This window comes from Bos mutus, chromosome 12 (assembly GCF_027580195.1).
Source record: "Bos mutus isolate GX-2022 chromosome 12, NWIPB_WYAK_1.1, whole genome shotgun sequence".
Lineage (NCBI taxonomy): Eukaryota > Metazoa > Chordata > Mammalia > Artiodactyla > Bovidae > Bos > Bos mutus.
The window spans coordinates 34,420,296-34,708,653 of record NC_091628.1 but is presented as its reverse complement, the minus strand read 5'-3'; the positions used below and the strand labels follow the sequence as shown (position 1 = coordinate 34,708,653).

The 288,358-nt window shown below is 42.8% G+C and overlaps 2 protein-coding genes and 1 non-coding gene across 4 annotated transcripts; 2 read left to right on the top strand and 1 right to left on the bottom strand.

Annotated features, from left to right (window-relative positions):
• The first annotated feature begins 18,517 nt into the window (after positions 1–18,517).
• TRNAK-UUU (transfer RNA lysine (anticodon UUU)) lies at positions 18,518–18,590 on the top strand. Its single transcript has one exon. It is a non-coding gene; the product is annotated as a tRNA-Lys (tRNA).
• Positions 18,591–159,631: 141,041 nt separating this feature from the next.
• SGCG (sarcoglycan gamma) lies at positions 159,632–190,503 on the top strand. 2 transcript variants are annotated; one of them, XM_005888728.2, is made up of 8 exons: positions 159,632–159,770; positions 167,153–167,347; positions 170,015–170,116; positions 171,663–171,750; positions 178,668–178,787; positions 180,087–180,159; positions 187,395–187,518; positions 189,717–190,503. In XM_005888728.2, the coding sequence occupies exons 2-8, from the start codon at positions 167,153–167,155 to the stop codon at positions 189,888–189,890; spliced, it is 876 nt and encodes a 291-aa protein (XP_005888790.1). In that variant the 5' UTR covers positions 159,632–159,770; the 3' UTR covers positions 189,891–190,503. The 2 variants fall into 2 exon arrangements, with proteins under 2 accessions (XP_005888790.1, XP_070236623.1); XM_070380522.1 differs by lacking the exon at positions 159,632–159,770 and adding an exon at positions 166,682–166,801.
• Positions 190,504–195,748: 5,245 nt separating this feature from the next.
• On the bottom strand, positions 195,749–277,125 carry SACS (sacsin molecular chaperone). Its single transcript, XM_070380520.1, is given in 11 exon segments — positions 195,749–205,006; positions 205,009–208,626; positions 219,703–219,794; positions 220,307–221,789; positions 223,758–223,904; positions 227,727–227,838; positions 228,502–228,587; positions 229,683–229,770; positions 237,296–237,446; positions 260,553–261,059; positions 277,001–277,125. Coding segments are annotated over 10 exon segments (13,734 nt in total). The 5' UTR covers positions 260,573–261,059; positions 277,001–277,125; the 3' UTR covers positions 195,749–197,069.
• Between the last annotated feature and the right edge of the window lie 11,233 nt (positions 277,126–288,358).

Below are 288,358 nucleotides of genomic sequence, written 5' to 3'. Positions count from 1 at the left end.
AACTGGAACAATAAAAATTAATGGAGGACTGGATTGCAGCTCCAAAATCACTGTAGATGGTGACTGCAGCCATGAAATTAAAAGAAGCTTGCTCCTTGGAAGAAACGTTATGACCAACCCAGACAGCATACTAAAAAGCAGAGACCTTACTTTGCTGACAAAGGTCCGTCTAGTCAAAGTTACGGTTTTTCCAGTAGTCATGTATGGATGTGAGAGTTGGACTATAAAGAAAGCTGAGTGCTGAAGAATTGATGTCGGACATGAGGACACATAAAGAGCCACAGAACTGAACTGGATTGCAGTCCTCAGAATAAAATCATTATTCACGAACCCAACATGCTTGTGTAGGTACACAGTTGAATAAACAATGAAAAGAGAAGAGAGATACCTCTTCCTCACAGAAGCTGTTTTTGCTTTTTATTATGTAACAGTGCATGGGATTCCCAGGCAAAGTCTGGCAGATGTGAGCACAGCTACTGAAGAGCTCACTTCCTTGATGATGGCTGGGCCACGGCACTCCATGTCTAACCCTTTGGAGCAATGTCTTTGAATCTCAGAAGAGTCATCGTAGTGCCTGGTAGGCAACTCCCATCTCGGCTGTAGACTCGTAACCAAAGGAACATCGATGCTAGGAAGGGTGTCTCACACAGAATGTCTTATGAAGACATTTAAGATAAATTCACAGAGAAGCAAGTGGAAATGCAGAATCTGATGCACAATTTGAGACCTCTCACATGATTTCAAAGGACCCTCAGACATGGGGGCACACCTGGCTTTTTGCTGGGCTGCGCATTTCATTATTTTTGTAACAGAGATGCATCCACGGGCTGTCCTGGCCCAGACGAAGCTACCTGGGGAGAACAATTGGGGACACACAGCCTCCATCTCTTCCCCAAACCCATCCAGCTAGCCGGGTGGGGTTGTCTTGGAGATGATATAAAATAGCCTAATCATGGCTGAAAACTTTCATAGAATTTATTTTATGGTTCCGCTTTTACACCAAGTTTGTGCATTTTCTGGTATACAATGTCTCTAACAAAGCTTTCTGGGTGATTGCTAGCCAGTTCAAAGAGTTCAATGCTGCCAAGTCAAATTTACCTGTTTCCACAGAGGTTCGCTCACTTTCAAGAAGTCACGTCTGCTCTTGGAAGAGTAGCTGCCTCTAACATAGAACCATGCCTTCTACCAGCACGTGGGCCACCTTCCAGGCTAGGACAGTGCCCTTCTTCACAGCCATCTGGCTTGCCCTGGCCCCCTGCCCCCTGCCCCCCTCCATCATTAGGGAAGAGCATCATTGCACTGCTCACGGCCAGGTCTGCACAGGAGACAGGGTCAGAACAGTGACCTCAAGTCACTCTGATTAGAGAGACAAGTGCAGATGCTGCTCTTTGCCAAGTTTAACTCATCATCCACATGTGTAGATGCTTATACAGATATAGACTGGAGAGCCGAGGGTCAGATACAGACCAGAGAACTGAGGATCAGATAGAGACCAGAGAGCCAAGGGTCAGATAAAAGGAAAATATGAGCGTTCCAATTCTTTGTCTGCAGATTTCAAAAGATAGGGGTAAGGGATAGTTAGGGAGTTTGGGAAGTTCATGTACATACTGCTGTATTTAAAATGGATAACTAACAAGGACCTCCTGTATAGCACCAAGAACTCTGCTCAATGTTATGAGGCAGCCTGGATGGGAGGGGAGTTTAGGGGAGAATGGATACGTGTATATATATATGGCTGAATCCCTTCACTCACTGTTCACCTGAAACTACCACAATATTGTTAATTGGCTCTACCCCAATATAAAAGAAAAAGTTTAAATTTAAAACAAAAGAGTCTCTGGTAAAAAGAGATGAAATAGGGTTTAATATGAGAACACTAGTTTGCTAGCTTTGCCATAGCAATGTAGCAAGACAGGGTGACTTAAGCAGCTGAAATCAATTTTCTCAGAGCTCCAGAGGCTGGATGCCCAGGATAGCATCTGGGCAGGTTGGTTTCCTCCCTTCTTGGCTTCTAGGAAGCCCTCTTCTCTCTGTGTCTTAATAGTCTTTCCTCTGTGTCTCTGACCTAATTTCTTCTCTTTATAAAGATGCCAATCATATTGGCTCACGGCCCCACCCCAATGACCTCATTTCACCTTAATCATCTCTTTAAAGGCCCTCTTTCCAAATACGGTGACATTCTGAGCTCCTGGAGGTGAAGATTCCAATACACAAGTTTACAGGGAGACACTTTGTTCAATCCTTAACTGTACTTTTCAAGACAGAACTGCCAGGGTAAGTCTAGAGGTCAGTGCTGAGCATCATGTGCATACTTAAAGCGTGAGTTTCAAAAACACGACTGATTCGAATTTGTGTGGTGTCTGCCTCTGGGGAAAAGACTTTCGTTTGTTTTTGTCTTCCATCACTCAATTAAATCTTTTTTTTTTTTTTTAGTTAATTTTTATTGGAGTATAGTTGCTTTACAATGTTATATCCGCTTCTGCCGTATAACAAAGTGAACCAGTTATCCCCTCTATTTTAGAATTCCTTTCCATTTTGGTCACCACAGTGTATTGAGTAGAGTTCCCTGCGCCATACAGTACTTTCTCAGAAAGAGCATTTTCGATCTGATTGTCCAAACTGAGGAATTTGATTTCTAATTTACATTTAGCAGCAAGCTTTTGGAGGATTTGTGCAGGAAAATAACACCATCAGGAAGAAACTTTCCATTACTTTCTAGAAGAGAAACTGGAAGAAAGAGAGATTGGTGACAAGGAGAGAAGTTAGGAGGGTGGTGAACACCTCTGCTTACAGTAATGGCAGGCTTAGTAATTTGGACTAATCATCCCAATGAGGACAACTAAAAATTACTGGATGAAATGTATAAAGAAAGTATCTTTGTTAAGCACTAAGAAACTATGAGACTAAACTCTTCAAGAAGACAAGAACCCAAACAGGAAAGCCCAGCACTCAGAGCCAGTTTTTCCTGAGGGCATTAGCTGAATCTAGAAGAATTATGGAACTGATCTGTGGTTTTGGTGGCCTCATGGGAAAAGAAAATGAAAGTCAAATCCCACAGCTCCAATGAGTAGGTCTGATGAGCTCTGCCACCACTTTAAGCTGAAAATAAGTGACTACCCCTTTCAGGTAATAGTGAACCAGAAGTAACAAGCGCTGGAATAAATTGCAGCCTAGATATACATGTCTGTAGTGATCCAAGGAACTTCAAGTCCTGTACCTTATGTAGACACATAAGGAAAAAAATATATTGTAAGTGACAGCCAGAATGAAGAGTAGAGTATAATCACTATGGCCTATATTTCAAAAAATTAAAAAGTATGTTTTAAAATATCTTCAGGGAACAGAAAATCATAAAAAGCAGCAGAGAGTGAATTCTCTTGGTCTCCAGCCATTAGGACTCATGCTTTCACTGTGCTTTGCAGTGGCTTGGTTTTAATCCCTGGTCGAGAAAGGAAGATCCTACAAGCCACGAAGCTCTGTATTATCCAGAGCTGCTCTTTGCTGAGACCACATCCATTCAGAGTCCTTCAGGTTTTTCATTTCCATCCTCTTCCTCTTCATCAATGTTTTCATACTGATCCTCACCCTCATCATTGGGGCAGAGTGATGCAGACATTGGGGTCAAAAGTTGGCAGGGAAAATATCCCAGCTTAAAATCAGGAGCAGAGTCTAGGCCCTGCAAGACTCTGCCTCCCTCTCCCAGGTCTTCCTGCTCCTGAGGAGGCACCGGACCTTCTCCAGGGTCCGAGGGTGGCTGGGAGTGGCCATCGTGGACCATGCCCGCCCAGTGCCTGGAGCTTGTGCAGCTTGTGTGCAACGTGTATATGGTCCATCGTGGCTGCTACGCGTCCGGTGTTCAGCGTGGGGAGGAGGTAGCCTGTTAAATCTTAATTTAACACCCATTATGTACAATGTTTCCCTGGTGGCTCAGATGGTAAAAAGCTGCCTGCAATGTGGGAGACCTGGGTTTAATCCCTGGGTCAGGAAGATCCCCTGGAAAAGGAGGTGCAACCCACTCCAGTAATCTTGCCTGGAGAGTCCCATGGCCAGAGGAGCCTGGAGGGCTACAATCCGTGGAGTCACACAGAGTCAGATAGCACACACCGAGCACACAGATACACACGTGCAACATGTTCTGAAATTCACTAGGGATAGAAAAGGATTCAAAAATGTCTGAGACAATCCCATTTTCAACACAATTCCAAACTTAACTAAGAACTAGTGAGGTCACCTGGTTGGAAGATGGTAAATGCGTGTTAGCCCCTAAAACAGTGATGTCTGATAGTTGCAGGCATTCTCTGTATGTTTTGAACAAATATTTTATACATAAAGATAATTATTTTTACAGTATTTGTCTTTGGTACCTGGAGAGGGTAAACGCGAGGCTGGTTCTACAGTTCAGATTTCTTTGTGACCTATTTCCAGTGACAATGGAGGCTTTAGGAAGAAAGACAAGACTTCAAGTGTTTCTAAGGTGCATGAGGTCCGCAGCTGTAGGTGATTGGTAGGTAGTCAGGCTAGATCCTTACCTAGGGGAGGATTTGGGAGACTTTCTGTGAAAGTCAATCATGGGGAATTGATAGGGAATCTAAGACTTATAAGACTGCATCACATTTGAAAAAAAAAAAAAGGCATCCGACCTTTGACTACATGTTGACTCTTTATTAGATGAATGCATTTGCTTGGTCACCATTCATAGATCTTTTTCCCTTAAGAAATGAGGCCTGCAACTTTAAAAAAAAAAGAACAAAACAACTTTCTCTGTGGAAGACTGAGTCAAAACAACAACATATTCCTTTTTTCCCCTTCGAATGTTATGAAAAATACTCTTTCTAGATTGATGGCCAACACTTCACGCTTTAATCCTTCTGGACCCCGATTTGTGCCAAGTTAGAAACCTTTAAACACATTTGTTAGCAGTGGCCTGGGCGGGCTGCCTTTGAACTGCTGTCACACACCCGGGGCTGTAATTTCTGCAAACCTGAAGCTCACACAGGCCTGCCGAGTGCCGCTGAGATCCTCGTGTGAGTCACGAGGAGTCGTAAATAACTCCCGCGTGAAGCTCTCCAGTTTTCATCAATCTTCTCGATTTAATACAAAGGCATTTCAGAAGCGAGTCCTGTTACCGTCTGAAACAATGCAGGCCTGCGGTAGGTCTATTTGAGACAAGATTTTACAGCTCTGTCATAAAACATATCTGAGTAAAAACACATGGTTTCTTGATCATTAAGATTTTTCCAATTGAATGGGCCAAACTTCACAATACAATAGAATTTCGTTTCTGCTTTGATACCTGTAATGAATGGCGCAATAATCCCAGAAGGCCGTGAATTTTAACAAAAGATTAACCATTTCCTAAATCTTGTGCTTATTCAATGAAATACACAAACAAACCTCTTTTCCTGATTTAGCCCCACGTGAAGCATGCCCAGGCGTGTGGGCTCAGATCTACTCAATTTGCTCCCAACAGCTTCTATCTGTTGATGTCAATGCTGATTTCCTGTCCCAGGTCCCTTCTTGATGACCCTGAAAATGTTTTCTCCACAAAGATAGTGCTAATCACCTTGAAAACGGAGCAAATGGTAGGGCAAATCAGAGAAACTGCAGGTCGGGGAAAACGTTAACCAAAATGAGATCCTGAAACCCTTCATTTCACCTCATTACAGGGACATTGAAAGGGACTGGCTGTCAGGAACACACACGTACGTCTCAGGTTCAGACTAATGGCCAGAGATCAGTTTTGGTTAAAGAGAACACAGCACACCCAAGCAATCATTCATCCCTCTTCAGAGTGGCTTTCCTACTGAATGATTTCTAAAAACAGCCACTTTGAGCAACAGGCCAATATGGGAGTGTTTGTACTTGACACACAGAGTGGCTGAAATGCCCCAGCATCGTACCACAGCACAGGCTACCTCCTCCCCACGCTGAACACCGGACGCGTAGCAGCCACGATGGACCATACACACGTTGCACACAAGCTGCACAAGCTCCAGGCACTGGGCGGGCATGGTCCACGATGGCCCATCTGGGCCAGGGCCCCTGCAGCACTGCCCTGCCCCCATGGCTCCCAGACCCCAGCTTTGGCTTCGTGGTCTCAGATTCAGGGAAAGAACCCAAGGATGGAATCCTTCAGTTAGTCCCTGAGACGAAGTGTTTTAATGCTCCTGGCTTATTCCAGGTTCTTAAGTTACATTCACTCCCGGTGTGCTTTTCTGGCCGTGGGTGGCCAGGGGTGGGTCACCCGCGGTCCCCGCCCAGGGGGGGCACCCTGCTCTCCACTGTGGTCCAAGAGGTGGGGGCCTTCACCCAGGACAGACAGGAAGGTGCAGAATTTCAGGATGTACACCCTTTCCTGGGTTGGAATTTGGTTTCTGTGGCCAACTCAGGTTTCACCTGCAAGACCAGCCCAAACATGTGCTAACACAGCCACGGAGGATGGCTAGCACGCCTCTCTGTGCATTTTAAGCAAATCGCCTACTCGAGGAAGGAACACATGATGCCTTGACAACTGATCATCAGTAAACAGAACTGATTTTGGATCCCACCAGCTTATTTAAATTGTTACGTATTGGAGCTGAACACGTCAGTTGTCCATTCCCAAATATCACTTAGCTATTCTGAGTGAAGCCTTGATAAGCGTGATTCCGTACTGACTTGGTGTGCTGTCTACCAGACACTGTTCTGGGTGCTTTCCTTAGACCACACACAGGCCGACGAGGGACACGGGATATGGAGGCACCCATGGGGCCAACCTTGGACTCGACAGAAGTCAGATCCTCTCCCCAAACTGAGATCATACATTTAGTATCCATTGCAATGTTTCTGAAAAACAGTAACTGCTCAAAACATGTTTGCTACCAGTAATGGCACTGAAATTGCAGGAAAATGAATTATTCCTGCTACCTTCCAACAACTCTGGACACTATTTATGTGAAGAAACAGAATATTCAACCTGCCACAACCAGATACATGAATGTGCATGGGCTTTCTGAAGTAGCTTCTTCACATACACATTCATGAGCTTCCTAATTTTAGTATTGCCCTTATGAAATTTAGTGCTTGTATGCCAATCAAAAGCATTTTAAGCTAGGGGGACTTGAAGAAAGAAAAAAAAGCACATTATTTACTGAAGTTACTTGGGCAATAAGCTACTATTATAAGTAAATATACTCAGATTTTTTTCATCTCTTCAAACCAAATTTGGCAGTATAAGCTGATCAGTATTAGTGTCAATATTATATTTTATTGATTCTATGTGAGTTAGAGAAACATGCATTCCCAAAAGACATTTTCAATCATCAAAGAAGTATTTTATATGTAACAGGTAGAGAGACTGAAATACCTTCCAGACACCCAAGACATTGCCCATCACTAAAGCCACAGGTTTCGGCTCTGGCCAAGCCAGCTTCATCTTTCTTACTGAGGACCTATCCCCGGAAGGCTTTCTCCGCCTCCTGGAGTGTCCACGTTCTCATCCTTGAAAGGGTGGCTGGGTGGATTGGGAGACGATGCACTTGCAGCACACCGCGTCTGGCAGTCAGTGAACATCCAGTGAATGCCAGGTTTCAGGAGTCCCTATGTTCTTGGGGCAAGGGCCATTCACGTGAGCAGAAGGCCAGCAATGATGTCCCCTCCAGGCTACACTCATAGGTTTGTTTGTCAGGAGTGGAACTTCTCCACCAGCTTCCACTCTGTTTTGGGGGATGAGGGGAAGGCCGTGTGAGGAGGCTGTGGGCAGCAGAGCAGGGGAAGGGGCAGCAGAGTGGCCTCAACAGGGGTGGGGGGTGGAGGGGGTGAGGGCTGCACCCACCACACCCCTCCCCCACCATCACATCACCCACCATCTCATCACTGGCTCCGGCACCATCCTTAGGCTGTCAGCTTTGGATGGAGGCTGAAAATGAAGGGATGGAGCGGGGAAGAAATGCACACAGCCTGTGGGGTTAAAAATAGGGAAATGACAGAAAACAGAACAATCTCCGGGGATGCTCAAGGAGGCAGAGTCAGGAGGAAGCCCTGGAAACCAGGTCCCTCTGCTTGGGCTTCTCCGCTTCCTCTGCCTTCCCAGCTGTCAGTCTGCCTCTCAAGATCTGAGTGAGTAAGGCTCTCACTCCCCATCTAAGAAAGCTGTAGTCTAGATCCCACCCATGTAAGACACTTGTGCAGCAAGGAACACCTAGCTCTTAAGTTGTTAGTGTTCTCACTTTTACTTCTCTAGTAATTGAACAGATACTGTGTTCCCTGCACAAAGGAAAACAAAGATTTTGCTGGAAACACGAAGCTGGATGAGGCATTGCCCTGCTGCTCTAGGAGCTGGCAGGCCAGGGTGGGAGGCAGGAAACGCAGAAAGAGATCATACCAAACACGAGCGATGCCATCATGGAAACACAGGGGCTCCCAAAGCCAGCCAAAGGCAGGTGGACAGATGGACGTCCCGCAAGAGGAGCCCCTCTGTTCTTGTTTATGGGAAATTGGAGGGGAGGCATGATTCAGATAATTTTCTCACTGTTTTTTTGATTCAGCATGGAGGCATTTATAGCATACTTGGTGGGCTCACCAGAAGGCCGGGAAGTACAGAGAAGACAGACAGGAGGAGTGATTTCCGACACAGCTTGCACGTGCTTCTCAGATACAGAACTGCCCAATCTGTAGTGACTGCAGGGCACTGCCCAGTCAACAGATCCTGAGAAGGATTTCAGACCCACCCTGGGCAGCGTTCCACTGCCCAATTAAGACATGGCATTTGTGTGACAGACCCTGGTTAAAAGACCAGATGCCGTGTGCCCCGGTGGAGGTGGCCAAGGACACCGAGGCCCCCATCCCCCACACCCACTGGCGTCCCAGGCAGAGGCCACGTCAAGGGGCAGTGGACGCGGACAGCTGTGGAAGGAAGCCCGCTGTCAAGTGAGAAGCCGCAGTGGCACATTTTCTCTGTTTCTGTTACGAGTCTAGTGTAACACATACACGTATCTAGAAGCAGAGCTCACTTTTCATTTTCTAATAGTTTCAACCCCTGCGTCCTCTCACAGGGTCCCTAGAGCGACATTCTGTGCAGGAGCTCAGCTGTGTGGAAGTGGGGGTGTGGGGGGGAAGTGCCGAGGGACAGCTCCACTGTATCTGCAGTCTCCCCAGACCCCCAGCCCTCCCCAGGCCTTAACTGTGGATGTGCACACATGTGTGTGTGTGCTTGAGTGTGCACATGTGCACACACACATATAATCGTGACATTTGGGGTAACAGCCCTACTATACCTGAATGCCACAAAATCAGCATCCTTTAACACACTCTTTTACTGATGCCTCGACCATCTCACTCCTGAGTTTTTAAAAGAAAGGATGAATGAATTCCACAAATGGGTAAGTCTAAGCCTTACACTTTGTGTGTACCCAAAATACTCTGAAGCAGACATGGGGGGAGAATCTATGATTTCTCACTGTGAACTTCAAGGGCTCCTGCTTGCTGCCCTTCCAAGTTCTAAGAAGCCAAGGAAAGAGAGCATCCACTGGGATACACATGTTTCTATTAATAATTCCTCCTGAATCCCAGCAAGGCAGGCTCTGCTCAATGTTCCTGCACAATAATGATCACGCAGACTAAGAGCGAGCCCTCTCCACGACACAACGCTCTTTCTACCAGAGATCCATCGTGGGATGTGTGACACGTCTGTTTCCATTATGAAAACCACCGCTTGTGGTATGAAAATGGCTGATGAGAGGGCTTAAAGGTGGTATGCGAGCTCCTGATAATGGCACCATCCTTCCTGGTGTCACTCAGCCCTGAGCCCAACATGTGGGCATCTCCTGCATCCACACAGGGCGATTTAATTATTTCTATACACGCCTGATTAGACGGGAGGCAGTGCAATGAGAGACGTCACCCAGGCCACCTCCTCTGTAAATAACCCCCTCCTCTGTCAAGCTGGTCAGAGGTTACTGTCCACTCCCCGGGTCCCCACTGCAGAGCGGGGCTCACTTTGCCTGCAGGACAGTGCCTGCCAGGTCACTGAGCCCAGAGTGGCACAAAGGGCATCTCGTCTGGTCACGGTAAGGCGCTTCTAAACAGGAAAGGGACTTGTACCCTGTGCTCCCTTTCAGTCCTTGGAATTTTTCATCAGTTTCTGCTGCTCTGGAATTTGACAGACTTAATCATGATGCCATGTCAAGGAGTTGCTGCAGATGTCGACATGATCCCTTCTAAATGACCCTTCATGGTTTCGAGAAATACCTGCCTCTGAAGGAGCCGTGCCCATGAGGCCCCCACTGACCTACATATTTGTGATTCCCTAAGACTTCGAGCCCACCCTTGGCAACCCACCAGGAATGTCTGGTAGGAAAGTTTTGAGTTAGATGCTTTTGTATAATAAGTTCTATCTGACGACGCAGGCACTCCCTTTCACGACCACATTGCGGTCTGCCAGGCGTGTACCCTGCACACAGTTGGCGTCCCCACGTCCCTCACCAGCCCCAGGCCCTGGAGGACATGTGCTGTTTGTAAACCGTCCTTTTAATGAGTTCAAATGAGACTGTTTTCTGTTACATCTCATACAGAAAATATACTCTTTTTTTTTCAAATAAAATGCCTACGAATTTATAGGAGAGACATACATCACTGGTAAGAAGATGCATAAACCCAGCTAATTCATACTGTTTAGATTTTATCAGTAATTGTGAATCGTTTTTATAAAATACTAGCTGACCTTTTTTTTTCCTTCTTTCAATGTAAATATACTTGCTGACAAGGGGAACCATGGTGTTTTAACAGGTTCAGCAATTTAAAGATTGTCCCCTTTTATGTGTTCTAAGTATGGAAAGCTTTCCTGTATTATACCCTGAGTGCAGAGAAAGGCTGTTAGAGAACCCTTCATCCCAGGGGGACTCAGTTCATGCTGCGGCTGCAATCTTTCTGCTCTGCAGCGTCTACAGAGAGGTGAAGATTTATACAGCCTGATGTCAGACCATCAGTGACGTGCCTTATGGCTCATCCAGTTAAAATAACAAAGTTAAAGGCCTTGCCTGTTCTTCTTAGGGCTTCCCTGGTGGCTCAGCAGTAAAGAATCCACCTGCAAATGCAGGAGACATGGGTTCAACCCACGCCAGTATTCTTGCCTGGGAAATCCCCAGGGCAACAGAGGATGAGACAGTTGGATGGCATCATCAACTCAATGGACATGAGTTTGAGCAAACTCAAGGAGATAGTGAAGGACAGGGAAGCCTGGTGTGCTGTAGTCCATGAGGTCACAAAGAGCTGGACATGACTGAGCAACTAAACAACAAGTGTATAGATTATTTGGGGGAGGATTTACAGTATGTTTCTATATTCAAGTATTATGTCTTTTAGTAGGATGCTGTATGTTGTGTTTATGTTTGTGATAAGATAATTTTTAAAATCTAAGCATTAGCTTTTTGTGAAATGCATTGCTCATTGCCAAAGCAAACTTGATCTGGTCCTCATTGCTTATCCCCAATAAAGTTATTATATATATTATCATATATGAAACAGATCGCCAGTCCAGGTTCGATGCATGAGACAGGGTGATCAGGGTTGGTGTACTGGGATGATCCAGAGGGATGGGATGGGGAGGGAGATGGGAGGGAGGTTCAGGATGGGGAACATATGTATGCCCATGGCAGATTCATGTCAATGTATGGCAAAAACCACTACAATATTGTAAAGTAATTAGCCTCCAACTAAAATAAATAAAAAATAAAGTTATTATATATTATGCTACTTAATTTGTAAGCAAGACCATTCTGAATTTTCTTTTTCCTCAAAAATAATTAACAATTTGTACCCGCCTTTTCTTTCTTGTTTTATTAACCATTACCATTCAGATTAATCTTTCAAACCCTCCTTGCCTTTGCTCTCCTTTGCTAATAGCACATGACTAGTGAATGAAGCTCCCTGTGCTGTCTGTTCTAGGACCATATGATTGCCACAGGGCAGGTGTGGGTTCAGGGTGTGCTGGGTGAGCAGAGATAGGTAGCATCCTGTTATTTTCAAGCCATCTGTGCTGAAACATTCTGTCCCAGTCAGTGCAAAAAAGTAGGAAGCAAGACAGCATCCCAGGTGGAGACAAAGAAAGGAGAACTCTACATCCCTGAAAGTCAAAGTGAAAGTCACTCAGTTGTGTCTGACTCTTTGAGACCCCATGGTCTATACAACCCATGGAATTCTCCAGGCCAGAATTCTGGAGTAGGTAGCCGTTCCCTTCTCCAGGGGATGTTCCCTACCCAGGGATCGAACCCAGGTCTCTCACATTGCAGGCAGATTCTTTAACAGCTGAGCCATAAGGGAAGCCCAAGAATACTGGAGTGCGTAGCCTATCCCTTCTCCAGCAGATCTTCCCCACCCAGGAATCCAACCCGGGTCTCCTGCATTGCAGGCGGATTCTTTACCAACTGAGCTATAACTATGATGATAGTGCACATGAGAGAAACTCGCGTAAAATACCAAATGAAGAGAAAGCAAAGTCCTAGGACCCAAAAGCGAAATTAACAAGGCCATAGGACTTTTAATTTTTAATTTTATATTGGAATAGAGTTGGTTCATAATGTTGTGTTAGTTTCAGGTGTACAGCACAGTGAATCAGTTATATATATACATGTACCTCTCTTTTTCAGATTCTTTCCCCATATAGGTTATTGGAGAATATTGAGTAGAGTTCCCTGTGCTATACAGTAGGGCCTTGTTGATTATCTATTTTATATATCATAGTGTGTATGAAATTAATGCCAAAGTCCTACTTTATCCCACCCCCCACCTTTGCCCTTTGCTAACAATAGGGTCATAGGTTTAGAGGGTTGATATACAAACATCAAATACATTTCCATAGAACAGTAATGAAAAATGTATATATAAAATTGTAAAAGAAAATAGGATTTAAAAGCACTGAAAATATCAAAACCTAACATGCAGGGATGAATTGACAAAATGGGCAAAAGAAGACATGCAGGTGCCCACTGAGCAAACGCTAAAGTGATGAAAGCATCTGGTCATTAGGGAAAGAGCCACTAAAACCATAGCAGAGGCCACTCCACACGCTATGGAAGAAACAGAGCCGTGCTGGGCCTCATCGTATCACTTCTGACCCCTCTGTGGGCCAGTGAGGCGGGAGGAGGTGGCCTCCGGGGGCCTAAATGCCCCAGGCTCCTTTCCCCACATAAACAGCCGTGGGGCAGGGAGTCAGTTAGTCCATAGGCTGGCGGGGAGCAGAACACTTGCTCAGAAATGCCTTCCAGCCTTTGTTTCCACCTCATTCCAAGTGTTCTCTGCAGCTTTCATGAGGAAAGCATTCCAAGATAAAAACTTGCCTGTGTTTCTACAAAGGCTCCAGCCTTGCTTTCTTTCTTTCTTTTTTTTTTTAATTTTATTTTATTTTTAAACTTTACATAATTGTATTAGTTTTGCCAAATATCAAAATGAATCCACCACAGGTATACATGTGTTCCCCATCCTGAACCCTCCTCCCTCCTCCCTCCCCATACCATCCCTCTGGGTCGTCCAGTGCACTAGCCCCAAGCATCCAGTATCGTGCATCGAACCTGGACTGGCAACTCGTTTCATACATGATATTTTACATGTTTCAATGCCATTCTCCCAAATCTTCCCACCCTCTCCCTCTCCCACAGAGTCCATAAGACTGTTCTATACATCAGTGTCTCTTTTGCTGTCTCGTACACAGGGTTATTGTTACCATCTTTCTAAATTCCATATATATGCGTTATTATACTGTATTGGTGTTTTTCCTTCTGGCTTACTTCACTCTGCATAATAGGCTCCAGTTTCATCCACCTCATTAGAACTGATTCAAATGTTTTCTTTTTAATGGCTGAGTAATACTCCATTGTGTATATGTACCACAGCTTTCTTATCCATTCATCTGCTGATGGACATCTAGGTTGCTTCCATGTCCTGGCTATTATAAACAGTGCTGCGATGAACACTGGGGTACACGTGTCTCTTTCCCTTCTGGTTTCCTCAGTGTGTATGCCCAGCAGTGGGATTGCTGGATCATAAGGCAGTTCTATTTCCAGTTTTTTAAGGAATCTCCACACTGTTCTCCATAGTGGCTGTACTAGTTTGCATTCCCACCAACAGTGTAAGAGGGTTCCCTTTTCTCCACACCCTCTCCAGCATTTATTATTTGTAGACTTTTGGATCGCGGCCATTCTGACTGGTGTGAAATGGTACCTCATAGTGGTTTTGATTTGCATTTCTCTGATAACAAGTGATGTTGAGCATCTTTTCATGTGTTTGTTAGCCCTCTGTATGTCCTCTTTGGAGAAATGTCTATTTAGTTCTTTGGCCCATTTTTTGATTGGGTCATTTATTTTTCTGGAGTTGAGCTTGTAGGAGTTGCTTGTATATTTTTGAGATTAGTTGTTTGTCAGTTGCTTCATTTGCTATTATTTTCTCCCATTCTGAAGGCTGTCTTTTCACTTTGCTAATAGTTTCCTTTGATGTGCAGAAGCTTTTAAGGTTAATTAGGTCCCATTTGCTCATTTTTGCTTTTATTTCCAATATTCTGGGAGGTGGGTCATAGAGGATCCTACTGTGATGTATGTCAGAGAGTGTTTTGCCTATGTTCTCCTCTAGGAGTTTTATAGTTTCTGGTCTTACGTTTAGATCTTTAATCCATTTTGAGTTTATTTTTGTGTATGGTGTTATAAAGTGGTCTAGTTTCATTCTTTTACAAGTGGTTGACCAGATTTCCCAGCACCACTTGTTAAAGAGATTGTCTTGCTTTCTAATTTATTCTCTGAAGTGCCCTTTAAACTCCATGGTAATGGCAGCAGGAAAACACAAGGAGGAAAAATGAGCCATGGAATAAAGTGTATTTTGGAAAATTCACCTCTTGTATGACCACGTCTCCACTGGAAGCTCTGCAGCCAAGGCAGGGAGTTGGCAGGTGGGGGGAGTACAGCTGGGGGCTCCCTCCAGGGGGTGCTAGTGGTGAGGAACCCACCTGTTAAGAAGCAGGTTTGATCACTGGGTCAGGAAGATCCCCTGGAGGAGGAAATGGCAACCCACTCCAGTATTCTTGCCTGGAGAATCCCATGGACAGAAGAACCTGGCAGGCTACAGTCCATGGGGTTGGAAAGAGTCAGAGACGACTTACTGACTTAGCACACATAGCACTCTGGGGATGACAGCAAGGTTAACAGGACTCTGAGGAGCAACACACCTAATTTCATGATGACCCTCCCTCACAGACCTCCCCCCAACTCTTCAAAATACACCTTTTGATTGTCTTTCATTATAAATAAAAGATGATGGATGTATCAAGCAAATAGGATGGATTTATTCTAAAGTACATCCTATGACCAAACAACCAGATTCTGAGGCTGTCTAAGTGATTTCCTCTGGGCAAGCTCCATGGAAGAACCCAAGTCTGTACTGTCGTTGTTCTTTAGTCTCTTCAGTCGTGTCCGACTCTTTGTGACACCATGGACTGTAGCCGGACAGGATCTTCTGTCCATGGGATTCTCCAGCAAGAATACTGGAGCGGGTTGCCGTTTCCTTCTCCAGGGGATCTTTCCAACCCAGGGATCGATCCTCTGTCTCCTGCTTTGGTGGGTGGATTCTTTACCACTGAGCCACCAGGGAAATCTGAAGTCTATATTCAATGCGTTTAAAAACACCCAACTCTCATTGCTCCCAGGGGTTTCTTTGAATGTAAGAAGTAAATTACTAAATCATATTTATATGCATGAAGTGATCTTATCTGTACCATAGTGAGGGTACAGGAAAACAGATACAAATATTTGTCTACAAATATTTGGTATGCGTTCTCAGTTCAGTTCAGTTCAGTTCAGTCGCTCAGTCATGTCCGACTCTTTGTGACCCCATGGACTGCAGCATACCAGGCCTCCCTGTCCATTACCAACTCCTGGAGTTTACTCAAACTCATGTCCATTGAGTCAGTGATGCCATCCAACCATCTTATACTCTTCATTCTTCATGTGTTCTCAGTTTGCCTTTAACCCATGCTTATGATGTCAGCAAGCCTGTTGTTGTTTTCCAGGAGTGCTTCTAAGTATCAGTCCAGGCAACCAAATTGTGTGTATGTCTACTGGAAGGTTGGTTTAGTAAACTGAGAAATAGTTTCAGTAATGGCAAACCACTCCAGTATTCTCTGAAAAGTTCCATGGACCGAGGAGCCTGGTGTCTAACATTAACCCGGCTCCTAACATTAATCCTCCAGGCTACAGTTCACCAGGTGGCAAAGAGCTACTGAGCACATTCAGTATCACAAAGGTATCACAGTCATTACATTGAAAAAACCAGTTCATTTCTTGTCTAAGGAACAGATATCTCCCTTACAGAAATTTCATAAAAATTTATATTTGTGTGTATATGTACTTTGACTTTAAAATCTGGATGTTCTCTCATAGAAAGGAGCACTGGGTCTGGGAGGTTTGCAGAGTGGGCTCATGATATTCATGGTAATATTACAAGAAAGGTCCTGAAATTTTCCAGAACTTAAATTTGAGGTGACACATCTGATTCAGTTATTCAATATTTAAATATTGGGATGATGACCTTGATCACTTCTGAAGGCCAGGGCAGTGCAAGTTCTCTGCCTTATCCACAAGTTGGGAGAGGAAACAGAACAAAGCCCTGCTCTATGACTTAGCCATAGGGAGTGTATGGCACAAAGAACCTGGAGAACCCGTCATGGTCGCCTGTGTGGAGACAAGCAGGGGCAGAGCACAGAAGTGGTCACTGGGTCATTGACCTGCCGTCTGTCCTCTTGGGCCTGGGAGCCTTACAGCGCAGAGATGGTCATCAGACTCCATCCCTGAGGAGGCTTTGTGCTCTGGGTTGTTCTTGAGCTGGGTGACTTGTCTGCCTCCTGGAGACCAGGGGACCCAAGACACATCTGTTGTCTCCCACACAACTTACGGACATTTATTTCCTTGTGGCTGAGGGTAACATTAACCCTCTTCTCCCCTCTGTGTAGAGAAATGCTCTAGGTCTGAACAAAGTGAACATTCTAGGTTCCTAAACCTTTCCCTGAGCAGAGTTTGAAAGCAGAGAAATAGGAAGATGGTATTTGAATCTAGAATTCTCATTTTAGAGCAATACCCAGGGAATCTTAGACTCCCGGAACTGCCTTTTCTCTAGCCTTTAGGTCCTTCCTGCCTCTCTCTCTCTCTTTTTCTTTCATTCCTTCTGTCTCCTTTCCTTTCCCTTCCTTCCTCCCTTTCTTTTTTCTCTTTCCTTCTCTCTTTCAGTCAGTCAAAGAGACTTCAAGTCTATAATTATCTTTCTAGGAACTCCTTAAACTAACAGGGAATAAACTTCTCAACCAACACCTTTATACACAAGGTGGTGTGATGAACAGGGCAAGGGTTTCACCACCTGGAGCTCTGATGACAGACCCACTGCCTTCTCTTTGGGAAGAGCAGCAAGCTTTGTGTTCCCTTGCTCCATGTCCACAGAAATGATTCTATGATTTGCTCTGGTCTTCCTCTGCAGGCTGCCCCCTCACTGCTTCCTGACAAGAAGGAAGAGGCTGTGGGTGACCTCCACCCTTCCCTGAACTCCACTCTCAACAGGCTTTGGGGGAGATAGAACGGCCTCCACAAGCTTCTGCTCCAAAACCATTGCAATGAGAGAAAATCAAGTCCAGTTTTATTTGTTTACTGCTAGGAGCCTACCCCACTTTGAAAGAAAATTAAATAAGAATAACATTTTCATAAGTTGATTTTTCAGGAGAAAGAGTAGATATTTAAACTATTATAACATCCATGATCTTTCAGATGAAAATTTTCACCTAAAGAAAGGAAAGCAATCTCATCAGGTGCCAGTTTTGAGGGGTTTTGTTTTTTTTTTTTTCAAATAAAAATTTAAAAGGTGAAAATGTAACATGAAATTATAAAAGCTTGAATAAATAGATCTATGTTTCGGGGGTCCATTGTAGGTACCAGCATATGCTTTATATTTCACAAAATAGATGTTGCTAGCATTTAGATATCCAGGGCTGCCAGAACTGCAAATGTTTCCTTAGAGACCTTTTAAAGCAGAAATCTATTTAATTCATAAAAAATTTTAATGAAAATAATAATGGCGATGTTACAGTTCCAGATGTTAGAGTCTTTAAACCAAATTTTCTCTTTCCTCTTATAGAACCTTGGTCTCTGCAGGTGAGTGGCATTGCACTGTCCAAGGCACAGACAGACAGGTATTTATCCCCTAATTCACAATGTGAAAGGCGAAAAGTGGAAGTTGCTCAGTTGTACCTGACTCTTTGCGACCCCATGGACTATAGCCTACCAGCCTCCTCTATCTATGGGATTCTCCAGGCAAGAATACTGGAGTAGGTTGCCATTCCCTTCTCCAGGGGATGTTCCTGACCCAGGGATTGAACCTGGATTTCCTGCACTGCAGGCAGATTCTTTACCATCTGAGCCACCAGGGAACCCACGGCCCAACAAGGGGCACCAAGGCCTGTGACTCTCTGTGGCAACTCGGGTTCATGCTCAGTCTTTAGACTCTTCTCAGCCTCAAAGCCTGGGTAGCTCAGCTGGTAGAGCATCAGACTTTTAATCTGAGGGCCCAGGGTTCAAGTCCCTGTCCAGGCAGCAAAAAGTAAACAAATAAACAAAACAAAAATGTCTCTTGATAACAACATTTAGACTTTTTTCGGGCTTCCCAGGTGGCTCAGACTGAAAAGAATCTGCCTGCAATGCAGGAGACTGCACTCCGTGACTTACTTCCTAGGCTTGTGTGCTTGTCTTTAGCTGCATGATTTAAGGATGAGACTCAGGAAGGATAGAAAGGGTTTCTTGGCATATATAGTAGGAAAGGTAGACCCAGCATGACCAGGCTGGAATTTTAAGACACAGAATGACCACATGACCATTTTAAGAGCAAAGGCACAGAAGTTAATAAAGAGGAAGAAAAAATACATCTAGCTTTATTATCTTGGTGAAAAATATCAGGGATCTGAGTGTGTGTCAGAGCTGTGGGTTGTCTAAACATGGTAACTAATCTTTGGTTCCCTTGTTTTCTATTTTGTCGAAAAATCTCTGGTGGGTTTCCTCTCTTCCCTCAGTACAACATGCAAGTATATCTGAAGAGACCCATAGACTTACTTCTCTGTCCAACTCTTTGTGGCCCCATGGACTGCAACCCACCAGGCTCCTCTGTCCATGGGATTTCCCAGGCAGGGATACTAGAGTGGGTTGTCATTTCCTCCTCCAGGGGATCTTCCTGACCCCAGGGATTGAACCTGGGTCTCCTATATCGCAGGTGGGTTTGTTACCACTGAGACATCAGGGAAGCCCTTCTCTGAATGACAGGAAGAAACTGAAAGAAGGGGAAAAAAAGCTATGGATCTGGAGAAGAGAGAATGCTCGAGGGTGGGGGCTGCAGGGTGTGCATGTGTGTGGGGGCTCAGGAGACAGGAAGACCTTCTTCCTAAGCCCCTGTTTCTCCAGGGCGCACTCCAATTTTCTCACAACCCTGCAGTCCCAATTTTCAGATAAAAGATGAACCATCATTGGTCAAGCCTTCTGTGAGAATCTGAAATCTTAACTCTGCTTCCATGAAGAAATGATCCCGAGTTCCAAACATGAGACTTCTTCAGAGCTTCAGGAAAGGAACCACAGGAGTGTCAAGCCTTCTTCACTGTAGCCAAGAGATTGAGACCTCTAAGATTTGGAATCTAGAGTCTGAGTGGTGTCTCTCCTGCTGGCTTTATCTCGTGGCCAAGAGGAAGTAACCACCACCACAACACCCTCCAACATGGAGGAACACTCAGCCTTCATAATGGTTATCTTAATGATTTCTAGAGCCGGAAGAGGAAAGGTTTCCAAACTAGACTTTTGGGGAAGCATTGTCGTTTGTTTTAGATCTATGACTGGTAGACAGATCAGAGACTACATGTCTCACAAGCAAGGTTTAAAAATGTTGCATTTCAAGGAAAGTTGACCAGAAGCATTCACATTTTCCCTGCCCGTTCTTAACAACATCAGTGTGTGCTCTTGTGATTTATGGCCTCACTTGTGATACTGGCACCTGCCATGGATAAGATCATTAAAACTCTTTTTTTTTTTGTCAAGGCTTTATTTATCAAAGCCATGGAAAAATGACATTCCTATTAGCTTGAGTTGGAAAAGTTAGAAAAGCATGGTGTAACTCATTCCAGGTAATATCTTTCTTTTTGTATAACCATTACCCAGACCTCTCTAAAGAAAGGGTTGAGTGTGAATTATTTCAAAATCAAAATAGTCTCTTTAAAATTGGAAATGCATTATGCACCTGAGGTGCTGACAGCAAGGTCCATGCCAAGCATTTGATCCATGAATACCCATTTTCCAAGCTCTCCGGGTCCTTAGATCTGCATCTCTTCCATTTTTTTCCTGCGGCCAATTTTCAAATAAGGGATCGGGAAACAGTTTAGAGATCATAAATCACACTGATGGTTGGGAAATAAAAAGGGTTCTTTTGCTTCTTCAGATGTGGTTCTACACATTTTTACACATCTTTAAGCTAAATCAGAAATCCAGATGCAAAATTAGGGTGCTTACATATATCATGTCTCTTTGTGACATTCCATGGAGGAATGCAGGGCTGAGAGAGACCTGACCCGGCTGCAAGCTGGCATAAAAAAGTTCAGGTCAGCACTGCAGAAAACAAGGGAGAAGAGTTTGGGAAAGTGAGCACGTGGTTTCACTGCTGTGTATACATTTCACTGAGTGACTAACTCAACCAAAATATAGCATTCACTGCATATCAAGGAAATATCTGTGACTTAGTAAATAGACCTAGTAATAGTTTGAGCATAAGCTTATTAGCATGTGAAATGAGTGCAGTTGTACGGTAGTTTGAACATTCTTTGGCATTGCCCTTCTTTGGGATTGAAATGAAAACTGACCTTTTCCAATCCTGTGGCCACAGCTGAGTTTTCCAAATTTGCTGGCATATTAAGTGCAGCACTTTCACAGCATCATCTTTCAGGATTTGAAATCGCTGAGCTGGAATTCCATCACCTCCACTAGCTTTGTTCAGGGTAATGCTTCCCAAGGCCCATTTGACTTCACATGCCATGATGTCAAGCTCAAGGTGAGTGACCACACCATCACGGTTATCCAGGTCATTAAGACCTTTTCTGTATAGTTCTTCTATGTATTCCTGACACCTCTCCTTATTCTCTTCGACTTAGGTGGAATTTCATCCTTGCATGAAATTTTCCCTTGGTATTTCCAATTTTCTTGAAGAGATCTCTAGTCTTCCCCATTCTATTATTTTCCTCTATTTCTTTGCATTGTTCGTTTAAGTGACAGAACAATAATGAAAACAAATAGTTTCATTTTCACTTTAAAAAAATTCCAGTCTTTCTGGTAGGAGTACTGAGTCCTTTCTGATTATTTTCACTTGTCTTTATTGTCCTAGTGCTTTTTAAATAATAAAAATATTTTAGTTTTCTAATCATAAAAGTACATTTTAAAACGCCTACACTGTCTTAGAGACACTGTTTAGATCTTCCTGTCTTTCGGCTGTTCTTCACACGTTGGATCTTTACATGACTCTCCTCTTGCACGCTTTTGGATTCTCTGGTGGTGTGTGCTCCTCATTAGATGTTTGTACATTCTGAGCATAAGTCACTTTCCTTCCCAAAGAGACTGCAGGAGGGCTGACTGTAGGGACAGTTTACTGACTGTAGGTGCCTCTCAAAGTGGTAACACCATAATGATGTTCATTAAGCTTTCTCTTTTAACATTTTTTCACCCTGTTTCCTGTGGCCCCCTTTCTATTCCTTGACAAGGAGGTAAAAAAAAAATGTACTGAATCCCAAATTCTGATTCTGGCTGAGAACATTTATATCAGGCTTGATATTTTTATATTCCTACTGCACTCAGTCAGCTTCCCAGGTGGCGCTAGTGATAAGAAACCCACCTGCCAAAGCAGGAGATGCAAGAGACACAGGTTCAATCCTTGGGTCAGGAAGATTCCCCTGGAGGACACGGCAACCCACTCCAAGAGTCAGACACGATTGAGCCCCTCCCCCACATATACATCACACTCAGTATTCAGTAAATGTCTTCTTTTTTTTTTTTATTTTATTTTATTAAAGAACAGTGACTCTGGTCATCATTCTACACTCCAGGACCCTGCCCTCACCCCAACCCGAATTTAAGGAGAAAGGTGGAACTTAGTCATATGTATATGGATGACGAGAGAAAGTGACGAGAGAAAGTGGTTATTTTAACAGCTAAGATGTCCTGTTTCTTTGGGTCTTACCTTTATTTTATCAAGCTTTTTTTTCTTTACTCATTTGATAATTAATTGTGAACATTTTTGGAGTAGGAATGGCACACCACTCCAGTATTCTTGCCTGGGAAAGTCCATGGGCAAGAAGAGACAGGCAGGCTACAGCCGGCAAGGTAACAGAGTCAGACATGACTGAAGCGACTTAGCATGCACGCACACACATATGGCAGACTATCTTACATAGTTGCATGTTGTAACGAAGGAATGAATATAGCATTATATTTTAGAAACTTCACAGTTTGTTAGTTAAGATCTTAATTTTTGTCTAATATCCTTCTGTTCTGGACTCAACTAGGATCCCACAGTATCTCTGGTCATCAAAGCTCTTTTAGTTTCTCTGGGTTGTGACAGTTCTCAGTCTTTCCTTGTTTTTGACAACCCTGACAGCTTTACGAGGTATTCTGTAGGCTGTCCTTCTGTTGGAATTCATCTGATGCTTCTCTCAAGATGAAGCTGGTATGTTGTCGGGAGGACGATTACACAGGAAAGGTGCTAGCTCATGACACCCGATCGCCATGCACATTGTCAACGTGATATATCACTGCTGACACTACTGACTGTGGTCACCAGGCTGAAGTAGGGTTGTCAGGTCTGTCCACTGCAGAGTGACTCTTCTTTTTATCCCTCTTTTCCATGCTTGACTCTTCATTGTTTTATTTTTTGATTGGAGGAAAATTGCTTTACAATATTGTGTTGGTTTCTGCCGTACAACAATGCAAATCGGCCATAATTATTCATATGTCACCTCCCTCTTGAGCCTCCCTCCCATCTCCCTATCCCACCCAATCTGAGTCATCACTGAGCACCAAGCTGGACTCCTTGTGTTATACAGCAACGTCTCATCAGCTACCTTGGAGAAGGAAATGGCAACCCACTCCAGTATCCATGTCTGGAAAAGCCTATGGACATAGGACAGTGGGCTACAGTCCATGGGGTTGCAAACAGTCAGGCATGATCTAATGAGTAAAAAACAACAATATTCCATTCATACTTGACCCTTTAAAAGGTAATGACTGCATGACCCACTCTAAGGTGTGAGGATGAGGCAAATTCTAGTGTTTTTATATAATGGGATATTCAGCAATAAAAAGGGGGGGAAGCCATGCTACTGATAAAAAGAACAATGTGGTTGAATTTCAGAAATATGATGATGCATGGAAGAAGCCAGACACAGAAGTATACCTCCTGTAGGACTCATTTATATGAAATTCAAGGATAGACAAAGTAATCTATGGCCACTGAAAACAGAACAAATAACTACCTCTGGGGAAGGGGCCTGATAACAAGAGTTACCAGGCAGTTATCCAAGGTGATGAAATGTCCCATCCCCACTGGGATGTATTCATTTGGAATGCCTCAGTTAACTGTAAACTTAAGGTGTTGATGTCACTTACATAAACCATGCTGCTGCTGCTGCTGCTGCTAAGTCGCTTCAGTCGTGTCCGATTCTGTGCGACCCCATAGACGGCAGCCCACCAGGCTCTTCCGTCCCTGGGATTCTCCAGGCAAGAACACTGGAGTGTGTTGCCATTTCCTTCTCCAATGCATGAAAGTGAAAAGTGAAAGTGAAGTCACTCGGTCGTATCTGACTCTTAGCGATCCCTTGGACTGCAGTCTACCAGGCTCCTCCGCTCATGGGATTTTCCAGGCAAGAGTACTAGAGTGGGGTGCCATCGCCTTCTCCGTACATAAACCATACTTCAGTTGAAATAATACACTTAAGAAGAATCTTTAGCATTTATTGTTAAAGAAGTCATTAATGGTCTTGGTAAGAGCAGCTTCAGTACAAATGTTGAGGCAGGAGGTTTCCTGGACTTTTTTAATCAATAGTTTTTATTGGAGTGCAGTTGATTTATGATGTTATGTTAATTTCTGTACAGCAAAGTGCTTCAGTCATACATACACATATATATATTCTTTTCTTATATTCTTTGCCATTACATTGTATCATAGAATACTGAATATAGTTCCCTGTGCTAGGCAATAGGACCTTGTTGTCTATTCATTCTATATACAAAAGCTTACATCTTATAACTCCAGCCTCCCACTTCATCCCTCCTCCAAGCTTTCCTGGCTCTTAAATTTCCCTAAAAGACCTGCAATAATAGAACGGAGTGAGTGAAAGAACTTCCCTTGTTAAAGAAAGATCGCTAATTAAACTTGAGAAATTAGAAGAGGACAGAGGACTGAAGATTTACGAAGGAAAAATAAATCAAACTGCATGAGCATGCAGTAAGAGTGCTGATCCTATAAAGGAACTAAAAATAGCTCACGCAGTATCCAGCTGCGACAGCGATCCAACTGGAGGGGCAAATGCAAGGAGATGCTAGTGTTCCTGAGGCAGGCTTACCGCCAGACCCCAGCCCAGCAATCTCAGTCCACCTTACATCTTTTTATAGTGATCTCTCGAGCTTTACTAAGCCCCTGCAACACTCTAGTAAGACATAATCCCCTAATTTTTACGGCTTTGCAAGGACACACACAGGTACTAAGGAGCTGTAATTTTAGAAGCATGTGTAAAAGGACATGTAAAATAATATAGTGTATAGCAGAAAAATCAGTACAGTTCTCACGTGATTGTCTAGTGAGTCGGTGGCTGCATTTTACTTTACCTCATGTGATTTGAGAAATCCTCTAGAATATTAAAAAGAGAACAGAGAAGATCATTAAAAGAGTAGAGGGGAAAAAAACTTCTCTGAGAATAAATTTGGAAAATTATTCATCACGCTGAAGGGAGAGAAATCGTAAAAGCCACTCTTTGTTGGAATACAAAATCTATTCTGCGTAAGAAATTAGAACTCTCAGAAAAACTGTTTAACTTCTCCTGGAGCTCTGGGTAGAAACAGTGTCTTAGCGAAGACACAGAAGCGCTGAAGGTACAGTCAAAAAGACAAAAAAAATAAGACCTTTCCTTTGTATATTTGTCCTTGGGTGGGAAAGGAATCAAGAATTCCTATACAAATGTTTTTTCAGAACCTTTATATAAAATCTAGAACTATAAAAATAATAGCTAAAAACTGGGAGTTTAAGGCTCAGATATTCTTAAATCTTCTTCTTAAAAAAAAAAATTGGTGGGACTAAGTATTTCATTACTAAAGCAAAATCCAGCCTCTGAAAGTCTGAATTAAATGGAGAGGATTGTTAAGATATATGTGTGCATGTTAAGCCACTTCAGTTGTGTCTGAGTCCGTGTGACCCCATGGACTGTAGCCCACCAGGCTCCTCTGTCCATGGGATTCTCCAGGCAAGAATCCTGGAGTGAGTCGCCATGCCCTCCTCCAGGGAATCTTCCTGACTTAGGGATGGAACGCTCATCTCATTGGCAAGCTGGTTCTTTACCACTAGCGCCACCTGGGAAGGCTGTTAAGATACATACAATTAATATATTAATATGCTGGCAATTAATATATTTCAGTGAAAAACAGAGAATGCGGATTTTACATTTAATTATGTCGAGTTTAATTAAACCCTTCCACCACATACCTTTTTTATTTTTGCAATCATTCATTTTATAAACATTTATTGAGGACTGATACTGTTCCAGGTACTGGTTTTCAGAGATGAACACACAAAATCTACTGTCAGATAACTCATTGTTTGCATTTTTCTGGATTTTTTTTTTTGGTCTTGTTTTTTAGAATAGTATTTATTTCAAGACTGGGAGATGGAAAAGATCTCCTCTTAGAATTCCTTCTAATCACATAATTTTATTAAACGTCTTGTTGCCAGTTCTGGAGATCAGCATTGCTAACTCATTTACATTGGTAAGAGCTTAAATAAATATATAGTTATTGTTGGGCTTTGAGAAAGGATATTAGGTTACATACCTAGGGAGCTAAAGGCAATATAAAGAAGCATTTATGTCTGTTTTCCTATGGCATGGGGTTTTGATTCCAAAGAACTCCTGCACTTGTTATTTATTCAAGCTTTTCTCCAATATCACAATACCAACTGGTTATTCATTCTGTGTATATTTGATTCTTTCACTATTAAATGCATAATAAGTCTTTTTAAGGTGTTTCGAGATAAACCTGATATCTTTAGGTAGCTGAATGATTACTCAGCAACTGAAGGTTGGTTTTCTCTGTATTTCCATCTCCATGTCCTCAGATAGACACAGAGGGAGAAATCTCCAACCAAGAAAGGTTGGTGGTGCCTTTTCAGTTCATGAAACTAGGAAATAATCTTTGTTGTAGATATTGATTTTAACCTATTGATTATAACTACAAAATTCACTGTAACTACAAATACCATTTATAATGTATGAAGTACAAGTTCTAAATGGACTATAGGGAAATTGGTGAACAGAATCTTACCACGAGGCTCAAAGGTTTTGTCTTGATTCTTTCTGAATCTACCATTTTTATTTATCTAAAGTTGTTTTACCTTGAGTGGGATTGCGCTGGGCAAGCTTAAGACATTATCTGGCACTGTAATTTAAAATTCATTGAAATTCTTTGTTTTCTTAAATTGTTTGCAGAAATAACTTCAGACGCCATTAGGTAAAATCAACAAGAATATTCAACAAAGGAAAAATGGCCAGTATTAAAAGCCCCAAATTCTTATAGCTGGATTTGATGATAGGGCGGGGTAAGAGGTGAGATTTCATACACACACACACACACACACACACACACACACACACATGCACACTGCATATTTGAAAATATTTCAGTGATTTGTCATTGCTATCAAATAACAGAAAACAGCTGCATTTAGTAAAGTGACAACTGGACTGCGATTGTAACCCTAGCTTTCCACTTGATACTTGGCTGGGGGGAAGGGAACCTTCCCCCACATAAGATACAAAACTATGAGGAGCACCACGATTAGGAAACCCGTGAAGCCATGAAATCAAGAGCTCATCAGTTCATCATCTCGCGTCTCTCCCTCGGCCCCTTCTCGCATCCTTTTCTCCAGCTAACATCGATAAGTCTCTCCACCAGACAATCAGCCTATCGCTTAGTAGGTACTCATATTTGGTTAAGAAAATACATAAGTGGTCTTTTAAAATGTCCATTTCTAACATCTCTAGGAAGCTTAACAGTTTTAAGCTTAATATGAAGGCAGCTGGAGCAGAGACGTCATTGGCAGAAGCACACAAGCTGAGGCTCCTTCCCTGTGAGCACCCTGACTCGGGTGGCTCAGGGTCTAGAGTCTGGCCTGCCTCTCCTCCCCTATTGCTCCAGCCTGCTGCTCCCTGACCAGGCTTCAGCCAGCTTCATACCCTCCTTCTACCTCCTGGTACTAGAAAACACAACACGCATCCCACTATCCCAATGGCCAGACCAGAATTTCCAGGGAGGATTCTGAAGGCCAGTCCTCTGGGACACACCATCCCCTGGACACAGCAGGACTGCCCCACAGTGAACAGAAGAAAGTCCCCCACCACTGATGCTGTCTCCCAGCAACCGGGGTCCTACTTAAGGTTCACTCACTTGCGTGGGTCAGAAAACTATCTTAAAGCAGTTGCAGCCAATTAGAGAACTGATTGGGTAACAGATATAAGGATGTACAGAACACCTCAGCCTCAGGAAACACAGCGGTGCATCCAGGCTGCCAAAGCCCAAGACTTAGATGTTTCCAAGACTCTTTCCATTTCATCACATCTGTTTTCACAGCAGCTGAAGTCTCTCTCATGGCAAACCATTCCGTCCTTGTCGTGGGAATCACGGGAACACAGGGAAAGCCTCTTCAGGGGAAAACCACCACCATAACTTCTAACACCTCCCACAGGGGTCAACACTGTTCAAACACCTAACACCATGGATTAATTGTGCTTATTTTTAAATTTTGTTTATGTGGAAATCACATAGGATGTCCTCTTTCGTGTCTTCTTCTTTCAGTTACTATAATGCTTTAGGGGTTCAAAATGCTTTATACTATTCAGTTCAGTTCAGTTGCTCAGTAGTGTCCGACTCTTTGTCCATCACCAACTCCCGGAGTTTACCCAAACTCATGTCCATTGAGTCGGTGATGCCATCCAACCATCTCATCCTCTGTTGTCCCCTTCTCCTCCTGCCCTCAATCTTTCCCAGAATCAGGGTCTTTTCAAATGAGTCAGCTCTTCACATCAGGTGGCCAAAGTATCAGAGTTTCAGCTTCAACATCAGTCCTTCCAATGAACACCCAGGACTGATCTCTTTTAGGATGGACTGGTTGGATCTCCTTGCAGTCCAAGGGACTCTCAAGAGTCTTCTCCAACACCACAGTTACTTGTCTAAATATAAAAATATTCTATCCTTTGTTCCATTGTTGATGAAAATTTGGAATTGTTTTCCATTTAGGACAAACAACACTTTGATGAACTTCCCTTGGGGGATGATAGCACACTGGAAGATGTTTCACTGGATACATGCCTAGGTGTGAAATTCCAGGTGAAGTGTGTTTGGCTTTATTGGACAGTACCAACTGGCTTTCCAAGGTGGTTTTATCAGTCTACACTCTTCCCAACAGTGAACAAGAATTTCAGTTCCTTCACGTCCCTATATATGACTTTTGGTGTTTTCAGGTTTTGTTTTGTTTGTTTGCTAATTCTGGTAGATACGTAGTGTTACTGGCTGAAGCCTGATTTGTGTTAGGTCATGGTTAATGAATGGAGAAGGAAATGGCAACCCACTGCAGTACCCTTGCCTGGAAAATCCCATGGACGGAGGAGTCTGGTAGGCTACAGTCCATGGGGTCACAAAGAGTCAGATACGACTGAGTGACTTCACTACTTATGGTTAATGAAAGGGTTTTCCAAGTGGCTCAGTGGATAAAGAATCTGCCCACCAATGCAGGGCATGTAAGAGACAATGGGTTCAATCCCTGGGTCACGAAGATCCCCTTGAGAAGAAAATGACAACTCACTCCAGTATTCTTGCCTGGAGAATTCCATGGAGAGAGGAGCCTGGTGGGCTGCAGTCCATGGGGTCACAAAGAGTTGGACACAACTGAGCAACCAAACAACAACAACAAATGTCTGTGACTTCCCTGGTGGCTCAGATGGTAAAGCGTCTGCCTACAGTGAGGGAGACCTGGCTTCAATCCCTGGGTTGGGAAGATCCCCTGGAGAAGGAAATGGCAACCCCCTCCAGTGCTTTTGCCTGGAAAGTTCTGTGGATGGAGGAGCCTTGTAGGCTTCAGACCATGGGGGTCGCAAAGAGTCGGACATGACTGAGCAACTTCACTTTCACTTTCACTTCTCTTTAATGTGTTTACTGGCTGACAGTCCTTATTTTGCTAAATGTTTATTAAATTTCCTGTGCCTCACATTACTAATTCTGATTGTCCATTTTTTCCTTCTTTCTTTTTGTTTTTCTCCTTAAGAGTTATTTATACATTCTGGATACAAGTTTTTATTCCATTATGTGTATTGCTAAATCTCATGCTGCATGACTTGCAGGTTTACTCAGTTAATTAATTCTTTTGATTAATACATTTTTATTTTAATGAAACTGAAGTTATTAATCTTTTGCATTATGCCAGTATTTTACTTTTTGTTCAAGGATTTTTTTTGCTTACTCCATGGATACAAAAATATATTCCTATGGCATTGTCTCAACGTTTTATTGTTTTGCCATCCTTGTGTGGATTTATAATCCACCTGGAATTGATTTTTCTATACAGTACAGTATATAGTGCACTGATTTTATATACACTATGGTTAGGGTCAAGAACAATTTATTTTTCTTGCAAGGATCAGTTCACCTAATTGCATTTATTGAAATCACCATTCTTTCCCTATTACACAGCAAATCATGAATCAACAGGTCTGTATATATAGGTCTATATCTGAAATATGCATTGTTCTCTTAGTCTCTCATCTGTTCTTGCATCAGTATCATACTGTCTTAAGTCATTCACTTTGCGTGCTCAGTCGCTTCAGTCATGTCTGACTCTTTTCGACCCTATGGACTGCAGCCTGCCAGCCTCCTCTGTCCATGGGATTCTCCAGGTGAGAATACTGGAGTGGGTTGCCATGTCCTCCTCCAGGGGATCTTTCCAACTCAGAGATCGAACCTAAGTCTCCTGTGTCTCCTGCACTGCAGGCAGATTCTTTACAGCTGAGCCGCTGGGGAAGCCCCAAGTCATTCACTTTAAGACTTTGTATTTATTAGTGTCCATCTTCCAATTTTGTATTTTTTCAAGATTTTTCTTGGCTATTTGGAGCCCTTCTGCAGTATTCAATAAACTTTTGAAAGCTCTTGTTATTTTCCACCGAGGAAATAAGAAAAACTTTGCTAGAATCTGGACAGATTCTGCTAAATCTATATATGAATGTTAGAGATAATTGATGTCTTTACAATATTGACACTTTCCATCCAAGAACATAGCTTAGCGTTCCATTTCTAAACTCCATAAACGAAATTTCTTTATTAAATTTATTCTGAGAAGTTTGATTTTATGCTGTTATAAATTATCCTTTTAAACTTCATTTCTACTTGTTTTCTTCTGGTAGAAAAACTGAATCTATATAAAGAGGCCTTACTAAATTTGTTAATTCTAATAGATGGTCTATAAGTTATTTTAAATTTTCTACCACAACAATTTTAATGAAGGATTAAATCCATTTGACAGATACATTATGTTTGAAAAATTCTATTTTTTTTTCTGAATACATGCTGAACTAAAAAATTACAATTCATCTCATTGTATCACCTACATTTCCTAATTTTATTTAGCTAAACTAGTTTATTTTTTAAAATAATGTTTGTTGTTTTTATCCACTCAATTATTTTCCTTTATTATTACATATAGGGTGTGTGGCCTTCAATTTAAGGATTTAAAGCTATGTAAGTAATATGTAGTTGTTTTTTTCTGTCCAAACTGCCAATCTTTATTTTTTACTTGGAGAATTTAGGCCATTTACATTTACTGATATATTTGGGTTTATGTCCCACATTTTACTATTTGCTTCATATTTTCCCCATGTTCTTTGCTTTTATTCTTTCTTTTTATCTTTTTTGGGATTAATTGGCAATTTTTTGCCAGTATTGACTTGCATTATTTTTACCATTTGTATTGATTACCACAGAGATTAAAATCTGATTTTTTAGTTTATTTTAGAACAATATAATTAGTAATTTTACTAAAGTATATCTAGCTATAACTTAACAGATACTGCATGCATATTGGTTATAATATACTAATGTGTAGTAGTTACTTTCCTTCCCACACAACTCTTTATTCCACAGAATTTAGAAAAATTACATATAACTTCTTCTCACCCTTATATTATTATGCATCTTAGTTTTTACATACTTAAATCATGCTAGATGATAGGTGATTGTTGTTTCATATTCAGTATGTGTTTGTATTTTCTCATATGTTTACATGTTCATTACTCTTCATCCCTTTTTGCATTTTTGTGTTTCCATCCAAAGACTTTTTATCTTTCTGAATGCTCTCATTTTAGTTTAAGGCAGTTCTAGATGAGAATTATTTCATTTTTGCTCACTATAACCCATATCCTTTTTCCTTTTCTCTTTCTATCTTACACCCACCTTTTAGTCTTGAAAATGTTTGCTGGTTTATTTTCCAGTTCACTCAGTCTTTCTTCTGCTCTGCCCTCACTGTCGGAGACCCTATCTTTTAACTTCTGAATTCCAATTTTGCATTTTTCAATTCAAGGGTTTTTATCACCATTTTGTGAATTCTACATCATGGTTGTTTAAGGTCTGTTTATCACACTTTCATTAATTGGGTTATTTGTAAGTCTAATACTATTTTTTTTTTTTACTCTTCTGCTTGGTTCTGCTTTTTAGGTGTGATTGTTAATTTTCTATTGAGAGTTAGATTTTACCTATGGAAGACTGTTCTCCTCCTCCAGAAATGTTACAATATACCCTCTGGTGGTGAGATTCAGTCAAGGCACATCATTTTTATCAAAGAGGACTAACACGACCGAACTGGGCTGGAAGGTATGCTGGCACCATTTCGGTCCTTCACTCATTCCTAGAACCTCGCTCTTCAGCTGGCCCAACCAAGGCCTGGGGCATCTAACAGAGAACCTTTTCTCCTTTATCGTGCTTGAATAACATTTTTTGATCTCCCAACAATTTCAGAAAATTCTATTACTTTTTTCAGTGGCTTTCTGCTGAGCTTATCTTCTCAAGAATTCCATAAACGCCTCTAGGCAAAAAACATAAACTATAATACATCTCCAGATCCTTCATCTCACCCCGAATTGAGCTTCTCAATTCCAGCTGTTTTGAAGTCCTAAACTCCAGATTCTTTGTCTCCAGTCCTAAGATTCTGCCAGACATTCTGCTGGTACCTCTTATAAGCATTTCTCTGCCTGCAGCTTTGGTTCTGACGTCTGGACAAACTGAAAAAAGCTCAGAGAACAATGACTCTTGGGAAGGTCTCATGTATCTCTAAAGTCTTCTCTCTGGGACCTTGATCCTTCAATCTCTCATCACCCTGACAGGTCTCCAGGGCATTCAAATCGTTTAATGTAGTTTTCCTGCTTGTTCTCAAGTTGGCATGTTGATCTGCTTCAAGTTACTTCATAATAAATGGAAGCAGAAGTGTCAAGGCATATTTGATAAATAAAAATGTGTGCTTCTTGCATTCATTACTGTTAATAGGTTCCTGTTATTTTTAATTCCAGAGAAATTAAGCTTCTACACCATTTCACTAGATAAGAGTAGCGGCAATCTGGTGATTGGAAATTTACTCTCTAAATCACCCCAAAGTGTTGGTTAGAGTCAACCAGCAGCAAGACATGTTCTCGTTTATAGACATTGTATATTTGAAGTTAGACACTACTTGGCTGATCTCAAATGTTACAGCTTCCTGTGATCAGTCACTAGGATTGCTATGAAAACTAAAGCTTAACTTTGTTTTTTTGTTTTTCAAGTGGTAAATTTTTGACCATCTATAAAAGCCAGATGTGTAATCCTCGCACATCTCAAATACATTTTTGTCATTTTTATCAATATGAAATATGCAGTTTTCAATCAAAATATACTAATCTCACACTTCTCAATTTATCTTGATTTAAAACTTTATATTCTTTACAGACATATGGAAGAAACTTCGTGCCTTTTATTTCACATGCCAAAAGACTTCTGGGTGTAAAAATAGTTTCATTCCATCAGTGATGAACATATAAAATCTATAAATAGGAAAATATTTTCCATGTTATATTCTACCTAACATGTGTTCACATAGTATTAAATGTTTCTCTTTAGTACATCTGGTCTTACGTTTTGAGAATTTATGCAAATATCATATATCAAAGATTCAGTACTTTGTCCACCTGAAGGGAAGAGCCAACCCATTGGAAAAGACCCTGATGCTGGGAAAGATTGAGGGCAGGAGGAGAAAGGGACGACAGAGGATGAGATGGTTGGATGGCATCACTGACTCAATGGACATGAGTTGGAGCAAACTCCGGGAGATGGCGATGGACAGGGAGGCCTGGTGTGCTGCAGTCCGTGGAGTTGCAAAGAGTCAGACACGACTGAGTGACTGAATGGCAACAATCACTGGATGAATTCAGGTGCTTGAAGCTCTATAATGAGGCTCCCATGTCATATGGCTGGTTTAGTAAAATGTGGTCTTAGCACGAAACAGCAGAAGTCGAAATCTAGAGCGAGAGAAGGGCTGAGCCTGCTTTGCTCAGCTGTGGTCAGGACTCACCCTGACTGTGGTGTCCTGTTCAGTCCTCATTTATTCAGGGAAACATCAACGACAAGATAGAATACAGTGTCCTTAGGACAGTGAATGACTCTTGAACCGTGTTTACGTGGAATGGTTCACAGGGCCAAAAGGAAGATACCTGTTTCCCATTCATCTCACTTCTTTTTTTTTTTTTTTCAATCAGGGTATAGCTGCTCTACAATGTTGTGTTAGTTTCTGCCATACCCTGAAGTGAATCAGCTACATCATTTGCAGAGACATGGATGGACCTAAAGACACTCATACAGAGTGAATTAAGTTAGAAAGAGAAAAACAAACATTGTATATTAATGCATATATATGGAATCTAGAAAAATGATTCAGATGAACCTACCTGCAGGGCAGGAATAGAAACACAGACGGAGAGAATGGATGCATGGACACCGGGGGGAGCGAGAGGAGGTGAACTGGGACACTGGGATTGGCATATAATCTCACTCCTGACTGTCTTCAGATCAGCTTGCTTGAGGACACCCCCCTCCATCCACGGAGATGAACGTTTGCCACTCGTGGCTGAGCTGAGACTATTCCGGCAGGATTCTCATCACATCATCTCTCCTAGTTTTTTCCACAAAAGAAGATCCTCCTTGACCACCCACATTTCTACATATTTAGAATGTAGCTGTGTGACCTTGATAAGTCACTTAACCTTCTTCTGCCTCTATTTATTTGTAAAATGGTATAAATAATGGTACCTATAGCACAGGATAGCTGCAAGCATTAAATAAGTTATTATTTATAAAGTGTTTAAAGCTGCGTCTGGCACAGAGTAAACACATGCTGCATATGTGTTTGCTGAAGAAACTGTATTTAACATCAACGACTAAAAGTCAATGAAGCTTTTCTGTAAACGAAGTATTAAGCAGCCATCAAGTGCCCCGTAGTCCCCCAGTGTGCCTCATCATTTTCTTCGAGACATAGCAACTGAGAACTGGTTTCATCGAGGTAGTTACTAAATGCAGCAACATGAAGGAAAATTTTCTGAGAAGCATTTTCCTGGCTGAGCTTAAAGGTCTGCCTCTCAAACACTTCTGTTTTGGAGATACGACATTTTATAGCATGAATGGAAAAAACTGCCTGGAAGCTATAGTGTTTTTTTTTCTTTTTTACATAACACCCACTATTTGTACTTTACATTTCATAGTTTACAGAATGTTTGTTTTAAATAGTAATGGGGTTGCAAAAAGCCTGCCTGTTGTGCACCGTGCTCTGGGAATCACAGAACCTGAGAAAATCGGCGGTCTGTTGGTGTTTTTTCTTGGCTTCTGCTTTGCACACTTAGTTGAAGGGCTGTCAAAGTTGGCACAACTTAAATGTCATTTTTTAAATAACTGAGGATCTAGAGGCAGCTGAGGTTGTACGCGCGCGCGTGTGCACGTATGCAAGTGTGTGCTAAAGATGCAAGAGTTTAGCAAATATCTTCATTTGATTAAATATGAAAATTAACTTAGACTTCACTTAAAATAAGTCGCTTTTCTCACCCTCCTGTAGGACTGTTTCCACTGAGTTCAATCAAGGTGACACTAAGGAGCGGAGACTACCAGGTAAGAGTGACATCACACAAGGACCGTCCAGGGTTGGAGCCCCACCTCTCCTTCATCCTTCCCCAACCCCCGCCTTTTGTCCTTTGCTAGAACCTGAAATCTCTCCTTATTCCTCTTGGGAGGTCCATTTACGTGGAAGGCACATTTGGCCTAATTAGGCTGACAGGTGCTCCAGGTATGTTGGATGGAGTCCAGATATCACATGCACTGCCATGAACTTGGCAGTTTACCTTTTCATAAGCTCATCTTCAGGCTGCCAGTGAACTCGAGAGATGCGTGTTTATTATTTGTTAATACATGTTCACTTTCTGCTTTGCTACCTACACCGTCATCAGAGACCACACTGCAAGGCTAAGGGCAGCTCCCTCATGCCAACTGGCGAACAGTAAGGACCCAGCTACCCAACCCTGTGAAAACTGGGCTGAAAAGCATAACAGTAAGTGGTCCACGGTGGCTATGCAGAAAAGGTTGAGGAAACAATCCAACTTTCAAGACTCATGTTAGACTCCACAAAAACTTTAGAATTGATGCTTTCGAATTGTGGTGCCGGAGAAGACTCTTGAGAGTCCCTTGGACTGCAAGGAGATCAAACCAGTCAATCCTCAAGGAAATCAGTCCTGAATATTCATTGGAATGACTGATGCTGAAGCTGAAACTCCAATACTTTGGCCACCTGATGCAAAGAATGAGTTCACTGGAAAAGACCCTGATGCTGGAAAAGATTGAGGGCAGGAGAAGAAGGGGGTGACAGAGGACTAGATGGTTGGATGGCATCACCAACTCAGTGGACATGAGTTTGAACAAACTCCAGGAGTTAGTGAAGGACAGGGAAGCCTGACATGCTGCAGTCCATGGGGTCGCAAAGAGTCAGACAGGACTTAGTGAATGGACAACAGACAGTAAAAGTGACTACAGTTCCTGCCACTCTGGCCCCACTCAACAGAGGAGGGGGTCCTCAGATGCCCCACGCCCAGCCATTTCTCATCTGCATTCCTGTTCCTCCAGCAACAGGGTGACCAAAAACTTGGCATGTGCAGATGGATGGATCGGGTTGTAGCAAATCCCCGAGCCTATGTTTTAAACCGCCTGCATTAAATGCCTTTGCAGTTGGTTTCATCAATTCACACATAGTTTTCTTTCAGGAGAGTTCCATGTAGAAAAGCTAAGAATAAGGACTGTTTTTATTGCCTCTGCCCAAGCCCGAGACAGACTCCTAAAAGCAAAGCAATTCCAGGAAACCCTTCCAAGGGAAGATGGCTGGTGTCTCCCCACCACCCTCTCCAGAGAAGAAGTGAAGTGAAGTGAAAGTTGCTCAGTCATGTCCAAGTCTTTGCAACCCCATGGACTATACAGTACATGGAATTCTCCAGGCCAGAATCCTGGTGTGGGTAGCTTTTCCCTTCTCCAGGGGATCTTCCCAAACCAGGGATCGAACCAAGGTCTCCTGCATTGCAGGTGGATTCTTTACCAGCTGAGCCACAAGGGAAGCCCAAGAATACTGGAGTGGGTAGCCTATCCCTTCTCCAGCAGATCTTCCCAACCAAGGAATTGAACTGGGAGAAAAACATGTTTTATTTAACATACTACAGTTAGCCCTCTTAGAGGTTCAGCTAACAGAATATTTGATTCTCTTGGGGGAGGGGATTTCCTTTTCCCAAGGAGCCACATCGCTGTCCCAACTGGAGACAAAGGGAGTCTTTCAAAACGGAAGGTTCCTTCTGTTTTCCAAGAACATCATCTTCCTTCCAGCTGATATTTTCAATCATGATGATTAAATTATCATTTCCTTTCTTATAATTCACCTTGACTCTGACTGGTCCCCGGAAGTACAGGAGACACCAAATTCCTAATGCCACACCTCCTCCAGGAATTTAACATTGAAATGTACTTTGTCTTACAACATAGGTCACATCATCCCACCACAGATTTAAGAAGTGCACCAGCAATTAGCTATCGTGCACGTTTTGATCCATTTCCTAAAACAGATGAACAATAAAATTTGCAGTTGAACAAACGAAAAATCATCTTTCCATTTGATGACAATAAAATATGTGCTTCTTGATCAAACACTATCTAAATAAGTGACTGTTTTGTTTTTTTTTTTACTTTTTCAAACCTGTGTACAAGTCAGGGCAAATATCTATTTGAGTTTATATAAATACTAATTCAGTTCAGTTGCTCAGTCACGTCCGACTCTTTGTGACCCCATGGACTGCAGCATGCCAGGCTTCTCTGTCCATCAACAACTTCCGGAGCTTGCTCAAGCTCATGTCCATTGAGTCAGTGATGCCATCCAACCATCTCATCCTCTGTCGTCCCCTTCTCCTCCTGCCTTCAATCTTTCCCAGCATCAGAGTCTTTTCTCATGAGTCAGTTCTTCACATAAGGTGGCCAAAGTACTGGAGCTTCAGCTTCAGCACATTAGTACTTCCAATGAATATTCAGGACTGATTTCCTGTAAGATTGATTGGTTTGTCTCATGCATCGAACCTGGACTGGCGATCTATTTCACATATGATAATATACATGTTTCAATGCTATTCTCTCAAATCATCCCACCCTCACCTTCTCCCACAGAGTCCAAGAGTCTGTTCTTTACATTTGTGTCTCTTTTGCTGTCTCTTATATAGGGTCATCGTTACCATCTTTCTGAATTCCATATATATGCGTTAATATACTGTATTGGTGTTTTTCTTTCTGACTTACTTCACTCTGTATAATAGGCTCCAGTTTCATCCACCTCATTAGAACTGATTCAAATGCATTCTTTTTTAATAGTTGAGTAATATTCCACTGTGTATAAATTAATTAACCTCCAATTAAAATATATTAATTAATTTTTAAACAACAACAACCAAAAAAAGACTGACTGGTTTGATCTCCTTGCAGTCCCAGGGACTCTGAAGAGTCTTTTCCAACACCACAGTTCAAAAGTATCAATTCTTCCATGCTCATCTTCCTTTATGGTCCAATTCTCACATCCATACATGACTACTGGAATACATAAATACTAATAATAATACAATAAAATTTTATGATCTAATCAAACATTGTGCCATGAATATTAGTCATAGTCCAGGCACTGTGCATTTCTATCCACTGTAAATCATTCAGTGGAGCGGCAGGCTTGTTTATAACAACACCTCACCCTTGACAACTCTGGCGCTGCTTTCTCCCTCCCTATTAATTAATCCATGTGGCAGAGGACAACACCATCCATGGGACCAGGAAAACCTTATGTTCCCTGAGCTTCTGGGTGTCCTTGTAGATGCTTTTTCCTCGCTGACTAAATGAGATAAACCCAGGCTGCTTTGTGAGTCCCAGTGAATCAGGAGGGGTAATCCAGCACCTGCCAGAGGCTGGTGAAGATGATGACCAAGCCGCTAATACCTGCCTGGCCACTTGGTCCTTCTAGCCCAGGAGTGGACCTAGAGCTTCCAAAACCACCGTACTGGAGGGGGATGTGGGCAAGCATCATGGCTCTCAGTGTATGAAATAAACCCTGGTCTCCAACATGGGAAACCATCTTCCTATCAAAGCTTACATCAGTATTCTTCCTTTACAACTTTCTTAGGTCAATAGATTGTATAGGCTTTGTTGTCATTGGTAGCTCAGATGATAAAGAGACTGCCTGCAATGCAGGAGACCCCAGTATGATCCCTGGGTCAGGAAGATCCCCTAGAGAAAGGAATGGCAACCCACTCCAGTATTCTTGCCTAGAGAATTCCAAGGACAGATCATGGGGTTGCAAAAGAATCAGACACAACTAACACTTTCACTTTCTTTTCTTTTGTCTTCATTGCACCCTGTGTAAACTGCATACAACAGAAAGAGCTCTGACTAGATGTTTAAATAACCAGGATTTATTATAAAGATCATATCCAGGGCTTCCCTGGGGGCTCAGTGGTAAAGAATCCACCTGCCAATGCAGGAGACATGGATTTGATCCTTGATCTGGGAAGATTCCACATGCCTCAGAGCTACTAAGCCAGTGAACCACAACCATGAGCCTGTGCTCTAGAGCCTGGGAGCTGCAACTACTGAGCCCACGTGCTGCAACTATTTAAGCCTGCACACCCTAGAGCCTGTGCTCTGCAGCAAGAGAAGCCACGGCAATGAGAAGCCCGAGCACCACAACTAGAGAAAAGCCCATGCAGCAACTAAGACCCAGCATAGACAAAAATAAATAGATGAATTTTAAAAAGATCATATCCAAATTTCATGAGCTGTGAGATTTGGGGAAAATCATTTCAATTTCCTGAGTCATTCTACTGATTTTCTAAAATGAAATCACAGTAACACCCACAATTTAGAGTTGCTGCAGAGGCCCACGAGAACACAAATCTTCGGAGCTTTGCAAGCTCTCAAGTCTAGGACCCGAGGCCAGAGAGCTGGGCGCCTCTGCCTGGTGGGCCGAGGGAAAGCCTGGGGACGCAGGCCCCAAGGTGCTTGCAGCCTTCAGAGGCTGTGGCCGGAAGGCAGAGAAGTGGGTTTTGCAATGTCAGAGAGCTGAATCTAAGAGGCAGGGAGGACTGTAAGAGGCTTTTAATATGTTTTACTAAAAAGGCAGGGAGGCAGCTGAACCACCGTGGTCCTGATACTGAGAAGGTGCTGTGATGGACACAGTGAGAAGTGACCTGTTTCAGACACTGGCAGCTTCAAGAGTCAAGTGCATTTTCACAGTGTAAATGGTGTGAACTTGGGAACACAGAGCGAGAAACAAGCTTGGGAGGAAAACGCAAACAAAGAGGTACCACCGTTTCACATAGAGGATCCCTGAGCTCAGGGGCCATGTCCTGCTCAGTGCTCTGGATCCCAAAACCTGCAGACCTTGTAACCAATATGTGTTGAGCAAACAAAGATTGACAAGTTGCTTGAAGACTCTAAAATCACCCCATTTTGTCAACTGCATAACAGGGGTGGTCTGATTAAATGCTACTCTCTCCATAATACTTGACCCTTGCATAGCTGGGATGTGACATTTTGCTCTCAAAATGTGTATCAAAAACATACACTACAGAAAGGAAAAAAAAAAGAGAGAAAAATCTCTCCTCTTCTCTCTTTCTCTCGCCTCTGTCCCCTAAGTTCTTGAGAGAATTGTTGTTTAGTTCCTCATTTCTGTCCGACTCTTTGCGACCCTATGGACTGTGGCCCACCAGGCTCCTCTGTTCATGGGATTCTCCAGGCAAGAATACCCTTTTCTTTTCAAGATCTTCTGACTCTGGGATCGAATCCATGTCTCCTATGCTAGTAGGTGGATTCTCTAGCTGAGAATCCATAACTGAACTTGGGAAGTTCAGTTGTGGCTGAAAAAAAATCCTCTAAGATGAAAACTGCTACTTTCAGTATTTCACATTTGGAGACGTTTTCCTTGATTTTTAAAAATATTGCTGTAGGCTCCTGTCCACCACTCCCAGCCGGCCTTCTAACCAGCTGCACTGCCTGCACCACCTGGCACAGTGTCCAGGGCCGGGTGGACGTGCATATTCATCTCCACCCCTTGGACCAGTCGGGTGATTTATCTCTTGCATCCTGCATCTCCTTATTGGGTTTATAAGTTATGCAATCATTCATTCTCTGTGTCAATTTCCTGTTCTCATTTTGCAAATTCAGTGCCATGCATCCACTTCTATTAATTCGGCACCCGCATGGAACTGAGATTTACCGTGTGGTCTGACATCTCTAGTTCAATTAAAATAAAACATCAGACTCACAGCTCTCTCCCCAGTACCCAAACTGTGTGGTTGTTCTTTGTGTCAAGCTGAGTCATTTCCTTAAAGCATGGGCCACCGTTTTCTTCATCAGTAAAGTGGGACTCACAGCTGCAGTGTTTGCTTCTCATAAAGACGTTATAAAACTCCTAAAGTAAAAATAACTGTCATTGGCTTTTGTACTTCAAGAAATTGCTTTCTTATAAAACGCGGGCTTGTCTGAGTGAAAAGGATGTCCTACCGACCCATGGGTTTCCCAGGTGGTTCTAGTGGTAAAGAACCCACCTGCCCATGCAGGAGACTTGGGTTCAGTCCCTGGTTTGGGAAGGACCCCTGGAGGAGGCAATGGCAACCCACTCCAGTATTCTTGCCTGGAGAAGCCTCTGCTCCATGGGGTCGCAAAGAGTTGGACAGGTCTGATGCAACAGTACACACGCATCCTCTCTGAAGAAAATGAAATGTACAGCTTGAACCATGGAAAGGGCTATTTTAAAAAATGTTTACAACCAATATCATTAGTCAGGTAAACATGATCTAAGCCTGATGCATTTATTTTAAATGTGTAATAGTGCTACCATAACTGCTGATGAAAGATAACTTTGTTCTGGTTTATACAAACAAGTTTATACACCTTGAGTACTTCTTTCAGGTTTTATTATGAAAATATTTTCTCCCTTGAATAAGGGATTAGTTGTCAGAAATCCGATATGTTCAGCTAGAGAAGGAATCTTGGTTTTCTGATGGAAGTGGATTTTCTGCTCAAGATCAGTCATAACTTGTTCCTATCCAAACACACAAGGAAGGGCTAAGGCACATTCTTCCCTAATGTTGCAGAGAAGCCAGTCCAGAATTTAAAGATGAATTGCCTCATTGTTCTGCTAACATACCGTAATTAACTGCACCTCTCAGTTTAAATTACTAATTGGAGGATTCCTATCAAAGAGTGGAACTACTCCTCCTGTAGAGAATGTTCACTTCCAAACAGGTTTCTGGGTTTCCCAGGTGGCACTAATGGTAAACAACTTGCCTGCAAATGCAGGAGTCACGGGTTCAATCCCTGAGCCAGGAAGATGCCCTGGAGGAGGGCATGGCAACCCACTCCAGGATTCTTGCCTGGGAAATCCCATGGATAGAGGAGTCCGGTGGGCTGCAGTCCATGGGGTCGCAATAAGTGTCAGACACGACTAAGCGTTGAAATAGCAACAAAGATTATCTGAAGCAGCATCAAAAGGATGTTAATGTGGGAACAGGAGTTACCAGCACAAAGCTTCAGGTGCTTCTTTCACTTGAAGGGCAGGACCCCGTGCGTCATTGTGGGAGCTGAGTGACCACAGCATCCTGAGGCCACACAACCATGAGCTACACTCAGAATTATGTGCAGTAAATTCATTTTGAACTCATGTTCCCTGAGGGCCAAGTTCACTACCAAAATATCATCACCCTGCATTTTTGTAGCTAAACTTTAATGTGGGTAGCAAATTGTGTTTCATACTGATGATGTCAGGACCCTGTCCCTCCCATATTTACTTATAGGTCATTATCAGATCTATCTTTGGAGAAGGAAATGGCGAAACACTCCAGTATTCTTACCTGGAAAATCCCTTGGACAGAGGAACCTGGTGGGCTACGTTCTATGGGGTCACAAAGAGTCGGACATGACTGAGCAACACACACACACACACGCACATCAGATCTGTCTTATTATCTCAGTTCCTATTTTTGACCAAAGTGGCTCATCTCAGATATATTAATCCTTTTGTTCAGTGAATGTCCTTTATATTTAATAACTGAATGCATCAAGCTCCCTAAAATAGCTACACTGAGCAAAAATACGTATTTTAGCTAGTGTTTGTGCTGACTTGATCTCTTTGTAAAAGTGCAGAGAGAGGGACTTCCCTGGTGGCCCGGTGGTTAAGAATCCACCCTGCAAGGCAGGGTATGTGGGTTTGAATCCTGGTAGGGGAACTAAGATCCCACATGCTGCAGACCAACTAAGCCCACGTGCCACAACTTAAACCTGACACAAATGAATAAATAATATTGTTTATAAAAGTGCAGAGAGGAAGTTGCACATATAAAGGGAAATTCAGAGGCTACTTGTCACCTTAACAGAAAGAGCACTGTGGCTTGCATTTTCCATTGTATCACACACACATACACACACACGCACACACACAAGCCCACAGGCTCCAGGGGAGGGGTCGAGTGGCTGGTGGAGACGGCGGTCCCTGGCGGCACTACCTGGACACAGTGGGCAGGTGTCATGACTGGACTTAACAGCTTGAGTTTGGAACTCTGAAGGGCAAGTCAAAGACAGGGAGGCAGTGAGGTGGAAGAAGAGGAGGTGGGGGAGAAGGGAGGCGGGGCTGCGTGGGAGAACCTGAGCCGCTGCCGGGAGCCACCCTCAGGGCTGGGGTCCGGGGGTCCAGACCCTCTCCCCCCAGTTTGGCCCCCAGGAGCTGCGAGGGAGACACCACAGAGAATGCACACACCACTCTATGGCTCCACTGCTCTATCACTCCTTGAGGGGTTTGTCTGCTTTTTTGTTTGATGACAATTATCAGGGTTTCCTCCAGTGCGTGTTCCAGGACACAAAGTTGATACCAAGGAGTAGTGGCATGCCACTCTTCCCCTTGCTCTCACCCAACATGTACATGGCTCCTGGTGGAACACAGATGAAGTAGGAAAACATACCTCACCCACAGTATTTAGGGCCCAATGATTTCTTAATTTAAGACATTGCCAGAGTTAAGATACATAAACCACAAAGGTTACAAAAATTGAAACAAAATTACCTGCCAAGGTATGGTACAGACCATGCAGTTTAATTTCCTAAGAAGGTGGCTCAGGTGGTAAAGTGTCTGCCTGCAATGCAGGAGACCCAGTTTCGATCCCTGGGTTGGCAAGATCCTCTGGAGAAGGAAATGGCAACCCACTCCAGTACTCTTACCTGTAAAATTCCATGGATGGAGGAGCCTGGTAGGCTATAGTCCATAGGGTTGCAAAGAGTCAGACACAACTGAGTGACTTCACAAGAAATAAACAGCTTTCAACTGCATTGTTAGAAGACCTTTTATTCAGTATAAATACATCATAAAATCATGTATATGTATTAAGTGTCTGTCTTTTTCACTCCTTTGAAAACATATGGGTTTATCTAAAAGGAGAAAATAAATCTGAATTGATACCCAAATCTATTTTAATTACCAATTACTACACTGAAAATAAAAATTTGCACTGGGCACTATAAAAAGTAATGCTTGTTAAGCAGTATTTATTCAAAGTAAATACTTTTTGATATACAGGTGGGTTGTGACAAAATTCTGTCATCATGATTAAAATCTGCAGAAAACTAAGGAAGAGAAAAAGAGCCCTTTGGAAAAGAGTCATCTATGGCATCCATGCCCTACTGTTATCTGCTTATCTCCTTAACTTTTGTTTTCACTTGTACATGTGAAGAATTATCTTCTTGATGGCAAAGATTTGTGTTCCATGAAATTGATTAGATGTTTTTAACAAGAAGCCATTTTTTAACCCATTCATTATTACCTTCACAACTGAATGTTACATACAGGGTCACTACCCAGTCATTTTTACTCTGGTCACTCACAGTATCACCATTCATCATTACACCATCTCAACATCATCAACCACCTCAGCATCACCATCTCAGCCTCATCAACCATTACAGCATCACCGTCTCAGCATCACTGACCATCTCAGCACCACCAACCATCACAGCTTTACCAGCTAATGCAGCAACCCAAACCAACACCCCCTACCAACCATCCCAGATTACCATACCATTAGAACATCATCAGATCATCAGAACATCATCATACCATCAAAAATTATCTTTTAATCAACTCAGAGATGATATCTTAAAATAGACAATAAGAAGAAATATTTATGGAACAATTAAGCACATTTCCTGGGAGTTCAGACAATATAGATAACTGCTCTACAATTCTCTAAGAGGCTATAACAAAAAGTCTGGTCTGATATATAGATTCAGTTGATACCTTAACAAGAATTAAGAAGAATGGACTATATTAATATAAGAGGGAAATGTCAAGAAAGGATGTCAGAAATAATTAGAAAATATCACTGAGAAAAGGAAATGAGGTCTCAGAGTAGCTGAAATCACACAAACAATAAATGTTGCTCATTTCCTAGTTTTACCAGCTTGGGTACCCCAACCACGCCTGTCTTTATAATCCAGACAACTTGCTGCTAATCCAGTCTCCAAGACACTGTGTGCATGTGTTTTAAGTCTCCACCCACTCAGAACCACCCTTCTTGAATTACTTCATTACCTGCCAAGGTTTCTCCCCACACTTGATCCAGCTGTTGAAATCTAACAGCCAGAAGGGTGAGTCTGTTGGTGACACTGCGCCCCTGTGTCTCTGAATCTCGCACAGAGCTCCAAGCCCCACCCAGATGTTCCATGGCTTCATTCAGAGCCAACAGGTGCATCTTCCAGGATCTTGTCATTTTAAATATTGCTCCTCTTCAGATATTAGGTCTTCATCATTCATAAACTATATCTGTCATTAGGAATCTGAGTAAGAAACAAACTAATCTACAGTTAAAGCTACGATACTGATTTAAACTCTAATAGAAGTTTATTTCCTAGAGGTGGAAATGGCAACCCACTCCAGTATTCTTGCCTGGAGAATTTCATGGACAGAAGAGCCTGGTGTGTTACAGTCCATGGGGTCGCAAAAAGTGTCAGACACAACTCAGCGACTAAGCACACACACAGGAGTTTATTTAAAGAAGTAAGACACTATCATCAAAATAAGAATGCCTTTAAATGTAAATAAATTGTATTTAAATTGCTGGGAAATAAAAAATTAGTTATGTCGTTAGCATATTAAACACATTCTTTGTATCCTTTTCTTTGAAATGTTGACTTCATTAGAAGAAATACTAGATTTGCTTAAAAAAAAAAAAGCACAGTTCATTCTAAATCGGATTTCACATGGGCCAGAATGTCTCAGGGAGCAGGAAAGGGAAAGTCCGACAAAAACATCATCCACATGACTCTCTGGGTTTCCTCCTTTGACGTATCCAGACATTTTCTCACAGGCGTCTGCTCCATCATCTGATGTAGAATACAAACCTACAGCCTGTGTGTAAACACAACTCTAAAGGGGACCGCAGTGATCCCCTTTCCAAGTCAGAAGTTTGGGTGTTCCATGCCTGTGTTTGTGCTCAGCTGAGTTGGGTCCCGACCCCTCATTTAGGCTCCGCCCCAGACCCCAGATCGGCCAGTATGGAAAGTGCCCACTGAGAGCACGGTGCCGCCCCACACCCTCCCCTGTCCACACCACCTTGGTTCTAACATTACACAGTTACTCTATGTCTGTCATCTTCCTTCTATTTGCACAGAAAGGCTCCCTCTCAGAAGGCATCACCTCTCCTCACTGGGTCCCCAGAGACCAGTGTGGTACCCGGCACAGGGTACCATTTGTTCAACTGTCAGTGACTCACGGAAGGGAAGAACGGATTCACAGACGGCTCACGCCTGTCTCCTCATGGGATGTCTTTGCTCGTCACAAAACTTCCATGACAACCCACTTCAAATAGCACACCCGAAAAACTGGGACTCCACACACTTAAAATAAGGTAATGGCGAGAATAAATTCCCCTGGAGTGAAATTAAGGGCCTGTCTCAAATGTTTTTTAGATTACTATAATTGCTTGTGCAGCACGGCTTATAAATCTGAACTGTCTACAGAAACAGAATCTAACTCAGCAAGTGAACAAATTTACTTGGCACCATCTTAGGATGAAAAACAAAATTGTAAGTTAAAAGGAGAACCTGTTTGAATTTCGATACTCAAGTGTACTTTCTTATTAGATGGGATACTCAGTGTACTTTCCATATTAGAAAATGTTATGTCCTAAATACATGACACTCCAATACACTTTCCGAGTTGAAAAATAAGATTTATATGTGAAGGCAGAAAATTTGTAAAACACCTCGAACACCTAAAATATTACAAATGAATGACACGGGTGTAAATAGAAAAGAAAACAAAATGACGCTGCTACTTGGGAAGATAAGGTCATTGAGCACCCCTGGGTGTGATCACCCTGCTACTAAGTAATAGGAATGATACAGGTTAGGACGACTTGAATTGCCTTGGCACTTAAATAAATTCATGGGGGGTTACATGTGTTTATCTAATAACTAAAACTTCTCTGTTTAAATAGAAAATGGTCACAAACTATTTCTTTTTATCTTGGAAGGCAGAAAAATGGCATGTGAGAGCAGGCCCTAAAAACAATCCCTGCATAAGTGAATAAACACCCTTATCTTCCCCGCGGTAATGGACGTGCCAGGGGATCTCCTCGTGACACTGGAAATCATTCATCCAGTGTGCTTTTAAACCCACCATTGTTTCCTGATTTTGGATGGTTTTCCCTGAAAGTATTAGCTAATCTATCGGACTGATTCACAATGAGAAAATGAATTCATCACCTCTCCCCATCTCTCTCCATCAGTTCTCCCTCTACAAATAAAACTACCTAAATGTATGTAGTTAATGAGAACAGAGAGTAAAAGCTAAGACTCTGTATTTAAGAATGATTCTCAGGTCTGAGAAACTGTCCTAGGTCAGAGGAGCCTCAAAGGATAACATGATTCCATGTAACGTTGGATCCTGGAGCAGGGCGGTTGGTAAAAACCAAGGAAATCAGAACAGAGAACTTCATTTAAGGACAGTGCATCGGTATTGGTTCATTTACTGTAACAAATAAGTCATCATAATTAACATCTTCTAAGATGTAGGAATGGGGAAGTGATCCTGGTGCAGGAACTCAAGACTACCTTCTCAACTTCTCTGTGGATTTGTCAATTCTAAAATTAAAATCATTAAGAAATGTTTTCTCCTACTGACTCAATGGACTTCCCTCATAGCTCAGTCGGTAAAGAATCTGCCTGCAATGCAGGATAACTGGGTTCAATTCCTGGGTCAGGAAGATCCCCTGGAGAAGGAAATGGTAATCCACTCCAGTATCCTTGCCTGGAAAATCCCATGGACAGAGGAGCCTGGCGGGCTACAGTCCATGGGGTCACAAGAGTCGGATATAACTTAGCGACTAAACCACCACCACTGACTCAATGATTTTAGCCCAGATGAAATATTTTTAAGATATTCTGCTACAGTCAAAATTAGTCTAGCGTTTTACAAACTCTCATTAATTAAGATCGAGGCTGGAACTGCTGACAAATGTCTCCTTCCTTTGATTTTATAAAATAGTATATTTTCTATGCTTATGTTCATGCAAAGAATAAGGCATGGAGATGAAATGTGCTGGCAAAATTCACTAAAATGTTGTAAAACATTTTGAGCTGCTAAACCTAAAATAATTATGAATGAAATTTAGAAATTACACAGAACAGTTTTTTCCAGAGGACCGACCCTGCACTGTGGAAATGGCTCATTTTTAATAATATTCCATTGCATTCAATAGCTGACAATGGGAGGAAATCACTATATTAAAACTAAGTGGCGGGGGAGGTCCATGACAGTGAGAAGTACACAACTTCACAAGGTCATAAATGGTCCAGGAGTTGCTTTTGGGGACACAACGCCCTAGAAACTGAACAATTATGGGAATCAAAAATGACCAGAGCATTTCTGAGTCATTTATCAAATGATTCTGCAAAACGATTCATTTCTAAAATCTTTCTCTCAGTTACTAACAAATACCTAACGTAGCTATGGATGAAGAGGAAAACAGAATGCGTATATACACGTATGGAATTTTTAATATTTTAGTCTCACAAAATTCATACAAATGAGGGGTCTGCATTTTTCTTTTATTCAAGAAATATGCTTTCCATATAATCTAATGGAATTATGTGTGCCTGTATCCCTGTGTCTAGTCAAAGCTATGGCTTTTGCAGTAGTCATGTACGGATGTGAGAGCTGGACCATAAAGAAGGCTGAGTGCCAAAGAATTGATGGTTTCAAACTGTGGTGCTGGAGAAGACTTGAGAGGCCTTTGGACCGTAAGGAGATCAAACCAGTCCATCCTAAAGGAAATCAACCCTGAATATTCATTGGAAGGACTGATGCTGAAGCTGAAGCTGAAGCTCAATACTTTGGCCCCCTGATGCAAAGAGCCGACTCATTAGAAAAGACTGTGATGGTGGAAAAGATTGAAGGCAAAAGGAGAAGGGGATGACAGAGGATGAAATGGTTGGATGGCATCACTGACTAGACCGACATGACTTTGAGCAAACTCCAGGAGATACTGAAGGACAGGGAAGCCTGCCATGTTGCAGCTGATGGGGTCACAGAGAGTCAGACACGACTTAGCAACGAAACAACAACACACCCCTTTGTGCATGTGTGTGTGCACATGTGTGTGTTTAGGAGCAGGTCACAAGTGCAGACTCACAGATACACCAAGAAAGCTCTGAAGAACAAATGCATCAGGGAACATGAGTGTCCATGCCCTCACACTGCAGAGGCAGGTTATCATTTGGGGGCTATCTGGATTTCTCACCCCCTCCTTAAGGAAGAAGAATTCTGTAGACTCTTCCTTGTGCTTAGATTTGTGGAAAGTAGCTCTAAAGTTTCCCTGAGAAAGCAGACAGTATATTTAATTCAAGACATTAACACACATTACACATTTTGAAATGGATCTGTGCTAATGGTGGGTTCCCGTCAGCGCCCTCCAAGGCAGCTGGCTCCGTGAAAAGGTTTCTGACACACAGGAATCTGTGGAAACCCAGCCAGGAGACACGTGAGCCCATGTAGCCCACTCCACCTGACAGCCTGTTTGCAAGTGGAGACACCCAGAGGTCAAGATCAGCTCACTCCACGTTGTGATTCCCAGAGCACGGAAGGAGGAGGGGATGGGGGGCAGGGCATCTGTGGGAGGGCACATTAGTGAGGAGTTTCCCATGTGCAGATGAGGAACTGAATGTCCTGAATCATTTCCACTGGGGCTTCCTCTGGTGTAAAGGGGGGATTTGAACATGAAAGGAACGTGAGTTGTTCATTCCTACAGGGTGTGCAGGGCCCGGATTCCAGCCCTTCACAACCACCTCAAAACAAGGCTCCAGACAGGAAAATGAAGCCCACTCAGGAGGGGCTACTCTTCTGAGCACCCTCGATTTCTTACAAGAGGGTTTGAATGATCTATCTTCATCCCCATATATGCATGCTGAATTACAACACCCCCACTCCTGTCTCTAGCATCTGCACATCAGCCTAGAGACCAGACCAGACTATTTCTGCAGTGCGGAGCCTGCCCTTGGATGATGGGTCATGTGTGTCAAATCCACACCAAACACGTGACAAAGGGAGCTCGGACAGGCCAAAATGTGAAAGAACTACTGGAGAGTACACATGTAGTTCTTGAAAGAAAGGAGAAAAACAACCAGCAAGTTTCCATCCCCAGCAGAGAGAGAGTCCAGCAGAAAGCACTTCATTTCATTAAACCTTCTCAGTATCCACTGAAATCTGGATCCGGTTTATTCCTAGAGATGGCCCAGGTCGCCCCACAGCAGGAGTGATTATGATGGTGACTTCCCCTGCATCTCATATCATGCAGATCGTAAATGACTACTAGGGCAAACAAACCACAGCTCTGCTTGTGCTCAGTCACTGTAGTCATGTCTGATTCTTTGCGACCCGTGGAACCCGACAGGCTCCTTTGTCCACAGGATTTCCCAGGCAAGAATACCGGAGTGGGTTGCCATGCCCTCTTCCAGGGATCTTCCTGACCTAGGGATCAAACCCATGTCTCCTTCACTGCAGGTGGATTCTTTACCCACTGAGCCATCTGGGAAGCCCAAAGTTCCACATCTCTGTTAAGGAAGCACAAGGGTCTGGGCCCTGGGTTCTCCCTGGACCCTGCCAACCCTGCCCACCTTCCCCAGACCCCAGCCTGCATCTTCATGTCCTAATGGGACATAACAAATGAACTGAACTCCGAGGCCATGGGGCTCATGCTTACTCTCGTAATGATTTTAAAATGTGTGGCTGCATTTTGAGAAAGAACAGACCTTGACATAATATCCGTTATCAAGCAGCCGTAATTGACACAGAGACAGGCCGCGCTTTCCACTGGGTTGTAATGAATCTGCTGGGCTGACCCCAGAGCCTGCACTTCTGAGCACCCTCGACTCTCGCCCCAATGCTCTGTCATCTGCTGCGGGGGAGATGAATTACGGATGAGGTACTAATGATGCGTTTCATCACCTGTTTACCTTCCGTGATCAGCGGCCCTGCTTTAATTTACCACAAAGACATTTTTTGAAGCTACTGTCAGTTCAGAGGGCCTCTTGTTTGAAGTGGTTATAAAATAACACATACCTGGGAAAACTTGGCTTCGAGGTTCTGGTACTAGAATTCTACAAGAAGGGAAGGAGAGAGAGAAAAATAATCTGGGTTTTCTAAACAGGAGAGAAAAGGTTAATGCTGGTGACCTCTTCCGTCAGTAGGTTTTACTTCTCTAATGAGCACCAAGAAAGTCAGCCCATCAGAATATGTTGTCATAACTAGGAATCAGCACTGAAGCAATGTCCCACAAGCTCTGTGCTGCACTTCACATCAGCATCCATTCCTGAACAGGTGGTGGGTTACAGAAGCACCATCCCAGCAAAGACAGAGCATCCAAACATCGAGTGGCTGTGGCAACCACTTATCCTGCTGCGTATTTTTTTGTCTTTGTGTCATTTTATTTCCACTGGATTTCCTCGTCTGAAACGTGGAGAAGAAAATGCCCATCCCATCTGATTGTCATGCAAATAATAAAACAAAATCAGAAAATGGCTTCAGACTCTGTGGTACCCAGTAAACAGATGGGCTTCCCAGGTGGCTCAGAGGTAAAGAACCCACCTGCCAATGCAGGAGAGTTAGGTTCGATCCCTGGGTCAGGAAGATCCCCTGGAGAAGGAAATGGCAATCCACTCCAGTATTCTTGCCTGGGAAGTCCCATTGACCAAGGAGCCTGGCAGGCTACAGTCCATGGGGTGGTAGAAGAGTTGGACATGACTGAGTGACTAAACAACACCGAGTAAGCAATTTTCCTTTTGATTCCATTTTAACAGCTATTTACATTCAGTCTTGTTTATTTCAAATTGATAGATATTTCTGCTGCAGGGGATAGAAAACATCAAGTAACTATGGTAACCAAACAACTATAAGGTGGAATAAAACAAGCATTTTCTCTAAGAACTTTCAGTTCAGTTCAGTTGCTCAGTCATGTCTGACTCTTTGTGACCCCATGGACTGCAGCACACCAGGTTTCTCTAACACCAGCTCCCAGAGCTTACTCAAACTCATGTCCATCTAGTCAGTGATGCTATCCAACCATCTCATCCTCTGTCATCCCCTTCTCCTCCTGCCTTCAATCTTTCCTAGCATCAGGGTCTTTTCCAATGAGTCAGTCCTTCGCATCAGGTGGCCAAAGTATTGAAGTTTCAGATTCAGCATCAGTCCTTTCAATGAATATTCAGGACTGATTTCCTTTAGGATTGACTCCTTGCAGTCCAAGGGACTCTCAAGAGTCTTCTCCAACACCATAGTTCAAAAGCATCAACTCTTAGGTGTTTAACTTTCTTTGTAGTCCAACTCTCACATCCATACATGGCTACTGGAAAAACCATAGCTTTGACTAGATGGACCTTTGTTGGTAAAGTAATGTCTCTGCTTTTTAATACTCTGTCTATGTTGGTCATAGCTTTTCATCAAAGGAACAAGCATCTTTTAATTCTTCACTGCAGTAACCATCTGCAGTGATTTTGGAGCCCAAGAAAACAAAGTCTCTCACTGTTTCCATTGTTTCCACATCTGTTTGCCATGAAGTGATGGGACCAGATGCCATGATCCCCATTTTTTGAATGTTGAGTTTTAAGCCAGCTTTTTCACTCTCCTCTTTCACTTTCATCAAGAAACTCTTTAGTCCCTCTTCACTTTCTGCCATAAGGGTGGTGTCATCTGTGTATCTGAGGTTATTGATATTTCTCCAGGCAATCTTTATTCCAGCTTGTGCATCATCCATCCTGGCATTTCTCATCATGTACTATGCATATAATTTAAATAAGCAGGGTAACAACATACAGCCTTGACAGACTCCTCTTCCTATTTGGAACCATGTCCATGTCCAGTTCTAACTGTTGTTTCTTGATCTGCATACAGATTTCTCGGGAGGCAAGTAATGTGGTCTGGTATTCCCATCTCTTTAAGAATTTTCCACAGTTTGTTGTGATCTACACAGTCAAAAGCTTTGGCGTAATCAATAAAGCAGAAGTAGATGTTTTGCTGGAATTCTCTTGTTTTTTCTATGATCCAATGGGTGTTGGCAATTTGATCTCTGGTTCCTCTGCCTTTTCTAAATCCAGCTTGAACATCTGGAAGTTCACGGTTCGGGTACTGTTGAAGCCTAGCTTGGAGAATTTTGAGCATTACTTTGCTAGCATGTGAGATGAGAGCAATAGTGGGTAGTTTGAACATTCTTTGGCATTGCCCTTCTTTGCAACTGGAATGAAAACTGACCTTTTCCAGTCCTGTGGCCACTACTGAGTTTTCCAAATTTGCTGACATATTGAGTGCAGCACTTTCACAGCATCATCTTCTAGGATTTTAATTAACTTAACTAGAATTTCATCACCTCCACTAGCTTTGTTCATGGTGATGCTTCCTAAGGCCCACTTGACTTCACATTCCAGGATGTCTGGCTCTTGGTGAGTGATCACACCATCATGGTTATCTGGTTCATGAAGATCTTTTTTGTATAATTCTGTGTATTCTTGCCACCTCTTCTTAATATCTTCTACTTCTGTTAGGTCCGTACCATTTCTGTCCTTTATTGTGCCTATCTTTGCATGAAATGTTCCCTTGGTATCTCTCATTTTCTTAAAGAGATCTCTAGTCTTTCCCATTCTATTATTTTCCTCTCTTTCTTTGCATTGATCACTTAGGAAGGCTTTCTTATGTCTCCTTGTTATTCTAAGAACTTTATTTCCTGCTTATTTCAAGTTTAAGCTTGTTTCCTTTTTCCATTCTTAACTCATTTTTACATAAAGATATTCATATTAAACATCACAAAATTCAGTTTAATATGTCCTAATTTTGAATCCTAATGTGATTCATTCCTGACAAAAATCACAAAATTGCAGAGTTTATAACTGCCTCCCACATAGAATCTAAAGTCTACCTGGTGGCTGAAGCTGTTTGCAGTTACTGACCACATCATGCGTGTTTGGTTGCTAAGTCATGTCTGATGTGTCTGACTCTGCAACTCCATGGACTGTAGCCCACCAGGTTCCTCTGTCCATGGGCTTATCCTGGTAAGAATACTGGAGTGGGTTGCCATTTCCTCCTCCAGACTGACCATATCAGCAGACACTAAAATTACATATGACAGAACTCACCTCAAACTAGCCTGATCTGGTGGGGGATGTATTGGCCCCCTTGCCTAAGAAAGGGGCAGGCTGCCTTGGGCAAGCAGGGATTCAGGAATGCACACGTTCCCCTAGGAAACTCTCTCTTCTTCACCTCCAGGCTCTGTTTCTTATTTGCTTGGCTTCCTTTTCAGATGGGCTTACTCTATAGGTTGGCAAGGTGGCCCAGTAGCAGTTCTAGGCTTACAAGTTCCCTACAGCCAGAAAATTCAGTGAGAAGAAATCATCTTTTTCAGGAATTTCCAGCCAAAGCCTCAGAAAGGTGGTGCTCGGTCCAGTTGGCTGATGGTCCCTTCCCTGAACCAATTACTGCAGCCAGCTTGGTACAGACTCTGATTACAGGGCCCCTTCTATGACCAAGCACATCAACCAGCTTATACAGGTTTCCACAAAGATGTGTTCGGTTACAAGGAAGATGATGACGGAAGAGAGTAATGACTAGTCCATGACATCCTCATCTTGTCAGGTCCTGAAGGTGATCTGGCTCTTACCCTCATTACTCCTTGGATATAACCTCTCAGGGAGGAGGCGCCATGGTCTTCTCTGACCTTCCCTAGGGAGCCCACCTCTACCTCCCAACGCTGTCTTGTAACGTGCATTCTTACTCTTTGCCCCATTCTTCTTCCTAAGTCCCTGGCCAGGGGCTAAGATCCCATGTGTTGCATAGCACAGTCAAATAAAAAAAAAAAGAAAAGAACCTCAAAGAAAATACAGATATGATTTACCAAACCTGATTTACTGTGGGGTAACTATGCACTGGAGTATAACAGGGAGATTTTCTTCAAAACAAAATTAAAAACAAACAAAAAAAAAAACCACAGGATCTTAATTACTCATTTCTGACCTCCAGTTTCAATTAATGGAAGGCTTTATTCTATAAACAGTCCAGTAAGTGACCAAGTACCCACTTATCAATCCATCTTCACAGTCATTTATCAACCTATTGGTTAAGCCTATTTATCATTCCTTGTAATCTTAGTCCCCTTATAGTGCATCTAATTCTATCTTTAAAGCATGATCTACTGTGCACACTAATGAAGTTCCAAATTATTGTTACCCAAATGTGGGCTATTTCCACTGCTTAGCAAAGTTAATGGGAGTTTGGGGAGGATTCTAAAGGAGATTTAATTAAATCCTTCCGTTTTACTTGTCCTTGGCATTTCTTGTAAGAGTTGGGTGTGGTAGAATACTGCAGTTAGGGCTGAAATAAAATCTAGAGCCTGTCTGTAGATTTCATTTAATTGTATTACTGCTTCCATGATGAACATGGAAATTAGGTGTTGACTGGAGAATCTGAATCACAAAGAATGACCTCTAAATAAAAGAGCTCTTAAAAACTCTAATTTGATGCTTTGCTTGAAAGATGCTAAAAATAAAATTAAAAGTAGGCTCTTTCAGGGGAAATATTAAAGTATCATCATCGAGCCAGCAAAAGTACTCTTTAAAAGAGCACGTCAACTACACAGCTTTTAAACTTATTTTTTAAATATTTGGTTCTTCTAGAGGTAAACAGTTAATGTAATCTTTTAAAAATGATTCTTAGTGTTAAATAGCCTTGCAGCTCCTTCTCTATGTATTTATGAATGTTGGTGCATAGAGGCCTCACCTTCCTGATCATTTTCAACTTAGACTTAACAGGGAAATAAATAAGGTCGTGGCCTAAAGATGAAGCTAAGGCATTTTAACTTAGCTTTTTGGAAAGCTTTTTGTATTCATTTCTGTCTCACTTTGACATGGTCACATGCTAAAATATATTTTCCATAAGTTATGTAGAGCACAAGCATTAATTTTCTGTTCATTTTTTAATGTCCGTCTTCCATACCCATAGATGGGGCTACTGGTCACTAAAGGAAGAAAATAATTTTTCTACTTCCGAAACTTGTGCCCAACATTGTGACAGAGAATTACACTCTTCAACCTTCTGGAAGTCATGAAAATCCATTACCTGCCAGTGGAGAAGGTGATTTTCATTTATTTGTAGTTGTTCATACCATATATCTAACTAACTTCTTCAGAGCCATGTCCAGACCTGAGTATGAATTTCTACTGTATCAGCTACAGTGTGGATTACCTGGAAAGCGATGAAAATTAAGCTTTACCAAACAGAACTGCAGGCTGGTTCATGGTAACCATTTAGAAGAAGTTAGATGAGATGCAAAGAGTAAATTTTTCCTCTTAATTGATTATTTCCTGCAGCTCATCACTTTCCTCTCTCACAAAGAAATCTACGCTCAATGCCAACCCTGTACCTAACCAAACATCTCTGTCTCAATATGTCAGTGATATTTTCCCCATTAACAAATTCCATTAGATTTTTTTTAATTATTAACTTTTCTACAGAATAAATAAAAGTTGTGACAGTAAATGCTATAATGCATTATGTCAATAAATAGTTTAATATGAATTATACTTTAAATTCGGGGATGAAAGCTTATTCTTGATGACTTTCTTTCAACACAACAACACTTACTCCATTTTCAGACAATTTAGCATCTCAAAGGATTTGCCCTCTTACTTTTTTTCTACTAGGTTATTGGTTCATTCCTACAACTCTACAGAAAGATAAATTGTAAAAGCAACAGGAGGTTAGTTATGAGATGTGACTTCTGCCAATTTCACCTCTGTGCCCTAAAATATTAATTTCTTTGGATTTCAGATTTCTTATGCCCCATCTAAGTAGGTTGGACTAGATGTCCGATTGACTGCTTTTTTAGAATCACAGTTCTTTACACTATCTTTTCTTCCTCTGTAACAGCTATACTTCTACATATGCTTTTGTGCTTAGTGGATTGTAGTTATTAATAATAATAAAATATTAATAAAACATATCTACTTTTTATTCATCAATAATAGATATATGTCTGTCTGCCTAACTAACTAATCAGGATTTCTTATGAGGATGAAATGCCTCTCCCTGGTGCCTGGTGATCTAGCGGTTAGGATTTGGCACTCTGACCATCACTGTCCAGGTTCAATTCCTGGTCAGGGGAGACTTTTCTCAGGGACTTCCCAGGTAGTGCTAGTGGTAAAGAACGTGCCTGCCAATGCAGGAGACTAGAAGAGACATGGTTTCAACCCCTGGGTTGGGAAGATCCCCTGGAGGAGGGAACGGCAGTCCACTCCATTATTCTTGCCTGGAGAATCCCATGGACAGAGGAACCTGGCAGGTTATAGTCCATGAGGTCTCAAAGAGTTAGACACAACTGAAGCACTAAGCACGCACACATGAGGGTGAAATCATCATTGTTATCATCCTTAACTGATGCAATTTTAGTCAAAAGTAGGAAGTCTAGATATTAGTCTGAACCATGTTCAGTTCAGTTCCGTTCAGTCTCTTAGTCGTGTCCGACTCTTTGCGAACCCATGAATCGCAGCACACCAGGCCTCCCTGTCCATCACCAACTCCCAGAGTTCACTCAGACTCACGTCCATTGAGTCAGTGATGCCATCCAGCCATCTCATCCTCTGTCATCCCCTTCTCCTCCTGCCCCCAGTCCCTCCCAGCATCAGAGTCTTTTCCAATGAGTCAACTCTTCCTAGAGCATTTAGAAACCGACTTACAGCTGTGTGTATTGTTATAACCATTTCAACAGGAACTACTTCACCAGATGATCTCTCAGACTCTTTCCAACAGTGATGTTCAATCACTCACAACCAACATGATCAATATCATTATGTTCAATCCATTAAGTGCCATCCTGCCATGTGGACTTGAACAAGGAGAGAATGGCTATGCCATCCATTGTGGCAAAGATTATGTACAGATTGTTAAATCTTTCCGCCTTTCCATGGATTTACTGCAGTGAATGTCAAAGACAAAGACAAGTGCCTGAGATTCATCAGACAGTAGAACTGGTCACAATATCCCAGGAAACAGCCACATCTATGGAACATCTTTAGCAGCATACACACTTGTATGCACTGTGGGATCTGATCTCTTGCAACTATTTGGGCAAACAAGGCATATCCAGCTTTTTAAAAAATCTAATAATACAAGAGAAACATGCTGTGAGGACCAATTAATTAAAACAGTGGTTGCTATGGGTTAAGAAGTCAGAACTCAAGACATGGAAGCAATTTAAATGTCCATCAACAGAGGGATGGATAAAGATGTGGCACATCTATACAATGGACTATTACTCAGCCATTAAAAAGAATGATATAAGGCCATTTGCAGGCAACACAGATGGACCTAGAGAGTACCACAGTAAGTGAAGCAAGTCAGACGGAGAAGGAGAAATATTGTATGACATCCCTTATATGTGGAATCCAAAAAGAAATGATGCAAGTGAACTTACAAAACAGAAAGAGACTTACAGAGAACAAACTTATGGCTGCCAAAGAGGAAGAATGGGGAGAAGGGATAGTTAGGGAGTTCAGGATAGACATGTACACACTGCTATATTTAAAATGGATTACCAACAACAACCTTCTGTACAGCATAGGGAACTCTGCTCAATGTTGTGTGGCAGCCTGGATGGGAAGGGAGTTTAGGGGAGAATAGATAACAGGCATATGTATGCTGAATCCCTTTGCTGTCCACCTGAAACTATCACAACACTGTTAATCAGCTATGCTGCTGCTGCTGCTGCATCACTTCAGTCGTGTCCGACTCTGTGCGACCCCATAGACCACAGCCCACCAGGCTCCCCCGTCCCTGGGATTCTCCAAGCAAGAACACTGGAGTGGGTTGCCATTTCGTTCTCCAATGCATGAAAGTGGAAAGTGAAAGTGAAGTCACTCAGTCGTATCTGACTCTTAGCGACCCCATGGACTGCAGCCTACCAGGCTTCTCCATCCATGGGATTTTCCAGACATTAATCAGCTATACCCCAATACAAAATAAAAGTTGATTAAACCAAAAAAAGAAGAAGTAAGGGCTCGCTGCTAGGTTAAGTGACCAGGGAGCTCTCTGTAGACAAAGCAGAACCAGATCACCAAGGAGTAACTGGTCCACAATGCAGACAGGCTAAGACCAGGTTAGAGACAGAATCGAACCACAGCATCCAGACAAAAAACACACCATCTTGATGGAAGGAGCCTATTCAGAAAGATTCAGAAAGTGACAGCCTTGTAACTCAAAGCACAAGCAGAAGTCCATTGAACACAGAAAAGTGTTTGCACAGATGATCAGCTAGAAAAAAAAGATTCTTTCCCTTTTGCATTGATTAGGAAGGAGCAGAAAGAAGGAGCTGATAAGCACACAAAGGAAAGAGTTTGTGAGTCTGATGATTTTTATCAGCAGTAAGCAGTTTCCTGAGCAAGGCCTAGAAGAAGCGTGGAAGGAAATTTATATGAAAATACTGGTCTTTTTCCCAGATGTTTCCCATGTCTAGACAGTTACTGAACAGAGATGAATATCTGTAGTCTTACTTCATGGACCAAAAATCTCCTCCTTTTAAAATGTCTGCCTGGACGTCCAGAGCGGGTGTGCCCCAGGAGTGACTTTTCAAAGTATGACTCAAACAATAGGAAGCTGAAGTGAATTAATCTATTTTTTGTGCTTTGTTTTTATAAGGACAGCTGATAGTTCCCTTGGTATCAAGACTTCTCAAAAAGGGGGGAAAAATAAGAAAATGAAAAAGAAAAATAGTTGACCTGATTCTATTGCCTCCTGTCAAGTGCTGTTTTTAAAATTCAACTTTAAATTTTCCTGTGGCATGACGACAGTGCTGTTTCCATTCCCAAGCTCTCCTGTGTGGCTTAATTGAATTTCAGGGTGGAAAGAGACTTCGAACACTCCCTAGTCAGACCTTCAACTGTAGACAGGCAGATGGAGGCCCCGGAGTGTTTTCACTAGTGAGCAGCTCCCTTCCATGGCCAAGGAACACTCTGGAGTTATTTGAAAATGTTGGATGGTCATATCTTGGTCAAGACAGATGGGTAGATCCCTGGTCATTAGGGGTGAAAAGCCAACTTTTCAATGTGGGGCAGGAATACAGCAGGAATTCACCTAGGAATACAGCAGCTATATTGTAGCTAAAAAAAAATTTAAAGGAAAAAATTACTTCTGTGGACGGGTAGGACTGAATTAGTTTATGAGAAATGTAAGCCCAAGGATAGAAGGAATCACTCTTGCATCCTTGGCAACCTAGCAGAGAACTCTGGTTCAGATCACACCAAAATTTTCATTCCCGAGCTTCAACAAGTTCTGTTCTTATGAATTTCGCTTGGGGAGGTTTCACACATTCAGTGCCGTGCACTCCAAGGTGTTCTCATCTTAAAAACCTTTCCTTCAGGTAAAGTGCCTGTGACTCTATTTTTAAAAATACCTACGTTTCATGTAGGCATGTTAATTAGCTTTAGCGCTTGACAAAGTGCTTCCCAATGGCTAGATACTAAAGAGAGCATGACTCTGAGCTTCAGACATCAAGTGGAAATGCTTGGATAAATCTGGGTCAGTTCAGTTGCTCAGTCATGTCCAACTCTTCGTGACTCCATTGACTGCAGCACGCCAGGCTTCCCTGTCCATCACCAACTCCCGGACCTTGCTCAAACTCATGTCCACCAAGTCGATGATGCCATCTGGGTCAGGTGATTATCAATTGAAAGCCAGTCAACGATGGACCATTTATGTGGTATGAGCTGCATTTTAAAACAATCTTAAAGGTGGTGTTTTCATAGAAACGGTGGATATGAACAAACAGACACAGAGAAAACAAACATTAACAGTTGTAACCTCAAAAATACTGCCTTATCGGACTGCAGCATTATGAGACTCTGTATGGTAGATTGGGGTATTTACTTTCCAAGTTCCCTTTCAAATTGAAGAGCCCATGAATCTGTGACCTTGGATGAAAACAAACTTTCTCAGTTTCAGCATCAAGAACACCCTTCTGGATAATATTTTGGGTTTTTTTGTTGTTTTTTTTTCTATTAGAGGATCTTTATTTATTTTTTTAATTTTATTTTATTTTTAAACTTTACATAATTGTATTAGTTTTGCCAAATATCAAAATGAATCCGCCACAGGTATACATGTGTTCCCCATCCTGAACCCTCCTCCCTCCTCCCTCCCCATATCATCCCTCTGGGTCGTCCCAGTAATATTTTGTTCAGCAGCCATCTCTGGCATTTACCTACTAGACAGGAGTAATTCTCGAGGCAACACCACTCAGCAGGGACAAACAAAACTATCCCCAGAAATTACCAAATGTCCTCTGGAGGACAAACCACCCACCAGTTGAGACTGGAGAAGGAATTTTTTTAAGGTACTTTTTAAATGCTAGCCTTTAGCCCCTCCTTACACCTCTCCCCAGTTATAATTCCTTAAATATCTGAAGAGCATCTCCCTGATTTGGGGCCAAAATCTGCTAGGTTTACATGATCTCTGATAAAACTTCAATAGCATTAAGAATTAAGCTTTTTTCTTTTCATTTACATTTTGAATATTTAATAATAGTGTAATGCTTTCTAAAGTTTCTTTTGATGTTGGCTGTTTTTATTAACTTTTCTACACATGGCCCTTTATAGAAAGAAAACTAGATAATCTCTCAGATTTTAGCAGTTATGGTATGGATTACTCTTAAGTTTTCACTTTGAATGACTGGCTTTTAGACTATGAATTGTATTTTGTTTATATGTGTATGTTTAACTGTTTTAAGTTGGCAGCAAAGTCGTCAAAAGGATGTAGCTACCGTGACCTCCATGTCTAGCAACAATGGATGATCACCGAGAAAGAATGCAGTGACATTTTGCAGTTTTTTTCAGTGGTCCAGTCACGCCGTCCCTCATGATCACAATGTAAAACCCAAGAGAGGGAGCTGGTGCTGTTCTTTGACAATTAATAAGAAGTTAACTCTGCCTGCGGTCACTAGGACAGACTTCAGGTAGGGATGTTAAAGCATCGTGCTTCCCACCATTTATACAGAAAGAGGAAGAATAAAGCTAACCGTGGACAGTACCCGGGGCTACAGGAAACCTCCCCTTGAGCACCACCTTGTCCAGGATTACTTTAAGAAGACAAGTGAATGGACACCCAGGAAGTTCCTGGGTGACACTGACTAAAACTACACATTAAAAAGCACATGGCCTTATTCCCAGACTTCTGTTAATACTTAGTGATTATATGACTTGTTTTTCAATCACATAAGAATTAAGAAATTCTACAACAGAAATACAGCCACTGTCCTGTATCTTAATTTCTATAACATTAAATTTTTGTGAGAGCATAGAAGGGAATGTATATGAAACCAGGGAGGTAACATCACTCTAGAAATCCTAAACACACATTGTATTGTGTGTTCGTGTTTTCTCCCCAGCAAGTACCTGGAATTAGGCTGTTAGTAACTGCTGAAGGGCAAGTTCAGCTGTTTGTTATTACGGATGTTTCTTTTCCAAAAGCCCAGGCATTCTGGTTGTGCTGCAGTTGGCCTCAGACTTCTTTTTACCTTTGCCAAGACAATTCCCTGGACTTCTGCTCTGATCTGGGTCCTGTTTCCTTGGTCCTGTGACTTTCTCTCTCTAGGATTACTTCTCAGTGGAGGGGAAGACATTTTCCAGAGTTCCCTGAGAAACTGTACTTGGCAGATCATTTTTTCAAGAACTTGCATGTCTGAAAATGTCTTTATTATCCTTGCTCTTGATTTATAGTTGGCTAGGTATGAAATTCTAAATTCCCTCAGCGTTTTAAGATTTTATTCCATTGTCTTCTCGCCGGAGGTGCTGCTGTTTGAGGAATCCAAGGCCAGCCTGGTAGTTCATTCTTTGCACCCGATCTGGTTTTCACCCTTGGACATTCCTAGACTCTGTAGACCGTCTGGCTCTGAGCTCACTGCCGAGTGCTCCCACCTTTTCACTAACCATGCATCATGGGTGAACCAACAAATAACTTCTGATTCCCATTTGTAGAAGGTGTAATACAACATAATGAAAATTGTATGTAAATATTTTGCACTTTGTGAAATTTGGCTCCATGAAGAGATTGTCATTTTTTTCCCATTGAAGAAAAGTGTGACTAGAATTTATGACCTTCTCTCCATCAGCTGAAGGAACTTCTGTTGTTGTTCAGTCACTCAGTTGTATCCACCTCTTTGCATCCCCATGGACTATAGCCCATCAGGCTCCTCTATCCATGGGATTTTCCAGACAAGAATACTGGATTGGGTTGCCACCTCTTTCTCTAGGGCATCTTCTTAGACCAGGGATGAAAACTGTGTCTCCTGCATTGGCAGGTGAATTCTTTACCACTGAGCCACCAGGGAAGCCCGAAGGAACGTCTCAGGAGCTTCTAATCCCAAATCCAATAATCTTCTTGCCCGGTGGAAGCTCTCCAGCTTGAATTCATCACTCTAGTCTTCGAGTTCTCTCCATTCTGTTTCCCAGGGTTTCTGACATCTCCTCTCCTATTAGTCTTATGAGACCGTCTCTCCTTGACCGTGGCTCCTAAACATGGACATTTCTTTGGATTTTTTGCTGATATGTCTCCTATATGTGCCCTATTTTTATTGTAAGAGGCCTCATTTAACTTAGGGTATTAAATGTCACCATTATGACTGTTACTTTCAAAATACACAGTCATAACCTACTTTACATGTGGTCCTGCATTTCCACCAATTCCATCCTGGAGTGGTGCACCCAAGAAAAAGGCTAAATGGAGGTCTCATCGTAGGTGCTGACAACCTTCTTCTGTAAAGGGTCATGGAGAGTAAGCATTGTAGGCTTTGCTGGATACACAGTCTCAGTTGCAAATACTCACTTCTGCAACTGTGGTGTGGACACAATCAGAGACAGAACCTAATGAATGAGGAGGTCAGGGTTCCAATCAAACTTTATCTACAAAACAGGCAGGAAGCCTTATTTCACCCTGGGCCAATGCCTAGAGCTGTGTCTTGAATTCTACACTCAGTAGATTAGTAGTTTGACCTTAAAGAATCATTAATGACCTCGGTATTACAAAACTACTGCTTTAGAAATTATTTATTTTTAGAATTTCTTTCTTTCTTTGGCTGCTCTGGTCTTAGCTGTGGCTTGTAGAATCTTTGATCTTTGTTGTGGTATGTGGGATCCAGTTCCCCAACCAGGGATCAAACCCCAGCCCCTGCATTGGGATTGCAAAGTCCCAGCTACTGGACCACCAGGGAAGTCCCTAGAAATCACTTCTTTTGACTAGGATTCTCCTCCTCTCACCCACTACCTTATGGGCCTACTAGACTCCTGTTCATTTTTGAGGCCCAGCTCAGATGGCACCTCTTGGATGAAGCCTTCCTTCATGCATGCACGCACAACTGTGTGTTAGTAACCTTGGTACCTACATTGTACTTGTTCTTGGTACCTATCCCTACTCAGAATCAGCCACACCTTCCTTTTTTTCCCATAAAGAACACATTTAGAGTCAATTAAAACACTCCTCCTATGACTTCCCAGGTGGCACTAGTGGTAAAGAAGCTACTTACAAGTCAGGAGATGCAAGACACCTGGGTTCAATCCCTGGGTTGGGAAGATCCCCTGCAGGAGGAAAGGACAACCCACACTAGTATTCTTGCCTGGGAAATCCCATGGACAGAAGAGCTGGGCAGCTACAGTCCATGGGGTCACAAAGAGCTGGACACAACTGAGCACACAAAACACTCCAAGGGCTCAGTTATAATTATGTCTCTCTTCACCCTTTGATGTTAAGCTTACCCACTGAAGCTTCAAAGTCTACTGATATTCCCTGCTATGTAATTTATGCTGAATCATTGCGTGCTAAACACTTGTGCATTTGTGCAATGTCATGACCTACATGTTTCTTACCTCATCTTCCTGCTAAAAATATAATTATACTTTTTGTAAACCAAACTCATCCTTTCTTCCCAAATTTGTTTCTCCTCTTGCTAATGACATCCCCGGTCTTAGTTATCCAGGGCTTAAAATTAAATCTATCTTGGGACTTCCCTGGTAGTCCCGTGGCTAAGACATCACTCCTAGTGCAGGAGGCCTGGGTTCAATCCCTAGTTGAGGAACTCAATCCCACATGCTGCAACTAAGACCCAGCACAACCAAATAAATAGATAGATAAAATTTTTAAAAATTGAATCTGCACTGTGGTTCAGAGGATAGAACTGGTGTCATACAGAGGGGGAGCCAAGGCTCAGGGTAAGACCCTGGGTACATTATGACAGTCTCCCTCTCTCTGGAGATGAAGCTTCTCACTTGTGACACGGCCAGGTGCAGCCCAGGGTTACCATGCTGCTACTGCTAAGTCACTTCAGTCGTGTCTGACTCTGTGCGATCCCATGTGTGGCAGTCCACCAGGCTCCCCTGTCCCTGGGATTCTCCAGGCAAGAACACTGGAGTGGGTTGCCGTTTCCTTCCCCAATGCATGAAAGTGAAAAGTAAAAGTGAAGTCACTCAGTTGTGTCCGACCCTCAGCGACTCGTTGGACTGCAGCCCTCCAGGCTCCTCCATCCATGGGATTTTCCAGGCAAAAGTACTGGAGTGGGGTGCCATTGCCTTCTCTGCAGGGTTACCATGGGCCTTCTATAAACCTTGGGTTTTGAATGCACAGCTGACCTTCTACAAATGATTCCTGTTATTTTTTGTTAGGTTCATTCTAACATTTCTGGTGGTGGTGGTTGTTGTTCAGTTGCTAAGTCATGTCTGTCTCTTTGTAACCCCATGGACTGTAGCACACCAGGCTTCTCTGTCCTTCACCATCTCCTAGAGCTTGCTCAAACTCATACCCATTGAGTTGGTGATGCCATCCAACCATCTCATCCTCTTCTGCCCTCTTCTCCTGACTTCAATCTTCCCCAGCATCAGGGTCTTTTCTAACAAGTCAGTTCTTTGCATCAGGTGGCCAAAGTACTGGAGCTTCGGCTTCAGCAGCAGTCCTTCCAATGAATATTCAGGGTTGATTTCCTTTAGGATTGACTGGTTTGATCTCCTTGCAGTCAAGGGACTCTCAAGAGTCTTCTCCAGCACCACAGTTGGAGACCATCAATTCTTGGGCACTCAGCCTTCTTGATGGTCCAACTCTCAGATCCATACACAACTACTGGAAAAATCATAGCTTTGACTATACAGACCTTTGTTGCAAAGTGGTATCTCTGCTTTTTAATATGCCATCTATGTTTGTCATAACATTTCTGGTAGCATGACCTTTAGCAAATTTTTTAGTAAAATTCATTTTCTCTTTAACCTTTATTGGTTTAGGATTACACTGCCTGATACCCTGATCCTAACACAAGGCATCCTGGAACATTGTGTGAGAGCCAGTGCCTTCAGGGGACATACAGTCTCTCTGTAATACTCCAGGTGTATATGTTATACTAAGCTGTATAGCTAAAAATTAGTTTATAATTAAGTGATAATGCTTAATTGGATGTGACTCTCTTGGGGGGCTTCCCAAGTGGCTCTGTGGTAAAGAATCCACCTGCAGTGCAGACACACAGGTTCAATCCCCCACTCAGGAAGATCCCCTGAAGAAGGAAAGGGCAACCCACTCCAGTATTCTTACCTGAGAAACTCCATGGACAGAGGAGCCTAGGGGGCTACAGTCCATGGGGTCGCAAAGAGTCAGACACGATTGAGCGACTGAGCACAAACACAGATGACTCTTTTTTAAAAACCATGTGTTCTGTCTATAGAGGGAAAATATTTGTCTTTATACTTTCAGACGTTTTGGGAAACCCCCGTATACTTGAGCCTACAGTACCTTAAATGCATCTAAACATTTTGTGTAGCCTTTGGCTTTTAATAACTCAATGAACGATATTATTCAATCAAGCATTTTTTAAGAAGCAAGAATTTTTTCTTTCCATTTATAATCAGAAGTATTCAGATGGCTGTTCCTTTAGTGTCTGTGTTCTCTTACTCTTCCTGCATAACACAAATTCCTATTCATATTCCAATCTATGTTCCTAAAATTCATTGGTTCCTAAATACCTATTTTCCTGTGTCAGGTCTTTAAATCTGTTCTGGAATATTTTAATTTTCAGTTTAATTTAGCTTTTTTATAAACTTGTGTTATTTTTAAAAAAATAATTATAAATTCTATGTATGAAATAAAATTATTTTATCAATGTTCATATTCTCACACAACCTGGTGTAATTCTGCCCCTTTTTTCTCATCACTGTATAAGAGTAATAAATTTACAAGAAACAAAGCTGAATAAGCCTGTACGAGCCCTGTTCCATAGACTAACTGAACAAATGCTTTTTGATTTCAAATTATTAAAATGCTAGTTTGAGAATAATGTTGATTCTTTTCTTTGAAGAAAAGTCAATGAATGAAATATACATGTAATTAATCTCTCTGACTGTCTACACCTTAAGTATATACATTTGTTTAAAGCATACTACATTATGTTAGGCCTTACAAAATTCCATCTATCTTTACAAATATCTGTATAGTCATTGATGTTGTAGGATGTATACTGTGTCTTACAACCCACCTTCTTTGAAGAGATATCATCTCTGACTGAAACATCATTATGGCTATTGTTTCTTTTTGCACCTCTTTAAGAACTAAGCCACTAAGACTATGTATAAAAATTTCGAAGAGAAATACAAAAACACATAGTAAGTTTCATAGGAAACTTATCAGACTTAACATGGTAATAAATGAGGTTAAAAAAATAGGAAAATCTCAAACATAGCAACCAGCAAAACAGTGAAAACAGTGCCTCAATCTTTGTCCACCAGCTCCACCATATGGCACCGTGAGAATTTACAGTTTATCTTCAAGGAGAAAGAATTTCCCCAAATATTTAAAAATACTTATTCATGGTGAATTCAGTATCTCATAACAACAACAACAACAACAAAACTATTGAAAGTAGAGTAAGAAGCAACTTTTATCAATAACAAATGTATGTCCTTTTACTTTGTTCTAAGTTTAAGAAGTTATAAGAACATAGTATTATCATCCCCCAGGAAAATGGAGCTAAGGTAAACTAACTTTGCATCTTAAACCTAAACTTTTGTCGTCTGCTTTGCAATATTATTTTACCATTTACAATGTTGGATTGAAAGTTCGTGGTTGGTTTTATTTTATCCAATATCTATTTCAGGCACTAGATTTGTAGCTCCATGAAAATCACATCACTTCATAAAATATAAGAAGACAGAAAAACATATGGTCATCCTTTGTAAATCTAAGAAGGCTTTAAAATTAAATGAACTATTTCTTCAATTTAACTTTCCGATCTCCTCTCACACTGATCTGTGTCCTTAAGTTGGAGCATACAAGTATACTTTTAAAAAATAAATTCCACAAAAGTCTGCTGTGAGAATCAGGCTTTTGAATGTCCATCATGGGGAGGAGTCAGATAACAAAGGTGGGGCAAGAGAACAGTGTGGGCACCACAGGGCAGCTCTTAGTTCTTAGTGTCTTCTGGATGACTCAGTTCCATCTACAAATGCTGTCCTTGGACTTGCCTGCCTCAGGTGCCTGCCCTGAGCTAATCAGCTGACCCAGGGACGACTCAGTCACATCTGTTCACAGTCATTGAAGAAGGTGGTTCCTAGGCAACCATCAGGTGTAGACAACACCTGTGTGGTCCCGTAACCAACACCACCAAGATGGTTCTAAAGGCAGTTGGACCACTGAAAGGAGGAGATGGCTTCCAACCCCACTTTATCCAGATGAATGACTTAACCAGTCAAATACAAATAGTGTTGCTAACTAGGTAATTCAATATTTCCAGCCCAATAGATTTAAGTCCAAATTATATTTGTAGAGTTCAGACTACAAATTGTATACATTCGGAGAATTACAAACTTCCCTCTCTCTATGTGAATTTGGGCAGATTACAGGAAGATCAGCTAAATGAAGCAGTTTGGAGCATAAAGCATATGGTCCTCTCCTGTTAGGTGTTAAAGGAGGTCATGGGAATTATGACCACGCTCTGGACTGCATGGATTTTCACAGCTGTACCCACAAAGGCACTACTACTGCCACCAATGAGCTTGCAGGTGACAGGGGCTCTCTGACCTTGACTCTTAAGGTCGTGTCTGCAGGCAGGGACCCATGTGCTAAAGTGGGACACATCTGCATGGGGGCACTTCTCAAATATCTTTCATTTACTGAGGACAGTTTTTCAATAACAAAATAATTCCTCTGCCATTTCTGCGGCACTTATCAGGCCCACATCCTCTTTACATGCACTAGCATATTTTAGTGCACATACAACAATCCTGTATGTATTATTTTTTATTATTATTTATTATTCTCTTGCAGAGAAGGCGATGGCACCCCACTCCAGTACTCTTGCCTGGAAAATCCCATGGACGGAGGAGCCTGGTGGAGGAGCAGTCCATGAAGAGTCGGACACGACTGAGCGACTTCACTTTCACTTTTCACTTTCATGCATTAGAGAAGGAAATGGCAACCCACTCCAGTGTTCTTGCCTGGAGAATCCCAGGGACAGGGGAGCCTGGTGGCTGCCGTCTATGCGGTCGCACAGAGTCAGACACGACTGAAGCGACTTAGCAGCAGCAACAGCATTATTCTCTTAGGCTTCCCTTGTGACTCAACTGGTAAAGAATCCACCTTCAATGCAGAAGACCCTGGTTCGATCCCTGGGTTGGGAAGATCACCTGGAGAAGGGAAAGGCTGCCCAATCCAGGATTCTGGCCTGGAGAATTCCATGGACTGTGTAGTTCACGGGGTTGCAAAGAGTTGGACATGACTAAGTGACTTTCACTTTCACTATTATCCTCTTAAACAACGAGAAGGGTTTTTCTGGTGGCTCAGAAGGTAAAGAATCTGCCAGCCAATACAGGAGACTAGAGTTAGATCCCTGGGTCAGGAAGATCCCCTGGAGAAGGGAATGGCAACTTACTCCAGTATTCTTGCCTGGAGAATCCCACGGACAGAGGAGCCTGGTGGGCTACAGTCCATGGGGTCGCAAAGAGTCAGAAATGACTCAGCAACTAACACTTAACTAAACATCAAGAAACCAAAAATTGCAATCCCAAGATCCCACATCTAGGAATGATTTAAATTCAATCTACTTTGGAGCCCGCCCAAAGACAAATTTCCCTACAAAAGCATATTTAAGGCCTATGCAGTCAGTTGTATTTAACTTTTTGCAGTGCTGTGGACTGTAGTCCGCCAGGCTCCTCTGTCCATGGAATTCTCCAGGCAAGAATACTGGAGTGGGTTGCCATTTCCTTCTCCAGAGGATCTTCCCGACCCAGAGGTCGAACCCAGGTCTCCTGTATTGACAGGAGGATTCTTTACCAGCTAAGCCACTGCGGAAGCCCGTGAGAGATAAATTATCCTTTTCACAATCTTACTAAAAAGTATAGACAGTGTATAGATTCAATTGCAATATAATTCATATTGAAGGAGCAGATTTGTGCCTTGTTCTGTGTCAAACTCTAGGCCTAGAAAATAGAGTATTTCTCGTACTCCAGGATCCTAATGAGCTGACGTCAGCAACCACAGAATCTCACCTGACAAGTCGCACTGAAACCACTTCTAGTTACTGTCTGATAATAACACTAATCCTGCATTGAACACCTACCATAAATCAGTTGGTTTTCCTACGTTATCTTATTTAATCTTCCCAATACTGTCAGTTTAGTATTATCATCCTCCCTTTACAGGGGAAGACGTGGTGTCCTAAACTAGGTCCTGGTAAAGCTGGTTTTCAAATCCATTTTAGGGGGGAGGTTGTTTCATGTTGTTTCAATTTTGAGGCTTATATTTCTTCCATTACAACACACAACACCTCTGGAACATCAATCTACTTTAATGTGCTTAATCTCATTTCCCTAGATATGCAGTGGGCTGAAGCTCACGCCCATAGTCCGATGAAACGCATTTTCTCTGGAAGGGCTTTTATCGGCGGGTGTCGTGGGCACCGAGGCTGACTCATCTAAACTATATTTGGTAGATCCTTTAAGTTGCTTACATCACAACACAGAGAGGCTACATGCTCTGCAAATGAGCGGCTTTCCAACTGAAGAATTTTATAATCCATCGATAATAATCTCTGCAGAATCACATAACAACTTCTGACTTTTCCATCAGAAATGTCCCTCCATCAACATTCTGTGCCACCAATCCAGGAATATTCCCAGAATACACTTTAAGGATGAACTGCAAAATCAGAGAGTTGGTTGAGAACTATGTGTGGGGGGGTAGGGGGTGTGTGGGCATGTCACAGTTTTTTTTTCCAGTATTTTGAGTTTTTTTAGAAATCTTTGAGTATGCTTCTTTGAAAAGACCTCTGGGTTGTCCATGCCAAGACATGAGTATTTCTAACTTGAACCAAAGTTAACTATTGACCCACATGCTGTCTCCGGAAAACCCAGGCACTGAATCACCACCAGTTACCTGCTTTCAGCATCTTTCCTCTTGCCCACATCAGCTCAAAACTTCCCAGATATTCCTACATTCATACAACTTTTCATTTTCTCAGACATCATCATTTGGTCACCAACTTTTCAATCTTTACAGTTCATCTAAGTGTTCTACTTTTGGAGAAGCACTTCATCATAGAAGGACTTTCATTTTTTCCTGCTTATAATTTAACTCTTACTTTACTTTGTATTTTTATTTGACAAACTCTTTTATTTTTAAAACATCAGTCCTTGAAATGACTCTGACAGTGTCCTGCTCTCTCCCATCCTAATGTGTGTATTCCAGAGGCAGAAACTCTGTGCTAAAGACAGCAACAGCTGTCCAGTAGCAGCAGCCACTGTACAGACACAGCGTCCATGCCGTGCGTGCCACACTTGTCCCAGACGTGAGTGCTTCTCTGGTCTGGAAAGAGTCATCTGACACTACTTTTGAAGTCCTCCCACAGTACAGATGTGCATTCCCTTCAAAGTTCCCCAGCCCGTTATAAAAATGTTCAACTCAGTGATTCTCCAGGCAGGTCCTCAACTCAGCACAGCCTTAGTTCTACAAGGGAGGTTATCTTATCTAAGAATTACACTTAAGTTAGGCTGAGATGATCTTTCTTAAACAAGCTCTGTTAGCTAATACTTCATACATTATGACATTCAGGCACTAACTCTTCATTTCCCTAGGATGTGTTCTGAAGTATTTTTCTCGTGGGTTTTTTCCTATTTAAGGAAGATTCGAGCATCCTTTCCTTATGAATCCTATAGATAATAGTTAATATTTTGAAATAATGTGTTCCCATAAAGGGACATAAAATGTTAAGAATAGAAAACTGAAGAATATATATGTGTACACACACAAGGAATATGGAAAGAACAGACAAGAGTAAAACTCAAAAGCTATAGATTTCAAGTATGTGACAACTGAAAATTGTAGATACCATATAAAGTAAGTTTTGTTGGAAATTTTCCTCCCACATTTGTAAATACTTGTTATAATGTTATTTAAGGAAAACTTGAGTTGCAGAAAGCATGTTACACTGCATTTCAAATTTTAATATCTAGGTGCTGAAATAGTAGAGCCTTAGAAGTAACAGACAGCAGGGGGAATTGGTGCCATTTTCAGGACAATAATACAATTTCTAGCAGAATTCACCTAAGCCTGTGGAGATGGGGAGGGAGACCTCCAGTCTGCGATCTCATTTTAATCACCTCCCCACCCCCACTGCCCGCACCCCCACCCCGCGCCCCAGGCTCCTGGCCAGAGGATGGTCTCAGGACAGCACAGCAAAGGCTCAGAAAGGTGTTTTCCAATAATGGACTTAGGCACAAAATTCTGGGAACAAATCACCACCACCAGACTTAGTTCATTGTTCCACTTTCAGGATATACGATCTTTCTTAGAATTTCAGCCTATATCACAGTTGACATGCGTTCAGGCAAAATTCACAAGACAATCGTTAGTCTGCCATGAAAGGTTTTGTTCAGACCCTCCTAAATTCTCCCAACCAACCTCTTCAAAGCCAGGCTGGGTTATTCTCATCTTACAAAGCAGCTGAATCTGCAGCATCTTTACACCTGCCTCCCCCAGAACCCTGAACTCCTCAAGCCTCCTCCCTTTTAAAAATCAAACTTCCCCTTTCACCCAGTTTTATTCTCCTTAGCGGGCACACTGAGACACACGCCTGAATCGTTAGCAGTCTGTCAGCACACCTCTGAACGCTGTTTAATCCACTAAGGCTTGATGAGGTGATTCAGAGAAAGTGCATAAACAGTGCCACAACCAGACGTGAAGGGTTGGTATCACCTGGACCTACTACCTTTCTGAGATTACACAGATTTATTTTCCTCCCTGTTTGATTTCTTTGTTCTGTCTGTAATGTTACAGTGATACCAAACCTACACTCCAGATGAAGTTTAATTTTCACATTTTGTGAATTTCACCGAAGCTAAATACATCTAATATCCTCCCCTAATTTTTGTACACTGGAATTAATTTGAAAAAAGGGAAATGATTAAAATGAATGAGTGTTGCATGCTCCGTCATGTCTGACTCTTTGCGACCCCATGGACTGTAGCCCACCAGTCTCCTCTGTCCATGAGATTCTCCAGACAAGAACAGTGGAGTGGGTTGCCATTTCCTTCTCCAGGGGATCTTCCCAACCCAGGGATCAAACCCAGGTCTCCTGCATTGCAGGCAGATTCTTTACCACTGAGCCACCTGGGGAAGAGTTAAAATCAATACACTAATATCCAGAGATAACAATTAAATTCTTCATAATATTTTCACTATTTTGTCTATATACTTATTTATACCCAAATTAGCATATGGGCACTTGGTGATGTGCTTGTTAACTAATAAGTTAATAATTTTTACAACTAATGGACAACTGTGCATGATAAAACATTAAAAACAAAATGACAAAAAATGTTATTCTTAAGAGTTGCATAATAATTTTTGGATGTACTATGAATTCTTTGTCCATTCCTTTGAAAACCATTCTATGATTACAAACTGTTGAACTATTATATTGCCATTTTTGTACTTGGATCCAGATCAGATCTCTGATCATGACCTTGGATTCTGAAATGTGGAAATGTGGGCTTAAAATTAAAAACATTTTAAAACTTTTGAAACACCAAAGCCAGTGTTTTTCCTCCAATGTGTTTCTCTAGAGAGGTTTTATCAGACTTACCAGTCACAGTAACTCTACACCTCCTGACACAAATTAGTCATATCTTAATTGTTTCTTATTCTACATTCTATGAATGTAACTTGTGTTCTATTTATTACAAATCTATTGCACATTTTATTTGATTTTATATTGATTTGCAATTTGTTTTAAATTAGTTAACTGACCTTAGCTGATTTTTATTAGTCCTTTAATGTAGGTATTTGTTTGTTTACCAAACCTTATTATATATTACAGCAATTAATACTTTATATGGCATTTATAAAGCAAATTGTTTTCTTGCTATAACAGTTTCATTCTTTTGACTTCAGTGTGTTAAATATATTTTATTGATATTTTCCTCTGTGACTTCAATTCTTTTCAAAATATTGATAATTTAGTGTTTTACTTTGTGTTTTGGTATATGATGTGAGATGAGAACAAAAATTGAGTTTTTCCATTCCCAGTGCCATTAATCAAACCATCCATTCTCCTCTGGAGTGTTTATGTATTTTCCTGGTCACATACAGACAGGAGAGAGGGGCTTCCTTTCCACCTGCTTGAGCCAGCAACAGGGCCATGATGCTTAAATCTAAGCATTAGTTTATCCCTGAATGGGCTCAACTTCCCACATTATTATTCTTCTTTATTCTCCCCATTCATTCTATTTTTTCTAAATGATATTTCTTCACTCTTATTAAGTCCTTCCCCTCAGCATCCTCACAAAACTTATTTCCTTTATCCTATGGTTAATAATTATACTAATACTCTATGAATTTAAGTTAATTTGGGAAAAAGTGAGATCTTTAACACAGTTCATTTACTTATTCAAGATCATGGCACATTTCTGTATTCCTTAAAATTCACTTTTAAGTTTATTTTTAAGTTTCCTGGTTTCTTTGTCTTGTATTTTTAACACGATTCTCTTTAGGGCTATTCTTAATAGCACTTTTGGATTTTATTTTCCTGATTGTTCTAGTTTTTATTTGCTATCATAATCTTCTCCCATCTCTATCCCAGCAAACTTACAGAGGCTACATAAGAACACTTTTAGTTGTATACTGGCATTTGCTCCCTTTACTGAATACTCATATTTAATTTTAGGTTTTTATTCAATTGATTCTCTTGCACTTATTAAGCATGCAATTATGTGAGTTCAAGTAATGGCAAGGTTGTCTGCTTTGCAAGAATTATATCTCCTTTTTCTATTTCATGCCTAATCTGTTGCATTGACCAAAATGTCCAGAACAATGATAATTAGTTGTGATATGTTTATAAAAATATACATCAATAGAAATTTTGACTGTATCTCTTTGTTATATGTGCTTTGCTGTTTTATACCACAATAATACAAAGGATTATGAGAGACTACTATAAACAATAAAATAAAAAAACTAGATAACCTAGAAGAATGGTTAAATTCCTAGAAACCTACAACCTACCAAGAATGAATCAGGAATAAATAGAAAGTCTGAATAGACCAATAATAAGTAAGAAGATTGAATCAATAATCGAAAACTTCCCAACAAAGAAAAAGCCCAGAACCAGATGGTTTCACTGGTAAATTCTGACAAACATTAAAATAGAATTAATGTCAACCCTTCTCAAACTCTTCCAAATAATTGAAGAGGCAGAAATTCCTTTTATGAATTGGGATTATCCAGATGCCAAAGTCAGATAAGGACACTAGGAAAAAATAAAATCATAAATCTATACCCTTGATGAATACAGATATAAAAATATTCAATAAAATATTAAGAAACTGCATTCAACAGCACATTAAAAGGATCATACACCAAGATCAAGTGAGATTTATCTCTGGAATGCAAGGATGATCCATATACACAAATCAATCAGTGTGCTACACTACATTAATTTAATAAGATAAAAATCATAAGATTATCTCAATAGATGCAGAAAAAGCATTTGGCACAAACAAACATCCTTTCATGGCAAAAAACAAAAACAAAAAACAAAACACTCAACAAATCTGGTATAGAAAAAATATACCTCAACATAATAAAGATTAAACATGACAAACTCATAGCCAACACCATATTCAATGGTATGAAGGTCATACTCAATCTTTTCTCTAAGATCAGAAACAAGACAAGTGGCCCACTGTTACCACTTGTATTAAACACAGTCCTTACAGTTCTAGCCACAGCAATTAGGCAAGAAAAGAAACAAAAGGCATTCAAACTGGTAAGGAAAAAGTAAAATTATCTTTGTTCACAAATGATATGATGATATATATAGAAAATCCCCACAAAAAGAAAAAAATGTTACAGATAATCAATGAATTTAGTGAAGCTGCAGGATACAACATACAGAAATCAGTTACATTTATTATACATTAACAATCAATTATCTGAAAAAAAAATAAAGAATACAATCTCATTCACAATAGTACCAAAAACAATAAAACACTTAGGAATAAATTTAACCAAAAAGGTAAAGATCTTTACACTAAAACTATAAAACTTTGATGAAAGAAATTAAAGAAGATACAAGTGGAAGGAAATCTCATGTTCATGAATTAGCTGAACTAATATTTTTAAAACGTCCATATTACCCAACACCATCAATAGATTCAGTGTAATCTCTTTCAAAATTCCAAGGGTGTTTCTTGGAATAGAAAAAATTGAAAAAAAAAGTCCTAAAATTTGCATGCAGCAATGAAACCCCTGAATGACCAAAACAATCCTGAAAGAGAAGACAAATCTGTTAGCATCACACTTTCTGATTTCAAACTATACTACAAAGCTACAGTAATCAAAACAGCATTTTATTACTTTTAATCACTGATTTATAATTTATTGGTTTATATTTTGGTATGAAACTTCAAGCACATTTTAATTTGACTTACAGTTTTAATCAACATACAAGGATTCTCATTTTGCTACTTACTGAACTGTTTGAATTATTAAATCTACTTTTAATATCCCTCTTCTTTACTTGTTCTCATTTAATACTGTATGAAATATCATATGAAATATCTTCTTGACTTTCATTTTACCACTGACTTTGACAAAGCCGCTAATAACCCGAAATCGATGACACCTGAAGAGTGGGGCTTGGGCACAAGGGTGGGTGGATCCTGTGTTACCCTTTCATATAGGTATTACTCTGATTTTTTTTAATTGTTAAAGTAATTAAATTAAATAGGGAAAAGGAATTAACAAAGTCACAATGAGACTTTGCCATCTGCATTGGACTTCGACTATGTCACTTTCTAGTGTTTTCCCAAGACAGGAAAAACTCTACCTTCAGATTCGTATCTGTATGATCTATCATTGATGCCTAGCATCTCAGAGATGTTAAATAAATGCTTTGAATTAAATACATAAATCCATTAATATGAAATGAACCTTCTTTTTACAGAAAGTAAGAGAGTATAAATCATAGGACAATAAAGAAGTATTAACAATACAGTGAATGGTTATCCAGACAAAAGAGTTCACCCTAAAGCCAGATCTTGTTTAAAAATCCACCTTACTACTTTGTGGAAGATTTCTAAACTTCTAATATTTGAATTTTTTCAAGCTTAAATGGTGATTATAACAGTTCACTCACACAGTTGCTATGAAGCTGAATAGAAATTACCCATATCACAGTTTGTGGATTCAGTAAATATCAGCTTCCCTTTTCAGACCAGTGATAAATGGTATAGCAGCTTTAGTGAAAAAAATGTGCCTGGATTTATATGTCCTGATGAATTAATTTATGGAAAGGAATGAGAGAATAAACTGAGGGACATGATACAGCAAATACACTGCAAAATCAATGTTAAATTTTAAAGCGAATATGTCAGGCCAACACACAGAGACAGACATGTAAATACTTCCACTAATTCTTCAGAAACTCTGGTTCCAGACACAACAATATCTCAGACTTTAACAGGAGAGTTTCATACCTGGAAATCTTTTTCTATGTTTGTACCAAAGACAGGGCTTCCTTCAGATGACCTTGGACCTTCAGAATCAGCCTGAATCAAAGACAGAATTAAAGAAGAAACAAAAGAACCAGAACTGAAACTCAGATATTTTAAAAACCAAGACTTGTTTTTACAAAGTTGAGTTTCCCAATTTCACAAGTCTGACTCTGTGCATTACACCTCCATGTTAGCTTCTCTGGTGCTAGAGGTATTTCAGGATTCAAAGAGAGTCCTAGACATGATGCATACTTCTATTGGGATTAAAAAAAAATCAAAATTCCTTAAAGTTATCTCTTATCAATTACAACTCAAGTGTTGACTACAAAGGGCAACAATTTCCCATTCAAGACTGCCTAACTCCTTTAACGAATTCATCCAATCTAAGTTAACTTCACAAAGGTCTTTAGCACCACAAGAGGGCATCCCCTCCTCCAAACCCTACCCCCAAACTCTGAAAGGCACATATATGATCTGGACAATACACAAAGGAACAAGAGGGGATTCAGAAACAAATGGCTGTTGTGATGGGAGCTCTGAGGTCCCTGATCCTGGCTGAGAGTCCAGGAAGAAGGCATCCACCAGCGGACACCCACAAGAGAGCATTGTGCCTGCAGAAGACAGCACTTTGTGTACAAGGGGGAAATCAAATGCATTGTAGACATTGCTCAATTTCCCATAACACAAATGTTATAAAACAGGGAACAGCTGAATGAGATGGCAGTTGATACAGCAGACAAGTGCAGAGCATGAAGTCTAGTTACAGTCAACAGTTAATCAAATTCAACGCAGTTTTTATCATCCTTGGCCTTTGACTCTCCGACACTGACATTCCCCACACTCTATTTAGGGAGTTTTGACTTGGATGGAATCTCTGAATTGTAGTCACATTTAGCTGAAAACAGCAGGGAGTGGGGGCAATTTAATCATTTTTAGTGAAGATGGGGAAGGAAAGCATGAGAAAACCCTCTTGTTTTCCCAGTGTGGTTTAATTAGCATCTTTCTGAGTCACTTCTTAGCTGTGACAAAAAACCTGAGCTTTGTGGCTGGAGGAAGGGGTATTTTCACAGGTGTGTGGGTGGGGAAGGGGCTGGAGCAGGGATGGGGAGGGGAGAAAGCAGAAAGTGGAGGTAGGAAGAGGCCCCGTTTGCCTGTTGCTTTCTTGACCTACATAGATTTCCCTTTTGGGGACTGAATGAGGACACACAACTACCTGCTCTGAAAGTTGCACAAAAGAGCATCTGTTCTATTCTAAAGGTGAGAAAAATCTTTGTGCAGGAATAAATATAGCAGCAGTATGAATGTCTATATTTATTCACATCCGAGTGAAAAGGAGCTTTTCAAAGCCAACGAGAATATTTTCTATGAGTGACCTTCACGTGCCTAAAAATAATTTCACTATCATGCACACACTTCATGTCTTCTTTGAAGCAGGGAGGAGAAAAATTTCTTTTTTCCGAAATCTGTATCATGACTAATTTGGAGATAACACAAGCCCCCAAAATCTCCAAAATAAAAGTAAATCTCCTATAAACACAAAGGAAATATTTTCCACTAGCTGTTTAATTGTTTATGTTATATCCCAAAGAAGTTGTGACTTGATTGAGAATTTAATGACATGAACAGAACAGTAGTTCTGTTTATGGGTGGCCAAAAATAAATGCTTTAAACTGGTTCAGGTTGGTCACCTGGACATGAAAATTGCAATTCCCCTGCCAGATGGTTGTAGGAGGAGATCTTGCCAGAATCTCTACCATAGAGGGAGGGGGTTCCAGTCTTCCAGCAGCCCCCCACCTGCTCTTACATCCCTGGGTGATTTCAAGTATGGCCACCCAGCAGCCTCAAAACTGCAGGGACCCTGAAGCTTGCTCCCCTCCCCACAAATAAAAACAAAACAAAGCAAACCAAAGAAGCTGAGTGCATTGAAGATCTTCAGATCATTTCATGTGTAATCATATGAATCATTTCATAGGTATTTTCAGAATCATATCATTTCCTATTATTTCCCTAGTGTTGGTACTTCTATTTCTCTCAACAAGTATTAACTGAGTATTGGGGTAGCAAGATGTCCTTCTAGGCTCCTGGGAGACTGCAGGGAACAAAATTCAGAACACCCCTGCCCACTGGAGCTTCTAGTAGAGAGAGAGACAGACGATACCAGTACACATAGGAACATTACATGGAAGAATGTTAGGTGGAAGTGAGTGATAACAATTCAGGGTAATGGGGAGAGATTGTGGGGTGGAAAGGCTGATATCCTATGTAGGAAGGTCAAAGAGGCCACTCAGAAAAGGGGACGTGAAGTGAGGGTCTAAAGGAAGTAGGGGCAGGAGCCATGGTGACGCTGGGGGAAGAACATCTTTGGCTGCCCAAGCCTGCAGTGAGGTGGGAGAGGGGGAGCATAGATGTGGGACTCAGGACAGCTGGCGGGGAGGGGAAGTCAGGCCCAGGCCACAAAAGCCTTGACCCCTGTGCTGAGGGACACGCAGAGCCACTGGAAGTGTTTAGCAGAGCAGTGGCAGAACTCTCTCCATCTCAGTAGGACTGCTCTGGCCATTACGAGGTCTTGACAAGCATCCAGGTAAGGGATGAGGAAGTCATAGTGGTGATGAGACCTGGTCAGGGTTTTGAGGGGTTGGGGGTATATTTTGAAAGAAGAGTCTAAGGGATTTGCTGGTAGGTCAGAGATGGCATGAGAGGAAAAGAGGCCTAGAGGCCATGATTGCCAGGTAGAAGAATAAGAAAGACAGTGGGAGGAACAGAAATGCAGGAGAGGTGCTGAGAAGGCAGCAGAGGTAAGACACAGATGGGGCTGGAGGGAGGAGTCTGAACTGAAAATATGTGCTCGTGAATGACTAGCTCATAGGAAAGGGTGATGGCCTTGGGATAAAACGCAGTTACCCAGGGAGTAAATGCAGACCACATGGAGAGGAGGGAGGCTTTGAACAGGATGTGCTGCCATGCTGGGATTCGAGATATAGAGGGGGCAGCAGAGGAGCCTGAGAAGAGCCCTTGTGAGGAAGAGCAGACAGGAGTTGGGGTCCTGGGGGACAGCTGGACAAATTGCTAAAGGGAAAGCAAGGGTTTCTCAACCAGATGCTATTGATGGAATGAATAAAGATGACAACAGGCCATTAGACTGGGTAACACAAACCAAAGTAGTTAAAGGATTTTCCTGGTGGCTCAGACAGTAAAGAATCCACCTGCAAAGCAGAAAACCTAGGTTCAATCCCTGGGTTGGGAAGATCCCCTGGAGAAGGGAATGGCTACCCACTCCAGTATTCTGTCCTAGAGAATTCCATGGACAGAGGAGCCCAGCAGGCTACAGTCCAGAGGGTCACAAAGAGTCGGACACAACTGAGTGACTTTAACTTTCACTTTTCTTTCATTAAAGTAAAAGTCTATGAACATTTCTACTCCCTGTGTATATGAAAAAGTACACATGTCAGTGGATCATAATTTAAGCAAGTGGACAGAACCTAGCAGCTCTGACTCAGTCCCAGGTCAACATCCCTGAGGGGCCCCAAAGTGCAGGCAGCAATGAAACCCCAGCCCACCAGCCACTCTTGAGGGTCAGGAGAGACAGTGGAAATGTCAAGTGACTATATTCTTTGCAGTGAAGGTACAGTCTGGGGGCCACTTCACAAGGTCGTTCATTTTTCCCCAGGAGCCTCTTAGCATCCTTCAGGTGGGAAAGCCTTCCAGGGACAAGGCTGAGTTTCCCACAATGACCTCCAGCCTCAACACAGAATGAGACCCTGAGCCCCAGAAAAATGGCACTTGCATGATATACCTCCAGAAAGGAGTGATGGTGGTCCCCATCTGCATGAAGCTTGCTGTTGGGGTTGTGAGGGGACAGCGGGGCAAACACACAAACAGGGGAGACACTCAGCTTTGCTGTGCAGAGCAAGCACAGTTCTGTGCAGAGTCAGCAAGTTCTGACTCCATTCACATGGTGTGCTTTCAGATCTGTAACACGAAACAGGAGAAAAGGCTGGAAAATGAGCCACTGCAGAGCCGCTCCACAAGTCCTGGCTCAGAACAATGCCTTTTGCTTCCCCAGGTCTGGGTGACACATCCTAACAGGGCCCTGTGGGGCTGCTGCACTCTTCAGGGGAAACTGAAGATGGGTTTAGAAATACACACAAACTACCAGACATTCCTCTAAATGTACGGCAACTACCATCATGTCATATTTTAATACAAAAGAAGCTCCGGCAGCATTTTCTGCTGACTCCACTGAACTGAAAGCTGTCTTCCACACAACCTCAGTTTCCAACCCGCCTAGGAGCAGAACCAACAAAACATACATGGCAGCCAGACTCCTACTTCCATCATGCAGGTAGCCAAGATCAACAGTCATGTGAGTTCAGACTTAGCAGGAACTGATACAGGTACTTGTTCTAGTCTCAAGCCTGAAGCACCTGGCTCTCCAATGCTTTCCTGAAGGAGCCCATGCTGGTTGTCAGACCACAGGGTCTCCTGTCCCTTCAGAAGGATCACAGCTAATTTAATGCTCTTTTGATGCCAGGCATCCTTAACCCAGGGCTTCCCTGATGGCTCAGTGGTAAAGGATCCACCTGCTAATGCAGGAGATGTGGGGTCCATCCTGGGTGGGAAAGATCCCCTGGATAAGGAAATAGCAACCCACTCCAGGATTCTTGCCAGGAGAATCCTATGGACAGAGGAGCCTGGAAGGCTACAGTTTATGGGGTCGCAAATAGTTGAATACAACTTAGTGACTAAACAACAACAAATCTTTAACATAGGAACCAGCCAACATGGTGCAGGCAAAACGTCTTCAGAAGAATTTCGTCTGAGAAAGAATTGCTTTGGGCCTTTGTCTTCCTCTTAAAATGACCCATGTCTCTGCCCTCCCGTGGCCTCCAGCTGTTTTTTTCTTGAGCTCAACCATATAAGCCACTGAGTCAAAACTAACTCTAAGGGGCTCAGAGCCCTCCTTCAGGGGCCGGTCTGGGATGATGAGAACTACTCTGGGACGATGATGCTGGAAGGCCAGGAAACCGTGTGTCTGCTCCTTAGAGAAGTCCCTTCTGATGAGTCTGCATGCAGAGACCCCTGTTTAGAACCACCTGAAACTGAACCTAAAATGATTGAAAATCATCTAATCTAGCAATGCTTATTGCTACTTTCAGGATGACTGCTTTTTTTAAAAGATTTTTTTGATGTGGACCATTTTTAGTCTTTATTGAATGAGTCACAATATTGCTTCTGTTTCATGATTTGGTTTTTTGTCCCTGGGGTACGTGAGATCTTAGTTCATTGACCAGGGATCAAACCCACATCCTGCATTGGAAGGCAAATTCCTTACCACTGGATTGCCAGGTAAGTCCCAGGATAACTGCTTTAAATGAAAAAATAAGAGCTTAATTTTTACTAAATATCTCAGGATCTCTAGCCATGTGTGTGTGTGTGTGTGTGTGTGTGTGTGTGTATGAATGTGTTCAGAGTTGAATTGGGAAAAGAAGAGTTAAGGTACCTTTTATTTTACTTTAAACCAATAATACCCTAGCTTTACATTGAGAAAACATTACTTACTCCTGAAGGCATAATATCAAAGAGTTTTGATATATGAATTCCTTTGTTGAGGAAGTCCATGCATGTAGGCTACACATATATTGTAGGATATTTGCTGCAGAGCTAAAGCTCACAATTCTTGTTCAGAAATTGCACTATGTGAGTGGTGCCCACAGACTCATGGCTCCAATCTCTGCCCCCATCCCCAGGCCGCATCCCTGGGAGTCTCTACATCTTCACATAGGAAAACTTGCCGTCAGATTGAGAGGCCATCTGGGTAATCTGGGATGATCTCATGCTGAGTCCCTTCATTGCATCTGCGAAGACTCGTTTTCCAAGCAAGTCACATTCACAGCTTCCGAGGGCTAAAAAGTGGACCATTCCACAGACTGCAGGGGGATAGGCTTTTGGCCGAAGGAGATAAACAAGGACAGTTTAGCACAGCTGTGCAATGATGCACAGAATTGCCCTGCGTGCAAAGAAATTGTGATATTCTCATTTCCTAAAACTAAACAGAACTTTCCCATGAGTTTCAACATGTGCCAGTGGAGGTATGAGGAGAGGAACTTTAACACAGAAATCCAAGGAGAAGAGGCAAGGAGAAAGGTATCTTACATCCTTGCCTTCCCACAGCTGTCTCCCTCAACACACCCAATGACAGAGGGAGGGCTAAGGCTTCCACCTCTCTTTATTCTGGAACAAACTTTCTCTCTGTCATATCATCCTCTCTACCAGGTGATATCTACTCTAACCTAAGAATCAAGTATTTTAGAACAAACCTAACCAAAGTGGAAAAAATACACACCCGAAATTATAAACCACCACTGAAAAAAATTGAATGAGAGACAAATAAATGGAATATGCATAGGTTGCTGCTGCTGCTGCTAAGTCACTTCAGTCGTGTCCGACTCTGTGCGACCCCATAGACGGAAGCCCACCAGGCTCCGCCGTCCTTGGGATTCTCCAGGCAAGAACACTGGAGTGGGTTGCCATTTCCTTCTCTAATGCATGAAAGTGAAAAGTGAAAGTGAAGTCGCTCAGTCGTGTCCAACTCTTCACAATCCCATGGACTGCAGCCTCCCAGGCTCCTCCATCCATGGGATTTTCCAGGCAAGAGTACTGGAGTGGGGTGCCATGGTTAGGATATTTAATATTGTGAAAATGGATATATTCTCCCCCAAAATTTATCTACTAATTCAATACATTTTATTTCAAAATCCCAGGAACCTAATTTTTTTTTTTAATGTTAACAGTTTAGTTCAGTCGTTCAGTTGTGTCTGACTCTTTGCGACCCCATGAATCGCAGCACGCCAGGCCTCCCTGTCCATTACCAACTCCTGGAGTTCACTCAAACTCATGTCCATCGACTCAGTGATGCCATCCAGCCATCTCATCCTCTGTCATCCCCTTCTCCTCCTGTCCCCAATCCCTCCCAGCATCAGGGTCTTTTCCAATGAGTCAACTCTTCGCATGAGGTGGCCAAAGTACTGGAGTTTCAGCTTCAGCATCAGTCCTTCCAATGAACACCCAGGACTGATCTCCTTCAGAATGGACTGGTTGGATCTCCTTGCAGTCCAAGGGACTCTCAAGAGTCGTCTCCAACACCACAGTTCAAAAGCATCAATTCTTCAGCGCTCAGCTTTCTTCACAGTCCAACTCTCACATCCATACATGACCACTGGAAAAACCATAGCCTTGACTAGACAGACCTTTGTTGGCAAGGTAATATCTCTGCTTTACTAAAATTCATATGGAAATGCTATAGAACCAGGAGAGCCCAAAACAGTCTTGAAAAAGAAAAACAATGTTGGAGAGCACACCATTCCTGGTTCCCAAACTTGTTATGAAACTACAGCATTTAGGATAGTGTGAGGTTGGCAAAATGACAGACATATAGTACAGTGACTATAATTCAAAGTCCAGCAATAATCCATTCCACTTATGATTAACTGGTTTTCAAAAGGATGCCAAGACAATTAAATAGAGAAAGATTAGTCCTTCCGATAAGTGGTGCTGGGGCAACTAGATCGCCAGCACGCAAAATAACGAAGTTGGACTTCATCACAACATAAACAAGAATTCACTCAAAACGAACCATAGACCCAAAGGGAAAAGGTCAGGTATAAAACTCTTAGATGAAAACATAATAAGACTTTGTGATCCTGGATTAGGAAATGGCTTCATGGTTATAACAGCAGAGGGCCATGCAACCAAAAGAAAGATAGGTAAATTATCTTTCATCAAAATTAAAAATACTTCTGAGCTATAAAAACTAAGAAAACTTTATGTTTAAAAGACTTATATCCAAGTCCCTTTTAAATATATACATACTTTGTGTGTGTGTGTGTGTGTGTGTGTGTATATATATATACACATATTTATATATATAACTTCTACAACTCACTAATAAAAAGATAAATAAACCAATTTTTAGAACAAGCAAAAGTAGAAATAAAACTTTCCTAGTTCCCAAATGACATGATTTTCTATTTCTGCGTAGGAAATCCCAAAGAATCATTAAAAAAAAAACCTCCTGGAATTAATAAGCAATTATAGTAAGAAGGTAAGATACAAGGTTAGTATACAAAAGCTGCTTTCTTTTATACATACCAGTACTGAAGAAGTGGAATTTCAAATTAATACCCCAATACCATTTACATTAGCACCAACACATTGAATACTGAAGTATAAATCTAACAAAATATGTGCAAGATTAATGTACATTAGAAAAGTACAAAACTCTGATGAAAGGCATCAAAGGTCTAAATAAATAGAGAGAGACTTCTTATTCATGGATAAGAAGACTCAATATTGTTACGCTATCAGTTCTTACCAACTTGATCTATAGATTCAATACAGTCACCATAAAAATCATAACTTTTGAACTATGGTGCTGGAGAAGACTCTTGAGAGACCTTTGGACTGCAAGGAGATCAAACTAGTGAATCCTAAAGGAAATCAACCCTGAATATTCATTGGAAAGACTGATGCTAAAGCTGAAACTCCAATTCTTTGGCCACCTGATGCAAAGAACTGACTCATTGGAAAAGATCCTGATGCTGGGAAAGATTGAAGGCAAGAGAAGAAGGGGAAGACAGAGGATGAGATGGCTGGATGGCATCACCAACTCGATGGACATGAGTTTGAGCAAGCTCTGGGAGTTGGTGATGGACAGGGAAGCCTGGTGTGCTGCAGTCCACAGGGTTGCAAAGAGTCAGATATGACTCAGTGAGTGAACCGACTGGTTGTATGTGGGAATTAGGACAAAATCTACAAGGAGCCAACAAGAGGTATTTAGTGATAGCCCTGAATTTATACATTCATTCAACAGTCATTGAGTCTACTACTGTTTTGAAGCAAAGAGCATTTAAGTGTAGTTTCTTCCCAAGTTTATTTCAATTTTCCACTCTCATTCAACTAAATTCAACATGAAAAAAACTGGCTGAGCTTAGTTAAATTTAATGACAGCATCACCATCTTGCTTATTCTGGTTCAGAAACTTTGGTGTCACCTCTAACTAAACTCCTTCCAGTTCAGTGAGTGAACTGACTAATTGTGAATATTGACAAATGGCTTAAAGGTTGTATGGACAGACAAAAGACATCCAACACAGGCAGAGGAGAAGAATAAAGTAAAAAAAAATTTGACTTACTTCTAGACTTATTATGAAGCCACAGTAATCAAGATAGTGTGGTATTGAAGAAGAAATAGGCAAGTGGATCATTGGAACTGAATAGAGTCCAGAAATAGATACACAAATATAAAATCATATTTGTATGACATGTTGGTCACTTAACTTTCATTTGCAAATGTTCAAGAAGCTAATCATGCAGATCAGTGACTCTGTCTTCTAAGAAACCCTGGGGGACCTCAGAAGCACATTCCGAAATTTTGGAGAGATTACCTTCCTGAAGGCATCATTTTAATTGTCATTGTAGTTTCTTTGACCAAGGGTATGGACCTGACAGGGAGATCATGGGTTGGCATGATAACTTGTTACTCACTCAACAGTCTTAGGTATGAATGAAAGTCTCTGAAGTGCAATTTTGAATTACAATGTGAATTACAAATGTACTTCCTTGTTAGGTTATTGTGAACCTCACATGAGCTGAAACACACAAATGGTTATCAGAACACCTGCCTGCTGCATATTATTTCACTAATAAAATTCAGTTCTACAGTTATGACCAAAGGAAAAGAAAAGGAAGTATTTGAAAGTCTACCAGTGGGCTTGATAAAATTTAGGAGAGATGGACAGGGAAGGAGTTTAGTTAGAGGTGACACCAAAGTTTCTGAACCAGAGTAAGCAAGATGGTGATGCTGTCATTAAATTTAACTAAGCTCAGCCAGTTTTTTTCATGTTGAATTTAGTTGAATGAGAGTGGAAAATTGAAATAAACTTGGGAAGAAACTACACTTAAATGCTCTTTGCTTCAAAACAGTAGTAGACTCAATGACTGTTGAATGAATGTATAAATTCAGGGCTATCACTAAATACCTCTTGTTGGCTCCTTGTAGATTTTGTCCTAATTCCCACATACAAGCTTAGTCCAAAAGATCTGAAGGAGATCTCTTAACCCAAAAGATGTAACTCCTCCAAATGTGGTTGTGAAAGAGTCAGGCACTTTGATGATACTGTTAAAGTGCTGCACTGAATACACCAGCAAATTCTGAAAACTTAGCAGTGGCCACAGGACTGGAAAAGGTCAGTTTTCATTCCAATCCCAAAGAAAGGCAATGCCAAAGAATGCTCAAACTACTACACAATTGCACTCATCTCACATGCTAGTAAAGTAATGCTCAAAATTCTCCAAGCCAGGCTTCAACAGTACGTGAACCATGAGCTTCTGGATGTTAAAGCTGGATTTAGAAACGGCAGGGGAACCAGAGGTCAAATTGCCAACATCTGTTGGGTCATCAAAAAAAGCAAAAAGAGTTCCAGAAAAACATCTACTTCTGCTTTATTGATTACACCAAAGTCTCTGACTGTGTGGATCAGAACAAAATGTGGAAAATTCTTATAGAGAATTTTCCCAGGTGGTGGGAATACCAGACCACCTGACCACCTCCTGAGAAATCGGTATGCAGGCCAAGAAGCAACAGTTAGAACCGGACATGGAACAACAGACTGGCTCCAAATTGGGAAAGGAGTATGTCAAGGCTGTATACTGTCACCTTGCTTATTTAACTTATATGCAGAGCACATCATTCAAAATGTCAGGTTGGATGAACCACAAGCTGGAATCAAGATTTCCAGGAGAAATATCAATAACCTCAGATATGCAGATGACACCACCCTTATGGCATAAAGTGAAGAACTAAAGAGCCTCTTGATGAAAGTGAAAGAGAGTGAAAAAGTTGGCTTAAAACTCAACATTCAAAAAACTAAGATCATGGCATCTAGTCCCATCACTTCATGGCATCTGGTCCCATCACTTCATGGCAAATGGATAGGGAAAAAATGGAAACAGTGAGAGACTTTATTTGGGGGGGCTCCAAAATCACTGCAGATGGTGATTGCAGCCATGAAATTAAAAGACACTTGCTCCTTGGAAGAAAAGCTATGACCAACCTAGACAGCATATTAAAAAACAGAGACACTACTTTGCCAACAAAGGCCCATCTAGTCCAAAAGTCCATCTCAAAGCTATGGTTTTTCCATAGTAGTCATGTATGGATGTGAGAGTTGGACTATAAAGAAAGCTGAGTGCTGAAGAATTTATGCTTTTGAACTGTGGTGTTGAAGAAGACTCTTGAGAGTCCCTTGGATAGCAAGGAGATCAAACCAGTCAATCCTAAAGGAAATCAGTCCTGAATTCATTGGAAGGACTGATGCTGAAGTGGAAGCTCCAATACTTTGGCCACCTGATGTGAAGAACTGACTCATTGGAAAAGACCCTGATGCTGGGAAAGATTGAGGGCAGGAGGAGAAGGGGATGACAGAGGATGAGATGGTTGGATGGCATCACTGACTCAATGGACATGGGTTTGAGTAAACTCCGGAAGTTGGTGATAGACAGGGAGGCATGGCGTACTGCAGTCCATGGGGTCACAAAGAGTCGGACATGATTGAGCAACTGAACTGAACAGGCACTTTATGCTTTCTGATGCTTTTAGAGAATTTGAATGCACACTGGATGTGAGATAATACAAAGGTATGATTTTTTATTTTTTTAATGTAAGAAAATACCTATAATTTTTGGTGGTAGAAACCAAAGTATTGTATTTGTTTTTTAAATCATTCAGCAAAAGAGAAAGGAAAAGAACATATAAACAAAATTGTGTTAATTGTTGAATCTGGGAGATAAGATTACTGTAGCTCTTTCTTTACTTTTCTTTATTTTTTGTTATGGAAAGAAAAGAAATGAGACATATATATGAAGACATATAGGGACTTCCTTGGTGATCCAGTGCTTAAGACTCTGCCTTCCAATACAGGCAGTGCCAGTTCAATCCCTGGTCAGGGAACTAGGATTCCACATACCTTGTGGCCAAAAAGCCAAAACATAAAACAGAAGCAAGATTACAGCAAATTCAATAAAGACTTTTAAAATGATCCACATCAAAAAAAATCTTAAAAAAAAAAAAAAGAAGCATAAAGACCAAAAATCAGGATACTCTGAGAGATGGAACAAAACAGCTGAGAAAACTTGAGACTGCTCACTGCTGGAATATTAGCTACATAAATAACAAAACACCATGGTTTGAGCCAATCAGTCCTGGTTCTTGACTGTTTTCATTTGAACAATACAATTTTATGCCATTGTGAACAGAATATTGACTTCATATTTACCACGTGCTATCATGAAGTACTTTTTTCATAGTTTTAAGAGCTGACAATTCTGTGAATCCTTAAGATTAACAGAGCACATTTCCTTCTAAAACCATAGTGTTCCTTACATGGTAGATTACTCACCACTTCCAGTTCATTCAAAAAAGTGATTAAGCATTTTATATATACACAATAATGTAAGGTTTGGAAAAAGGTGCAAATATACAATGTATGGAGGAAAGTGATCAGTTAAGGGAAGTAAAATAAATCTATATTTATGGAAACCTTTTATTTGGTATGGGTTTCAGCTTAGACACAGTCTCTCACATAAGATAAACTACAATCTATTTTCATAGGCCATAGGATAACCAATACAAAAGAAACATTATTGTTAATCCAAGTAAAGTCATGTCCTGTTTCTCATTCAGTTCAGTCACTCAGTCATGTCCAAATCTTTGCGATCCCATGAATTGCAGCACGCCAGGACTCCCTGTCCATCACCAACTCCCAGAGTTCACTCAAACTCACGTCTATCAAGTCGGTGATGCCATCCAGCCATCATCCTCTGTTGTCCCCTTCTCCTCCTGCCCCCAATCCCTCCCAGCATCAGAGTCTTTTCCAATGAGTCAACTCTTCACATGAGGTGGCCAAAGTATTGGAGTTTCAGCTTTAGCATCAGTCCTTCTAAAGAACACCCAGGACTGATCTCCTTTAGAATGGACTGGTTGGACCTCCTTGCAGTCCAAGGGACTCTCAAGGGTCTTCTCCAACACCACAGTTCAAAAGCATCAATTCTACAGCTCTCAGCTTTCTTCACAGTCCAACTCTCACATCCATACATGACTACTGGAAAAACCATAGCCTTGACTAGATGGACGTTGCTGGCAAAGTAATGTCTCTGCTTTTCAATATGCTGTCTAGGTTGGTCATAACTTTCCTTCCAAGGAGTAAGCGTCTTTTAATTTCACGGCTGCAATCACCATCTGCAGTGATTTTGGAGCCCCCAAAAATAAAGTCTGACAGTGTTTCCACTCTTTCCCCATCTATTTCCCATGAAGTGATGGGACCAGATGCCATGATCTTAGTTTTCTGAATGTTGAGGTTTAAGCCAACTTTTTTACTCTCCTCTTTCACTTTCATCAAGAGGCTTTTTATCTGAAAGAGATGGGAATACCAGACCACCTGACCTGCCTCTTGAGAAACCTGTATGCAGGTCAGGAAGCAACAGTTAGAACTGGACATGGAACAACAGACTGGTTCCAAATAGGAAAAGGAGTACATCAAGGCTGTATATTGTCAACCTGCTTATTTAACTTATATGCAGAGTACATCATGAGAAACACTGGGCTGGAAGAAGTACAAGCTGGAATCAAGATTGCCAGGAGAAATATCAATAACCTCAGATATGCAGATGACACCACCCTTATGGCAGAAAGTGAAGAGGAACTAAAAAGTCTTGTTTCTCGTTAGATATTTACAATTTAAAGCTACATAGTCAAAATTTCTAAATATGCTTCTCCACTAAAATTTTATTCTAGCATGGCTAAGAGCATGTTTTACTTCATGTTATTTTTACATAAATATATAAATGTGCCCATGAAGAAATTTGTTTTTTTCAATATAAATGAAAAGTGCAAGTTTGGTCATAATTTTCCACGAATACAAAATCACTGGATACATGACTCTATTTAGTAGTGAAAACCAGCTACCTATATCAGCAGATTAAGCTTCTACCTAAGATGTTTTATTTGAATTGTAAATTAACCATTGTAAAATGCAATGAAATGGCAGGTAGCCTGTCCTTTAGTTTCAGGGTCACAAAGGTTTAGGTATCCTCACTTAGAATTCTGTCTTAGGCATTTTCATGCACCACTACTTTTTTACCCACATTTAAGGAACTTCTGTGGTTGCTCTGGCATTTGTTTTTGTAACAGACTATGGACACAACTGAACGCCCGGTAAATCAGGGGTAGAACAGCGGTAAAGAATCTGCCTGCGATGCAGGAGACCTGGCTTTGATCCCTGGGTTGGGAAGATCCCCTGGAGGAGGAAATAGCAACCCATTCCAGTATTCTTTCCTGGAGAATCCCATGGACAGAGGAGTCTGGAGGGCTACAGTCCATGTGGTCGCAAAAGAGTCAGACAAGACTTAGCCACTAAACAACACGGTAAATCAGCAATGTATTTTACTTTGAGGTTGTTTTAAAATTTAAATGAATACATCAGCTCAAGGAAATTTAGTTTTGATAAAAATAGAACTCCAAAACAACCAACCTCTCAGCTTTTCTGGATGGGGAATATTAAAATAAGGTAATATGGAAACAGGAGCTATGGTTCAAGCGAGGAGATAATCCCTGTTTGGCTCACATACCATTTTGTGAGTATAAAAATAATCTAATTAATTTGATTGACTTGAAATATTTGCTTTATTGCAAATCATAAAACCAGATGAAGAGGAAGATGAAACAACACTGGCAGGACCCTGAATACTTCAGATTCCTCAGCAAGGCGGGGAACAAAGGATTTATTTCTCCAACTCAAGGAAGATGAGATTAATTTCCCGGTCTTCCCATTAGTGGCTGTATATCTTTCTCATCCCCTCTCGCTTCTTACTCAACTATTTGAGCTCCTCTATCACTAAACTCGTAATGTATTCCCTGCCCAGCCTTCAAAGCCATGTTCACATTCACAGATAAAAGGCCTGGTGCACCAGCCGGGGTAGGACCGCCACAAGCCACCCTGCAGTGATGACATGAGCACACGATAAACATCCTGACACAAAAACACTCTTTTTTAGAAGCGGCCACCACTCCATAAGCAGACCTTTGTTGCTCTATCTGTGAGTTAAAGGGTCGGTCCTCCCACTGAAAGGCCCTGGAGTCGACAGCAACTCCAAGTTGCTGACACCACGAGACAGAACAAAGGATCAGTCCAAGTCTTGATCTCCCGGGTCGGCGTGGGCCAAGTTCAGCCCAGCCATCTATCAAGACCCTGGAATGTGCCGTGAGAAAATACCCACATTCTGCCAAGGGGAGAGCAGAGCTGAGTCACTGATGTGCACGGGACCCTTATCTGAGGGGCACGGGCAGCCTACATCCAGGCCTGCACTGTATAATGGGTAGATTTTCAGCAAGAGCTTGGAAGACAAATGATGCTTTTATCTGGCTTCTCCCTTTTGCAGTCAGAGTTTATGTTAAACCCACTTAGCTGTCTGGAGTGCAGCCTGCGGATTACCTGTTTGTATGAATCCAGTACATTACCTGGTCATGTGACTGAGAGAGACGGGGGCAGAGGAGATTTTTGTCAAATTGGTTTTGCTTTGAAGGGATCTTCAGTGATTTCTGAAGCCTTACAAAGACAACTGTGCGTTCTGGACTCTACAACAAAAAAGGATTAAAAGTGAACAATATACCAAGTAGAGACGGTTGTCTTGTATTTCTGGTGATTTTATTAGTTTAGGCTCACTCAGTTGCAAGCTTAATATCGGCCACTCATAAGGGCAAAGTCAGAAAGGGAATAAAAACCCAGTCCCCACGACAGTCTTCCCAAGCTTGGGAGCTGAGCGTCCAGTGGATTTTTGAGATAAGGCCTCATCAGCTAAAGTGAAACAATCATCTTTGAACTAAAACCACAAGGCCCTAAGTCAGGTCGTGAAGACAGCACTGCGAGGACAGGCGTCTCAAATGTTAACAAAGTTGAACTCAAATACCTAAAATGATTAATCAACCAAACTCATGTTGAGGTTAAAGCTTTTCTGTTTCTAAAATGCATTTGATTCCAAGAAGGAATTCTTTTCACAGCCACCCTGAGTGAAGCCTCAGCTTCAGCCTCAGAGGTTTGCTTTCTTTATCTTCATTAATCTTGGTCTCAGCTGAGGACAGGTGGGGGTTAAGATGAAAATGGAAGGATGTCAGAGAATTGAATTTCCAACCTCAGTACCAATGCCCAATACCAAATTATGTACTAAGTCTTATTAATAAAACTCTCCAGTGTCAAGACTTGAAGGTCTTCTTGGAGACATGACTGAGCGGCTGAACTGAACTGAATAGAATGTCAAGACTTGATCGTCACTACCTTGAGGACCTACGACATAGGCTTTTTTTTTTTTCCCCATTTTTTAAGGACCAAATGAGATAAATGCATGTGCAACTGGTTTGGGAAAAAATATGAAATATTATGATCAACTCATCCTTAGGTTGATTTCAGAGTACATATCACTGATGTTGTTGTTCAGTTGCTCAGTTGTGCCCGATTCTTTGCGACCCCATGGACTGCAGCACACCGGGCTCCTCTGTCCTTCACTATCTCCCTGAGTTTGCTCAAAGTCATGTCCGTGAAGTCAGTGATGCCATCCAACCATCTCATCCTCTGTCACCCCCTTCTCCTCCTGCCTTCAGTCTTTCCCAGCATCAGAGTCTTTTCCAGCGAGTTGGTTTTTGACATCAGATGGCCAAAGGATTAGAACTTCAGCTTCATCATCAGTCCTTCCAATGAATATTCAGGGTTGATTTCCTTTAGGATGGACTGGTTTGATCTCCTTGCTGTCCAAGGGACTCTCAAGAGTTTTCCCCAGCACCACAATTCAAAAGCATCAATTCTTTGGTGCTCAACCTTCTTCATGGCCCAACTCTCACATCTGTACATGACTATTGGACAACATAGCTTTGACTATACAGAACTTGGTCAGCAAACTGATGTCTCTGCTTTTTAATACACTGTCTAAGTTTGTCATAGCTTTCCTTCTGAGGAGCAAGCATCTTTTAATTTCACAGCTGAAATCACCATCCACAATAATTTTGGAGCCCAGGAATATAAAGTCAGTCACTGCTTCCACTTTTTCTCCTTCTGCTTGCCATGAAGTGATGGGACCAGTTGCCATGATCTTAGTTTATAGGAGTGTAAATTGAATCTAAAGTCTTGTTCTCCATTTCATTTCCAGTTTTCATCTCTTAAACAGACAAAGAAATCACTAGACTATTAACTGTATAATAGAAAAGTGAATTCTTCAGGACTTTCTGCCCTGGCTGCCAATCATATGTTATATAAGCTCTCAATCTGAAGCTATTTCTAATTGAGGCCAAAAGCCCAAATTTGGCCAAGACAGGAGGCATTTAAGTAATTCAAGTTTAAAATTCAGGCCTCAATTTCAAATTGACAGAGACTGATAAAGTCAAAAGAAATGATGTTTTTGAATTGTGGTGCTGGATAAAACTCTTGAGAGTCCCTTGGACTGCAAGGAGATCAAACCAGTCAATCCTAAAAGAAATCAGTCCTGAATATTCATTGGAAGGACTATGCTGAAGCTGAAACTCCAATACTTTGGCCACATGAAGCAAAGAACTGACTCATTGGAAAAGACCCTGATGCTGGGAAATATTGAAGGCAGGAGGAGAAGGGGACAACAGAGGATGAGATGATTGATGGCATCACCGACTCAATGGACATGAGTTTGAACAAGCTCCAGGAGTTGGTGATGGAGAGGGAGGCCTGGTGTGCTGCAGTCCATGGGGTTACAAAGAGTCAGACACGACTGAGCAACTGAACTGAACTGATAGATTATTTTCTCTTGCAAATAATTGATTTTTTCCTAGCGCTTGATAAATGCTCTAATTTACAATCTAATTTACAAAAACTGAATATTTCTAAACACAGACTTCTTTAAAAAGTATCTAAATATTCTTATATATTTGTTCACATTAAAAAGGATTTACTAGGGCAGAAATAGAGACACAGACATAGAAAACAAATTTATGGACACCAAGGGGGGAAGGAGGGTGTAGGATGAACTGGAAGATTGGTACTAACATATATACACTACTATTAACATGTATAAAATAGATGGATAATGAGAGCCTACTGTACAGCACAGGGAACTCTACCTGGTGCTCTATGGTGACCAATGGACGGAAATTTTGAAAAAAAAAGATACGTGTATATATATATATATATATATATATATATGATTCACTTTGCTTTGTACAGAAGAAACTAACACAACATTGTGAAGCACCTATACTCCAATAAAAATTAATTTTAAAAAAGCTAAAGCATGAAGAGATTTACTGATCTTGACACAGCTTTGATCATCCATGGTATGGTTTCTTTTTAGCAGCTTTATTAGATATAAATTGTACATACCATAAAGTTCACTCATTTAAATGCACAGTATACTTTCTCAGGCAGCTCAGATGGTGAAGAATCTGCCTGTAATACAGGAGACTCAGGTTTGATCCCTGGGTCGAGAAGATCTCCTGGAAGAGGGCATGGCAGCCCACTCCAGTATTCTTGCTTGGAGAACCCCATGGACAGAGCAGCCTGGTGGGCTACAGTCCACGGGGTCGCAAAGAGTCAGAGATGACTGAAGCGACTTAGCATGCACACATGCGTGACTTATTAAAGATGAACAATGTAAAGGAGAAATTGTATTATTATTATAGTTATTACCATTATTATTATTTTGCTGAGAGTGCACTTTTTCTTTAACATGTTGACTGTAATCTTGTTAACATGTATTTTATCTCTGCCTGTTCTCTCCTGTGATTCTTATCTGTGACTCTCCATCTTCACCTGCGTGTTACCTGAGCCATGATACATGCTTTTCAAAGATGTGTCTTGGGGTCAGGGTGTTCCAGGTTCAGAAAGAAAAGGGAAGATTAATTGTGTATAGATACAGACAGATCTGTGTTGCTAGGGTGACTGGAGAAATAAGCACAATAAGGAGACTGTAAGAAAACAGTTTTATTCGTCCTTTTCATCCAAAGTCTAGCCATTCCTATCAGATCAGCCAGTCCCACTGCTTTCAATTTTAATGAAGCACATTTTTTACAAGACTGTCTTAAAGGTTTGGTATATAAAACATACTAATCAATCCCCACTGGAGAAACCCCAGACAACTTTAGAGTATGTTGTTCACGCCTCCCTGGCACCCTAGTGTGCCTGGACCAGTGCTGGGCACACAGCAGTTCCTCAATGAATGTTTTAGAAACGAACAACCTGAGAGTGAACAGAACAGCTGAGGCCGGAGGCTAGGACTGACTCTGCAAGTCTTCAGATCGAAAGAAGAGTCAAGCGGTCATAATAGAGTGTCAGAAAGATTTCTCTGAAATTGGGGTTGAGGACAGACTTGGAGAAGAACAAGATAAGAGTAGAAGTGCCTGACAGAGGGGAGGGGGCTGAACCACTTGCAGGAATTAAAGCAAAGAGGTGGAAGTTAAGAGGGAGCAGGGAGGGTCATCTGTGAGGCTGATTGACACTCAGATGTGGAAGGTGAGCGGAAGGGAGGCACCAGACATGCGTCCAGGTGGCCCCTGGAGGTGCCTTTCACCTGGCTGGGAGCTTGCCTGGCTGGGGTTGGAGAAGAAGATAAGCTTGGCACTTACAGAGGATTCTGCCTGGATTATCACTCAGGGACCTGCAGCAGATCACAGAGGCCTGGGTTTCAGGGCAAGGAAATGGCCGGACCACACAAGACTGCAGGTCTCCAATACAAAAAGTAATAGTTTAAGCCTCCTGAGTGGATGAAATTACCAGGAAGAGAGCAAAGGAGAAAAGAAGACCACTAATGGAGCCCTAGGTAATAACAAAATTAAAGGGCAGACAAAGCCCCTCAGCATCACTAGAAGGACAGTGTGACTCAGAGAATCCATCCGTCAACCATCTCCTGTCATGAGTTGAATTGTGTCCCCACAAAATATGTTGAAGTCCTAATGCTGGTTCTTCAGAACGTGCCTTTATTTGGGTGGAATGGGTTAAGATGAGGTCTTCCTGCAGTAGCTGGCCCCTAACCAGTCTGACTGGTGTCCTTTTAAAAACACCACACGAAGAAGCAGGCCTGTACACAGCAGAATGCCAAGAAGCCTGGAGTTATGCTAGCAGCAGCCGGGGAACTGCCAGGAGCCAGGAGAGAGATGCTTGCCTGCTGTTTTCCAAAGGAGCACTACTGTGCAGACACCTTGACCTTGAACTTCCAGCCCCCGGAACGCAGGACAATAAGTTTGCATCTAAGCCACTGGGTCTGTGGTACTTCCTAACGGCAGCCTCAGTGACCTGACACCACACCCCGGCTGCACAAAGAAGGGCCTGTTTCTCCACTCTGTTCCAGCCTTTCTCCCGCATCCTTCCTGGATCTCGCTCTTGATTCTCAGAGGTTTCTGGGGGGGCAGATCATCCCCCTTACTCACCTGGAGCCTGAGAATCACGCTGTCTTGCGCATCTCGACCACTTCAGACTTTGCCCTGCTCAAGGTAAGCCACGAGACACTGTGGCACCTCAATTTCCTTCTTTTCTTTTTTTTTAAATTTGCTCTTTGACTGGAGGAAAATTCCTTAATAATGTTATTATTGGTTCCTGCCATACAGCCAGGCAAATCAGCCCCAATTATACATACATCCCTTCCCTCTTGAGCCTCCCTTTCCTCCCTCCAAACCCACCCCTCCAGGTCATCACAGTTCACCGAACGGGGCTCCCTGTGCCATACAGCAGCTTCTCACTAGCTAGCTGTTTCACACGTTAGCGTGAGTGTGTCCATGCTACTTTCTGCATTGGTCCCACTCACTCCTTCCCGCACTGTGTCCACAAGTCCGTCCTCCACATCCCATTTTAGAATAAGGTGCTGGCGCACGCGGGGCCGCGCTTCCGGGTTCGGCGCGTCCGCAGCGGCTGCGCGCAGGGCAGGGCGCGAGCCGGCCTCTGAGACCCGGCCTCGGACCGCCCCCTAAGTTAAAAAAAAAAAAAGAATAAGGTGCTAAGGTTGCAAGAGCGTTTTCAGCTTCAAGTTTCTACAAATAACTGGATGGAAATTAGCCTGCAGAAAAGTGAGAACACAAGTCGATCCCCTCCCCCTTCTCACCACTAAACACCCTGAGCTTTTATCTGAGCAAAGGGAGAGACACCCTCCTTTGACGTTATCAGACAAATCCCCATGATTCATCTGCCATATTTTTAAGCTTTTCTTATAAGCCTCTAAGTCTCATAACTGCATTAACATTATTTTTCCTTCATCTTAAACCTGTCCCCTTAAAGTTTCAAACATTACTGTGATTCAGTGTTAAATATGATGACTTATAAAGTCGCACGTATCAGACCACAATTCAAATCATTCTCAGATTCATCCCTCTCAACCATCATGCTAAATTGTTTTCATAATTTCACCACCCATGAAGCCTGTCTGATTTTTACTTCACCGCTTTCTCTGCCATCAAGAGTAAATCACCCATATCTCCATATGTTTCCTCCCCTTCTCTAACCATATTACTCTAACAATTTCAAATTCAGTTTCTTCCATAAAGTCAAAGAAGCACCTAATGAAACAAAAGGAAACTCTTTAGTGCCGTCCTGCCTTTAGAACCTGTGCTCCCCCTAGTAAATCAAGCCTGCTCCAAACCAGTGGTGTCACTGCGTATCTTAAATACTATTGTTTTAAAATACTATTGTATCTTAGACACTGGTATGTAACGTCATTGAAACTTTGTCACAGACCAACCTGAGAAAAAATGGGGTGCATATTTTTGAGATAAGACAGCAATCACAAAGTTGGCTCAAGGACTGTACCTGGGAGTAACATTTCTGTTTTTTTGTTTGTTTGTTTTGTTTTTTACTGGGGGATAATGGTAAAATGCGTAACTCATAAAAATAGTCATATTGCTTCATGAAGTCAAACTACATCATCACTTCAGATCTACTAGTAGTAGAAGGGGGAAAATGTTCTTTCCAGTCTTAGCTTTGTAAGAATTTCACATATTTTATTTTAAAACCAAAATAAAATATTTGTTCCTTCATCCACCAAGCAGAATGTATGTTGTTAAAAAATATATGTATTGTTCATTGATTCTCCAAAGGCCCAGTACAGTGTAGAATCCTATTTGTCACTGAGCTTTTTTATACCTAGGAGTCTCATAGTAAACAGAAGTGGCCCTTTAACAGTTCAGTTCAGTTTAATCGCTCAGTCGTGTTCAACTCTTTGCGACCCCATGGACTGCAGCACACCAGGCCTCCCTCTCCATCACAAACTCCCGGAGTTTACTCAAACTCACGTCCATTGAGTCGGTGATGCCATCAACCATCTCATCCTCTGTTGTCCCCCTCTTCCCCCACCTTCAATCCTTCTCAGCATCAGGGTCTTTTCAAATGAGTCAGTTCTTCACATCAGGTGGCCAAAGTATTGGAGCTTCAGTTTCAGCATTAGTCCTTCCAATGAATATTCAGGACTGATCTCCTTTAGGATGGACTGGCTGGATCTCCTTGCAGTCCAAGGGACTCTCAAGAGTCTTCTCCAACACCACAGTTCAAAAGCATCAATTCTTTGGCACTTAGCTTTCTTTAGAGTCCAACTCTCACATCCATACATGACTACTGGAAAAACCCTAGCTTTGACTAGATGGACCTTTGTTGGCAAAGTAATGTCTCTGCTTTTTAATATGCTGTCTAGGTTGGTCATAGCTTTTCTTCCAAGGAGCAAGCATCTTTTAATTTCATGGCTGCAGTCACCATCTGCAGTGATTTTGGAGCCCCCCCAAAATAAAGTCTCTCACTGTTTCCATTGTTTCCCCATCTATTTGCCATGAAGTGAGGGGACCGGATGCCATGATCTTAGTTTACTGAATGCTGAGTTTTAAGCCAACTTTTTCACTCTCCTTTAACAAATGGTTGGCAAATAGCCTGGTATTGAGTGGGGCAGGATTCTTAGAGGAAAGGGCAGAATAGGGAGGTGCCAGGCACATCAACCGAGAGCTTTTTATCAGTGGAAACGTAATGAGAAATTTATCTCTAGACGATGCTCTGGGAATCAGGTTGTTTTATTCATTTTCTAGGAGAAGGAACTGAGTGTCCTTTCTCACAGCTCATAAGGAGCAGAGCTGGGACCCTGTGCACCCAGGTTAACACATCCTCGTACTTCCCTTGATCAGAAGAGAAGCCGGAAGGGAGCCATCTATGTTAATGTGAAGAGCAACTTCCTTTCCAAATAATCTGACCAGACTCAATAGATTCCAGACAAACAGGGCTTTACTAATACTTTACTGTTTTCAAAACTACATTGTTGCTGTTGTTCAGTCACTAAATTGTGTCTGAGTAGAGCTGAGACTCTACCTTACTGCAGGCTAGGTTCCTTTCTGATTCTGACTTGCTAGGAAATCTACTCTAAGAAAGACCTGTCTACCCCTCTCTCTCTGTCTCTCTCGCACACACAGACACACACATTATGACCCAAGTTTAGGAAGTCGTAGACTTTTTGTTGACTCTGTATAAATCAATGGATAAAATGCATACCTTTTTTCTCTTCCTGACTTCACCATAAGTGAACTTATGGTGCCATCGTGTGGTGAGATACAGATTCATTTTTATGTGTTACACCAGGCTCCCTAGACTTCAATCTGTGACTTCAGCATCACCTCTTGTACCATCACTCTCTCTCTCTCTCTCCATAAAAGCACTGCCACCCCTGAGGGAAACATGTGTATCATTTCCACTTTTTGCATCGGACATTCAGCAGAAGATGAGGTGTTTGCCTGCTGCTTCCTAGCAGGTCAGTTATGGGATTATCTATGGGGTACTCTTTAATTGCAGCTTCACTTGCAAGGGTGTCTTTGATTACTAAGAGGTGTGAGGAAAGCCGAGTATGCTATCTGCAGGCAAAAAATAACCATCTGGAATGGAGTTAGTGACTGGTTTTCTGCAGGTAAAAAGTGACGAAAAGTCAAAGTGTTAGTTGCTGAGTCTTGTCTGACTCTTTGTGACCCCATGGACTGTAGCCCCACTAGGCTCCTCTGTCCATGGAATTCTCCAGGCAAGAATACTGGAGTGAGGAGGCATTCCCTTCTCCAGGGGAATTTTCCCAACCCAGGAATCAAATTCACATCTCTTGCATTGACAGGTGGATTTTTGGGGTATATTTTCTAATTTATGCAAGAAGAATCTGTTGAGAATGGCCCTAAACCTGGCTCCTTCACTTTAGTTTCCCATGGGCTCCTCTCCCTGGATCTTTTCCCATGGGTCCCCTCACCCTCAACATTCACGCATCAAAGATGCGGAAGGAGAGACAGAATTTTAGCTCTGGCCTCAAACAGAAGTGAATTTCCCATAATTCTCAGGTTAGATATGTACAGTAGGCTCTTAAACTAACATTCAAAAAATACAACCTTATTACAGAAAAACTGTGTTGAACGGACATTGTTAAAAATCATTATTTACTTCTGGAAGTTAGTTGATTTTATATTTTTCAAGCAGATATAAAGATATTACCACTAGAGAGCACCATGGTTCTTCCTTAATCTATATACATATGTGTTATAGTGATCCCTAATTTTAGGGATGATGTTAAATAATAACCATCAAAATTTAAGCTGAATTTGGAAAATTCTTTTGCTCTGTTTTGGTCTTTGCCTAGTAACAATATCCAAAGGCATTTCAATTTTGTTTTTTAAAACAAAAATCAGCAGCCAACTTCTTTGAAACCAATGCCACTTGTCTTTAGTACAACACCTACAACTATCTTGACCAAGCAAATACTAGCTATTTAAATGCCTTAAACACCCTCCAGATTCACAGAATGAAAATTCATGCCTTTGGGAGGCTTATATTCTAGAGGAAAGACTGAGACAATGAATGAAGATTTTATATATGTATATATATACACACATACATATATATATACATACATACTATGCACACATATATTAATAACATTAAGGAGATATTATATATAAAATTGTATATAGTCTATATAAAACCCCTGACAAGATGTTACATATGATATATGTATTTACAAGTCTTGTCTGAAATATTATCACTAAGGTAAACTCAGATTGGGCTTCCCTGGTGGCTCAGTGATAAAGAATTTCTGGAAACACAGATTCTATCCCTAAGTTGGGAAGATCCCATGGAGGAGGGCATGGCAACCCGCTCCAGTATTCTTGCCTGAAGAATCCCATGGACAGAGGAACCTGGGGGATGGAATCCATGGGGTTGCAAGGAGTCAGACACAATTCAGTGAAACAACAATAACAAACTCAAATTGTTAACGGGCAGCTATACTACATTAATTAACATGCAGGAGAAGAAGTGTCCTTTTCTATACAGAGTCAACATCAGAACATCCCGCCCAATCTCTCTGTGTGCTCAATCTCCAGACTACCCCAACTCTTATACAAATGTCTTGAGAGTGAGCCACAGAAAGATGGCTTTGGTTTTATTTTGGCATACATGCCATTGTACCTGTACTAATACCGTGGGATCATGACTCAGGACTCCACCTCAACAAGACTTCATTCATCACGAAATAGACTTCAGGTCAGATTCCATCAAGTGCATCCGGAGAGATACGTCCTTGGTGGGTATCCCATCATTCTTCCATGAGACATACTCAAGGACAGAGCTTTGCAGTGGCATTATCCACAACGAAATCTGCTCAGAGGTCAGGACAGACATATTGCCTTCACAAGTGGCAGTTCCATAACCCACTCAGTGCAGTGTCTGGATAGGATAACTCTATAACTCCTTGATAGGATCCAGAACAGGAATAAAACAGGTATAAAAGGACAACTGATGAAATCTGAACTTGGACTGCCAATTAAGTGTCCTGATCTTCATCATTATAATTTGGCTACAGGGCTTCCCAGGTGGCTCAGTGGTAAAGAATCTGCCTGCCAATGTAGGGGACGTGGGTTCAGTCCCTGGGTTGGGAAGATCCCCTGGAGAAGGAAATGGCCACCCACTCCAGTATTCTTGCCTGGAAAATTCCATGGGCAGAGGAGCCTGGTGGTCCATAGTCCAAGGGGTCACAAAGAGATGGACACAACTTAGTCTGAGCATGTACATAATTTGGTTACATAATCATCTGTCCTTGTTCTTAGGAAATCTACACAAAGAATTTAGTGACAAAAGGGCATAGTATCTTCTGCTTACTCTGAAATGGTTCAAGAAAAGTGAATGTTGTCTCTATACTGAATTATCTCTATCTACTACATCTGTCTCCAGAGAGAGAATGATAAATAGGTCACTATTCTTGATTTTCCATTTTTGAAATTAAATAAAATGCTGCAAAAAAGAATGCACATCAAAACAGAAAATGCACACACAAAATTATATCTTTCCTATTGTGACAGTTTCCCTCAAATTTGCCTAGGTAAGGAAGCTGTGAATTATTCAAATGAATAGTGAGTGTAGGTGGAGGGTTCTGGTTAGAAATAGCAGGAATAACATTTATCCTTAGCAATTCATGGCTAAGGGCAAGGTTTTAAAAACCCTGATGCAGAAGAGATGGCTGAATGCAAAAGGTCACAGCTGTTTTTAGAAAAAGGCAAGCAAGCTATTGCACAAAACTTCCTCATGGTAAAATAGATTTTAAATGCCCTAACATTATGTATTTTCATAGAGTACTCTGATCCATAGAACTGCTATATGGCTGCTAGAAATAGGAAAGAATTTCCTTCTTTCTGCATTTTATAAAATGACTGGAAATAGCAAGTTTAAAATGAAATCGTCATTTTGCTTCAATTTTCAATCCAAGAAAACCCTCTATTTTCACCCCATGACTATAAATATCTGTGCAGGCTCACAAGAAAATGCTTCAAGAATTCACACTAACACAGTTAGGATGAACCCTCTTGATTCATATCTTTCCCCCTCTTCTGTGAAATTCCTGTCCTAAGTCATTGATGGGATGCCCTTGGCACCTGAAGACTGGAGATGACAGGTCATAAAACATTTAATCTGGGAAGGACAGCATTGGATAAATACTGCTGCTAGGAGCTCCTGCTATGTGGAAGAAAGGCAGAGTAAACACAGTCGATACTAGTTACAAGATGGGAAAAATCCCTTCTGTGAAGATACATTCTAGCTTTTTTAAACTTGTAAAACCTGTAGTCAGGAAAAGGAAAACAATGGAGAGAGAAGTGTGGCATAGATATGTTACTTATTTCTCATAAAAAGCCCTCCAGGCTCCTCTGTCCATGGGATTCTCCAGACAAGAATACTGGAGTGGGTTGCCATTTCCTTCTGCAGGGGATCTTCCCAACCCAGAGATTGAACCAAGTTTTCCTGACTTGCAGGCAGATTCTTTACTGTCTGAGCCACCAAGGAAGCCTGTCTTGAGAATACTTGAGCATAGTTATGTAATGTCAACAACTGTCTGTCAACTACCTATTACCAAGTGGTCAGAGAACTAGACATTTTATACATTTTCTTACCTCATCGAATCCTCATAACAATCTCATGATTTAAATTGCATTAGTTAAACATCACAGAGAAAAGTGAGACAGAAAAATCAGCTTGGGTAAATCCTAGCTCAGATTTAAATCTAGGCTGTTAAATGTCAAAGTCTTTGCTCTCACCTCAAGACTGAACTAGCTATGAATATGCTATAGGTCCTGACGGGGGCAGCCCTGGCTCATGACTATCATGTAGTCAATAAAATCTATCCTTCCCTATTTTACCCACAGAGGAAAAATCATATGATCAGAAAGAGAATTCTCACCCTGCAGCATGGAAGAGAACATCCAAAAAGTGACTGAACCTCCATCTCCTGCAGGAAGATTTCTTACCACTGAGCCACCCGGGAAGCCTGATTTAGGGACTACGGCTTTTTTTAATATTCACAAAACATAAAATTTTAAGTAATTTTATACACGACAATAATGTTATTAAATGTTCATTAAATGGTGGTGCCAATATGAGATTGGAAAAATAAACCCCCCAAATAAAGGATTAATAGCCAGATAAATCAATAAAAAAGAATCAAATAGTTTTCAGTTAAGGTTAGAAAACTTTGAAAATTAAAAGCAACATTAGAGAAGCAAAGCTTTGTATAGCACAGCAAATCACTATGTATCAGGCAGGAATGATGAAAAAAATACTGGTGACATGGCTGCAAAATAAATGCCATAGCAACGTGCCTGTACACATCAATTTCAGGAGATTTCTAAGCTCTGTAAAAGCATACTACCTACCCTACATTTATCTCTTTACTCCTGAATTACTCTTGAAAACTACTCTTGAATTATTCAGGTGCTGAGTTGCTCAGGGTCTTCAGAAACAATTTATAACAATGGAATCATTTTACTGGGTACAGATAGATGAAACATCACTCTAGTCATAAGAGAGAATAGCATCCTTCAGAAATCGATGCATTTGTGCTTGATTTACATGCATTCTTGTGATGCCACATCAACATTTAGAAAATAAAAGAACAAATGACTTTAAGAAGCACTGCCTGGGAAGACTCTCAGATGAAGGTCACCTGGGTGGCCAGCCGCCACGCTTTCTGAGGTGCGGACAGGTGCCCACACAGGCCGGTGCTACTGCCTTAAAGACAAAGTCAACACTTGCTTTGATACATTCATTAAATGTATTCTGTATTACTATGTGTGTTGTAAAGAGCATATACTTTGGTTCTGTGTGTACGTGTGCATTTGTCCGTTTTAGCATGCATTTTTAATTCTCAGGCTTTTCAGGATAACTCTCTTTCTATATCATCTTGCTTCTGTTATTTTATTTTCAAAATTTATAGTTCCTTTCCAGTCGATTCCATTTTCTGTCCAGGCTACATCATCTGCTGTTATTTTGTTCAATGATACGGATGGTAGATAACCTTCTACAAATTCCATAATGGCCACCTAAGAGTTCACAAAGACATCTGTTAGCTGATTTGCCTTAAGTGTGCTTATTTAATTTTTTCTGTGATTCATTCTGATATTAAAAACTGACAAAGCATTAAATAAAATTTGAACAAACATGTAAGAACAAATAATCTCACAATAACAGGAGCTATATAGTCTGGTAGTCATATAAAAAGGGCTGTCAGATTCAGATAAGATCATGTAATTGTTTTCCACCTGAATGCCTCCCGCAGTTAGGCATCTCATTTTCCTGTCTCACAAAAAGAAGGAGGAGAGGAAAGTAACAGCAGCAGTTGATCATAAAGATGCATGATGTTTTCAAAGACACAGACGCCCTGTGAAACAGAAAGCAAAGGTCTGCAGAAGTTAACCTTGCAGGTAATCCTCTGTATGGAGACATTTCCTGACTCGGAGGTATGTCTATCATTAGCTTCAGGTTTACTACAAGGAGGTCCTTCCAGGGTCTATTGTTTTTCTTTCTTTCCTTTCTTCTCTCTTTTCTTTCTTTCCTATCTTTCTTTCTTATTTTCTTTCTTTGGGTATATAATCCAAGGGCTAGAAGGTTTCTCCGAGAACAGCCAGTTTAACACCTTAAGAAGGCTATGTATCAAGCAGACAGCTAGTGGGGAGCTGCTGTACAGCACATGGAGCTCAGCTCAGTGCTCTGTGATGACCTAGAAGGTTAGAGGGGAAGGGAGGAGAGGGAGGTCCAAGAGGGAGGGGATATATGTATACTCAGAGCTCATTCACAGCAGAAACTAACCCAACATTGTAAAGCAACTATCCTCCAATTAAAGAAGACTACATGGACTTGTCAAAGTCTCTGACATTCAACGACACAAACAGCATCTCAAGGCCAATGTTGTTCTCATCATGAGTCCTTGACTTCCTCATGTTTTGATGTTTTGTTTCCTACCCAGAATGAACACACAGAAGTTGCCACTGAGTGGTCTGGAACTCCTTGATACCGTTTCAATTGTGAAACTAAACCACACACACCACAGAGACAGCCCTGCCACCCCGAGTCAGAGGTCTGATGTGTGATGCACTGGGCTAGCACTGAGCGTGTTTGCCCTCCTGATCACTCAGTCCATAGAGTGATCGTAGCCAACAGGCATGAGTAAAACCAATGTAACTGAGGATGCAAGCACCATAGACAGGAACTTAAGGGTAGAAAAGACATCACTTACCTTATTACTTCCAAGGTTCAGCTAGTTTATAAGATGCATGAGGCTCATTCATTGGACTCTTATAGAAAACATTTAAGGCTAAAACAATTTTATGTAAAACACCACTGATATGTTATCCAATGAAGCACAAGAGAAAGGAAACTACCTTCCCATCTGTGGTTTCACTGCTCTCCTTCCACTCTGCCCCTCACCAGACTAACTGATAACTTGCCCATCCAAGAGGCAGTTTCTGTGGTTTGAAATCCGACCTGCTGGTGTGAGTGCCCCAAAATGTATTCTCAGTGAACGTAGATTGTGAATATATAATGTGTATTCTAAACTCAAAATAATTAGAATCCAAAGGGCTTCCCAGGTGACCCACTGGTAAAGAATCTGCCTGCAATGCAGAAGATGCAGGTTCGATCCCTGGGTCAAGAAGATTCGCTGGAGTAGGAAATGGCTACCCACTCCAGTATTCTTGCCTGGAGAATCCCATGAACAGAGGAACCTGGTGGGTTACAGTCTATGGGGTTGCAGAGAGTCCGACACAACCGAGCTGCTGAGCATGCATGCACAAACCCCAAAGATGCTTACCACTGTGGAAGGTAATACATTGCTTTACACGGCAAAAGGGACTTTGCAGATATGGTTAAGACTCTCAAGATGGGGAGACTGTCTGAAATTCTCTGGGTCAGAATCAGAGGAGGTGATGTAATGACAGAAGCAAGGGTGTTGATTGGGGAGAGAGTGGGGGCTCCTTCCTGGATGGTGTGAAGATGGAGGAGGGTCCACGAGCTGAGTAAGACGGGCAGCCTCCAGAGCCAGAATAGACACACACTTCTCTGGAGCCACCAGCAGGGGGGGCTGGCCTGCTGACATGTCAATAGCAGCTCAGGTAAGCTTTTTTCGGATTGCTGACATATAAAACTGTAAGATGATAAATATGCATTGCTTTGAGCCAATAGGTTTGTGGCGGTTTGTGACAGCAGCAAGAGGAAAAATACATTCCCCTCTCAGTAGACAAGTCCTACCTGACATCTTCACTGAGAGTAGGCTTCTGAGTTCGAGACCTACTTCCTGACTCCCGTTTGGCATCTCCAATTGCGTATTCTGGAGGAGGGAATGGCAACCCACTCCAGTATCCTTGCCTATAAATTCCATGGACAGAGAAACCTGGTGGGCTACAGTCCATGGGGTCGCAAAGCGTCAGACATGACTGAGAGACTGATCACACATGCTAGTGTGCTTCAGAAGGATTTAAAGCTTAGCGTGGCTCAAAGGACACATGTTCTATGAAAGTTATGGACGCTACAATAAACTCTAGTTGTGGACAATGAAAGTGTTTGTCAATTTCTATTGAATAAGATATTTCAGTGGAGTCAGACTCTTTGCAGTCCACTGGACTATGGCCCACCAGGCTCCTCTGTCCATGGGATTCTCCAGGCAAGAATGCTGGAGTGAGTTGCATGCCCTCCTCCAGGGAATCTTCCCTGACCCAGGGATTGAACCCGCATCTATTACGTCTCCTGCATTGGCAGGCAGGTTCTTTACCACTAGTGCCTCCTGGGAAGCCTAGTTGTGGAAAAGAAACTAAAATGCAAGACAAAATTGGTGTAACCTGTGTACACAGTTTATTGATTCAGGACAGACTTAGTTCCAACCTTGCAATGAATGGCCTTAATAAGAAATATTACTCCAAAAGAATGATCAGAAAGCAAATAATTAATTTGCTAAAAGACTTTGAGACATCATACTTTCTTGGACAATTACAGTGTCTCTTGAAAGACTTCAGAATTTTAATTGTCTAAAGGTTATATACAAACAGTTGGTTTAGAAGAAACTTTTCTAACATGCTCTTTCCGTTTCCTGGAAGAAAGAAGCCAAAAAGTGATTAAAATACTGAAGCTGTAAGGGATTGGCATCACTAGAACATTTTCAGTAACAAAATAAAACAAAACAACACGAAAAATAATAATTAAAACTTTGCTACACTCTTTTATATCACTGGCTTCTGGTGAAAAGTCAAACTAAACACTAATTAAACCAGGGCTTTCATTATAGATAATGCTAGCTCTATAAAAGGGCAAGAGAAAAATAAATTATATACTGACTAGAGGTAAGTCATGAAAAGGGTAATAAGGCTTGTAACATATTAGGAATCAGGCAGGGAGAGGATTAAACGTCAGAAATACTGCTCTTTCAGAAATTATTCGATTTGGTTTTATCACCGTGAAAACCGTCATACTCTCACAATACCACTAAAAATTCTTCAAAATTATCCTTATATATAGATACTTGTATACGAATACATAGAGAGATAAACAGATACAACTTACAAACATACTAAAGATAACGTCTTTCTTTGAACATGTGAGTCTGTGTAAACTGGTAGGTAGCTTTTGCAAAGTAAGTTCTACATCAAAAATTTCATCCAGTCTATGGTCAAATCTCAAACTTGAGTCCATGTCTGCATATTCAAAGTGCAAATCTCTCACCAACAGACACAACGAATCTCAGAGAAATGGACTAAAGGATGCCTGGTGTATGCATATGTACCTACCAACAAAGAGTATTTTCTGTGGTTGTGTTAGAAATCACAGCTGTGTGTGCTCATGAACACAGTATTTCAGACTCCAGACCCCGTTTAAAGCACTGCATCACCTCCTGGTATTACAAGGCTGCAGTCCTGCAAATCTTTCACAAGATACAGCTGAGTTACCCCATGTCATCTGCCTACTGATGACGCCAAGTGGGCACTGGGGCAAGCAACCCAGGCTTGGGAATATTCTAATTCAATTAACACTGTTAAAATAAGTCAAATGCCCTTTTGATTACTACTGCAAAAATTATAGAAAAATGGTGCTGATGAACCTATTTGTAGGGCAGGAACAGAGACACACATGTAGAGAACAGATACGTGCACACAGTGGGGGAAGGAGGGGGGATGAATTGAGAGGGTAGCATTGACATATATACACTCCCGTGTGTAGAAAAGCCAGTGGGAAGCTGCTATATAGCACAGGGAGCTCAGCTCAGTGCTCCGTGACACCCTAGAGGGGTGGGATGGAGGGGTGGGAGGAAGAGGACATATGTACACATACAGCTGATTCGCACTGTTGTACAGCAGAAACCAACACAACATTCTAAAGCAATTTTACTCACATTTAAAAAAATCTTATGATAAACCATAATGGAAAAGAATATTTTAAAAAGAATGTACATATAACTGTTCATTTTGCTGTACAATAGTAATTAACAACATTGTAAATCAACTATACTTCAATAAAATAAATAAGAAAATAAATTCAAAAATCCAGAAATAAAAAATTATGATGTCATATCTACTGATAAATAAAACCCAAGCTCTGTGCTAAGTGTTGTATCTACTTCTTTCCTGTAAATGTCACTGCAAACCTTCAAGACAAATATTCATTTAAAACATTTCCACAAGTGAATACACTGAGTAGAGACAGGTTAAATAACCCACAGAAATTGCATAGGTAGGCAGAGGTAGAGTTAAAATCCAAACCCAGATCTATGTGATTCCAGCATGTGCTTTTGAATAAACCATTATTTAATGTGTTAAAAATAAGTAACATATATCACTTTTGGTCATTTTAAAAAGCAATGAATATATAATAACAGACAACGTGATGATCATATGAAATTGTTACAAAATAAATTTGCAGGGTCTGCTTTAGCATAAAGAATAAGTGAAAAATAGTGTTGTTCAGTCACTAAGTCGAGTCTGACTCTTTACGACCGCATGGGCTGCAACACGCCAGGCTCCTCTGTCCTCCACTTTATATATATGTGCAAAAACACATAAATCTCATTATGTTGCCAGAAATGACCACTTATCTGGGGAAAATGTTGGCCACGTATTACATATCATATTCAAAATTAACTTCTAGATTATTTGAAGTTTAAAATATGAAAAACTTTTAAAAAGTCTAGAAATATTATAAAAATAAAAGCAAAAGATTTAAGTAGAATATTTTTTAAAATAATGGAACAGAGTATGCTGAAGCAGGATGCAATCATATTTTTTTACTGAGGTATAATTGACACATAATGATATACTAGTTTCAGATGTATGACATAATTTGCTATTTGTTATGTTGTGAATGACCACCTGGGTAAGTCTAGTTAACATCTGTCATCGTGAACAGTTAATTTTTTTTCTTGTGATTAAACACTTTTAAGATCTGCTCTCTTAGCAGATGTGTTTATGACTTGGAAATCTGAAAAGGAAGAGATGGGCAAAGACAGGCCATGTAACTGCTAAAAACATGAAAAATGGCTTAGAGAAATATATATTTGACAAAACTGAATACAGGACTCAAACATTGAGTGTGATGAAGGCAAATGCTTTATGTTGACAAAGGCACCTGCATTCAAAAGTCAAAAAAACTCAAGGACTGAACAGCATCACATTGAAATACAGAAAGGAAATACTTTCAAAAAATACAAAGAAACTGAGAAGACTAGAATTAGGGAGGAAAAAATCTGTCTCAGAAAACAGCTAAGTCATTGTGAAAAAAATAACAATATGAAGAATTTGAATATCACAAACATCCAACTTGGTATGATATACATATATCATATATATAGACAGAGAGAGAGAATTGTGTACCAAACAAATTGCAACTAAACGCTCTTTTCAAACATCATATAACAGTTGCAATAATAAGCCAGATATGAGGTTACCAAAAAATGCCTTTAGAAGTCCCAAAGCAGAAATCACACAGCCCAAGTTCTGATTAAAGGGTCACAAAACCAGACGGTAAACAACTAAAGCCTATCCCCAAAGAAACTTCCTACTGAGAAATGTTGAATCGCTCTTCTAAATGACTCAAGATAAAAAGAAACTCAAAATTAAAATTAAAGGCTATTCAGAAATGAGTGAGAATAGAACACCATATATCAAAACACAGAATTTGGACAAAGCATCAATCAAGGAAAATTTGATGGTGAAGGCATTTATTAGAAATGGAGAAAAATGGGAACTACACGAGCCAAGGAGTCAGTTCAACAGAGTAGAAAGAGCAGCGGTCCAAGCCCACAGCAAGGAGCCTCAGGCAGGGAGGGGGAGTGAGCACTGGGACACACTCTGGGGTGGACTCTGGCCTCCTCCTCCATCCAGCTTGGCCCTTGATGGAGTTACTTCACCTCTCTGTTTGCTCTTTAGCAAACCAGGGCTCTCATTGTTTTATTAAAAGATTAAGTGAGATGGCGCTAGTGATAAAGAATCCACCTGCCAGTGCAGGAGTTGTAAGAGATGAGGGTTCGATCCCTGGGTCTGGAAGATCCCCTGGAGGAGGCAATGGCCACCCATTCCAGGATTCTTTGCTGGAGAATCCCATGGACAAAGAAGCCTGGCGGGCTACAGTCCATGGGGTCGCAAAGAGTTGGACACGACTGGAGCAACTTAACATGCATGCATGCCTAAGTGAGATGGTGCAGATAAAGTTCTAGGGTGAGCACCTGACCAGCAAAGCTTACCTTAAAAGGAAGACAACAGTGTGCATTAGTCAATGACTCAAGGACTCATTTATCTAAATTAGGCCATCTCTTGTATGAACATAGGTGCAAAACTCTTAAAATATTCACAAGCTAAATCCAGTCATGTATAAAGGTGGGGGTAACATGAGTGAGCCAGCTGAACATATTCTAGACACACGAAGTTGACTCACCATTGGGAAAAAATCGACCAACATTATTCATGAAGAACTCGTCAGGCTGATAGGAATAGAACACCTGCTGCCGTCTTCTCTAATGACCCTAAATTAAGACTGTCGGCATCTCACTCAGGTGAAATCAGGAGGCGTTCTCCAACTGAGTGCATCTGGGAAGAATGTCAACAGGTCGCATCTGGAGTTGTGCATCTTACTGCCAGGCCACAGGCACCTCCACAGCGCGCTGCATCTACAGCATTAAAAATATGGCTGACATCCCACAGCGTCACAGACCTACATATGTAGTGAACAACAAACATTTCCAGCCAGAAAGAATTCAATTTTATTTGAGAGTGAGAACGTTTAAAAATTCTCAAGCAAAAATTCACATAAGCACGTTTGTTCTGTTCTCCTGATTTTAAAAATAATATCTAAATTGTCACTTTAGTAAAGGAGATAACCAGATGGCAATTTTATTTCAAGAATCTTATTTCAAGAGGGTCAGTTCATCAGCATAACTCTTCAGTCTGTTCTGTCTATAGATCTGAATCCAGGAGACACTCAAAAATTATGTTTAAACATATTTATCTAAAGGACTGCCCAGGGTTTATATTCAAGGTAACTCTAAATATATAAAAAAGCATCTCTGGGCAAGAAGTGACAAAGATATCAGTAGGGCTCCCTCCTCCTCCTCCTTCTTTAAAAGAACATATTGATATGAGTAACCTAAAATTCAAGAAATGTGACTTTACAGTTGCTTGAAGGTTGCAATCCTAGAATGTCCTCTGAGAAGGTATTTAGAACTTCAACATTCAGGCAGACTGCAGACCACAGCACGAGGCTCAGATCACACCGAGAGGACAAGCATACGATGAGAATCCAAATTTAGGCAGAACATGACATGAAAATATGAGTTCAGGCAATATCTTCTTGTCTTGGCATAATTGTTCTGCATAATCATTTTATATTTGTTTTCAGTGTATGCCACTGAATCCACATAAAATGTCTAATGTTGTTTAAAAATGCAATGAAATCAAATTGTCTTGTTAAATATTAGGAGCAATTAACTAAAATCCATTATTCTAAGTTTTAAAAGAAAAATTTTCACTTTTGTTGGATAAAAGCAAAGTAGTACACATTTATTTTACTCTCCTTCCTGAACAAATCACCAAAACACACAAAAAGGAGTCAAAAATAGTAAACGAAACATCACCTGCATTGAAAATAGGTTGTGGCCATAAACACAGGGTGCAAATTCATGGTCTTATTTTCTTTCAAACTAAAGAAACTTCTTCAACATTTCCTGCAGTGCAGGTGTTCAGGCAATGATTCTCTCAACTTTTGATTGTACAAGAAAGTCTGTATGTCACCTTCATTCATGAAAAGCATTTTCACTGAGCGTAAAATTTGAGTTCGGCTTTTTTCTTTTAGCATTTTCCCGATGTTTGGTCGTCTCTAAGCTAGTATAGTGTCTCACAGGGTGTTTGTTGTTATTCTTAGCTTTGTTCCTCTTGATGTAAGATGTCTTTTCCCTCTGGCTGTATGAAGATCTTTCTGTGGCTGGTTTTCAGCAGCCTCATATGGTATGTGACAGTGTGATCTTTTTGTTTATACAGCTGAGTACATCTTAAGTCTCTTGGATCTGCAGATTTAGTGTTATTAGATTTGGAAAATATCTTGGCCATTATTTCCTCAAATTTTTTTCTGCCCCTGCTTTTTGGGCCTCCAATTACACATATATTACATTGCTTCCCAATGTCCCATGGCTTACTGAGTCTCTGGGTTTGAGAAAGATTTTTTTTTTCTGTCTCTTTTCTTTGCCTCTATTTGGATTATTTCTATTTCTATGTCTTCAAGTTTATGAGGTTTTCATCTGAAGTCATGTAATCTGCTGTTTATCCCATCCAGTTAAATCGTCACTGCAGTTGCTGTGTTTTCAGCTCTTGATGTTCCATTTGGCTCTATTTATATATTTTATTTCTCTTGATATTGTGTTTTAATTTCCAGTTTTCCCAACACCACTTATGGAACAAACTTATTTCCCCATTGTATATTCTTGACTATTTTGTTGTAAATTAATTGACCATACATGCCTGGGTTTATTTCTGGGCTCTCTGTTATATTCCACTGATACATGCCACTTTTATGCCAACACTACACTGTTCTGATTACTCTATCTTTGTAATATAGTTTGAAATCAGGGGGCATGATGCCTCCAGCTTTGTTCTTCTTTCTCAAGATTGCTTTGGCTATTCAAGGTCTTTTATGGTTCCATAGAAATTTAGGATTGCTTGTTCTATTTCTAAGAAAAAATGTCATTGGGATTTTGATAGCAATTCTATTGTATCTGTAGATAGCTTTGGGTAGTATGGCCATTTTAACAATATTAAATCCTTAAATCCATGAACATGAAATATCCCATAAGTTTTTTGTGCAGTATTCTCATTTAGTCATCTAAATTACCAATAACTATAGTAATTTCCTCTCTACCAAACAGTTATTTTGGAGAATGTTATTCTAATTTTCAAGTGATTGTAGTTTTGTTTAAATAGGTTTGTAGGATTCTTCTGTAGTTCTTTGATTAACAGGTGAGTTTTTCTGTCTGATGTGAAATTAGTTTTTTCTTCTGCATTGATCCCCTTAAGTGTTTCTTTATTTTCATATTTTTCTCATCATTGTAGTGGGAATCAGGAAATAATTAGGTTTGTGTTCAAACCATCACCTTGCTGGAAAACAATCATGGATAATGGTTCAGTTGACTGGTACTTTCTTCTTCTCCAGTGTAAACCATTCTGTCGTTTTCGTTCTCTTTGCTCTCTCCAGCACAATCAGTGTCCTGTGACTATGACAATATCAGGGTCATTTTAAATTCTGTTTGAGAGAAAAGTCACTATCTACTTAGAATTTAAGGTGAAAACCAACAGCTAGCCTCCATTGTGCTGAGCCATGATTTTTTCTGCATCGCATGATGACGGCTCTAGCAACAATAACTCAGGAGTAACTTGAAGACATGTCTTTGTAATTGCTTCACACCCAGAGCCACAGAGACAATAACTGCCCTGCAAAGGACCAAAGAGATCATCCAATTAGTAACTACAGTCCCTTGTTCTGTAGATGAGGAAAGTGAGTCATGAATAAGACTTTCCCACACCATTATTTAATGGAAAATTTGCATTCATATTTGCATGAAGAGCAATGCCTTACATAACAGAAGACTAACAACTTAGTATAATTTATGGGAACATCATTTTTAAAAGGGTTACTCATAACCTCGGTTCCTTCAGAAACTATATAGAATAGAAATGACTTTCTGTCAGCCTTTAAAACTGTTAATTTTCTATCCTAAATGTCAGCTGGTAAGTTACTCACTAGAGTCATGCATGAACAGCACCCAAGAGACACTGGAGGTTTATATTTGAGATTTTGTATTTCAAAGTATTGGAATTTCTTGATCCTGAAGACAGGCAATGTCTGTAAAACATCTATTTGCAACTTAAAGGCAGGTATACATGACTTGTCTCTATAGTGCACTCTCTACATAAAGAGTTGTCATCTACTCTGCCCTTACTCATCTTTACTGTCATTTCTAGAACCTCCCTTCAGCCATTCCAGGAATAACATGAATAGTGATACTGATGTTATTTTCATCTTAATTTTACTTCTGATTTTAATTCCAATACTAATACTAGCTGAAGGTTATTGAGTGCTTATTAGATACCAAGCTGTTTTCTAAAAGCTTTAAAACATAGATGGTCTCTTTAACACAAGTAAGAGCCAACTATTAGGTCCATTTTTCAGACTAGGAAACTGAGGCACAGATCGCTGAGTGACTTAGCCCTACCCAGGCAGTCTGGTTCCAGAGTCTGAAGTCTGTTTTTAAATGCTGCTCTACTTCTCAGTCCCAGAGTCCATTCAGGTATTTGTCATGTCCAACTGAAAGGGGGAATTCTGAAAGCCTTCTCGCACTACAGTGGTCCAGGGAACCTGTCTTTCTTATAGAAACCACAGGTTACTTGCCTGTCCTTGGCCATGCTTGCCTCAAAAGCCCGATGAGAGTCACATGCATGATGTTTCATGAGCAGGAAAAAGAAATGGGCTCCATAAATCATAACTGTACACGTCTGAGAAGGAGAAGAAGACCCAGAAGTAACGGTAGACTCTATTCAGATGTTGGACAAACACTTAAATGCTCATGACCCAGTGATGAAGGGCAGGAGGCTACCACACCTGTACATGTCCCATTCAGGGGGCTGTTTCTCAGAGAAAAATGATGGCTCCTCCTTGGAAATAGTTCCTCCTCGATCTCATATTTCTTGTTAATTTTAAGGTGGTAATTTCAAATGGTTATTCCCATTTGCATCAGATGAAAACTAAAAGATTGAAAGCAGAAGGAGAAGAGGGTGACAGAGGATGACATGGTTGGATGGCATCACAGATTCAATGGACAGGAACTTGGGCAAACTCTAGGAGATAGTGAGGGACAGGGAGGCCTGGCATGCTGCAGTCCATGGGGTTGCAAAGAGTCAGACACAACTTAGTGACTAAACAACAATAACAAAGACTGAAATGTCCATCGAATTCAACAACCAGGTGGTGTGGCTACAGTAGAGCAAACCAGGGAAGCAAGGCAGGGGTGAGATGCCCAGGCTCACGGAGCCCTGTTGAAATGCTGGCTTTCATGCTGAACATGGTGGAATCATGGGCATGACTCAAGCACAGGAACGGTGTGTTCTGGCTCAAGATGTTAAAGGTTCATGCAGGCTGCAGGGTTGTGCACAGGCTCAGGGCGACCAGGCAAAACAGACCCCTTAGGAAGGGATTTTAATCATCCCAGCAAAGGAGGACTAGAAGCTTTGTGGTAGCAGGAGAGATGGAAAGGAGGGGTGGTCAGCTGGGGTGCAGGGGGAACCAGTTAGGTTTGCTGATAGATGGGACATGGATAAGAGAGACAGAAGGTCCAAGGATGACTCCAGGGTTTTGCCCATGGCACTGGTCCTGGCTTATTGCTTGTTTGCTTGTTTTCTTGGAGTGTCTACAAAGATGGAGTTATCAGAGGAAGTATTCAGAAGGAAGAACAGATTGTGCAATGTGTTGGTGCCATCTTATTCTACTGCATTAATTTGATCAATAAAATGCATCGAGTGTCAATTTCACGGCATGCTCTGTGCTAGATGTCAGAGACGGAAAACAGAAAGACATGCCATCTTTGCCCTCAAGGGAGTCACAGTCTAGGAGGAGACAGACATATAAGACCATGTTTCAAATAATTTCCTTCCCTCTCAAGAGGAGGAAATTTGTTACCAGGGAAGAGAAATTTATCACCTCACAGAACAGGACTAAACAAATCATCCCCCAGCCCCATTTACTAAGGTTCTATAATGATAAAAGTTTGAAATGTCCTCACCCAGAGCAGGTCCAAACAGCTTAAGCCCCAAGGACAAGTCAGTGTTAACATCACTCCCCACCACAAGAAGATACAAGGTGACTTTATATGAAGAGACCTGAGCTGAGAGAATAACTATTTTTCTATTTTCAAAATTTCCTATTGTCTTGAAGCACCAACTGTGAGAACCCAGGAGCACAGAAAAAGATCTAGGAGTAAATCAATTTAGAATAAATTGGCATCCTTCTGAACACAGAGATTTGGAAAATTGGAGGAAAAGTGTCAACCAGAAAACTGAAATAGCATGTTATCACTCTGAATGCTTTGTTGGTTCTGGAATTCTTCCTTCAGCTTTTAAGATCTTAGACTGAAGGAGAACATGAGAAACACATCACAAGCTTTATTCTGAATCACTTATTTATGGTGTAATCTTTTTAAAGTTGTCATACATTGCAGACATTTTAAGTTTAGCCCCTACTCTTCAGAAATATAGAACTTTTCCTTCCAGTGTATATATATGTTTCCTACTGTGATTATATAATATTATACATATTCTTAAATTATCATTCTACTTTGAAAAATAGCCCCAGTAGTTTATAGCACAGCTATCTTGAGCCAGCATCCCTAGGCTGAGCTGATCATATTTCATTTCTAGAATTTATTAGACACAAATTCCAGGACTAAACCTAGGTATGAGCAAACTTGGGGTAAGAGCAAAGCTAACAAACCAATGCTCTGACTTTTTATGGTGACATTTCTACTGTGGTCATGAAAATCAATGTGGCTATGTGTCTATGAAATTATTTTAAATGTCAATAAAGACATACAGTGAACATTGAAGAATCTATGGAATAGAAATTTTATTTTTGGATAAGTTTTATATTTGGATCTGACTGTGGGCAGAATAACCAGAGATCAAACTAACAACATTCACAGAATCATGGAGAAAGCAAGGGAATTCCAGAAAAACATTGACTTCTGCTTCACTGACTGTGCTAAACCTTTGACTGTGTGCATCACAACAAACTATGGAAAATCCTTAAAGAGATGAGAATACCAGACCACCTGACCTGCCTTCTGAGAAATCTGTATGCAGGTCAGTAAGCAACAGTTAGAACTGGGCATGGAACAATGGACTGGTTCAAAACTGGGAAAGGAGTACGTCAAGGCTGTATATTGTCACCCTGCTTATCTAACCTACATGCAGAGTACATCATGCAAAATGCCAGGCTGGATGAATCACAAGGTGGAATCAATACTGCTGGGAGAAATATCAACTACTTCAGATATGCAAATAATACTACTCTAATGGCAGAAAGTGAAAAGGAACTAAAGAGCCTCTTCAGTTCAGTTCAGTTCAGTCACTCAGTTGTGTCCAACTCTTTGTGACCCCATAAATTGCAGCACACCAGACCTCCCTGTCCATCACCAACTCCCAGAGTTCATTCAAACTCATGTCCATCAAGTCGGTGATGCCATCCAGCCATCTCATCCTCTGTCGTCTCCCTCTCCTCCTGCCCCCAATCCCTCCCAGTATCAGAATCTTTTCCAATGAGTCAACTCTTCGCATGAGGTGGCCAAAGTATTGGAGTTTCAGCTTTAGCATCAGTCCTTCCAATGAACACCCAGGACTGATCTCCTTTAGAATGGACTGGTTGGACCTCCTTGAAGTCCAAGGGACTCTCAAGAGTCTTCTTCAACACCACAGTTCAAAAGCATCAATTCTTCAGCCCTCAGCTGTCTTCACAGTCCAACTTTCACATCCATACATAACTACTGGAAAAACCATAGCCTTGACTAGACGGACCTTTGTTGGCAAAGTAATGTCTCTGCTTTTCAATATGCTATCTAGGTTGGTCATAACTTTCCTTCCAAGGAGTAAGCGTCTTTTAATTTCACAGCTGCAATCACCATCTGCAGTGATTTTGGAGCCCAAAAAATAAAGTCTGACACTGTTTCCACTCTTTCCCCATCTATTTCCCATGAAGTGATGGGACTAGATGCCATGATCTTCGTTTTCTAAATGTTGAGCTTGAAGCCAACTTTTTCACTCTCCACTTTCACTTTCATCAAGAGGCTCTTTAGTTCCTCTTCACTTTCTGCCATAAGGGTGGTGTCATCTGCATATCTGAGGTTATTGATATTTCTCCCAGCAATCTTGATTCCAGCTTGTGCTTCTTCCAGCCCAGTGTTTCTCATGATGCACTCTGCATATAAGTTAAATAAGCAGGGTGACAATATACAGCCTTGACATACTCCTTTTCCTATTTGGAACCAGTCTGTTGTAATGAGGGTTAAAGAAGAGAGTGAAAAAAACTGGCTTAAAATTCAACATTCAAAAAGCAAAGACCATGGCATCTGGTCCCATTACTTCATGGCAAACAGATGGGGAAAAAATAAAAATAATACAGCATAGTATATACACATATATCAGAGAATAATTTGGTGAAACCTTGACTTGACAGTGGAGTAAAACATTTTGAGATGCTATTTAAAAGATACATGCAAATAAACCTATAATTATAAAACTGATAGAATTGTATTAGAAAAATTATAGTACCTCACTTAATATGGCACTTTGAGAATTAAATGGTATAACATTAATACAGGTAAAGCCTTTGCATAGTGACTGAAAACTATATGTGTACTCTGGAAGATGGGGATTCAGGAAGGACTATTGGCAGTTAAATTTGTAAAACCTTGAGAAAAGCCTGTATGAAAATTTAATGAGTTAAATAAACATTTATCAATGACCTGTTCTGCTGTGTGCATGCTCAGTCATGTCCAACTCTTTGTGACCCCCATGGACAGTACCCGCCAGGCTCCTCTGTCCATGGAATTCTCCAGGCAAGAATACTGAAGTGGGTTGCCATTTCCTTCTCCATGGAATCTTCCTGATCCAGGGATCGAAACTGCATCTCCTGCACTGACAGGCAGAGTCTTTAACTACTGAGTCACTCAGTGACTGAGTGACCCGGGAAGCCCTATCAATCACCTACAACACAGCAATTCTGAATAAGTTGTTAGACTTCAAAGCATGACTAAGACATGGCTTCTGCCCCTGGTGTGTGAAGGTGAAGTAATGATAAATAATTCAAATGCAACATATAGGTGCTCTGATGCAGGTGTGTCCGAAGCTCTGGCAGGGGGTGGGGGTGCGCAGAGCAAGATGAGCGACTTCCCTGTTGAGAAGAGGACCAGGAGCTGGGGCACACAGGATTTTCACAGGGCAGAGGAGGAACGAGTTTCTAAGCGGAGAAAACAGATGCTCAGGAACTTGGCAGCAAGACCATGGGGTGGATTCACTTTAAAGGGAGAGAAGATGTGGAGAGAAGCTTAGGCAAGACAGGGAAGAGTGGTGACCTCAGACTCAAGGGCCCTTTGGGTTTAGTGTTCTTCTTCTAGGCAATGGAGCACCACCAAAATTTTGTATATGCCACAGCCTAAAAGGTAAGATATTGCAAAATACTTTGGAAATCTTCTGAGAGTTGAGCCACTGAAAAAAATATACAATAACTAGAGTTCTGAAAAATCTCAGGAGACAGAGTCTAGCCTTTCCCGGGTCTCTCTTGGGAGGAATGTGGAAAGCTGGAGTGTTACTAGCTGCACTCCAGTGAATTTAAAGAACTTAATTTAAAATAAGGCATTAATGACAGCATTGGAAAGAATCCGGTCCATGGTCCCTAACCAAGGTCATTAAACAATGCTATTTTTGCATATATTACATACAAAGCTAAAATTAATCCCGATTTTCTTATATTTCAATGTTTCATCCCAGAATTGCCCATGCAGCAGCAAGAGGAAACATTGAGCAGACTCCAAGGCAAGAATGAGAAATAGGAAGATTCTCCTGACTTGTCTCTAAATCTCTATGAAAACTACATTGACAAAGTATGTGATGGTCTTCATATATGAACTCTTCTCTTTAGAAATGAAAGTCCCTATCAAAAATTTTAAAGTACTGACGATTATGAATATAAATAGGTCTTTAAATACTATGGGCTTTATATGGTTTCTAGCCTACATGATAAGAAAGTAAGCCTCTAATCCGAAAGTTATGTTTCAAAGGCAAGCATTTCACACTTTCTGTGTCCATTATTACATTTTATTGAGGGAAGGCAGTCAGCTTGGAATAATGCAACTCCATTTCCTACTTTTGGTAAAGAGCTGTCTTTGGACGTAGATACGGAGCTGTTTCAGTCATAGATTTTCATGACAACCACTCAGAGTTCACTGCAAATTCGATTACGTTCAAATTTGGCAACTCAGATGGTCATAGCACCGACTATGTTTCCTCTATTCCTCAAGAAGATTGGTACATGTTTTGATGGCCCCTTAGTGTCATGATGAAAAATAAGTGTCCCTGTTTTTCCTCTCCAGTGTCAACAATTTTGGATGATTATATATCTTCTGAAATTGCTGCTGTTCTAGTGTTGTTCTCAAGGTCCACTTAAGTACTCAAATCTACTCACATTTTTATGCCTGGGATGGCAATTTGGAAAAATGTAAAATACTACAGAGCAAAATGAAGGCTATCTTTACAGAGATATGGCAATTTTTATCTTCATTTAAAAGAAAGTTGGAGAGATTTTAACCAGCTCAGAAGCCCAGAGAGGTTAAATAACTCATCCAAGATCATATTATTAAATCTGGTGTCAGGTGGGTCTACCTGACACCAGATTTCAGTCTCTGCTGACATTGAGACCTCTGTTCCTACTGGTGTTAAGCTAGGATGTTTGTTTCTATTAATATATGAGTCTCCTCCACACCTGGACTTGGGCAGGTGAGCAACTGAGATGCTGTATTTTTCTGTGTTTATCCATTCAAAATATCTTTTCCAAGCACCTAGTTCCAGGTCTTATGTTTACAACAAAAAACTAAGCACTGTTCTTGGCCAGAGGAATGTTTAATCTAATTAGAGAGGAAATCTCATGAATTACAAAAATAAAGGGGTAAAACACTGCTATGTATCAAGTGCTGTTAAAAAGAACATGGAATTGCAGAGAAGGAATGAATCTGCTGCCACTGTGATGAGTGTGGTAGGAGGTGGAGGAGGGGCCCAGATCCGTGAAAGTGGGCAGAAGTCAGTGTCCCCACAGTCAAAGGGAGTAGAACCCAACTCCTCTTTCAAAAATTCACATCCTGAGACAGCAGTCCCCTGACTTGCCTTTGATGGCTCATATCCATTAAACCACCCTGTCCTGCCCATGTTTTTCATGTCATGCCCTCTTTTTTAGTTCCTGTATTCTGTGCTAAGTTCTTAGCAGCAGACACAGAAAAGGAGACATCCAGCTAAATGATTCATATTTGGTGTATAAGATGGGCTGGGTCATTGTTGTAATCAAGATTTTTGATGAATACTGGAAACAGAGCTAGAAAACAGTATTTAAGCAAGTATTTGAAAGGTGCCCATTTTGTGGGGTTTTTCAAATTTTGACTCTACTGAGGTATAACCGACTTATAAAATTATAAGATATTTAAAGTATATATCGTAGGGATCTGATATATGTATACATTGTGAAAGGACTCCCCATCTAGTTAATTAACACAGCCATCATCTCCCATATATATCTTCTTTTTTAGATGAGAACATTTGAATTCTACTCTCTTAGCAAGTTTCCATTATGCAATGCCATGTAGTGTTGACAGCTAAATAAAGAATTATTTGACTCAAGAAACAATGGAGTTGGGTTGGGTTGGACACCTTGGTGAGAACCAAGATTCTATGAAGATGAAAATAAAGCCAAAAATTTTATTAAGACAATAACTCTACATCTTTTCTAAGGCACAGATAGACAATGGCAACCTTAAAGTTGTCATTCACTGCATGATTCTAATAATTCAACCTGGAAAATTTGAAGCAATATCAGATAGTCTGCCACAGAGTGCAAAGGAAAAAAGAAATGTCTTAATACACACAGGAAATGAAAAAATTTTATTGCACCTGGATTTAACTTTAATAAATGCTTTTTAACTTTCTCCAAAATGACATTGGTCATTTGACTAGAAGGAATGCTGAGGGGAAATTTTAATAGAGATAATTTTAAAGGCTTAGGAAAAAAGATGGTGCCAAAAAGATGTTAATGAAAATGGGGTTACAATTGACATTAACTTTTCTTTATACTCAGTTTTTCAAAATTTCTACAATGTATGTGAATTGGTATCACAATCATAATTACCATATACGTTAAAAACAATGGGAATACAAAAGGAAAAGATATGCTCGTTCATTGCAAGATAAATGAATCTGCTTTCAAAAAGTTTCCAGATGTACAACTCTTCTGTCTGAATTTCTTGGCCAAAATACTCTGGCCATTTTTAAAAGAAAAAAAAAATCACAAATTAATAAAGATAAATTGCCTAGAGGTAGATTTTCATGAAAGTGAACTCACAAGAGCAGCATAGTTATTGCCTTGCACTGGCAGTTTACCAGGGGCACACCTGGTACTGAAACGCACACTGTTTAAGCTGTCTGAGCACATCTGGTCTTATCTTACCAAATAACGCAGATTCAGGTGAAACTGGGGAAGCCCTCATGTCTGTGGGTTTCTGGTATAAAAACTTTCTAAACAGCAAAACACACAAGAGATACAGGAACACCTGCAGAAAAACACATTCAATCATGGGGAAATTTCACTAGGTATGTGTCAGATCATGGGAAAATCTGGAGACTGACGAGCTCGATTAAAGCCATGCTTGCTTCAGAATAATGACAGTTTTAAAATGAAAGAGAGAAAAATAAACTTATAAGTACATTCTAAGAGCATATGAGAAGACAGCTTTAAAATTTTAGTTCCTACAGAACCATACCCTTATTCATGTGTGCACCTATTTGTGAACCAAAATTTTTTATTTAGACACTCATGTGCCAACCTCTGAGAAGCCTGGTGGGTGACAGGTGAGTGAAGAGAATCATCTCAGAGTTCCAGGTAAGTGGGGAGCAGACAGCATGCTAGAACCTGGGGTGTGCTCTATAGGGAGGTCCTGATACTTCAAAGAAGCCCCCAAAGGAGAGCAATCAGGTACCCACCACGGATTCCTACTAATCCGTAACATAGCTCCTACAATTAAATCAATCAGTCACAAACTCCACTCCATGAGCAGCTAAACAGAGGTGTGGTGGATAAGCCAGCTGGACGAGGCCTTAGCCTCCTGCATGCGAACTGGTTCAACTGAAGTGTGTTGTGTATGCCTGCTCAGTCATGTCTGAGTCTTTGCGACCCCATGGACTGTAGCCCTCCAGGCTCCTCTCTCTGTGGGGATTCTCCAGGCAAGAATACTGGAGTGGGTTGCCATGCCCTCCTCCAGGGGATCTTCCCGATCTAGGGATTGAACCTGGGTCTCCTGCATTGTAGGCAGATTGTTTACTGTCTGAGCCACTAAGTGAGCACCTAATAATAATAATGTTCAATGAATGAATTGTTAGATAAGGGAGTTAAGGTCTTCAAATTGCTTCTCACTGCCTTTCTCTAAGAGATTCGACAAAATTTCCTATGTCTGGGAAAACATGTGTGAAAAAAGGAAGCTATTTTTTTTAGTGTCTAAAATTTGCCTTGGAAATGATTTTAAAATGTTAAGGCAGTTTGAGAATCATGAAAAACTGTAATTAAGTAATTAAAATTATTGAAATTACAGATTTTGTAAACATGACGGGAAACACTGACCCAGATATTGTAAATACCACCACACAGAACTCCCTTCCCTTCCATCTGTTCTGAATCTGGAGTCTTACTCAGGATAGAATACTCCAGGAATCACTGGAAACGTCTTTTTGACACTTGCTCAGAACTTTCTCCCCTCTTTAGCATGATTTTATTTCACAAAGCAAGGATAAAATATTCTAATAAAACACATCTCTAATTTAATATTAATAGGAAAATGATTTCTCTTTCAAAGGTTATTTTTTAAAAGGTCGAAACAATTTATTCCTTAAAGCAAAGAATTATCTGTACAATTTATTTTAGAGATGCTTTTCTATCTCACATGGAATAATTACCTAACTTAACCATTTGTGAGCTCCATATTCTTAAGGATATAGAATTAAGACATGATTACTGCTACCAGTAAACTTACAACCCAGCAAGGTAAACACATAAAACAAAACAATATACTAGAAGTAGCTAAATGAATCTTGAAATATATTAGATGGCATATACCAACCAAGTCACATGATGCAGTGATTAATAAATGGCTCAGAGAATAGACCCTCAGAAAGGACTAGAGGGATCCAAGAAGACTGCACAGAGGTGTCAGCCAGGGAAGACTTAAAGAGAGAGGGTTTTGACTGACTTTGACTAAAAGTCAGTACAGATAAATGGAAATTTCCTACAACACTCTATTGCCCTTTCCATCTCCATCTAATCTGAGAAACATTAAACGAGGTATTCCATGCAAAACTGGAATTCTAGAGAGAACATATAAATATATATCACAGGCATCTACATAGTACATACCAGAAGGATATATGTGTGTGTAATATCAGATCAGGGGCTTCCCTGGTGGCTCAATGGTAAAGAATCTGCCTGCCAATGCAGAAGACGTGGGTTCGATCCCTGGGTCTGGAAGATCCCATGGAGGAGGAAATGGCAACCCACCCCAGTATTCTTGCCTGGAGAATCCCATGGACAGAGGAGCCTGGCGGGCTACAGTCCATGGGGTCGCAAAGAGTCAGACACAACTGAGAGACTACAAAACAACAAAACATCAGATAGATACATATCATATCTGATGGATGTATTTCATGCAATATATACATATATGTATCATTTCGTATCAAACAGAGGGACCCAAATCCTATCTATGAACAATGATGCTGACCCTACCTACATTCCTGACCCTCAGAGCTTTCTTTCCCAAAAAATCCTCAAAGGAAGTGGCTTCAGAGCCACAGTCTCAGTCCTAAGAGCTAACATCACCCCACAACCAGCTGAGGAAGCACCAGGATGTGAGATGTCCCATAGCAGGTTTGCCTGAGCCCACCATCTGGGGAGTTCTCTTCGTGTTTACTAGTCAGGAGGCTCATTAGTTCTCCAGTTGGTACCATCATGCCACCAGCCTTTCAGCCTCACTTACCACAGTTGATAACCCCCTTATCCATGAGAAGCCACATTTATGAGGCTCTAAACATGGATCACCCTGTGTTCTCTTCCCAACTTCTTCCCATTTCAATGGGGACACCTTCTCACCACGCATTTCTTTGTCCTCTTCATCTCCCCAACTCTAAATACTATTGTGACCCAGAACTGAGTCTTCCAGACTCCTCTCTCCAGCTGCACCTCTGTTCCTTCAGTATCTTCCTCAGGGTCATGGCTTAAATCCCAACTTCCATCTTCATATCCCCAGCCTGGAGCCTCCCTCCTCAGTTCTTGATGCAGACATCTGCTCATGGGATGCGTCAGCTTGATGTCTTAAAGAGGACTCAAATTTCACAAGTCTAGCACTAGACTCTTCACCAACTGCTTGAAACTCTTTTCCAGCCATCCCCTCCAAATCAGTCCTCAGGACCATCATTCACCATTTGTTTGAGGCAAAATGTGAAGTTATCTCAAACTTGGCTCTTTTTCTTACCTCGTATCCAATCCATCACCAGAGGTGTTGACTCTGGGCAGTCCTCCACACTGACCCGCTCAGGCTGTGGTCACCTCCCACCCGGCTATTGCAGTAAAGGCCTGTCATGTCACCTCAATCACTACTCAATCACTGAGCAGCTTATACAACAGGCATTTACATCTCACAGGCTGGAGGCTGGGAGTCCAAGATCAAAGTGTCTGCAGGTTTGGTTTCTCCTGCACTCTCTCCTTGCCTTGAAGATGGCCCACCTCCCTGCTCTTTCCTTAAGCAGTCTTTTCTGCTTTTCCTCACCCTATTAGTGTCTTTCATGTGTCCTGATCCCTTCTTATAAGGACACCAATTAGACTGGATTAGGGCGCCACCCTAACAACCTCATTTAACTTTAATTACCTCTTTAAAGGTCAGTCAAGTCTTAAAGTGTAAATATAGTTACACTTGCAGCTGGTGCTTCAGTGTATGAATTTGGGGAGGCAACATTCCATTATGGTATCATTCAGTGGTTTCCCATCTCACACAGGAAACAAGCCAGCATCTTTTCAGTAGCCCGAGAGACAGCATGTGGCATGGCCACCCTGTGGCTAGTCTTACTCCAGCTCCAGCACGCAAGCAAATCAGCTTGTTTGCCATTCGTGGAAGAACAGGCACCCTCTTTACTTGTGATTCCCTCCTTGGAAGGGTCTTTCTCTCCCTGTCACAGGGTTCTCAGGTCTTTGCTGAAGCATCTCTTCTCCAGGAGACCTTCCTGCCTAATTTACAGCTTCACCTTGAACACCACGACCCCCCTCTCCCACTTTATTTTCCATCAGGACACCTGTCATCATCTCTCCCAGTGTTGACATGACATATATTTTACGTATTTATGGGTATTTGTCTGACACCAAGCTTCCTAGTGGCTGAGGTCTTTGTTTTATTCAATGCTGGTTCTCCATCATCTTGAACAGGAACAAACATTCTCTGATCAAGGTGACAGAAATTCATGACTGTTTTCAAGGGTATAATGCTGATCAGAACTATCAACTATTTCTAGAACTTATTTGATCTTGGCCAATAAGCAACCTCTACTTTCTCCTAGTTGATAATAAACTCGTACTGGTTTTGAGATCTCTTTCTGGTGACTGACTCTGCACAGCTACCCCATATCCATTATTATTTCTTGTTTCTTTGCTTGTATACTTAGAACATGCTGAAATCAGCACATATGAATTCATAAATTAAGACCTCAAGGGCTTTTCTATGAAAGTCCTTGGTTTATTGAGGTGTTAACATAAACCATAATCCTGCAAAGAGTTAGAAATTTTAGATGAAAGAAGAGAACATTTATTGAGCACCCACTTTGAAAATGTATGATTTCATTGAATCCTTACTACAAGCCTGACTTCCCGTGGCTCAGACGGTAAAGCGTCTGCCTACAATGTGGGAGACCTGGGTTCAATCCCTGGGTCAAGAAGATTTCCTGGAGAAGGAAATGGCAACCCACTCCAGTATTCTTGCCTGGAGAATCCCATAGACGGAGAAGCCTGGTAAGCTACAGTGCATGGGGTCGCAAAGAGTCGAATACAACCGATTGACTTCACTTTCAATACCTTTACTATAAGCCTCTGTTACCACTGTTATTAAGTCTGTTGATACTCATTAAATCTATTCATACTGTATTGTCTATTGATACTGGATTAAGTCTATTGTTAGTGTTATTAAGTCTACTGATCTGATTCTGATGTTGTTAGTAAGTCTAGTGATACTGTATTGTCTATTGATGTTGTTATTAAGTCTATTGATACTCTATTAAGTCCACTGATCTGATTGTCTCCTCCCACACATCAGAGCCAATATGGTTCCCTGAATATATAACAAAATCTACCTTTTTTTTCCTCCTGAATATGAGGAGTTAATTCACAACCCTTAAGGATTTTGTATAACAAGAAGCTTATCTTCTCCACTGAGCTAACAACATTCTCCTGCTGGACACCCTGTGCCTGTTCTCACATGTGGAACCCTGGATACAGCCTTGATCTCAGAGGCTTGGAATATGCAGGAGCCAGGAGGGAGGAAAGGTATTGTCTTCAGCAATTCTCCAAATACAGCATAATGTACTCTGTAAGAGTCTGGACTCCTGAGTGCAAAGCCCAGGTTGTCCATTGACTAGCTGTACATCTTGGGGAAGATACATCACTTTTCTGTTAAATGGGAAAGATGACAACAAATACACTGACAGCATTCATAGAGATGTTATGCCCACAGCCTGTAAGAGCTTCAGTAATGTAAGCTATTGATCTGCAACTTGCTTTTTCATTTGTACCAGCAGTCACATGTTTCCCCTGATAATACACATTTAATTTCTGATCTCTTGCTTTAACAATGCAAGTCAAACATCCTCATACATATTTCCAGAGGCTTATGTGAAAATTAGTCTAGGATATATACAGAGAACAGAGTCTGGCAAGTGTTCATCTCCAATTTGTCTGGATATCACAAAATTGTTCTCTAATGCATTTGTACTGACTTTTACTTCAGTCCCCACACAGCAGTGAATGATACCCTCCCATCATCTGATTGTCAGGCTTGATTGAGTGTGGCCTTCTGATGTGTGTGAGATGACCTCATGAGATACTCTGTTTTCATTTCCCTGATGGTTAATAAGGTTGGATATCTTTTCATCGTGTCGACCTTTCAGATTTCCTTTTCAGCTGATTGCTTATTCACAATCATTTCTACTACATTTTACTTGATCAAGGTAATTCATAAAACCAACTTTGATTTGAGGGTAGAAGAAATAGAGTCCATTGCTTAAACAGACAGAACATCACACCACACAGTGCATTTATCAGTTCTGTGGCTTGCTTTTTGTAACTGTTTTAGTTAATTTTACTGGAATTATCTATCATTCCCAAATAATATCTTCACCCATTTAGATTATTACAGAATATTGAGGAGAGTTTCTTGTGCTATATAGTACATCCTGAATGTAAAGAGAATTTGAAAAAGGATAGATGTATATGTATAATTGAATCACTTTGCTGTGATTTATGCATCACAGATGTCGCTTCCCAGCGTGTGGCTGATCTTTTCACACTTTACAGTGTCTTCTGACTCATAGACATTTTCAATGTTAACATAGTCAAATTTACTGTCTTTGTCTCATGAACTGTGATTTCTGTGTCTCTTTTAAGAAAATCTGTGCTCTCCAAAAGTCATATTCTGCTGTTTCTCCAAATGCCTTAAATTTTAAGTATCTACATTTGGGTCATAAACCATTTGGTATTTATTTTAGTACATCATTTGGGGTAAGAATAGAATTTAATTTTACTTTTTTTCATGTAACAAGCCAATTGCCCCAGCAGAGTTTGTTAAAGAGTCTAGATTCCTCTATTTATTTGTAATATCCTTCTGCTGTATAATAAGTTTCCTTATATTTATGGTTGTATTCAAGTCCTCTCTAGCTAGAATACAACACTATTTTAACAACTGAATAAGTTAAGACTGAACATTTGATTTGATACACCTTCATTTTTTTCTCCTTTAACTTCTCCTGACTATTAATGTTCTTTGCTTTCTCATTCAAATTACAACTGGTTTGTCGAGTTCCACTTATTAGTATCTTGAATGTTATTATATCAAATTTTAAAATTTAATTACTTGTAATCAATGCAAAAATCTCATCAGGAATGTTTTTCTTAGAGACTGAAAAGATTATTCTAAAATTAATATGAAACCGTCTAGCGTGTAGGAATCTTGTCTATCCAAAGCAGTCTTTGAAAAGAATTAAGTCGAAGGACTTATAGGACTTGATTTCAAGACTTATTATAAAGCTGTAGTAATCAGGATTAGTGATACTGGCATGAAGACTGACACATCAATGGAACAGAAAAAAATCCTGGAAGTAAACCCACATCTGTGCTGATGTTTGATTACCAGCAAAGTCAGCAAAGCAACAACTGAGAGGGGAACCTTTTCAAAAGGAATTGTGGGAACAATTGGACATCCATCTAGGAAAATAGACCATAACACTCTCCTCAAACCAAACACAAGCATAACTCAGCATGGATTACAGACCTACATTTAAATGCCAGAACAGTAAAGCTTCAAGAAGTTACAGGGTCCAAGTTAGGTCTCGGAATATCTGTACCAGTCCTTAACTAATTTAACAAGAAAGAGCCAAGCAATAGTAAATTGTTTCATAGCCCTGTTCCCATGAACAGCACAAAATTTTCTCTAAAACACTACACACTCCAAAACTAACATATTCAACAGCTAAATCTAATCATACTCAATATGCTTCTACCTTACTTTGTGTCAGTGCGTAAAATCCTAACAAGATTCTTTTAAAAATTCCTTATGGGAAATCTGTCACCACCTCATTTCCTGAAGCTCCAAAGTGAGCTGTTTAACTCAGCGTTAAGAAATTTCCCACATCTTTCTTTTTGTTTTCCTTCTCCTGGCTGGCACAATTTTTGATATGTAGTAGGTACTACTTTGTTTAATTTCATTTAACTGAAGATATAAAATCAAGGTTTAAATGTTCATAAAAATTTATGAGGGAAACATTTCTTTAAATTACTAAAGCTGAAGCCAATAAAATGACAGTAAAATTCTAAAACACCTATTTTCTTTCATCCAAAAAATCCCTATTCTTCTATTGCAGATTAGCTCAAAGAACTTAAAACATTTTTTTTCAAAACCAACAAAGAACAAAAGGGTAAATTTTTAAAACACAATTCAGGAGTTTGAGCAGATTCAGAATTTTCTCGTCATTAAAGGTAATGAACCTTTGACACTGTAGCTTTAATATTCGGAGAAGGCAATGGCACTCCACTCCAGTACTCTTGCCTGGAAAATCCCGTGGATGGAGGAGCCTGGTAGGCTGCAGTCCATGGGGTCGCTAAGAGTTGGACATGACTGAGCGACTTCACTTTCACTGTTTACTTTCCTGCACTGGAGGAGGAAATGGCAACCCACTCCAGTGTTCTTGCCTGGAGAATCCCAGGGACAGGGGAGCCTGGTGGGCTGCCATCTCTGGGGTCGCACAGAGTCAGACACAACTGAAGCGACTTAGCAGCAGCATTCTTCTTCAAATGTGTTCATAACTATTCACAGTGAAGCAGTTTTAGGTTCACTGAATTTACATGCTGCATATTACAGAGCATGACAGCTTTGAAATTCCATAGGCAAGAAACTGGTGACTTCCAATTCATTGTTATGCTGTAAATTTATAGATATGTAATAGATATTTTCATCTACAAAGATTACACTTGCAGTAAGAAGCATGATAACCATTTCATTTCTGCCATGTTTAGCACCAGTTTCTGAATGAGCACATCCAATCACGTTGTTATCTATTCCTTAAATATTTTAGGACCTTTCATGTTTGTTCCAGTATGCTAAGCCATGCAACTCTAAATTTCTAGTGCCGTCCAGAGGCTGCAAAACTTTAACATATTTTTGAAATCAATTATTAGAACACAAAGGTGTCTGAAGGAGAATGTGACACAGCAACTGTGGAGCTATTTTATTCACGGGACTTTTTTGAGAATCTTATAAAGATTACAGACACTGTCAGAACAAATGCATACTTTCACGAAATTTTGCTTACAACTTTAGGAATTTCAAAGAATACTTAAGTCTGATTCTTGGATCCCAGATTAAGAATCTTCACCTAGTTTAGTCCCCTTGAGTAAGTGAGTATATGTGTGCTCAGTCATGTCCTACTCCTTGCAACCCCATGAACTGTAGCCTGCCAGGCTCCTCTGTTCATGGGATTTTCTAGGCAAGAATACTGGAGTGGTTTGCCATTCTCTTCAGAGGATCTTCCCAACCCCATGTGCTGTGCTGTACTTAGTCACTCAGTCATGTCTGACTCTTTGTGACTCTATGGTCTGTAGCCTGCCAGGCTCCTCTGTCCTTGATGATTCTCCAGGCAAGAATGCTGGAGTGGTTCGCTATGCCCTCCCCAGGGAGTTTTTCGTTCAGGGATCGAATCCAGGTCTCCTGCATTGCAGGCGGATTCTTTACCATCTGAGCCACCAGGGAAGCCCCTTCCCAACCTATACTGGGAGCCAAAGCCCAGCACTGTGGGCCAGGACTCAGCACTTCAGTGGCCCAGCCAGTCTAAAACTCAAGCTTTTGCTGTCTGAGTTCATTACTATTTTTCTGCACAGTACTCAAATTCAAAAGAGGTAACTAGGAACAAAACACAGGATAACAATTCAAAGTTCTTATTAGATATGGAATAAAGTCTGAACAAGACAGACAAGTAGGTGCAGTAATTCTAGCATAATATATTTAGTGGTAGAAAATAATCATAGCAAGCCATCAAAAATGACATCCTAGGGACTTGCCTGGTGGCCCAGTGGTCAAGATTCTACCTACCAATGCAGGGGACAAGGGTTCAGCCCCTGGTGTAGGAAGATCCCACATGCCACGAGGCAACTAAGCCAGCGTGCCACAACGAGAGAGAAGCTTGGATGCTGCAACTAGAGATGCCCATGTGCTGCAGCTAAGACCCAATCAGCCAAATAGATTAAATAAATAAAAGTGACAGCCTAGGCATGAGTGGTCAAAGTACATCCCACACAGTGAGCACAGATAACCAATATAAAGTGATTGCTGGAAGGAAGGAGGGGGAAGGGCAGAGACAAGGTGGTAAGTCAAGGAGGGGAGGGGAGAGAAATGTGTTTACCAGCACAGAATTAAACATTCATCTAAAACGTCGTGCTTCTGCTAAGGTTAACACAGTCTTATTTGTCCAGTTAAGTGAAAATGTGACCATGATATGGTGCTTCCCTGATGGCTCAGCAGGTAAAGAATCTGCCGACAATGCAGGAGATACACGGATTTGATCCCTGGGTCAGGAAGATCCCCTGGATGAGGAAATGGCAACCTACTCCAGTATTCTCCAGATTCTGAAAAAATCTCATGGACAAAGGAGGCTGGTGGGCTACAGCCCATGGGGTGGCAAAGAGTTGGACATGACTGAGCAACTAAGCATGCACGTCATGTGACAATACAAAAGCCTGCTATTAAGTAGTTATCAAACGAACAAATATTATCTCAGTTTTTTTTTAACCTTGGAGTAAGATGGATCCTGCTAAGATGGTGCTTTGTTCAGAGAAGGAGCAGGTGGGGTGGAAGAGCCTGGGAGATGGCAGGAGCTAAGATTTCAGAAGAAAGCAGAAGCCACTCTGCACAAAGAGGAAGACGTGTTTAGAACCCCTCATAGAGGGAAGGACAGAGATGGGAAAGAGGACAGGGTGCAGAGCGGGCAGGTGGCAGGAGGGCTCTGCTCTGGGAATGTACTGGAAAAGGGAAGGACTAATCTGACTCCACATCTCACCTGTTTCTTTTGCTTTAACACTGTGCTCAGTTGCCCGTGCTGAGTCACATTGGCTTTGCATCTTTTGTAAAAGAATGCTGCCCAGAGCCTGAAATACACAGGGGAGTCTGTTCTCAGGGCTCTGACCTTTAAGGGTCCATCCACATAGAGATAAAAAGTTGCAGAACAGACAAGAGCACTTGTTTTATTGGAAGTTTATAGAAACATAATGACCTGACCTAACTGCACAGCTGCAAGAACAAAGGATTGCTACACCAAAACGTCTGCAACAGAAAACTACCCCCCTTCCTCACCTTGCCCTTTAAAAATGTTTTGCTGAAACCCTTCAGAGAGTTTGAAGTTTGGGGAGCACAAGCCACCCATCTCCTTGCATGAGCCTGCAATGACTCTTTCTCTGCTCCAAACTCTAATTTTTTGATTTGTTTGACCTCACAGTGCAATGGGCACATGAACATGCTGTTGAGAATATGAACTCAGCAACAGTATCTCTTTCTCAGAACCCCCAAATCTTGAGATTGGTCTAAAACTCAAAGAATGTTTAATATGAGTGGTCAGTTTATGGAAGACACTGAATGACCTAAACACTTTCTTTAGGGGCACCCCACTCCAGTACTTTTGCCTAGAAACTCCCATGGATGGAGGAGCCTGGTAGGCTGCAGTCCATGGAGTCGCTAGAGTCAGACACAACTGAGAGACTTCAGTTTCACTTTTCACTTTCATGCATTGGAGAAGGAAATGGAAACCCACTCCAGTGTTCTTGCCTGGAGAATCCCAGGGACGGGAGAGTCTGGGCGGCTGCTGTCGATGAGGTCACACAGAGTCAGACACGACTGAAGCGACTTAGCAGCAGCAGCAGCAGCAGGGGGCCAAAACAAAGCTGTTAACTCTAGCTCAAAGGTTAAAGCGTTTGCCTGCAATGCAAGAGACCTAAGTTCGATCCCTGGAAGATCCCCTGGAGAAGGAAATGGCAACCCACTCCAGTATTCTTGCCTGGAGAATCCCATGGACGGAGGAGCCTGGTGGGCTACAGTCCACAGGGTGGCAAAGAGTCGGACACGACTGAGCGACTTCACTTCACTTCACTTCAACTCTAAGAAAACTCTTTCTGACAATAGAATGTATGTCCAAAGAAGATTATAGACTCTTCTCTGGAAATGTTAATGTTGAATTAGTTATCCAAGAGATTGAAATGACGTAGGTATAAAACCAACTGAACTGAAGTTCAATCAACTAACTGAAGTTACCAAAGTCTGCTAAATATCTTCTTTAGTATCTTTTAACTCAATTTTTATGTTTCCATGATTTGCTTTCTTCAATAGTCCACATGTTTTAATATATTAGACACCATTAGAAACAAGAATTTCAGGTACTGAATTTAAATATATCTGTGAAATTCACTCATGCACATGGATTTCATTAAGTTCAGTGAAACAAATAAAGTCTGTTGTTATGAAGAGGACCTTTGACAGCTCATAATTACATAAAAATAAGTGCATCAGTTGAGGAGTAGAACAAAATTAAGATGTCAGCATTGATGAATCTCATAACTAAAATTTTAAGAAGCACTTTAAAACTCGGTAACTTTTCCCTATTTTGTGTGGCTACATTAAAGTGGTAATAATTAATTTTGCAGCAACTTGACAGTAATTATTTAACCCAACACATCATGGAAGGTAATTTTAGAAATGATGGACTAAAATACATTAAATCTGCTTAGCTAATTAAACCATGAAAGACTAAGATTGGAATTGCAACGAGAATTCAATTTATTTCAAAACCTGAACAAAATTTATATATTAGAAGTAAATGATTGGTTCTAACACTTATAAGTAAGGATAACAATACTAAAACAAAAACAAGCTCCAGGTCAAAACGCTAGTAAGAGGCATCTTTGGCAGTGGTAGCAGCAAGATTCTTTTTGGTAAATACTGGTAGCCAACAATAGTTAGAACAGATATATGTCCAGGCTTCACTTAAAAGCTAGTCTCAGATCAAAACCCACCACACATGGTAGGTATTGCATTGAATCTGTAGACTGCCTGGGGTAGTATGGTCATTTCAACAGCATTAATTCTTCCAGTCTACAGGCACAGTATACCTTTCCATCTCTGTGTCACCTTCAGTTTCTTTCATCAGTGTCTCAGAGTTGTCTGAGTACAAGTCTTTGACCTCCTTAGCTAGATTTATTCCTTGTTATTTCATTATTTTTTATATGATTGTAAATGGGACTGTTCTCTTAATTTTTCTTTCTGGTAGTTCCCTGTTAGTGTATAGAAATACAACTATTGGCTTTGGGCTTATTATATATGACTTTATTTGAAGAAGGAAATGGCAACCCACTCCAGTATTCTTGCCTGAGAAATCCCCATGGACAGAGGAGCCTGGTGGGCTACAGTCCATGGGGTCACAAAACAGTCAGACATGATGTAGCAACTAAACAATAACAGCAACATGCCTTTATTGTGTTGAGGGATGTTGTCTCTGTAGCCACCTTGTTGAGAGTTTCTATCGTAAGTAGACATTGAATTTTGTCTAAAGCTTTTTCTGCATCTGTTGAGATGATCAATCTGTTAATGAGGTGTATTGCACTGATTTATGTGTGGATACCAAACCATTCTTGCATCCCTGGGATAAATCCCATTCATGGTGTGTGATCCTTTTAAAGTATTATTGAATTTGATCTGCTAATATTATGTTGAGGATTTTTCATCTATGTTCATTAGTGATAATGGCCAGTAATGGTCTCTTTTTATGATATCTTTGTCTGGTATTGAGGTGACCCTAGACTTGTAGTATGTGTTCAGAAATGTTCTGTCCTCTGCAATTTTTTGGAATAATTTGAGAAGGATGGATCTTAACTCTTCTCTAAATGTTTGGTAGAAATCACCTGTGAAGTTATCTGATCTTGGACTTCTGTTTGTTGAGATTTTTTAAATTACTGATTTAATTTCATTAATGGTCACCAGAGCTATATGCTATAGGGGTTCCTCCTATGTGGACTGCATGGGCCCTTCTGCTGTTGTGAGCTGACTACTGTGGGCTAGTATGCTTCTCTGACTCTTGTTTCAGTTGGTTGCCACGCCCTGTCTGGTGCGGAGGCTGCCTGCTGTGGTTGGTGGGGCCAAGTATTGGCATGGCTGGATATAGGGCCAGGGAATCTTGGTCCATACCACCTTACTGGTGGGAGGCGCTGGGTCATGATGGGGGGTGGACTTCTGGTAGGCAGGGTCAGTTTTGTCATGGCTGACTATGGAGTCCATGGTGTCTTGGAGCTGGAGGTGGGGCCATGCCCTGGTGTCTCTAGCCCTGGGCGTCCTGGAGTCAGTGTTAGCTCACAGGTGGTGGGACGAGGGCCCAAGGGATTCCAGAGATGGTGCTGTCCCTTTGGTGTGTAGGGTTGGGTTCTGGGCCCTCTGGTGGGCAGGGCCAGTCCCAGGGCAGCTGGGGTCATAGGGGTTCCATGGCAGCCAGCTGTTGTGTGGGGCTGTGTCCCCACCCACCTACCTGCCTGGTCCGGGGTGTCCCAGGGCTGGTGCTGACTGGCTGGTAGGTGGGGCTGGGTTCTGGAACTAGAGGGAGGATTTCAAAATAGCACTCACAGCACCAGCATTCTCATGGTGGATGAGCCCCACACAATGGCTGCTGTAGCATCCACATCCCCAGGGTGAGCTTCCACTACCTCCAGTCTCTCTGCAAGTCTCTTCAGCATCAGCAAGCAGGTTTGACCCAGACTCCTTCCAAACAACTGCCTCTGCCCTGGGTCCTGGGTTCTGTGTGAGCTTGGCAAGCATGGAGTCTCCCCTTCCCACTTGTCTCTCTTTAGCCTTGACTTTCTCTGTAAACTTCTAGCTAGCCTACCATTGAGCTCTCAATTATCATGGAGCCTCCTCTTAACTGTGTATTACCAAGCTCTCCATCATTTCTGAGAGTGTCCTTAACTGGGAACTTCCCCAAGCTCTCCTCCAGAAAAATTCTGTCTCCTTAGGGAGGACAGTGAACCCCCTGCTTCTTCCCTGGGAGAAGCTGGCCCATTGCTCCAGAGCTAAACAGGACATGTGCTTTAGTCACTCAGTCGTGTCTGACTCTTTGTGACTCCATGGACTGTAGCCCACCAGGCTCCACTGTCCATGGGTTTCTCCAGGCAAGAATAATGGAGTGGGTTGCCATGCCCTTTTCCAGGGGATCTTCCCAACTCAGGGACTGAACCAAGTCTCTCCCTTCTCCTACACTGGCAGGTGGGTCCTTTACCTCTAGCACCACCTGGGAAGCCCAAGGACTTCAAATAACTGCTTTCAAAATAATTTTCACCACTTTTGTTTCATTGGAGAGAGTCTGCGGAGAGCCCCAGATCACCATTCCAATATGTTTTCCATTTATGTATGTTTTTACCATTCAGTTAAATTTTCTATTTGTGTTTTACAATGTAAGTAATATATTAATTTACTGCATATAATATAGTCATACATATACGTAAGCTGCAAATAATCCTACCTGTGTTGCTCAAAATATCTCCGAGAAGGCGCTCAGTCAAAACTGTATGAATGGATTTATCTCTGGGCTTTCTATTTTGTTCCATTGATCTATATTTCTGTCTTTATGCCAGTACCATACTGTCTTGATGACTGTAGCTTTGTAGTATAGTCTAAAGTCAGGCAGGTTGATTCCCTCAATTCCATTCTTTCTTTCTCAAGATTCCTTTGGCCATTCGAGGTTTTTTGTATTTCCATACAAATTGTGAAATTATTTGTTCTAGTTCTGTGAAAAATACTGTTGGTAGCTTGATAGGGATTGCATTGAATCTATAGATTGCTTTGGGTAGTATACTAATTTTCACTATATTGATTCTTCCAATCCATGAACATGGTATGTTTCTCCATCTATTTGTGTCATCTTTGATTTCTTTCACAGAGTTTTATAGTTTTCTATATATATTCTTTGTTTCTTTAGGTCAGACATGACTGAAGCAACTTAGCAGCAGCAGCAGCATTACTAAATATTTTATTCTTTTTGTCACAATGGTAATGGAATTGTTTCCTTAATTTCTCTTTCTGTTTTATCATTGTTAGCATATAGGAATGAAAGGGATTTCTGTGTATTAATTTTATATCCTGCAACTTTACTATATTCATTGATTAGCTCTAGCAATTTTCTGGTGGTGTCTTTAGGGTTTTCTATGTAGAGGATCATGTCATCTGCAAACAGTGAGAGTTTTACTTCTTTTACAATCTGTGTTCCTTTTATTTCTTTTTCTTCTCTGATTGGTGTGGCTAAAACTTCCAAAACAGTGTTGAATAGTAGTGGTGAGAGTGGGCACCCTTATCTTGTTCTTGACTTTAGGGGAAATGCTTTCAATTTTTCACCACTGATAATGTTTGCTGTGGGTTTATCATATATGGCTTTTATTATGTTGAGGTATGTTCCTTCTATGTCTGCTTTCTGGAGGGTTTTTACCATAAATGGATGTTGAATTTTGTTGAAGGCTTTTTCTGTACCTACTGAGATAACCAAATGGTTTTTATCTTTCAATTTGTTGATGTGGTGTATCACATTGATTGATTTGCAAATATTGAAGAATCCTTGGATCCCTGGGATAAAGCCCACGTGGTCATGATGTATGATCTTTTTAATATGTTGTTGGATTCTGTTTGCTAGAATTTTGTTGAGGATTTTTGCATCTACATTCATCAGTGATATTGGCCTGTAGGTTTCTTTTTCTGTGGCATCTTTGTCTGGTTTTGGTATTAGGGTGATGGTGGCCTCATAGAATGAGTTTCGTAGTTTACTTTCCTCCACAATTTTCTGGAAGAATTTGAGTAGGATAGGTGTTAGCTCTTCTCTAACTTTTTGGTAGAATTCACCTGTGAAGCCATCTGGTCCTGGGCTTTTGTTTGTTGGAAGATTTTTGGACACCTTGTCTTTGACAAGTAGGCAAGAATATACAATGGAGAAAAGACAATCTCTTTAACAAGTGGTGCTGGGAAAATTGCTCAACCATCTGTAAAAGAATGAAACTAGAACACTTTCTAACACCATACACAAAAATAAACTCAAAATGGATTAAAGATCTAAATGTAAGACCAGAAACTATAAAACTCCTAGAGGAAAACATAGGAAAAACACTCTTTGACATAAATCACAGCAGGATCCTATATGACCCACCTTCCGGGGTAATGGAAATAAAAGCAAAATCAACAAATGGGACCTAACTAAACTTAAAAGCTTTTGCAAAATGAAAGAAACTATAAGCAAGGTGAAAAGACAGCCTTCAGAATGGGAGAAAAATAATAACAAATGAAGCAACTGACAAAGAATTAATCTCAAAAATATACAAGCAGCTCATGCAGCTCATACCAGAAAAATAAACAACCCAATCAAAAAATGGGCCAAAGAACTAAACAGACATTTCTTCACAGAAGACATACAGATGGGTAACAAACACATGAAAAGATGCTTAACATCACTCATTATCAGAGAAATGCAAATCAAAACCACAATGAGGTACCATCTCACACTGGCTGCTATCAAAACGTCTACAAACAATAAATGCTGAAGAGGGTGCAGAGAAAAGGGAACCCTCTTACACTGTTGGTAGGAATGCAAACTAGTACAGTCACTATGGAGAACAGTGTGGAGATTCCTTAAAAACTGGAAATAGAACCCAGCAATCCCACTGCTTGGCACACACACTGAGGAAACCAGAATTGAAAGAGACACGTGCACCCCAATGTTCATTGCAGCACTGTTTACAATAGCCAGGACATGGAAGCAATCTAGATGTCCATTGGCAGACAAATGGATAAGAAAGCTGTGGGGCATATACACAATGGAATTTTATTCTGCTATTAAAAAGAATGCATTTGAATCAGTTCTAATGAGGTGGATGAAACTGGAATCTATTATACAGAATGAAGTAAGTCAGAAAGAGAAACACCAATACAGTATATTAATGCATATATATGGAATTTAGAAAGATGGTAACGAAGACCCTATATGCAAAACAGCAAAAGAGACACAGATATAAAGAATAGACTTTTGGACTCTGTGGGAGAAGGCAAGGTTTTTGATTTAATAAAATGACTTGAAACATGTATATTACCATATGTGAAATCGATCACCAGTCCAAGGCTGATGCATGAAACAGGGCACTCAAAGCTGATGCACTGGGACAGCCCTGAAGGATGGGATGGGGAGTGAGGTGGGAAGAGGGTTCAGGATGGGGGACACATGTACACCCATGGCTGATTCATATCAGTGTATGGCAAAAACCACTACAATATTGTAAAGTAATTAGCCTCCAATTAAAATAAATTAGTTTAAAAAAAAAAACAAACATGTATGGAGAGTTCAGACCTTTCCACACTCCTGGCTTTTTCCCCATATTTCTCTTCGGATACATTTAGCTTTTCCATCAGGGAAATCATGGCCAGCGCTCTGGGTCCTCTGGGCCGTCACCTTCCCCAGGAAGAAACTGTGGAGCCAAGTCGCTCTCCCACGTGGGCGAAGGGGTCAGTGAGCAAATACTGATAGACACAGAAGCACTAATAGGAGAACTGTGTGCCTTAAAATCATTTCAGCGAACCTCTTCAGGCTTTAAAAAAGAAAAGAAATGAAAAGAATCGTGGTACTGCTTCTTCTCCTGAGGATGGGTGCTATTCCCAAGCGCAAATCCCTCGGGGCACCCCCAGCGGCCAGTCCCCGGCCCTGCGCTGTGTCCGGAGGAGCCAGGGAGGTTCGCGGCGGGCCGGCCGGGGTCCCTCCGAAGCCCGTGAAAAGCCGGGCCCCCCGCATCGACGCCCGGACACGCGCGGGAAGGGCGGCGCTGGCTGGGGTACCTCGAGGGACGAGGGCCTTGGAGGGGGACCGGGCGGTGTTCGCGGAACTCCGAGCACCGATCCGCGAGGCCACGGCGCTGGACCCGGGGTGGGAGCGTCTGGAAGGCGGGGGCCGGAGGAGGGGGGGTGCCCTGAGGCCGCGGGGCCGAGAATCGGGGAGAGGGCAGCGAAGGGCGCGCCCGTGGACTTGAGCGCGGGGCCGGTGCGCGTCCGGAACCCCAGCCACCCCGCCTCCCCGGGCGCCGGGTCCAGGGCGCCACGAGCCCGCACTGGGATATGGGCGCCCGCGGCTGGGGGAACGCCCCCCAAGCCTGGGAGCTGAGCCGCCTTGGCGGTCGCCGAGGGAGGAGGACGAAGGCGCGGCCCGCTCTGCCCGGGAGAGGCCGGTGGTCCCCTTCCGCCTGGGATGGAGGACCTGGCGGGGCCGGCACGCACCCCCAGACCCGGGGAAGCGGCTCAGGTAAGGAGCGCGGCCGCGTGCCACCGCCTCGCCCCAGTGGCCCAGTGTCCACCCCTGAACCTGCTCGCTGCTCACCCCCTCCCAGCCCTGCCCCACGAACCCCGCCGCCTCCTGCCGGGGCCCTGGCCGGCCCGCACCTGCCCCTACGCCGCTGCGCTCCGCGGAGGTGGGGAGGGGGAGCCCTGCGGTGTAGTTGGGACCCTTCTCCAGTCTTTACTCCAAAGACTAAAGGCTGAGCCGTGCGCAGACAGGACTTAACTTCGGGAGAGGGAACGGTGGTCCGTGACCCAGCCTTGCGCATCCCTCGGCGGCGGGTGGGTGGGAGCGCCCTTAGGGGCTAACCTGGGCTTCGGGGGACGGGAGGGGGGACAGAAAGACCTGAAGTGCCCCGTCTCACCCCCTCTTCACTGGGGTGGTCCCTCCATCCTCATCCACTACCCTCAAAGCACCCTTAGGTGTATGTTTACATGTTATCACTTGGTTACGTTGGGATTAATTATCAATAGGAAGTCAGTAACAGCCATCCAGCGTAGTTGCTGTTCATAAATTTCGGGACAGTAGCGTGCAGTATTTCTGGGAAGCCGCTGATCTTCAAGTGTTACCCGCTGTCTCGGAGCAGGTGATGCAGGGCTGGCGCTCCGTGTAGATAACGCGGTACCTTGGTGCAGTGCTGCTGGGTCTTCCTTAAAGCGGGTAAATCCGTGTGAAGCAGAGGAGTTGTATTTTTTTTTTTTTTTTAAGTAAGCCTTTTAATATGGCTCTTTTCGTGCTCTTCTTCCTTTCATATGAGCAGGTTATTTTAAAACTATGAAAAGTAGATTTTACAATATTACTCAAATATTTACTTAAGCTGATCTCTTGGCTCTTGGTGGTGGACTACTTTGCTGGAGGGTTCGATGTGCCTGGTATTAAAACTTCCTCGGAGAAAACAGAGCCTCCAACAGAGTGCTGTCAAGCGATATCCAGTCCACGTATGCAAAACGTCTTTCAGGGAACTTTTCAAATTGTAGAACAGTCATGTTTTCAAGTATTTTACTTTCTGTGAATCCTGTGTTCTTTCCATTTTCAATGCTTGTTAGTGCTGACTCAACATTAAGCACAGTATTTAATAGATATTTCACATAAATCATTAACACAGATAATATACTTGCACTTACAGGTTTAGAAGCATAAAGTGTCCTGCATAATAGTTATCATCTATGAGATAATGTTTCTTTAATCTCAGAAAAAAAATGTAGTGATGAGTTTTAACAAATTAAATTCATTAGAGCTACATAGCAGACTATGAAAGAAATAAGCAAAGCTTCACATTTAGCCAATAATTTGTTTGCTTTTTTTAAACTATAAAAGCACCTCTTTCGGAGATAATGAGACTCATTTCAATTTTAAAGACGTGTTTTATTCCTCTGGCTAGATCATATTTAAAATATATCAGATTAAATATATATATATATGTACTATTACATTTTAATCAGCATCATTTCATTATCTTGGTTCTTATTTTTCTTTTAATTTATCAGACCCTCATTTAGTCGTTAGTACTTAAGATTGTGCCCTACAAGAACTCCTGTCTTACTGTGGGTAATACATGCAAGTGTCCACAGACATAGTTACAGTTAAGCAAAAAAAAAAAAAAAAAAAAAAGGTAATTTTTTTCTTTCTCTAGAATTGTATAGTTAAAAAGTGATTTATATGGGAATGATCATTGTAGTGTAATAATTAAACATTTAATTTTACAAACATTTAATTTTCTAGACATAGGAGATAGTGATTTGTGATTTTTAAAAAAATATCTATTTTATTGTCTTCTTAGTTGAATTTATATGAAGTAAACACAACAGGCTATGTGCTGTCAGTTCTGCAAATGCAGTGTTCTCTGTATAGACAACCTCATTTGAAGTATATTTGCATATAAATTTCTGAGTGTAGCACCATCTAAATTAGGAAACAAAATAATTGTGGATAACAACTTGTCTTTTTAGCATATCATTCTGCTATATGTGAGGGAGATGTTTGTTGTGGAATAGGAGGCCTTGGGAAGAGGAAGGAGACAGAAAAGAGATGCTTCCTCAAGGTCATGTACCCCTTTGAAGGTTTGGTGAGAGTTACAGGTGTGCTATCCAGAAAAATGCCTGGAGAGGGGTACCTACTTTGGATTCAGTTTCAAGAGGTTAACAACCCTCTAAGCTCAGTCTTGGACCCCAACCAAGATCTCTTAAGTTAGGTTTTTAGCATGTCAGTGGGCTTGGTTGCTGCACATACAAAACCCTAAATCATTCCATTATAGCAAAACAGAGCTGCATTAATAATTACCTTCATAATAAAACAATGAAAACTGAATTGGAAAAGAAATATGAATTAGGTATAAATTTATTAAAATGTGCTTATTCTTTTTGTCTGTTTGTTGCTAAACTCTTTTTTCAAAAATAAGGTCTCTGAATGAGAAAAGGAAGAATTTTAATATGAAAATGTTAACTAAAATCGTATTACACTGATGACAGAGACCTAAGGAGCAAACAGATATGAAAAAGCTAGGACTGGACACAAGCTGTGTTCTTACAGAGAATGTCTGTATGAATCATTGAGTTATTTAGGTGAAATTCTGTGGGTTGTGTTATAAGTGAGATTCTAACCAATGATCCCTCTTGGTAGCCATGATTTCATCCTCCGTATCCTTCTCCTTTAAGATTCTTAACTCAGTCTGTTTGTTTATAATTCCTTAGTTCAAAATGCCTTGAGGGAAATATCCAATAAATTGCTGTTGAGAATCTCCTTCTCAGATGTATCCTTAGTAATTGTCTTCTGGTGTTTGCCCTCAAAAGAAAAGTGCTGTTTTGTTGCATTGATTGAGCTCCTGCTTAAACCAGGCACTTTAGGAGTTCTACTTCATCCCGTCTTCACCAGCACCCCCTGATCAGGGCCCCTGATAATACAGAAGGAACCTGGGCCCAGAGAGGCTGTTTTTTTTTTTTTTTTTTTAAACTTTACAATATTGTATTAGTTTTGCCAAATATCGAAATGAATCCGCCACAGGTATACCTGTGTTCCCCATCCTGAACCCTCCTCCCTCCTCCCTCCCCATACCATCCCTCTGGGTCGTCCCAGTGCACCAGCCCCAAGCATCCAGTATCGTGCATCGAACCTGGACTGGTGACTCGTTTCATACATGATATTATACATGTTTCAATGCTATTCTCCCAACTCTCCCCACCCTTTCCCTCTCCCACAGAGTCCATAAGACTGATCTATACATCAGTGTCTCTTTTGCTGTCTTGTATACAGGGTTATTGTTACCATCTTTCTAAATTCCATATATATGCATTAGTATACTGTATTGGTGTTTTTCTTTCTGGCTTACTTCACTCTGTATAATAGGTTCCAGTTTCATCCATCTCATTAGAACTGATTCAAATGTATTCTTTTTAATGGCTGAGTAATACTCCATTGTGTATATGTACCACAGCTTTCTTATCCATTCATCTGCTGATGGACATGTAGGTTGCTTCCATGTCCTGGCTATTATAAACAGTGCTGCGATGAACACCGGGGTACACGTGTCTCTTTCCCTTCTGGTTTCCTCAGTGTGTATGCCCAGCAGTGGGATTGCTGGATCATAAGGCAGTTCTATTTCCAGTTTTTTAAGGAATCTCCACACTGTTCTCCATAGTGGCTGTACTAGAGAGGCTGTTTTTATTGGCCCAGATGGCTGCTGGGCAAAACTGAGTAATAACACAGACCTGACCCCAAATCTGTGCCTCCCATCACAGACAGAGCACAGAGGGTATTTAGGGCAGTGAAAATACTCTCTATGAATCAGTACAGGAGGAAAACTGCAAAATTCACAAATATGTAGAAGTTAAACAACACGCTCCTGAACAACCAGTGGGTCAAAGAAGAAATCAAAGGGGAAGTGAAAAAATACCTTGACACAAATGAAATGACAACACAATATAAAATCTTTGGGGTGTTGTAAAAGCAGTTCTAAGAGGAGAGTTGAAGGCAAAGTACTTATATTCAGAAAAAATAAAAATCTCAAATAAACAGTTTCATTTTACACCTCAAGGAACTAGAAAAGTAGATCAAGCCCAGCAGAAGGAAGGAAATTACAAATGTCAGAGGAGAAACAAATGAAATAGAGACTAAAAAGACAGCAGAAAAGATCAATGAAACTAGGAGCTGGCTTTTAAAAAATAATTAAAATTTACAAATCTTTAGTTAAACTTAAAAGAGAGGACTCATAAAATCAGAAGTTAAAAGAGAGTCATTACAAATGATAATGCAGAAATACAAAGGATCATGAGGGACTACTATGAACAATTATATGCCAACAAATTGGATAACCTAGAAGAAATGGATATATCCTAGAAAAATGCAACATACTAAGACTCAGTTCAGTTCAGTCACTCAGTCATGTCTGACTCTTTGCAACCCCATGAACTGCAGCACGCCAGGCCTCCCTGTCCATCACCAACTCCCAGAGTTCACTCAAACTCATATCCATCGAGTCTGTGATGCCATCCAGCCATCTCATCCTCTGTCGTCTCCCTCTCCTCCTGCCCCCAATCCATCCCAGCATCAGAGTCTTTTCCAATGAGTCAACCCTTTGCATGAGGTGGCCAAAGTATTGGAGTTTCAGCTTTAGCATCAGTCCTTCCAATGAACACCCAGGACAGATCTCCTTTAGAATGGACTGGTTGGATCTCCTTGCAATCCAAGGGACTATCAAGAGTCTTCTCCAACACCACAGTTCAAAAGCATCAATTCTTCGGCCCTCAGCTTTCTTCACAGCCCAACTCTCACATCCATACATGACCACTGGAAAAACCATAACCTTGACTAGATGGACCTTTGTTGGCAAAGTAATGTCTCTGCTTTTCAATATGCTATCTAGGTTGATCATAACTATCCTTCCAAAGAGTAAGCATCTTTTAATTTCACGGCTGCAATCACCATTTGCAGTGATTTTGGAGCCCAGAAAAATAAAGTCTGACAGTGTTTCCACTGTTTCCCCATCTATTTCTCATGAAGTGATGGGACCAGATGCCATGATCTTAGTTTTCTGAATGTTGAGCTTGAAGCCAACTTTTTCACTCTCCTCTTTCACTTTCATCAAAAGGCCTTTTAGTTCCTCTTCACTTTCTGCCATAAGGGTGGTGTCATCTGCATATCTGAGGTTATTGATATTTCTCCCAGCAATCTTGATTCCAGCTTGTGCTTCTTCCAGTCCAGCGTTTCTCATGATGTACTCTGCGTAGAAGTTAAATAAGCAGGGTGACAATATACAGCCTTGACATACTCCTTTTCCTATTTGGAACCAGTCTGTTGTTCCATGTCCAGTTCTAACTGTTGCTTCCTGACCTGCATACAGGTTTCTCAAGAGGCAGGTCAGGTGGTCTGGTATTCCCATCTCTTGAAGAATTTTCCACAGTTTATTGTGATCCACACAGTCAAAGGCTTTGGCATAGTCAATAAAGCAGAAATAGATGTTTTTCTGGAACTCTCTTGCTTTTTCAATGATCCAGCGGATGTTGGCAATTTGATCTCTGAAATCCCTTTCATTCCTATACACTAATAATGAGAAAACAGAAAGAAAAATTAAGGAAACAATTCCATTCACCATTGCAATGGAAAGAATAAAATACTTAGGAATATATCTACCTAAAGAAACTAAAGACCTATATATAGAAAACTATAAAACACTGGTGAAAGAAATCAAAGAGGACACTAATAGATGGAGAAATATACCATGTTCATGGATTGGAAGAATCAATATAGTGAAAATGAGTATACTATTCAAAGCAATTTATAGATTCAATGCAATCCCTATCAAGCTACCAACGGTATTCTTCACAGAGCTAGAACAAATAATTTCACAATTTGTATGGAAATACAAAAAACCTCGAATAGCCAAAGCTATCTTGAAAAAGAAGAATGGAACTGGAGGAATCAACCTACCTGACTTCAGGCTCTACTACAAAGCCACAGTTATCAAGACAGTATGGTACTGGCACAAAGACAGAAATATTGATCAATGGAACAAAATGGAAAGCCCAGAGATAAATCCACGCACATATGGACACCTTATCTTTGACAAAGGAGGCAAGAATATACAATGGATTAAAAACAATCTCTTTAACAAGTGGTGCTGGGAAAACTGGTCAACCACTTGTAAAAGAATGAAACTAGAGCACTTTCTAACACCTTACACAAAAATAAACTCATAATAGATTAAAGAACTAAATGTAAGACCAGAAACTATAAAACTCCTAGAGGAGAACATAGGCAAAACACTCTCTGACATACATCACAGCAGGATCCTCTATGACCCACCTCCCAGAATATTGGAAATAAAAGCAAAAATAAACAAATGGGACCTAATTAAACTTAAAAGCTTCTGCACAACAAAGGAAACTATAAGCAAAGTGAAAAGACAGCCTTCAGAATGGGAGAAAATAATAGCAAATGAAGCAACTGACAAACAACTAATCTCAAAAAATATACAAGCAACTCCTACAGCTCAATTCCAGAAAAATAAATGACCCAATCAAAAAATGGGCCAAAGAACTAAATAGACATTTCTCCAAAGAAGACATACAGATGGCTAACAAACACATGAAAAGATGCTCAACATCACTCATTATCAGAGAAATGCAAATCAAAACCACTATGAGGTACCATTTCACGCCAGTCAGAATGGCCGCGATCCGAAAGTCTACAAGCAATAAATGCTGGAGAGGGTGTGGAGAAAAGGGAACCCTCTTACACTGTTGGTGGGAATGCAAACTAGTAGAGCCACTATGGAGAACAGTGTGGAGATTCCTTAAAAAACTGGAAATAGAACTATCTTATGATCTAGCAATCCCACTGCTGGGCATACACACTGAGGAAAGCAGAAGGGAAATAGACACGTGTACCCCAATGTTCATTGCAGCACTGTTTATAATAACCAGGACATGGAAGCAACCTACATGTCCATCAGCAGATGAATGGATAAGAAAGCTGTGGTACATATACACAATGGAGTATTACTCAGCCATTAAAAAGAATACATTTGAATCAGTTCTAATGAGGTGGATGAAACTGGAGCCTATTATACAGAGTGAAGTAAGCCAGAAAGAAAAACACCAATACAGTATACTAACGCATATATATGGAATTTGGGAAGATGGTAACAATAACCCTGTATACAAGACAGCAAAAGAGACACTGATGTATAGAACAGTCTTTTGGACTCTGTGGGATAGGGAGAGGGTGGGATGATTTGGGAGAATGGCATTGAAATACGTATAATATCATATATGGAACGAGTCGCCAGTCCAGGTTCGATGCACGATACTGGATGCTTGGGGCTGGTGCACTGGGACGACCCAGAGGGATGGTATGGGGAGGGAGGAGGGAGGAGGGTTCAGGATGGGGAACACAGGTATACCTGTGGTGGATTCATTTCGATATTTGGCAAAACCAATACAATATTGTAAAGTTTAAAAATGAAATAAAAAAAATAAAAATAAAACCAGCTTGAACATCTGGAAGTTCATGGTTCATGTATTGCTGAAGCCTGGCTTGGAGAATTTTGAGCATTACTTTACTAGCGTGTGAGATGAGTGCAATTGTGCGGTAGTTTGAGCATTCTTTGGCATTGCCTTTCTTTGGGATTGGAATGAAAACTGACCTTTTCCTAAATCAGGAAGAAATACGATATCTAATTGGCCAGTAGCAAGTAGGGAGATTGAATCAAAATCAAAACTCTCCCAACAAAGAAAAGCTATAGACCAGGAAAATTCTACCTACATTTAAAGAATTAATGCAGTTTCTTTTCAAACTCTTCCAGAAGAGTGAAAATGTGACCACTGCCTTTTGAATTTTTACTTTTTAAATCAACCTGTTCAAATCATAGGAGATACAGGAGCCGATCATTTCAAAATGGAACATGTGACCAGTTTGATCATGGAAAGTAAAGGAGAAGTGATGGAGGGCTGGAGAAGAAGGGGCACATGTCTAGGTGGGGGGAAATGCTAACATCCTCAACTAGAGAGCAGACAGACGAAGAGATGCTCTGTCGTCAGGGACCAGGAAAGAAATGCTGACATAGACTGTTTGGAATTTCAGAGGTGACTGCGGATAAAACAACATAGGGAAAAGGAGAAGAAGGTCACTGGGTGATAATGTGCATGAACTCAGCCAATAGCATGAGTCCAGAGTTAATAAATCAAGCTACAGCCATTTAAGGTTATTTAAAGGTCAGAAGTGAGTATGGGGAAGAAGATGTAAGTAGTGACTCAGGCCAGTGGACATGGAGATTGGTAGGGAGATGCGGGAGACTTCAGGTTTCTCATAAGCCCCCCCACCTTTTTTTTTAGCTGTGAGACTTACAGGATCTTAGTTCCCCGACCAAGGATTGAATGCAGACCCTTGGCAGTGAAAGCACAAAGTCCCAACCACCAGACCACCAGGGAATTCCCTATCACAAGCCCTTCTGATGGTTTTCCTCCCCAGCGTGTGTGGGTTCTGCTTTGCTAATTGCTCAGTGTTTCCTGTCATTCTGATGGGCACACACAGCACTTCCATACTCTGCCCAAAAGTCCATACTTACTGAGGCTGTAGTATCCGTTTTCTGTGAATTAGCAAAGTTATATGTTCATGGAATAATGCTTTTTAATTATTGTGATGCAATTCAGGCATTACCAGTGGATAACCTTTGAAATTTCAGGTCATGCTCCACTTTCTCTTCTTAAATCTTAAAGTTTTCTATTCCTTTTAGTCTTCCCTTTTCCTACCTCTTATTTTTCCAGCAGTCCAATGCTTTATCCTCTCTGTCTTCCCTAAAAACACTCAATTAGCCCTTGATACTGAATACTGACTCCTAAATTCCCCAAAAGTACCATGAAAAGTATAAGATACCCCATCAGTAGTCTAGTAGTTTCATTTTTATTGATTTGGAGACTCTGAAGGGACTATGAATTGTTTTTGTTAAAATGCATACACTTGGAGACTTCTCTGGTGGTTTAATGTAAAGTATCTGCCTGCCAAATGCAGGGGACATGGGTTCAATCCCTGGTCCAGGAAGATTCCACATGCCAAGGGGCAATGAAGCCCGTGTGCTGCAATTACTGAGCCCTCACTCTGAAGGCCGTGCTCCACAACAAAAGAAGCCGCTGCAGTGAGGAGCCTGTGCACTGCTCTAGAGAGTAGTCCCCACCCGCAGCAACTAGAGAAAGCCCACGTAGCAATGATGACCCAGTGCAGCCAAAAAAACAAATAAATAAAAATAAAATGCATACACTTGGATCACCCCTATTTAAAAAGTCATCAGAGAGGCGGGTGAGAGGGCTCCGGGTAATTATATTAATAACATTCCAGATGAAAAACTTGAGTTTTCAGTTGTGTATAGAATCATTTGATCACTTCATTTTACTTACTTGAAAAGTCTGTGGCCATCTGTTTTGAAGAACTACAGCTTCAATTGAAGGAGCAAATGATTCACATGATATTTTTTTAAAAAGGTTTAAAGTTGATCACTTACAAAAGAATTTAACTTGATTTCACATTTCATTTACTCTGAAAGCCATCCTCTTACCGCTGTTATACTGACCTCTTCTGGATAATTCTTGCAATGTCATTCTGATCATATATGTTAGCTCTGTGTGTGTGTGTGTGTGTGTGTGTGTGTTACTGTACACTGTGGAATTGCTGCCATTAAAAAGCAGAGTTTGGTGTAACTGCAGAGTTCAACTAATTGAGGGTTTACTATATGCAGGTGCAAAGCAGGTAGTTCATGGTCCAGTAGAGAGAACAGGTTTACAAACCAATGATGGCCATGTACCTACAAGCAATTATAATAAGTTTTTAAGTGCATATAGAAGAAAAAGCAGAAAAAAATGAGCGAGAGCTCTAGTCCGAGGTCCAGTGGGCGCCCGACAGCACGGTGACTCCTGTGGTTCCTTACAGAACCCACAGGGAGAGGACAGGTGAGATGGGCAGGGCCTGACTATAAAGGGGCGTGTGCCTGTCTGGACCTGGCACCCCATTCCGACGGCTTGCTGAAGGACTTGAAGCAGGGGAGTGATAAGGACAGCATTTCCTGTTCTCAGAGTTAATGTGGCATCGGGGAGAGTAAGACACAACACAGTGTACCTGCACTCAGGGAAGCAGGTACCAGCTACACACCAGGCAGACCTTAAGGGGAGGTCCCCAGTCAGAGGGGGACCCAGGGCGGAGAGGGGGCAGAGCAGGAGGGGCGGTGTTGATTGGTGACCGGCAGGCGGGTTAGCAAGGGGGCTTCCTCGATGTGTCTCCCTGGACTGTGTGGAGGATGGAGTTGTAAGCCAGAAAAGGAAGGATGGGCAAAGGGGCAGGTTTGGGGAAGTGATGAAAGTGTAGCCAGGGTCAGGGAGACTTTGCTGTCGATGCTGTCAGCGGCAGGTAGAGTATAAAGTCTCAGGGACCGTTCAGGATGGGACCATTGTCTATTCATCAACTTCAGCTGGACCCTGAACGGAGACTCATACATTTCACTGGTAACTTTACTCCCTACCTCTTCAAAGCAGCTACTCCTCACTTCTCTGTTCTTTCCAAAACTCGAATTATCTCATCTAAAAATTGCTTCCCTCCATGCCCTTAGCAGCTCTGACCTTGAACAAAGTGGTTTACATCTAGTGGAGGGGTAGACTAGTTTTCTTTAAGGCTTCTTATAGCTTTATAATGTTATCATTCTGTTGAAAACAAATGCGACGTGTGCATGTGAGTTACAAACCTGAACTAGACCTACAGTGGATGCTTTGAAGATCTCTTTTCAATAGTATCAACTGTGGTATAAAATCAAAAGATTTTGTTTTCAAAGCCATCCTTCCAGCAGGATTAAAAGTTTGGTCGATAGTGTTAAATATATCTGTGAATGAGAATGGAGAACAGATATAGAACTTGACTAATGTGCTTACAAGACAGCCCCCAAGCTGAAAATTCATCGCTGTAACTCAGTTAATCGACTGATGAAAGGTCCCTTTGTAAGTAACTTTTAAGTGTGACATTTCAACCAGAATATTGAGTTAGGGGTTTCAGATTTTGACTATTCAGGCACCCGGTGATATTAAAATACATCTCATATCATCACTGTTAAATATAGTAGGTATTTTTGTTGAGAATTGGTGGCTTTGCCATAGTATTTTGTCCAACTGAATTGCCACAAGAGAAAAAAATAGTGATGCACAAAGAATTCACGTAAGATTTTTCAGTGTCTTATAAATAAATGTACGATTAGTTGAAGCTGTATCAGCTTTTCATTTAAGGCCTGCAGCTGTTGGTGTAAGAAGCATCAAATTTCAAAAGAAGTTAGAGCATAAATAAATAGCATGAGAAAAAGTCTCCTGAGAAGAAAATAAAATAAAAATTAAGCATCTGGATTATCATTCACATTGCTTCTCACAGTCAAGGTTTGGTGCCAAAATATCAATTTCAAGTACATAATTTAGTCAGTTTCAATTCATGCTAGAAACCAGGCTCTGTAAAAATAATGAAGAATAAAAGATTAAGATTATTCAAAAGTTGAGTAGATTTTCTTTACACCTTATAAAAGATGAATGATCTAATTGTTCTTTTTAAAGAAACAGACTTAAATTGAGAGACTTAAATTGAAGAAAGTAGGGAAAACCACTAGACCATTCAGGTATGACCTAAATCAAATCCCTTATGATTATACAGTGGAAGTGAGAAATAGATTGCAGGGACTGAATCTGATAGATAGAGTGCCCGATGAACTATGGACTGAGGTTCTTGACATTGTACAGGAGACAGGGATCAAGACCATCCCCATGGAAAAGAAATGCAAAAAAGCAAAGCCTTACAAATAGCTGTGAAAAGAAGAGAAGCAAAAAGCAAAGGAGAAAAGGAAAGATATAAGCATCTGAATGCAGAGTTCCAAAGAATAGCAAGAAGAGATAAGAAAGCCTTCCTCAGCGATCAATGCAAAGAAATAGAGGAAAACAACAGAATGGGAAAGACTAGAGATCTCTTCAAGAAAATTAGAAATACCAAGGGAACATTTCATGCAAAGATGGGCTCGATAAAGGACAGAAATGGTATGGACCTAAAAGAAGCAGAAGATTTTAAGAAGAGGTGGAAAGAGTACACAGAAGAACTATACAAAAAAGAGCTTCACGACCCAGATAATCATGATGGTGTGATCACTCACCTAGAGCCAGACATCCTGGAATGTGAAGTCAAGTGGGCCTTAGAAAGCATCACTTCAAACAAAGCTAGTGGAGGTGATGGAATTCCAGTTGAGCTATTTCAAATCCTGAAAGACGATGCTGTGAAAGTGCTACACTCAATATGCCAGCAAATTTGGAAAACTCAGCAGTGGCCACAGGACTGGAAAAGGTCAGTTTTCATTCCAATCCCAAAGAAAGGCAATGCCAAAGAATGCTCAAACTACCATACAATTGCACTCATCTCACATGCTAGTAAAGTAATGCTCAAAATTCTCCAAGCCAGGCTTCAGGAATACATGAACTGTGAACTTCCTGATGTTCAAGCTGGTTTTAGAAAAGGCAGAGGAACCAGAGATCAAATTGCCAACATCCGCTGGATCATTGAAAAAGCAAGAGAGTTCCAGAAAAATATCTACTTCTGCTTTATTGACTATGCCAAAGCCTTTGACTGTGTGGATCACAATAAACTGTGGAAAATTCTTCAAAGAGATGGGAATACCAGACCACCTGAGAAACCTGTATGCAGGTCAGGAAGCAACAGTTAGAACTGGACATGGAACAACAGACTGATTCCAAATAGGAAAAGGAGTATGTCAAGGCTGTATATTGTTACCCTGCTTATTTAACTTCTATGCAGAGTACATCATGAGAAACACTGGACTGGAAGAAGCACAAGCTGGAATCAAGATTGCTGGGAGAAATATCAATAACCTCAGATATGCAGATGACACCACCCTTATGGCAGAAAGTGAAGAGGAACTAAAAAGCCTTTTGATGAAAGTGAAAGAGGAGAGTGAAAAAGTTGGCTTCAAGCTTTTTTCAGAAAACTAAGATCATGGCATCTGGTCCTATCACTTCATGGGAAATAGATGGGGAAACAGTGGAAACACTGTCAGACTTTATTTTTCTGGGCTCCAAAATCACTGCAAATGGTGATTGCAGCCCTGAAATTAAAAAACGCCTACTCCTTGGAAGGAAAGTTATGTCCAACCTAGATAGCATATTGAAAAGCAGAGATATTACTTTGCCAACAAAGGATCGTCTAGTCAAGGCTATGGTTTTTCCAGTAGTCGTGTATGGATGTGAGAGTTGGACTGTGAAGAAAGCTGAGGGCCGAAGAATTGATGCTTTTGAACTGTGGTGTTGAAGAAGACCCTTGAGAGTCCCTTAGACTGCAAGGAGATCCAACCAGTCCATTCTAAAGGAGATCAGTCCTGGGTGTTCTTTGGAAGGAATGATTCTAAAGCTGAAACTCCAATACTTTGGCCACCTCATGTGAAGAGCTGACTCATTGGAAAAGACTCTGATGCTGGGATGGATTGGGGGCAGGAGGAGAAGGGGACGACAGAGGATGAGATGGCTGGATGGCATCACCAGCCCGATGGACGTGAGTTTGAGTGAACTCTGGGAGTTGGTGATGGACAGGCAGGCCTGGCGTGCTGCAATTCATGGGGTCGCAAACAGTCGGACACGATTGATCGACTGAACTGAAATGAAGACTACATAAATCACCTTGTTGCTGCTGCTGCTGCTAAGTCATTTCAGTCATGTCCGACTCTGTGCGACCCCATAGACAGGCCCACCAGTCTCCCCTGTCCCTGGGATTCTCCAGGCAAGAACACTGGAGTGGGTTGCCATTTCCTTCTCCAATGCATGAAAGTGAAAAGTGAAAGTGAAGTCACTCAGTCATGTCCGACCCTAAGCTACCCCATGGACTGCAGCCTACCAGGCTCCTCCATCCATGGGATTTTCCAGGCAAGAGTACTGCAGTGGGGTGCCATTGCCTTCTCTGCCTTGTTGCTTTCATGTAATTTGTTAAACAAGATGTAATTTTAGTTTACTGAGAAAATAACTGTCATAATTTTAACATGTCGAGTCTAACTTCTCTTTATTGTAATGATCATTATTTAAGGTTTTCTCAAATATTAAAGTTTTTTCACTTAAAAGAGGTCTAAAAAAAGTGACAGTCACTCAGTTGTGTCCAGCTCTTTGCGATCCAGGGACTATACAGTCCGTGGAATTCTCCAGGCCAGAATACTGGAGTGGGTAGCTTTTCCCTCCTCCAGGGGATCTTCCCAACGCAGGGATCAAACACAGGTCTCCTGCATTGCAGGCAGATTCTCTACCAGCTGAGCCACAAGGGAAGCCCCCCCCAAAAGATCTAAAGAAAGTGATTTTTAAAGACTGTTACATAAGACTTAGCAGTTTACTTGAAAGAGAACAGTATACATTTAATACTAGCAAAGTCGCATGTGAATCTGATTTTTATAAGACTTTTGTTGACATTGGATTCCGCTGGAAATGCGTCCCACAGGCTTTTCCTGCTCATTTAAGGTCAAGTTCACTGTAGATAGTTAAAATCACATACTAGGGTCATGATTCAGGGTTTAACTGTTGGTTTTGTAGGAGGATTTTCTCCTTGGCACACTTAGTGCTGTGTCCTGGAATTGGTGCCCAGACAATTTTAAGTGTGGTATGAGCTGTTTGTGTCACGGGAATAAAATTAGATGCGCCTGTTGCTAATAGAAGGGAATGAAACATGAGACAGACCCAGAATGGGAGCCTTCCTCCGGCTGCCTGGCAAACTTGACCCCTCCCCTCTCACTGCGCGATTCCTGGGACAGCCTCAAATCCTGTCTCAGAAGCTCTGAAGGAGTACAGTTAATTCACTTTGTGCTTTTTGACAACATTTAAGGTAAGTAATCGGCTTTAACTTGGATCTTACAGAATTAGAATGTTCAACTTAAAGACCAAATAGGTATAAGGCTTCTTGATTATTTTTCCTTCATAGATGACATAATGGAAAATAAATTTAAAATGTTAAATAAATTTAGCTCAAATGATTATATATTAAATATCAACAAAATGGAATTAACACTTCATTTCAACTTTCAAGTTTTTCCAACTACTAAAATGCTACATGATATTCTAGCATGATTATGTCCTTCTAATAGTTTTAATTTTAGAACACCATGACAGTATTTTTGTATTATCAGGCATTCAGTTGTTGCTGCTGCTGCTGCTACGTCACTTCAGTCATGTCCGACTCTGTGTGACCCCATGGACGGCAGCCCACCAGGCTCCCCCGTCCCTGGGATTCTCCAGGCAAGAACACTGGAGTGGGTTGCCATTTCCTTCCCCAATGCATGAAAGTGAAAAGTGAAAGGGAAGTCCCTCAGTCATGTCTGACTCTTAGCAACCCCATGGATTGCAGCCTACCAGGCTCCTCCATCCATGGGATTTTCCATACTGTAGTTATCTAGATAAAGAGTAATCTTTCAGATCACCTACTAATTCTGGGCTTCTCTGGTTGCTCAGACAGTAAAGAATCTGCCTGCAATGATGGAGACCCGGGTTTGATCCCCGGGTGGGAAGATCCCCTGGAGAAGGGAATGGCAACCCACTGCAGAGTTCTTGCCAGGAGAATTCCATGGACAGAGGAGCCTGGCGGGCTACAGTCCATGGGGTCAGAAAGAGTCAGACACGACTGAGCGACTATCACTTTCACTTTCACTCACTTTTCACTTCTAGTTCTACTCTTAAACTTTTGTGATAGAAGTACATTTGCTTTACATTTTGTCATAGTTCTGTCAAAGACGTTTAAACAGTAAAATTCATGAGAACCAAAGCCCAGGTGGTTTGATACATTGAGAATAAGCAAAACAGAAGCAAAATGCCAGCTTCAGCTGCCCGACTCTTCTTGGATAAAAAAGGGAAAAATGTCTCTCTCCCCAAATCTGGGGAAAATAGTCTATTGCTCAAAATATGTATCAGAAAGTATAGTAAGTAGAATATGAGGTAAACGTGTGCTGTGCTTTGACCTGTTAAATGTCTGTTCTTTCTGGTGGATCCTAAGTAACATAGGCCTTTGGAGGACGTGTTTCTAAAGAAAGTCATCAAGGAAGATAATAGGGAAAAAATAGCTTGGCTGGCTGGAAAATTTGCCAGCAGAATGGAGTAACTCACTAGTGCAAAATGAACTACAAAACTCCCTGTGTTTATGTTTTGCTTGTTTTCTTGGAAACGTTTTGTAGAGATGGATACAGAGAGGCGTACTTACCACCTTGTGGTTCAAGTTGTTGTTAGTCTTAGAGGTTCTAGAATTTATCTGAGGTTTCTTTCAAAGCCAAATGAAAAGCAGTGTTTCACTATATTTAAATATCAAATTCCAAAGACTAACACATCCAAGTTTCCTGAATATGTTGGCTAAGCTTGCAGCTAAAATGCTGCAAATAAAGCTGTTCCGTGTTGTCCTTTAAAAAATAAACACTGTAGTCATTAAACTAAATTCCTACTGTTGTTTTTCAGTCACTTAAGTCGTGTCTGACTCTGTGACCCCAAGGACTGCAGCACACCAGGCTTCTCTGTCCTTCACTATCTCCCAGAGTGCTCAAACTCATGTCCATTGAGTCGGTGATGCCATCCAACCATCTCATCCTCTGTCGTCCCCTTTTCCTTCTGCCTTCAGTTCTTCCCAGCATCAGGGTCTTTTGCAGTGAGTCAGCTCTTTGCATCAGGTGGCCAAAGGATTAGAGCTTCAGCTTCTGCATCAGTCCTCCCAATGAATATTCAGGACTGGTTTCCTTTAGAATTGACTGGTTTGATCTCCTTGCAGTCCAAGGGACTCTCAAGAGTCTTCTCCAGCACCACAATTTGAAAGCATCAATTCTTTGGCACTCAGCCTTTTTTGTGGTCCAATTCTACTATACTGAAGGTGAAAATCAAATAACAATTGTAAATTATGAATGGGTGCCCATTTTGTTTAATTTTGCACATTTTGTGGGACCTGGGAGGGGTTCCCCCAGCTCCCTCTTCTACATGGCTGCTTCTCAAGTGAGCCCAGCACTGCTCGCCCCCCGTGGCTTTGCTTTCCTAGTGAGGAACCTTCAGAACCCACCTCTGCTTCCTTCTTTCCTTCCTGCCTCCTTTCTCAACCTCAGGAGCATCTAGCCTTATTCTTCTCTGGACCTACTTCAGGACCAGATCGTTCTGTGGTGTTCGTGTGAGCTTTGTAGAATTCCTTACCCACTGTCTTTGCTGTTCCAGACTCCACGCTCACTTCTTGTTTCACATCTTACTGTGCCTTAGGGAATTTCCTGGGAAATAGATGCAGGAGTGTTTGGTGATCTGCAGACTTACAGGAGACTTGAGACTTCTCCCAGAGTCCGTCACAGTGTCTGAGTCCACTTGACTTTGTTCCAGCTGGTGTGCTGTGCATGCTGGTGAAGGAGCTGGCATTCCCATGGGTTGTGTGTGCCCAAAGCATGTGTGCTTCATCCTGAAGCCACTGGGATAGAATTAGTCTTGTGGGAGGTCACTTTGGTTGCCATGAAGATTGGATAAGGGGCATGGAGGGGGAGAGAGGAGCTGTAAAACATCAAAAGATGGCCTCAGCTGAGGTCTGGAAAACAGACCCCAAGGGAGAACCAGCAGGAAGAAGTCGTTGCCGTGGAGACAGTACCTAAAACCCATCCTCACCTTTGTGACTGTTTTAACTCTTACTTGAAACATTTTCAGCGAGTTTTACATGTGCAGCATCTTTGAAGAAACACACTCTCAAGAAACCTAGTAGGTCGCTTGAGTTGATCAGTTGACAAACTGTTTGTTCCTCAGTGGACAGAATCGATCATCACGTCACAGAACTAAGCAGGTGTGACTCTCGATTTCAGTCTGTGTTATATGATAGTGAAAGGGAAATACCTAAGATAATATGGTTGAAAAGTGAGAGTAGAAACAGCCCTTCTCTGATGCCAATCGTCTTCCCAAATCCAACTCATTTATCAAGGTAGAACTTTGCATGATCTTGAAATACACTGTTGAAATACAGAGTACTTATGGATAGACATTCCTGGTAGAAAATGAAGTAGCATGAGGTCACTAAGGTGTGAAATGCAGGACAAGTCCAGCTATAAACCTGTAGGTGCTGGTTATATACTGGTGAACAAAACAGAGAACAAAACACCCTTATTTGGGCCTTATTTCTGCTAACTTCAGCTTCTGGACATTGCCATTACTCCTTAGTCAAACATGACATAAGGACGTGGTAAAAGCTTCAGATTTCTGAGTTTATTTAATAAAAACAAGAGTAATACACTAAGAAAACATGTTTGAATTGCTCATCTTCATAATCATAGCCCTGCTTTAAAATAGTCTCTAACTGAACTAAGAAACAAGCATGCATTTTAAAACCGCAGTTTTATGACCTAACAATTGTATGACAGTGGCTGAAAGTGTGGTTTTTTTCCCTCTTGTTACTTTTTCATTTAAATAAAGGTTTCTTCCCTGATCAGGAATGTTAGCTAGTTAAAGGGCATTTATTCTGTTGGTTTGGTGTATTCTGTAAGGAACTTTTTAAAAATGGCAGCTTGCCATTTTGTTTTAAAAGTCAGTTCTGTTGTAGAGACGAGAGAACAGTTTGATGACCTTGTAACCTGTGACTCTCTCTGTGCGTGTGTGTATTTTATAGCAGGGGCCTTTGTGATGGTGAGAATTGTATTGATTGTGACTTTGGATGAAATTGATAACTACAGGTTGTGTACTTTGCTTTATTTTATAGTCATGCTAAGCAATTTGGCCAAAAATGAAGCAAAACTATTTTTTAAATTATTTGGTCATCCTAAATGTAGTCATAAAGTTGGGACAGGTATAGTGAATTTTCTGTTAGCTTTTCTATTATCAGAGAAATATATATAGCAAAAGGTAGATATATACAAATTTTTTAATCTGAAAAAATACAGAAAGACATTTGGGAAATGCAATTTTAAGTGAAAAAGGTAGAATATAGAGAGAAATTATTGTTAACATTTTAAAAATTTGTTTATAGTCTGTTTCTATGGGTGTATATTTTAATATGTATTTCACATTCTGTTTTTCATTCAGCACTCTACCATTAGCATTTCTCTAGGATATTCAAGATATATGCTTTCAAGCAGTTAATTCTGTAATGTTATAATAATCCAATAACTAGTTACTCTGATGTTTAAACCTTAACATTATTTGTTGTTGTTGCTTAGTCATGTCTTGACTCTTTTGTGACCCCACAGACTGTATAGCCCACCAGGCTTCTCTGTCCATGGGATCCTCCAGGCAAGAGTACTGGAGTGGGTTGCCATTTCCTCTTGCAGGGGATCATCGAACCCCAGGTCTCCCATGTCTCCTGCATTGGCAGGCAGATTCTTTACCACTGAGCCACTAAGAAAGCCTTTACTTTCCAGTCATTCACCATTATAGATAAAGTAAAACAAATACCTTTAAACATCAATCTTCATTTTCATTCCTGATTGTTTCTTTGGAATAAGTTTCTAGAATTGAAATTACTGTCTGTTTGAGATTCTCGGTACATAGTGCCAAATATCCTTCTAGAGGAATGGTGTTAATTTTCACTTTCAACAGCAGAGGAGTTTCATGCCCATTTTTCAAACATATCCATATGATATCACCTATGTGTGCCAATGTTGGCTAGAACCGGTTTTTAAATCTCCCTTACTGTTTGAAAACTGCCTGTGGAATTTGTGTTTGTGCTTCCTGGTGAAGTAGAATCCTTTACTGTGTATTAACCATTTGAGTTTCTTTAATGTGTGTGCATGGTTTTGCTCAAGTTGTATTGATTTATTTATCTTTCTAAGGGTATTAACGTTGTCTTATCTTTAAGGCAAATATTTCCTCCATTAGTTATCTACTGTTGAATTTTCCTTATTGATGTACTTTTTGTCACATCTACCAAGGCGACCTCTTCGTTTTCCTAAATGTTGGCACCATGTAGGAATTATGTGAGTTATGATGCAAACAGTGACCTCCAAAACTAAAAGATAATAAGATTATCTTGGATGAAGCTAGGTTTGTGATAGGTACACCAGCAATAGTAAGCTCTATATAGGAATAGAAATATGTAACAATTGGAAGACATACATGTGTGTGCGTGCGAGAATGTGTATATACACTCATGCTTAGAAAACAGCTGTTTTTATTGATCTCTGACAATATTGTAAAAAATATGTGATAGTTTTGAATTCTGAGTCTCTGGCCATACCCCTCCAATCCAGTCTCAGACTCTGAGCTTATCTTTTATGGACTGTCTGAATTTGCCACCATTATTTAGATGACACATGTTTGAAATTAATATAACAGAATGATGTGATATGATGGGATTGAGTGTGTCCAGGGAAGACTTCTTGGAGGAGATGACATGTGAACTGGTGCTGAAGGTGAGGAGGGGGCCAGCAGAGGGTGTCAGGTGGGGAGGATGCCCAACAGTGAGTCCTGACCTGAGGGTTCACCTGGGCTGTTTGCAAGTAGGTGGGGCACCGTGGTAGCAGATGAAGAGGTGAGCGAAGGCTCTCATGTAGGGTTGGGGGTGTGGGCGATAGAGAATCCTCGATGTTCTCAGTGGGGAAAAGCCATGGGAAGATTTGACATTGTAGAGTGACAGGCACTGAATTTTATTTCATGTTCCTGCCGCTGGGTAGAGAGAGGCTTCCAGAAGGGGAGGAAGGGAGACAGGTTTGCAGTGGTGAAGATGAGGGACTTCGAGGGGCTGGCACCAGAGTGGTTGCCATGGAAATGGAGGGAAGTAGGCAGCCCGAGGATCTAGGCTGAAGGTGGAGTTGGTGTGGGGCTGATGTGGGGCTTGAAGGGGAAAGGGGGAAGCAAGAATGACTTCAGAGACTTTGAAGACCTGGGTGGGTGGTGATGGACTTTCTCATATAAAAAAAAAAAAAAAACTGGAGGAGTCAAAGATGAGTAAGTGAAGAATGCCCTCATGAAACTGTTAATAACTGCTTGGGTTTTGAATAATGCAGATTGTCAGTCTTCAGTGTTTGAAAATACTGAGTGATGAACACCACTGTTTTATACAATCAGTTTGAACATGGAGGAAATGCCCATTCAGTTGGAAAGAGATTTAAAGAATTATTTTAGACCATGACATTTTAAATAAGGATATCTTTAAATCATTCCTAAAAGTAAATGCATAAAAAAATCTCAGAGGAGAGTTCTTTATGTTCTGATTCATCATTTTGCTATCTTTACAATCAGAAAAGTCATCATAATTTCTAATTTTAATTTAAACAAAACTGTGCTCTTTGTGTGTGTGTGTGTAAAGAGGAGAATGAGCAACTTTTACAAATCTCTTCCTAAAGTGGAAATTGTTACTGAAACTCTTACCCTGATTTACATAAAATGATGAATGTTTATAAACATTTGTACACATCCACGTTTTGATCTTTCTTGAAGTAGGTCAGTACTTGGGACCTTTATTATAGGCAAATGTTGGTGTGATTGGTATCTTGTAAAGATAATTCTAATTTTAAATTCTGAGTAATATTTAATGGCTGAAGGAAGATGTAACCTAATTGTTTGGCATAAAACTGAGGAACTGGAATTTGTTTCACAAGACTTATAGGTACCAGCTTGATTTTCCTCCCACTGAATCTTTTAAGAACTTGATCACTTGACTATTGTAGATTGATGCTTCAATTCCAAAGTTAATCCTGCAGAATTTTGAAAGCTGTATATGTATTGAGTTTATTGAATAAGACCTGAAAATGTGATTGTTGTTGTAGTCGCTAAGTCATGTCCAACTCTTTTGCGATCCCATGGACTCCATAGCCCACCATGTTCCTCTGTCCATGGGATTTCCCAGGCAAGAATACTGGAGTGAGTTGCCATTTACTTCTTCAGGGAATCTTCCCAAGCCAGGGACTGAACTCTCATCTCCTGCATTGACAGGTGGGTTCTTTACCACTGAGCCACCTTGGAAGCCCTGGAAATATGATCACTGGATCTCAAATGAATTTGTTATATCTAATATGGCAAATGACAGATTATCACTGTGGCTGAAATATAATGACATGTTTCAAAGTATTCTTTAATGCTCTTTTCAAAAATCACTTAATTTTGGAGATTTGTTATTGGGGTAAAAAAATGTTTTGTTGGACTAATGGTCAGTCAATATTGACAAATTCTCTGTCTGTCTGTCTGTCTGTCCCTTTGTCCCTCTCCCCACTCCCACTTCCCACCTCCTCCCCTTTTCCCCCTCCCCCTTTCCCCCTCCCCCTCTTCACCTCCTACCTGTGGCAGATGGTGCGTGAACAATACACCACGATCACGGAGGGCACCCACATAGAGCGGCCAGAGAACCAGGCTGTCTACAAAATCGGCATTTATGGCTGGAGAAAGCGTTGCCTGTATTTGTTCGTCCTTCTTTTGCTCATCGTCCTCCTTGTGAATTTTGCTCTTACCATTTGGATTCTTAGAGTCATGTGGTTTTCCCCAGTAAGTGATATTTTTCCTGATAATCGTGTTCTCGTCTTGTTTGTGCTGTCAGTCCATCCCCATTGCATCAACAGAAGCTCCCTGCCATGCAGTTAGTGTTTGTCTCCTGTCTGGATAGAATGCTCAGTAGCAAAAAAAAATACATATAACATTTAAAGTAATATAGCATTTACCTTTTCTTAACCTTTTTTAACAGTTTCACTGCTAATTATATGGTGTTGATTTTACAGTGAGTTTTCATTGCAGTTTTTCCACTCGTCATTATCTTTTCATGGTGGGAAAATTGGAGCTATCTTGAGTTTGGGGTTGATTGTGTGTCATGATTGCTTAAAGGATTTTTAATTCATTAACAAAATTTTGCAAATTGTTTTTTTCTAATTTCACTAACTTATAAATATTTACCATTCAGATGCAACTTACTTGATTTTTTAAAAGCCCCATTCTGATATGCAATAAATTCTAGTACACATTTCAGTATTTAACAGCAAACTTAGTAACTAACGAATTCAGTTCAGTCACTCGGTCATTTCCGACTCTTTGCAACCCCATAGACTACAGCACGTCAGGCCTCCCAGTCCATCACCAACTCCCAGAGCTTACTCAAACTCATGTCCATTGAGTTGGTGATGCCATCCAACCATCCCATCCTCTGTCATCCCCTCCTCCTCCCACCTTCAATCTTTCCCAGCATCAGGGTCTTTTCCAACAAGTCAGTTCTTCTTCTCATCAGGTGGCCAAAGTATTGGAGTTTCAGCTTCAGCATCAGTCCTTCCAATGAATATTCAGGACTGATTTCCTTTAGGATGGACTGGTTGGATCTCCTTGCAGTCCAAGGGACTCTCAAGAGTCTTTTCCAACACCACAGTTCAAAAGCATCAATTCTTTGGCACTTAGCTTTCTTTATAGTCCAACTCTCACATCCATACATGACCACTGGAAAAACCATAGCTTTGACTAGACTGACCTTTGTTGGCAAAGTAATGTCTCTGCTTTTGAATATGCTGTCTACATTGGTCATAACTTTTATTCCAAGGAGCAAGCATCTTTTAATTTCATGCCTGCAGTCACCATCTGCAGTGATTTTGGAGCCCAGAAAAATAAAGTCTGACACTGTTTCCCCATCTATTTGCCATGAAGTGATGGGACCAGATGCCATGATCTTAGTTTTCTGAACATTGAGTTTTAAGCCAACTTTTTCACTCTCCTCTTTTGCTTTCATCAAGAGGCTCTTTAGTTCTTCTTCATTTTCTGCCATAAGGGTGGTGTCATCTGTGTATCTGAGGTTATTGATATTTCTCCCAGCAAACTTGATTCCAGCTTGTGCTTCTTCCAGTCCAGCATTTCTCATGATGTGCTCTGCATGTAAGTTAAATAAGCAGGGTGACAATATACAGCCTTGACATACTCCTTTTCCTATTTGGAACCAGTCTATTGTTCCATGTCCAGTTCTAATTATTGCTTCCTGATCTGCATGCAGATTTCTCAGGAGACAGGTCAGGTGGTCTGATATTCCCATCTCTTTCAGAATTTTCCATAGTTTGTTGTGATCCACACAATCAAAGGCTTTGGCATAGTTCACAAGCAGAAGTAGATGTTTTTCTGGAACTCTCTTGCTTTTTCCACGATCCAGCGGATGTTAGCAATTTGATCTCTGGTTCCTCTACCTTTTCTAAATTCAGCTTGAACATCTCAAAGTTCATGGTTCACGTACTGTTGAAGCCTGGCTTGGAAAATTTTGAGCATTCCTTTGCTAGCGTGTGAGATGAGTGCAATTGTGCAGTAGTTTGAGCATTCTTTGGCATCTCCTTTCTTTGGGATTGGAATGAATAATTTAGTAACCTAAAAATCAGTCATTATAAGGAATTCAGAGTCTGTTTTAGGCACTTTCACGTTCTCAAGATAGCTGGGTAATTTTATATGCTTTAATAATATTTTGTGTCCTTTTTGAAAAAAAATTCATCTAATGCAGAGTGTTTTTTACTTTACCAGATAGTCACAGTGAGAAAAGATGCAGCAATGAACATTTTTTGGAGACTGAATGAAAGTTGAACTCCTCAGGTTTACACCCCAGGGTCTGTCAGGGACACCTCCTGACTACACGGTCCTGTCTGGCCTCAGAAAGACCCTTGCTATGTGGAAGGCTGGGGGATGAGCAGGAAGACGCTGGAAAGGCCTAGAAGGGAGACGCACCCACCCGCCCCCCACCTCCAGCCCCACAACTGCTGGAGACAGAAGACTGTAACAGCCCCTGGGCACCAGGGGCCATGCGTTCTCCCAGCCACTGTGTGATCCTACAGCGTGGTTGGCGCTCAGTCAGTGTGTCCTGAAAGAATAATGATGTGCATTTTCTTAGAAATACATGTCAATTAATCCCACAGACTTTGCATGAACATTGTTATACTGTGAGCCCACCTGGTGCTCTTGGCTGTTTATCATAAAGTGATTATTTAAATCTTACCTGCATTTCCTAAATAGTCCTTTGTATTTACACAAGATTTAATATAACACTGAATACTGAATAAAAACAACTAAAGTTATAAATAGAGTGCATAAGAGAAATGCAGAAAAAGGCCGATAGGAAATCTATGAAAATGTATACATAATTTAAGTTGATAATAAAAGAAGTGAAAAAGAAAGCAATAGCAGAATCTCTGCTCTTGTTAACAGGTAGGCATGGGTCACCTGCATGTTACGGCAGATGGACTTCACCTGGAGGGGGAATCTGAGTTTTTATTCCCGTTGTATGTCAAAGAAATACGCTCCAGAGTGGTAAGAAAATGAGGACATGTTTAAATAATTTGTTTTATGAAAAATAAATAATGGTTTGCGTTTCTAATGAAAAGGATGTCTGCACTGACATTGCATGGCTCCCTGGCCATGTGCCTTGGTGTGCCCGGGGAACACAGTGAGTGACCAGCAGGGTCACACCCCAAACCTTGCCCAGAAACCCCAGCCCCACCCCCAGCAGATTTTTTTCATCTCATTGACCAGAGTTGTGTCACTTGGGTCTCCCTCCCCAAAGACAGGCTGATAAAGCAATTAGCATTTCCAGCCCCTGAGGTGGAAGCCAGAAAAAAAAAGTGGGGAGAGGGGAGTTGGAAAGCATCCATGAGACAGGCAGAGTGGTTCCCCCGACAGCTGACTGTGTCCATGCCCGGGGGTGGGCCCCGCAGCCCTGACTGCAGCCGTGTCCTCCCTTTCAGGGAGAATGATAAAAAGAAAAAAAAAAACAAGGGCCTGGACATTGGCACCTGAAGACTGGGCTCCATCATGGAACTGTGACTTGCTGGCTGTGACCGTGGGAGAACTGTCATTTAATCTCTTTGAACTCAAGTTCCTCATCTCTAGATGAGGAATAAAGCTACCTCCTCCAAAGTGTGGAGGTAAATGAGAGGATGGATGGCCAAAATCTTTGGTGAATTGTTAGCTTTTATTATCATACTAGTTATTTCATAACAAAGCAAAAACAAGTAGTAAGCTCACACCATTGGATAAAAGGTGAGACGCTGGTAAACCCATGTGCTTCCACAAAGCAAATTGGAGAATTTCTAACCAGCCAGACGTCCAAAGTGCTCCTAAAACTTCTTTCCTTCTGGGAAAAAAAAAAACAACGCATCATTCCTCCACAACTTTGGAAGATATTTGGTTCCCTCTGAGTGACATAAACCCACCTGAATCCAACAGCCGAATTACTGCATTCCTTTTGAAGAAAACTGTTTACATAAGAGCCAGCAATCTTCTGTGAAACAAAGCCCCCATTCAGACTATGACCCCACTTACATGCTCATAAAGCCACTTTATCTTCCAACAAAGAGCTCTAAAAGCGTAGGCATCCAGCAGATTTTAAAAGCTCTTGAAATTGTGAGAAGGCTTTTGTGTTTTGAAAATAAGTAATACAGTCTTTATTATAGAAGAGCTAAACATTCTCTGATTTATCTTTTAAAATATATCATATCCTGAACATAAATTGTGAGAAATGAAATTTTAATCTTTTTGAAAAGACCAAACAAACATCGACTAAAATTTAATTGTTTCAGATCTTCACATTGAGAATGGACCTGGTGTATTATAAAATGTACATGGGCTCTGTAAACCCATGAGGTTATTTATATTTTGTGGGGAAATAATTTAATGCATTTACCCCATTCACATAATACAGTCCAAGTTTAAAAAAATTTAGCCGCAGTTTATAGGCTCACAGGATCTGTGATATCAGAAAAATTATTTTCTATAAATCCTCAATTTATATACAAATGTAAAGGTATAGTCACTTTAGATAGTATACATTTGGCTTACTGTGTGAATCCATTTTTAGGACTCATCTCTGCTTCTGCAGTCTACACAGAATGTGACCATGAATGCACGAAACACGGAAGGAGAAGTCACAGGCCGGTTAAAAGTGGGTAAGTTGAGCTTCATCAGAGTGCTTTGAGTGTGTGTGTGGTCCACGAGCAGTTGTGCCAAATGGATATATTTGTTTTTCTCTTCTAAAGGGTTCAGAGTTATTTATGAGCAATCAGAGTGTGAGTTTTCTAAGTATCATGCTGTGTCGACCATAGAGAGTCACTCACCTGGTGGGAGGACAGTCTGAAGTATTTTAATTGAAGTTATTTTGATTCCAAGAAATAGAGGACCGTTTCAGGTAGTACAAGAAGCACAGTGACTACTGCAGGATACAAAACCATCTTGCAGAGACAGAGAACAGAAAACAAAGTAGTTGAGCTCAAGGAAAAAAAGACCCGGGGCTGAGAGTCAAAGTATTCCTCCTCCATCTTTCTCTCCCCATCCTTCTCTCCACCATGTTTCCTTCCTTTCTGTGTGTGTTTGCCCATGATTTTCACTTGGGTATTGTGATTACATCAGTCCTAACTCCACAGGACTCTCTGGTCCTTCCTCTGGTTGACTGTAGTTCTCAACACCAGCCAACTTAGTCTTCAGTGTCTTCAATTCTGAACTCACAACAAAGTACCCTAATTGGCCCAATCACTCTGTCCAATCAACTGCCCTTGGGTGAGCCTTGTACACCCATCTGATCAACGAATAAGATCAGAGAATATGGTCACATGGAAGCAAGGTCCCATGGAATCTTGCACAGAGAGCAAAATGATTAGAAGAATAAGTATCAATGGAAGAAATAACAAAAGAGCAAACAGATGGTGAAAGGAATATATATTTGTACTACCTATATATATAATGTGTATGTATATATATAATATATATATAAATGTATATATATATATACATTTACCAGTTCAGTTCAGTTACTCAGTCATGTCTGACTCTTTGAGACCCCATGGACTGCAGCACGCCGGATCTCCCTGTCCATCACCAACTCCCAGAGTTTATTCAAACTCATGTCCATTGAGTTGGTGATGCCATCCAATCATCTCATCTTCTGTCGTCCCCTTCTCCTACTGCTTTCAATCTTTCCCAGCATCAGGGTCTTTTCAAATGAGTCAGTTCTTCGCATCAGGTGGCCAAAGTATTGGAGCTTCAGCTTCAGCATCAGTCCTTCCAATGAATATTCAGGACTGATCCCCTTTAGGATGGACTGGTTGGATCTCCTTGCAATCCAAGGAATTCTCAAGAGTCTTCTCCAACACCACAGTTCAAAAGCACCAATTTTTTAGCGCTCAGCTTTCTTTATAGTCCAACTCTCACATCCATACATGACCAATGAAAAAACCATAGCTTTGACTAGATTGACCTTTATTGGCAAAGTATCATCTCTGCTTTTTAATATGCTGTTTCAATGGCAATATTTTAATAATATTCCAAAGAACGTACATATATAATAACTTGATTATGTTATACTCAAATATTGTAGTTAGGTTATTCTATTCAGTCATTATCACAGTTCTTAATTCAGGCCACTCATATACTTAGTAGGTGTTTTCAATAAATACTTATTGAATGAATGAATAGAGGAGTGAATGAAAGATTGTGTAGTATGGGATGGGCTGAAAAACCAGCTGGGAGAGAGTTCTAGGAGACGGACTGGGGTAAGATGGCCTGTCTAGGGAGTTCCAAAGTGCACTGGGGTTCAGGTATAAGTCTGAGCTACACCACAAGGGATTTGGGGTCATGGAGAGGATCATGGGTGGGAAACAGATTCAAAATTTAGCAGCCAAAACAGAGGAGAGAACTTCAACAAAAAAAGTCATGAATAAAAATCAAGGGGTTAGCAGCATTATGCACAACAGTCAAAACATGGAAACAGCATAAGTGTCCATCAGTGGATGATGGATAAAGAAGATGTGGCATATATGCACAATGGAATACTATTTATTCCGCCACAGAAAAGAACAAAATAATACCATCTGCAGCAACACGAATGAACCTAGAGGTTGTCATACTAAAGTGATCAGATCAGATCAGTCGCTCAGTCGTGTCCGACTCTTTGCGACCCCATGAATCGCAGCACACCAGGCCTCCCTGCCCATCACCAACTCCCGGAGTTCACTCAGACTCACGTCCATCGAGTCAGTGATGCCATCCAGCCATCTCATCCTCTGTCGTCCCCTTCTCCTCCTGCCCACAATCCCTCCCAGCATCAAAGTCTTTTCCAATGAGTCAACTCTTCACATGAGGTGGCCAAAGTACTGGAGTTTCAGCTTTAGCAACATTCCTTCCAAAGAAATCCCAGGGCTGATCTCTTTCAGAATGGACTGGTTGGATCTCCTTGCAGTCCAAGGGACTCTCAAGAGCCTTCTCCAACACCACAGTTCAAAAGCATCAATTCTTCGGTGCTCAGCCTTCTTCACAGTCCAACTCTCACATCCATACATGACCACAGGAAAAACCATAGCCTTGACTAGACGAAACTTTGTTGGCAAAGTAATGTCTCTGCTTTTGAATATGCTATCTATTCTATTGGTCATAACTTTCCTTCCAAGGAGTAAGAGTCTTTTAATTTCATGGCTGCAGTCACCATCTGCAGTGATTTTGGAGCCCAGAAAAATAAAGTCTGACACTGTTTCCACTGTTTCCCCATCTATTTCCCATGAAGTGATGGGACCGGATGCCATGATCTTCATTTTCTGAATGTTGAGCTTTAAGCCAACTTTTTCACTCTCCACTTTCACTTTCATCAAGAGGCTTTTGAGTTCCTCTTCACTTTCTGCCATAAGGGTGGTGTCATCTGCATATCTGAGGTTATTGATATTTCTCCCGGCAATCTTGATTCCAGCTTGTGTTTCTTCCAGTCCAGTGTTTCTCATGATGTACTCTGCATATAAGTTAAATAAACAGGGTGACAATATACAGCCTTGACATACTCCTTTTCCTATTTGGAACCAGTGTGTTGTTCCATGTCCAGTTCTAACTGTTGCTTCCTGACCTGCATACAAATTTCTCAAGAGGCAAGTCCCAAAGAGATATAGCAAATACCATATGATATCAGTTATATTTTGAATCTAAAAAAATTATAAAATATGACACAAGTGATACATACAAAACAAAAACAGGCTCACAGACATAGAGAACAGATTATGGTTGCCATGGGGGAGGGGACTGGGAAGAGGAATGGATTGGGTGGTTGGGGTTAGCTGCTGCTGCTTCTAAGTCGCTTCAGTCGTGTCCAACTCTGTGCGACCCCATAGACGGCAGCCCACCAGGCTCCCCCGTCCCTGGGATTCTCCAGGCAAGAACACTGGAGTGGGTTGCCATTTCCTTCTCCAATGCGTGAAAGTGAAGTCACTCAGTCGTGTCGCACTCTTTGCCACCCCATGGACTGCAGCCTACCAGGCTCCTCCATCCATGGGATTTTCCAGGCAAGAGTACTGGAGTGGGGTGCCAATGCCCTCTCCAGCTGGGGTTAGTAGATGCAAACTATTACCTAGAGAAGGCATGAACAGCAAGGTTCTACTGTATAGCACAGGAAACTATATTCAATATCCTGTAATCAACCATAGGGCTTCCCTGGTGGCTCAGTGGTAAAGAATCCACCTGCCAATTTGTAGGAGATACGGGTTTGATACCTGGGTTGGGAAGATCCCCTGGAGAAGGAAATGGCAACCCACTCCAGTATTCTTGCCTGGAGAATCCCATGAACAGGGGAGCTTGGCGAGCTACAGTCCATGAGGTTACAACATGAAGTTAGACACGACTTAGCAACTAAACAACAAAAACAACAATAAACCATAATGGAAAAGAATATGAAAATGTGTGTGTATATATATATATAACTGAATCACTTTACAGCAGAAGTTACAATATCGTAAATCTACTCTACTTTTAAAAACCCCTTTTTAAAAACAAGGGGTTCATCCACAGTGCTGCTGTAAACAGGACTGGAGCCCTTTCCTCATTATTTAGGTCCATGGACTCATGCATGTAGATGTAAAAGACTAGCCTAAAGATTAGAGTCAAGCTACACAGATAAGGGTCATTGACTCCAGGCTTATAAAGCTGAACTAAATAATGCAAGATTACTCTAAAAAATTAGTAGAGTGAACTTAACAGCAGTTTTCTACTTCCAGGCCAGTATTTGTCCGGTACCATATTTGCAGCGGTAGAATAAAACCTTCCTAAAGGACTTTGTGCTGTTTGTTTTTAAATGATGCTCTCTTAAGTTAAAGCTAGCATAGTGGGGAGGGGCAACGTTAATGGGGTATATTGTGAGTTAGGGAGAATTTGATTGTGTTTTTACAAGAAAAACCCTTGGGCCAGTTTCACAAACTGAATTCATCAGACCATAAAACCTGCCTTTATTTACTTCCTTTATCTTTTATTTATTTCCCTCTTTGTTTGAAACAAAGCCTTTCATTAGAAATTTTATTTTACCAAATAGCTCTTTCTTCATCATGAAAAAAGTATTTGAGTTTTGTTTCTTAAAGGACGTGGCTGCAAATGAGGGTGATGTGTTCACCTCTAATGCACACCCACTAAGGTTATAAAATCTAGTAGACTATTAATAAGAGTTAGAAGATTTAGTTATAAACAGTTATTTTAAGAGGTGATTTATTCCTATGGCGGGCTTGTTGTCACGTGGAGAACAGTTTCTTTTGAAGTGGAAAACAGAAACATGTTTAAACACTAAACATGTTTCAGTGTCTATATTTTTTATTAAATGAAGATGGAATTTTATTCACCTCTGTGCCTTTGCTGGGGTAGCCCCTCTACCTGGAAAGTCTCATTCTCCCCTCATCAGGGAGACACTGATGCTTCCAGGTCAGCCCAGACATTCTCCTCACAGGGTGTCAGGAATTCCTTGTTGGGTTCTCGCTGGACACTGTCCATGTTCGTCTCATGGCACTTATCACATTGCCCTGGGCTTACATTCTGTTGTCCTCAGTGGACTGTGAATTCCATCTGCATCTCACTCATTCATATATATTAAATTCCTAGCACAGAACTTTGAACATAAAAAACATAAAAGAAATTTGTATTGAATGGGAGAGACTCACTCTCCTGCATTTTCTTTGATTTGACAGTTTGCTTGGCTCTGTTACTCATGAAAACTATGCAGCTAAACTCATTTGTTGAATATTTCAACAATATATATGAAGTAATGGTTACAGAAAAAATAGGTCATTTAGTTGAGCCCTTTTACTTAATAAATTTCCCTCAAATTGTCATATGAACCTGCAGGGAGCTAAACAGTGAACTCTTACTGGATATATTACTCCGGTTTTTTCATCTTGATTTTAAGCTCAAATAACTTCAAATTCATCACTTAATGCAGATCAATGTTTATATGATAAATACATCAGATATATCCGTGACCCAGAAGAGATAAATAGTGACACTGAGTCACAGGGTAACTGAGTTTGGGGGAAAGCTAAGAAGAGCAAAAATACAGGCAACTAACAAAAAATAAAGCGAGCCTTCCTAAAGAGAACAGAGAAAACATAGAGGGGAAAAAAAATCACTTCCACTTTATAACATACGCATACACACACATACACATATTTAAATGAAGCATGTATGTGGAGGGTTTTGAGGTACAGATCAGAATATGTATTGTGACAATATCCAAAACTGATTAATGTATTATTGGAAAACTTCTATTTAATTTCTAGCAGGTCCCCCTCAACTTGAATGAATGCTGTGAGGGACACAGGGACACATACACAAAAGCTTTCAGTTCAGTTCAGTTCAGTCGCTCAGTCGTGTCTGACTCTTTTCGACCACATGAATTGCAGCACGCCAGGCCTCCCTGTCAAGTATCCATTTGACAATAAACTTACTTTTCTAGATAAGACTATAGAGCCAACAAAAGAATTCAGGAACACTTGAACAAATGCTGAATGCTGTGTTCTAGAGAGATTAGTGAAGTAAAGTGAAGTCACTCAGTTGTGTCTGACTCTTTGTGACTGCATGGACTGTAGCCTACCAGACTCCTCTGTCCATTGGATTTTCCAGGCAATAGTCCTGGAGTGGATTGCCATTTCCATCTCCAGGGGATCTTCCCAACCCAGGGATCCAACCCCAGTCTACCACATTGTAGACAGATGTTTTACCGTCTGAGCCACCAGGGCAGACAGGTAATCAAGAGAGATTAATCCAGCGTTAATCCTTCATGCTGGGTTAAGGTGCAGGGTTGGAAGAACAAGAAGCACAGAGAAATTAGGAGACATAGAATGATGTGCACCAATGAGGGAGACTGAACAAGATCTCACCCACCAAACGTACAGCATCACAATGCCTGGCCCTAGAAGCATCCATGAAACAAACATCTGCTGAGTCAGTCATGGGTTGCTCACAGTGGGTCTAAAGTTCATGAGAAAGGAGTCAACTTGGAGGACAAAGTGATGCCCTGTCCCTGACATAGAAGATGTGGAGGAGACAGAAATGTCTGGGATGAAGGGGAAGGGCAGAAGTTGGAGGGTGTATTTCCATGGTGATGTCTGTTTTCTCCAAGGAGTAGGAGGTGAGGGGTAGGGCAGAGGCGAGAATCCGAGTGACTCATTGCCTGGGTTAACTTTGGTCACCGAGATGGTCTTTCACAGATCTCACATTTCAGAAAACAAAATCCTCAGTTGTTGATATGCAAAAGAATAGCAATTTAAGTAATCTGCATAGAAGAATTATATTATTTTTGGCAGGTTTTAAAAACTGGAAAAAATTAATTTTTAAATAATTCATTCATACATATATTTGATATATACTAACACACATGTGACCTAAATTAATTTTAATAAGATTTAGGGTTAAGACTTAAAATTTAATCACAGAATTAAAAAAAATAAACTATTGGTGACAAATCCTAAATGTTTAGTAATTTGGTACTACTTCGTGACAGCACATGTAAAAGTAGAGTTTGTAACACTGCATAGAGTAAACACTTTATAATAAGCTGTTTTAATTAATTCTTTAGGTCCCCAAATGGTAGAGGTCCAGAGTCAGCAGTTTCAGATCCACTCCAAGGATGGCAAGCCACTGTTCACTGTGGATGAAGAGAAAGTCATGGTTGGTACAGATAAACTTCGAGTAACAGGTAGGTATAGCTCTTAATTTTTGATTAAGGAATAATTGACAAACAACATTAGCTTCAGGTATACAGTATGGTGATTCAATATTCATATATATCGTGAAATGATCCACACTAAGTCTAGTTAATGTCCATCACCACACATATTTACAAATTTATTTTCTTGTTATGAGAACTTTTAAGATGCACTGTCTTAGCAACTTTCAAATATACCATACAGTATTATTAACTAGGGGGCTTCCCAGGTGGCTCAGTGGTAAAGAACAAGCCTGCCAATGCAGGAGACTTGGGTTCGATCCCTGAGTCAGGAAAATCCCCTGGAGAAGGAAATGGCAACCCACTCTAGCAGCCTTGCCTGGGAAATTGCATGGACAGAGGAGCCTGGCTGACTGTAGTCCATAGTGTCGCAAAAGACTCGGACAGGACTTAGCGACTAAACAACAGTTGCTTTCTGGTTTTAAAATAAGCCTGAGTAGGAAAGATACGTACACCCCAGTGTTCACGGCAGCACTGTTTATAATAGCCACGATTTGGAAGCAACCTAAGTGTCCATCAACAGAGGAATGGATAAAGATGAGGTATGTATATACAATGGAATCTAACTCAGCCATTAAAAAGAACGAAATAATGCCATTTGCAGTAACATAGATGGACCTAAAGAGTGTTATATTAAATCAAGTAAGTCAGACAGAGAAGAAGAAATATGATATGACATCCCTTATATGTGTAATCTAAACAGAAATGATACAAATGAACTTACTTACAAAACAGAAACAGACTCACAGACTTAGAGAGTGAGTTTATGGTTGCTGGGGGGAGGAGAAGGATGGCGGAAAAGGATACTTAGCGAGTTTGAGATGAACATGTACACACTGCTATATTTAAAATGGATAACCAACAAGGACCTACTGTATAGCCCAGGGAACTCTGTTCAATGTTATGTGGCTGGGAGGGGAGTCTGGGGGAGAATGGATACGTGTATATGTAAGGCTGAGTCCCTTTTCTGTCCACGTGAAACTACCACAACATTGTTCATCGGCTATACCCCAATACAAAATAAAAAGTCAAAACAAACCTGGGTATTTGCAACTGCTTTAAAAATCATATTTTGTTTATAGGAACCTAGTGAAATCGTGGTGTTCTTGGAAAAGTAGGAAAGCAGTTATGCCTATTTTATCCCACAACTCAAACGTCTATACAGTCAACAATCAGAACCTACACGTCCCGTAAAATGCAGTATAGAGGCTTGATCTGTTGGCCGTTGTTTACTTTTGTAAGAATGCTGCACCTTTGGTTTGTGTTTAGGGCCTGAAGGGGCTCTTTTTGAACATTCGGTGGAGACGCCCCTCGTAAGACCCGACCCACCCCAGGACCTCAGGTAAGAGTTTTGTTCAGACGCTTCAGCAGATGCTACCAGGTGGTTCCTCATTCTGATGACCTTCCACCCATGACAGGTCATTTCTGACAGAATCCAGGGGTGAACGTCCTTGTGCGCGTCCCGTCTTCCCGTCTCTGAGACGCAGGCCTGGTGACCAGCCCTGCCCCTGCCCCAGGGCAGCCTGCACTGTTCTGGTAGACTAGTTCCTCCTCCAGGAAACCTCAGGGACTTGGCTAAATGCCACTATTTTATTTTTTCCTAGCTTTTTTTTTATTGTGGTAAAAATACGCATATAAAATGTATCATTGTAACCATTTTTAAATGTATAGTTCAGAACATATTTATACTTTACAAACTTAAAAGTTTTGTTTTTTATTTTCTATTATGGTTTACCACAGGATATTGAATATAGTTCCCTGTGCTCTACAGTAAGACCTTTTTGTTTATCCATCCTGTATATAGCAGTTTGCATCTGTTAACCCCAAACTCCCAATCCTTCTCTCCCTCCATCACCACTCTTCCCCTTGACAGCCACAGGTCTGTTCCCTATGTTTGTGGGTCTGTTTGTGTTTAGTAGATGAGTTCATTGTGTCATATTCGAGATTCCACATACAAGTGGCATCATCGATGGCTCAGCAGGTAAAGAATCTGCTTGAGATGCAGGAGACACGGGAGATGCGGGTTTGATCCCTGGGTGGGGAAGATCCCTTGGAGGATGACATGGCAACCCACTCCAATATTCTAGACTATTGCTTGAAAAATCCCATGGACAGAGGAGCCTGGCGGTCTACAGTTCAAAGGGTCGCAATGACTCGGACGTGACTGAGCCCACAGCACACATAAGTGACATCCTATGGCATTTGTTCTTGTCTGACTAGAATATGTACTAGAGAGTAGTATAATCTCTAGGCCCATCCATACAGCTGCATACAGCATTATTTCACTCTTTTGTGTAACTGAATAATATTCCATTGTGTGTGTGTGTGTAAATATACCACAGCATCTTTATCCCTTCACCTGTCGATGGACATTAAGGTGGTTTCCACAGTTTCTGGTTACTGTGAATAGCGTTGCTATTAAAGTAGGGGTGTAAATGCAGCTATTTAAAAATGCTTCATTGACTCCATGTCAGCCATAGGAAAGTCCAGAATGCTCCCGGGGCACTTGGCCTGTGACCTAGTCTCCGTGGGGCCCCCTAGACTGGCACCCTGGGCACCTCTGCTCACTCGTCCTGAGACCCAGCAGCAGCCAGCCCCAAGCTCCACACTCCCACACACCTTGTCCCACCTGACTGGGGTGCCCCTCCTGACCTTGGACACCCATGGACGTCTCCTTGTCCTCATGCTTCGGCTCACCAACCCATCGTTCTTCCCTGAAAATCATCAGCTGAGGTAAAACAATGGCACCTTTTAGAGAAAGAGAATTGTGTCCTATACGGGCTTAAAATGTCCAAAAGGCATTCTCAGAAATTTCAGTTTACATTACATTTTTAAAATATGTGCACTGTGAGTAGAGACAAGAGCATTACAAAACTGAGAACGTGATGAATCCATATATGCAAAGAAATTGGAAAACTTTGATATATCTTTTTTCATCTGTGGCAAAATGCACATAAATTTTACCTTCTTAACCACTTTTAAACATACAGTTCAAAAGCCTATGGCAGGCTCATTGTTGTCAACCATCCCTACCTCCAGTCGCCAGAATTCTTTACGTCTTGCAAAACTGAAACTCCACGCCCCTTAAACACTAACTCCTGTCCCCTTCCCCAGGCCCTGCACGCCACCACCCTGCCCTGTGTGTCTATGGGTCTGAGGGCTCTCGGCACGTTGTTTAAGTGGGATCGTACAGTATGTGTCCTTTTGTGACTGGCACAATATCCTCAACCTTTGGTATATCTCTATGCAATATCAGAATGTATAAAATCACCTCGTTCCATATGTGTTTATTCTTTATACAGAGTCTCTGTGTGCCTGTGTGTATTTCACCGTATCACTGGCTACTGAATGTCCTTTACTGCTGTAACTGTTTATTCCAATAGTATATTTGTGCTTTATAACAAAAACAAACAGTAGTTTTAAAAACAACTGTCTTCAAGTCTACAGTGTCACTTAAAGTCACATTTAGAATTTGAACTGGAAAAATATTCAGGTCAACTAGCACATTCTAATATATTATGTATAATAGGGGAATAATGTACAGTAGGAACCCCAGCTTTACAAACAAGCCTGGTGACCTTGGCCAAACTAACCCTTTGAGGCTATATTTCATCATAAAACATTGGTAGTATTATATATCTCAGTATTCTGGGGAAGATTTAATAAGCTATGAAGTTAGAAATGTTTTGTAAACTGAAAGTGGAATACAAATAATCATTTTTATTATCATTATTATACCAACTAGATATTCATACCAAATGGAATTGGAGTTAGGAAATTTGGCGTTTCACTTAATGTTAATGTCTAATTAAACATTAATCTAAAGCAAGTGAGAGTTCAATTCATCTTACCCACTTAGAGAACATTTGCAGCATAAAATTAGATTGTGACTATAATTAAATTGTAACAGTTTCATTGATTTTGATAAAGGACCATGAGATCAATATTAGGGAAGAAGAACATTTTATCTTTGTAGGAAAGAAACATGATTCAATCTCTTAAAAAAATAATGCCATGAGAAAAATTTTGTTATTAAAAATAATATAAATTGTAGAGCTGCCAAACCACTCTTTGCAGTGAACGTCACTGTTTTAAAAGTATGGGCCTCATTATTAAACAATTCGTCTTACATTTTTCCCTTTAGGAAATAAATTTTCTGGCTTCTACAGCAGGCCTTTCAGTATTCTCTGGCTTTCTAAAACGTGACACTAAGGGAACATTCCATAACCCAAGTGTTACAACCAGAGGGACTGAGAACATAATGAAATTATAAGGAATTGCTTGAGGAATGGGGTTTGGATGGAAGACATGAACTAACAGGTTTCAAATGCCTGCCACCACCAGGAAATGCGTCTGTACTGTCACATAATTTCTCTCGTTTCCTCGTCAGTTCGACCTGAAAAGCATCAACTCAATCCCCATTTTACAAAAGAGAACACTGAGCTCAAGGTAGGAGCACATTCTAAGACACAAAGGAAAAAAGGCAGCCAACTGATGATTCAACAGCTCTGGCTCCAAAGCCAGTGTACGCTGTGTTCCCACCTTCCACCACGCAGGGGAAGCCTTTAGTGATTCACTCCCTGATTTACCACCAGACTCTGCTGACTGAGTGCATGAGAGCTGTACTGTCTTCTGTGAGTTTGTGCTATCACCTGTCCTTCCCTTTTTATGTCTATGTCCAGTAGGATTACTATTCCTGGCCTGAGTAAAAGGAGATCGATTCTGGAATATCTTAACTGACCTATGAAAGCTTTGTGGATGTTGTTGGGTTAAGATCATGAAGATCATTTATAAAAAGACCTCTGAAATATACATGTTTAAATATCACAATTTAAATTTTGGTATTTGCTCAAATGGTAGTTATGAAAGCATAACAGTTATTTTCTTTAAGAAAAGTATATAATTGACTTGTATTTAAGCTAGATTTACATTTCTTACGGCAAGGTCATCCTCAAGAGAAGCATGAACTGTAACATACCATTTTAAAGCTAATTCTCATTTATGCATGATATAATTCAATCTTTTTTTAAAAAATTCAGCAAAAATGTATAAAGTGTGTTTACGTGCCAGAGTCTATATAGATGCTGGTTCCACAGTGATAAAAGGCATGGTCCCTGACCTTAGTGAGTTTAGAGTCTGTTGGAAGAAAGAAATGTGCAAACAAGTTACAATGACATCATTCATTGTGATGAAGGTGCAAAACGATAGTGAGGGCGTAGGAGAAAGAGTCTAACTCTTCCTAGGGTGATCTGAGATGAAGTCACAGATAGGAAAGCTCTTGAACGGAAACTTAAGGCATCAGTAGATGTGGATGCAGTGGGGCGAACTGCAAAGCCCCTACAGTCCAGTAGGGATGTGATGGTGGAAACCATGCCCAGGACACAGTAACAGATATGTTTCTTCATTAGATCAGTAAAATGAACAGACATGGAAGTATTTGTTCCCATTTCAAACACTTGTAAATGTTGGTTTCCTTAGTACAGTTCATAAATATAAGTAGAAACCAAGGAAGCCCATTCATTCCCAGGTCCCAGTAATCAAGTAGAAAATTCATGGTCATTGCATGTGTCACTCAGTCGTGTCTGACTCTTTGCAAACCCATGGACTGTGACCCACCAGGCTCCTCTGTCCATGGGATTCTCCAGACCAGAATACTGCAGTGGGTTGCCATGCTCTCCTCCAGGGGATCCTCCCAATCCAGGGATCAAAGCCAGGTCTCGTGCATCTCCTGCATTGCAGGCGGGCTCTTCACCACTGGCACTACCGGGGAAGCCCATGGTGGAGTGGAAGCTAAGTCAGGGGTACTTAAGGGGAAAGCAGGATTCCACGGAGACCAGGGGCTGGGACTTGAATATTTTATGGAGACTGAGATTCCAAGCTACAACCCAGTGTGTATGAAATACCCAGAGATATCTCATAGATCTTGAGAAGATATTTCAGCGTCTGGTAGGACTAAGCACACACGCGCGTGCACACACACACAGGAACACACACATATGCATACACACATACATACACACACACCCTCTCAGAGTTTTTCTCTCTCACCATTTCTCTGTCTGTTCTTGCTTATTTTTCCATGTGAACGTTAGGTCTTTGATATCTGACCATGCTGAACGCATTCATGGAAATGTGTACTTCAGAGCATTCTCATCTTAGCCTTTTTGGTAATATGGGTCTAAACCTGTGCTGAATTGAAATGTTTCATCTTCAAGGATAGAAATGATGCAGAGGGGAGGAAGTCTGCTTCTGGGAGCATCGCATTATGAGAACATTAACAACTAGTCATTGGTCCTGTTGAGGTCACTTGTGGTTTGAGAATGACCCTGGAAATGGACTCACCTTCACCAGGGTCCCTGAAATGGGCCCAGTGGTGCAGGGTACTCACACCCTCCTCCTTCCCCTCTGCTGTCTTCCATCAGTCCAGGCAGGAAAGACGCAGGCAGTTAGCAGTGGCCAGAAGGTGCCTCCATCAGCAGACCAGGCTCAGTGTGTTTCCCCCAACACCTAAACCCAACAGAACTTGACCAATACATTCCAGGAATATCTCTGCTTCTAACACTCAAAGTCATATTTTAACATGTATAACAGGTCAGATCTTACATACTGAGAGGGACATAAGAAAAGGGAGCTTTATTTTCCATAACAAATAGTGGTAGATGAGAAAACCTGCCAATTAAAGGTAGTAATCCACCTGACTTAAAGGTTGATCAGTACCACTTAGTCATAAAAAAGAACGAAATAATGTCATTTGCAGCAACATGGATACAACTAGAGATTATCATACTAAGTCAAGTAAGCCAAACAGAGAAAGACAAATAATATAGGATATCACTTATATGTGGAATCTAAAATATGACGCAAATGAAACTGTCTGTGAAACAGACTTAAGGACATAAAGAATAGACTGGTGGGTGCCAAGCAGGTTGGGGGAGGGAAGGATTGGGAATTTGGGATTAGCAGATGCAGATTATTATATATAGGATGGATAAGCAACAAGGTCCTACCGTGTAGCATAGAGAACTGTACTCAGTATTCTGTGATAAATTATAATGGAACAGAATATAAAAGATTTTATATATATATATATATAATGTATAACCAAGTCACTTTTCTAAGCAGCCAAAATTAATTAACACAACATTGTAAATCAACTGTACTTCAATTAAGAAATTATTTTAAATGTCGATCAGTCACTTCAGATGCACATTCATTACCAGGCACTTCTCACCTCTTAAATGCTACCCTTTCCTTCTCCTACCACCTGCACCCTACTCTGACACTGCAGTGGGATGGGTCCTCTTCTCCTTCTCGTGGATCTTTAAACATTCCAAGCAAGTCAGCCTTTCGCCTTTTGGTTGAGTCAGGCTGGAGCAGCTGAAAAGCCTGTCCAGTGATCCTGTTGGGCCATCTGGTGGAAATGCCATCAGTCGTTTCCAGGCAGAAGCAAATAAGAGAAGTTCCCTGCTCCTGTGTTCCTGGTTCTGTATCTGTGTTTGACTAAATCACAAGGAGATGCTGCTGAATCTTACAGAAACAAGGCCTGCTGAGGCCAGTCTCAACCCTGTCTATAAACTCCATTAGTTAATCATTTTTCCAGGAGAAATTGCTGCATGTGCCCTGTAATCTTCCTAAATGGAAAAATAAAAAAGCAGACAACAAAGTCCAAACTTTTGTGAACATGTAGCAAATGAATGTGTTGCCCTTAAATTTCTCTTTTTCCCAAAGAAGTTTGGGTTTGGACTTAAAAAAAAAAAGTTTTCCAGAGATATTCACCAGTAGCACTTTCTTCTGGTGTGGCGTGCCAGACCACTGACCACGCTGTCCGGAGCTGCCGCACAGGGCTGGGATGGTCTAACATTTGCATCAGTTTTCAGAGGATATTAATTTCATAGATTCTCATTGATGGGAAGTTAATTTCTTTACTCCACTTTATTTCTGGATTTATCAATGAAAATCAACCCTGAATATTCACTGAAAGGACTGATGCTGGAGCTGAAGCTCCAATACTTTGGCCACCTGATGGGAAGAGCTGACTCACTGGAAAAGACCCTGATGCTGGGAAAGATTGAAGGCAGGAGGAGAAGGGGACGACAGAGGATGAGATGGTTGGATGGCATCACTGACTCAATGGACATGAGTTAGAGCAAACCTGGGAGATAGTGAAGGATAGAGGACCCTGGAATGCTACAGTCCATGGGGTTGCAAAGAGCTGGACATGACTTAGTGACTGAACAGCAGCTGTTCAGTCCAACCCCCTGGACTGCAGCATGCCAGGCTCCCATGTATGGCAAAAACCACAGTATTATAAAGGAATTAGCATCTAATTAAAATAAATTAATTAAAAAAAATTTTTTAAAGAATGAATGAATATACTATATATCTTACTGATACATATTCTCTATATGTCTCTATCTCTATTGGAAGATACTATGTCTTACTGATTATATTCTCTAAGATTTATGTTCTCTAAGAATATAATAAGTAAAATATATAGTATATTTTCCATTGGTTTGGAGATTCCTGAGGTGGCTGTTTTTTATGCCATTTTTTCTTGGTTTCCTTCCCTCATTTCAGACTAGAATCCCCGACACGGAGTCTCAGCATGGACGCCCCCAAAGGCATTCACATTCAAGCCCCTGCGGGGAAGATCGAGGCCCTTACCCAGATGGACATCGTTCTTCAGAGCAGTGATGGGACGGTGAGTCCATCGGATGGTGCGTGGTGGGTGCTCCCATTGTACAAGCCTCATGTCTACTAAGTAATGATGACATTCACGTCCAATAAGGCATCAGCAAATTACAGTTTGCAAAGAGACGTCATGAAAGGCATCACAGAAAATGTGAAAGAAGGAAAAAAATTAACACTGAAAGAAAAGCCAAAAAAGGTTAAAAGCAGTCTGTTGGATCCAGACTGCTTTCTTTGGCATTTGTACTATCAAGTCTCCTGTTGTTTTCAGCTTTGAAAAAGTCCTGGACATTCAGAGCTCGCAAAGAATGTCCATCCTGCCACTTCCTAGTGACCCTCTCGGTAGAACTGTCCCTGGGGGTCACCTGTAAGGGATAACTCTTTATTTTTTTTTTTTTTTTACCACCCAGGGTGCTCGCTCACATCAAGTCCTGGTTCAGTGAAAGTCAAATATGAAAAATAAGAGTTGCAATAAAGAAAACTCTGGAACCTCCAGTCCAGAAATAAAACATCCCTGATAAGAGTCCCTCTCAGAATGGGCAGCAAGGCACAGGCTCCCTATTATTTATTGATCCTTCTAGTGTAAAATCAATTCGCCAATTACCTGTTTGAATCAGGGACATTAACAGGCCTCTCTGGGCCTCTCTCCTCATTTGTCAAGTACCGGAAATAGTATCTACTTCACTATGTCACAGGGCTAAGAGACATCAATGCAGAAAGATAATTTTGAACTGATACTAATTTAACATTAAGAGAGGGTGTGGTTGAGGCTGCAGAGGGAGACCACAGGAGGTAGGTTCAGCCCTGGCTTGGCAAGATCCCCTGGAGAATGGAATGTCAACCCAAGTATTCCTGCCTGGGAAATCCCATGGACAGAGGAGCCTGGGCCCGCTATAGCCCATGTGTCACAAAGAGTCTCACACAACTTAGTAACTAACAGCAGCAGCAGCAAAGCATTAGACAATAACCTATATAGGTTCTGCTCCAAAAAACATAAGACCATTTGACTTCCTGCTCTGACGGTGACTCAGACCCCAGGGCAAAGCCTGCCTGCCATGCACTTGTACTGTCACTCTGCACTTCACCCAGAGACGTCAGCATCCCAGGATGCCAGTGTATTCAGAGCTTGGCCTGACGGGACCAGAGCCACATAAAACAAAGGTGGGATTCAACCTTGTTGGCGAGGAAGAACATGGGAGCTTCCCAAACATAGTTTAGTTCATTCTGATGAGTGAGCACCCTGCCAGGGCTCAGGCTTGGTTGCTCTGTACTATGACTCTAATTTCTTTTAGCTGTCACAGATTTCCAAAACTCAATCAACAGCCATTTGTGTGCATCTTGGTTCAACTAAACCTCTCTAGGAACAAATCCCATGGATGGAGGAGCCTGGTGGGCTGCAGTCCATGGGGTCGCTAGAGTCGGACACAACTGAGCGACTTCACTTTCACTTTTCACTTTCATGCATTGGAGAAGGAAATGGAAACCCACTGCAGTGTTCTTGCCTGGAGAATCCCAGGGACGGGGAAGCCTGGTGGGCTGCCGTCTATGGGGTCGCACAGAGTCGGACACAAGTAAAGCGACTTAGCAGCAGCAGCAGGAACAAAAGTCCAGTGGGTCCCCTTTTATTTTAGTTGTCTGTCACCTGCTTCCTGTATCTAATAGAAGGCAACAGAGTTGCAAATAAAATTTTAAAAGCTGGAGAAATGGTTGCTAGCCATTATGATGAATTTAATTGCCTCTCCTAGGAAAATAATATCATGAGCAATTCCAGCATTCACACGGTAAAATGAATAAGATGAGTCAACTTCTGCGGCTTGTATTTTATCCTAATAGAAGGAGAAGTTGAAGGTCAAAGTGGAACACAAAGTCAATGTGAATCAAAAAATGGTATTTATTTTGGCCAGATAACTCTGAAAGGTCTTCAAGGAGTGTCACATCATACACTTTCCTAGCTGGCCTAGTGTAATGAGTAAAAGAAAAAAAAAAAGACTTCCCTCCAGTTCCTAAGGAATATTTATCCCCACTGCCCAGATGGAAACTAGAAATAGGCTTTGAAAGAATCAGGTCATCGTAATGTGACTTCAGCCAAGGCAGGTGCCTGCTTCATTTTCTATGCAGAGAAAGAACTTGGAACATTTGGTGCATTTGAGTTTTGTGTTTGTCATGTTCCCTCCCCCTTGACCACGTCTTGTCTCGCTCTCTCCCAAGCAGGTTGTGCTCGACGCGGAAACTGTGTGTTTGCCGGAGCTGGCTCTCGGGAGCCAGGGGCCCGCGGGCAGCTCCCAGGGGCTCTACGAGGTCTGTGTGTGTCCGGATGGGAAGCTCTACCTGTCTGTGGCTGGCATGGGTACCACATGCCACGAACACAGTCACCTCTGCCTCTAAACCATCAGCATCGCCCAGGGAGCACCTTCTGTGTCTCGGTACGCTCGGTAGTGCAGACCTCAGCCTTCCCAGCAGGAGCCACTCGACAACAGTGAGCTGAGTTTGCGTGTGGGAGTTTGAAAGGAGCTCAAACGTACGACTGAAAATGTTCCCATGAAACTCTGTGATCTCAGAGTGGACCTTAGACACAGAAGTCCAAGGATCAGAAGAAGTGTTGATCCCACCAGACGGGCTCGTTGCCATGATAACCAATGTGACTTTCCCTGTCCTGTGTGTGTCGGTCTGTGATGGGATGTCAGGCTGCTGTGTGGAATGGATGCATGGATGCGTGGTGCTCAGCTGGGGACCTCTGACCTCCCGTGAGAGTAGTCTGAGTCCTGCCCAGCTGCCCCAGAGTTCTCTGAGGTTTTCCACTGTGTCACTCAATCCTGCAGGAGCTGTATTCATTTCAACACAAAGTGTGTCTGGTTTCAGAAGAAAATCTTCAAGTTTTAAAGGGATGTTCAGATTGATTAGTCTTTCAGAATGTGGTCAGGGAGTAAATTGTACACAACTGATCATGTTTCTTTATATAGTCCATAAGCAATAAAAATCAACCTACATTTTTCATAGACTTCACCGTGTGTGTTACTTTCTTTAATCCTCACAACTCTTTGAGTTCAGTACTGTTTTTCCCCCAGTTGCTGGTGATAAAAAAAAAAAAAAAAAGGTTCAGATGAGTCAAGTCACAGGTCACCCAGTATCTACTAAAATTAAACTCAACTGGACCCTAACATTTCAACATCAGTTTCCACTTTGGAAAACTTTGATCTGTGTCTCACTGCACCTGCATCACCTGTTTACCTGATACCTGCACAGACGGGCTGATGCCTACATGAAAGGTGGAGAAACTAAAGTCAAGGGGAGTTTTGTCACCCACCAAGACGGCCCCACGAGCTGGTGGGGGCTCGCCGCTGCCCAGCCCGCGTGCTCACCTCACAGGAGAGGTGAGGGACCGGGGGTGGAGTGGCGCTTCACCGAGTCACTGCTCACAGTTGCCGTCCTTGGCTGTGTGATCTGTATATGAATACAGTGGACGCACACACTGAACCCATGAATGCTCTGGTTTTGTGGTTTTACTTACACGGTGGAATGCCTTCATCACACCGAAGGCCAGGTGTTGGTTTTGATGTCTGTTTTACTGATCGTTCCCGTTAGAATCCCCACACGGCACAAGACGTGGTGGGACCAACAGCACTGCAACTTTCCCATTAAAGGATTTATGACTAGAAATACAACATCGGTTTCATTTTCCACAGTCTCAGAACTGAGAGAAAAGTGGTCTTTATTTCTAATGCTGTCTTAACAAGGTGTTAACAATGCAACCCATTCCTAACAGTTTCTTAATATTTAAATTACTGGTATTATAAACATTTGAAATTATTAATACAAAATAAAATACAAATTAAAATTTTAAAAATACAGTGTGTCCTAATCAGTTAAGAGCAAACTCAACTCTGAATATAACACTCCTAGTTTCAGGGTATTGGGAGGGTGGGGACTTAGATTATTTAAATAAGTATTTGCCTTTTCCATCTAGTTAAGTCCTGATTTTTAGAATTAATGTCTGCTTTCTTGCTGTGACACTCCTGTTGTCATAGTAGTGTTGTCATTTTTGTGTCATATTTACTCTCTTATACCATGTTTGTGCAGGAAAAAAAGTCTTCCAACCCAATTGATGTAGATGGGTTCTCATAGAATGTGTGTACATGTCCAAAAAAATGATGTCGATGATAAAGCAAAGTCAAAAAAAAAAAGAAACAAAGGACGGGGAATAAACATTTTAAATGTATAGATCAGTCTTATGGACTCCGTGGGAGAGGGAGAGGGTGGGGAGATTTGGGAGAATGGCATTGAAACATGTATAATATCATGTATGAAACGAGTCGCCAGTCCAGGTTCGATGCACGATACTGGATGCTTGGGGCTGGTGCGCTGGACAACCCAGAGGGAAGGTATGGGGAGGGAGGAGGGAGGAGGGTTCAGGATGGGGAACACAGGTATACCTGTGGCGGATTCATTTCGATATTTGGCAAAACTAATACAATATTGTAAAGTTTAAAAATAAAATAAAATTTAAAAAAATAAAAAATAAAAAACTGTAAACAGAAAAAAATAAATAAGTAAACATAAGACATGACATCATAAAACTCCTAGAAGAGATTACAGGCAAAACATTCTCTGACATAAATTGTACCAATGTTTTCTTAGGTTAATCTTCCAAGGCAATCAAAAATAAAAGCAAAAACAAATGGGACCTAATGAAATTTACAAGCTTTTATTCAACAATGGAAACCATAAACAAAATGAGAAGGCAACCTATGGACTGGCAGAAAATATTTACAAATGATACAACCAACAAGGGCTTAATTTCAAAAATATACAAACAATTCATACAACTCAATAACAAAAAACCAAACAGTGCAATCAAAAAATGGAATACTACTCAGCCATAAAAAGCCATAAAAAAGAGTGAAATAATGCCATTCACAGCAATCTAGATGCAACTAGAGATTATAATACTAAGTGCAGTAACTCAGAAATAGACAAATACCATGTGATATCACTTATATGTGGAATCTAAAATATGACACAACCAAACCTATCTGTGAAACAGAAGCAGACTCTCATGGACATGGAGAACAGACTTTTTGCTAAGGCAGAGGGGGATTGGGGAAGGGTTGGAGTGGGAGGTTGGAGTTAGCAGGTATAAATTATTAAATATGTGGAATGGATAAACAACAGCACCCTAATATATAACACAGAGAACTAAATTCAGTATCCTATGATAATCCATAATGGAAAAGAATATGAAAAAAAAGAATGTGTATATACATATATATGTAAAATGAAACCACATTGCTGTATAGCAGAAATTAACACAACACTGTAAATCAACTATATTTCAATTTAAAAAAAAGAAGAAATTTATCATATAAAATTATTAAAAATAAAAAATAAATAAATAAAAGGTGTAAATCCAAACTTTTGTTTCTAGCTGCATTCTCCAGAGTGATGAGGAATTTCTCCTTGGTTACAACACAGACTTTCAGATGGGCTGTATTCTAGACTGTACTGCATAAACCTACCGTGTTAAGTACATTATACAGTGTAGTTGAAATCTCCACCGAAGGGGCGAGGCCATGCTAGGAGCACCCACAACGAGGCACATACCCAGAGAGCACTACACACCAAGTGGCTGCGACCACTGACTATCGGTTGATACTTTAGGGACCTTGAAAAACAGTCTTTATTTCTTTTCCAATTTCCGAACCGACTGAGAAGCAGACACAAGTCAAAAAATGAAGATCAAAATGTCAGCTTTAATAGTAAAGTTAGATTTGCAGCAAACTAGACTTGCTAAGACCTTTCAGTGGAGCAAACGTGAACCTCTCAACCCCTCCCAGGCTCCGCAGCTCCTACAGGGCTCAGGTTCCCCCCTCGGGCACCCCCCAGGTCAGTCTCTGCCCGTGGGGGACAGGGTGGGAGCTCTTCTGAAGAGCAGAGCCATCCCCGGCATGGAGCCAGCGAGGCTCGGTTCCTTGCACTGTTTGTCCCCACCATTCCCTGATCTAACACATCACGGCTCACTGGGCTTCAGTCTTCTCTGTAACTGCCACTGCACACTGGCTGTGGTTTGAAAACCAAGTGAACTTTGGGTCGGGCATAAACAAGCAGGTGGAATAAGAGGGTAAAAAGGGCACGGAGTAGAAAGTGAATTTTGAGCTGAATAGTCAGTGCAGCTTCAGTTTTTGTCCTGGGCTTTGTATCCAGGGCCTTAACAAACACAAGAGAAAGAAGCAGAGATTTTAAGCACGTGGTTCCTCTTTTTAAATAAAATGTAACGCACGTTGGCTCTGGTATCCATGTCCCCCCAGGCTCTCCCATGCCTTGACAGCACAGGCCTGGGACTAGCTTCCTAACCAATGGAGGACTGATGACACTTTAGACCAAATGTGGCAAAACGAGATCAGTGGAGAAGCTTTAGAAGTCAGGGATTTAGGAAACTCCACCCGCAGTTAGGAAGCTCCAGCTCCTGCCCATGGGTAGGCATCCTGCGGGCATGGACTCTGGCCCCAATGGCTGGTCAACTCCTGGAAGGAGACCTCTTCCCACTTGGTGTCCGCATGTCTCCCACTGGCTCCAGGCTCTGGTGGAACCCTGAGCAATATATGACTAGCTAAGTCTTATCTACTTGCCATTCTCTACTCTCTTATCCTTGAGGTCGACAAAACGCTGAAGGACACAGGATGTCAACTGGCACTGATGGAAGGATACCCACTGGTCCCCAAAGCTAACCTGTCAACTACTTCTCTTTATTTGACTAAACGCTACGTGAACGTCTTCCCAGCATCATTCTCGGGCCTTCACCTGTTCCCCGCTGGTGGCTGCAGACCACTTGGGCCTCCTGCCCACAGGACAGCACAGAGCCCATCTCCATGGGCAGAAGGCCTGTTCCAACCCCCTCCCCGGGAGCAGCTGCTCACACACCGGTTGGCAGTCTCCAGTTTCCTTTTAATAAGAAAAGCAAAATAGGGTAAAAGGCGTAAAATAATAATAATAAAAAAAAAATAGTTCGGGTCCAAAATTCCTTACCCTGAACTTCAAAATCTAAGTTTCAAATAATGAAAACTTCCCAAATCCACCTGCTGTAAACTCTGGGCAGCAAAACCTGATCTAAGTTTAGATAAGGCTGTTTCTCAGGTCTGTGTAGTTTAGGGTGGGTGGGTGTTCATGGTTTCACTGTGTTTGATTAAAGGGAGTGGCCCAACCCCCACCCCCAATGGAAAAGCCTCATTAAACCCAGTTTATACACAGTGGTATTAACTTTCTAAAATCCAAATTCTGAAATACATTTGTATGCAAGGGCTTCATGGAAAGGACTGCAGACCTATAATTTTTCTGTTAAAGGAAGTCTAGAAAAAACAAAAACTCCGTCAACTATCACAAAGGCCAAAATTTTCTGTATACATTTTAATATCCGAAAGCAATAAAATACATTGCAAGTGTTGAATCTGAGTTTTAAAGTAGCAATAACTTAAAAGTCCCAAATAGCTGGAGACCCAGAATTTGGGGGTCCCTGGGACAGAGAACCCCAAGTTTGTTGTGTAGGGTTTGAAAACTTGTGCCTCAGGTATAAGAGGAACATCACCCACCTGTTAGGGCTCAGGTGTGAACTAGCCCCAGCACACAGCCCTTCCCTGAAGCAAGGTCGGCATCCATCCAGCCTCTACTACAGAATAATTCTATTTCATATATTTCGAAATACATATGTGTAATCACATATGTTGAAGTTCCAATACTTTGGCCACCTGATGCAAAGAGTCAACTCATTGGAAAAGACCCTGATGCTGGAAAATATTGAAGGCAAAAGGAGTAGGGGGCGACAGAAGATGAGATGGTTAGACAGCATCATGATTCAATGGACATGAATTTGAGCCAATTCCAGGAGATAGGGGAGGCCAGGGAAGCCTGGCATGCTGCAGTTCATGGGGGGGTTGCAAGGAGTCAGATACAATTTAGCAACTGAACAACAACAAAAATTATAAATGTCAACTAATCGCATTCCCTAAAAAGGTGAAATAAAATCAACTCTTAACAAAATCAAAGAGCACCTAATAAACTGAGTATATACCAAGTACTTTATACTCAATCATAAAAAGAAACCCCTTAAAATTCCAGTATAAAATATATATGAAAGTTCTATCCTAGTATTTCCAATAAACACACATATACACAGCATGTCAAACCTTAATACAGGAAGATACTAAGTTTGATTTTCAAGGAACTTTTTCTCAAGAAATACCAGTTACAATGACTTCATATGTACATTTGCTTTATTAAAATTGTGGCACTTAATATAATAGCAGAAATCATCACATGGCTCACATCCAGAAGCAATACAATAGTGGAGGTGCAAACATTCCTTATTACCAGTACAAGTAAAAAAAGTGGTAATATGTCCCATAAGCCCTTAATTGCATAAAATATTATACTGCACATCATTTACAGCCAGCACACTTAAATAAACTAATTATCATCTTTTATATTCTGCAAGGGATATAACGTTCATAGGACATTCAAACATCATAAAAATTAAACATCAGTTCTGAATTATTCATGGGGAAGACACAAGCTGATAATTCCTCTTTTATAACCTACTGGATATTTTCACATGATTTTACAATTTTTCAATGTCTTCAGAGTGAAATCCCAAGAAAAAAAAACTCCACTAAGTGCCATGTTGAAGGACAAAAAATGTTGAGTGCAGCACCTTTAGACAGTGAAAGATCACATCCTGTCCAACCACACCATATAAATTAGGGCGTTTGTGGGAAACGCGTACAAACAAACATCAAGCAAATGCCCTCACAGGTGACGGGCATGGCTTTGGCAAGCGGTTCTCAGAAGCAATATTCACATCCAGCGAGAACAGGGGCCACCACCAGGTCTCCCGTGTGCCACCTTCGTGATCTGGGATGCCTGCAAGCCCAGGGAGGGGGACCTCCAGGAAAAGGATGTGAAGGGCACTCAGGGCACCCTAGTGGGGGCTGTCTGCAGAGTCTCAATCAAGTAGTATTCAGGATAAAATACTGTACCACGTTACACATGTGCTAAGTATCTAGTATGTAAAACTGCAACAGGCTCATAATCAGATCCAGCTGATAATGCACCCAAGAGGATCTGCTTAAAGAAACAATAAAGCTCCACAGACCTAATCCCCCTAATTTGTTTCAACCAATGATATGTCCAGTGTTTCATTAGCTCCTTCAAAAATACTGCATACATTAAAAACATAAAACTAACTCCCCCCGCCCCCCACCACCAACCAGAGACACAGAGACTCTAACAGACCGCTGAGCTTTGGTGTGTAAAGTGCAGTTCACAGAGGTGCTGGCCAGCCAGCCAGCCGCATCCAGCGATTTCAAGTTCACCACCAGCCTCAAAACACTACTCTCTCAGGTCAAGGTTCCCTGTGGACATCCACATTAGTAAGAAGGTCGAGATTCTACCTGATCAACCCCCAATGTGCTTCACCATCCCTGAATGCTGGCAATGGGGCTTAAGGAAGGACAGTGAGTCATATTTGTGCTACGACATGTCCAGGACATAGCTCCCTGCTTCTCTCCTGGTGTTGCCTCACACTTTCTGTTGTATGAAGTTTTCAAGTTTTATGATGATACAGGCAGTACATTCCATCACCCTCATGGCAACCTCAGACGTGAACCTGTCATTGGGGATCTGCGGGAAGGGCAGCAGGTCAGGGTACCTGGTCTTCAAGCTGTCCACACCGTAGGCCTCCAGGGTGTGGACGTCGTTGGTCAGGCCCTCCAGCTGCTGGCTGTACTCCTCGATCTTCTGCGCCAGGGCCGTTGGCTTCACATCCTTGTCAGATTTGCCCCGCACAGCATAGTCGGCCGCTATGAGAGCCAGCTTGGCAGACAGGAAGCATTTGAAGCACACCCACTCGTTGGCATTCTTGTGCAGGTCATTCCTGGCAGCCGAGAAGTTGGCCCTGGCCTGGCGCAGCCACCTGCGCGCCTCCACCGGGTTGCCGACCGTCTTGAAAGTAGGGGGCACAAAGAACCTCTGGGAGTACGTCTGCCCAGCCGGTGGCGGGCCTTTCTCTTTATTTTGCTGCTGCCTCTCGGATTTGTGGCTCGTGGCCTCCTGGTTCCACGATGTGTAAAATCTCTGGAAGGAGAACTTCTCTGACTGGAACCGGGTAGCCGAGGTGGGAAACGTCCGCCTCGAGGCTCTGTCTGCATTTTGATCAAGAAAAGCCTGTTTCTCTAACCTGTTAATCTCATTCTGCAGATGCTTGAAAACCTCATTAGCCATGTCGTGGTCCTCTGGGTTTTTGTCAGGGTGCCATTTCAGGTACAACCGCCTGATAATCTTCTTCCTCTCCGACTCAGGAAGCTTCCAGGCTTGCTCCACCACAGACGTCACCTCCTTTAGAATTTCTGGGAGAGAAGTAGCCTTGAGCTTTTTGGGGGAATGATGCTTGGAAGATGGGGTCTTGAGGCCCTCTCTCCCAGGGAAGAGGGGTGGGACGCTTCGAAGACCGGGGGCCAGGAACTCCGTGGGGCTGGTAGGGGTGGAAGGGGCACTGTCTCTGCTCTGGGAGCTCTCCTCTGGCCGTGAGAACTTGTACAGATCCAGAGAGCTAACGATTTTGTATTCACTGTAGCCAATGTCAATCTGATAAATCTTTCCTAGGAAGCTCGAGTTGTCGGCGTCTTCTCTTTCGACCTCTTGTACGATGATGGCATACGTGTACGTCGGCTGGTACGACCCGTAGATGTCCCCGCCTTCGGCATCGACAAGGTACCCAACATACTCTCCCGGGTAAAAGACATTCATGGGGTCCATGAGCAGGGTGTAATGAATCTCAGCAGGTATTGGCGTGCCAGGCATTGGCAGTTCAAGTTTTGATGGTTCTGAAGAGTCGTACTTCACGCCTAGGCTGTCAAGCTTCTCACTGATCCTGTAAATGTCGTTGCATCCCAGCATAGCAATTAGGTAGGATGTGTCGGAGATCAGGTTGTCGGTCGCCGACTTCAGCGTCATGGCCAAGGCCAGCAGGAAGTTGATGTCCTTACTGTCTGAGTGTTGTATGTACAGCAGGATGACGGCATTCCCAAACCGCTTCAGGAAAGCGAAGGTCTCGCTCCTGCTCTGGGGGATGGGGTTGAAGCCTTTCACCCGTAGTGTGGTCTGAAGCTTCTCGAAGCAGGACACCTTCAGCCCTTCCCGGAGGGCCTTGCAGAGGCGGATGGCCTTCTCCTCATTGGCCAGGAAGGCATTGTCATTCTCATGCTTCATGATCCTGACGAGGCCCGCGATGAACTGCTCAGAGGACAGCAGGAGCTGCAGCCGGCCTTGGAGTGAGCACAGTGCCCCGAACTGGCACACCCTGGGGGTCTCCTCGTCCAGCTGCTCCTCCAGGATGCTGCTCAGCAGGCGCGGACGCAGTTTCTGGGGGAAGAGCATGATGAGCTTGGTGTGGAAGCCGTGGTCCTTCCCCAAGTAACACTGGCTGAGGTCCACCAGCATCTGCACCCCGATGCTGCCCTGGATCCGGCTCTTGTAGTGTGGGGCGTCATCGAACACCAGGATGCTCGACCTGACCAGCCGGCCGTCCTGGCTTGGCAGGTAGAGTGCGAGGTCCCGGATGTTCTCCAGGTCGCCCCGTACCTTGACGGAGTCGTTCTGCAGACTCCTGAACAGGCCAGAAACAACCCTCTTGACAGTGCGCATCTCGTTCGGGTCCAGCTGCTTCCCTTCGGAGTTCTTGAAGATGCGGCTCAGCACCTCCACATACTGCTTGGTGGAGATGACGTCCTCAGTACCCAAATGTTTGAACAGCTGGTGGAAGGTGCCCAGCTCTAAGGGCAGCTTGTACAGATACGGCTTGAAATCGGACTCGTACTCCAGGTTGATCACCACCTCCTCCGGCTTCAGGAGCTTCCAGCCATCTTCCACCATCACAAAAGCAACACCCCGCAGCTGGAAACGGAACTCCCTCTTCTCGGCGCTGAGGAACTCGTATATGCTCCTCAGGACCTTGGCTCTAGTCCTGACCATATCTTCATCCAGTGTCGTGATGTTGCACACATTCCTGCAGTTGTTGATGACCTTGTCCACGGGGGGGTCAAGGTTCACGTTCAGCAGGCTCAGAACCTGCTCCAGCTGCTCCTGGGGGCCGAGGTCACTCCCTGCTTGCTCCCTGATGCTCAGGGGCGTGGCCTTCTCTGGGAGGATGGGGCAGGACGTCCACAGCAGCTGCAGCACATCGCACTGCTTGAACTTCGGGTTCACCTGGGCACCGCTGAACCTGATGAGGGGGAGCGTCCCGTTCACCTCCTGATATTGAGGGTGAAATCGGATGAACTCTGCGGGAGCCCGCTCTGGACACAAGAAGGGGATCAGAGACAGTTCTTTCAGGAAGTCCCCCACGAACAGATCCGTTCGTTCCTGGAATATGTGATGGAGAAGGATGTCGACCGTGTTCTGCAGCGTTTCCTTAGACCAGTTTTCTGTATTAGCTCGCACACTGATCTCCTTAGCAAACTGCAACAACTGCTGCTGAGAAAGGATGTGTTTCAGTCCAATGTTTCTTAGGAATTCTACCCAAGAGGTCATAAATGCAACTTGATTTTTGGGTTTTATAAGTTGTTCCAGTTTTTTAAAGAAGTCCTTTGGGATGAACAATTTTTCAGGAAGCATAACTTCAAAAACTCTTACAGTTCTGTCATAGAAATGCTTTGCTTGCTTTAGTCGGTTGTTAGCATCGTGGATTATCAATAAGCCTTCCAGCTTTTCAAAAAGTTGTTCCTTGATCTCAGACAGCTCCTCAACATTCGACAGTCTATTCTTGAGATAAATCAAATGCTCTAGTTTTGCATCGTAAGAGAGATTTTCAATTTTTGGTAAGAGGTGTTTCAAATATACCTCAAGATCATCCACAGGTACACAACCCAGAAGCTCATACAGTTCTTTCAGGTGTATTTTTTCTTCAAGAAATGCAGAGGACGATGATTGCGTCCATTTTTCCACTTCAGCGGAGGGAATACTTTTTGTAAGCACGTAGCATGTTCCAAACTTTGCAATGCTCATGTAGCGACCACTGATGGATTTGTAGCATGGAAGTGACTTTAAAATTTTTATGTCATCTTGAGACATCAAGTGATTCAAATTGCAGTTGAAATACATCAAAAGTGCTTCAAAGTCATTTTCCACTAATTTTTCAGTTCTAAACGTTGAGGTTTGGACCATGTAATGCACAGCCTTCAAAATGCTTGTGGGGCTCTCTATGTTGGCCGTGTGAGAGGACAACAGAGGGACAAATGCACTGTCTTTGGAGCAGATTTTGTTCAAAGCCAGCTGAATGCAGCCAGCTTTCATGAGGGCATGAAAAACCTTATCAGTCTGGGCGTTTGGGAATACAGCGATGTGCATGAGGCTCAGCGGGAGCAGGACGTCCCCCTCAGGGACCACAAGCTGGTTGGCCGACACAGTGAACTTTGTTCCGGGGAGCAGGGCCCAGTCTCTCAGGGTGTCCATGACGGCATCAAAGGCTGACTTTGTTTCCTCTTGGTCCTCCTTCACGTTCATGGACTCGCTGATGAAATGCCAGGCATTCTTCAGCCAAGACTCACTGGCAAAGCTGTCTTTCCACTTGGTGCAGCTCTTGGTCTTGTACTCGCGGGGCAGCACAGAGGGCAGCAGGTCAGCAAAGCTGGAAATGTCAAACACTTTTGCGACTTTGCAGTTCAGTAAAATATTGCTGTACTTCAAGTACAGTGTGTTCATGAACAGGTCTTTGCGGGATGGGATCAGTTCATGGTATGTTGTTAGAAACTTGGGACGTTTTGCATCAAAAGTTTGCAAAACACTGTCCAGGGTAATGAGAAGGGGCAGGCCCTCCACTTCAAACTCACTTTCTTCTGTGTCCTTAAAACAATAATCGACTAAAAGTTTTAAACTGTGGAAAAGCTTCAGGTTGGTCTGCTGGAGACGACAGGGCAGCTTCCCAATATGGCAGTTGGTGTCGGGGGAGGAAAAGGTCATTAAGAAAGCCCGGACATCGGCAGGGGTGACGTAGCTCACAGGGATGTTGGCGTCCACAAGGCAGTGGTACAGGTTAGCAGTCTCATCACAGTTATAAACCAGGTTGAAGCCGATCTCCAAGAGCAGGTGTTTCAGCCTGTAGACGTTTTCTGCGACCGTTTTGCGTGTGGTGATGTTATAATCTGCGTTTTTAAGGTGCTGTAGCTCATCCTGCAGTAGATTGTCAAAGAACGGCCTGGTTTTATTTGAGGTGGACATGTTGACCCAGGTGATGATGACGGCGGAGTGCAGGTCGGAGCCGTCGATGCTGGGAGCACGCACCACTGGAAGGAGGCGCTTCATGTCATCGTGGATGCAGCTGTACAGCGCCTTCACCAAACAGTACAGGTCTGGCTGGAGGTCCAGCCTGTTGACGGGGAAGAATGACAGGAACTTCTTCAGCGTGTCCTTGACAACGTGGATGGGCGTGCTCTGCAGGACCGACAGCGTTGGGTCGGAGCCGGGGAAGTAGCGCTTCTTCAGCTGGGCCAGCAGCTCCACATACGCAGGCGCAATGAGTGCCGTCATCAGGCTGCTGTTCCAGTCGCTGCGCACGCCGACCCCATTGTCATCTCGCCACAGGTTCCTGCGGGCCGAGTCCAGTGCAAAGTGGCCGTTCACGTGGAATGGGAGCCCCGTCTCTAAAGAGAGTGGCAGGAAGCAGAAGACCCTGTGGGGCTTCTTGTAGTTGTGGGTGATGCAGGCAGCCACACCCCCGCGAGGGAAGAGTGTGATGTCCTGGTTCTTGTGTGCTGACACAACGCTCTTGGACACCTTGTCCATGCTAGAGAAGCCAGACCTGTTACAGATGAGCCAGGTGGTGAGGCTCCCCTCAGAGTCCTCAGTGTCCATGGTGTAGGTGACCTGCTGCACTGGGATGTCTGGGAGCTGCCTCTTCTTTGTGACACTGTCAATGACAGACGCGTGAAACTGCTTCCTCTTCAGCCGGTCCCCGTCAGTGATGTTGCCCTTCACGGAATACAGCACGTTCAGGGCACCCGTGGCTTTGTCTATTTCACAAATAGAGATTTTTTCCATGTGGTTAAGAAACATTAACAGCTCTGCCCCATCTGACCGCAGCTTGTCCAGGAGGTTCTGGACCATCCTATCAGATGATGGAACTGATGAGATCTCCGAAACCTTTGCCATCTCTGCGTTACGGAGAGGGAATCGGAACATCGTGCAGTTGTCCAGCTTGAAGTGGGTTCCCAGGTAAAGATCCAGGACGTCCGAGAACTGAGTTCTAAAATCCGCATCCAGGTCTCTGAACATGCGTCCAGGACTGACAGATGTGGCCCCTGGTGCATACCTGGCATGAGGGTCGAAAATGCACAGGATGTCATTGCCAGAGATGAAGGAGGGGCAGTCTGTGATGTGATATACGGAGTTGAACCCCACCCCATACTGCCCGGTCTTACAAGGGTTCCCTTCCTTGGTGCCTCTGCCCAGGTTCTGGATCCCTCTGACGTCATCCTCCGTGAAAGGCTGGTTGTTGTACACACACAGTGCTGGCCCCTGCAAGGGTGCCCACTTATCATCAAATATCCTGTCCACTGGGTGCTGCCTGGGGTCAAACACAAAGCAGATCTCCGTGGCTTTTGCATCATCAGCGTTCTGAAGCAGCTCTTTCAACATTTCCTTTTCTGAAGGATAGGCATTGAGGATGCTCTTAATTCTGCTGGTCAGTTTTTCTTTCTGCCCAAACTCCGAGCCCAGCGTCGTGAAGCACACGTTGGATGCATACCGTTCCAGGGCTTTGTGCCGCTTTGGCACTGCACCCAGTTTCACGGCTACTTCCCTGGGTATGTCTGCATGACAGTACTTGACAGTGCTGTCCTTCACTTTTATCCAGGGACAGTCATTATAGCACAGAGACTTCGCAGGGAGAAGCTTAAGGTTAGTATCTGGCAATAATATGTGGCCATAATTTTTCTCACAAAATTCTTGTTTCTTTTCTCTAATGAGACTCCATATCCCCTCACTGATTATTCGCCGGCAGAGCTGAAAATTCTCTTCTGTTACTTGTTTGGTTTCTTTTTCTTGAGCTATGGATTCCAAAACGAGGGCAAAATCTTCCACAGTGAAAGACTGCCTCACACCCACACTTTCAAAAAGTTCACGGAAATTATTTTTATATTTATTAGGCAACTGATAAAGGTATGGGGCTGCTTCAAAATTTAAATGAAAAGCCACCTTTTCTGAGTTGACATATGCATTCTCAACTAGAATGAAGCTAAAGGTTTTCAGCTTTTCAGTGACTGCCGTCTTGGTGCTGTCATTCTGCATCATCGCCTCATGGAGGTATTTGTAGCAAGCGTTGGTGATGTTCTCCTGATATAATGTGATCCCATCATCAACTGACTTTGCAACTTCTCTCAGCTGGTTCACAACCAGCTCAACTGTGGGTTTCCGGAGCAAACCCAGAAACTCCTTCACCGCCAAGGGCACAGACCCACAGCCTCTGAAGGAATGAGAATTTTCATTTAGAATTGGTTGCAAAAGACAGACTATATCCTGGTGCTCAGCTATATAGAGGTCAGTTGCTGCAAACATGGTTTCAGGCTTAAAGCTGTTGCCTTTCCAATCCAAAGAGAAACCTGCCGGCTTCGTCAGAAATGGGAGGAAGGGGATTGTTTGATACGTTGCAGCAAAATCCTTTGCTCTTGGATCCCTTATTTTCAGTTTTTCATCAATAAGACTTAACAGGATGCTACTTCGTAGACAAGCAGCGCCGTGATCACTTTTATTAATTTCAGCTACTGACTCTGCACGCTCCAGCATGTCGTCCCACAAAATATCATCCTTCGCCATACCTAGCTGGACTAGTTTGATCAGAATAATAGGGTTTAGATAGTCCTGAGTGGAACCGTAAGGAAATCGTCCATCTTTAGTATCAAATAACTTAGCGACGCGTCCTTCAGGATGGATTAATCTTGATGGTAAAACCAAAGGATGCCCCTCCAAAGAGCAGGGGATACATGGGGTAACGCGGAGGATCCCCGAGAACTCATCAACTTTCTCATTTAGGACAAAATTCATTAAAGGATCTCTGAGTTCTGCTTCAATTTCCTGAATATTTGGGAAAAACACTTCTGAAAAAAACTGTCTCTCTGAAAATGTATTTTCCAACAGTATCTGTTTGCAGCCAGCTTCTTCAAATCCTAGCTTTACTGAAGAAGGAAGTTCAACAGCACAAAGGTTTTTCGACCCTGTCTTCTTGAGGTATTTCAAAAATATCTTGAAGGCGGCTGGACCAACATCTCTTCTTTTAAGTATGGAGTCATCCAGAAATCTCACGTTCTTCATGGAGACCCACATGGACCCGTCGGAGAAGACCCTCGTCAAGTCCTTCCCTTTCCCATGGGCGATGTCTTCATAAAACCCTTGGCAGATGACAGAAAAGTCATCATGCACTAGGTCAGGGTCAGGCCATACAGTGTGGTAAGTGTAGTCCGTCAGCTCCCGCTGGCAGCTAGCTCACGCAGCACGCTGAGAGCCTCCAAGTATGCTTTCACGACCACGTGCCTCATAAAGGTGGTGTTCCAGCGCCCCTTCGTGTCTGTCTTCCAGATCTCTTTCCTGTTTGAAGTAACAGCAAAGCACCCATTGATGTGAACTGGCAATCCCGTCTTTATCCGCAGGGGTAAATAGCAGAACACTTCTCCAGCCTGTGGCCGCACGGCCCACTTCTGGTCCTGGACTTCAGCAAGGAGAACCGCCACAGCCCCACATGGGACCAGGCCCAACCTTCTCCCGCTCTCACTCAGGGAGAACCTGAGTGCCTCCCCTGTGTCCATGCAGGTACAGATCAGCCATGTGGTACAATCCACAGTTTTCTGGGGCAACTCATCCGACGGCTTTTTGGATTGGCCCGCCTTAGCCATTTCAAAGAGAGCAGCCGGGTCATCTTCTGGACCTCTGAAAAGTGGTGACTGTAAGTCCGCAATCCTTCGGAACACATGGTGAAATTCCTCCACTGTGATCTGCAGGATGCAAGATGACTTGGGGGCCTCGGCGGGGAGCTTTTTGTTACTGGTGCCACAAGTTTTCATGAGCTTAGCAGCTTCTTTTAGAACGCTGATGACAGGTGCGGTCAGCGCTTTGGTGGAGCATGGTTTTTTTTTTATGACTATTGTGTCCTGTGCTAAGCTGGGATTGGTCTCCTCAATCTTCAGGTACTTCAAGTACATGGAGGTTACATTCTGAGTGAAAATGATGAGTCTGTGTCCACAGAGACTAAACTCATCCACCAGAGAGTAGATGTCAGCTGTGTTGTAGCAGGTGCTGCTGACCTCGCTCACTTTGGCTTCCTGCTGGGTTCTGAAGGACAGTCGGAACAGAGTCCCGCTATAACTGTAGGGTGCCTCCACCGTCAGGGGCAACTGACAGTCAAACACGTTCATGAATGGTTTGAACTGATTAGGAAACTTCCTGAGTCTCTTCTGCTGTTTGCTCCAGTTAATTTTGATCCCAGGGTTAGACCTGTCCTTAATGTGCTTGCTAATGTGGTTGATGTTCGGGTCAAACATTATCATGAACTCTCGGCTCATAATGACAGGGATGTCAGTGATGTGGTACACAGAGTTGAACCCAAGACCAAACTTCCCAACCTTGTCAACTTCGGCCCTCTTCAGAGATTCCCCAAGCCTGGTTATGTTCACGAAGTCTGAATCCGAGAACTGGGAGTTGTTGAATGACCACAGAGCCGGCCCATGGCACGCTGCCATCCCCGGGTCCAGGAGATTCTCTCGGATGTCCATGTTTCTTCTCATGTCAATCATGAAGCTGCATTCTGTTGCATTTGCATCATCAGCATTTTGAAGAAGCTCTTTAAAGATATCTGACACCGAAGGGTACTCTTCCAGAATGTTTTTGATCCTTACCGTCAGCGGTTCTCGTTGTCCTGACTGCTCAAAGCCCATGTTCTCAGGGTTGATTAGTCTTGTACTGAGGCATGGGACTTTCAGCCACTCGGCGGTTTTCATAGGTATGTCCTCATGCACCAAAATGATAGGCTCCACAGAATCTTCCAGTAAGTCATTCAGGTCATCAACTTTGATGTCACAGTAGCAGCATTCATGAATTGGCTTCATGATGAGCTTGGAAGGGTTCTTGCTATGATGTATAGGAACCGGTGTGTTGGGGCTTGCTGGAATCTGATTGCTGTAAAGCCACCTGATAATGTTCAACATAAGATGAAGATTCTGTTTGCTTTCCTGGTCACTGAGGTCTTGGTCACTTTTGAGATACACCTTCTGAATGACCATGGAAATATGATCTGCTGTCAACTCCTCTATTGAGCCACAGGCCTTAAACAGCTGGTGGAATTTTGCCATGGTTTTAGGCACACTATGCAAATAAGGCTGAAGGTCAAGATCATGGAATGGTTTTATCACAGCTTGGGCGAGAGGACAGAACTTTTTGCCAGTCCAAACCCACGGAAATTTTAAGGCTCTGAAAGCATCTTTCCCTTCATTTAAATGATCATGCATGAATCCATAAATTTCAAGCAAAATATGTTGGAATTGGTAGTAGTCTTCATCACTAAAGGTCTTTGATGTATACCAATCCACAACGATCTTAAAGTGCTTTAAGACAGCGTTGATACCAGGTTTTGTGAGGATGCCTAAAGCTTTCTCCAAGTTTACATGTACGCTCTCCACGAGGGGAAGTGACGAGCCAACCAGGATGGCATGGGCTGCATCGCACATGTCAGGGGGTGCACAGAGCTCACAGAGGTCGCCCTTCCAGACTAAGGAGCCTGGGTAGTTTGGGGGCCTTTCCTTGCAAGCTGGAACCCATTTTATCTTCTTTAAGGTCGCCTTCCCTTCACATGAGTGCAGCAGGGCAGGGTTCTTATTTAAAACCAGTAAGAGTGTCCTGGCTTTCTTCAGGAGAGTGTCCTGATTTGGACAAGAACTGGCCTGTAAGGCTTCAATTTTTTTAGCCACTTGCACAACATCTTTCTCTTTGAGACTGGCTTCATTTTTCAAGCCAATCTGTCTTAAAGAGTGAAGGATGTCTGGGGAGGTAAAGGCCGAAGGTGGGAAACAAGCTTCCTCTTCGTCATAGAAGAGGTCCTTCAACACCTCTATGTCAGGATCAAAGAGTTCATTGGCCATCACCAGCCGCCCTGGCGGGAGCTGAATAAATTTTAGTGGTGTTAACCAATCAAGCACATTTGGGTTCTCACTTTTGAGAGAGGACAGGTTCTCAAGGACCCATAGCACAAGGTGTGTCACCTCTTCTTGAGAGTAAAATGTACTTTCTATGTCTTTTAAGATAAGCTTCAAGCAGCTGGTGGTCCTGACCTTCTCCACCTTCAGCAAGTTCGCCAGGCGGATGGTGGCCTCATCGCTGCTGTCGACCACTGAGATGGAGAGCCGCAGGCCAGCCGGGAGAGTGGCCGCAGGGTGCAGGACCCTGCAGCCCTTCAGCCTGGTGTAGGAGGACAGCCCCTGGCTGGATGAATGGTTGATGCGCTTGAATATTGTCAGCTCCTGAATTATTCTCTTCTCCTTCTCACTGCTCTCAGTCAAGTTGGCTAAGAACTTACGCAGGGCGTCTTTGTGCGTTGGAAGCAGCGATGCAACCTGGTTACACAGCTTCTGCAGAGGCATCTTCTCCATGATGTGCAGCACAGCACTCGGTGAGGGCAGGTGGATATATTTTTTAATAAGTGGGTGCTGTATGGAGGCATCTAATTTTTTAAGGACAATCCCTCCAAGCTTCTGTACCACATCCGCTAAAAATTCTGGAAGCTGTGCTTCTGACTCGTCGTCTAAAATGACTAATGAAGGAGCCCTGAGTCTGATGAGCTCCACACATGTCTGCCCTTCTTCTAGTGGGGTCCTGGGGATGAGCGGCATCTCATCAAATAAAGTCAGATCCTCTGAAAAATGTACGTAGAGATGCTTCCACACCATCCTAAGCCATGACACAGACGGGTGCTTTCTGTCTTCATCGCATGGGTACCACTGGACAATCAACTCTCTGCCAGGCCAGAATGTGTTCATTACTTCTTTGATAAGACGTGCAAAGCGATCTGTATTAAGGAGCTGAAGCTGAGTGCAGGGTCTTCCTGCAAGTCACATAAAGAGATGCTATGAGTACATACAAGTCTGCTGTCACTCATTTAACTTGCATATTCTTGCATAGTGGATAGGCCTAGAAAGTCACTTTGAGAGTTTTAAGCACACTGTAAAAATGCAACAATTTGGCATAATTGTGCTGATAGAACCTAGAGAAGTAATATTTTTCTCTGGAAAGTGCTTACTTTATTTTTTTATAAATTTTATTTATTTTATTTGGCTGCATCAGGTGTTGGCTGCGACACACAGGATCTTCAGTCTTCACTGAAGCATGTGGGACCTTTAGTTTGTAGCAAGTGTGATCTAGTTCCCCGGCCAGGGATTGAGCCAAGCCTCCTGCATTGGGAGCACGAGTCTCAGCCACTGGACCACCAGGAAAGCCCCTGGAAAGTGCTTATTTTAAATAAATACATAGAATGCATTTACATGCATTTTAAAAATTACCCTATAGTATCACACAAATGGAATCAACATGGAAAATAATTTTTAGTGGTGATTTGATCACAAATAAGACCATCAAAGAAAATGTAAATAAAGCTTAAAGAAGCCTCATTTTATTTAAGAATAATTTATAAGCAGGCCCTGTAAGAATTTTTCTTTGTGGTGCTCCCAGGAGCCAAGCAGCTGAAAGGATAAAGTGAGGCTCCAGGTGAGAGTATGGGGACTGGTGTCCCTGTCCTAGCTGACCCAGGCTGTAGGAACTGAGGCCGCCAGGAGCCTGGAGCTTCCTGTCTACCACGACTGGACATTTGAGAAGAGGGGGCTAGCACGGCCTCTCTGGGACTTGAGGGCTCACTGGAGAGAGGAAGGGGCCGAGGTTACAGCTCTGAGATGCTCTGTGCATGTCCAGGCAGGGAGCACAGCCACGACCCTCCGAGGCAGAGTTTCACTTGTGCTTATCACCCAGGAAAGGGCATTCTTCTGGACTCTGGCCTTGGCAGCAATGCTTCAGGGATAAGCAACAGGGCACAGGGGCCAGCTGTGATGGCATCCTTTCCCCACCAGGTAGCTGCACCCTGGGACGGTTGATAAACCAGGAGGCTAGTAAGGTTTTCTCTGGGGAAAAAACATGTTTGCTGATTTTCAGCCACTGGTCTAGAAGATAACATTTTATTTCTAAGCACAGTTTGTGTTTCTGTGTATTTGTCTACAATACCAGGGATAATAAAATTTTAAAATAACATGATATACCTGTGGGTATATATTTGCCTATACAGGGAAATAAAAAGCATCTCAAATTCAATCTTATGCAAACTAACATTCCATTTTCTCCCTAGCATACATATAATATCTAGACTCTGGAAAGACTAATTTTGGAAAAAAATATAAAAAGGGGAACACCTCAAGCCCCTTGAAATTTTGTCCATCAATATCTGTTAACCAGGGAAGGACACTCTTATTTCACAGACTCACATACCAGGGAGATGGCCTTAACTTCTACCAAGAAGATTCTCTCTCATGTTACAATAAGACATTTAAAATTACTGCCACAGAAGTTTAAGCAAGGACACACTTCTGCAACTGTTGAAGACACCAATACCCATGTCCTAATTATTGTCAGTTTCTACACTATGTGACATAGGCTGAGTCAGGCAGTAGTGTTTAAGAAGTCACAAAATCTTGTCTATAGTCTGACTAGCACAGCCTCCTTGGTCTGTGAGTCCCATTAAAATATTATTTTTTAATTCATTTTTAATTTTCTGAAAAATGCTTACTGAATTATCTATAATAGAATATCCAAATCACAAGGCAAGGATATAATATCAAAGATACAAAAAAAGAGTTAGAAATTAAAATTCAGAACACTCAAAAAACAGAAAAACCAAATGTGCAGCACGCTGTGTTCCATGTTAATAACTGCCACCCAACATGCACTCTGCAGAAAATCCTGTCCAATAACCTTGCATGAAATTCAGCAGCCTATAAGCCACATACCTACCTTCAGGACAGCTGTCTAGTATCGATGTGCAAATAAAATGTCAATGATACGCACACACCACATGTAACATGCGACCGTGTGCGCCACGTGTAACATGTGATTCACGTGTACACCACACATAATGTGATTGCACACACCACATGTAACATGTGATTGACGCACACAGCACATGTAACATGCGATTAATGCCAGTCATGCTCTGATGAAACAAATCATAAAAAATAAAGGAGAGAGAAAATGTAGTAAGAGACAATTCTAAGCACAGAAGTCAATTAGACTTGGAGTTCTGATTTCTGTTTATTTTGTAGTTAAGCTTTCAGCTTTTTCCCTAAAGTATAAATGTTAACACAGAAAAATGTCTCCATGCCCTGGATTGGGGCACCCTTGAAATTGTGAAGCACCTCAACTGGTATCCATAAAATAGTTCAACAGCATTTATTGAATGACTTGTGCTTCTGTGGCCCTGCCTTTCGAATTATCAGCACTGTCAAAAGAGGTTAAGTATTTCGTGCCAGGCATGTTCCTAGAGAGAGAGTGTTTATCAGTTGTAACTATTCAGGAACAACTCTGCTCAGAGTGGTTTGTGCTTTCCTGTGGGTCAGCTCAAGGTAAAACCGTCAGCATGCTAAATCTATGGTTCAGCCCTCACTTTGAGGAAGATTTTCCATGTGGATGGAAACAGGATGCTACAGTCCACTTGAAAATAAGATGAGGTGCCAGTTAAACTGTAGGCCATCTGTCAGTCAAATCTTCAAAGGAAGAAAAAGGAAACAAAGGACAGAAAAGCAGCACACAGGGATAGAGAGGGCAGCTCGGTGGCCAGCCCGGTGCTCCCAGAGCTCTGCGAGGTCCCAGGGAAGCCTCCCTCTACTCCACAGGGCACCAGGCTGGCTCAGAACAGCACTGCAAGCAGACTTCTCAAGAAGTCGGCAGTGACACTGCAGTGCGGCCCTCGCTTCCATCCTGAACAGGAGACAGACGACAAGTCGGGCGGTGGCCGACGCCACCCAGAGCATCCCCTGCCCCGGGGCAGGCGGCTAACCATGCAGCCTGCTGACAACAAGACTCTGCCTTCCCCTCCTTAAAGATGTAGGAATACAGTCACGGTAGCTGTGAGGGATCAGCCACTTTTCCTACAAGCTAGAAAACAAGGTTAATACTTATATGAATTATCACTATAACAGTGACTTAGCTTCTAAATTAATTTTAGCTTCAAGGAATAGACTGACTCCAAATGTTTACTATAATGTTTACTATAAAAACAGTTTCTATAAAGCTAATCTCATATCCTGATTTTCCAAGGGAAACAGAAACTGGAGGAAAACAATACAAGTCTATCAAAATTTTTTATAAAAAGACAGTCAATAACTGACACTTCACGGACAGAGATCCTAGAATGGATGTCCCTCTGTCCATTTCAATCTCATCATATAACAAGTGTGGACACTCTCACCCTTCCATTAAATCCCACAGCTTAAACACCAATCTCAGCATAATTGTTTCATTTGAGACTAAATGTTCTATGAACTGAAACATGGCCTGATTGTGGCATGTGTAACAACCACCTATGTACTCTACTAGTATAGTTTCCTCTCTCCTTTAATTGTTAGCACCAGAAAATAATACTGATATAACTTCTAGCTACTGGGGTAAATGAAAAAACAGGATTCAAAGAATCAAATGAACAAAAACATCAGGCTGCAAATGAATACAACACTTAGTCAGTCATCATACCTGAGTATCCCCAGAGAAGTTGTTGTGCTAGAATATAATTAAATCCATTCTTAGAAAAAGCCGGAATTGTCACAGTTTTCACATAATGGCTACAGCAATTATTCTGAATCTTAAGATAGCACTGTTTTCAGAATCTTACACATCATTATGTAAAAGAAAAGCCATAAACAAACTCCAAACATAGCAGAATATACACTTAAGATTTAAGGATATACTTCAATATAATTGACCTAGGTTCGATTCCTGGGTCAGGAAGATCTGCTGGAGAAGGAATAGGCTACCCACTCCAGTTTTCTTGGGCTTCCCTTATGGCTCAGCTAGTAAAGAATCCACCTGCAATGCGGGAGACCTGGGTTAAATCCCTGGGTTGGGAAGATCTCCTGGAGAAGGGAAAGGCTACCCACTCCAATATTCTGGCCTGGAGAATTCCATGGACTGTATAGTCCATGGGGTTGCAAAGAGTTGGACACAGCTGAGCAACTTTCACTTTCAATATAAACTAAATCCAAATTATGAAGCATTCCTACCATGTGTCTGATTCAACTGCTTTTCTTCTACTTCCTCCAAAACCTATTTACCTGCTCTTCTAACTTCCAAGAGTCACCCATTTACTCAAGTAACTTAATACAGAAATAACCTAGACCTGTGATAGAAAAAACAAAACAACAGAATCTTCACCCCAACTCTGAAGCTCCAGATAGTCCTAAGTCCTTCAAGCTCTTTCAGCCTCAATGTCTCTGTCCCTCAGAGGAGGATTAAGGTGGAGAACAAATAAGACACAGAAGATATGCATTTGAAAAGAAATTCTGACTCACGGCCACACTACAGGCATCTGCCTGCTTGTATCCCCGTCCCCGCAGCTCCACCCCACCCAGCCCAGCAACGGAAGCTCAGCATCAGCCTATCAACCTGGCACTGGGAACATGAAAGAGACTAATGGGTGGCTTCCTAGTCTGTCTGGCCCCGGAAAACGGGGCTGTGATCAGGCAGAAAAGATTAAAAGGGTGGCGACAGACTTGAATGACACAGGTCTGTGCGGCCTGCAGGGGCAGGGGCGTGGGGGGGTGCGGGGGCAGGGATAGCACAGAGAGCCTCTCCCTGGAGGAGACTTGTGGGTTGAAGGCAAAGAGATGAACAGAAGCCTACAGGCAGGGTGCAGGAGAGTATTTTAAGCGAAGGGGACACTGTGTGCAGAAACACAGATGCACGAAAACCTGAATTCGTGTAAAAGAAAACTTTACCAAGTGTCCACCCTGAAGCGGGCACTGTGCCGCGCGGGGGTGACAAGCCTCACAGGGCTCTGCTCTCTCGGATGAAGGGAACTCTGGTCTCTTGAGGCCAGTCACGGGAGCCCCGCAGGCCACTCAAACAAGACCGGACCTGTCCAGAGTCAGGACACACACTGGAACCCATCAGCAGATGGTGATGAGATGAGATGAGCACAGCAGGGAGGAGGCCCTGGGGGCTCACAGCACAGCCGGAGAAGGGCGATGCAGAAATTCCATCCTCAGAGCCCAGAGACACGAGAACAAGGGTGGTGATGGTGCTGTGCTCACAAGGAAAGATCACACAAGAGGCGAGACAGATATATGGACACAAGATGAGGACTCGAGCAGGGAAAACGTGGACTTTGAGCTCCCTGAGGAGCTCCATGGACAGAATGACAACAGTGTTTCTCATTAGCCAGGTGTCATGTTAAACTACACGCTCTATGCACACCAGCTTATCTTCAGAGAAAGCCTGCCCAAACTAAAATATCACTGGAGAGGTTGTCAATAGCCTGCCTGATGGCATCATGCAAACTGGATAAAATTCAGCTGGTAGGCTGGGACTGCCTGCCATGCTCCACTCAACCCTTATTCTCATTTCATTACACTTGTAAGAAAGAAAGCAATCTTTCGTTTCATGTAGTTGAATCTCAAGCGCCCCAGATACACTTTTCTGGAAGGATGTCACTGATGAGGAAAGAGGTTCACAGAGATCAGGTAATTTGTTGAAGGTCACACAATGGAGGAATCAAGTCTGAGCCCAGATCTGTGCATTGACAGAGCCTGGGCCCATACCCACCACCCTGCACTGCACTGCGAGTCCTGAAACTGGGGACCAACAGAAGACATACAGACTACTACACGTGTGTGATCAAGGGACCTGGGTGAACAAGGAGGCCCAAAGACCATAAGGAGTTTCTGAACTGACCCCCATTAAGGGGTCAACTAAGGAACAGAAATTCACAAATAATTCTTAAAAGCAGCCAAAGAAGTATCAGGACAACGAGAGAACCGGGGAATTAAAGATGAGTGACCAGTAGGAGCAAAGCCTCAGGGGGACCAGGTAAGAAGAACAAAACAATTTCACTGGATTTAATAATTTTTAAAAAGTCATTAACTGGTGATCTCAGTCAGGCAATTTTATTGCACTGAATGAAAAGTGCGTCTGCAGAGACAGCAGATGGTGAGCAAGTGTAGACGACAAGCACATGCCACTCCCCCGGATGCTGGACTACACAGAAAGAAAACCAAAGTCAAGGTTGGCTTTGTTTCCCCCAAATGGAGAAGACTCTGTGGATGACAACAAACTGTGGAAAATTCTTAAAGAGATGGGAATACCAGACCACCTGACCTGCCTCCTGAGAAATCTGTAACCAGGTCAGGAAGCAACAGTTAGCACTGGACATGGAACAACAGACTGGTTCCAAATAGGGAAAGGAGTACATCAAGGCTATATATTGTCACCCTGCTTATTTAACTTATATGCAAAGTACATCATGAGAAATGCCAGGCTGGATGAAGCACAAGCTGGAATCAAGATTGCTGGGATGAACATCAATAACCTCAGATATACAGATGACATCACCCTTAAGGCAGAAAATGAAGAAGAACTAAAGAGCTTCTTGATGAAAGTGAAAGAGGAGAGTGAATAAGTTGGCTTAAAACTCAACATTCAGAAAACTAAGATCATGGCATCTGGTCCCATCACTTCATGGCAAATAGATGGGGAAACAATGGAAACAGTGAGAGACTTTATTTTTTGGGTTCCAAAATCACTGCAGATGGTGATTGCAGCCATGAAATTAAAAGATGCTTTCTCCTTCGAGGAAAAGTTATGACCAAAGTTGACAGCATATTAAAAAGGAGAGACATTACTTTGCCAACAAAGGTCTGTCTAGTTAAAGCTGTGGTTTTTCCAGTAGTCATGTATAGATGTTGGACTATAAAGAAAGCTGAGCACCAAAGAACTGATGCTTTTGAACTGTGGTGTTGGAGAAGACTCTTGAGAGTCCCTTGGACAGCAAGGAGATCCAACCAGTCCATCCTAAAGGAAATCAGTCCTGAATATTCATTGGAAGGACTCATGCTGAAGCTGAAACTTCAATACTTTGGCGACCTGATGCGAAGAACTGACTCATTTGAAAAGACCCTGATGCTGGGAAAGATTGAAGGCAGGAGGAGAAGGGGATGACAGAGGATGAGATGGCTGGATAGCATCACCGACTCAGTGAACATGAGTTTGAGTAGGCTCTTGGAGTTGGTGGTGGACAGGGAAGCCTGGCGTGCTACAGTCCATGAAGTCACAAAGAATCAGACACGACTGAGCTACTTAACTGGCTGACTGAACTGAAGTGTACAACTGCAAATGAGAGGCAACAGAGTTAAATAGTGAGAGTACAGTCAGTACCCCAGTACTTAGCTGAGGATTTTACAGTGAAACAAGTGGAAGATAAAACTTCCACATGATGAGGTATTTTGTTGGGGCTACTCCCACTGCCAAAGAAAACACTTCCCATGCAACTGTGTGCAGCTGTACTTCCAAATGTGGCCAATCAGATTTTACTTACATTTAGGAAAGAGAAGCCCATGGTGCTTTGTGTCAGCAAAAGGATCACATAATCGGTTTTTGCAGCCGAAAAGATCCACTGACGTTTCACGTCTGTGACGTTCCCACCATAGGAAGGGAGCCCCAGAGATGCAGCCCTCTTGGCCTCTCTTCTCATACTCCTGCCCCACACACCAGAAAGAAGACTGGCTCATTGACTGCTCAGTGTAGGAAGAAACGCCTGCCCCTGCCCAGGGGGACGCCCGGGGTAGCTCCCGCAGCTCCGCAGTGCAGGGCGGGCCAGGAAGGAAGTCGAGGTCCCCAATGCTGCCTGTGACCAGCCTGGTAAGCTCGTCCATCTCACCCTAGAGGTCACAGTACAGGCCCACAGCATGCCCTAAGCCACACCCCCAAGACCAGGGTCACCGCAGTGACGTAGGGCTGACCAGTAAGGTCTACCAACTGGTTCCTCTCTGGGTCTTCCTTCACCAACTGGGGTCCCAGGAAAGGAAAGCAAAGGGGTCATTACTGAGTCCCCACTGGCCCTACACCATAATGCTCCCCAAGCAGTAAATCTGTTCTTGGGGATAAAGTGACATCAAAAATACATTTCTGTCTAGAACTAATGGTACAAAACAACAGGGAGGATGCCCAGGAGGCAGTCCCTTCACCAAGTGGCCAGATAAAGAAACCAGAAAGGCTAGAGACCAGGATGATTAAATAATCACAAGGGTGGCAGGCTAATACTAATACTTAAATCCAGATAAGTGACAGTGAAGACAACTCCTGAGATAACTAGCTGCACATCACGGGTGACAATAACAGCAAAGACATCCCTTCTAGTGTAAAACCAGGAACCAGAGATAAAACACAGAGTCTGCAGATGATTCCAAAATAACAAATCAGAACTCATAGTAGATGAGAAAACGAGAACACACACAGAGTGGGAAGACTCAGCTTTACAAAGACGTCAAATTACTGAGTTAACAGTAGATAAATGTAACTCATCCCAAAAATATTACGATAGGTCCCCATTCATGCAAGGCTAGAGAAGAGGTTGTGGCCACGCCCTGTGCCACAGAGTACTTGAAAATTCGAAGTAAGACCAACATTATCCTGCTGGTCTTCTACCCTTTGAGTCTGATTTGATTCTGAATAATTTTCAACTGATTTTCAACTCCCTATCTACCTCAGAAACTAATGCACATGAACAAAAATTCTCTCTTCAAAACAAAGTGAAACCACACAATGAAATAGCACTGCTGTGAGAAAGAACGGTCTGCAACTGCAGACACCAAACTGGATCCCAAATTCAGGGCCAGTGACCGCAGCAGACTGTGTGCACATGGATTCCCTCCACAGGAAGCACAGGAAGCCCTGAGTCCATCTGTGCTGTCGAGAGTCAGGGTCACAGTTGCCCTTGGGTGGCCAGGACTATCTCAGAGAGGCAGCCAGTCTTCTGGTTCTGATCTGGGTGTGTTCAGCTTATAAAATTCCACTAGACCTATACGTCAAGGCTGTATATTGCCACCCTGTTTATTTAACTTATATACAGAGTACATCATGAGAAACGCTGGACTGGAAGAAACACAAGCTGGAATCAAGATTGCCGGGAGAAATATCAATAACCTCAGATATGCAGATGATACCACCCTTATGGCAGACAGTGAAGAGGAACTAAAAAGCCTCTTGATGAAAGTGAAAGAGGAGAGTGAAAAAGTTGGCTTAAAGCTCAACATTCAGAAAACGAAGATCATGGCATCCAGTCCCATCACTTCAGGGGAAATAGATGGGGAAACAGTGGAAACAGTGTCAGACTTTATTTTTCTGGGCTCCAAAATCACTGCAGATGGTGACTGCAGCCACGAAATTAAAAGACGCTTACTCCTTGGAAGGAAAGTTATGACCAACCTAGATACCATAATCAAAAGCAGAGACATTACTTTGCCAACAAAGTTTCGTCTAGTCAAGGCTATGGTTTTTCCTGTGGTCATTTATGGATGTGAGAGTTGGACTGTGAAGAAAGCTGAGGGCCGAAGAACTGATGCTTTTGAACTGTGGTGTTGGAGAAGACTCTTGAGAGTCCCTTGGACTGCAAGGAGATCCAACCAGTCCATTCTGAAAGAGATCAGCCCTGGGATTTCTTTGGAAGGAATGATGCTAAAGCTGAAACTCCAGTACTTTGGCTACCTCATGCGAAGAGTTGACTCATTGGAAAAGACTCTGATGCTGGGAGGGATTGGGGGCAAGTGGAAAAGGGGACGACAGAGGATGAGATGGCTGGATGGCATCACTGACTCGATGGACGTGAGTCTGAGTGAACTCCGGGAGTTGGTGATGGACAGGGAGGCCTGGCGTGCTGCGATTCATGGGGTCGCAAAGAGTCAGTCACGACTGAGTGACTGATCTGATCTGATCTGATGTATAAGATAAGTATACTTTTCTGTGTGTACATCGTATTGCACTATAATGTTTTACATAAGAAGATAATAGAGAACTTGGGAAGTAAGAACTTGGAAAACTTTGGAGCAGAGAACGGCAGAGTCATAGGAAAGAATCCACATTAAGACTCCTCACAAGGCTCCTCTAAAGCTCCTGACACAGGCAACAGCAGCGTCCGGACGCCCTCCGGCTCACACCGCATTGCCCACAGCCTCCCTGCGCTCCATCCTGAATCAGCACCCCAAACCCCAACTCCTTTTGCTTCCATTTACAGGAATGAAGGTGCATGACCATTAGCAAGTTTTCCTTTAGCCATTACCTTTGAAAACAAACCAGCACACAGTACAAAAGACAGGTCACAAAGAGCACGCTTTACAACCTTACCTAGAACAAACCCAGAATTTTTCAGGCCGGTATCTAACTTTAAAAAAGTTCAATATCCTTCAATACAAAAAAAAAAAAAGAGTGGCTGAAAGAATATAAACAAACAAACAAAAAAAATTCAGGCAACAGTCTTACAAAGGTGCTCACAGAAGTTGAAAGATAAGGTTAAACAGAACCATGGTGATTTTTCCCCCAATTATTCTGTCTTTTCCTAAAAAGTACTCCCGATAGAGGACACCCTTTCCTGCCTCGGCCCCCAGGAGTCCTCCCAACCCTGATGCACAGGTCTCTTCTCAACGTGTAGGTCCCCAAAGCCGCCCCAACACAACCATGTGGAACCCTGGAGGCAGGTGATGTAGGGGCAGAGCAGGCGGACCCCGTCTCCCCTTGCGTGTCCACCTAACCCACAGCAGCGCTCTCACCGCCACGTGGCCCACCAGGGAGGAGGCCGGGGGCAAAAAAGGGGAAAGAAATGGGGAAGCATGCAGGCCCGTGAGGCACTGTGCAGGGGTGAGGACCACTGCCATACCCGAACCCTAAACACAGGTTTCTAAACACAGGACCACCTTTGCATTCGGACAGACGTCAGCATCCACGACTGACACATCTCAAACCACGAGTACATGAGGTTGAACCACATGGGGCTGCTGACCAATAGGCAATTCCATACTCATTCAACTTAACAGGAAACACATAAATTGTTCACATTTTTATAATTACACTTATTTTTAAAAAGCTAAAATAGCTATAATACCTCGGGTTTGGGCAGCTTCCTTTAAAGCAGCTAGAAGGTGAGGCTTCAAGTTATCCAAAAGAAATCTTCCTTCAAGACCTGGGAAAAGGGACCTAAAAAGTGACAGAAATGCAGCAATTTTAAGTAGATAAGTTCAATGATATAATTTCAAGCCAGTTATATGTGCTCACTATTTTACCTAAATTATAAGGCACACCTCAATCACACGCAATCCTTGTAATCCAGTCCTATCCAGGTGTTGCTTTAAACCCTGAGGCAGCATGCAAACCCAGGGACAGCCCAGAATACCTTAGAGAAACATGCACTGTATTCCCTGAAATGTCAACAGGCATCCTGAGCTATAATTACCGAGTATTTTCGTGAATTTAATTTCATCAAAATAATTTCCTTTTGACTAACTTTAGTTATTACTAGCTCTTTGTAGCCATTCTTTTCTACGTTCTGTTATTAGAATTTCCAGGAACAACAACGGCTTGGACCGCTTTTTAACGCGTAAACATCTGGAGGCCCTTCCACCTTAGAAAGTAATGGTGTGTTCTTTCTAACGGAGCAGCTCTGCAGAGCCCCCTAAGGCCGCACGCACACCGACGTGTGCCCCGCCTACCTGGGGTGCTCATCTGAGGCAATGTAGATCACGTCCTGGTCGCAGGCGGACGAGGAGAAGGGGACGAAGGCCCCGCTCTGCAGCGGCAGCAGCTCCAGCCCCAGCAGCTCGCTGTAGGCCTGGTCGGAGAGCACGAACTCCAGCAGATGCAGCCTCTCCGGCGCACTCGCGCCGCCCAGGCCCACCTTCCGCAGCACCTGCCGGGTCCACGCAGGTGTCACCTGCGTCAGCGGCCCGGCGCTGGAGGCCATGAGCTCCGCGGCGGCAGCCAGGTGGGCCGGGACCCGGACCACCTCCTTCCCCGAGCGCTGCAGGAAGCGGAGCACGGCCGGGGCGTAGTCCAGGCCCTCGTCCAGGTCCGAGAAGCATGCCTGCTCCAGGGGGACCCAGTGGCCGCCCAGGGAGGGCAGCACCTCGTGCTGGAAGAGCTCCTGGAACAGCGGCTCCAGCGCCGGCCGCCAGGGCAGCTTGACCTGAGCAGCGTCGGGCCACAGCCCGTAGACCCCGGCCACCGAGAGCGGCAGCCCAGGGCTGCAGCCGGCCCGCAGGCGGGCGACGGCGTCGAGGATGAGGGCGGCGTAGGCCCTGGGCACCACACTCAGCACGAGCAGCTCGTTCCACACAGCGGCCGGGTCCCTCCACTGGTCCAGCTCCCGCCACTTGATGCTCCTGCGGTTGTCCGTCAGGCCGAAGAAGCCACTGACGTGGACCGGGAGCCCAGTCCGGCTCTCCTCTCCCGGCGGTAAGGGGAGGAAGCAGAAGGCTTTCCCTGAGAATCCAGCCGCCCCGTGCTCCTCAGCCAGACCCGGCAGGGGCGTGGCGATGCCGATGACAGGGACGAAGCGCAGCTCGTCTGCCAGCGCGTCCAGCTGCGCGCTAAGGCCCCGGCCTCCCACGCTGTTGCACACCAGCCAAGATGTTTCCCGGGCGCCCTGGGCGTCCCCGTCCTCCAGGACGATGCTCACCGGGTACGTGACGCACGTGACGCCGCCGCTGGGCACCCGCTCACAGTAATCACTGAGGGCGGCCCCCAGCGCCTCCACCGCCCCTGGCCGCTCTGGCGCTGGCGCTGCCGGCTCGCGAGCCGTCACTCTGAAGACCAGCTTCTCTGAGCCGTCGGCCTCGCGGACGTGCAGAGACACGTCCTGCACATTCTTCAGGAAGAGCAGCACCGTGTCCGAGTCCGCTTGGAAGGACTCAAACAGCTCCAGTACCTTTTGCTTGTTGTAGAGGGTCCCGCTGAGCTGGGAGGGCTGCCGCCGAAGCGGGAAACGGAAGAACGTCCCAGGGAAGCTGCCCTTCACAAACGTCTCCTTGGTGCTTCCAAAAAGGCCAATAAACGGCGCAAACTGGTCTGAAAGCTCGCTAATTTCTTTGCTGTCATCTCTGAGATTCCAACACTGGCCTGATTCATGTGGACCGAAAAGTGTCTGATGAGGATCTAACATGCCAATCTGGTCACCACTAAAGATGCAAGGAACATCTGCAAAGGAAAATTCAAGTTACCATCAACTCTGACCTATACCGACACTGATAATCACAATTACACTACACAGTTACACACGGAGAAGCATGAGCCACAGAAGGATTCTAAATAGAGTTATCTAAAAATGAACTAAGTCTTGCTTTGGAAACACAATTCTTTGAATGCAAAAAATGATTTCTCTTTAGATTCAAAAAGCACCAGGTATTGAGAGGGTTTAAGTGATTATTGTGAAAACCTAAGATGTATCTTCAAGCATTTACTAAATTAATTAAAATATATAAGGAATATTTGGATATTTACACTCTCCCTAGAGCCTTGTGAACCCAACTAAACAGAACAGAATTGTAGCCTGTGTGCAAAATAAAATTTCAACCACAGATTTTCTGAGAGAATAAGAAAGAACAAGTGATCTCAAGCATGCGTCCCAGAGCGAGTCTGAAATGGACAGTAACTTGAGGACCTAACCTTCACACAAGACCTCTATGGGGTCCACCCATGACACGCAGGGTCACCGACTACAGGCTTAGGCACCACAAGCACCAAATCCTGAGCTCTGGGGTATTTTTAGTAGGCAATGTTACGTCCACCAGCCCACCACCACGTCCAGTCAACAAGGCTGGTCCACAGCCCCTCATTGTCCACAGTCCCTTCTGCACTCCCATTACTGAAACTATGTCAGGGAGAAGACTGGTGGCTGGAGAGCAGAACTCATGACCTTGGAAAGTCCTTGGATTAGAGGTCAGCACCCAGGGAACCCATCCCACATAAGTGTGCTGGTTCTCAGACAGGGAACAAACCCACAGTGAGAGCAGATACCTGCCGCCAGGGGACTCTCTGGACAATACATCCCTGACAACAGGCTCTACACTTATGCAATGCACAAGTGTGTCCCCATAAAATTTAAAAACCACTGCATGTCACAGATGTGAGGAATAACTCACAAATAGTTGAACACATGACTATTAATATTCACATAATTGTTATATAACATAATGACTTCATCAGTTTTATTATATAATACATAATATACTTAACACAATACTATACATTATAACACTGTAAATGCAATTTTAAAAATAGATTTGCTAAAAATGGGCCATGGTGAGGATGCTTCTGCGTCCCACTTGCTCAGGGCAGTCCCAATTCGGGCCAGTGGCCAAGAATAATATCACTTCTTAACCCTCAGGACTACCCCAGTTTGGGTGATCAATTAATGTTATTCTAACAACAGCTAGAACTCTGCCAGCGCAGCCCCTTCTTCTCCTGCAAGTTCAAAATGCAAAAACAGTTCCAAATTAAGCCATAACTGGTGCTTATTTCATTAAAAAGTTTTATCTCAAAACCACAGTAAATACTAAGAACTCTGGTTCCAGAAGAACAGCCCTAAAAATTATAAGTATTTCCTAGTGTAACTGAATCAGAAACCTCATATTCTTTCTAGATTCCAAACATGACTTCAAAGTAATCATCAAAATACTCAAGTTTAAGAAGAGCAAAATTTCTATAGGGAAAGTGAGAAATCAGATCATTTTAAAGTTCTCTTCTGTGTCAGTTACGTACCATTGGATATTATATTTCCTTCTTCCTGTTATTTAAAAATATGTATAAGAAAATCTGTGAAAACCAGTTTGCCTGACTCAAAAATTTGCAGTGCAAAAGTTTTTAGAGTAACAATTTTGTATAGGCTTTCAACTGCTGATGTAGTAGGCTTTCAGCTGCTGATGTAAAGTCTCAAACTTCACATAAAGTAATTGACTATACTACATTGATTCCACCGGAAATGATGACATTAACTTTTGCATCACACGATGAAGATTTGATATGGTTACCAAGATAACTAGAGAAAACACAAGACACACTGAAATTTCATTGGCATTCAATATTGTCTCTGAAGTTTACCCAATAATATACAAAGCAGAGGCTAAAATAACTTTGAATCTCAAGACTGAAAAGCAAATACCACACCTGTGATATGATAGACAGAATTGAAGCCAATTCCAAATCTTCCAACCTTCAAAGGGTCGTCCTTCTTCCTGCTCCGCGCTATTTCCTGAATGCCGTGCCAGTCCTCCGGGGTGAACACCGCATTGTTGTACACATAGAGAGCAGGCCCTGGGGTCAAGATGCACAGGAAGGGGCTGAGAAAGAAGGGAGCTTGGACACTCACTTCTCCTATGCAAACTCCCTCTATGTAATAATGCTTATTTGATGAAAAGACAGAAAGAACTGAAAACAGTGACTGATCCAGTATCACCGTTTGGTTGCTCTCCCAATAAAAACAGTATTGTTGACCCAAAATCCAAAGAGGAAAAATTATAGTGCTTAGATACTGAAAACACAGCACAAACAAGAAAATTAATCACAGTGTACTACTTTGTAAAACTTGACCCTAACATATTTACTTATATATTTTTGTAAATGGAATTACCTATAAATGTACTGAGAAGACTAAAGAAACCATGTTAAAATAATGCTTTTCACGTGCCTATGAATTCAAGCACAGATATGGGGATGCTGGTTATAATCTATGTTACAAAAATGGCATGACTGTAAAATATCTGTAAAATAGTCAAAGTAGAGACATGAAAAACCCAAGCCTAAGAGGTTACTACAGGAAGGTTGACCACGTGGAGATCATGGTGTGTCCCACATAGCAGGAAGGGCGTGGGTGGGCTCTGGGAGCCCCTGGCTTCTGGGAGCCCCTGCCCTTCCTTCACTTGTAGCTCCTAATTAACTACACCCTTGAAGTCCTTAGTAAAGTGAGAAACTGAGGAAATCTCTCATTTTTCTGCATTGGATCTCTCTCATCAGACACATTCTGAGTCTTCTGTCTTCTCATTATATAAAAGAAACAAAAACAAGTTGAACCCAAGAGTTCTCATCTACAACACTAAGCGTCCGTAAAGGGGAAAAAACGGTAATCCAAGAAGATGACACCAGCCAAGACACCACTCTTGTCTGAATGTGAGAAAAACCACTCACACACCATGAGCACAGAGCGCCCTCAATAGACGTTAGTTAAATAGATCACCAGCTTGAACATCTGGAAGTTCACGGTTCACGTATTGCTGAAGCCTGGCTTGGAGAATTTTGAGCATTACTTTACTAGCGTGTGAGATGAGTGCAATTGTGCGGTAGTTTGAGCACTCGTTGGCATTGCCTTTCTTTGGGATTGGAATGAAAACTGACCTTTTCCAGTCCTGTGGTCACTGCTGAGTTTTCCAAATTTGCTGGCATATTGAGTGCAGCACTTTCACAGCATCATCTTTCAGGATTTGAAATAGCTCAACTGGAATGCCATCACCTCCACTAGCTTTGTTCGTAGTCATGCTTTCTAAGGCCTACTTGACTTCACATGCCAGGATGTCTGGGTCTAGGTGAGTGAAAACACCTTCGTGATTATCTTGGTCGAGAAGATCTTTTTTGTACAGTTTTTCTGTGTATTCTTGCCACCTCTTCTTAATATCTTCTGCTTCTGTTAGGTTCATACCATTTCTGTCCTTTATTGAGCCCATCTTTGCATGAGATGTTCCTTTGGTATCTCTAATTTTCTTGAAGAGATCTCTAGTCTTTCCCATTCTGTTGTTTTCCTCTATTTCTTTGCATTGATCACTGAGGAAGGCTTTCTTATCTCTTCTTGCTATTCTTTGGAACTCTGCATTCAGATGCTTGTGAGAGTTGGACTGTGAAGAAAGCTGAGGGCCAAAGAATTGATGCTTTTGAACTGTGGTGTTGGAGAAGACTCTTGAGAGTCCCTTGGACTGCAAGGAGATCCAACCAGTCCATTCTGAAAGAGATCAGCCCTGGGATTTCTTTGGAAGGAATGATGCTAAAGCTGAAACTCCAGTACTTTGGCCACCTCATGCGAAGAGTTGACTCATTGGAAAAGACCTGGATACTGGGAGGGATTGGGGGCAGGAGGAGAAGGGGACGACAGAGGATGAGATGGCTGGATGGCATCACTGACTCGATGGACGTGAGTCTGAGTGAACTCCGGGAGTTGGTGATGGACAGGGAGGCCTGGCGTGCTGCGACTGATGGGGTCACAAAGAGTCGGACACGACTGAGCGACTGAACTGAACTGAACTGAACTGAAAGAGATTACCAGGGCTTTGCTGGTGGCTCAGATGGTAAAGCATCTGCCTACAATGCAAGAGACCTGGGTTCGATCCCTCAGTCAGGAAGATCCCCTGGAGAAGGAAATGGCAACCCACTCCAGTACACTTGCCTGGAAAATCCCATGCACCAAGGAGCGTGGTAGTCCGTGGGGTCGAAAAGAGTCAGACATGACTGAGCAACTTTCACTTTCAAAGAGATTACAATCATGTTCAGCTCCTTCTGGACATCGAAGTTTTAAAAATCTGTCTAATGTGACATCACTGACTCAGCTAAATAGCAAAAACTCCTAGACATGAAAGAGCTGAGAAGCAAAACACCTCCAGGATCTCTTCCCATTTACAGCTCTACAGGACACTCCGACCAGCAGAATGATGCCAGACAGAGAGCATGGCGACACACGCAAGCTCCTGGGACCCTCAGAGTAACTGGGGGTGGCCGTGTCCTCGCCAGTCTATGGACGAGCAGGCTGACATGCCACCAGGCTCAAGCTCCACTCAGGCCCAGGGAGGAACTCGAGGGGCAGAGCTGACACTGGGTACCAGCGCCCATGGACGTGGAGCACGGGCAGCCCCAAGCAGGATCGGGACTTAGACAGAAGTCCGTCACATCTACACTAAGTGTCTTTCAACAATGCTTATATCACAGACTCTCAGGGCCAGGAAACCTACTGGTTTCATCCTCTCACTGTAAAACTGAGCTTGCCTGAGATCAGCGAAGGTGGCAGGAGTCAAGACTAGAATGAAAACCTCTTGACATGTTACATCTCATCTCTTTATAGAATAAAAAAAAAATGCAACTTCCACATCATAAGAATAAACATATGAGCTATCATAAATGCTAAATATTTAGTATTTAAATATTTAACAGTAATGTTGATTATCCTCCTAAATCATAAAACATCTTTTAAAGAATATATGATTTACACCTCTCTAAAAAAGTATGTCCAGGGAAGTCTGACTTGATCTTCCCTTTTCTCAATGACTTTCCACCACAAACAGTCATTCACAATCATTCTGTAGACTTTAACGCTGCTCTGCAAGTGATGAATACCCTTTTCAACACGGCACTTCACAGCGCAGGGCTTCAGGAGTCCATGTGTTAGTTATGGTTCCTACTGTCTTTCCTTTCATTCTCCTTACTCTATCCTCTCTAGTATTTCTTCCCACCTCCCTTCAAAATACTCCAAGGGCACCTCTCACAGCAGAAAGTAAGACAAAAAACCACAGCCTCTCATGTGAAACAAATCGCCAGTCTAGGTTCGAGGCATGATACAGGGTACTTGGGGCTGGTGCACTGGGATGACCCAGAGGGATGGGATGCAGAGGGAGGGAGGGGGGTTCAGGATGGGGAACACATGTACACTCATGGTGGATTCATGTCAATGTACGGCAAAACCAATACAATATTGTTAAGTAAAATAAATAAATAAAACTGAGATTAAAAAAAAAAACACCACCTCTAACTTCTTTCCAAATGCAAAGAAGTGTTCTCTTTGGAAAGCGTGCCATTCTATCTTGCTAACAATATAAAAGGCTCACAAGTTTACTGAGTAGAATAAGAGGTTTACGTATTTACACTGTTTGTTACTCTGAGTTTTAAGATTTTTATTCTTTTCTGTTCTGTAAAAATACCAACTAGCAGAGACAGTTGCCCACGAAAAGCAGAGAAAACCTCTGAAGAAGTGGAGTTAAATACGCAGAGAATTGAAGAAGAGGTGGTAATGCGACTATGCACTGAACGCTGTACTGTAAACCATGAAATTCACCTGTTAGTGCACAGAATAAAACATGCCCCTGACTGACAACTGACTCTTACCCTGATATTGTGCCATGTCTTTTGACCAGAGAGTCTGTGTTCCATACTGAGTCTCATCATACAAGAACTTAACTTCTGTGGCCCCAGCATCTTCTGCATTCTGAATTAATTCCTAGAAATACACCAGAAAGAGTAATAGTTAATAAAACAGTAATCTGCCCACCTTGTATTCACCTCGAATATGTAAAAAGCATTTAAACATAAGTAAAGGAAACCCACTATCTGGATCACGAGCTGGTCTTTGTAGGTTTGCTTGTTTAGTTTATTTAATGAGTGTATTCAAACTAAAAGGATATATCGTAAATACAAATACTGAACTAAAACAATTATCCTTTTAAATACACTCACCCAAAAAGCAAACTTCTAAATCCAGGAGTCAGGCAGGCATGGGTTCATGGCCCCTGACTGTGGGTTTAGTATTATTTTATTTGGTCAGCTGGTTGGTTTGCAATGCTCCTGCACAATGTTTTACATAAATTCACAAAATTACAATATGTAATTATATAAAAATTGCCCCAAAAAAGCATTAGTAGAGCAACACTGCTTGACTCCAGCACACAGGGGCCCCTTTGCCTCTGAACCCTCACACATTCATGCCAACTGCATCTCAAGCCGTCCTGTTCAGCACATGCACGGCAGGTGCAGAGGGAAACAGATACAGCCATTCAAATCTAGACAAAGCGTTAAAATGCAAACACGAACAGGACTTCCTGGTAATCTCTCTCATCTCATGGTTACCAGCATGGAGGTGCACATGCATGCCACCCTGCCCTACCTTCAGAATCTGCCCTCCTTCTGGGTACCGTCTCAAGATGTCCTTGAGGAAGTCCACAAGCGGTGGCGTCGTTTGACCAAATCGACCTAAAAGAGAGAACACGTTCCAACATGATTGTTATTAAATCATTAATAGCCTTTACAAATAATGAATACCATTTGGTTCTTAGAGACAGTAAAGCTGTGCAATTCTTACTTCACACACGTCACTGCAGCCCTCTGGTATGAAAACCTACCTGACTACAAGCTTCAGTACAAAGTAGAGTAGACTCAATTTTATCAAATCTGAAACTTCTTAATTAAATTACAAATTTGGGTTTTAAAAAACACTAAAAAAAAATCCTAAATGTCACATAAGATTATTAACTCAAAAATAAAGAGCATGGGGAGCTGCTATTTTCCAAAGCAAATGAAATAAATGGCGCTATTTTATGGGTGCTTTGGAGGTGGTTTTTGTCGCTAAGTCGTGTCTGACTCTTTGTAACCCTATTGACTGCAGCCCGCCAGGCTCCTCTGTCCACGGGATTCTCCAGGCAAGAATAGTGGAGTGGGTTGCCATTTCCTTCTCCAGGGGATCTTCCCAACCCAGGGACTGAACCTGTGTCTCCTGAATTGCAGGCAGATTCTTTACTGCTGAACCACCAGAGAAGCCTTTGCATCTAAGAAGCCAGAGATGGAAGTGCCTGTCATGCCAGCCTTAATATTCTCAAATCAACCACCGTTCTCACTGTTCTGAAATGTGGCACAGGCAGCATTCCAATGGCTGCCTGGTTCCCATACCCTCCGTCTCTCCTAAACTGGAGACTTTCAGGACAGGCCAACCAGGTCACCTTCAAAAAGGGGACAACAAAGTGTAGGGAGAACAGGGGAGGGAAAGTAATTTCCTATATGTACAGAAAAAAATACATGTTTATAAGCAAAAACGAAATCTGTGCTGATGACAAAACCTCAGTCTTAATTAATCTGCATCGTTCTAGTACAACGACCCACCACCACCAAGCCCCACAGAACCCAACCCACAGACAGCTCACCCCAAGGGAGGCTCACTCCACCCATGTGTGCTTCTCTGACCCTGACATGCCCTCATCACATCCCAGTGGTATGTACTTTCATTTCATTTTTAAAACATTATCTTTATGCAATTAAAAATGGAATTGACTCCTAGTAAAGTCAGTGGTATACCTCCCCCTTTTAAGCCTTTTGATTGAAGGTTTACAAAAAGATGACAGTTCTGGGAGGTCAGATCTCCAATCTTGATCCAGTCAGATAACTGAAAAAAAGAAAATGTATGAAAAGCAATACAGTTCCTACTTCTATAAATTCAAAACTTTACCTCATTCTGTTTCACTTAAATAATGTTTGTTAAGTGTTCTAGTCAGGAAATAAGTTGCTCTGGAGAAGTGAAAATTTCAGAGAACAAAATTTAGTCAAAAATTTTATTTAAAAATTTAAATGGCTCTTCCTTGTGTGCGTGTGTCAGTCACTCAATCATGTCTGACTCTTTGCGACCCTGTGGATTGTGGCCCAGGTTTCTCTGTCCATGGGATTCTCTAGGCAAGAATACTGGAGTGGCTTGCTGTTTCCTCCTCCAGGGGATCTTCCCCACCCAGGGATTGAACCAGCATCTCCTGCATCTCCTGCATTAGCAGGTGGGTTCTTTACCACAAAGCCACCTGATTTTTCCTTAAATAATTACAAATAAAGAGACAGGGACACAAGCCATGGAAGAAAAGCACCAAGGCCAAGAGAGACTGTTAACACTGTTCCAGTGCTTCAGTTGGATGATGGGTTCATGGCTGTTCATTCTATTAATAATTAATTGATGACTAAAAGAGAGCTATGCATAAGCCAAGGATTAGTAGTTCAACTCAGTTAGCTAAGGTACATTTAAAGAAGAATGCCAGGAAGGGAAGCAGAAGTTTGTACCAAGGACCATGTCTCCAGGTTTTAAGGAGGACTTGAAAGGAAGAACACACGCCATAGAAGCCTGTTAGTGACAACAGACATGACTGGCTGTGTGACTCCGACACTGGATGCTTCTGGCAGATTGTAATCAGTGGCCTATCTCAGGCAGTAATTCTCCCAAAGAGAACTCAAGCAGCAGAGAGAACCCAGCAGTGTACCTGCGTTCCCTCCTGAGCCTGCCAAGATCTGGGGGTTCTGCTTGGGCCTCTCTCTTGAGACCTTAAGTCACTCAACCAAGCAAAGCTGGTCATATCCATCTCCAGAGGCAATGAAACCTTAAAAGTTGCCGATTTCAGTCTTTGTATTTTGTTTTTAGAACAGAATGATTACAAAATAACGTGAACATTTGGGTCTCTGTTCAGGTCAGCCCTGCTGCTGCTGCTGCTGCTGCATCAAGTCAGTCGTGTCCGACTCTGTATGACCCCATAGACGGCAGCCCACCAGGCTCCCCTGTCGCTGGGATTCTCCAGGCAAGAACACTGGAGTGGGTTGCCATTTCCTTCTCCAATGTATGAAAGTGAAAAGTGAAAGTGAAGTCGTTCAGTCGTGTCTGACTCTTCGTGACCCCATGGACTGCAGCCTACCAGGCTCCTCCATCCATGGTATTTTCCAGGCAAGAGTACTGCAGTGGGGTGCCATTGTCTTCTCCGTCAGGTCAGCCCTAGTCTTCTTTAAAAACCTCAGCGATGCTCATTTTCATTTTCCATGAAACAATCATTGTGAAGCAAATAGTATAATATTAACTGCATCTGGATCTCCCAATATTTTTTCCTTTGTTCAGTTGTCAAGAGCACAAGGAGTCTCTCAAGATTCAAGGGTTGATAGGCACATTTCTGATGAGCTAAATAAAAGGTAACAGTACTTCCCACATCCCGGTTTGAGGTTCAAGCAGATTTGGCTGGAGGAGAAAGAGTCAGGAAGACACACAGTTCTAGTGAGCAGTTTTCCTCTCTTCACGGGACAGGAGGTGGAGGGAATAACGCATAGACCCCTCTTCCAGACCAGGAGAAGCAAGAGAGACAAGGAGGAGGAGGATGGCAGGGGACCTGGGAAGACTGAGGACCAAGCATTGTAAGAGCCCACTCCTAAGTCCATAACCAACCAAAACCAGTTTCTTGCACACCATGAAATATTTAGAATTCTCATCAATAATTCAAATCTCAAAAGTTCTGAGCAACACTGGATAAAGAGGAAAAGAAATTCACCTCTGTGAAAGGTTCACTTATGTAACAGAGACCCTTCTTGACAGCACATGTTGGCATCACTAAGATCACCAGTTCAGTAGAAGTCACAGCCCATCTTCTGCATCAGGAGAGAATTACACCCTCTGATTGTTTTCTGGGAGAGCTCCAAACTTGAGTTCAAAGATCACCTTTACTAGTTTAAGTTCTTCTTTGTTTTAAAGAACTTTACATTTAACTTTCATTTATTCCCAATTGACAGCCTGACAGGTTCTTTCTGGTGTGGACTTTGGAATCAGACACACATGGGTTTGAATCCTGATTGGATCCTTCATCTCTCTGACTCTTAGTTTTACTCTTCTGCAGGACGGACCAATCACAACTCTCTCATGAGGCTGGCTGTCCTGCGTAGTAAACAAGATGACATGGGCAAAGTCACCAACAGAACAGTGTGTGGAACACAGTTGACTGCCCAGCAAACATTAATCATTTCCCCAGTGAGCTTACCAAGATGCAGAAAGAGAAAGGCCCTGATCAAGTGGTTCCCAAACTCATGGCCCCAGCCCTGCCCTCTAGCCCTTGAGCTTCAGGACCAGATCCACAGCTATCTGTGGACCACCATGCCCTAGACCATTAACACAGCAGAGATCTTAGAACTGGATCGGTTCAGTTCAGTTCAGTCACTCAGTTGTGTCCAACTCTTTGTGACCTCATGGACTACAGCATGCCAGACCTCCCTGCCCATCACCAACTCACAGAGTTCACTCAAGCTCATGTCCATTGAGTCAGTGATGCCATCCAACCACCTCATCCTCTGTCGTCCTCTTCTCCTCCTGCCTTCAATCTTTCCCAGCATCAGGGTCTTTCCCAGTGAGTCAGTTCTTCACATCAGGTGGCCAAAGTATTGGAGTTTCAGCTTTAGCATCAGTCCTTCCAATGAATATTCAGAACTGATCTCCTTTAGGATGGACTGGTTGGAGCTCCTTGCAGTCCAAGTGACTCTCAAGAGTCTTCTCCAACACCACAGTCCAAAAGCATCAATTCTTCAGCGCTCAGCTTTCTTTATAGTCCAAATCTCACATCCATACATGACTATTGAAAAAACCATAGCCTCGACTAGCAGACCTTTGTTGGCAAAGTAATGTCTCTGCTTTTGAATATGCTGTCTAGGTTAGTCATAACTTTTCTTCCAAGGAGCAAGCGTCTTTTAATTTCATGCCTGCAGTCACCATCTGCAGTGATTTTGGAGCCCCAAAAATAAAGTCTGTCACTGTTTCTACTGTTTCCTCATCTATTTGCCATGAAGTAATGGGACCAGATGCCATGATCTTAGTTTTCTGAATGTTGTTTTAAGCCAACTTTTTCACTCTCCTCTTTCACTTTCATCAAGAGGCTCTTTAGTTCTTCTTCACTTTCTGCCATAAGGGCGGTGTCATCTGCATATCTGAGGTTATTGATATTTCTCCCAGAAATCTTGATTCCAGCCTGTGCTTCATCCAACTCAGCATTTCTCATGATGTACTCTGCATATAAGTTAAATAAGCAGGGTGACAATACACTGCTTTGATGTACTCCTTTCCCTATTTGGAACCAGTCTGTTGTTCCATGTCCAGTTCTAACTGTTGCTTCTTGATCTGCATACAGATTTCTCAAGAGGCAGGTCAGATGGCCTGGTATTCCAACTTCTTTAAGAATTTCCAGAGTTTGTTGGGGCCCACACAGTCAAAGGCTTTGGCATAGTCAATAAAGCAGAAGTAGATGTTTTTCTGGAACTCTCTTGGTTTTTCGATGATCCAACAGATGTTGGCAATTTGATCTCTGGTTCCTCTGCCTTTTCTAAATCCAGTTTGAACATCTGGAAGTTTCACAGTTCACGTACTGATAAAGCCTGGTTTGGAGGAATTTGAGCATTACTTTGCTAGCATGTGAGATGAGTGCAATTGTGCAGTAGTTTGAGCAGTTTTTTGCATTACCTTTCTTTGGGCTAGGAATAAAAACTAACCTTTTCCAGTCCTGTGGCCACTGCTGAGTTTTCCAAATTTGCTGGCATATTGAGTGTAGCATGTTCACAGCATCATTCCTTTAGGATTTGAAACAGCTTAACTGGAATTCCATCACCTCCACTAGCTTTGTTCGTAGTGATGCTTCCTAAGGCCCACTTGACTTCGCATTCCAGGATGTCTGGCTCTAGGTTGGTGATTATACCATCATGATCATCTGGGTCATGAAGATCTTTTTTGTATAGTTCTTCTGTGTATTCTTGCCACCTCTTGTTAATATCTTCTGCTTCTGAAGGGCAGAGAAGCCCCAGCAAGATGGTAGGCGCTGGAGCGGCAGCTGCGCAGCACTTGAGCAACTGTGAGAAGATACCCTACGTGCGAGAACAAAGGAGAAGCCCCAGCAAGGTGGTAGGAGAGGAGAAATCGTGTTTAGAATCAAACCCTATACCCACCAGAGATGCTCAGAGGACTCAAACAAACCTTGTGCACACCAGGACCCAGAGACCCACAGGGACTGAGACAGAACTGTGTTTGAGCATCTCCTGTGGAGGTACGTCGGAGAAGGCAATGGCAACCCACTCCAGTACTCTTGCCTGGAAAATCCCATGGACAGAGGAGCCTGGTAGGCTGCAGTCCGTGGGGTCGTGAAGAGTTGGACATGACTGAGTGACTTAACCTCCACTTTTCACTTTCATGCATTGGAGAAGGAAATAGCAACCCACTCCAGTGTTCTTGCCTGGAGAATCCCAGGGAAGGTGGAGCCTGGTGGGCTGCCGTCTATGGGGTCGCACAGAGTCGGACACGACTGAAGCAACTTAGCAGCAGCAGCAGCAGTAGTGGAGGTACGGGTCAGCAGTGGACTGTCACAGGGACAAGGGCTCTAGGTGCAGCAGACCTGGGTATGGCATAAGCCCTCTTGGAGGAGGTCTCCATTAACCCCACCATAGAGCTATCAGAACTTATACAGGACTGGGAAACAAACTCTTGGTGGGCACAAACAGAATCTTATGTGCACCAGGACCCAGGAGAAAGGAGCAGTGACCCCACAAGAGACTGATCCAGACTTGCCCGTGAGTGTCCAGGAGTCTCTGGCAGAGGCATGGGTCGGCGGTGGCCTGCTGCAGTGCTGGGGGCACTGAGTGTAGCAGTGCATGCAGGGACCTTTTGAAGGAGGTCACTATTATCCTTCATTAACTTCACCATAGTCTGGCCTCAGGTCAAACAACAGGGAAGGAACACAGCCCCGGCCATCAACAGAAAATTGGATTAAAGATTTACTGAGCATGGCCTGCCCATCAGAAGAAGACCCCAGTTTCCCCCTCAGTCAGTCTCTCCCATCAGGAAGCTTCCATAAGCCTCTTAACCTTCTCCATCAGAGGGCAGACAGACTGAAAACCACAATCACAGGAAACTAACCAATCTAATCACATGGACCACAGCCTTGTCTAACTCAATGAAACCATGAGCCATGCTGTGTAGGGCCACCCAAGATGGATGGGTCATGGTGGAGAGTTCTGACACAACGTGGTCCAGTGGAGAAGGGAATGGCAAACCACTTCAGTATTCTTGCCTTGAGAACCCCATGAACAGTACAACTGATTAGAATTCATTTTATTCCACTGCTACCAGAATAGGAAAACAGAAGTCTATCGTGTGTTACTTAATTTGGCCCCTGTTACCCACTGGTAATACAGAAACAAGATCTAGGTCACCCCCCTTTCCATGTGCTGTCCTAACTGCTTAAGTCCTGCACAAGCTCAAACACACATAAAAGCAAACTGAAACCTGGGTCACCCCCATCCACGACCTGCTCATCTCTGCCAGCTGAGAATTATCCTCCCGTCCTGCTCAAAGCTTGTGAACATCCTTGGCAAGGCCTTCCCCTTTATTCTACATCCAACACTCACCCACCACTTCTCCCACTGTTTGCACAAATACACATGGCCATTTGGTACCACACAACCCTGTCTTTCACAAAGCCCCCCATGTATCCTTTCCTTTGGGTTTAAACTCTACAGCACAGGTCTGAAAGCTCACCACTTACACGAGCACAAGGTTCCTACCTAGACTCTCCACACCCACCCACTCAATCCGACCGCTCTGCACACCACACCCACGCCCACCACCCCGTATGGGTGCTCTGCAGAGACGCATCCAGAAACGCTACCAACGGCAAGACTGAGCCACAACTGACTCTTTGGCTATGACCATACCTAGAGGATAAGATGACAAAGCAAATCCAGAGGAGCAACCAAAAAGGTAGGTATAGGACCAGGAGAGGATGTGCAGGAAGGTCAAGAGATGGAGGCGGACGCAGAGAGAGAGGTAAGGCCAAGGAGTTTTCTCCTCTGTCCTGTCCAGAGCCCTGATCCAGTCACTGACCACCACCAAACACCCTGGGGACCAAGCAGTAGGAGGACTGATCCCTGAAGGAACATAAGAACAGGCTAACCTGAAAGCTGTTTAAGCAGGCAAGAGATGGGAGGGTGCACCAGGCACTCTAAAGGCCAGAACTACACTGCGAGATTAAAAATCACAGGCACCAAGTATGTCACCGATGTCTGTACTGGTATTAACAGTAAAGAAATCCAGTACTTGAAATGCCATCCTGGGTACTCAAGCAGTCCTGTGTATCTGGTTCAACTCTTAAAAAGTGAAGATATTTACGAGGATAAAATAATAAGCTAGTTTTTAGTAAAATGTCTCCATTTAACACCTCCTTTAGGAAAACTGCAGTATTTTCACCAGTCTTAAAGGTTATATATAACATGAAATACTCCTGTTTTCCAAAGTTCTGATTAAGTCATTCATTTGCATCTTACAAGCTTTCATATAAATTTACTCCTCAAAATAATGGCTTACATGTTAGAGTATGCCTGAAGACCTTCTCGGCCCTAAATTTCTGTGCTTCAAAGATGGGGGGACCTTCTAAAACATAAAAAGCTAAGGTACTGACCAAGATCCCAGTCAAATGCATAACAAAATCAGAAAAATATGAGTAATGATGAAGTCACTTCAGTGGTGATGGCTCCGAATAAGCAAACCATAAAAAAAAAAAAAAAAAAAAAAAACCGCTTGCTATACCGCACATCAGAAAAGTATCTTAATTTCAGGAAGTGAAGATTCAGACAAAAAGGGAGAAGGGGATACAGTGCTAAAAAGACAAATCGACAGAAATCTGAGCAGTGACAGGCGCACACAGCCACCTCATCTGATCACTATTCTCAGAGAAGGATGACTTCCAGGCGGGCAGGAGCCTGGGGCCCCTGTCCCCTGCCTCTCGCCCCCAGACCCCGGTCCTCCAGTCCTCCACCTCCGCCCCTGATCCCCGCCCCCAAGCTCCGTCGTCCCAGGGCCCCGTCCCGGCCCCCAGCCATCCCTAATCCTCGTCCCCAGGCGCCCTGTCCCGGGTTCCCCCTATCCTCATCCCCGTTCCCAGACCCCCCAACCCCTGTCCCCCATCCCTGATCCCCATCCCCAGGCACCCCATCCCTAGCTCCCCATCCCAGGCCCCCTCATCCCCTGTCGCCCCCCATTCCCGATCCCCGTCCCCAGGACCCCCGATCCCCGCTCCTCCTCATCCCCGACCCCCGTCCCCAAGGCCCCTGTCCGGTCCCCGGCCCCACCCCAGGGCCCGTCCCCTCCCTACCTGCCGGCCGCCGAGCCACAGCCTCTGTTCCGACGCGGGGAAGCCGGTCTCGGCCGCGAGGCGCCGCTTCACGTCGCGCACCGTCCAGGACGCGGGCACCGCTACTGTCCTGCAGCCCGCGCAGCCGGGCAGCACGGTCACCCGGAGCCACCTGCGTGAAGGAAAGGTCTCAGCGGGAGCCACGAGGGGCCTCGGCCCCCGCCGACGCGCGCTCACCTGTCGCCCATGGCGGGTCCTCACGGCCGTGACCACCGAACCCTAGCCATGCTCCCCGCCGCCCGCGCCGCCGGGCCCGGCCCCGCCCGCCGACGGGAGCCGCGGGAGGAAACCGCGGCCGGGGAGGGGCCCCGGAGACGCCGCCCGCGGGTAGGCGCCCGCCAGGACCGTTAGCTGAGGAGACGCCCGGCCTGCGCGTCAGGACTTGGAGGGCTGGCCCCGCCCCGCCCCAAGCTCCGCCCCGCTCTCCAGGTCCCGCCCCTTCCTCACCTTTTCTTGAGAAACCCCTGGGCCCACCAGGCCTCACCCGCCCGTTAGGACTCGCCCCGCCCATCCGGCCTGTCCCGTTACTTCAGACGCCGCTGGCCCTGCCCCTCTCTCAGGCCCCGCGCGGCCCCGCCCCTCCCGGATTCGTAGGTGAGTTGCTGCTGGCCCCGCCCTCCCCCAAGCCCCGCCCCGAGGCCCCGCCCCCGCCCCGCCCTCCCCACGTCTCTCGCGCCGACAGCCTCCACACGAATTAGAGAAGACGTGTGTTTTCCGTGACCGAGTTCCAAAGAGCCGGTTCGTGCAGAACTAGCCCTTTCCAGGGCCTCCGTCTCCTTCAACCCCAGGAACTTGTGTCTGGAGGCATCTCCGGATGAGATCGGCGGGGCCTCTCGGGCACCAGCGGGGAAAGAGGCGGCCGCAGAACCGTGCCTCCGCGCTTTCGTTTCCTGTTTGCTTTTAAGGCACAAAAGGACGATCTATCGATTCAGTTTCCTGCTGGACTGCCAGCCAGAAAGCCATAGATGAGAAGGCACGCGGACTTAACTCGGCAGTATTGTCTTCTGTTGTGGCCTGTTACCCATCGCACCTGCAAGCTCCTTGAAATCAGAAGCACGCTCTCAGAGTCGATGGACTTGCCCCCGAGTGACCAACGTGGCCTTGCCATTTGAAAGTGTATGTGGCTTGATGACCCTTCAGAACATGTCCTTTCTTCGGGCTAACTTCTCCTAGGTGTGGATGAGACACGTTGCAAAAAAAAAAAGGCAACATCTACTAAGGCAGCTCAGACTCTGTCGTGAACAGGTAAACTTGTGTGCTTCTTGTTTAAATACCCTTGGTAGAATTAAATTTTCGTGTTGACCCCAATGATGGCATTAATTACTGGTTTTCAATTATACTTCTCACACACACACGCACACACAAGAAATATTACTCAGAACTCATTATCAGTAATAAAGATACAAAACATCCCTACAGCTGTTCCATCCCTTCCTTCCAACCATATTTAAAAGTGAAGTTCCTGTAAATCATTCAGTTCTTTCTCTGCTTGGAAAGTAAGTTTGTTCAATCAATCAGAGGGAGACAGGCTAATGCAATATAAAGATCAGGTCAGAAAACTCTAACAAATATTCACTTCTTCAATCAGACAAGATGATACAAGCAAGTGTATCAGACAGAGTGAGACTAGTATGATATGCTATAGCTTATATGCAAAATCCTGATACAAATGAACTTATTTACAAAACAGAAATAGGTCTCAGAGAAGTAACTTATGATTACCAGAGGAGAATGGTAAAGGGGAAGGATAGATTGGAGTTTGGGATGGATATGTACCCACTGCTATATTTAAAATAGATAACCAAAAAGGACTTACTGTATAGCATGGGGAACTCTGCACAATACTCTGCAATAACCTAAATGAGAATTTTTAAAAGAATAGATACATATATATATATATAACTGATTCACTTTTCTGTACACATGAACCTAACCCAACATTGTTAATAGACTATTTGTGCTTAGTTGCTCAGCCGTGTCCAACTCTTTGCGACCTCATGGACTGTACCCCGCCAGGCTCCTCTGTCCATGGGATTTTCCAGGCAAGAATTACTGGAGTGGGTTGCCATTTCCTTCTCCAGGGGATCTTCCCAACCCAGAAATCAAACTGGGGTCTTCTGCATTGCAGGCAGATTCTTTACCAGCTGAGCTACCAGGGAATACTGCGATATAAAATAAAATAAATTTCTTTAAAAGACTGTCAACAAGTAGAATGTAAGCTCTCACTCCTCTGCTGAAGTGTCACAGTATGCACGACCCCAGGACAAATCCTTCACACCTCAATCCTTTGATAACCCCCTGGTCCCTGATTTTCTTAAGCATCTCCTAGGGAGCCAGGCAAACAGGATGTGGTGACAGAAGAATATAGATGCACAGTGAAGACTTGAGAGACAGAGAAATGACCTGAAAGGACAGGATTTCATAAGAATCAAAGCAGATTTGGCTGGGGAAGGACACAGATCACAAAAAGCTCTGAATATCTGGGGTTCATAGTATGCTTGAAATACACGTTAAAGGATTAGTCAGCATGGGGAATGCACATCTGGAACTCAGCAAGGTGTCAAAGCTAAGGATATAGAGTAGGGAATCATTCATTGAATCAGTGAGTATTTATTCAACCTCTCCTATGTACTAGATCAAGTCACTCAGTCATGTCCGACTCTTTGCGACCCCCTGGACTGTAGCCCTCCAGGCTCCTCTGTCCATGGAATTCTCCAGGCAAGAATACTGGGATGGGTTGCCATTTCCTATGCCAGGCCATTCTCCTCACCCAGGGATCAAACCCATATCTCTTGCATCTCCTGCATTGGCAGGAGGGTTCTTTACCACTAGGGCCACCTGGGAAGCCCAGGTGTCTGTTTAGAAACAGACATTTCTAAATGGCAGGAATACAGCAATGAACGAAACAGAGTCCCTATCTCATGCTGATGTTTTGAGGAAGGAAAACAATAATAAACAAGTGGACAAATTATATAAATTCACATCACGAGGTCAGCCTGTTCTTTTTTAAGTGAGGGGAGGGCATCGGGGCAGTACAGGACAGGACAGGAGAGGTACTAGGGTGGTTGGAGAACTCCTACCTAAGAAGGCCCAGTGAGCAGATGCCGGGGTAAAGCACAGGGAGATGACCTTATGCAGAAAGAACCTACAAAGGGGGACAGAGAACTGGGGCAGCTAGCACTCCCTCCCCTTTCACCTGCATTCAGTGTGATCTAATTCTTTTCCCTCTGCCAGTTCTCTCTCTGATCCATGTCTCACCCAACACAAACCCAGGTTTGGAATTACTGTGTCCTTTTACTGATGGTTTCATGGGGCCTGGAAGAGGTCGTCACACACAATAGGTGCTCAGTAAATACAGAGAAAGGAAGGAAGGACCGAGAGAGGGAGGGAGAAGAGAAGGAATGAGTTAATATCTGGAACATACAAAGAAGTGGAAACTCAAACATTATTCATGATTCGAATGCCCACCCAAATGCTAATGATTTTATACACTGCCATAAATGTAAGGGTTTTTAATATGATGGTAATTACACCATGGACAAATAGTATTATTCAGTATTCTTGTCACGGTGTAAACCTCATTTCTAATAATTTCCTGACTTTCCACTGCAAAGAACTATCTTAGGCCACTTAACCCAATGAATGCTTACATGGGTATTTTAATTTTTCAAAAGTGTACAAACTTCAATGAATATCTGTTCATGAAACATCACCATTATGTATGACAAGAAGGAAATTTGAAAAATATATTCTAGGAAATGTTAGAGAAGTGTGAAGTTCGCTCAGTCATGTCCGACTCTTTGTGACTCCATGGACTGTACAGTCTATGGAACTCTCCAGGCCAGAATACTGGAGTGGGTAGCCTTTCCCTTCTCCAGGGCATCTTCTGGACCCAGGAATCGTACTGGGGTCTCCCACATTATGGGGTGGATTCTTTACAAGCTGAGTCACCAGGGAAGACTTAGGAAATGTTAAGCTGAGCCTTAATGCTTTTATCAAATGCAGAACAACAAGAAACCAGAGCTTTCAGTCCCTCCTTTCAGGCTAAGTCCAAGTCAGTAAGCAAGGGGGATCATGGGACCACCCTCTGAGCCTGTTTCAGTTGTGGAGACGGGCAGATAAAGCTGTTTGATCGCACATGTTGAACTCTGCAGGACACATTGAACAATATTCCTTCTCATGACACCTGTTTTAACTTGCCCTGGTGTTTCCTTTCTCTTTCCCTGGATGTCACACCTGGCACAACACGGGCCCCAGCTTCCCCATCACTCTTAGGTGATGAAAATCTCCCAGTCCCTGCCAAACGATTCATTTTAGTAACTGAAAATCCTACCCAGGGTCATCATCAAAAAACACCAGTCCAGGGCTTCCCTGGTGGCTCAGTGATAAAAAATCCACCTGCCAATGCAGGGGATCTGGGTTTGATCCCTGGTCCAAGAAGATCCCACATGCTGCGGAGCAACTAAGCCACACACCACAACCACTGAGCGTGTGCTCTAGAGTCTGTGAGCCACAACTATTGAGCCCAAGTGCCACAAATACTGAAGCCTGCATGCCAAGAGCCTGTGTTCTGCAACAACAGAAGCTACTGCGATGAGAAGCCCTTACACAGCAACGAAGACTAGCTCCCTGCTCACTGCAAGCAAGGAAGAGTGTGGCCATTTTTGTTGTCGTTTAGTCGCTGAGTCGTGTCCTACTCTTTACAATCCCATAGACTGTAGCCCGCCAGGCTCCTCTGTCTTTGGGGTTCTCCTGGCAAAAATACTGGAGTGGGTTGCCATTTCCTTCTCCAGGGGATCCTCCTGACCCAGTGATCAAATCTGCATCTCCTGCATTGGCAGATTCTTTACCAATGAGCTACTAGGAAAGCCCATAAATAAATGAATCTTAAACACAGACACACACACACACAAAACACGAGTCCAATCCAGTGTAAAAATTCCTAAATTTTTATTGTGGTCCATTCTCAGCCTCACACTGCAGTTTGGAAGCATAGCTCCAGGCTGAGGTTAACTTCCCCTGAAACAATTGCTTCATGACTTTATGAAGTGGAATGTTCCCGACTGTGTGTCTTTGATTCAAGGGAAACAATTAATTGGTTCCTTCTGCAGAATGTTGGCCAGTTATAAAAAGACAAAAGTGTAACAAATCATTATTCCCTTGTTTCATGAGTCAGCACAAGACTATTTAACTTGGAAACAGAAAGATGACGATATTGTGGGCACACAGTTCAGTGAAGTCCTAAAGGATGAGTAAAACCATAAGCCAAGCAGAGAAAGGAAGACGGTGTCTAAGGGGGAGGAAACTGGACCACAAATCATGGAATAAAAATAGCAATAAAGCTGAGGAGCTTCTACAGTTGCCTTTGAAAGGGTCAGAGGGTAAAAGTCATGCACAGCATGAAAAAAATAGAACCATGTGGTCATGAAGCCTCTACACCACGAACATGTGGAGTGACCGGAAGGACATAGGGAGCACCCTTTAGACTTTAATCAGGTTAGGTGATCATAGCTACATTCTACAAAGACCCCTCAGGCACCAGAGCTTAGGATGACTGAAGAAGATAAGACTTAAGAACAAAACCAAGAAAAACTGGTCTCTGTGAGATTAAGTAAAATGCTTCAAGAAGGGAATCAAGAGTGCCAAGTTGCTGAAGTGCCCCCACTTGACAACAAGCAGGCCACTCTTGACTTAGTTCTTTGCTCCAAAACCTACAGTGATCTGTAGGATCAATGGTCAAACTACCCAGCGTGGCACATAAGGCTCATCACAGTTTAGCCCCCATCAATCTTCTCAAATTCTTCTGTGGCCACCCTGCCAACCCTGATACAGTCTGTGTCCAAGATCAGCTGACACTTAATATCAGCATTCATGGAATACTCACTACATGCCAGGCACCTACTAAAAACCTTCTGTGATTCAGCTCATTCAGTCTTCCCAGCCACCCAGAGAAGCACATGAAGACCTCAATTTCAGGTAAGGAAAATGAAAGTAAACATCTTACTTATAGTTCTACAGCTATGAACCAAAGAGTCTGATTTTGAACACAGGAAATGCAGCTGCAAAGCTCCGGCACTGTTCAGTGTTAACCTAGTCAGTCAGTTCAGTCGCTCAGTCATGTCCGACTCTTTGTGACCCCATGGACTGCAGCACGCCAGGCCTCCCTGTCCATCACCAACTCCCAGAGCTTGCTCAAACTCATGTCCATTGAATCAGTGATGCCATCCAACCATCTCATCCTCTGTCATCCCCATTTCCTCCCGCCTTCAATCTTTCCCAACATCAGAGTTTTTTTCCAACAAGTCATCTCTTCACATCATGTGGCCAAAGTATTGGAGCTTCAGCTTCAGCATCAGTCCTTCCAATGAACATTCAGGACTGATTTCCTTTAGGACTGACTGGTTGTATTTCTTTGCAGTTCAAGGGACTCTCAAGAGTCTTCTCCAACACCACAGTTCAAAAGCATCAATTCTTTGGTGCTCAGCTTTCTATATAGTCCAAGTCTCTCTGTTAACCTAGTGTTTACAAAATGTGGTCACTTCACACTGCCTGACCTTTCCCATGGGCTCACCTGCATTGTCCCATCTGCCTACATCCTCCAGTCAACCCTCTCTTTCTGAAAATCCCTAAGTTGTAGTCCTAGATCACTACTTCCTTAACTTTTCCTGCACTCTTCAGTCTGATTCATCCTGTATAACCTGTATGTTGTGCATTCACATTGGTACTATAGTGCCAATCACATTTCTGTTAATCATATTTCATTTCTATTCATTGCAGTGCGTGTCTCTTTGTACCTTAAGGGCCTAAAACTAATAAATGTTACTCAGATAGTTAGAGTTAAATGAATGGCTGCATATAAATGGATATTCATTCTACCCCTAACATCAGTCAGCAAGGTTTTATTTTGTTTTTTTGTTCTGTCCAAGATGCTTTTGGTTGCAAATAACTGATTACCTGACTAGCAGTAGCTAAACTGGTAAGGGTTTGTTTTTCTCACAGCTCAGAGGAAGGGTGCTCTTCTTCAAGATCAGCACCCCAGTGACGTGGGGACCTCTCCTCCTTCCCATAAAATGGCTAATACAGCTCAACATTTCCACATTCAATGAAGGAAGAAGGGAAAAGGGAAGACTCCCACCCTGTCTGTTTTATGGGAAAAGTAGAATTTCCCAAGCACACTTCTGTTTCTCTCTCATTGGCCAAAATTCTTATCACATGGACACCCTGTAGCTGTGAGGAAGCCGCAAGAAAAGTGAACACAGTTGTCCCTGGGTATGGCGGGCAGGATGGAGGTGGATTGGTTCCAGGACCTCCATGGTTTCCAAAATCCTTGGATGCTCAAGTTCCTTGTATAAAAGGACATAATATCTACACATAACCTACACACATCTTCTACGTACTTTAAATCATCTATAGGTTTACCATCTGAGCCACGAGGGAAGTCCCTAATACTTTAGGCTGAACCAACAATTACTCATAAATTCTATATAGGTTATATATAATACCTACTACATACAATGTAAACACTCTGTAAATAGTTGCCAGCCTGTAGAAAATTTAAATTTTGCTATTTGGAACTTTCTGAAATTTTTTTCTAGTATTTTCGACCTATGGTTGGCTGAACCCTCAGATGCAGAACCTGTGAATACAGAGGGTCCATGGGTTTATCTAGCCTTCCAAACATCTGTGGTAGGTTCTAGCAAGAGAGATGGAATTTATGAGTGATTGTTGGCTCAGCCTACAGCTTTGTTCTAATCTACACAGCAAAGTTATGTTTGAGTTATCTGTAGAAGTATTAGGGACTTCCCTCATGGATCAGATGGTAAAGAATCAGCCCGCAGTGTGGGAGACCCAGGTCCTATCCCTCGGTTGGGAATATCCCCTGGAGAAGGGCATGCAACCCACTCCAGTATTCTTGCCTGGAGAATTCCATGAACAGAGGAGCCTGGTGGGCCAGGGTATGGGATCGCAAATAGTTGGACACAACTAAGTGACTAACACATACTTTAGAAGTGTTAGAAAACAGTGTAACTGGTAAGATTGTAAAACCCTGAGTACTAACACGTCAAGGCACATTTTCTGAAGGATTAGGGGTAATGTTTTGTGCTCGTCACCTTTCTCTGCCTTGGGATGGTAATCAGGGCAGATTCTATGGTTTTTCTGCTCACTCTAACATAACCACAGTTCTGAGGTCTCTTTAAGTTATACAACATGATTTCACTTCTATAATTGGAACAAATCCAGCCAAAATCATTATATAAAATTTAAACCTTCAATCCTCATGCAAAGGTCAGCTTTCTCCTCACTGAAGCCATCAGCATCCCACACTAGGGTAGGTAGTCAAAGGCTGCTGGCCTTTGAGGGGAGCACATGGGGGTCTGCTCTCTCCCGACCCCACATAGTCAGCTGCAGTTGACCCCACATAGGCCAAAGCCCTGAGACAAGAGAGGAAGGGGGTGGGCTGTTCCTCCTTGGCTGGGTGGTCCTGAGCCCCATGGCTCTGGCAGGGGAGTGAGTTCACCCTCTCTCTTCTTACCCCCTGTTCCTGAGCATCTCTGTTTGATAAAGCTCTCCCATTTCTGCTTTCCATCAGATCGCCTGACCTTGAAGGAGCACAGAGAGTCCACTGTCTTGGGTGAGGTTGGGTGGTCGCACAGGCTTTCTCTCCCGGCTTTCCCAGGGTGCCCAGCACCTGTCCTCTGCCCTGTGCAGCCTCCACTGCTGGTGAACATCCTAAAAACCCTTTAAAATGGTGAGTCTCATGATATGTGAATTATATCTACCATAACAACAACATTGTAGTTGATGTGAAGCAAGGCGTTCCCTGCACACTGTGTGTAGAACCCCTCTGGGCTCAAACACCTGTGAACGTGGCTCCCGTGATCTTTCTGGTGGGTCCAGTGGTTTATCTATTTAACTGTCTTCTTAAGATGTTCTGGGCCTTTTCCAGAGTGGTCGGAACAGACATCTTTGCCCTCAAACACATACGTGAACAAGATGAACTACAGACTCCTTAGGAGAACATGCGAGTTCTACTTTGCACACTCATCCACGCCCCCCCACCTCACCACTGTGCTCTCCCCGCCTTTCACCTCCCCTTCCTGTCTCTGCTCCAGCCCCATCAGATCAGCTCCCCTGCTCTCTCACGTGGCCTTTGCCTGTGTCCTTCTTCCTCCTCCAGCACCTACTCCTCCTTCAGATTCGGGAAGCCTATTTGACTTACCCCGTGTGTGTCTGCTCCCTAAGCTCACAGACCCCACGCTCCACCATCAAGGCCTCACACAGAGTGATCCTTACACAGAGGACCTGGTCTTCAACAAGAGAGGCCGGTGGCCCAGGAATAGCTTTTCCAGAAACCACGTTCAATAACCAATCAACCAAACAAGTGAAAAAACTTCCTTCTCTTCGTGCCGGTGTAGACACAGTAGTTTGACTTCTATTTTTAGTTCCATTCAACATGCTTTGGGAAATGATGTCATGTTTCTGAATTAACGTTCCTGCCTTTGCTTCTTCCAAAGAAGGCATTATGCACCCCCTAGAGTAAAAGCATCAGGTAAAGCATGAGACTGTACACGCTTTACCTGATGCTTTTGAATCTGTTGTTAATGTGAGAGGTAGTTGTTGAGTTGCCAGAAATCCAGATTGTTCATATATAACTGGGCCAAAGCCCCATTACCCAGGAAGAGCCTTAAGTGTAGTCGTGCTTCTGAATGGCAACGGGGTAATCAGAAAGAACTTGGCATTAGAAAGGGAAAAAGTGACTCAGACCCTCAGATTTTGTCAAGGTGACACATCTTGAGCTGTCTTAACCATTTCAGGAATAATAAAACCACGCATGGCTTCTGAATTCCTCTTCTATTATGATAATCTTTGATGCAACATCCTCTTTTGGAACATTTTATAGAAAATACAGGGACACAGCGAGCTAACTATGGCAGTAGGTACATTAAAATGAATGTACCCCATGCTAATAATTAGAGTGAACTGAACTGAATGGAGTCTCGCCCTAGACACAACAGTAAGGAAACTTTTGACATAAACCTATAAAACGCTCCATCATAAAAATTGATTACACTGGATATAAAAAAGGAAATGGTATGAGCAACGATACCATAATGCACTCTAATACACTTCTTTTTTCTGTTTCTTCTGGCTATTTACATTTTTCTTTTCTTTTAGGAAATTAACAATTTCCCTTCTGTTTTGCCCTTTATTTTACATGTTGCTTTTCTTCACTCTCCACCTGTCTCCACCCCTACCCCCTTGAAAGTGAAAGTGAAAGTCATTCAGTCATGTCAGACTCTTTGCAACCCCATGGACTATACAGTCCATGGAATTCTCCAGGCAAGAATACTAGAGTGGGTTGCCATTCCCTTCTCCAGGGGATCTTCCCAACCCAGGGATCAAACCCAGGTCTCCCACATTGCAGGTGGATTCTTTACCAACTGAGCTATCAGGGAAGCCCTCTGCCCCCTCGTGTGCAAATGAACTGATGGTCAGATTCTCGGCTCTCACACCTTTCCATGGGAGGGATGTCACCACTCCGAGCTCACCGCCTCACCTGTAGGACCCTTCCTTGGGGTTATGAAGAGGTGAAACAGGCTATCGCTGACCTGGGAGGGTCACTTGTATTCATACAATAAAAATGCACGACAACCAGGATGTCCTAGGCACTGGCACTCTGATTAAGGGGCACAGTCCCTAGAGGGGTATGTCCCCATTTATCTGGGGGGTGAGTCAGCTCACAGAAACAGCAATCAGGCAGGTACCATGAGAAGGAGGCCTCACACCCTTGTCACCTTCATCTTCCCCCGTGCTCTCCTCTCTGGCTCTGGAGGTCAGTGCCGGAAAAACCATGAAGCAGGCCAATGTGTCTCAGGTCCCCTTCAACCTTTGATCTGAACTTCACCTCCTCTCCTGACACGCTCTGTGCTTGTATGCACTGCATCCCCAGCTCTGCTGAGCTCAGTAAACATTACCCCTCCTAGGTGCAGGCTCTCTGCCAGGGGCTCAGAAATCAGACAGATAATGATCTTAATAACAGCTCCACTGCCCATTAGGAACTCAACAGCCTGTGTGCTCAGTCATTCAGTCTTGTCCGACTCTTTTGCAACCCCATGGACTGTAGCCCACCAGGATCCTCTGTCCATGGAATTTTCCCAGCGAGAATACTGAAGTAGGTTGCCATTTCCTCCTCCAGGGAGTTTTCCTGACCTAGAGATCAAACCTGCATCTACTACATTGGCACTCAGACTCTTTACCACTGAACCTCGAGGGCAGCCAAGACTAAAATTATGCAGAAACATCATTTCAACATAAAAGGGACATGCTGAAATAAAGGCAAGCTGCTGAGTGCCACAGCATGGCTTTCCATTAAAGGCTTTCCTGGACGAGCATCGCAGTCAAGAAAGAGACTGCTTTCCTGGGTGACCCTCTGTCTGTACAGAGGTCTGGTCTTCTCTTCGCTTGTTGTCTCTCCTCCTGAGCATACCCAGGCTCAGCTCCCATCAGCTGCATCCTTCACACCCCCACCAGGCACACCCCTTCTGCGCACCAGGACCCCCTCCAAAGTGGCCCTGGGACTCCATTCTGGTGCATTCCCCTGTGTTCTGTGTGTTTGGAGATATCATTTATTTTTCCTTCCATCTCTTTAACCTTCTTTGGAGAAGACCACACACACAGGGAGCTCCCAGCCAGCCCTCCCTCTCCAGCCCGAAGCACTGCACTCTGACCCCCGCTGCTTCTTCCCCCAGTGGCTCAGCAGACACTTCCTGGCTCTCAAGGGGCTGTTTTAATTTCTACCACAGTGTGGGCCCTGGGATCAGAGGGCAGGGGGAGGTGCATCACTTACTGCCTCTGAAATCCTATCCCCAAGACCGTTGTTCACTTAAAGCAGTCATTGGGATGTGAGAAATGGAAAATCATGCACAATAATAATAATCCATGTGGCTAATGAAACACTTCCTAGGCACCAAACACTTGTCATTTAATCTTCACTAAAATCCTATGAGGCATGTTTATTCCTATTTTACAGATGAAAAGGAGATTCAGAAAAGTTCTAACTGCCCCAGACCACATGCAGATCCTGCAAATCCATACCCTGTGCATATCCCCATGTGGGGCTGTTTATCCTGGGGAAAACGTGACTCCAGGGTGCATGCTATACTGTTCAAATCGGAGAAAGGTTTTCATGTACAAAAATTTCTGTGACTCCAGAGACAGATGTGGGGTTCACTATAAGGAAAAATATCCCACCAATTAGAACAGCGCTTGTTTGTATTTACTTATCACCAACCACATGCTGACTCTTTCACATCCACTGTCGTATTTAATTCCCAGATGAATCTAACATTATCATCCACAATTACAAATTAGGACTCAGGACCCAGAGAGGGCAAATAATTCGTCTGAGGTTTCCTTGCAAACACCAAGTGTCAAGACCGGAACCCAGATCTCCATTCAATGTTCTCATTCTGTGCTGCACCCCAGAATTGAAGTAAAAGAGAAACATCTGCTTTGAGATTCTAAAAATCTCGCAGAGTCAGCACACCTTAAGGGGTGCATGCATGCTTGACTGCTAAGTCGCTTCAGTCATGTCCGACTCTTCGTGACCCCATGGACTGTAGCCCACCAGGCTCCTCTGTGCACGGGATTCTCCAGCCAAGAATACTGGAGTGGGTTTCCATACCCTCCTCCAGGGGATCTTCCCAACCCGGGGATCGAACCCATGTCTCTTATGTCTCCTGCATTAGGCAGGTGGGCTCTTTACCACTAGCACCACCTGGGAAGCCCATGCCTTAGGGGTAGGTGCCCTAAATTCTCTCCTAAGAGCTAATCACAATCTTGTATTCTCAAGCATGTGGCAGTTTTACAGTCTGGCCAGACCTAGGCAGCACAAGAGCCCTCAGGCACATGCTGGGAAACGCTTTTAAATGAATATGATAAATATGTGAGCATGCACTACAGAATAGAGACACAGACAATGCAGCCAAAAGGGTGTGATTGTACATTTCACTACTTCTGTTTCATTCATGATAGCCAATTGAGTTACTTGTTTAAAACTACACTCCCCTACATATTTGAGCGCCTCTGAGAGTTCTTGAAGGATAGGCCTGCTGCAGTCCATGGAGTCGTAGAGTTGGACATGACTTAGGGACTAAACAACAACATATTTAGCTGTGAAGAAGTGTTTCAAACAGAATCCCTAGACCATAATTTGATTAAACTAACATCCTCTGGTCAGAAGTATTTGAGAAATGAGTTTATTTATGAAAAACAAATGGGGATCTTCTTTATTTTGTCATATTTTATCTTTACCATTTCTTGCTTATGTTCATTAAAATTTTTTTTAAACATTTCTTATTTTATCTCATTTCCAAATGTTTGGACTTGGAGTAATAATGTCAATGAATGATCACTTCAAAAGCATCATGTTTTATGTCTGTGCAGTCAGTGCCACAATAACTTGAAAATATGAATCATAGAAACTGTGCCCACAAAATTATAGATCTGTGAATTTGTGAGAAACAACTTTCTGGTTTTTTCCTTTGCGTTGTATAAAAAGGGATCATGCTACAGCCTTCCTCATATGGAAGGTTTACAAATAGCTTCATGCATTTGCTGTTTGGCGGACAATGATAGTAGTTGGCAGGCAACCACTTGGAGGGGACACAAAGGAAATGCTAGTTAGAAATAGGTCAAGAGAGAGTTTTTTAAGGAAAATTGGGAATGAATCCATAAAAACCAAAAATGACTGAATTTTATATGATTACTATAACTGAATCGACACTTCCACTGTTAAAATCCTACATTTTGCTCATTTTCCAAACCATTTCAAAATTTCTCTTGATAAGGATTTTATTGGATAAATTAGTTATAAAATGGAAAAGATATCTATTTACTAACAGCATCTAAAAAATGAATATTTCTGAAGAACCAAAGACAAAATTTTTAACAGAGAAAGCATAGACTAATAGTCATATGAACGGTTTTTTTTTCAGAATTCATGCAAATCTAAATCTGAAAAAAAAAAAAAACCTATGATTGTTCACTATTTCTATAATCTTTATAAATATAAAAGCTAAGTAATTTTGGCTGATTCATGTTGATGTTTGATAGAAACCAACACAATACTATAAAGCAATTAACCTTCAATTAAGAATAAATACTTTTTTAAAAAAATAAAAAAACTCATCAGTGTAAAAGCTATTAAGGGCAATTGAGTGTACTTCAGAAAACATATGCTTAATGTTATTAGCAATTAAAATTTATATGTGTGTTTGTCTTTTAAGCCTCTGGTCACTTTCTCGTTTTCTAAATATTTTCGCACTGCCCCGAATCCTTTCCCCTCTGACTAATCCTGTTAATCAATTCCTGTTGCCACTGAGTTGACCTGTTATGAAGTATGACTTAGCCTCTCCCCAGCATAACAACACTCAGTCCTTCAAGTCCAAAGGCTTCGTAGACTCACCTTTCCCACCTCGTCCCCACCCCTCCTTCCTGGGCGTCCTCCCAGGGCCCTGCAATCATGCTTACATCCTTATACCTCTTTTGCACATTTCTCTGGACATTCTGTTTTAAAGACATTAAAGAGGAAAAAAAAGCACCAACAACTAGACATGACTTAACCAGTCAACTGAGTGGACTTAATCCATGGATAATCCATGCTATAAATTTCAAGAATGGGCTAAACCTAACTAACCCTTTAACCCTTCACTAAACAGTTGTAAGTAAACTGGGTAACATTCACGGTATTTATGCTAAAAATGCATTAGCACAATTTCCTGGTCCAGAACAGGAAACAAGGATTTCGAATCATCTCTTATTGTAACATGACCTAAGAATGCAAAGAATATGATGACAAGGTACACAACTACTAAAATGCAGACATACAGATGACCCTCCCAGTGTTTGCCTTTTTCAGTGACTGTGGGCAGTGGGCAGAGAAGCCTCCAGTTCTCTGCAAGGCACATGTTCTGCTTGCCAGCCCTCTGTCCTCTTCTTCTAGGGCTCAACTGAAGCTTTAAGTTAAGCCTTCCCTAGTTTAAAAAAAAAAAGGACAATAGAAGTGTATGATGGGTCTCTAGTCATACACAGATCCATCACATTTGCCTCCATCTTCTCCATGCATGAAAGGAACAAATTAAATAGTGTCTGAAATCTCTTCCTTTGGGACTCTGCTTTCAGCCACCACTTTCTTGCAACATGAGAAAGGTTTTCTTTATTTTGTTTTTTATTTTTTTCTCTTTCTGTGGGCAGTAGGGAGCAGGTGGCCATTTAATTTTATGTCAAAATGTCAGATTGTTAGGCTGCGCCTTCCAATGCCAGTTGTCACAATCATAGGCAATCCCTTTTATACATTTTTCTGTTTTTAATATTTTCTATGATTCTTCAAGGGACGTTTTCTCTATTCAGTCTTTGAAGGCTTTTTCTACAGCACCTATTTAACTTGATCTAGGGATGCTGCAGGTCTCAGATTGCATTTGGCATTGGCTCTGGAAAGAATTAGCATTTTGTTTCTATGTTGTTTTTCTGCGGCTATTGCTTTCAATCATAACAAACTAGAAATAAAAACCATTTATATTAAGGTATCATAAACAAATCATTTTGCCTACTGCTTAATTAAAAAAAAATAATAATCTTGAGTCAGTTGGACTAAGTTACCATTTCTATATGAGATTCCCTCTCCCTCCACCCCTCCCCCAGGAGATTCAGTAAATGAGATAATTTAAAACTGCGTTTCTTGCTGGATAATACACTAACATTATCATTATTCTCAAGGAAAAGCTATCAGTTGGTTTTTCAGTGGAGTGGACCTTCCTGAGCAGTATCTAGAGGGCAATGATTCCGACCCCTGTGAATTTTCAATAACACATGTTTTTCTACAGCTGAGATAGTTCCTCGTCTCCCATCAGTGATTCTGTGACTGCACTGAACCTGTCCTGGGTCTGCACACAGGTCCTCCTTCCCCGACAGGAGCCCTCCTAAAGCGGGGCAGCCCTCGGGGTTCCCCAGGGACCGCCCTGCAGTTTACAAAGCTCCCACACACACACATCTGTATCCCCAGGGCTCTGCTGAGAGGACCAGGGAATATAGGACATCTAGGATTTGCTTCAACATGAAAAGGCAAAGAAAAAGAGAGACAGAAATAACTGGCAGAATTATGACAACTGCTGAAATCTCCCCATTGGGTATAGGATGTTCACTGTAATAAACAGTTCCCTCTGCTTCTCTGGACACCTGAAATTCCTCATGATAAAATTTTTTTACCACGAGGCACAGGGGTACCAAGGCCAAGCAGAGGATTTCTGCTAATTCCAGGGGAGGGGGATGACAGCCGGCACCCTCCATATGCACCAGCACCCCGCGGGAGGCCCACTGTCCACCTTCTCTGGGCCCCAGACCAGCCTGGGACCCAGAGTGGACCGTCAGTGGTATCTCCAGGATGCTCCTTGGGCCTTCTCTTTGCCTCTTGCACTTCCTGTCTGATGGCCAGTGACATGCCATAAGCCCCTCCCCAAAGAGATTCCAGAGCAGGTGGAAACAGAGGGGCTGACATTGACGGGAAGTGACACCCCGCCACCAACAAGAGGGATGAGACAGACTGGTCTGCAGCCGCTCTGTAGGCTGGGGCAGCAGTGGTGGTGACTGCGGCACCCCCCAGGGCATCTGCATTGAGGACAGGTGCCCAGGTTGTGGTTGGGGCTTCGTGCAGGCTTCTGGAGAATGGAGGGATGAGAGCAGCATCAGATACAACACAAGTGTCTTACATTCACGGGCTCTCATCTAACATTTTTATGGGCATTGTTTTCCCTAAGGCTGCATGACTAGAAAATGGGATTCAGACCAAGTATGTCTGGCTCCAAAGTCTACACTCTTTCCATTACATGATTTGTTTTCTCTTAAAACAAATGGGTGTCTGTGTTTGTGGAGGGTGTTTGTGAAGTTGGTCCTGTTTTGTTTGGATGTGGAGGTGTGTGTCTAAGGAAGAGAGAAGATGTAGAAGGGACAGGATGGGACCCACCGTCCCCTCTCTGGCCATATGAGAGGGACTGGTTTGGAGCCTGTGAGGACAGAGGGTGAAGGACCAGTGCCATGAAACCCTGGGTGGGAATAAGTCCAGGCAGCACTGCCTCTCTCCCGGGAAACAAAATCAGCTCGGGCTTGGGAAGAAGGCATTCCTCTTCCTGACCTCCAGTCCACAGGTGGCAGTCACTTTGGTCTCACGGGCTCTGCTGGGTTAAAGTCTTACAGAGGCACCACCTACAGAGGTCATGACAAGTGCCCCTGACCCAGAGGCTCAAGTGGAAAGAACATAAGCAAATCCATTCCTGAGACCATAGGAGATGTCACCACCCCAAGGACACCCAGAAATAGCCAGGGAAGAAGTTAAGCCAACAAAAAGAGCATCAGGGTTAAGGTCTTATCAACAGGTGAAGATCTGGAGTCATGGAGACGTGGGTGTAAATATGAATTGACCTTATTTACACTCACGAACTTCTGAAACCTAGGAGGGGCGGCATAATCACTAAAGCACTTGCTCTTTCTCTGGACTCCACCTCCCCAGCTCGAGTCCTGGCTGACTGCACCACGTCCATAGCTCCATCAGAAGTCAGGGCTGGCTGGTTTGCTTGGCCCTCTACAGCCCACTACTGCTCTTCCCCACTAAGCTTAGTCTTCATACACTTGGACTCAGCTAGTCTGCCTCCTCTCCTGCTCTCTGGACCCTACTCTCTTACCTGAATCTTTACTCCTCCTACTATGGCATAATAGGAAATAAATATGTGCTCTTTGCCTCTGAGTCTTGGCACAAAACTCCTAAAACTCTCGGAATTCCCTGAGAAAAGAGTGTCTTTCATATACTGATGAGGTAGCTCAAGGCAGGGCCCGTAGATAGCTTCAGATGGGGAGGGAGGCCTCAACCCTGTGATTAGAGGGTTGGAGTTTTCTGACCCTTCTAATCTCCATGGAGTGGGAAGGACTAGAGTGAGTTCAATCAGTCGATGATGTAATCAGTCACCCCAACATGGACACTTTGCTGGGAACTTGGAAACAACCACTAAGCTACAGGAACTTCCAGGCTGGTGACCACATGGAGGTGCTGGGATGTGGGGGCCCCCGGAGAGGGCCTAGGAGCTCTACACATGCACTGCCCCCAAATCTTGACCCATGATCTTGACAAGAGCTCTTGTCTCTTCCATGAGCTGTTACAATAAACAGTAATTGTAAGTAAAGCACCCTATGGGTTCTGGGTCAGTCTAGTGAATTATTGAACCCAAGGGAAGGGGTTCTGGGAACCCCTGAATTTGTATTTGGGGTGTCTCAGGGATCCCATTCCCACAGGCACCTGAAGTGGAGGCGATCCCGCAGGACTGTCTGTGACATGGGGTCTGTGCTAACTCTGGTAAGTTAAGTGTCACAATCAACTTAACATGCTGGACTCCCAGGAGGTCCTGGAGAATTAGGGAACCGATCATTTTGGAGAGACAACTCAATCCCCATCCTCATTGGGTTGTTGACATTCATCTTAGATGTCCTGGCCACTCTGACACTGCCAGGTGGCCAGAACACTCTCCCAGCCTCAGTGGAGAGACTGACATGGGAGCAGCACTGAGAGGTCAGTGGGGGGCCTCCTCCATGCAGCCCTCCTGGCAGCCTCGTCGCTCACCTGGGTGGTGACCACAAACTGTAGTGGGCCTTCCTGCCTCTGCTCCTGTCCTCCCCACAGCAGCTGGAGGGATCCTTTTACAAAGGAAGTCAGATTATGCCTCTCCCCACAGTGGGTCCCCATCTCCTTCACGCTTCCTCTTTAACTGTGACTTCAGCTCCCTGCCCCTAAGCCCCTCCCCCACCAGCCCACCAGCCTCCTCCCTGTTCTTGGAACATTCCAGGCAGCACCCACCTACAAGATCTACACAGTCTGGAACATTCTTCCCCTAAAGAGCTTATGACTAATTCCCTCACCTCCTTCAAGTGTCTGCTCAAATGTCACTTCCAAGAGATTTGTCTTGACTATCCTATTTAAAACTGTGAGTGACACACGTTCCTGTGAAACCCCGTAGACTCCCACCTCCTTTTCATGCTCACTGGTCTTTTGTTCCATCGTGTGAGGTACGACTTAGTGACTAAACAACAACAAAAATGAGGTACCCTGTAATTTAATTATGTATTAGGTTTATTGTGTACTTTCTGTCTTCCCCCTGTTGGAGTAGAAAATTCATCAGAGTCAATACCTACATCCATTTCATTCGCTTACATATTCTAAAAGCCTGGCCTAATAAATGCCCCACATACGTTAGCTAAAGGAATGACTTTGTGATGAGCAGGACCCTATAGGGTCTTCCCAAAACAGACCTCCATCGCTGTCTCAGCAGGTCCTCCGCCTGCCTTTGTCTGTAGAAAAACTGTAGGCTCTTATGTTTTTCCCTGAGTCCCAAAGAGTAAATTTAACCAGAAAAGTGAGAAAATGCAGGAAGAAAGGAAACAGTCAAGCAAGACAAAATAATAGTTTAGTCGCTGAACAAAGTTGAAGATCTTTAGTTCCACCTCAAGGGCTGTAGAGGATATTCTGAGCCTTGTCCTTTGAGCTGTTTTGCAACTGCTGAATGAAACCCCACCAGGTGGGAGAAGTTAACTGCACACTGTCCAGAAGCACACAGACCCCAGATGAGTTGAAACCAGGTTGATTATGCTGACCCTGATTACCTTACCATCAACAAAATCAGAAGAAATGTCCATGAGCCGACCACACAGCCCATGTCCCCTCCTTCACCCTGTCTTTATGAACCTGTCCCTGAAAGCTTTCAGGGAGTTCAGACTTAAGCACCAGCTTGCCTGGAGTTCTCGCTTGCAGTGAATGCTGCCCTTTCCTTCACCTTGACCCCGGGGTCAGCACACTTGCCTTACTGCATATGGGACTCGCCTTACTACGTGTGGGTGAGAGGATTTGTTTGGTTCAGTAACAGTTAGTGTGGAGGGTCCTAACTGAAAGGCTGCACTGTGGTCCCCTGGGAAGGTGGACACTGGACACCGGATGGACCCTGGAAGAAGAGAGGCTGGTCCAGCCATTCTGGGCTTGTACCTGACCAGGGCTCTGTCTCTCTCCTTGACCAAACTTCAGAAGCTCCTCTGAGCTCTCTTTTCAATGAGTCTCATCCTCGGGCTCTATCTTTGAACGGCCTGGCCCAGTTTTAGCAAGAATCCCGCTGTCAGTGTAGCGAGACCTCCTCCCTCTTGAGGTCTGAGTAGCCTCCATGTCTGACCAAAGTCCTCCCCACCCACCCATGACATCTGAGCACCCTGGCCTGCTGTCAGCAAGTCAGTTCAGCCGGGGTCCCTGCCCTTGATGTCCCATTAATTTGCCATCCACTGACTCCCCTCTCTGTGCTCAGTGGCTGTAAATACCCAGCTCTCTATGCTGTATTCCAAGTTAAGCCAGATCTCTTCCACAGTTGCAATAGGTATTAAGTCTTAAAAAAGACTTCCTTACTATTTTAATAAGTGTCAGCATAATTTTTTCTTTAAAACCCTGTGAGTTTGAACAAGTCACATAAATTCAGTTTTCTCATTTCATCTCATCAATCCACTAAGATAGGATCTTTCAGATATTGTCACCAGCCTGAATCAACCCCAAATGGACCAAGCGCTTTAGCACCCTGAACTTAGAACTGTTTCTTCAGCACCTTAGGGGACAGGTTCCCCAAATCTGGTCCACCTCTCCGTATCCTGGAATCTGCTCTTTGCACAGTAACACACTGACACTCCAGAGGTCCCCTGGACACAATGGAAGGGAACCAGTCCCAAAGTACCCTTCAACAAGGGAGACCCGGGACTTCCCTGATGGTCCACAGGGAAGGGGACCCAGGTTCCGTCCCTGGTCAGGGAACTAGAGCCCACATGCAACTTAGAGTTCACATGCCCTAACTACAGAGTTCACATACTGCAACTAAAGATCTCTCATGCTGCAACTAAGATGCATTGCAGCTAAATAAGTTTTTTTTAAGTAATACCAACTCAATTTTAAGGTTAATATTCAGATGGTATAGTCAATAATATGCCTGCTTTTATCTTGACACAACATTTTAAACTGCTTATCACATAGATAATCTTCTTTTCCTGAATACTCACATAAATCCAGTGGGCTGGGAAGGCTCTGCATGTTAACACAGTGGGTAAGAGCAAGCCTTACAGCCTACACACGCCCCCTGAGCACTCAGTTACAGCGCCTAAGATCAAGCCCACCCCAGATCCTTTTTAGCTTTAAAAATTATTATCTTGCCCCTTAACAAAAAGACCAGGCAATCAAGTTTTACACAGTAAGGGTCTTAATGAGACAAGTTTTAAATATCTTAATAAAAATGTGTTTATAAAATAATCTTAAGATGCTTTGATGATGAACATATACTCTGTGTATTTATAAATGCTGTTGTATGCGGTCACTGACATTTTAGCTTTAAGGAAATTATAAGTTCTGAGGAAATTCTAAAGAGCCCAAAGCCTACAGGATGTAAATCTCTGCAAAGATATTCTCAAAGGTAATTTATACCTTGTTCTAGCTAAAAATAGGCTTGAGCACCTAGTGACTGCAAAGATGATCCAATCTGTTGGGTTTTTTTCACTGTCTCTTAGATGCTTCAAGTCAATCTTAATTGTTGAAAATATATGCTTAGTGTCAGCATCAAAATGTCTGTGTCATCACTGCTATTTAAAATAAATTTATACATGAAATTATTTCTAACAAATCTACTAACTGATAAGCTGAATGAAAATGAGTTAACATTTAATTGGGAAAAAAATCTACTTTCAAAACAAGAGGAAAGCACTATATGGAAGCAGTTTGCTGCTGCTGCTGCTAAGTCACTTCAGTCGTGTCCAACTCTGTATGATCCCATAGACGGCAGCCCACCAGGCTCCCCTGTCCCTGGGATTCTCCAGGCAAGAATACTGGAGTGGGTTGCCATTTCCTTCTCCAATGCATGAAAGTGAAAAGTGAAAGTGAAGTCGCTCAGTCGTGTCCCACTCTTAGCGACCCCATGGACTGCAGCCTACCAGGCTCCTCCATCCATGGGATTTTCCAGGCAAGAGTACTGGAGTGGGGTGCCATTGCCTTCTCCGATGGAAGCAATTTAGAAGGTTAAAAAAGAAAGAAAGAAAAAATCCACAGAAAATACTGTGATATCATTTGTATGATGCTATATGAGGGTTCCTCTATCAAGCTTAAAGAATTTAGTGTCAGAAATAGCGAGAAAATTCATCTCAGATGACTTCTTATAATATTAGAAATAATCAAAAGTTCCAGTTTGTCAAAACTCAAACCCATTAAGTAGTCTCTGTTCCTGTGTTATTCTCACATTTGAATAACAATCGTCACAAGTTAATCCTGATTTGTTAAGAAGTAAGTTCAATTGAAAAAGTTACTCTTGAACTTCCTCTGTCTAATGAATAAAGGTTTTCAAAAGGTAAATGAGAAAAACAAATATTGGGTTTTCCCAATGTTTCAAATTGGAAAATCAAATTTAAAAAGTCCTTTTATTCATCGATGTCATTGGATTACAAGATGTGAGGACTTACCTGGTCTCTATGGCCCTAACTTTTCGATTATTGAACACACTATTTGAATACAGCCATCAAAAATCAATGAAAGAGTTTTTTGTTATAAGAAAAAAGGAACACAGAGAAATTTAAAGGGTAATTCTACATATCACTGATACTATATGTTTTTGCATATACCCTCAAGCTTATAAAATAAGTTCCTATAAAACAGCAACTAAATTTGCTGAAAGGAGCAAATGTTATCTTTCATCTTCATAGTTTATAAAGGAAAAGCAGAGAGTCCTCTCTTCTCTTAGCTTATCTGATACAATTCCAGGTACTTGACAGTTGTTATTTAATATTTTCCAAATAATCACAGGCCAGTGAAAGGCACCGATACATACATTTTATGAGGGAGAAAATAGGACACATCGAGTCAACTGTCCACTGTAAGAGCCACACCAGGAAACAGAACCCAGAACCATCTGGGAAATGGAAGGAATGATCGTCAACCCACGGGGCAAGTGTTATCCGCACAATCCCCATTTGAACCAATGTGTCTGGGGTTGATTCACTTTTACCTCAAGAGAGCTTCCCTCTGTTTTTGCCAACGAATGTTTCCTATGTGAAAACTCAGCAAGCCTTGAATCTCAGTGCAAAGTGCCGTAATTTAAAACATTCACTCATTTACCTATTATCCTGGGTCTCCATTATCACTTGTCTTCGAATATCTGTCTGGGAAAACCATGAAAATATTTTTCCTCCTTCCAAGTCGTTCCCATAAGCGTGGACTCCAGTCCAGCTTGTCTGGCCAGCAGAAAGACTGTTTCCCCCTCAGCGTCCATTCATCATCTGATGTGGGAAAGCATCGCTGTGTTTGGTGTCTGCGCTCCTTACAGCAGGGCTCTCCAGTCTCAGTGTCACCTCCCTGGGTTACGCCTGCTGATCAGCAGCCCACGGGCCTTCTTCAGGTAAAACTGATCAGCTAAAGGGTTCTGGCTTTTCCCCCCCAAAAAAGAGGAGCTATTTTCATCTGAGAACCTTCCTTATTTCTTTCTGCAGGAAGTGGGAAAGATGTTGTGGATGTTCTTGGGCCCCGTGCTCCTCGCCCTCATCTCAGCAGACGTACGATACTCCCTGGCGAGTGCCCTTCTTCTTGCTCTGGTGACACCTGCATCTTGGCATCACTTCTGGGATCCTGAAAGAAAAACCAAGGAAAGGTTAAAAAGGAGTAGGGGAAAGTCCTCCAGTAAAGGCACAGAGGAGGCAGCTCCTCGTGGCTGACAGCCACAGTGCTGAGCTCCAGGGACTTTCTAATTATAAGCTGCTGCTTGCGTCGGAGCCCTGCCTAGGAGCATGGCACTTGGTCTCCGCTCACCACCAGTAGATACATGTCGTAACCGCACACGGCCGTCACTATAAATAAAAATACATCCACTTAGTTTCATGTTCTCACTCCCTACACATTTCTCCTTATCCCTCCAATTCCCTGGCTTCGTCCAAGTGGAATATGTGCTTCGCACAATGTACCTTTTCTCAGGAACAGTACCCCAAGACCCAAACCTATGACTTTATACATTATAACACATCTGAAAATGAAACATCTATGTTTAATAAAAGAGTATCTTACTAGCAATATGCTTAAGAACCATGGGTGCCTGCAAGAGTCTAACATGTTAAGAAATAAACTAGAAGGAAAAAATGACAAACTTGGACAATCAGACTAAGCCAGAGGGGTGTATGAGACTGAATTTTCTACCCACTCCTGCAAGTATCATGGTTACAAATCCTTTATAATGTCCAAGGCATGACAAGTCTTAGACATGATGGCATTTCTTTGGGGGAGACAGCTGTGTGAAAGCAGGAAACTTTCACACATCTAAGAAATAGCAACTCTGCTGGCGGTGAGGGGAGACCAGGCACCATGCTCCTAGGCAGGGCTCCGATGCAACCAGCAGTTTATAATTAGAAAGTCCCTGGAGCTCAGAACCACGGAGCTTAGAAACACCAAGCTAAGTGGCGGTATTTCAGATGCTCGACTAGAAAGTGAGGGGCGGAAAACGAGAAAACCAGCTGCTGACTTATTCTGTTTTTGCTACCCAGCAATGTTGCCTTATGGAGAAGGCACTGGCACCCCACTCCAGTACTCTTCCCTGGAAAATCCCATGGACAGAGGAGCCTGGGAGGCTGCAGTCCATGGGGTCGCTAAGAGTGGGACACGACTGAGCAACTTCACTTTCACTTTTCACTTTCGTGCATTGGAGAAGGAAATGGTAACCCACTCCAGTATTCTTGCCTGGAGAATCCCAGGGACAGTGGAGCCTGGTGGGCTGCCGTCTATGGGGTCACACAGAGTCGGAAATGACTGAAGCGACTTAGCAGCAGCAGCAGCAGCAATGTTGCCTTGTAGACAAAAGTAATGTAGAGATCATAATCTAAGCTATATTTAGATCACTATAGATTCTTGGATTCATGAAAACCCAGGGAAGAAACTGAAGACTTGCTGCAAATTCTTCCCCAAACACTTCCCTAGTGACTTGATACCATAAAAATATCCTGGGTGCCATGAGTGAGTGAGATTAATGGAAACAAACCCATCCAAAATCTTATTCCTCTTTTATACGAAATCGTATATGAAATGGGCTTCCCTTGTGGCTCAGCTGGTAAAGAATCTGCCTGCAATGCGGAAGACCTGGGTTCAATCCCTGGGTTGGGAACACCCCCTGGAGAAGGGAAAGGCTGCCCACTCCAGTATTATGGCTTGGAGAATTCCATGGACTGTATAGTCCATGGGGTTGCAGAGTCAGACACAACTGAGAGACTATCATTTTCATTTTCTGTCATCTGGGATGTTAACTAACCTTGTATCACCTGGCACATTTGACAAACTTGCTAACAGCAAAGAGCCTCATGGCAAATTATTGTAACTTTCCTCCAGATGGACAATGGATCATCGTTACAAAAAAAAAAATTCTTTGGGTCATTTTTCCTAAATAACTCTGAGCTGTAATGAATGCACATCACACACGTTTTTCTGCCATCATTTCTAGCAGGATACAGCGACTTTCCCCAGCATATTACTATGGTCAGGATACCATCTTTCTCCTGACCCCTACTGAGCTGCTGTCTGAACGGTTTTGTCGAAGGGAGAAATGCACTGAAGATGTGCCCCCCTGCACCCACACTGGGACCCAAGGACCACCACGTTCTAACCACTCATGACCGCTCGCTAGCAATCCCATCTTCAGTTTTAGTATAACTTCTGTTATGAAATCTGACCCACGATTTGGAATTCCAGAAACTATTTCCCTTTTTTGGACACTGAACCATTTGTACATGTGAGTGTCCCCAGGACTTGTCTTAATCCCTGATTATTCAAAACTCACCCTCTGCGGCTGAACAACTATACTTGCCAGTGACCATGCAAGTGGGTAAGAGAAGGTAGTGAACTGCCTGGGACATCAGTTTCCCAAATGACAGTCACAAATTATAGTCATTTCATAATGTTTCTCATATTTGAGATGCAGCATACCATTCTGAGGATCTTTGGCCTACTATGTATCACCTCTTTGATTATTTACTTAATGTTTTTCTTTCTTAAAATAACTCTCTACTTAAATATATTATAAAAGGAAACTTTCCACCCACAATATAAATGGAAACCCAGCACCACTTTCCACAAATAGAGGGTAGCTCTAAAAATAAACAAAAGGAATCTTATTAAATTCTGATTGAAAGCAAGTGCCCACGAAAAACACTGAGGCTTTGACTTGCTCCTTCTTCATTATAGAGGGGGTTTTGTAGATTTATGGGACATTTCTTTGGAAGGAAAATTATGACCAACCTAGATAGCATATTCAAAAGCAGAGACATTACTTTGCCAACAAAAGTCCGTCTAGTCAAGGCTATGGTTTTTCCTGTGGTCATGTATGGATGTGAGAGTTGGACTGTGAAGAAGGCTGAGTGCCAAGAACTGATGCTTTTGAACTGTGGTGTTGGAGAAGACTCTTGAGAGTCCGTTGGACTGCAAGGAGATCCAACCAGTCCATTCTGAGGAGATCAGCCCTGGGATTTCTTTGGAAGGAATGATGCTAAAGCTGAAACTCCAATACTTTGGCCACCTCATGTGAAGAGTTGACTCATTGGAAAAGACTCTGATGCTGGGAGGGATTGGGGGCAGGAGAAGGGGACGACAGAGTGTGAGATGACTGGATGGCATCACTGACTCGATGGACATGAGTCTGAGTGAACTCTGGGAATTGGTGATGGACAGGGAGGCTTGGCATGCTGCGATTCATGGGGTCGCAAAGAGTCGGACACAACTGAGCGACTGAACTCAACTGAACTGATTATTTATTTAAAATATTTCTCCTGTTCCTTTCTTTCTTTCTTCTGCTGACATTTTCATCACTAGTGTGTTATGCTGCTGAACTGAACTGAACTGATGGGACATTTACTGCCTTCAATAATTTCATTCAGGAAAATGAATGACTGAAAATTAAGTATCCATTTCAAGACCTTAGAAAAAAGATTACGGGGATAAATCCAAAGAAAATAAGATTGAGAGTAGATAAGAGTAGAATTAACAAAATAGAAAACAAAGATACAATGGAAAAGTGAGTTATTTTAAAAGTCTAATAAAATTGGCCAATTTGCAGCAAGACTGATCAAGATAAAAGAAGTAATATACATAATATATACATATATATAGGGATGAAAGTGGGATGCATCAGGAATTTAAAAGATAACAGAATATTATTTTTTAAACTTCATTTATTTATTTATTTGTGGTCATGCCATGTGGCTTGCAAGCTCTTACATCTCCTACCAGTAATGGCTACATTCTGTGCTTCCCAGATGGCACTAGTGGTAAAGAACCTTCCTGTCAATGCAGGAGATGTAAGAGACGTGGGTTCGATCCCTGGGTCAGGAAGATCCCCTGGAGTAGGAAATGGCAACCCACTCCAGTATTCTTGACTGGAAAATCCCATAGACAAGAGGAGCCTGTCCAGATACAGTCCATGGGGTCTGACAGTCCATGGGGTCACAAAGAGTTGGACATGACTGAAGTGACTTAGCACGTCACCAGGAATTGAACTCAGACCCGAGCAGTGAAAGTGCAGAGTCCTAACCACTGGACCACCAGGGAATCCCCTAAAAATAACTCTAAGGTAATGAATTTTCAACTTTTGAAAATAGACTAAGTATTGAAAAAATATAAAGTACCAGACAAATTCAAGAAACAAGTCAATCCAAAATAGTTTCATTCACTGATATTTAAAATCTCTCCAAAGGGAAAACATTAGGCTAGATGGTTTTACTGGAAAGATATACCAAATATTCAATAAGCAAGGTAACTCTAAAACAACAAAGTCCACCAGAAAACATAAAAACAAACAATATGCCCAAAAATGTCATCTGTCTGATAATATTCCCAAATCCAGTTATCTAAACCAGACTGGCATAATATGGAAAAGGAAAATTACTGGCCAATGTCATTCATGAACACAGATGCAAAAATTCTAAATACATATTAGCAAGCTGAATATAGCATATATAGTATAATACAAGATAATAGTTTATGACCTAATTGATTGGGCTTATCAGAGGATCAAATTCCATACCCATTAAAGACCTTCTGTCAAATAGGAAAGAAAACAAAAAACATTTAGTAAAGAGGAAATAGATGGGAACTTCTTACTGAGCAAACCTCACACCGGGCTATCTCAGTGTCTAGTAAACACTTCACTGGACAGGGACAGAAGGTGGGGGAATCATCACCTTTCACAGGTGGGACATTCAAAAAGTATTTCAGACAAGTCAATAGAATTAATGATAGAGTTGATCCAGATTACTGATAGAAGTTCAACTGTAGTTCTACACACCAGCAAAAGTTTTTTTAAGGTATTTTTAGAGACAACCATTTATAATACCAAGAAAAAAAAAGTTACCTTGGAATAATTATAACAAAAAACTTGTATAAAAAGTTTAGGTAGAAAATCTATAAACTTGAACAAAAGACACCCTTTAAAAATGGTGATATGTACATGATGCAGGGCAGGAAGGATCAATATCACTGAAATGCCCCCTCTCCTCCAATTGGTCTTTTAATTCAAAGACATTCCAATCAAAATCCCAACAACCTTTCAAAATAATATTTGAAATTCTAAAAGTTCTATGGGAAACCAAGGGGGTAAAAATAAAGACAGTTTTTCAGAAGTATGAGGGGAAAGACTTGCTTTGCTAAATAGAAACTGTAATGTAAAACTATAATACCTGAGTTGGTATGGTATTCAAACAGAAACAATCAAAGGGTATAAAGCTCAGAAACAGATCCTTGCATTAATGGAAACTTGATAGGTGACAGAGGTGTTGGTAGAGTACAGTGGGGAAAGCTGGACCATTCAAGAAATGTTACTGGGACAAGTGCTTACCCACCTGGAAATAGAAATGTATTTGAACCTCACAGTGCACACAAGTATCAATTCCAGGTGATTAAGGGCATCAGTGAGACAGTCAAACCGTAAGGTTTCTAGAAAGAAATTGAACCCAATATCCTCATGACCTCAGGGTAGAAATGAACTCTTTAAACAGCAGATAGAAAGCACGAACCACAGAAGAAAAAGATGACTACATTCAAACCACATTAAAAAGATGAACATCTCAAGCTACGCACATCAGGAGAACATACTTGCCACACAAATAATCAACAGAGAACTCTTGAAGATAAAAAATAAACTACCTCAAAAGAAAGTGGGCAAAAGAGTCTAATTTATACATACTCTTTTGCCCAAATTTGCTACCTCAATTGTATCTCATTATTAAATGGTATTTCCATTTAATAATGGTAAAAATTAAATGTCTTCTATACTGTGTCTCCAGCATGGGATAATGTTGAAAATACATTTATAACATGATAGAGTAGTATATAATGACAGCTTTGTTTGAAGTAGTATCTTTAATATCTTTCATTTATTATCATAATAGCTGCTCATTAAGAATGAGGTACGGATGGACTAATAGACTCAACAAACAAGGTTTTTAAAAAGAGGAAGAGGCAAAAAGGGGAGGGGAGGCAAGGAGAGAAGAGATTTGCAGAAAGGGTCACCCTTGCATTGCAACCTCATTTTTGCTGCCTTTGTGAGGAGCATCTAGAGAAGGCAATGGCACCCCACTCCAGTACTCTTGCCTGGAAAATACCATGCACAGAGGAGCCTGGTAGGCTGCAGTCCATGGGGTCACTAAGAGTCAGACATGACTGAGCGACTTCACTTTCACTTTTTACTTTCATGCATTGGTGAAGAAAATGGCAACCCACTCCAGTGTTCTTGCCTGGAGAATCCCAGGGATGGCGGGGCCTGGTGGGCTGCCGTCTATGGGGTCACAGAGAGTCGGACACAACTGAAGCGACTTAGCAGCAGCAGTGAGGAGCATCTATTCCGTCCCTAAACACCACTCATGCCCTCTCTTCTTATCAAGGTATGCACCCAAGGCCTTGTGAAACCACCCTGAGAACTTACTCCCCAAGCATTCAAAGTATTCCTCAGGGTTCCCAAGACCCCCTCGGTACCAAATAGATCCTTCTTCATTCATATGAAATTCTGCACATGGTATTTAAATAATACTATTTATTTAATAGTATTAAATAGGGGAGAAAAATTTGCTACCTCCAATTGTATCTCTTTGGCATGAGAATGAATTTGGGCTGATAAGCCACATAGATGGACCTGGAGGTTATCATACTAAGTGAAGTAAGTCAGAAAGGAAAAGACAGATACCATATGACATCACTTATATGTGGAATCTAAAATGTCACACAAGTGAACTTATTTACGAACAGACTGATAAATGTAGAGAACAGACCTGTGATTGTTAATAGAAAGGCAGTCAGGGAGGGATGGACTGGGAGTTTTGGGGTTAGTAGATGCAAATTAGGACTTCTCTCATAGCTCAGTAGGTAAAGAATATGTCTGCAATGCCAGAGATCTGGGTTTGATTTCTGGGTCGGGAAGATCCTCTGGAGAAGGAAATGGCAACCCACTCCACTATTCTCACCTGGAGAATCCCATGGACAGAGGAGCATGGCAGGCATTCATGGCATCACAACAGTTGGACACAACTTAGCAACTAAATCACCACAGATGCAAACCGTTATATATAGGATGAATAAACTACAAGGTCCTACTGTGCAGCACGGGGAACTATATTCAATACCCTGTGATAAAGCATCATGGAAAAGAATGTATATATTTATGCATGTATAATTGACTCACTTTATCACCTAAGGACTGGTTTCCCTTAGGATTGACTGGTTGGATCTCCTTGCCGTCCAAGGGCCTCTCAAGAGTCTTCTCCAACACCACGGTTCAAAAGCATCAATTCTTTGGTGCTCAGCTTTCTCTATGGTCCTTCGCTCACATCCATGCATGACTACTGGAAAATTTAGGCTGATGCTTTGTAAGGCCCCAAAGACTCAGGAAGAAGCTTTGACCTTCTCACTAACTATCTACAGGAACACAGAGCGTCTATTCCAGGATGGGCCATCGCCGTACAGAACTGTGGTATGAACTAGGCACACGGACAGGGAGGACCCTGCAGAGTCTGTCTGCTGCAGTTCGCCTGTGTCCCATTGTCACTGCCTGGTCCAGCAAACAGCTGTTTACCAAACGTTTGCTTTCCTATCTTCGGGTCAGTTGCCTTCCTCCCCTTTGAAGTCCCAAACCACTACCGCCATTACCCTGTCTTTAGCTGAAGATGGTACTTAAGTTGAGGGCTCTGGCCATTTCAGTGAATTACTCAGTCCCTGGGTCTCTCCATGTATCCGTGCTTGTCACTCAGTCGTGTCTGACTCTTTGCGACCCCATGGACTGTAGCCTGCCAGGCTCCTCTGTCCATGGGATTTTCTAGTCAAGACTACTGGAATGGGCTGCCATTTCATTCTTCAGGGGATCCTCCCAACCCAGGGATTGAACCTGGGTCTCCTGCATTGCAGGCAGATTCTTTACCATCTAAGCCAGACTCCTTAATAAAATTTTGTTTGATTTTCTCATCTTACTCCTCAGACAAAGCAGAACTTAGAAGGTAGATGAAAATTCTTCCTTATAGTTTCCTCATTTTATAGGTTAAGACACCAAAGCTAAAAGAGGTTAGGGGCTGTGCCCACAGCCTATGGGTGAGGAGAAGGGGACAAGATGACAGATGTCCTCAGGACCTGTCAATGTCAGTTACTGAGACATTAATTCTGCAGGTGGGGTGCGAGACAGCAAGTGTGTCACACCTTCAAGAGCATCTGGGGACACCAGGAAGTGACCCGCCCCAGCAGACCTCTCCACCCCACGTAGGGGATTTCAACAATAAACCAGGCTACTTTCACAGAATAACACTGAAAAACATAGAGCACATCAACGTTTACAAAGCCTCTGTTACATATTATTTTACTTATTCTCATGATTACTTTGTGCTAATCCAAGATCAAAATATATAGACAAAAGAAATATTAAAATGTCTTAATTCTCAATATGTGATTCACACACACACACTCACACCTTTATTCAATTCAACAAATATCCATTTCTTGGTGTGCAGTGGCCAAACAGTCTATATATGAAGATAAATGAACACATCTCTCCCTATAATTAAGTGTGTGTGTGTGTGTGTGTGTGTGTGTGTTAGTCGTTCAGTCATATCCAACTCTTTGTGACCCCATGGACTGTAGCCCACCAGGCTTCTCTGTCCATGGGATTCTCCAGGCAAGAATACTAGGGTGGAGTGCCATTCCCTGCTCCAAATTAAGTGTATATTTATTGCTATTTCATCCTTATTGTTTTAAACCATAGAAATGTTTTGTTCCTTGCTGACTATCACTATATAGGATTTTTATACTCTTATGTTTAATGTTTCTATTGTATATAAATCTCCATCTGATAATGAATCCATTTTTGAGTGCTTCAGTATACCACACGTTTACTTCTATAAATCCTTTACAATGACAATACATGGAAGATAAAAGCTACTAGCCTTTCCTATGGCATCTAATATGATTGAACAGCAGTCTAATGCAATTTTAAACATAAGAAATATAAACATTCAAGCTATCCATACTAATAAATTTGACAGTTCCTCAATAAGAAAAATCAAATTAATCATGATATGTTAAATCTAGGGTTTTTTTTTTTTTTTACTGCTTTCATGATAATTTTGTCTTTATTTCATTAACATGGTCAAGAATATCAGAACATCCTAAATTTTGAATACAGTGGAAATGTTACTGATAGTAAAACTGTAATGTAGTGTGGTGAGATTACGTTGCAGAGGTGCAGTGTTTTTAATTTGTTAGAGTGGTTTTATAGATACTGTCTTGTTTCAGTCTCATAAGAGCCTAGTGATTTGGTAGCAAATTAAGGAAATTGGTGTCCAGGAAAGTCAAGCACCATCTCAAGGACTTAAACTAAGGCTTTTACTCTATCCCTTACCTTAGTCCTGCTATTGCCTGCCGGACACAATACAGACGCTGAACTATTATGTCCTCTGCCCATACGTTTCCCCAAAGGGGAAGTCGGCTGCCCCTCTCATATCACTGAAGGTGGAGGCCACGGCCTGGGACTCACATAATCTCTCGTGCCCTGCCTTCCTCACGGTGGCCCAGGACAGCTGGCCCCATCCACACAGAGTCATCGCAAAGACCAGCCTGAACAACATCTATAAGTACCTAATGAACTGCAGGCCAGTCCCGCACATACGAGATGCCAGTCTTTGCTCATGGAATATTCTCTAACACACGAAGGGACATGACAAGCTCATGGTCTCTGCCCACTGACCCTTGTCCTTCTCTCACGCATCAGGGGCCAAACAGTTGGTGGCCTACAGTGGCGATTAAGGAACCGGCCTGGTGGTCAGCCCTGGCCAGCTGTGGAATCCACGCATTTGGCCTCATCGCCCGAAGCTACTGCCCGCCGCTAATACGAACACTGTGTGTCCATCCAGCAAAAGTGCCCTGCTTTGGCAGCCCAGGCTTTCCCATGGCAGGCGGGGTTGGCACCATGTATGATCTCATTCAAGGAGCAGGAAAGAAACATGCCAGCTCCACTTACCAGGGTGAACGTTTCTTTGAGTTGCTCTACTTGAAACAGAAACAGGTCAGACACCCAGGGTTTAAATCATGACCACGTGACCGAGGGCCGTGTCTAAGGAAGTGGGGACTCGAGAGGGCCCCTCCCCCTTCACTGTTCTCAACAACCCTGAGCTCTACCTGTCTCAACCACACCAGTCTCCCTAGAAACAGTCTTTTCACCCCTTTATAGCAAAGACTCAAGCCAGAAGAGACTTCAGTGACCTCTTGCGAATAGAACACACATTTCTCTAAAGATGGGAATTAAAAATCAGTATTACTTTTCATCATGCTCAATCAGACACATTCACACACAGCTTAATCCTCTATGATGTGCTGAAAAATTCACCCTTGAAAGTCCCTAACATTACAGAAACAAGGAGCCAGTGCAGACAGACTCCTGACCCACAGGAGCCTTCACTGGAATTACCCTCGGAATAACAGTATTGCTCTCCTTGCTGTCAGAGCAAAACATGAGTCAGCACTGACTTGAAAAAGGCATCTTTGCAAAACAGAGAAGTCAGATTAATTCACCTTATAAATCAAGAGCCCAAAATGTAAGACAAAGGAAGAATTGCAGCCATTCTTAATAACAGAACTGCCTGGGCACGGTCTACTGGAGAGAAGGTCATGGTCACTAGAACCATTACATGACCCCAGATAAACATCCCTGAAATGGAAGATTTACATAATACGCTTTACAGAGCCCAGACGTGGAGTTAAAGGTAACAGATACTTATTATGTAGGACGCTTGATGGTGTGTCCTGTGTGCCTGCTCGGTCATGTCTGACTCTTTGTGACCCCATGGACTGCAGGTTCCTCTGTCCATGGGGATTCTCCAGGCAAGAGCACTGGAGTGGGTTGCCATTTGCTTCTCCATGGGATCTTCCCAACCCAGGGATTGAACCCGTGTCTTGAGTCTGCTGCACTGCAGGTAGATCTTTTACCACTGGCACCAGCTGGGAAGTCCTCATGTGTGTACGTGTATGTGTGTGCAATTAAAGATTTCCAGTAGAATGTACTGCATAAAAAATACCGTATATCAAATCTAATAAGAAAAATGTATAAATTATCTGCTCAAGTGTCCCAAGTGTTCTCTTCTGTGTTATACAAACCTTCCTTGTCTTTGCAAGAAGGTCCTCCAGAATGTCTTGTTCACCTTTGCCTCCCCTGGTCAGATGCAAGGCCGTGGATACAGAAGGTATTCAATAGAGAATGAATCATATCATCACTCTGGCCATTTCCAGGTAACAAGAGACATCTGTACGTTCACAGCATGTCTTGAATCGAGCGGATCTAGTGTCAGCATTTGGTCCATCAGAGGGTGGAGCTAATTGTTGGAGACAAGGATCTGGAGGGGCTACCACTGGAATAAGCTCCCTGGAGTCTCAGATTGACCTTTAAAAGCTCAATTATCTTCCAAGTTTATACAAAATTAATATGCCGTATGGGTGAATTGTATTAGTATGTGAATGATATCTCAATAAAACTTTTACCTTTTTTTTAGATTTTTTTTTAATGTGGACCGTTTTTAAGTCTTTATTGAATTCATTACAATATTGCTTCAGTTTTATGTTTTAGTTTTCTGGCCTCGAGGATCTTAGCTCCCAGGCCAGATATGGAACCCCTGCCACCTGCACTGGAAGGTGACGTCTTAACCCACTGGACCATTAGGGAAGTCCCTCAGTAAAGCTTTTAAAAATCATACATTAAAGATAGATTATATGATTGAAGCAGATCGCATTTGATATTATCTAATACTATTATCTGACTTTTTGAAGGGAAAAGTAATATGCACTCACTCACTGGAAAACTCAAGTTTCTCTAGAAGCCTTGGGGAGGGGACTTTGCCCACGTGACATCTGACAGTGGTGGGATGGGGGGAGAGGGGTGCGGCCATTGAGCATTTAAGGAGGAGGAAGTTGAGTCCATTTAAGAGGAAAATGAGTCCATTTAAGGAGGAAAATGGTCACTGAGTCCATTTAAGGAGGAGGAAATTGAGCCTCTGCAAGACGAAGCATCACAGCTAGTCTCACATGCAGTCAGTTTTAAACCATGTTATCTGACTCCAAATAAATACATTTAAAATCTTGGGTATTTTTTTCAGTCATTAGCAGGGCCTCTGAGGAACATGAGGTGACTAGGACACACTCTTCAGGATCAGAATCTTCTTAGGATAATCATGTGGTTTAAACATTTCATAGACAAAAGCTTTAGTCAATAAACCCAGGGAGATGCTTGGCATATTATACAAAATTGATGAAGACTGGATGTAATTTATATTGTAAGTTTAAAAACCTAACAAGTTAGTATCTTTATGCCCAATGAAATGAAATGAAATATTAGTTACTCAGTTGTGTTCAACTCTTTTCGATCCCACGGACTGTAGCCCACCAGGCTCCTGTGTCCATGGGATTCTCCAGGCAAGAATACTGGAGTGGGTTACCATTTCCTTCTCCAATGAAGTAACCATTATTTATCAAGTAAGGTTCTGCTTACATAAGGGTGCCAGATTTAGCAAGTAAAAATATGCCTAGTTTAATTTGAATTTCAAACAAATAATTTTTTTAGATTATGTTTATCTTATACAATAGTTTCTGTAATTCATCTGGTAACCCTATTAGGACTTTTTTAATGGTTAAATGCATCATTGCATTAAAAACAAGGAGAAAGACTGAACCTCTATTCATATGGTAAAACAGTACACAAATTCCAGATGCAGCAAAAATCCAAACTTCTCTCTAGGACTTAGTACTTTAATGAAATAAGAAGTTCTATGAAGTTTAAATCATCACCCATAAAAATATTCAAGCAGCTTTGACTTTTTTTTTTTAATGTCATTTCAGAACACGTGAAAAAGCTATGTGAACAGCAGAGCCCATATTTTCTGGACTAGACGACAGACTGGTGGTCTCAGCCAGAGCAAAATACTGAAAACAGACGTTTGTCTGGATGGAACATTGCTGTAAGTGAATCACCAATGTCCCTGACAAGACAGAGAAGCCCTGTGGCATCCTGGGCTTCACATGGCCATGACCTCTGGGTGCCCTGATGCAGGGCCCCATGGTGCAGGGGTCAGTATTCAGGGAGGGGCGCTGATCTCAGCGTTCACTGACGTCCAGTGAGAAAAGCGAAACTGGAGACTGTCCCATCAACCCCCTCTTTCTACAAATCAGGAATGGTCAGGCCTCTACTCTGTCTTAATTTTACATTTAATAATGTGCAAAATGGGCTGCCTGCTTCATAAGGCTGCTGTGAGAATGGAGAGGCAACAAGCATTAAATCGTGGAATTTGATGGAATAATTGTTATAAACTGAGTATGTCAGGCCTTGAAGGAAATGTAAAGATGGTCTACACCATACATCTCACCTCAGAGCTGAGGTTAAATGGCTCTCCAATTAGCACAGAGAGAAGCCAAGGCTGAGACAGGGCCACACCCCTGGTTCCCAGGCCGTGGCCCTTCCCACTTTGTCGTGTCTCCTGAGGCACGGGTACAATGGCCCATCCTGACTGCAGTCTGACACAAGGCGCTCAGTGTGGTGTTTCAGGGAGGCAAAGGTGGCGAGGAGAAAGGAGAAAGGCACGTAAAATAGAAACGAAAGCAGTCCCAGCATGGGCAGTAGGAAAAGCAGGTTACCACCCTGGTTGTCCACCATCAGAACCACCAGAGGAACTGTTCCCATTTCCAGTTTGGCGCCCTTTACATCATTCTCTTAGCGGTCCTCAGTTGGACTCACTGCAAGACTATCGATGTTCTCAATTCTGCCATCACTCAGGACTTAAAGGGACCTAGGGAAAGGGATGGGCCCTTCCTCCTCCAGCAGAACACGCCTGTGCCGACATGGAAATGTCTGCATCACTTTTACAAGAGATCCTTCCCTCTGCTCTCTCAGTCGTGTCCAACTCACCACAACCCCATGGACTGTAGCCCGCCAGGCTCCTCTATCCGTGGGATTCTCCAGGCACGAATACTGGAATGGGTTGCCATGCCTTCCTCCAGGAGATCTTCCCAACCCAGGGATCAAACCCATGTTATCTGCATTGGCAGGGGGATTCTTTTACCACTGAGCCACTTGGGAAGCCCTAAGGGATCCTTATGAAGTACTGAGTATGTTTTATGTACTCAGAGGTGATTAAGAAGCACTTGGTCACACGATCGTTTCAAAATCCATTCCTTCAGGGACACGGTAGAGAACCCTCTTTAGCCTGCTTCCCCATTGATGGGTGGACAGGTAGCTAGAAGAATTGAATGGGAAAATGACAAAACATCCCCTGAGTAGCTACATCTGTGCCAAGGATGGTGCTGGGTGCCTTCAGACAAACTGGCTCATCTCAATCCTAGAAAACTGTGTGAACAATTGCCATCATTTTTAGCATAGGAAGGAACTGAGGCTCACAGAAGCTGAGGGGGTTTTCAGGGGTCTGCAGAGCTGAGATCTGAACCCAAGTCTTCTGATAGCAAACCCAGCGTAGAGCAACATGAGATGTGCTGATGTAAGCTGCTGCTGCTGCTGCTAAGTCGATTCGTGTCTGACTCTGTGCGACCCCATAGACGGCAGCCCACCAGGCTTCCCCGTCCCTGGGATTCTCCAGGCAAGAACACTGGAGTGGGTTGCCATTTCCTTCTCCAATGCATGAAAGTGAAAAGTGAAAGTGAAGTCGCTCAGTCGTCTCCGACTCTTCTCGACCCCATGGACTGCAGCCCACCAGGCTCCTCCGTCCATGGGATTTTCTAGGCAAGAGTACTGGAGTGGGGTGCCATTGCCTTCTACTGATGTAAGCTAACCTTCTCTTAAAGTAAGGCTGTCATGAGGCTTCCCTTCCTATCATGTGAAGAACAGAAAACACCATTTTAATCATGGAAAAGATCTCGAAAACCAAACAAGGAGCCAGGAAGATATGAGAGTATGGTTGGTTTGAAAGAGAAACTGAAGGAGCCTTGACCTCGACAGAAAAGGAGCAGTTTGGCCAGGCAAAAAGCCAAAAAGGTAAAGAAAGGATGAAGGGACGGCCACGGGAGGAAGGAGGACAAGGAACTGGGTGTCATTTGTCCATGATGAGAAAGAAGACTTTGCGGCAAGATTAGGGACAGACAGCCGGTTAGTCCTGAGTAAAACCAGTGGGACGTGATGCCCATGCACTAACCTAATACATGCCTGGTTATCCATGTATACAGCTTTAAGAACCAACATGCGAGATCTGCCTTCCAAGTGACAAATAAAATGAGGTTGAGGATCTATCACTCCCATCCGCACTGGAGAAGTCAGAGCTCCCTGGGTTATAACTCCAGGGAGCACATGGGGTTGACCTGCATTCCGCCTTTTATCCAAACGGGCTCTCCTCACACAGGGAAGACAAAGTCACACAAAATTCAAGCCCAAACACTGGCACGTCAGAAACAAACCTAGCCCTCTTCACCGAGGTATCAACCTTGTTTTAAGAAACAGAAAAGGAGCGAGAGATTTTTCGTTGTTGTTAAAACTGGGATACTCTTTCTAAGAATTTAAGGATCACTGATTAAAATATAATTTAATAACTGTGGAAAACGTGGTCCACTCAAAGCAGGGTGTTCCAATATTGCTATGTAAGATAACTGGGTGATATGTGTGGACTCATTTCAGGGCGTGCAGTTTAAAGAACAATTGCTCTACATCAGGCTGGAAGGCACTTGGGGGATCCCGCTTTACAATTCAACAGGACACTCCCGGGCCCACACTCCACGTTACAGCAAAGGATCCTTTGTGAGCAGACCCAGAAGCCTTGCTGGAAATGAAAATGACAAAGCCGGGCTGTCTGAGCATCTCGGCGGGGGCGGGTCGCCTCGCCCACCGCCGCAGGCCGAGGCCCAGACTAGGGGGAGAGGAGAAAGAGACCCTTCCTCACCGCGGCCAGGGGCGCTCCAGGAGCGCCCCAGTCCTCTCCAAAGACGGCTCCCCCATCGGCCGCAGGGCCCGGCGCCTCCCCCCGCCCCGCGGGGCCCGCACTCCCGGGGCCCCCGCCGGGCCCCCAGCCGGGGCCTCACACGCTCACCGGGGCTGCCAGGGCCGCGTCCGCCCTTTGTTGTCCTTGTGTCCCGTCAGCGGGTCCGGCGCGACTGACCCCGCAGCCGCGCTGGTCCAGGCCCCGAGCCGGTGCCGCAGTCAGCAGCCCGCCCTCCCCACCCGCACGCATGCTTTTTTTTTTTTTTTTTTTTTTAAAGAGATAGAACCATCCCCAACCTCCGGTGTCGATAATGCTGCACCAGGCTGCCTGCTGGCTTGGGCTGGTGACACAGACCACAGAGAGCCCGCTGTCCCTTCTCTTCTGACTGCAGAGATTCATTCGGAGGGAGGCACGGCTGCAGGAGGTCATCTCCGCTGGACCCTGGGAGACCTAGCGCGTCGGTTACCTTAGACAAGTTTTTAGCGGGTGGCATTTTCCCACGGAAAACAGAGTCCCTGTCCATGTCCAGTCTGGAAATCCTGTAATTTACTAGAATCACCTAGAAAAATACCAGCTGCATACTTGCTGCTGAAATGCAATAAATACACCATGTGTGCCTTGCAGGTTCTAGCTCACACAGTGGTTTCTGTATTTTATTTGGATTTGAGTAGGAGGTCCCAAAGGTTAAAAAAAAAAAAAATTCACTCAAAATACTTTGTAAACTGTGAAATGCTCTCCAGCTGTCAGAGGCGCTGTTTTCATTGTTACTGTCAGTTGAGTAATAAAAATACTGTAACAATAGATCAGATAGGATCTATCTCCTTTCTTCCTACAAGAGGGGCATGTGAAATCCCAGGAAAGTCTGTGTTTATAGACAGCCCTCCCCTCCATGCCTTGGGTGGGTGTGCTATGCTCCTCCGTCCAGGTTCATCCATGTTCCATGCGGACCAGCCCACGTCCCCAGTGGGATCTGCATTGGAGGATTATCTGGGCACAGATGGAGCATCCAAGCTCCGGGCTGCTTTACCCCAAAGGAAAATTGCTAACTCAGCTCAGCAAAGTCTAGAACTCTCCCTGGGGAGACCAAGCAGGCCCCCAGTGTCAGAATCAGCCCAGAGCAAAGCCACCTGCCTCTCTGCAAAGCAGCCGTGTGCAGGCTGCCCTCAGGACACCAAACTGCTCGCAGGGAGTCCTTGGCAATTTTCGCCTCGAGGAGTTAGATGTGTACATAGTGTCCTAGGACTTGATCGGGAGCGTTTGGTCCTAGAATAATCACCAGGTAAGGACAGAGGACAGGCTCCTACTGGGGGAAAGCGTGACTGGGGAACCCTTTTCCCCTGATTCTCACTGTGGTGCCATGTGGGTCACCAGTCACCTCTGGAGGTAAGCCTGACCCCTCAGTTCTTTTTTTTTTTTTAATTGGAGGATAATTGCTTTACAATATTGTGTTGGTTTCTGCCATACAACAGCGTGAATCAGCCCTAGGCATACAAATGTCCCCTCCCTCTGAAAGGTCCCTCCCACTTCTCACCAGGTTCCATCCCTCTAGGTTGTCACTGAGCTCCCTGGGTTATACAGTGAATTTCCACAGGCTCTCATTTTGTGCATGTGAGTATGTTTAGTGTGCGTGCTTCCATGCTACTCTCTCCATTCGTCCCACGCTGTCCTTCCCTCACTGCGTCCACACATCTGTTCTCTCTGTCTGCGTCTCCGCTGCTGCCCTGCAAATGGGTTCATTAGTACCATCTTTCTAGATTCCATACGCATGCGTTAATATACAGTATTCACTCTGTATAACAGGCTCTAGGTTCATTCACCTCATTAGAACTGACTCAAATGCCTTCCTTTTATTGGCTGAGTAATGTTCCCTCAGTACCAACAGCATCGTTTCCATGGTCACAAGATGAATGAAGCCACATGGACCATAGGTAGGTGCTGGGAAAATCTTCAATTGCTTGTTCCCCTAGGGTGATCATCTGCCCATAACTCTGAACTGTTAGATAAGCTCTAAGTGTTTGTAACTCCCCACTCCCCCACCTGCCAAAGAAAAGGGGTCCCTAAGAAGATGGATTTCTTTTGCACCAGGTAGGAGAGTGGGGACCCAAGTAGCAGAAGCTCAGAAGTGAGCCCAGTCGTACTGACCTAGCTGGAAAGTCCTCAGGAGCCAGGATCCAAGGAGAGGGAGAGCTGAGTTGTTGAGGGGAGCCGAGAGAGAGCTGGAGGGGGCCAGGCACGGGGAGGGAAGCTGAGTGTTTCTACGAGGATGGAGGCTTTGGGGAGAGACATAGAGAGTGAATTTCCAGGAAATTGTGCTGTATGAAGCTCCTGCAGTGTCATTCTGTCCTGCCTCCCTGAAGCAGGAGCAAACCTTTGGTGAGACTGTCCCATCTCTCCTTACCCTCTGCAGTGGGTTTGGGATCCCTCAGAACCTGCCACAGTACTGAGTCAGCGCCAGGAGCAAGAAAACATTGGGGTGTCAGAGATGTTTCTGCAGGGGATGCGGAATCTGTCCCCAGGGGCTGGAGACCCCCCGGCAAGGACTTCCCTGTGCTGTGGCCTCCTCCTGGAGACCCCTGCCCCTAAGCAAGTCCCTCCTGCCCTCTGACCTCTGTCTCTCCTTCTGTGTCGATATGGCCACCACCAAGAACAGACTTTCTCCACCCCGAGCCTGGTGGTGGTGGTTTAGTTGCTGTTGCTGCAGCTGCTAAGTCGCTTCAGTCGTGTCCGACTCTGTGCGACCCCATAGACGGCAGCCCACCAGGCCCCACCGTCCCTGGGATTCTCCAGGCAAGAACACTGAAGTGGGTTGCCATTTCCTCCTCCAATGCATGAAAGTGAAAAGTGAAAGTGAAGTCGCTCAGTGGTGTCCGACTCTTCGAGACCCCATGGACTACAGCCTACCAGGCTCCTCCATCCATGGGATTTTCCAGGCAAGAGTACTGGAGTGGGGTGCCATTGCCTCCTCCGTTAGTTGCTGAGTCGTGTCCAACTCTTTGTGACCCCATGGACTATAGCCCACCAGACTCCTCTGTCCATGGAATTCTCCAGGCAAGAATACTGGAGTGGGTTGCCATTTCCTCCTCCAGGGGATCTTCCCTACCCAGGGATTGAACACAGGCCTCCTACATTGTAGGCAGTTTCTTTACCGACGAAGCCACCGAAGAGGCCCCAACTGTTTCTTTGTGTGTGTGTGTGTGTGTGTGTGTGTGTGTGTGCTTAGTTGCTCAGTTGTGTCCAATTTCTTTGCTGTATCTCAAATACATTCTTTATTCATCAAAAGTGCCTCCTCAGAGCAGGTGTAGACAGGAATCGGGGTCCTGGGCTCTGCCTGCTGTCTGTGTCTGCACAAGTGCGATCAGTTACATCAAGTCCCAGATTTTGTGCCATTGCTCATCCAGTGATAGTTTTGCAATCAAATGACAACACCTAGATTTTTTTTCTTAAATGACAGTTATTGCCTTATGCTAATTAGCCAGGCAATGTGGGTTTATTTTAGAAAATATGACAAATATAACCCATTATCCTACCATCTAACATAACTGCTCTTCATCATTTGATATATTTCATATATGTTGTTGTTTAGTCACTAAATCGTGTCTGACTCTTTGTGACCCCATGGACTGTAGCCCTCCAAGCTGCTCTATCCTTGGAATTCTCCAGGCAAGAATACTGGAGTGGGTTGCTATTTCTTCCTCCAGGGAACTCCCTGACCCAGGGATCAAACTCGCATCTCCTGCGTCTCTTGGGTTGGCAGGAGGATTCTTTACAACTGAGTCAACTGGGAAGCCATATTTTATATACACACACACACACACACACACACATATAAATTTTGTATCTGGTTTTCCCACTTAAATTATGCTAATAGTTCCCTTTTTTTATTCTTTGAGAACATATTTGTAATGCCTGCATCATAGCACTTTTTACAGTGATAATATAACTTGACCAGTTGATTCCCTATTGTTGGATTTCAGGTTGTCATGCATAGTTTTCAGAAAGGTTAAACCATTCCCCCACCTGCTCACACTGCATAAAAGGGCCCAGTGGAATCCTGGTTATGCAGAATCCACCTGAAGAAGTTTCAACGCCTCCATGAGCTTCCACTGTCATGACATTTACAGACGATTCCCTGTGGTTTTATGCCCATCCTGCAGGTTCCTGTACCCACGTGGGTCAAGCGTGTGGGGACCTCCAACCCCACTGTCCAGATGCACCAGCTGTTAACTTTATGTGTTCAGTTAAACTGTTAAATTCCTGGTATGTTCATTATGTATGGATGTTGTTGTCAGAGGATTTAGACTGTGTCATAAAATGTTAAGGAATCGAAGGCTTCCAGATAATTAGTGATCATGGATCTCCTGCATTCAGGTCCATGACTGACTGTTGGTGCACACACGTCTCCACCTCACCTCAAGCTGACCCCTGGAAATGGCATATGACAGTGTTCTCTGGAGCCACCCTTGCCCAGAACCAGAAGGCTTAGCCAGAGGGGAAGCTGTGGCCACTTGTCTGGGACTTTTAAAGAGCTGGCACCACCACCCTCTAGCTTCTTCTGGAAGATTCCCAGACGCGGGTCTCACCATGGTTCACTTTTCTCTCCAGCCACACTTGGGGCCCAACCCCTCTGCCCACATGGCCTGCATGGCCGAACTCAAAGTTCTATACGTGTCAGATGTGTATTGACTCGGAAATGGTCGCTCAGCCTGAGAGCTGTCCGCTCCATCTCGGCACCTGCTCATACTTTTGGAGTCTTAGCTTGCATGTCCTTGTCCAAGACTCTGCTGGGTCATATGTGTACATGACCAGGCTTCTCGTCTCAACAGCTGCTGTTGGCAGCTTAGCAAGCAGGCCTGGCTTCCCAGGGGGTGCTAGTGGTAAAGAATCTGCCTGCAATGCAGGCGACACAAGAGACGAAGTTTCGATCCCTGGATCTGGAAGATCCCTTGGAGGAGGAAATGGCAAACCCACCCCAGTGTTCTTGCCTGGAGAATCTCATAGACAGAGGAGCCTGGTGGGCTACAGTCCATGGGGTTGCGAAGAGTCAGACACAACCGAGCAACTGAGCACACAGATGGCTTCAACCCTGTAACTGAGCCAGGGTCTAATCAAGTCACCTATGCTTTTGACCTTCTGTTTCTTCATCTGTGAAATGGGAATACTACCTTCCAGTGTGGGAGTAGGCCGTCCTCAGCATATAGTTAATAATCTCTAGCTCTTCAAATTGTAGAGGTTATTAATTTTGTATATTTCCTGCTTTAAGACACTTTCCCAGTTTGAGAAGTATTACTTAAGACGTGGGAGTAAGACACTTGCCTTTAAAAACTACTATGTCAGCTTAGGTCAACTTCAAAAAATCCCCGGTTACATTTCTAAGAGCAGCAGAATGTTGCCTTGACAAGCCCTAAAAAGGATACGCGGCCCCTGAGCTGTGAGCATGTGGGGAGCTTCGGACACAGCCAACAGATCCATGACCCCGTGATCACGTGGGCCCCAGGGAAGCAGTGCCACCCAACTGGGGGGTCCTTTCAGGTCCCCACAGCCTTGGGCCACAGTGGGCATCTGGGTGTGTGGCTGGACATCTGTCCATAGCTGGACAGTGGGGACTGAAGCAAAGCACACTTCTTCCTCAGGCAGCCAATTTTTAATGAGGGTTTATTATCCCATTTCATCAGATGTATTTATAATGGCTTTTATCAACTTCTCTACTGTGGGATATTTCAGATATATCCAGATGCAGCTATAAACCTTTGTTTGCATTTAGAATGATTCTCTTGTGCTATATTCTTTGACGTTAATAGTAGATCAGACAGAATGGACATGTTTAAAGCATCTTATGTCTATATGTGCATGCGTGCTCAGTGGTGTCTCACTCTTTGCAACCCCATGGACTGTAGCCCGCCAGGCTCCTCTGTTCATGGGATTCTCCAGGCAAGAATACTAGAGTGGGTTGCCATTTCCTCCTCCAGGGGATCTTCCCGACCCAGGGATTGAATCCAGGTCTCTGTATCACCTTCACTGGCAGGCAGTTTCTTTACCACTTAGCTACCTATCGTGCTTAGTCACTCAGTCATGTCCAACTCTTGTGACCCCATAGACTGTAGCCTGCCAGGCTCCTCTGTCCATGAGATTCTCCAGGCAACCAGTTGCCAAATTGGCCTCCAGAAAGACTTTACCAGCTGGCAGTCCCACCAGCAGGGGGTGAGAAGAACCACATTTATTTCTGGATGCACTGGAATCCAGGTGTTCTTCAGGACTTACTAGATATGAGGACATCGTGAAGGACTTTGTGAAGATGCTGCATCCTGTCCCCTCCCCAACCGTGGAAGGACCTCACACAGTGACGTGGGGCAATGGAGCAGGATGAGTAAGATCACGCTAGCTGTGTTCGAGCCCCCACTTCCCACCTCCCACACAGGGCCTGGCAACATGACTTGTCTTCAGGCGTCAGTGTCCTTGAATGTAAAAATGGGTGACAGCAGAGCCTGCATGCGTGAAGAGTTGTGCACATCACCAGGCCCAGCTCCCCACAAATGTTAGCCAGATATTATTCTACCAGGGCCACCTATCAGCCTAGAGCAGCTGCTCTCCTCAGAGGCCCTCGTTGGGGTCTGGGGACATGTGTCAGCCCAGGGCCAGCTGCCTTGGGTCACGGGTGACGTGATTCAGCGAATCCTCGGCCGCAAAGGCTGGGCAAATGGCAGTATAAGCTCACCTCGGATCTGGGCGTGGAATGTGCAGAGGGTGGCCTGGGGACACTCGGCCCCACTCGGTGATACACAAACAGCTGCAGCATCCGGGGAGCCCAGAGAAGCTGGGTGCAAGGCCAGCTCCACCCGCACAACCCCCGCACAGGGCCTCCTCCAGACCACACAGCCCTTTAGCTCAGGAATCTGGAAGTGGGAGTCGGAGCAAGGAAGCCAGTGAGCAATGAAGGTGAGACAAACAGGTGTACATGTAAGAGAAGCAAGGAGGGCAGTGTGCAGGCTGGACTGTGAGACAGCAGAGGCTGTGCTTCAGGAGAGGAGGGGGGATGGAGAGAGGGAAGCGGGTGCAGGAAGAGAAAGGTTTCCCTCGACAGGGAATCGGAAATCCTAGGAAGGAGCCTTGTGCTCGGCGATGCTCCAGTTTCAGTCTCCAGCAGATCTCTGTCTCGGATCCTCACGAGACTTCTGAAGTCTACTTAAGGTCCTTTTACCTGAGCCGGGTCGATGTTCCTGGCAACCGGAGGAGACCTGACTCGAGCAATTTCAATGTGTATTGACAGTTTTTATTGACTCTTATAAAATATTTCCCTAAGTTAGCTATGCTCTCAATACATAGTTGTTAATGGCTAAATAATGTTTTGTAGTATGGATACATTGTATTGTTGCTGTTCAGTTGCTCAGTCCTGTCAGACTCTTTGTGATCCCATGCACTGCAGCACACCAGCCTTCCTTGTCCTTCACTATCTCCCAGAGTTTACTCAAACTCTTGTCCATTGAGTCGGTGATGCCACCCAACCATGTCATCCTCTATTGTCCCCTTCTCCTCCTGCCCTCAATCTTTCCCACTATCAGGGGGAAAGAGTAGGCTCTTTGCATGCCACAAAGTCAATTACTGCTAATGCTATTGAAATAAATCCCAGGGTACTGAGAAATGATCTAGGTGATCCAGGAAGAGCTCCAGTGTTCAAGAATCCTTTTACCCACTAGATGTGGCAACACACACATACACACACACACACACACACACACCCCAGAACTGACCATGGAGATATCTAGCATAGTATGCCTTCAAAAACAATTCCTTGGGTGCTGCTTTCCTAACTGAACCCATTACAGATGTTCTTACAAGGACACGGGGCTATTTTCCAGCCTCCATCCCCATGAGTTGTAACTCATGTCATACATAGTCCTACCTGATCTTAGCTGTGGAACAAGGAAATCCAGGGAAATCCAGGCCACCATGGAGTCCAGCTGAGCATTGGACTAGATGCACAGAAACAGCACTTATACCTAAACCCTAAATCTGTCTTTTCTTTCTAACAGATCTCCTAGATTGAAAGAACATAAAGTACCATGTTGTTCTTTCTAAAGCAGAAATGGAATCACCGACGCAACGGACATGAGTTTGAGCAAGCTCTGGGAGTTGGTGATGGACAGGGAGGCCTGGAGTGCTGCAGTCCATGGGGTCGCAAAGGGTGGGACACAACCGAGCAACTGAACTGAACTGAACTGAATGGCATCAGCTCAAAAATTGGCACCGATGCTTGGTAAAACCTCGGGCCAAGAGTGAGGAATGTGGTCACCACCCCCTGTTTCTAGATAGAATATCACTGCTAGTCTTGTGGGTTTGCAGAGTATTTGGGGAAAAAGCCCATCACCCTCCCTCATGCAAACTGCACCCACATGGTAATGTGAAAGGCCTCCTGTTTCTCCTCTTTCCCACCTAAACAGGACAGTCAGCTTTTCCAGCTGGGCTTCTCCCAAGCCACTAAATTCACGCCAGTCCTCCCATGAAATTCCACCCACCCAGTTTTAGCAAATACACAAGGGAGAAAAGCCACAGCATGATTAAAGCAGCAGGACCATCTCTGAACACGAGGAAGCCCTTCTTTGTGTGCTTTGCCATATTTTTTTCCAGTGATGTAGCTAAATCTCTTATGAGATAAGAGACAACAGCAATGTTCCAGCTCTTATTTAGGGTTACTTAGGACTGATTATAGTCCCCTTAGGACGAAGGTTAGTTCTGAAAAAACTTGAGATGAAGTGTGTAAAACATGAAGCGTGTTTCACAAATAAAACACTGTCTTTTGCTGGAACGTCAAGTAAATAAAAAGGTTTGGTGAACAGAATACACCAGGCTGTGACAGACACCAGTTCAAGTCTGATCTTCTTGACCCCACACGAGTCCATCCCCGCTCTGCCATTGCTCTTCTTATCTAAAACGTGGTGTTAGAGATGAGGGACTGCGCCCTGCATCTGGGTTAGCTGTACTCTGTATCAGCAACGCCTCCCCCGTTAAGATGAAGAGAAGATGAAGAGAAGTTTGTGATGCACCTGCAATAAAAGTGGTCTTAATGGAGGAAAAAAAGGAAAAGATGACTTTTCCTGCCACCTTACTGAGGGTTTAATTGTTCTCCATGCTACTCCCCTTGCTGAATTACTGCCTGGATGTGTCTCACCTGCCCTTTTTGCTCAGCATGGTGTTTCTTAAGAGGGCTCCCCCAGTGGCTCAAATGGTAAAGAATCTGCCTGCAGTGTGGGAGACTCGGGTTGGATCCCTGGGTCAGGAAGATCCCCTGGAGAAAGACATGGCAACCCACTCCAGTATTCTCGCCTGGGAAATCCCATGGACAGAAGAGCCTGGCAGGCTACAGTCCATGGGGGTCACAAAAAAGTCAGACACAACTGAAGCGACTAGGCACACAAGCATGTGTTTAATAAATAAGCATTTTTAAACATTGTCAACATTTAAAAGTTGGAAGATTTCACGTACCATCCAGGTTTCTGGCTTCTCCTGACTGGAGGGCGATCTGAGGACACGTGCCCCGTGTTCTCAAAGGACCGATGATGCAGGATAGCCCCGACCGGGAGGGCCGCCCCTCTGTGTATGGGGTCGAGTCGGCTTCAGTTCACGAGAGGACCCCAGAAGTGCATCTGCACATATCACCATCGGCTGTACGTGGGGACCTCGTTGGTGGAGGGCCAGGGACTCTGTGTTTCCCATTCCTTCCCACCTCACCACAAACTTCACAATGAAAGCAGCTTACATCTGAGGGAACAGGCGCTCACAGAGGACAGGTCCACTGCCACGGCCCAGCGCCCCGCGGAGAGCGGAGGTAACGTCCATGCCTCACGTGCCAGGACACGTGTCCTGGGGTCAGTGGGGCGGATACTGACCCTGTGAGTCAGGCCCCAACAAGGGTCGTCCCCTGTTTGCTCACCCCAACAGAAGGAGGCTGAGTTCCATTCAAAAGCAAATGTGTGTGTGAAGTGGTCTGCCGTTCCCTTCTCCAGTGGACCACACTTTGTCAGAACTCTCCACCATGACCCATCTGTTTTGGGTGGCCCCACACAGCATGGCTCATAGTTTCACTGAGGGAGACAAGACTGTGGTCCATGTGATCAGATTAGTCAGTTTTCTGTGATTGTGGTTTCCAGTCTTTCTGCCCTCTGGTGGAGAAGGATAAGAGGCTTATGGAAGCTTCCTGATGGGAGAGACTGATTGAGGGGGAAACTGGGTCTTGTTCTCATGGTAGGGGCTATGCTCAATAAATCTTTAATCCAATTTTCCACTGATGGGTGGGACTCTGTTCCCTCCCTGTTGTTTGACCTGAGGCCAAACTATGGTGGAGGTAATGAAGATAATAGTGACCTCCTTCAAAAGGTCCCAAGCTACACTCAAGAGATGGGAATGCGAGAGCACCTGACCTGCCTCCTGAGAAATCTGTATGCAGGTCAAGAAGCAACAGTTAGAACTGGACATGGAACAACAGACTGGTTCCAAATAGGAAAAGGAGTACGTCAAGGCTGTATATTGTCACCCTGCTTATTTAGCTTATATGCAGAGTACATCATGAGAAATGCTGGGCTGGATGAAACACAAGCTGGAATCAAGATTGCAGGGAGAAATGTCAATAACCCCAGATATGCAGATGACACCACCCTTATGGCAGAAAGTGAAGAAGAACTAAAGAGCCTCTTGATGAAAGTGAAAGAGGAGAGTGAAAAAGCTGGCTTAAAACTCAACATTCAGAAAACAAAGATCATGACATCAGGTCCCATCACTTCATGGAAAATAGATGGGGAAACAGTGAGAGGAAGACTGGAAACAGTGAGAGACTTTATTTTTCTGGGCTCCACAATCACTGCAGATGGTGACTGCAGGCATGACATTAAAAGACGCTTGCTCCTTGGAAGAAAAGTTACAACCAATGTAGATAGCATATTAAAAAGCAGAGACATTACTTTGCCAACAAAGGTCCATCTAGTCAAAGCTATGGTTTTTCCAGTGGTCAGGTATGGATGTGCGAGTTGGACTATAAAGAAAGCTGAGTGCCAAAGAATTGATGCTTTTGAACTGTGATGTTGAAGAAGACTCTTGAGAGTCCCTTGGACAGCAAGGAGATCCAACCAGTCCATCCTAAAGGAATCCTGAATATTCATTGGAAGCTGAAGATGAATCTCCAATACTTTGGCCACCTAATGTGAAAAACTGACTCACTGGAAAAGACCATGATGCTGGTAAAGATTGAAGGCAGGAGGAGAAGGGGACGACAGAGGATGAGATGGTTGGATGGCATCACCGACTCAATGGACATGAGTTTGAGTAAACTCCAGGAGTTGGTGACGGACAGGGAAGCCTGGCGTGCTGCAGTCCATGTTGCCTCAAAGAGTTGGTCATGGCTGAACAACTGAACTGAACTGAATTAACCTTGACCGAGCTAGAGGTCTGGGTATTTGTTTCTATTTCCAGTTTCTGATG

What these genes read in the sequence shown, in the direction of transcription:
- SGCG (XM_005888728.2), top strand. Translation starts at nt 167,153, where the DNA reads ATGGTGCGTGAACAATACACCACGATCACGGAGGGCACCCACATAGAG. An exon ending in AAGAAATACGCTCCAGAGTG is followed by an intron (nt 170,117 to 171,662) that starts GTAAGAAAATGA and finishes ATCCATTTTTAG; the next exon opens with GACTCATCTCTGCTTCTGCA. An exon ending in CACAGGCCGGTTAAAAGTGG is followed by an intron (nt 171,751 to 178,667) that starts GTAAGTTGAGCT and finishes TTAATTCTTTAG; the next exon opens with GTCCCCAAATGGTAGAGGTC.